We start from the raw sequence: 206,942 nt of genomic DNA on the forward strand, positions 1-206,942 counted from the left end.
TGTGACTGGTGCTGGACTGGCAATCCATCCTGGGTTTGTTCCTGCCTTGCACCAAACGAGACAGCCTTCGTCACCTATAAATCATGATTAAGCAGATTTAAAAATGTGATTTTTAAATGTTATTTTGAATTCTTACTGTATGTGTCAGGCCTTTTACCTATTGTCCGTATCACATTACACGACTTTTCCAGAGACGTTCAGTCATTTACGTGGTGGTGTCTCGCAACCATATAGCAAGACAGGAAGCACCAGGACTCTAAAGACTTGGGGCCTTCATCCTTTTGCAGAGATCTCGGGAGCATCACATACCCCTTTCCAGTGACCTCATGACCCACCATGTTCTCCCAATCTGTCTACTGACTTGATAGCAATAGTCACCAGGTACATGGAAGTTTAGTGATAGGGTCAAAAACTGAGAAGGCCCTCGCTACCACGTGCCTAAATGTGGGCCATGTTAAACATTTAACACATCACACGTTTGGTGTCTGCTGAGCTCCACGCTGGACAGGAAAGGATGATGAAAATGACATTTTTATGTGATTCGGTTAACTCAACAGTCGCCATTGTTTGGGTCAGAAATCCAACCCACAAGCCTAATCTTAGCCATAGTATAACCAGGCATATCGTCCTTACAGTCGCTGTAGCCTGACAAGTGTCACTACCAGTGTGCAGAACGTCGAGTAACGCCTGTAGATTATGGGCGGGGTTATATATTTTGCCACACCCCAATCCACAGGACGCAGTGAGGAATACTTGTTAAAAATTCACAAACGAGCAAATTCTGTGATGTTCAAAATGTCGAGATAACTAGATTTTAGCTTGGTATGTGTGTTTGTCTGTGGAAAATCAAAATTGATTTTCACATCCTTTATTAATATAATTTTCATTGGAAAATTATGCATTTGAGTTGCATTGTGTAGAGCGCTTGGATGACTACATCCTAATGAAGTTAGAACATTTTAGAACAAGCAGCTAATGAGACCTCCACCCTGAACACTGAGACCTAAGTACAACAGTATGTTTTGAAGAAAATGGCCGTAACCTCTTCAAAGACGTTGCATCGTGTTTGTCTTGTTACAGGCTCCAGTCCAGTTTGTCTCACTACTTATCACCATAACCTTCAAAAACAGTTTGTCCAATGAGAACTGCCATAGAAAGTGTCTCATTCTACTTGGGTTTTGCCATCTTCTCTGTTTAGTCACGGGACTGGGACTACTGGTTTGAAAAATGTTTGCACGAGTGGTTTTTGTGATGCATAATTTCTATAAATAAACATGTACACACACGTGGAGGCATATGGAGGCACACGTAGGCGTATGCATACACACTCACTTACACACACACACACAAAGAAATTTATAAGGGAAGATAGCTGATAGAACATGTGCCTGGTAAAGAAGAGAATGAAATGAACAGAGAAGCACAAACACACGCGTGCACACCAGATCTGTAAAGGCTGACGTTCACAGAAGACGTTCAGCCTCCCTGCATCAGTCCTGCTGTCTATTCAGCTTGCTTATTTTATTTGACCCACTGGGTTAAGTTTCAAACTAAACATTATTGAGGTGGTTCACTTGATTCAGTTCCCTGTTCGTTGTGCTCTACATTTATTTGGGTACATAATAAATATGATATAATTTAATGTACCTGAGGCTAGTTGGGGGCGGCGCAGTGCTTAGCTTTATTGCCTCACACCTCTACAGACTCGGGTTCCAAGACCAGTTACTGTTGTTCCCTTTCCAAAGACACGTCTTGTTTGGCTACCTGTGAGTGTCTCCTGCAATAGACTAACCCTCCATCCAGGCCTGTTTTTTTTTCCATACAACTGTTGCTTCTGGGATTGAAAAGAATACGTTACATTATACTCGAGACTGGGTACGGTATATTATGGTACACTGCAACTGGTTGTGTTGTATTGTAAAATCTTCCATTGAGTGATTTCCTGCGGTATCCCTGAATTGTCCTTTATATGGAAGTGTGAGTGTGTGTGTGTGACTGTTCCCTGTAATGGACTGGCATCCCATCTTGCACCCAGTACTTCTGAGGTATGCCCTCTGTCCCACTAATTTAAATAAGTGGGTGATAAAGTGGAAGAATGAATGGGTGGATGGCTGGCTGGAGAACCACAACTCCAGAGCACATTGTTCTTCACGACGGCCCTTAAAGCCGTGTCTGTTTCTGAATGAGTGATCACCGAGCGAGCGCATTGAAATTTGTATTTCAGTCCCTCTAGTAAAATGAGAGTAAATGAAAAGGCAAGTCTGGACCAGCAGACGAGTACAGAAATAAAGCTGCAAGGCCCAAGAGCTTTTCTGAAGTGAATCGAGTTTCGTACTCCATGTTTGGTTGCAAACACCCGTAAGGAAAGTGCCGGCCAACTGCTGTAAGCGCTCCTTGGAGAAAACTGTAGCATCCTCCTCAAGGGGCAGCCTGCAGCAGCTGAGAATGTGCAGTCCTGCAGTATTTAGCAACAACGCCAGTCTTTCATTTATTCTTCGTCACTTCTGACCATCCAGAGGCCAACAAAAAAAAGAGGGTAATTAAAAACTGTTAATAATATTAGCTATTTAAGTTAATGACAATATAAAAGAAATATTCTCACTCTATGTGACTTGCCTATTGTATGGTGACACATTGTATTTATATTTATTTCATTATTGATAGAAAAAGATATAAATTAAAGTTTCAATATGTTGGATGAATGGCTGCTGGTGCAGTGCTTCGCTTTATTGCCTCACACCACTCCAGACCCGGGTTCCAAGACCAGTTATGTTTGGCTACCTGTGAGTGTCTCCTGCAACACACTAAGCCTCCATCCAGGCCTGGTATGGTCATGTAGCTGTTGCTGCTGGGTACTTAATGTAGTGTCTTAATAATAAAGAATAATAAAAAAAACAACTAACAAAAACATTGAGAGGCGGGCGGCACGGTGGAACAGTGGTGGCGCTGCTACCTGTCAGTAAGGAGGCCAGATTTCAGATCCTCACTACGTGAAGTTTACATGTTCTCCTCGTGTCTGCGTGGGTTTCTTCTGTCATCCTTCCACTGTCCAAAGACATGCAGGTTAGATGAACTGGTGATGCTAAAATGGCCTTAGTGGGCGTGTGGTGTGTGGTGTGTGGTGTGTGTGTGTTCGTCCCATGATGGAGTGCTGGCCTGTCCAGGGTTTGTTCCTGCCTTGTGTCTTTATGCTAGCTGGGATAAGCTCCAGGCCCCCCATGACCCTGCTCTGGATTAAGTGGGTTAGAATATCACTTGACTTTGAGAGACTACAAGCCATAGAAGCCTTCTTCCTTTCCCTCAGTAACACATCAGATATGTATAAAAATATTAAATACATATTTTTGTATTTCTATTCACCTGAAGAGAATGCAGTAATTAAAGCTGGTAACTCACATTTCGAGAGTTTTCCTGAGTTTGAACCCTACTCATTGCCAGTGTGGAGTCTGTACATTCTCCTTATGGGTTCCCCTCCCACATCCCAAAGAGGTAAATATTGAAGTAGGGGGTGTACTTGTGAGTGGGACCCAGTGCTGCTGGGATGGGGTCTGCCCACAAACACCCACAATTGGATTCATCATGTTATATTAACTCACTCATTCAGAGAACTGGGTTTGATTCCTAACACTTGTCCAATTCTCAATCTGAATAGTTCAGTTACTTCAGCTATATTTCAGCATCCAGGAATCTTGCACTTGACTGTTATCTCTGTGGATTTTTCATGTTTTCTCTATGTACCATGTGAACAAGTGGTGCCTGGTGCCCAGTCCAGGGATTTTTTTTTTTTGTTCTTTATTTCACCTTATACAATTTCTCATATTAGGAATTTGTCAGTTTTCAGTTGGGATCAGAGCACAGGGTCAGCCATTGTACAGCGCCCCAGGAGCAATCGAAGGTTAAGGGTCTTGCTCAAGGGCCATGCAGAGTAGGATCTCTTTTTGGCAGAGACGGGGATTCGAACTGGCAACCTTCTGGATACCAGCACAGATCCTTAGCCTCAGAGCCACTACTCCACCCCGTCTTGTGCCACTGCTGCAGGAATAAGTTCTGCAGTCCTGCAAAACTGAACAGCACTAAAGGAATATGCCACCCAAAAATTATATATATTTCTTTTAAATGTTACTTATCCCATGTAGTATATACTGATGGCCAAGAAAGAAAATTTAATTTCATATTTTAATGCAGAATGAGAGAAAAATGTTTTGGATATAATAGAGACCAATGGTAACCAGTGCTGTACAATGGCAAATGATGTGAAAAGCATCCATGGAAAAAAGAAAAAAAATCAGACGTTACTCGTGTTGTCTAATCCATATGTCTGTCACCCAGTCATATGCTCAAAATGTGCAAAACACATGCATTCGCTTTGCTAAAATATTATTAATAGTTAAAGAGAATACGACACAAACAGGAAGGGCATTCCCATAACACTATGCTTTTGAAATGAGATTACATTTTTTTTCTTGGCCATCACTTCAAACTATGTGAGGTAAGCACCACAAAAAAAAATGGGTTTGTATTCCTTCAAGCGGGTTTGTGAATACCATATTATGTTATTTCACTTTCCATGTTCCAAACATGCACATCTGGTTGATTCCACCCTTCTGTTATCTGAAACCAACATCTTCTCCCATAAAGGGATATGAGAGGCCAGCATAGGGATCTATCTTCAAATGGAAGGACTTAAAGCCTGGATAGGCCATGGATTAATTGTGTGGCATACTTACACACAGCAGATCAATTTAGGCCTATCCTCCATCCATTACCAAACCTGTTTAATCCATCTTGGGATCACAGTTGGCAGAGCTCACACCAGCAGCATTGGGTGCAGGATGGCGTCAAACCCTAGATGGCACATTCATGCAAAGATTGACACTTACTCATGTAGAGTCACAGTCACAACAAACCTAATACACACAGGGTACTGGAGGGGAATACATGAACACAGCAAGAACATTCAGACGCCAGAAGAGGGTGGTAGACCTCAGTGTACTGTGCTTACATAACACCATGCTGGCAATTAAAGCCAAGTCCCTGGAACTGAGAGGCACCCATCAGTTTAACTGCACAGGCTTGCTGGATGGACACAAAGCATATCAGTACATGGTCTTGAGTAAACTACAAATGGTATACTTTTGCACTCTGCTCTTATATCACATTTGGGGCAGACATTCGCAGCCACCACAGTGTCAGGCTCAGATCTCAGCCAGGGCTTTGTCAGTGAGCAGTTCACGTGTTCTCCCCTGTATGAGCGGCCTTTTCTTTTTGGATACCCTGGTCTTCCTTCTACACCCCAATGTCTTACATGTTAAGTTTGTGAGTCTGCTTTTGACTGCCCCCAATAATGGACTGGTGTCCCTGTCATGTGACTTGTTCCAAGATTTGTCCTGAACCCCAATAATCCTTAAATAGATTAAGAAGATTTCACGATGGATGGGTGGGTAAGACGTGGAGCCTCCAGGCACAAATAATATAACCCCGTACTACAAGCTAGAAAAATTCAGACATTCGTTACCGTCAAATACATAGCACCTTTGTGTGACTAAAACTTTTTTCAGGATTTGGAAAGCTTGAAAGATTGTCATTACAAATGTAAATCATTAGTTCATAGCGGTAAGATATTATTAGCTCCGAGCAGCAGCAGCAGCTAGGGACTGACAGTGGACCAGCTCATTAGAAAGGCAAGAGCAGATAGCAGAACTCCCAGAGCACCAAAGCATTAGATGATCTCTCCACTAAGCCTGGGGTGTTGGCCAATCCCCGTCCCCTGGACCTTTCTTCTTTTTTTAAGTCACTTCCTAATTTAGAGCCATGACCAGTATAAAAAGAGAGAGCCAGGACAGATCCCACCAACACCCAGGCCACTCTCTCTCAGGTATGTACTGCATGAAGTTTGGTGATCTGTGTCTGCGTAGCCATTATTGTCACTGTCTTCAGGAACGCAGAGGGAACGGTAAGAGATCCTACTTGAGAGTTTTGCTGCGTGAGCATGTATCTTTAATTCTCTTTTTTCACTAGGTTATGAAAAAGAAAATAGCAGATACAATAGATGCCATTTTCACCTAGAGACAGATTATGGATAAATACAGAGAGAAGCAGGAAGGACTGTACGTGGTTTTTATAGATTTAGAAAAGGACTATGACAAAGTTCCCTGGCAAGTAATAAGAAGATGTTAAAGAGAGCTGTAAACACAGTTAGGGATATCTATGAGGGTGTCTACACACACAAGTGAGAAGAAGTGTAGGAATAACAGATTTGCAGTTAAGTTTGACTTACAGTTGGGTAATCAAAGATTTTACTCACATTATGGATGTTACTGCTAGGGGAATAGAAACTAATAGAAATAGGAATAGGAATAGGAACTGCATGCATGCTGTTCGTAGATGAAGTTGTGCAATGTGGTACCTCTATTGTGGAAAGAAAACTGGAGCAATGGAGAAGAGCTATGGAGGATAGAGGCCTTAAGAATAGAACAAAAAGGACGGAATATGTAAAATTTAAGAGAAAAGATGGAGACATTAACGTCCAGGGAGAAGTAGTGGAGAAGTTTAAATATCACGGATCAACAATAACTGAGTCAGAACTGAACCACAAAAAACAATCAGGTTACAAAAATTGCAAAACGTTATCTGGAGTTTTATGTGACCAAAGAATTAGTGCAAGAATGAAGGGTAAAGTGAATAAAATAATGGAAAGACTGGCACCGTTGTATGGGCCAGAAACCTGGGCAGTTACAAAAGACAGAAAAGGAAAGGAAACTGGATGCTACAGAAACGAGAAAGCTGAGATAGATGTTTGGAATAATGAAGCTCGATAAGATCAGGAATGAGGGTATCAGAGGTAGAGATAAAGTTGGGGAAATGTCAAAGAACATACGGCATAGAAGGCTAAAGTGGTACGGGTATATAATGAGAAGAGAGGTGAACAATGTGGGGGGAACAATCATGGATATGGATATGTGGGGACAGAGGAGAAGAGGACAAACAAAGAGAAAGTGGATGAACTCTAAGGCAGAAAGGGCTATCAGGCGAGGAACTATCCAGTAGGCAAGAGTAGAGGAGGCTGATCCAATATAGTGAAGTCACGTGAAAGTGAGAAAAGCTTTAGAAGAAGAACAAAATGAACATAGCAGTAGTGTAGAGTTGCAATAAGAGTAACTGTGCTAGTGTGTTTTGGTGTAGATGGTAACGGACATACAGTTCATTAACATTTAGATTCTGCCTTGTGTCCAGATTTGTTTAGCTATGTTAAAATGGTACAATTGTACTGGCGTTCTGTGATGGCATCCCACTCAGAGTTATATCCTGTCCTGTCCTGGCATCCAGCAACCCTGAACTGGAATAATCAGACCTAGAAAATGAGTGAATGAATACATACATGCATGAGTAAGTTGGGCTAGTGGGAGATGGAGGTAAATGAGACAAGAATTAAAACAAAAATGCTTCCTACTGCACTGACATATTGAATTAGGCTCGAGCAATCTACAGAAGACAATTCACCAATCAAAACGCAGCATGTGCTAGAGCCCACCCTCTCAACTTTGACGAGTGAAAGTGACAGTTTTATTTCAAGCCATATTTCATGATGTGTTTGGAGGAATATTACAGACAAAAAAATTAAATAAATAAATAAGCAGCAAAAACCATATTTCATGACACACTTATTTATTTATGCTTGCATTTCATGACACATTTATTTATTCTCATATTTCATGACACATTTATTCATTTATGCTCACATTTCATGCAGTTTATATTTATTTGCACATTTATTTATTACATTTTGTCTGAAATCTCCTCCATAAGATATGTCCACAAGTGTTAAAAAAGTAAAAACATTTTATGGGGTGTGCTTCATTTTTCACGTGACTGTAAAAGCCAAAACAATCAATGGAGTGCAGTGTTAGTTAGCTTTGGGATCAAAAGGGTAGATAGAGATGAGTGTGAATGATTAAAACTAACAAATGTTATTTTTTATAAATTAAATAGCAAGGAAGAAGCATTTAGTTTGGTGCTGCTTGTTGATAAATTAAAAAGTTTCAAGAACAGAAACCCATTGGTGACTGGTTTAGTCAGTGGCACGCTGGCACACTAAATGAACCCTGATTACTTACAAAGGATTTGCCGTTTATACATGAAAACAAAGTTCCTGTATTTTTTTACCTGACTGCAATTGTCAATTAAATTGGCGGCACGGTGGCGCAGTGGGTAGTGCCGCTGCCTTGCAGTTAGGAGATCCGGGTTCGCTTCCCGGGTCCTCCCTGCGTGGAGTTTGCTTGTTCTCCCCGTGTCTGCGTGGGTTTCCTCCCACAGTCCAAAGACATGCAGGTTAGGTGGATTGGCGATTCTAAATTATCCTTGGTGTGTGTGCCCTGCGGTGGGCTGGCATCCTGCCTGGGATTTGTTTCCTGCCTGTTGGCTGGGATTGGCTCCAGCAGACTCCCGTGACCCTGTAGTTAGGATATAGCGGGTTGGATAATGGATAGATGGATAATATAATATAATATAGTGCCCTGCGGTGGGCTGGTGCTCTGCCCGGGATTTGTTTCCTGCCTTGCACCCTGTGTTGGCTGGGATTGGCTCCAGCAGACCCCCGTGACCCTGTAGTTAGGATATAGCGGGTTGGGTAATGGATGGATGGATATCAATTAAATCAAATTAAATTGTCAATTGTCCATCAATTGTGCAAATTCCGTTAAATGATTTTGCTGTTCATGCAGCCAGTGCGATAGCTGTGATTTGGACAGAGCAGGCATGTCAAGCTCAGCTCCTGAAGGCCCATCATGGCTGCAGATTTTGGTTCCAATCAGTTTCCATCAATGGAATGTTATGTATATTTTTGACTTGGCATCTTGTTACTAAAACAGTTGCATTCTATGTCTTTAAAAGTTCATTTTCTCCACATCAGCTACCAATTACTATAGTCAGACACACAGCAAAGGGACCCCGGGGTAACCTCCTAACTTGATCTGATTTACATTTGTGTTTGCTCATTGTAAAGTTTTAATTTCGATAAGGTATTTAGACAGTGTGAACGCTGGCCTGGACACAGACAGATGGACATCGTTGGCTCCACCACACACTGTTTATTTACACTAATATTTACCATTTACGTGCACAACAAACCCCAGTGCCTCCAGCACCGATCCCTCTCAATCCAGGCCACACAGTCCTTCGTGCCTCTCTCTCTTGGCCGCCTCCAGTCCTCCCTCCAGCTCTGTCTGCTTCCACCCGACTTCCGCTCTCGACTGAAGGGAGGCGGCCCCTTAAATAGGAACCCGGATGGGCTCCAGCTGCTCCCCAGCACTTCTCCGCAGACACGGCCCAGTGTGGCGGAAGTGCCAGTTGCACACCCGGAAGCCCTCCGGGTGTCCCCTGTCGTCTTCCCCCCAGCACTTTCTGGTGTGGCGGAAGTGCTGGGCTCCAGGGTTGTTCAGCCCTTTACCCGTGGCCCCCAACATAACCAGGGAGGACGCCCCCTCGCGGTCTGGAGGAGGTACAAGCCCTCCTCCGGTCCTCCTGGGCGTCCCGGCCGGGGATGCCACAACAGAAATAAGACATAAAAAGACTGGAAAGTACTCACATGCTGTATTCTACAAAACATTTTAATAAAGTTTCCCAAAAATGAAAATCTGAAATATTAAAAATATTTGATCAAGGAGAGTGAAAACAGCATTAAACAATAAGTTTCACTACGGCTAACAGTTGACTTGTACCTAACAAACGGATTTCTGAGAAACCCACCTGCCAGTGTGGCTCTTCATGAACTGGGCAGCACATCTGGGTACTGGAGAGTCTGTTCAGTGGTGCCATTTAGCCACATGTGGTGAATGAAGGTTTAGTGCTGAAAATGAAGTGTTACAGAGTTTAGGACTCAACGCACAAAGGTCTTTTAATACAGGGAAGCATGGGAATACAATGGCCTCCTAGACATAACTAGATGAGACTGCCAATACAGCCTAAGTGTTGAGGCTTTAGACTGTGTAGAACATGGCTGCTGGTTCAGTTGCCAACACTGAGGAACCTGACCTGCACGGCTCACAGTGTTCAACTAAACAAACAGATGGACTTGTGTGAAATCCTGTAAAGCACCTTGAGATGGGGCTTAGCACAGAAAGGTGCCATATAAAGGAAAAGCCTGCTTACATTGGCATTGACAGCACCCTGTCCACTGACTGACTCCTACATCTACCTGACCGGCTCTCCGCTACACTGAATTGGATAAAGCTGGACAGACAACTGGACTTATTAACAAATTAAGTAAAACAAGTCTTGTAATATCTCATCCTCTGATTTATGACATTCTAACATTTCGCTTTCAGCTGCTCTACTAGTACATACTCATGTGTGCATCCTTATAAATTCTTCTTGTTTTTTTCTCTCCATTCACAGTCTCTATCCGTACCTTCTTTCTTACTGGTCCTGTTGTTTTGGGATAACCATCAGCCAGAATGCCTGGTGCTTATAAAGGTGAATGTGGGGATGATGTGGACCCCATGGTGTTCCTGGCACCTTCGGAGAAGGAAAAGCTCGATGCTATAAACAAGCCATATGACATCAAGAAGTCTTGCTGGGTGAAGGATGACAAGGAGGCCTTTATTGCAGCCGAGATTCAGTCTGAGAAAGGTGACCAAGTCACTGTGAAGACTGTCAAAAATACGGTAAGCTGTTATTTTGGACTTGGGTCACTCAGAATGGCATGAGGAGTACTTTTAATATACAGAGGTTTGATTTTAATGCATAATTGTTTAAATGTGCGAGAAAGAGATTGCTATCCTGTTATCATGGGAATTCAGCCATTGCTACTAAACTGACACAAAAGTTAGCCTTTTAGTTTACTTACAATTATTTACTAAGGGGTTTATTGTATTTAGGAAATAAAACATAGATGTTTAAATGGAGGGCGTCACGGTGGCGCAGTGGGCAGCGCTTCTGCCTCGCAGTTAGGAGACCTGAGTTTGCTTCCCGTGTCCTCCCTGCATGGAGTTTGCATGTTCTCCCCTGTTCTCCTCCGGGTACTCCGGTTTCCTCCCACAGTCCAAAGACATGCAGGATAGTTGCATTGGTGCTTCTAAAATTGTCCCTAGTGTGTGCTTGGTGTGTGCTTGGTGTGTGTATGTGTGTGCGCTCCCTCTGGTGGTCTGGTGCCCTGCCTGGGGTTTGTTTCTTGCCTTGTGCCCTGTGTTGACTGGGATTGGCTCCAGCATGACCCCTGTAACCCTGTAGTTAGGATCTAGCGGGTTGGATAATGGATGGATGGATGGATATTAAAATGGATGAAGTATTTCTTTGTTTCTGACTAAAATGGGGGCCATATGGGGTTGCAATGGATGGTACTGCTGTTTTATCTCAGCCTCAGGGTTCAAATCCCAGCACAGATCTGCTTTTTATGGAGTTGGAATGATCCCTTGCCATCCACAAATGAACATGTTAGTAGGATAGGTCATCCTAAATGGGCCCAGTAAAAGCAAGCGTCCACTATGGTGGACTAGCATTCAGGTTTGGTTTCTGCCTTGTGCCCAAATATTGCCAGGAGAGGTTAACACTTTAATTTAGTTACTGCAAAAATGCATCTATTAGTCATTTACTATTATGTACCAAAAACCTCAACATACACGTCTCTGGGTATTCATAAGACTTCACAAAGTATCAGTAAAGTGGTTATTCATGTCTAACAACACGTCACTTTGGAGTGGTCTGAGGCGGCTTAACTGAGACACATTTCCTTTGATATTCCATGTTTAGTATTAGACCTGTGACTCCTTCATATTAACGAGTCATTTTACCAGCATGTCAATATGCCGCACTGCACATAAATGAATAACCGATCTACTGATGTTTTATAAGTGTTATGAAGACCAAAAGAAGCCATTGCTATGGTCTTGTTACTTTACATATGAGTAAATGAGTAATAGATGCATTTTAGCAGTACCTAAACTGAAGTGTTACCCAGTAGACGTTCCAGGTCCTCTCAGTGTTGTAATGGAAGAAGCAGGTTTGGTAAATGAATGATCGGAATTTAACTTCCTTAATTTAAACAATCCACAGTTATTATTTATGAAAGATGAACATGTTTGCATGCCCCTAACATAACTTCAGTGTTAACGTTGTTATTTCTCTCTGGCAGACCCTCACCATTAAGAAGGATGATATTCAGCAAATGAACCCACCAAAGTTCTACCAAGCTACTGACATGGCTAACCTGACCTTCCTCAATGAGGCTAGCGTCTTGGAAAATCTGCGCTCACGATACGTGAACATGAGAATTTATGTAAGTCCACAGTGGTCATTGACTTTGATTAAGTGTACTGTTACGGCTCACCCTTAAACATGTCTTCCGACACTCTGGCGACACCGCAAGCTCTAGTTACTGGGTAAAATCGCTCACTTTTTAATCAGACACGTTTTTGTCCTAAATGTTAGCAAATTTAAACAAACACCAAATCTCTTAATGCTCAGTTATTGGGTCTCTCAAGTCCCAGGCTGCTGCACATTTAGATTTTTGAGGCTAAGGTTTGCTTTGTGACTTTACTCATTTGTTGTCAGAACATGTTGTCATACTCAATTCTTCTTTAACTCCTCTGGCCTCCTAATTTCTTTTTGACTTCACTGTTTCCCCTCATCCTCTAAAAATCATGTTAACAATATCATCAGCCATCTTGTCTTTGTACACTCGGCCAAGACGTCCACACTCATGAACGTATTATATTCGAAGTGGATAGCGTGAACAGTGCAATCAGGTACAATCAGATCTTATTGTGAGAGTGGCTGAGATGTAAAAATGTTTTCTTTAAAGGTTGGGCGATAGCAAGGGTCAATGCACCGAGGGCTGTTTACATCTTTTTACCAAAGCCAAATCACTTGCCCGAATTGTAAGTCAAAATGAACAAAATTCAAAACCACAATTGTTTTCCTAATAAATTATGTTAAGTTTTTCGAGTTCTTGTCTTTTGCAAGTCTGTTCTTTAAAGGTCTTTAAGTTTACATTTACAATATATTTGCTTAGCAGATGCTTTTATCCAAAGTAACTGACAAAAGGTTTAGTTACCCTTCACTGTGACTATCCATGTTTTGTATCAGAAACATCAAATCATCACACGTTGAAAGGTACCGGAAGCACATGAACACCGATTCTAACAACAAGAAGAAAGTGCCTATGACAACTATCTCCAAAATGGCAGAGATAAAATACAACACAATAACATCACTGTAGTAATGAGAAAATATTTACAGAATGAAAATAAAAATGAACAATCAGAAAACAAAAGCAGAATGATGTTTAATATGATCATAATATGGAATGGCTCTTTTTTACCAGAGTTAGTGAACTCTTACAGATAAACAGGATGTGCAGTTATCGCTAGGATTCAAAAAGCTTGTAAGTCCCAAAAACACTTCCAAAAATGCAAACTAGAGGGGTTTTCCTGTCAAACCCTGGGTAGATATGAGGGCAAACGCAAGAGGTTCATAAAATGAAAAGTTGTGTTCTCCCAAAACGCTCTGTTACATTGTGAAGCACCGAAGAGCACAAAAAGCATAATGGAGATAAATACAGAAAATCACAATAAGTGTAAGCAAAAAAAAAAAAACCAAAACCCACACACGCGCACACAAGTAAAGCCACCGCTCCATAGTGCATCTGCATGAACTGCCAGAACTGTGGAAGACCCTCTGGATTTAATAATAATAATAATAATACATTTTATTTGAAAGCGCCTTTCAAAACACTCAAGGACACTGTACACAGTAAAAAATAATAATAAAAGTAAGAAAATAAAAAGCAGGCAAAAGAGCAGGTAATTTACAAGATCACAAAAACATAAAACAGTTCCAAGATAGGAAAATGGAGAAAGTTATGTGGGATAAGCTATTTTGAATAGGTGAGTTTTTAATCTAGACTTAAAAAGAGAGAAAGAAGTGATGTTTCTTATTTCAGGAGGTAGGGAATTCCAAAGTCGAGGAGCAGAGCAACTGAAAGCCCTGTTCCCCATAGTGGCAAGAATAGGGCAGACGACAGTTTATGGTGGTGACTGGCAGGTGGCGCCACCTCTTGTGGGATCTCCCATAAAATACACGCAAACAGTCATAGAAAACAGAGCAGGCAATAAACACAAGTAACATTAACATACCTCAACAACTCATTAAACAAAACTTTGAATAATGGCCAAGGGGGAAAACCTGGCTGAGATATAACAGGTGAAGATCCATTGTCGACTGGACTGGGCTGGTAATGAGAGGGCCCAGACTAAAAACGATAAAACCCCCTGAAGTGAAGACGTGCAATGAAAAGCTGTGTGGGTGAGACATCATTGGAAGTGCTGACAAATCGACACATGGATGTAAGCATTCAATCGTGTAAATCAAAAGATGTCATTCTACTGTATACAACATCATTTATTTTTAAAGTACATCTCCATATAAAAGATGTAGCTCAAAGAGCTTTACAAAATGATAAAGAAAAAAAAAAGAACAAGAAAAGAACAAACTAGAAATAGACAAAAAGATGAATTAAAACATTACATACCAATACAACGCGTTTCATTGTGATTACTGCCCAAAGCACTTCACGTTCAAAGTAGACAAGAGTGTATCTGTGCCAGCTGAGCATGCGCTGGTAAGCTTACTGATGTCATCAAATGCCAAGCCGGGTGGAGATTTGAGTTCACAAGGCCAGATCCTCAATCATGCAGCCGCACTTCCAACAGCATGGCTGCTGTGTCCTCCTTGTTCTGCAAAACAAGCTTTATTGTGTTGTAGTTTAATCGGCATTTTGATTCATGATACTGATACAATGGAGATGCAGCTGCTCTTTAACTACTTCCTTTATTTTTTTAGACTTATTCCGGATTGTTTTGTGTTACCATCAACCCCTATAAGTGGCTGGCAATCTATGGTTCCAGAGTAGCGCAAATGTACAAGGGGAAGAAAAGGAATGAGATGCCTCCCCATCTGTTCTCCATTTCTGACAATGCCTACCATGACATGATGATGGGTAAGTTCCAGAAATGCCCGCTTTGTTATAATGCATGTTTGCAAATTAAGAAAAGAATCTGAGATTCTAGCAGTTCATTGTATGTACTCAGATAATAATGTTAAGTCAAAATGGTTATACACTGCTCTCCTTTGCAAAAGCTGGTTTAGGAAACAATGCCTACCGTGATGATGAAGTTTGTTTACAGGGAATCCATGAGGTCTGGATCTGTTATTGTCCAGGCTCTTGGATGACTTTGAGGGCTGCTTAGGCCTGTAGCTAAAGTCGAGTTGGCATGCACTCTTAAAAATGAAGATGCCAGGGAGGCTCTGCCACAGAGGAACCATCATTGGTTCACAAAAGACCCATCCACATCAAGGTTCCAGAAAGATTCAAAACAGGAAGCACTCAGTAAACAGCCATGAGTAGATGGTAACAAATTTGCGAAATACCAGTGGGTTCTGATTTTAGGAGGACTCTTGCTGCATACAATCACACAGGCAGTAAGTTCATTTACTGTCCTTCAGCCTACCATACATTAAAAATGTAATTTTTTTTCTACAAATTAGGAATTTTTCCAAAGCAAAAAGAACCAACTTCATATGCAAAGAGCCCTTCCCAGAATGAAATGGTGCTTTGTCAAGGAAAGATCCTGTGAGGCATCACACAACCCAAAAAAAAGCACCGTAAAGTGCCATTAAAGAACCAGCATGTGGCATCCTAATGTTTCTCCACACCAGAATACAGTGTTAGAAGCTCTAAAACATGAAAACAAATTAACCAAAATATTTGATAAGCTAAGCAAATTGAAAGCACTCCTACCTGGCATATCCGGTGGGGTCTCATCCCACTTTCTGACCCCATGCAAAGCCTCTCTCCCTCAGCCTTCTGGCTTCTTATTCTGCCTACCAGGGGTCACTCACCCAAATCCCCTTTTGACTTGAAGCATCAGGAGATGCCTTCAAATTGCCTCCTGGCCAAGCGTCGGAATTACCGTCAAGGTCAGGATAGACGTCTACTGCACCTGTCATTTGGTGGCCCCCCAAGACCACTGCACACCTGAGCACAAGCCTGTAAGGCCGCATTCAGTCTGTCTGCTCTCTGTTTTGTACACCATAAAGGATTTATCTTTAGGATCACGACCAGATCAAACTTCCCTAAGTTAATCTTTACAAATTTCAGAATTTTTGCGATTATACTGGATTAAAGATTTAAGAATATTTTTTCAATATAAAAATTCAGCCAGCAATCAGTCAAAAAGTCAATACATTAACACTGCACTAAATTCAATTCAGCTTCCAATAATCTCCCTAAAAGTGACATTTTGTAATCGCGCTTGTTCGTTTTGCAAACTTGTTCCTCACACAAGAGCAGTTATATTTCTGAACATGCGAGTAAGAATTTCTGTGCCCTCTACCACTGTTAATAGTAAAATAACTCAGCAGTGTACTTCATCTTTCAATTTCACATCTGCCTGTCGCTCCAATCTGTACCATCATCCAAGCATTCTAGAGTTGTTTTTTTATTAAGTTCCTTTACTATATTAAGGTATGGGGCAGCACAGTGGCACAGTGGTAAGGCTAGACCCTCAACAACAACAACAACATTTATTTATATAGCACATTTTCATACAAACAGTAGCTCAAAGTGCTTTACATATTAAAGAATAGGAAAATGAAAGACACAATTATAAAACAAAATAAATCAACATTAATTAACATCGAATAAGAGTAAGGTTCAATGGCCAGGGGGGACAGAAAAAACAAAAAAAACTCCAGACGGCTGGAGAAAAAATAAAATCTTTAGGGATTCCAGACCATGAGACCACCCAGTCCCCCTCACAACAAGGAGATCAGGGCTCAAGTTTTAGATGCCCCCTATGTGGCGTTTGCATGTTGTGCCAATGTCCATGTGGGTTTCCTCCCACAGGTTAGGTGGATTGCCATTGGTACACTGGCCCCTGATGTGTGTGTGCTCACCCTGTGATGGGCTGGCACCTTGCCATGGGGTTGTTCTTGCTTTGTGCCCGATGCTTGCGCCTGCTTCCTTATCACCCTACTTAGGATAAAGCTAGTTTAGAAAATGGATGGATGGATATTAACTTATTAGATCTTTTAAAATAGTGTTTGCAGGGTTTTGAATTTAATATCTCTCTATTATATAAAAAACTCCTGGGATAAGATGAGACTTTTTAGCATAGGACGAGATGTGACTTTTTCAGAGAGACACTTTCAAGTCCCACGAGACAAGACTTTGTGCCATGAGATTTAACCAGAAATAAAAGACAAAGAGTAGATGACAAAGTAGAACGCTGTAAAGAGGTTCAAAAACGTTGGCATGATACACATGCAGAGCAGGTTAGAGATAATGAAAGTACTAAAATTTGAAAGTCTCAAAAAAATGACAGTAAAGAATGCATTAGCACAAACAAACGGAAATTATTACGGGGTGAAGTAACGGAACAATGAAAAGAGATTGAATATATTGTTCAGATTTAAACGTTAAGTCAGAGACTTGTAGATCGTCTAATTCGTGTTGCCATCAGGCAAAAGTTGTGTTTCTTCTTAATGAAGAGGCCTATCCGTGAGAAATAAAAGATTTGCTGTTTGGTGAAAGTGAAATCCACATACAAGAGCAGCAGAAACCTGAAGTTGCTGGCGCATAGCACAGGATGGGGGATTGGCGAGCAAAGCTAGTATTTTATAATAAAATATATGACATTTAATTGACAGCCATTCAAAGTTCTTTTTTTAGTTTTCCTCCTGGTCATATCTAGAAATCACCATAGCTGCTACAAAACTAATGGGTCAGGCATGTCCATCCATCCATCCAGCTTCAGTCCTTTTCTGGGTCATCAGGAGAGTGTAATATTGCTCAACATATCACTTTTAAAAGGAACATTATGTAATCATATTTTCTTCTGCCTTCACAGAGCATGAAAACCAGTCTATGCTGATCACGTAAGTATTTTTAAAGCAATCAATACTAATTCATATTTATATTGCCTGCAAGATTAAAACTCCTTGTAGCAAAGCATAAAGGGTAAAAAAGAGTGAAGGCTAAAAGAGAGGAGCTGCTACTTCCAGCTGCCCTCAAGCAAACAATAATAAAAGCATACTTAGGGTGGCACGCTGGCGCAGTTTGCATGTTCTACTATGGATGCTCTGGTTTCTCTGACAGACAAAACAACATGCAGTTAAGTCAACCTGGTGTAGCTAAATGTGTGAGTGTGTTCGTCCTGCAATGGACTGGAGGGTGCCCTGTTCAGGGATTGTTCCTGCCTTGTGCCCAGTGCTTGCTGGGATAGGCTTCACCAGCCCTGCTCAGAATAAGTGGGTCTTAAAGATGGATGGACTCACTTTCTGAATTGCCTTTATCCAATACAAGGCTGCAGCATTCTTGAGTGCAAGGATGGAATCACCTCTGGGTGGAATGGTAGTCCATTGCTGGGCACACTTACATACAGCGCCAACTTAGGTTTTATACTAATAAGCAGTATATGCTGCATACAGCAGTTCAGAAAATGAAGCACAGAATGCTGTGAGCGGCAAGAATTGTAGCATAAAAGGCTTATCAGTAACTGAGGTTTATTAATATCAGCCTGTGCTCTTCTTAGCCGGGGACATCAATTAACCAAAAAAGGTCATCACATCATTACAAACAACTTAACATTTACTACTCTTCTTGTTTACATCTATTATTTTCATAAGCCTTCAACAAAGAGTGATATCATAGAGAACTTGTAATTTGCTGCTTGAGTAATTGCCCTATACTCAATTTAATTTCCTTAAAGATCTTGGTCTATATTTTTCAGTTCCCATCTGCCACTCTGTATCACTCTATGGCATTATAATTTATTCAGTTTGGAGTTTTTTTTATACTTTGTTCTTGAACTAACTGTGCTTCCTGTCTAAGACAGGTTGAAATCTATGCAATTAATGCAGACCTCAGTGTTAACGTTTGCAGTGCACCATGAAATGTGCATGTCTGTTATATGCCATTTAATATGGGATTTGTAAAATCAGTGTTAATGTTTGTGTTCCGTCATCTGTTGGAATGACAAATGCAATGCATATGTCTCTGTCATATACTATTCGGTATGGGATTCATAAAAACAGTGTTATTGTTTGTGATGCACCATCTGTTGGAATGACAAATGGAATGCATATGTCTCTGTCATATACTATTCGGTATGGGATTTGTAAAAGCAGTGTTAATGTTTGTGATGTACTATCAGTTGGAATGACAAATACAATGCATATGTCTCTGTCTAATGCTATTCGGTATGGATTTGTAAAAGCAGTGTTAATGTTTGTGATGTACTATCTGTTGGAATGACAAATGGAATGCATATGTCTCTGTCATATACTATTCGGTATGGGATTTGTAAAAGCAGTGTTAATGTTTGTGATGCACCATCTGTTGGAATGATAGATGCAATGACTTTTTTTACTAAAAATGTTTGTGATGTGCCATCTGGACGACACACTTATTCTGTTATTAAGGTGCATACTGTATTATGAATACAAGCTGTTTTCAGGCTCACTGATTAATATAAACTACTCAAATATCTAAGTAACAAATTAACAACGTTGACATGTTGGCCATTGTTGGATGCTGAAAGTTCTACTTTTTGGTATTTTGTGGTAGCATGTAATGTATTATCTTATCATTCCCAGTGGAGAATCTGGTGCTGGCAAAACTGAGAATACGAAAAAGGTCATTCAATACTTTGCCAATGTTGGTGCAGTAGGAGGTGGAAAGCAGGCTCCTGATTCTAAGGTATGCTACCTTTTCAGAATGTTAACGGACACACCAAATGCTTTTATACTGTATACTTTTTAGAGCTGTCTTGAACTTTAGTCAAGGTTCAAAAAGAAGGAAATTTGGGAAAGAATTCTGTCCTAACATCCATCCATCTTCTAAGCCACTTATCCAATTCAATGTAGAGGAGACACCAACATTAAATTCCATATTAATGCAGTAATCATTAGACGTTATTTTCTGCTATTTTGGCTTTTCTTCTTTCAGAAATATATTTAATATTTTGTATATTAATAAAGCTGACCCTCAGTTAATGTTTGCAAGGTTTCTGATAACTGGTATATGGTAATGTTCTTCATCTCAAACAATATATAACTGGCAGCATGTCTTCTCCATGAAACTTTGAGGCCAATTTTGAGTAGCTGATTGAGCAGAACAACACTTCAAATGTTATTAAAACTGCCTCAAAAGTGTTTGATTGCACACACACACACACACACACACATTGCCTGTAGTTTGTGTATTCTCCCACAGCTGCACACCTTTTGTTCTTTTTTGGTACTCAAGTAAACGCATGTTAGGTTGACTGGTAATTCTAAAGTGGTCCTGTATGAGTGTGTGTGTGTGTGTGTGTAGAAATGGAGTGGAACCCCAGCCTATTGTACGTCAGTTTCCTGCACTGAGCCTGATACTTCCAGAGGAAGCCTCACATCCTTGTGGCTCTTTAATGTAATCAGCAGGCTGGGAGAATGATGGAAAGATTTTCGGGCTCAGTTTACCCAGGAACTGTGCGTTAGAAATGTGCTCCAAACTCTAAACTGGCCCGGTGTGAGTGAATGGATGAGTGGGCACCATGACAGACTGCTGTCTGCCATGCCCCTTAACTATATTTTTAATAGTCACAGTAGTAGTACATGTCATAGTCATGTGTAAAGAATGAAGTGCAATATTTTGAATACAGCTGATAATTAGGAAATATTACAAATTCTACTTTTACCTTCAACAGGGATCCCTGGAAGATCAAATCATTCAGGCTAATCCTGTCCTGGAGGCTTTTGGAAATGCCAAAACAACAAGGAATAACAATTCCTCTCGATTTGTAAGTAATACATGCTTTTTTTTCCTGGTTTATTTTAAATGATATAAACTAAGACAGAATAAGATAGCACATACCTCTGCACATAAGATACATGTGGCACTGTTTGTAGCATCCACCTGGATGATGTGACGGCAGCCATTATTGCACCAGTACACTAACCACACATTAGCTGTTAGGTGGTGAAATGGCGACAGAGACAGGGGATGAGACTTAGCCTGGAAATTGAGATACACCCTACTCTTTACAAGGGATGGCACCATTTTTACAGCACAGTGTCCTCATCACTGCATTAGGGCTTTAGGGTCCACATTCAGACCACAGGGTAAGCGCCCCCTGCTGGCTTCACCAACACAGCAGCAGCCCAAGCATCTCCTAAGTGGTCTTCCAGAGTGGTGGCACTGAGGTTAAGGATCTGCACTGGTATCCTGAAGGTTGCCAGTTTGAATCCCCGTCACTGCCAAAAGAGATCCTACTCTACTGAGCCCTTGAGCAAGGCCGTTAACCTTCAATTGCTCCAGGGGTGCTGTACAATGGCTGACTCTGCGCTCTGACCCCAAGGGGTATGTGAAAAACCAAGTAATTTCCTTCGGGATTAATAAAGTTTAAGAAAGTACTGGTCAGGCTCACAAATGCTTAGCTTCAGGTGGGTGACCTCTTCTGAAGTGCAGGTGGTATGGCTGCTGGATTCAAGTTAGTAGCACTAGCATTGCAGACAAAGAGAATAACGGGATTCAACCACATGAGGATTTCATCTTCCTTTTACACTTAGGATGTTGTAAAACATCCAGGAGGATGTAGGTGGCCAGTTTCCTTGTCCCCAGAAGTGTGATCTTCAGTGTTATAACACTTATTATCTTCAAGAGTGTTGTTGTAAACAGTATAAAGTCCCAAAGAAATGTTAGATGTGGACTGACAGACTAGCAAACCCTCCATTTTAGGTGTACAAACAGTGCTACCATCAAGGCCTGTTACAGTTTGGCATTCAACTGAGATTTTCTAAAAAAATATTTCTATGCATTGTATATTTGTTTATAGAACTGGTAGATTTTGAAATCCCAGCTATCATTACACTTAGCCTTGCATAGGAGGATTAAAATGAAAAAGAATAAAAGTGCAGAGCTTTCAAAACATACAGTATATTACATTTAGTACTTGAATGAAAGCTCACTATCATAACTGCACAGCATTTAGGATTCCAGCTACCTAAAACATTGCATTCAAGACCTTGTATATGATGTTGGCAACATTCTCTCCCAGTAATATTTAAAATATGATTTAAATTAATTTATCCTATGATCCCATAAAAGGGATTTTTCTGTGAGAGCACAGATATCACAGACAGACCAGAACATCGCATACGATATACAAAACTACACCTAATAGTCACACATATTTTCATACACAACATCCATCCATCCATCCATCCCACCATATCCTAACTACAGGGGTCTGCCGGAGCCAATCCCAGCCAACACAGGGCACAAGGCAGGAAACAAACCCCGGGCAGGGCACACACACACACACACACACACACCAGGGACAATTTAGGATCGCCAACGCACCTAACCTGCATGTCATTGGACTGTGGGGGGAAACACACACAGACACGGGGAGAACAAGCAAACTCCACGCAGGGAGGACCCGGGAAGCGAACCCGGATCTCCTAACTGTGAGGCACCGTGCTGCCCCTCATACACAACAACTGACTGTAATTGTTCCAGACTTTACTGAGATGATTTATTTGTCTTTTCTAGGGTAAATTCATCCGAATCCACTTTGGCCCCACCGCTAAGCTGGCTGGTGCTGATATTGAGAGCTGTAAGTAAACCCGTCTTTCCAAGTACATAAGTTTAGCACAGCTCATCCAAAGTAAGGCTCACGTAGTCTAACAAAGTGACAGAGAGAGCCTGAGACACTCACACATATCTAAACCAGAGCACCAGGGCAAAGCCACTGAACAAGTTATTAGGATCACCCATATATCTAATCAGCCAATCATAAGGCAGCAGTGCAGTGCATAAAATCAGGTCAGGAGCTTCAGTTCATGTTCTCATCAAACACCAGAATGAGGAAAAAATGTGACCCCAGTGATTTCAACCATGGCACAACTGTTGGTGCCAGATGAGCCAGTTTGAGTACATCTGTAACTGCTGATCTCCTGGGATTTAAATGCACAGCAATTAACAAAAAAAACATACTGAAAGCAGCAGGTCTGTGGATGGAAATGCCTTGTTGATGACAGAGGCCAGAGGGGGAGAATGGTGGAAACTCAGATGACCACTCAGTACAACTGCGTTGAGCAGACAAGCATCTCAGATGTCGATGTCGAACCAGAGGTGGATGGGCAACAGCAGAAGGCCACATTGGGTTCCACTCCTGTCAGCCAAGACCAGAAAACTGAGGCTGCAGTAGGTACAGGCTCAACAAAACTGGACAGGTGAAGACCAGAAAAATCGATGAGTTTGATGAAGCTCAATTTCTGCTGAGGCACACAGATGGTGAGGTCAGAATTTGGCATCAAAACCATGAATCCATGAACCCAACCTGCCTTGTGTGAACAGTTCAGACTGGTGGTGATGGTTGAAAGGCGTGGGGAATGTTATCGTGGCACACTTTGGGTCTATTATTACCAATTAATACGGCCCTTTGGAGTATTGTTGCTGGCCAGGTGCCCCCTGCATGGCCCCAATTTACTCATCTTCTAATGATAATGCACCATGTCACAAAGTCATCTCAAAGTGGCATAATGAACTTGACAATGAGTTCAGTGCCCTTCCGTGCCCATCCAAGTTTCCGGTCTGAATCCAATACAACCCCTTTGAGATGTGATAGAGTGGAAGATTCACGGTATGAATGTGCAGCTGACAAACCTGCAGAAACTGCATAATGAAATCATGTTGTCATGGACCAGAATCTGAAAAGAATGCTCCCATCATGATGTGGAATCCACGCCATGAAGAACCAAGGCTGTTCTGAGAGCAGGAGGCCTTACCCAGTACTAGTGTAGTGGTCCTAAGAATTTGCCCAATGAGTGTAAATGAAGCAAACATACCAATTATAACAAAACGTGGCTAGTTTAGAAATCAAAGATAGCTAGCTGGAACTTTGACCTACCATGCCACCCCGTTAATACACTGGATAGTTTCATTGTTACTACTAGATTGTCTTAAAAATGATGTATTAGTGCATGAAAATAGTGACAGCTTCCATTTCCACCAGGACCACCTTTGGAGCCCCATTATATATAGTGGGATAGAAATAGAAAATGAAAAGTAGAATGAAGGAAAATTACATCTAAAGCAGTACTGCTAATATTAATTCATGTAACTCTTAATTTGCATAGATCTGCTTGAAAAGTCCCGTGTCATTTCCCAGCAAGCTGCTGAAAGAGGGTACCATATATTCTACCAGCTCCTCTCTGGAAAAATTCCAAGACTTTTAGGTAAAATCTGTTTACTGTGCATGTCCTCTATTTGTTTGTTTTTGTTCAAACCAGCATGTTCATTTTATATAGTGCCTTTGCAGTGAACATCTTCTTTACAGTACAGAGCTATCACACATACTTGGACAACAGGAGCACAAAGTCAGAGGCTGAACGTTCATTCCAAAGTGTAACCCACTAGGCTGCATTTTGAATATTTGGAAATAATATTTTTTCCTGAATATAATTAAAAATAGAAAAGGTGTAACTTAAAAAAAATGTATTTTTTTAGATTATTTTGGTTCTGTTAAATTTTGGCTAGGATTTCTCCTCCGACTAAGGTTCAAATCCATTTGTTGTGTTCTTTTTATCAATGTTGAGCCATTTATTTATCGTAATGTTACATTTGTTAACACTGCTGTATTTTCTTAGCCCGTGTTATGGTCCATGTGTTTTGTGGGTGGTTCCTCCCCAGGAGGCGGGGCCACTTGTCAATCACCACAAGGAACCGCCCTCCCTACTCTAGCACCACAGTGGTAGCAGTGGTTCATTTCGAAATGCGTTAGGGAGTCAGTGAGTTTTCATCTGTGCTTTGTGATTAATTTTTTTTTTTTTTTTGACCTTATTGCTTTGTCTTTTGGCCGCTCTTTGGATACCACATTAAGACATTATTTGCTTTTGGACTTGCCTTTAAGAGGCATTGTATGCCTTTTGTGCTCTTTGGAGCTTCAGAGTATTACAGAGCATTTTTCTTGTAAGAGTAAATATTTTTAATACATAAGGATTCTTATTTTGTGGGTTCCCCGGTAGTGTGCATTTCTGGGACCATGTGCTTTGGAGTTCTTTATTGCTTAGGACCTATTCGTAACAGGTGCAGAAGGACAGAAAGATACAGAAACTATAGAAGAAGGATCTTTTACAACTGCATTCAAGTGTGATTTGGCAATGAGCATAGAGTGTAATGAAAAGGATTTCAATCTGCAATGTCTGAAGGACTGAGACCATTTGTAATTTTTTAATAGTGACAAATTCATCTCATTACTGACAATATGGCAACCATGCCTCAGATGATAAATTGTAGATCTTGGATAGCATGTTTTCATGTGAAAAATAGGTTCCGTTGCACTGACTGCCATTTTTCAGACACTTCTGTCTCTCTCAAATGTTTCAGTGCTTCAAACATATTTACAGTATATGGACATAATTCGCTGGTGTACAATATGAGGTAGTGTATAAATTAGTGAGAACTATTTTATTTGAGAGCTAATATTAATAACCTTAGTGACATTCTTTATTTATTTATTTTTTTTTTTTACAGAAATGCTATTGGTAAATCCTGACCCCAAACAATACACTTGGGTTTGCCAGGGTGTCACAGTGGTCGACAATATGGATGATGGTGAAGAGTTGTGTCTCACCGATGTAAGTTGAAAACTTGGATGCTTGTTTTCAATGTACAGTGGTAAGAAAAAGAAGGAGAGCTCTTTAGAATGACCTGGTTTACTGATCTATTCTGGTCATAAATTGTGATCTGATCTTCATCTAAGTCACAAGACAAACACAATATGCTCACACTAATAACACACAAATAGTTATAACCTTTTATGTCTTCTTTATGTCTACCAAACATTCACAGTGTGCTGTAGAAAAAGTAAGTGAACCCTTGGATATACTAGCTGGTCAAACCTCTTTTGGCAGCAATAACCACTAACAAGCTCTTCTGTAGTTGTGGATCAGACCTGCATGATGTTCAGGCACAATTTTGCACCATTCTTCATTACAATACAGTTTCAGTTACCCCAAATTTTTAGTATGTATGGTGACAATGGCTCTCTTCAGGTTATTGCATAGCATCTTCATTCGGTTAACGTCTGGGCTCTGACAGTCTTGATTTTCTTTTCTTGACGCCATTCTGTAGTGGATTTGCTTCGATGTTTAGGATTATTGCCCTGCTGCATCACTCAACATCTACTGAGTTTTAGCTTGCAGATAGACGCACTGACATTAACCTGTAAGATTCCTTTACAAATTTGGGAAATCATTTGCCTCTTGATGGTGGAAAGCTGTGCAGACAAAGAGGCAGCAAAGCAGACCAATATCATGATGTTCCCTCCACTAGACTTCATCACTGGGATGAAGTTTTCATGTTGGTACGAGGTGCCCTTTCGTGCTCTAAACACTGATATGTATTATTCACAAACAATTAAACCTTCAGTCCACAAAACGTGTTCTCAATAGCAGAGTGAAATGTTAAAGTGGTCTTTGGCAAACTTCAGACGTGCAACATGTTGTTTTTGAAGAGCTGTGCCTTCCTTCCTGGAGTCCTGCCATGGACATGTTTAATGTTTTGTGTGAGGTAGACCCTGTTTCAATGACACACACATCAGCAGATGCTTCATGTGAATAGCAATCTCAAAACGTTTGAGTCTTTTATATTGGTCAAAGTACCTCTAAACCAGGGGTATCCAACATGTCGCTTGCGAGCTACCGGTAGCTTGCAACCCCTTTCCAAGTAGCTCACCAAAGGGTTAATGAATGCTACATAAATTTTAAAACTTGATTAGTCAAATCAGGGGTGGGCGATCTTTCCAAAAAAATCATATCACAATCATGTTAACACAAAATCACGATCCACAATCTAAATTGCAATCTTTCTTTTAAATGTGGCATACACTTAAGAGAATATCTGAATTCAAACTCATCAAGACCTAAGTAACACTTTATTTTAAATATCAAACAAAGTGGAATTCAATTGTTCTCTTCTTCGCTAGTTAAGCAGAGTTAAGGACCACACCCCAAAGCTGGCGAGTGAGTGAGGAAGGCCCCTCTCTTTGGCCCATTGTGTGGATCTCCGATTCGCACAAATAAATCGGTACCACAAGCGAACTTTGATACATAGCGAAATGAAAGAAGTCGCAAAATCAAGCAAATTATAGAAAAAACCCGATCTAAATCCGTTAAGTAGTTCTCCCGTGAAAAGCGGATAGACATACAGTGAGACATTGGTTTTTATATATTATATATTAGTAAACCTTTAAAATAATGTGCAGTTAAAGTCTCAACAGCATTTCTGGAGTTCAGCAGAGCCAGATAGCTATAAGAATCTTCACTGAGCAGCTCTGATAATATCTGCTTTGTTTGGGTCTCCATACACCTGTGAGTCTGACATGAACGTCATGAAATCAAAGTTCAGAACAAGACTGACAGACGAACATTGAAATGACTCCATAAGAGTGAACCTCAGTGGCTCCACTCCACCATACACTTCAGTGCCAGTCATCTGACTAACTCAAAAACACATCACACATCTGGACATGGGAATAAACATTAGAAAACATGAGTAGTTCTCAGCCATTTTCATTTTGTAAAAGTAGTTCTCAGGGGAAAAACGGTTGGAGACCCCTGATCTAAACCGTACCTCCCATGTTGCTTCATTGGTTGGACTCCTGGTTTGCTAAGTCCTGACTCCAGCTAGCTTGTGTTGAAGCTATTAGCCTAGGGGTTCGCATATGTTTTCTAACCTACACTGTGAATGTTTGAACGATGTATTCAATATGTACAAGAACAGTACAATAATTTGTACGATATTAATTAAACCAGAATGTGTTTGTTTCATTATTGCAATCTAGATGAACATTAGATGAGTATTTACATAAATTCAGTTCACGACTTTTTCTTGCCTCTGTAGTTACAGAGTAGTCTAGGCTGTCCCTTCCTTTCTGTAAATACATCTGATGTGGGAATGGATGTTCATCATTTTATACTCAGGAAGAACAAATCGATAAACCAGTGTTTGAAGTGGGGAACTTATTTTGAACATCTCATATAGGTTATGCATGTTTTTCACTGATATTTCTGCTAGGTTGCCTTTGATGTCTTGGGCTTCACCCCAGAAGAGAAGGACTCGGTGTACAAGCTAACAGGAGCCATCATGCATTTTGGCAACATGAAATTCAAGCAGAAGCCAAGAGAGGAGCAGGCAGATGTCGACACAACTGAGGGTATTTATTGTATTATTTATGTTAAACACATGACACACAATTCTGCTCTTTCACATTAAAAAGATTATCTGCTATAAATGCAGATGAAGACTTCGACATGAAATTTGATGCTATTTTCAAATTGGCCTCATTGATATTGATGCTAGGCAGTGGCCCTCAGACATACCTTTCAGTTTCTTTTAAATGCATAACATAAAGGGGTGTGCATGGAAGAAGGTGCTGCTTTAATCTGAGCATTGCACTTTCATTTTGTGACTTTCCCACTGCCGCCAGAATTTAAAAGTCACCAAATTCTCATTTCCTTCCTTGTTTTTTGATTTTTGGAAAATCCTTAAAAAATTTGTTGCTACCTAATGAACCAATACTTAGCTTGAAAGGGAACAAAACTGTTTAGTTATTTGAAGTCTCTGAGATCTAATCGAGTGGTTTAAGCAGACAACAACAAAAACAATTGAACCTAAAATAATTACTAGGGAAGATGTACCTACCAGCTCTTTAACTGTATGAATACTGCAGTAGACTTAAGGAAACAGTAGAATTAGGGGGTGCAATGATGTAACCACCACAAAAACACTAAACTCACAAAGCTAACTTCTCCATCTTTCCACTCTGCAGTTTACCCTGTTGTGTGAATCTGGACCCCAAAGCTCCTGTCCAGTGACAGGGACACTGTGCTGTAAAAATGGTGCTGTCCTTTGGAAGTGATGCAAAACAGAGGTCCTGACTTTCGCTAGTCAGAAAAGATCCCTGGGCATCCTTTGAAAAGAGTGGGGTGCATCCCAATGTCCTGGCTAAATTGCCCACCACAACCTGGTCATTCTGGCCCCCTAATCACCCCTCTCTCTAACTTGATATTTCTCTGAGACTTCACCACTTAATATTTAATGACTACACTGGCACAAAAAGGCTGCTGTTGCATCATCCAGGTGGCTGATCCACTAGAATCACCTTCAGTACAACACTAGCCTCTTTAGCACCCCAAGTTCTTTTAGGGATCCAACATGCACTGTGCAACTAGTGATGGCTGCCTACTTACCAGCCAACCAGTGCTCTGTTCCTTCTCCAAATTCAAGACTGGGGCCTGCTGCTGCTGTCTTAATAGTTTTGTCCATGGATTCTAATCACTATTCTTGTTTTTACCTATATGACACATCTGACTGTCCTATTTTACCCCATACAGATCCTGAGCAGTAACTAAAGAGTGGTTACTTATGTCTAAATAAAGAGAAATGTGAAGTAGCCCTGTGTCACCCAGATGGTGATACCAATAATAACCAAAGTTGCCAGCATATTAGTTGTACCTCAAATACAATTATAACATGCAGATGATGTCTGAAAGTAACTTATAGATAGATAGATAGATAGATAGATAGATAGATAGATAGATAGATAGAAAGATAGATAGATAGATAGATAGATAGATAGATAAGGGGCTATATAAAACTAGATAGATAGATAGATAGATAGATAGATAGATAGATAGATAGATAGATAGATAGATATGAAGGGCACTATATAATAGATTTTGCAATGACCCATTTCTGTTTTTTTATCTCCCTTCTCTAGTGGCTGACAAAGTTGCCCACCTGATGGGTCTCAATTCAGGAGATTTACAGAAGGGCATAACCAGGCCTCGTGTCAAAGTGGGCAATGAATTTGTGCAAAAGGGCCAGAACCATGATCAGTGCAACTATTCAATTGGTGCCTTGGCCAAGGCTGTTTATGACCGGATGTTCAAGTGGATGGTCACCAGGATCAACAAGACCTTAGACACCAAGATGCAGCGTCAGTACTTTATTGGTGTGCTGGACATTGCTGGTTTTGAGATCTTTGAGGTGAACCACAAAAAAGTTTTCTTTAGGCATAGGGGTTTCCCATTGGGTGAGGACAAATGATAATTTCTTTTTGTTTTGTTTTTTTGCTAGTTTAACAGCTTTGAGCAACTGTGTATCAACTTCACCAATGAAAAGCTGCAACAATTTTTCAACCATCACATGTTTGTCTTGGAGCAAGAAGAATATAAGAAGGAGGGCATTGACTGGGTGTTCATTGACTTTGGGCTGGACTTGCAAGCCTGCATTGAGCTGCTTGAGAAGGTGAATTTTTATTAACATTTTTTTTTTTCTTTTTTGCTCAGCTGTCTCACATTTTGAATAATAATACATTCTGTTTCTTTATTGTACAGCCTATGGGTGTATTCTCCATTCTGGAAGAGCAGTGCGTGTTCCCAAAAGCCACCGATGCCACCTTCAAGGCTGCCCTATATGACAATCATCTGGGCAAGTCTAACAACTTCCTTAAGCCAAAGGGTGGAAAGAAGGGTCCAGAGGCACACTTTGAGCTGGTGCACTATGCTGGAACTGTAAGCAAAGTTTTACTTTAAAAACATGAGTGAATGAAAGGAGCAAGAAAATAGAAATCCAAAGCAGATTATTTATGATACTAATATGCCATTTTTGAAGAACTAACAATGTCAAGAATTCTGACCGATATGGTTGCATTAATAATAAGTCTAAGCGCTCTCCCTCAATGAGATCAACTCCAGGACCCTGAATCAGAACACTGACACTGTCATTGGACTGTTGTAACCCAACTTATATTTATGACATTTCTGGCAGCTCAGGTCAGGGAGGTCAAACAAAATCCAGCTTCTGTCTTAAATGCTACAGCAATTATGCCCAAGAAAGTGTTGCTTTTTATTATTAGAACAGAGAACGTGTCTGATGAACTGATTGGTTAATTAATCATAAAACTTACATAATACCTTTCATGGTGAACACCTTCTTCCATTATTTTTTGTGTATCAAAATTCTGATTTTTCTGTCTTTCACATGCATCTTTTAGGTGGGTTATAACATTACAGGCTGGCTGGAGAAAAACAAGGACCCCCTCAATGAGACAGTAGTGGGCCTGTTCCAGAAATCATCCATGAGCCTGCTGGCTATTCTCTTCAAAGAGGAGGAAGCTGCAGCTGGTGCCAAGAAGCAAAAGAAAGGGTCTTCTTTCCAGACTGTCTCAGCTTTCTACAGGGTGCGTCTTTGTTTCTAAACTTTAGTGATCTGCTCCACTTTTAAGAATTAGAAAGTTTCAAAGATACTCTGAAAAAGGCAAAAGTTATGTTGTCCATTTCCTTTCACCTGCTAAAGCTTAAATGTGTATAGAATTTCTTAAAAAGCAGGATTTTTAAGCAGCGATCAGCAATTGTAGAAACACAGCATTGTATTTCCTGTTGCTTTTCACTTTTTTATCCACAGCCTGGCAATGTGGGTTTTTGTTTTTAGGCTTGTTAACCTATTGTATTAACAGAAGCAGACAAAGATAAAGTGTTGGGGCATTACGATGGTGACATTCAATTGTCTCCCTCAGACTGTTCATATCCTTCCAAGTGTGGCAGGGACCTTTCTGAGAGAGTATTAATAAGGCAGTCACACGCAATGATCTCCACTACTTTCTCAATCAAATTTTCTCTCCGCTTAAACCATCAAGTCAGCTTGTCCCACAAGTCAAAAGCTTGTGATTTTGATGATCTCTTCAGATTGAACCACCACTCGTGTTAGGTACTGACCTGCTGATTGGCAGTCACCTCTGTAGAGGGTGAGCATTTCTGCCTTTAGTATGCAGTAATCCTCTGCGGCTTATTCGTAGAAGTTATAATACACACTCTGTGCCTTGCCAGTGAGGAAATGTGCAACTGTAGGTGCACATTACTCAGCCAGCAATGTCTGTTGCTGGTGTATTTAAACATTAAGAGGAATGCCACTACAGTGTCTTTCTTATGGCATGACAAGAGTACCTGGCATTATCCGGAGGTTCTTTCCTCCTGCAAGGTTTCACATACCGTCTGTCACAAGGTTTCCCTGATGCATTCATCTTGCAGAGAATCTTGATGACTACGCCACTGTAATATGAGAACAATACAAAAATAAAGTGTAAGGGAATCACAGGGTGAACCCTGTTTAATTGGCAGGTTGATAATGGCAAAGAGGGCTAAAATGAAAAATGTTTTTGCCAGTGTGCTGCTCTTCCAGTAACATCTTATGCAGACGCTGTTATGACTAAAAAATGCCCACTAGGGTAGAATTTCCCATTAAACCCTGGCAAGATATAGTGACAAACGCAGGATCTTCATAAAATAAAACATTTCACTGTTACAAAATGCTCTGTTACACTATAAAGCTCCAACTAGCACAAAAGACATAAAGGAGTTGCCAGCAAAGGCATTCCAAGGTGAACAAATGCCAATACACAATCCAAAGTCAAAATACACAGCAAAAAAAGACAGAAATCCAGAGAGTCAAAACAGCAAAAGTGCAACAAAAACACAAGTAACACCAATCAACTCTCTAGCGCATTCGATTCAACCTCCAGGAACTGTGGAAGACCCACCTGATTTACGGGCTGGAAGAGGCGAGAAGCAGAACTGACTCCACAGTTCCTTGTGCCTTCTGTCTTCAGATCTGAGGGCAAAAGAGGGAAAGGCATAACTAACAGCACCAGCCGGTGACACCAGCCGGTGACACCAGCCGGTGACATCAGCCGGAATTACAAGCACAACAGAAACCTTGAGGATGCCCCCTACTTATATATGTGTGTGTGGCACAATTTATTACCGAATTCACTGAAGTCAGTTCAGGTTTGTGCCATTGCAAAATTCGTACTGGGCCAACAAATTGTTCACTTACAGTGTGTCTTTTTCAAAATAAATGATAGATTTCATGGGTATTGATGTACAAATGTACTCTTCATAGGAGGAGCAGTCGCATTCTTAACTCAGCATTTAAAAATAACTGTTCATCAGTTCCATGTGAGAATCTCCTATACAATCAGAAAAGACTTACCATAAGTCAGGTCTTGAAACCTGAAAAATCGATCATATAATCAGACCCCGACTTACACGCCCATTCAAATATCCATCCATCCATTTTCTAACCCGCTGAATCCGAATACAGGGTCACGGGGGTCTGCTGGAGCCAATGCCAGCCAACACAGGGCACAAGGCAGGAACCAATCCTGGGCAGAGTGCCAACCCACCACAGGACACACACAAACACACCCACACACCAAGCACACACTAGGGCCAATTTAGATTCGCCAATCCACCTAACCTGCATGTCTTTGGATTGTGGGAGAAAACCAGAGCGCCCGGAGGAAACCCACGCAGACACGGGGAGAACATGCAAACTCCACGCAGGGAGGACCCGGGAAGCGAACCCGAGTCTCCTAACTGCGAGGCAGCAGCGCTACCACTGCGCCACCGTGCCGCCCCCATTTAAATATGCGACACTTAATTTTTCTTTTTTTTTTTTTTACATTTTCTTGCCCCCTCCAATCTCGCATCAGTTACCAGTTTCTTTTGCTACTTCAACGACGTTTAATTTAAAACCAGCTTCATATTTTCTTCTGCTCGAACGCTCCATTGTAGATGAGGGATGCTCTAACGGTAAAGGTGCATGAGGGTGTGAGATACAAAAAACACAAAACAGTGCAAACGTCGCTTCGGAATAGTTTGGGTATCACCGTGTGGTCACGTAGGCACAATAGAGAGAGAGATGTTAGGAGCACACGCTGATACAGCGCATTGCCATACCCACATAGAATAAAAAGGCCGTGTGCTTGGTGGTTACTCTCTCAGGTGGGCATCAGCATATCATAATCTCTGGGACCAGCAGCGTGGGTTTTCCACATTCGACTTATATGACCCACATTATACAAAACCAGAAATTATACTGGAAAGTCAAGTCTCAACTTATCTGCGGGAGAACTTATCCGTGAATATATATGGGACTCAGGTATTTTTCTCAAAAATCCACATTTATAATGGCAGGTAGTGAAATATTTAAAAATTCACTGAAGGAGATCAAGTTAATAATGAGCATAAATTATATACATATTAAAAGATGGGGTCAATCAAGTCTCTGCGACCCACCAGGACCACATGTACTCATCTCTGGCTTAAAGCACAGTATCAATTTCACACTTGGCATTATCAATTAAGTATTTTGCACTACATTAAATATTGCTACAATAACATAATTTGGAGGGGAAACTTGAATCTCCCATTATGGCCAACCAAAGGCTTAAAGCAAGGATTAATGGCTGACAAAAATAGAAATAATTTAACATCGCTGCCTAAATTAAATAGAATGGAAAGCAAAATAGCCCAATCAGGAAATTAAAAAAGCAAGAGGGTATGAATTAGACAATGTTGGCTCACTCAAATTAGTCAAATCCATTAGCTGCAGTTCATTGACTGTTAAGAGCTGACAGGGCTGGGAGAATGTGTCGGCATCCAGCTGTTTTTCTGCAATGGAAAATCCCCTGAAAGCACAAGGCTTAAAGATCACCTTTACCCTTGGCTGAAACTATAAAATACAATAACAAATAACCTTAGTGTTCTTCTTTAGTGTTCCATCTTCTTCTATAGCCCCTGGCTGAAAAATCCGAGTTATCTGTTAATGACAGACTGATTGTAAAGACTAAGCTCATTATTTCTGGTGTCCTGAGGTTGGATTCCATCAGTTGTCTCCCCAGGACACCCCAGTAGATAAGACTTTTGCCACCTTTTTTGTCCCGATCATCTTTTATTTTTTTTTTAAATTAAGACATGCAAAGCCTTAGTAATAAGCTTTATTGTACTCATTGTGAATGGTGCAATATAAAACAAAGAAAATAAAGCATGAAAGAAAGTTTATGAGTTACTGTAAATGATTTGCTGCAGTGAGAGGACTTTGTCCCCATGGAATGTTTAGAGTAACACATTGTATATTGAAAATTATTATTGACAATGCATATATCTTTTATATTTGACATTTTCACCATGCTGTAAACTGATCCCAGTCTCAGCACTGCTGCAGAATATTTACTGCCTGTCAAAATCATGCCGGCTTTCGAACCTGCACTTTTTAAAATTCACTGTGCTTTACTTCTTAAACAGCTTTTCTCTGCTCAGTATCTGTTATTCATGCCATTATTTTGTAGATTTGCTTGCCGTCATTGAGAATTTAGGATGCATTACCAAAAGAAATTGCACAGGATATTTTTGCTGACGCACTATTTGAAAACAGCCTTGATTTTGAATGCTGCTCATGCTGAGATTTGCATAGGTCAGCTCAGTTGCAAAGTGGATTTTTTTTTTTTTGTTGTGACAAAATGTAAATGTAGTCTTTAAAAAATACTTTTAACAGGATTCAGCTTACAAAGCAATTCAAGAGAGAGGGGGTTCTGTAGTAGCCCCAAATAAACATCAAAGGTGCTGTATAAAACACACATGAAAAATTGAATTTAGGCAATAAACCGATAATCTCTGAGTCGTAACTGCATCTTAATACCCCATACCCAAAATTCACCAACAGTACAGGAGACAAGAGGCATCCGTGGTAAAGAACAGCAGCCACACTGAACGGACTTGAGATTAACACAAAGTATGCAAACACATCACAAACTCCACAAATAAAAAGATTGAAAAGCACGGTTCTGTCAGTGAACTGGCAGATAAAGTTTTGAGCAAAAAATGGAAGAAGTGCATAAACAACAAAACAAAACCAAACCAAAGCCCAATATGAGAGCCAATAATTGTGGTCAACAGAATAATAAGGTCAAAAATAGAAGGAAAACAGCACTGAAGAAAGGAATACCTCAGAGATTTGGTGTCCACAGGTCAGATAAGGATTTGCCCTCATAGCTGTCCTTTCATCCCGTCTCACTGATTATGCTTGGGTACCAACCTCAGAGGCCACGCCCCTAGCAACACTGGGCCTAACAATGGAAGTAAACACTTTGAGGACCCCAAATCATACCAGATCTTGACAGGCACAGCAGCTCTGGCCATATTCTTACAAGGCACCAGGAAGTTCACTGGCATAAGCTTCAAATCCACAATCCACATGCAGACAGGAGTTTTAAATGCTAATTTAATTGTGAAATTAATAAACCTGGCTATATTTCCATCTGAAACAGAGTATGAATTCCATTTATAACAGCAATACTTATACATTCCTGATTATTACTATACATTTTCAGACCTTCAGGACTGACCACTTCTTGCAGTGGTCAAGGATTTGGACTTCAAATCCTGAGGCTCTTGAGCAAGTCACTTCACCTGCTTGTGCTCCAATTAGAATAACAAAAGAAATGCGACTAACTGTATGTCAAATGTTGTAAGTCGCCTTGGATAAAGGCGTCATCGTAATAATAGTCAATGCTCTTTAGTGTGTACATGTCTTACGTCTCTCCCATGTGGCACATACCTAGAAAATGTGAATATGAACATGCCAATACATACTGGTTTAGATAATGTGAATATGAACATGCCAATACATACTGGTTTAGATAATGTAAATATGAACATGCCAATACACACTGGTTTAGATAATGTGAATATGAACATGCCAATACACACTGGTTTAGATAATGTGAATATGAACATGCCAATACACACTGGTTTAGATAATGTAAATATGAACATGCCAATACACACTGGTTTAGATAATGTGAATATGAACATGCCAACACACACTGGTATAGAAAATGTGAATATGAACATGCCAATACACACTGGTTTCTTGGATTGAGTGGTTTGCCCATAAAACTCACTCCTACATTTTGCGTTTTTATTTGTGATCAGCTACTTCAAAGTAATTCATCTTGTATATAGAGTTCTACTCAAATCCCATGTTTGAAAAGAAATTTGAGGAAAATGAGCTTTATTTTTTTAAGTAGTGTGTTTGCACAAAAAATGTAAAATGCGAATAAAATTCATAAAGTAGTGCAATAACTAAAACCCAGTATTTACTGCAAATCCACAAGCCTTTGAAGATAGACCTCTGATTTTTCTTGTAATCTGTGGGCTACAAGGTTCTTTCAGATTATCTCTAATTAACTTCCAAAATGTATTCTGAAGTCCATCGAAAAATAAGCAGAACAAAGACAGGTTTAGGTCAACTTTTCATTTTAAAACTTACATCACTGTAATGTTTTTTTATCACTTCCATAGGAACAACTGAACAAGCTGATGACCACTCTGCGTAGTACTGCCCCCCACTTTGTCCGCTGCATTGTGCCAAATGAATTTAAGCAATCAGGTGAGGTGATCACTGGAAATATTACTGCTGTGCATGGCTGGCCATATCAAATAGACAAACAATGTACGTCAGAAGCTTTACAAAGCATATTTTCAAAGAGTCTGTTGTATTAACGTTAAGGTGTTAGATAGATTGTGTTGCATGCATTATATTATATAGTAACATAATAAAATACTTGCAGTCTGAAAGTTGCATAATTTTCAAGTATTACAAGTTAGGATTTATACTGAAACCAGTCCAGCTATGCACTTTTGCAGATTACCTGCATACTTCTGTGTTAATCCAGCTGAACAAATGCTAAAGATGACCCTCTTTCACAATTTTCCTTCAGGTGTCGTTGATGCCTTCCTGATTTTGCATCAGCTGGCTTGTAACGGTGTGCTGGAAGGCATTCGTATCTGCAGGAAAGGCTTTCCCAACAGGCTACAGTACCCGGAGTTCAAGCAAAGGTAACCTCAAAGTTCAATGTGGAAATAAAACCCTAAATGTTGCTCAAATCCTTCATCTTTCAGATCTCATTTGAAAAGACAAAACGGTCTTAAAAACAGTCTTCATAAAACAAATCTCTCAGTTAACAGAAAATTAATCATTTCCTTTTAGTACTAGGGTGTTGTACCATGTTAGCCATTATTGATGTAGTGAGAAGTCAAGCAAAATATCACCTTTGATTGGCTAACTAGAAAGACTACAATATGTAGGCTTTTGAGGTAACTTCAGGTGAGATGTAATCCAGAAACTGGAGTTCCCTGTGCTTATATACACACCAGGACAGATACAACATTGGAAAAACTTTAAGTGAGACATCTTAAATGTTAGAAATAATAGAACTCTCCAGTCTAAGATTCATTTAGCAAGAGAGGAGAACAATGTATGGTCAATATCTTTGGATAACATAAGTCTTTTGAAGTTTCTGATCTGTAGTCAGCTTGTCTGGGACAGTCTGAGAGATGCAAACAATCCTCATATCTGGCCATTAAACTATTGTCTCTATTTAAACCATGTTTGTAGTACTAGGGTGTTGTACCATGTTAGCCATTATGGATGTCATGAGAAGTCAAGCAAAATGACACCTTTTTTTAGCTAACTAAAAAGATTACAATATGCAAGCTTTCGAGGAGTCGTTTTGCTTGACTTCTCACTTTTAAACCATGTTGTAATGTGTTTAGCATGAGTTTAACTTCTTTTCTCTCTTGCTGTGTTCTGAAGTTGCCCATAAGCACTGGGACTTTAAAATCCCTCTCACAGTGTCATTTTGATTAACTTCTCACATCATTTCCTTTAAAAAAAATGCTTTAGCAAAAAGAATTGTAGAACCAAATATAAATAGTTCCGAATATATTATTAAGGATATTAATGGTACATCCATCCATCCATTACCCAACCTGCCATATCCTCACTACAGGGTCACGGGGGTCTGCTGGAGCCAATCCCAACCAACACAGGGTGCAAGGCAGGAAACAAACCCCGGGCAGGGTGCCAGCCCACCACAGGGCACACATACACACACACACACACACACACCAAGCACACACTAGGGACAATTTAGAATTGCCAATGCACCTAACCTGCATGTCTTTGGACTGTGGGAGGAAACCCACGCAGACACGGGGAGAACATGCAAACACCATGTAGGGAGGACCCGGGAAGCGAATCTGGGTCTCCTAACTGCGAGGCAGCAGCGCTACCCACTGCGCCACTGTGCCGCCCTATTTATGGTACAAACTCTTTCATTTCTTTAATTTAAATATAATAGAGTCATTATTGTTTGGGAACACTAATAGCAGATACAGTTCAGATTATCAGTAAAGGTTCAAGCAGTACTGTCCAAGTTTTTTCTCTACATACATTTTATATGTCATGTATACTTTGCAGTAGCTTCTGACCTATAAATGTACAATACAAAAAAAACACCAAATGCAGCACAGTGTATTTAAAACAGGTTTACATTCTCATTTTAATTCAATACTTCTTTGTTTAATTCTCATCAGACAATAGGACTACATTCTATTCTTGAAGTTGCATTTGGTTAGCATCACCACAACACTACAAAGTTATAAAATAAATAGAAAAGTTAAAACAAATAGCTGAAATGTACTTTGTTGTAGCATGTTTGTAAAAGTAACTTATACAAAATGTTTTCTTCCCTTGAAAATTCTCCCATCTGTGCTGCCCTCCCTGACATGTCCACTGCCTTGCCCTTAACATCTTTCACATGCTCATATGCTCCTCAGCAAATGCAACGACTCTGCTGCTGCTTGAGATGATTGGCTCTTTTACTTTCCTCCCACAGCCCAAAAACATGCAGGTTAGGTGAACTGGCGATCCTAAATGGGCCCTCGTGTGTGCTTGGTGTGTGGATGTGTGTGTGCCCTGCAATGGACTGGCACCCCGTCCAGGGTTTTCTCCCTGCCTTGCACCCTATGCTAGCTGGGATAGGCTCCTGCAGACCCCCATGACCCTGTTCAGGACAGAGCAGATTAGCTGACTGACTTAAGCAAACTCCTTGTTTCATAATATTCATTCTTGCGGCTTTAGTAAACTCTGGATATTCACAAATCTGTAATGGAGAACTGGTCTCTAGAAATGAATGGATCGACTGATGATTGCTTAGTTGTGTGCATGTGTGTGTGTGCTTTAAAGCAAAATGTTTTAAAAAAGTTCAATTTGCCAAAAAAAACCCCTGAAATTTTGTTATCTTTCTGACAGATATTATGTGCTGAACCCAAATGCTATCCCAAAGGGATTTGTGGACAACAAGAAAGCTTCAGAACTTATATTGGGTGGCACAGGCTTGGACGACACAGAATACAGAATTGGACACACTAAGGTAGTTTTTAATTTAAATATGTCATCCAAACATCCATTCCAGCTACTTAAACTTTTATGGGTGAGCACCACCTCAAACATAAACTGTGCACCGACTAATAAAGAAATTCATATACTGTAGGAGTAGAAGTCTCAGTCACATAACACACCTTAATTCTTGTTCCTTTAAATCAGGGCTGGGCAACGTCGGTCCTGGAGGGCCACAGTGGCTGCAGGTTTTCATTCCAACCCAATTGCTTAATTAGAATCCAATCCTTGCAAATCTTATTACTATATTTATTTAATTTAATAGCTTGTTAGTCTGCAGTGTTAAATTCTTACATCGTCGATTTTTTCCTTCCCAAGGATATCATGCAAACGACTTAAAGCCTAAAATGGATAATTTTCAGCCCGTCACATTTTTCTTTGACGTGTTTTATTAAACCAAATAGTGCGTGATGAATTCACACAGGTGTAAATGGAAAGTGGAAACAAGTTAGATGGACAGCTGCTGGCCCCTTTGTCATTTACATCTTATTGCTAATAAGGAGCCATTAAAACAGCGAACGCAGCTGCTTAAGATGGAAATAAGCAATTACAGGTGGGAACCTTAACAAGCAAAACCACTAAAATGAAGCATCAGAATGTCACTTGAGCAATAAGTGCTTCATCAGCAATAATTTAAGAAAAAGGGTTGGAACAAAAACCTGCAGCCACTGCGGCCCTCCAGAGCTGACACTGCCCACCCCTGCTTTAAAGTCTAAGCCCTTAGGCCACATGCGAAATGACCTGCCATTATGAAATTAACACTTTTCCCAACTGTATATATGTTGGCAGTAATGCTGATAAGTAATGTCTTTCATTACTAATAATTAGCCCGTAAATCAAAGGCTGAGAATTAGAATTTGTGCTCTGACAGGTACTTGACAAAAAATTAATAAATAAAATATTATGCTGCAAGGTGCATATTTTGTGAACACCAAATTACTTGAGGTTTTGAATTAATAGAGTGGATTTTCTAGGATTATCAGTTAATGATTTTCATACAGCTTCAGAATATCACACTAAGTCCATCTTGATTTTAATTCTCTTTACTTTAAGGTGTTCTTCCGTGCTGGAGTGCTGGCTAAACTAGAGGACATGAGAGATGAACGTCTAGCGAAGATTATGACCATGCTGCAAGCCCGGACTCGTGGATTTCTCATGAGGATCGAGTTCAAAAAAATGCTTGAGAGGAGGTCTGTGTCAAGGCATATTGTACAGCGTTAACAAGAAGCCTTTTATAATAATTGTTATCCCAGATGCCTCTTCGATCAGTTACCAAATACTCTTGTCCTTTATGGTCTGGCATCTTCTTGTACCTTTGCCAACTGAATGTTGCAGTTAAGTGGGCGGGCACCCTCTAAAGCGAATTGGACTTGAGTTGTTTCCAAAAGAAGAGTCAGCAGACTGAACCACCAGCCTTGTCAGCTGCAGGACATGCAAAATGTCAACCCTAATCCACCACATTATTCCAAATATATCAGGAAAAGCCTGGTATAAATTATACTCATCTTTTCAATGTTTTAAAGCTTGTAATTAGTTTTTACTTAGTAAATATTAGCATATAGAGAAACTTTTTTTTTAAGCTGGCTGCATGTCTCATGCAAGGTTTGTAAATGCCAAACAGTTTTTTGGCACTTGATCTTAGTTTCTATACATGATAACCATTGCTTTACATTTTTGAGTAGAAAAATAAACAAATATTATTCCACACTACAGTTTCTTAAACTATAGAATACTATGATGGGCGGTATGAAGAGACAGAGATTAACACTGTACCTTCCTAATTACAGGGAGCTGAGTTCAGCTCCAGATCCACGCTGTGCCTCGGTGCTACTCTACCCACTTGGCAGGCTCACCCCCTGTCAAACTCTCTGTTCAAAAGTTTTTATTTTAACTTTCCCTTATGGTGCTTGTTCGTGTTGTTTCAAATGGCAAAGATGAGTGTGTTAGAATAACTGCTGGCAATGATACCAGTCAAAAGTCTAGAAAATACCCAGACATCTTCATGTTTTTGATAGAAATTCATGTCTTTTTTGATGTAAAGATACAACTAAAACATTTCTAGTGTTGCTAATGGCTATTACTGCTTGGAATGACTGATTTTTACCTTATTTTTTACATAAGGATTTAGCAGCATTCAGTATCCTAATGGTTGACTCCCATAGATTATCCTTAATTAGTCAGTTTAAATGCTAACTGGTTATTAGAGAAACCTTTGACATTGCATTAGCACTGCTGAAATATGTCACTCTGTTCATTTGGGTACTCATAAAACTAAAGTTCAGTTCTGGGTTAGAAATTGCCAAAATCAAACAGATTTCTTAAGAAATGTGTCAGTTTATTGTTGTATTGTTGCAGAATGAAGGTTATTCCGTGTGACAGATTGCCAAGGTTTCCCTTATAACCAGTTTGCATTTAAAAAGATGAATGAAGGATAAGCTAATGGATGTGATCAGTAGGACACTGAAGGAATGGTTGGTGAAAATTGAGCTTTGGAATCGCATGTGAATCATAAATTGAAAATCATTAATTTCAAGCAGTTACCATTAGCAACATTAGTAATGTCTTGGCTGTGTTTTTAAATTAGTTTAATGGCATCTTGATAGGAAAGGGTTAATTTCTATCACAAAATTACAAAATTTCTGGATGTAGCCATACTTTTCACTGGTAGTGTACATAACTGTATTCCAGGGTTAGTTCCTGCCTTTCCCTTAATGCTACTAGGGTACATTCCATCTCCCCAATATTTATATTAATATTAATATTTATATTGAATAATAAATATATTTCCAATATTGGGGAAAATGGATGAATCGTTTTGTGACTTTTAACAATATAAAGGAGCAGTCATTTTCAGATACTAACACAAATGTCAACTCCTTCTAATATTTTTGGAGATCTCATGCACAGCCTCTTCTTCACGTTATCAGCACCTTTTTTTGCCTAACTCAACGGATTGAAATATTTCATGTTTTTTATTCTTTCAGGCTCAGCTTGATCGCTATCCAGCGTAATGTGAGGAAGTTCCTGCAGCTGCGTTACTGGGGCTGGTGGAAACTTTACAACAAGGTAAATATTTTATTTACATTTCTCAAAATAAAAATCCCCAGAAGTGTCCACGTATTCTATTGTTATTATTTGCATGTCATTCTAAGGCTGTGTTCACACTATTGGCGTCTTATCTAGCAAGGATTTTAGGGTTGCTTGGCACTGTTATGGTGTCCAATGCTTAGCTTTATTTATTTATTTTTTAAGATAGTTAATGTTTATTTCATTTAGTTCTTGAAACCTCTACTTAACATTAATCATGGATTTCTTGACATTACTAATTCAATTCAAAGTTATGGTCCACCAGTACATATTCCAGGAACACTTGGTAAGAACCAATGCTGGAGGAGGCTCCTACACTGCTGAACTTTTCATTCTTCCTTTTCTGCATACTCTGAGTGTTAATCTTTGATTATTACTGATGCTGCCTTTGCAAGATCTGTATTTGACATTGTTTTTTGATCAATTGATTACTTGGGCTGCCCTATGCCACCGGTCATGTTCATAATTTTTATGGACAGAATTTCTAGGCGTAATCAAAGAGTGGGGTAGTACCATGTCAGTAACCTCAGAATCGCATCTCTGCTTTTTGCAGATGATCTGGTCCGGTTGAGTTCATTTGGTGGCGTCCTCAGGTGTGCACTGGGGTAGTTTGTGTTGAGTGTGAAGTGGTCAGGATGAGGATCAGCACCTACAAGTCTGAGGTCATTGTTCTCAGATGGAAAAGTGTGGAGTGCTCTCTCCAGGTTGGGGCTATGGTCCTGCCACAAGCGGTTTTTAATTATCTCAGGGTCTTGTTCACGGGTGGGTGAAGAGGGGAGCGAGAGATCAACAGACGATGGATCAAATGACATCAGAAATTTACGTGGACATTGTACTGGTCAGTTGTGGTGAAGAGAGAGATGAGCCAAAAGAAAACACTCTCAATTTACCAGTCGATCTATATTCCTCCCCTCATTTATGTCCACATGCTTTGAGTAGTGACCGAAACAATTAGGTCACACATACAAGCAGTGGAAATGAGCTTCCTTTGCTGGGCGTCTGGGTTCATCCTTAGAGACAGACATTCAGAAGGAGATCAAAGTACAGTCCTCCAGAATGAAAAGGAGTCACTTGAGGTGGTTCAGGCACCTGATTAGGATGTGTCCTGAATGCCTCCTTAGGGTAGTGCTTTAGGTATGTCCAAACAGGAGGAGACCTCGGGGCAGACCTTAGACACGCTGCTGGAGAGATTACATCTACCAGCTGGCCAGGGAATGCCTTGGTATCCCCTAGAGGAAATGGAAGAGGTTGTGAGGAAAAGTAAATCTGGGCATTGTTGCCTCCCAGATAAGTGATAGAAGAAGGATAGATGGATGACTTCCTTTTTTGCTCAAGTGTATCTTTGTGTTCTAAAAATATTCAACTCTCTTCTTCAAATCTGCAACTCTCTTCTTCAAATCTGTACATGATTGGACACAACTCTCTTCTTCAAGTATACCCATGATTGGCCGCAACTCTCTTATTCAGAATTGCATATGATCAACCATTAATGTTAACTTGTACTGACCATCTCATACTAACTGGTCAGACCCAGGGCAGATTGAGCTCTGAAGGTGGTCAGCCTCCCTAGTCCTGTCCAACTGTGACATGACAACACTGCAGTAAAAATGTGAAGGACGGGGTTCAATTACAATTGTATATTTTGTAACACACTGCAGTAAAAATGTGAAGGACGTGTATATTTTGTAACACAACTTCAGAGATCATTACACTTTTCGTCTGATGGCATCCCTCTCAATCTGTAGGTGAAGCCCTTGTTGAATGTAGCCCGCCAGGAAGATGAAATGAAGGCAAAGGAGGAAGAGTTGCGAAACGCAATGGAGAAGACCCAAGATCTTGTCAACAGAGTCAAGGAGCTGGAAGAGAAAGTGGCTACCCTCTCACAAGAGAAGAATGATATTTCCCTGTTGCTTGTTGCTGTAAGTAGTTTGCTTTTTCTTCCATGTTCTTTCCTCATATAAGTAATCAAAGCAACTGATTAGGGTACCACAACTAGCAACCACACAAAGAAAAGGGATTGAGACTCTTGGCCCCAAAAGGGCTAGATTTTAGTTATATACTGATAACTTTAAAAAACTTTCACTTCACACTCTTCATGGAAATAAAGTAACATCTTTAAAAGTGAGATTACACTTTAACTGGAAAGTACAGTATATTTTCAGCCTATATTTTATCAGAAATTCTTGTTATAAGGAAGAGCATCATGGGTTTTATTGCTTTTATGATATACTGTACTAGTCCCTAAACTATGGTATTGTAAAGGTTAATAAATGTCTGTTTGCTTTATAAGGTTCTGTTTTGTAATTATGCGGTGGGCTGGCGCCCTGCCCGGGGTTTGTTTCCTGCCTTACGCCCAGTGTTGGTTGGGATTGGCTCCAGCAGACGCCTGTGACCCTGTAGTTAGAATAATGGATGGATGGATGGATGTTTTGTAATTATTACAGTCAAGTAGCCAATGAGTTTAAACACATTGACAGGCATCTGAGTTAAACTAAGCATCAAAATCACTTACACAGCTATTAAAAAGTAAACTCCAAAAGTGATAGATGTAAAACTGTGCCTTACAAATTCATATTTAATATTTACAGGAACAGGAATCTCTTGCTGATGCTGAAGAGCGTTGCACTCAGCTGGTGAAGGTCAAAATTGACATGGAAAGCCAGATCCAGGAGATGAAGGAGCGCCTGGAAGAGGAGGAAAGCGCTGCCTCGAGCCTGGGTGCCAACAAGCGCAGGCTGGAAGGGGAACTTAGCGATCTTAAGAGAGATCTGGAGGGACTCGAGTCCACTCTTGCCAAAACAGAAAAAGAGAAACAGGTAACGTACAGCAGTAGACGTTAACAGTGTAATGGCCAACTCTGTATAAAGGGCATGTGTGTGATTCAATGCATTCATTGTTTTCTATTTCGTAGTGCTTTCAGCTTTTTATCCTGTTTCAATTGGCAGGGGAAACAGTTAATAAAGACAAACTAGGATATTTGTCGCCCTTTTAAATAATGTAAATGCAGGTTTGTTCATCCTAGTCACCTGAATGTTATGGCTAAGGTGTTGAACTGTTGCCCCTATCTCCGACTCAATGGGACACTCTGAACATGACACGTAACCTGCTTCTGTTTCAAAGTAGGAATGAGACCTGCACAAGACACCGGACAATATATCCACACTTGCTCATACAGGGTCATTTTTATGTTACCAATCAAAAAAGCACACGGACACGGGAGATGGTCAGAACATGATGGATGGACGTTGGACACATGCAGAAGATTGTAAACATTTCTGTAAACAAATTCTGCAAACATTTCGGATGTATTCAATACAGAAAGGCACTACATAATAAGTTATTTTGTACAAATTTGTTAAATAAGTCATAAGGCTGTTGCTCGCCAGAAAAACATTATATAAAACAGTTACTTAGTGGTTCATTTGATGAAGTAACTATTATACAGATGATCTCTTCTACTTTTTTTTGTAATTGCACAGTAATGTTAACCATTTGTCTTAAAAAGTCTTTCTTATTTCAATACAGGCCCTAGATAACAAGGTTCGCAGTTTGACAGGGGATCTTGGTCAAAGAGATGACAGCATTGCCAAACTGCAGAAAGAGAAGAGGGCCCTTGATGAACTCTACCAGGTTATAAGATTTCTGAAATTTATCATATCAGCATTAGATGTAGGCAGTGTGGCGTAGTGGTTAAGACTGTGGACCTCAAGCCCTGGGGTTGTGTGTTCAAATCCCACGTGTGACCCTGAGCCACAAGTCACTTCACCTGCCTGTGCTCCAAGTGGAAAAACAGAAATAAATAAAACCAATCTGATCTCAAATGTTGCAAGTTATCTTGGATAAAGGCACCAGCCAAATAATAATATAGTAAATGACCTTAAGGTTTTTGAACTCATTCAAACATATGGTTGCATTGTTGTTAAAGTTTGGCTTCTTTTTTTTTCTTTTAGAAAGCACTTGATGACCTTCAGGCTGAAGAGGACAAAGTAAACCACCTAACCAAAAATAACAGCAAGCTGAACACACACATTCATGAGGTAAGGAGATAAAACAAGACATTTACCGTAATAATATTTCAATATACTGTACTTATTACCTCTCCATGGCTGGCCACATGCCTGTACTGTTGAAAGAGCTAATAAGTCCAGCCTTGACGCCATCAAGTTACTCTTTTCACCTTCAGCTTGAAGACAACTGGGAACAAGAGAAGAAGATTCGTGCAGAAGTAGAGAAAGCACGTCGCAAAGCAGAAGGGGACCTGAAAATGACAATTGAAAACCTGAATGAAATGGAAAGGGCCAAACTCGACCTGGAGGAGATTGTCAAAAAGTAAAGAACATTCTTTCATTCCTTCAAACTTACACATGCATCTGTAACTTCGGCTAGACTGCAGGGTTTCTTTTAAACACACAGTACAATCTGCTGGTGATTTGCAAGGTCTCACTTTGAGGAGCGAGACACTGTCCCGTGACCCAAAACAAAATGTTCTCCATTACTTCTGCTTTAGTCTTTAGCATTCAAACAGTATTTAACACTGTGATGATGGTGTTTAAAAATCAACAGATTATGGTTGTTTTAAACAAAGATGTTCCTGGTATGGGCGTCACCTCATGTCCAAATCTAACGTAGAAAGAATTATGATTTGACCATAAAGGGAAAAATCAACTGTCTTTACCAAAGAAATGAAGCACTATGTTAACACCCTGAAACATAACTACCACATACATGCTGTCTTCATGTATGTGGTAGGGGCTGGCATCATACATCCTGCCACCGAGCTGTATGGGCTGTCTACTCTAAAGCCACATTCAATGCAGCTTGTTCTTTTTGGGAGCGCTTTGATTATCAATCTTATATTCATCACTGAATAAATAATAAACAATAAAATGTATTTCTTGCTATTGCTGCTGTATGTCAATCTGCAGTGCTTCAGTGAAGGTTGGACATGTCTTGCAGCTAAAACTGTTTGCTCTTGACATTTACACAAGCATGACATTTTGATTCCCAGCCTGTTTGTTGTCAGTGTGAGGTTTGCGTGTTCCTCTTTGTCAACATCAGCTTTCCCTGGACAGTACAAGTTAATGGCTTATTCTAGGTATAGATGATTTGAAGTGTCTGTGAAAGAATCGAACAGCACTGAGGCACCAAGCGGGGATGACTAAAGTCAGCTCATTTTCTCCACATAACACAGGCTCAGAGTACTTACACATATCTACAAGTATGATGTCAGTCAGTCAGTCATTGTCCAACTCGCTACATCCTAACACAGGGGTCTGCTGGAGCCAATCCTAGCCAGCACAGGGTGCAAGGCAGGAACAAACCCCGGGCAGAGTGCCAGCCCACTGCAGGGCACAAAACACACCCGGGACAGTTTAGGATCGCAAATGCACCTGTGGGAGGAAACCCACACAGACACGGGGAGAACATGCAAACTCCATCGGGGGAGGACCCGGGCAGCGAATCCGGGTCTCCTAACTGTGAGGCAGCAGCGCTGACACTGCGCCACCACGCCGTCCCACAAGTATAATGTGATAACAGTAAATTATTAAACCGTGCACTTTTCAGAGCTTTCTTATTCACATACTTCACAACTCATCTAGACCTAAAATAAGCGATAACTTTTACTATCCAGAGGAAGCTGACGTGGACAAAGAGAAACCCGCAAAACCTATATATATGTATACATATAAAACTTCATATATATATATTTCTATTATATATTTTATTATTATATATCTATGTTTATAAATCATCATATGCACAGTAAAACCAAAGTGATGTCAATGACTGAAACCTCAACAAAATAAAGTCAACATTAAAAGTAAGGTATGTCTAGTTAATAGTAGAGAAGAAAACAGAAACTCTGGTCAACAACTTCTCTGGAGAAAATAAACCTCTAAGAGGACTGCGGTCAGTTGTAACAGTCAAAGTCACAATTCTGATGACTTGGGCCAGCCGTCCCCTTTCCCATCTTGGCTATGCTACAATATCATATGGAATACTCCTGCCTTGAATTCAGTGTCTCTGACAAATTGGTAATGTTTTTTTTTTTTAAAATGAGACCAGCAAAATTCCAACTAATGTATTCATAATGTTTAGGAGAGACATTGAAATGAATCACGTCAACACTAAACTGGAGGATGAGCAATCCCTTAACTCGACGTTACAGAGGAAACTCAAAGAGCACCAGGTAAGAAAAAAACTTTATTTAACCCACCCACGGACATGATTGTAAATTTTTTAAGGTCAGATTTTGCAGAAATATTAGAAAGTTTTTCTAAAAAAAAGAGAACCATAAGCACATTGAATAAATTACCAAGTAGTGCAGTGGAGTGTAGGACTTTAGGAACCTTCACATCTGGACCTGATGTTACTTGAGACAGTCTAGGTGAACAGGCTGGAGGAGCTTGCTGGGCTGAATGGTCCGTTCTCATCACAGCGTCCTAATGGTTTACAAATCTACCCCATCCTCATTCATACATCAGTCTTGAACAATATGTGTGCACAATGTGACAGTATGCATCGTTATTCTAGTTATTTTTCTATATTCTGTATAATACAGGAGAAAGTAGGGTGAAATGACAACTTTTATTGGCTAACTAAATAGATTACAAATACAAGCTTTCGAGGCAGCTAAGGCCCCTTCATAAGGCGAAGTGTAACAAAGAAACTGAAAAATACTCTTTTTCTCTAGTGATGGTTATCTTATCTCTACATTTTATTAGTTCATTGTTCTCTTCTTTCAGGGTTAATTCATCTCAGATGTATTCATTTTGCTAACATTTGAACAAAAAGGTTGTTAAGATGAAAGAAAAAAATCACTTTGCTGTGCCAATATAAGTATTTTTCAGTTTCTCTGTTACACCTCGCCTGATGAAGGGGCCTTAGCTGCCTTGAAAGACTGCATTTGTAATCCATTTAGTTATCCAATAAAAGGTGTCATTTCACCCTACTTTCTCCTGTATCAATCGATGGCTAACATGGTACAACACTCTACTGCTATGTATATTCTATATGAATCAGAAAAATACCAATATTTTTAATGCAAAAAATGCTCTATGAATACATAAATGACAGATTCAATCTTGGGAGTCAGGCTGAACTTGCTGGAGGCTGTGGTAGGACAGACTGGCACTCAGGACACTGCTTACTGTTCTGGACAATGACTCTCACCCCTGGAGACAACTGAGTTATGTCAAGGAGCGCTACATGTGAGGTCTTTTCTGCCTTTAGCCATCAGGCTCTATAATGAGTCAACCCTAGGCTGAGGTGGTCTTGTTCCCTCTGTGCTGAATGGTACTGTGCTGCAGTAGTCCAGCGGACATCTTAACAGACAATGATGCTATGTGCAGTAAATTACGCCTATGTACTGTGAAATTGTATCTGTTAAAATATAGGAAAATCTAATTACTATTCACTTAGTGAATACCTACGCTTGGTTAATTTACTTAAGGATAGTTCTTGTTATTTGTACATTTGTAACTTGTTAGAATACTTAAGATTTTAATAATTCTTGTTATATGTGTATTTGTGAGATTAATGAACTGCCCTTCACATCTATCTATCTATCTATCTATCTATCTATCTATCTATCTATCTATCTATCTATCTATCTATCATATAGTATCTTTTCTATCTATCTATCTATCTATCTATCTATCTATCTATCTATCTATCTATCTATCATATAGTACCTTTTCTATCTATCTATCTATCTATCTATCTATCTATCTATCTATCTATCTATCTATCTATCATATAGTATCTATCTATCTATCTATCTATCTATCTATCTATCTATCTATCTATCTATCTATCTATCTATCACATAGCTTCTTTCATATCTACCGATCTCTGTCTCATTAGATTTTAGGGACTGTCTCTGTCCCTAACCCTAACCATAAAGAATAATAAAAATACATGGATGTTTAAGTCCCCTTAGTTAAAGGAATCTTGTTAAATAAAAAACAATAATCTATAGGTCTGTCTAACTTTTAATAACCTCCTGTTAATCTGACGAATTATAGCAGAGTGTCCCAATTTTTAGATTTTCTTTTCCAGATAAAACAATGTATAAGCCAGTGCAAAAAACATCATTTACGAGTCCAGCATTTCATTCATATTCCTGTATTGTATCATAGGCCCGTATTGAGGAGCTGGAAGAAGAACTTGAAGCTGAACGTGCAATAAGAGCCAAGGTATGCGTGTGATTATTATCCCCAAACTCAAAATATGAACTGTCACAAATGTCCACCATCACAAACTACATGTGTCTGTCCCCTTTGTTTCCACTCAGATTGAAAAGCAGAGAGCTGAACTTTCACGTGACTTGGAGGATTTGAGCGACAGACTAGAGGAAGCCGGAGGAGCCACAGTTGCTCAGGTATCAATCAACATTTATTTATATAGCACATTTTCATACAAAAAAATGTAGCTCAAAGTGCTTTACAAAATGAAGAATAGAAAAATAGAAGACACAATAAAAATAAACATAAGTCAACATTAATTAACATAGAATAAGTAAGGTCTGATGGCCAGGGTGGACAGAAAAAACAAAAAAAAAACTCCAAAGGCTGGAGAAAAAAAATAAAATCTGTAGGGATTCCAGACCAAGAGACGGCCCAGTCCCCTCTGGGTATGGACTTGTATGAGCATAAGAGGGTAAAGGTTTGTTCTGGATCTAGACTTTACACTTTATAATTGTCTTTCTGAGAGCAAAATCAAGCCCTGTGCATAACAAGGCATGCAGAAGTTGTGTATGAATATTTTGTAATGTGTGAAAATGTTCATTATGCAGCTGTAACATTATTCTAAATATAGTAAACAGCTAAATGGCAAGTATTGTCATACCAAGGCAAGAACTATAATATAATTATAATTATGGTATATTAGTGGCATTGTGAATGGATGCTGGTGGTAATTAGTCCTGGTAGGGCTACCAATGTCATAAATAATGACAGGATCATTTCCTAAGGTCTGGCCTTTTACTGTAAATTGTACCAATGTGTGATTTTAAAAATGTGTCATAGACTAACACCCCAGTCAGCAATAGGTCATAACTTTTTATGTATAAACTAAGTTTAGAATATGGATGAATAGACAGAAAACATTTACTATTTGTATATCTTATTTATAGTGGACTCCAATCTACAGTACTTTACAAATACAAAGATATACAATTCTTAAGTGACTTGCTCACACAGCAGGCTTTGGGTTTCAACTCCATTTCTTTAGCTACTGCACTGCACTGTTTGAAGTGGATGAATTCATACTTTTTATACCTTTTTTTTTGTAAAACTCTCTTACTTTCTCTTCCAGATTGAGCAAAACAGGAAGCGTGAAGGAGAGCTCTTGAAATTGCGCCGTGAGCTTGAAGAGGCAGCCCTACAGTCCGAGGCCACGGCTTCAGCCCTAAGGAAGAAGCATGCTGACTCCATGGCTGAAATGGCAGAACATATTGAGAACCTCCAGAGAGTCAAAGTCAAGCTGGAAAAAGACAAACAGGTCATGAAAGCAGAAGTGGATGACCTAAGCAGCAGCATGGAGTCTGTACAGAAAGCCAAGGTAAAATAAAAACACAGAACATCCTGACAGTACTAAGCAAGCATAATCTTTGTGTCATGAAGCCTAATGAAATATTTAAGACAACAACTCCTTGAACAGAATGAGCTCCTTCTCATCACTAATTTGTGACTTTCACTACTGCTCATGGCGGGTATAAAAATGCCAAACAGCACTCCAGGTCTTTATATTACTGGCCGGTTTTTAGGTGTTTTGCTATCTGCTGTGCTATTTTGCTAAAGAACACATCTTACTACATAGTGGCACCTTTCACAGAGGATGTGTGCACTCATGGACACTGGGCCTCAGGTGGAGGGCTGTCAGGAATCCTTTCTGTCAGTGACAATCAAAAGAAGAGAAGACTGTGAAGTTATTTTTAAACAGTACTGTGCTGTCATATTCAAGCACCATCAAATGAACCATAGCTTATCAGAAAGAAAGTATTGTACAGTATGTTAAGAAATCTGCTGGCATCAAAACTGGGCACAGAGATTAAAAGCCAAAACTAAATGCGCATAGAAACCTCAAACAAAAATGTGCATTCTGCAGTTTTTATAAATTTGCCTCCTTGGCAAATTAATCATCATTATGTGATTGTGTTTCCCATTTAAACAATCTGATTTAAAACAGATTCAATTATTAACAGGATTCCTTTCATTTATGTCCTACATGACAAATGTAGAAACTTGAATCTGCTGCCTTAAATTGAATTATTTTGGTCTGCCGTTTTGTAGCTGAATTCTGAGGCTCACGTACGTAAGCTGGAGGACAACTTGGCTGAAGCAAATGCAAGAATTGCTGAGATGGAGAGAAACCAGACTGAGCTTAATGCACTCAAAACCAGACTTTCAGGTAAACTTGACTGCATGCTGCTGCTTCCTTGCAAGCTGGGAAAATTGTGAATAAGAATTGTAGTACTAGGGTGTTGTACCGTGTTAGCCATTATGAATGTAGAGAAGAGCCAAGCAAAATGACACCTTTTATTGGCTAACTAAAAAAATTACAATATCTTGCCTGAAGAAGGGGCCTGAGTTGCCTCGAAAGCTTGCATATTGTAATCTTTTTAGTTAGCCAATAAAAGGTGTCATTTTGCTTGGCTTTTCTCTGAATAAGAATTGGAAATACACCAGGGTGAGGTTTACCCACTGCACTCTGACTACTGACTGCTACCATTTTCCCAATTGCAGGAAACAACCTCAAATATATAATTTCAAGTAGTGCAAGACTGAATTTGTGCACTAGATTATATACAGAAATATATATGTCTTTCAATGAAATTGATACTTTTCATTATTGAGATATCATTAAATTGATTTAAAAATATAGCCAAGGCATTACTAGTGTGTATAAAGTCTATTACTGCTTGAAATGGCTGATCTTTAATCAATTATCCACTTATGTTTGCAAAGCCCCATTGTTAGCGGCCATTCCTTCAGTGGCCTAATAGTGCACTCTCTTAGGTTATTGTTAAGGCCCTGATACAGCAAAGCAGCTCCAAACCTTCAAACTGCCAACACACTGCTTACAGGTGGCTTCTGGGTGTTCTGGTCAAATGATCTCTTTGATTTTTACCAAATACGTCTTCTGGTACTGTGGATGAATATTTCTATCTTTGTCTCATCTGTCCAGAGCATATTGCTCCAGACGTTCTGGTCTTATTTTAGGTGTTCATAAACAGACTTTAGTGGTGTCCTCCCATGCAGATCTAATTTGTGCAGCTTCTTTATAATGGTAGAGTCACGCACTTTTACATCATGAATGGCAAGGGCTTCCTGTAGGTCCCATGATGAAATTCTGGGGTTCTCAGAGACTTCATTCAGCATCTTGCTTTCTGCGCTTGGGCTGAACTTGCTAGGGCAGCCTTACACAGACAAGTTTGCAGTAGTTTGAAATGTTATCCACTTCAACAGTGGAATGGTTGATTTCCAGTGATACAGAGATCTTTTTAAGGCCCTTCCCAGGCTTATAGGCATCTACAGCTTCTTTTTGACAGCTTCAGAGAGTTCTTTCGATCTTGGCACTCTGATCCAGCAGACACTTCAACAATAAAGAGCAAAGCAAACTAAATGTATGAGGTTTAAATAAGACCGATCAGACAAGATCCCCTCTAGTGAAGTTCTAATTATTGACACCCGACTCTAATTTCAGGTATTTGGTGTAGTGAGAAATATAGAGATACACTTACTTCTTCCACGCATCTAAAATACTTGTCAGTGAGTTTAAAATTTTTCATGCTAAGCAATCTGAAAGTACATTATTACTAATGTAAATGACATAATTTTAATTTTTATTTTAATTTTTTTCATTTTTATTACTATTTAATTTAATATTGTTTCTTTGTATCAGTATACTGCTGCTGGATTATGTGAATTTCCCCTTGGGATTAATAAAGTATCTATCTATCTATCTATCTATCTATCTATCTATCTATCTATCTATCTATCTATCTATCTATCTATCTATCTATCTATCTATCTATCTATCTATCTATAATCAAAAATGAGATAATTTAGAGATCATTTTAAATTTCAACTGCCTTATGTCTTTTCCTTTCTTGTACAGCTGAGAACACTGACCTCAGCCGGGAACTGGAAGAGACAACCAGCAGGCTTAACCAGTTTTTACGCATCAAGTCTACATTGACATCCCAGACTGATGAGCTGAAGAGGCAGGTGGACGAGGAATCCAAGGTGGGCAAAAACAAACAAGCCATTTCTGTACAATTCAGCTATATTTCAGATTTGGGAACCTACTAGAATAAACATATTTGCACTTTCACAAATGAAAAAGAAGGCTATGATCTTCATTTTGATGGCATTTTAAGCCATTGTTCCACCTTTTATAGGATATGTTTTTCTTGTGTTAGGGTCATTTGTTATCAATAATCACATCTGATCTCTCTGCTATCTGATCTGATCTATATGCTCGTGTTCTGTTACAGGAGAGTAGACAGTAAAAGCCTGGCAACATTAAAGGCAATGTAGGAAGAGTCTCACTCGCACACCTCCACTTACGTACAGCCACTTTACAGTCACCGGTACTGTAAGCCTAACATGCTTGTCTCTGGAGGAGAGAAAAGGAAGGCAAAGGGGGAGCATGCAGATGTTCACCAGGACCGCATTTAAACTCAAATTCCTGATATGTGAGGCTTATTATTGAACATGGTTTTCAGTTTTTTTTTTTTAGTCTAGAGAATATACATCTTTCAGCACACTAATTTTACCCTGAATTCTATAGGCTCTTCATTTCTATTTCATTGCTATGATAGAAGCACAATGGTTCGGGGTTAATGCTACCGAGACCTGGATTTGATTCCAGGGCCAATCACGATTTGACTGTTTGCAGTGCTCGGGTTAATTCACAACAACCTTAAAACATGCATATTAAGTTCACTGGGGACTCAATATTGACCAGTTATGAGTGAGGGAGGATAAGTGTAAGTGAGCCTTGCAGTATACTGGTCATTTGCCTTGAACTGGCTCTTTCTAAGTGCCTCATCCCAACAGGACAGACCACAGCACTCTGTAATGAAAAAAAATTAGTGGTGTGGTAGGACATGGTGATGCTCACTTCATTAAAGCCACCTTGCCTGTACCTTTCTTTTTTTTCTTTCTGTTATTTTGTAAAATAAATATACAGAGTTTATGTCCTTATAATTAAAGTGGGGGGAAAAGGTTTCACTAAATGACCATAGCCAGATATAAAAAAGTGCCAGGACGTTTATACATTGCATGTCTTCCAGAATTCATCCATCCATTATCCAACCCGCTATATCCTAACAACAGGGTCACGGGGGTCTTCTGGAGCCAATCACAGCCAACACAGGGCGCAAATCAGGAAACAAACCCCGGGCAGGGTGCCAGCACACTTCAGGGCACACACACACCAAGCACACATTAGGATCACCAATACACCTAACCTGCATGTCTTTAGACTGTGGGAGGAAACCCACGCAAACACAGGGAGAACATGCAAACTCCACACAGGGAGGACCCGGGAAGCGAACCCGGGTCTCCTAACTGTGGGGCAGCAGCGCCACCGTGCCGCCCTTCCTGAATTCATTAGTCCTGAAATGTTAATGGAATGCAGATGCCTTCGGCCTTTAATCATGTGAAGGGAAAATGAACAGAATAAGAATAGAACAGATTTCAAAGTAAAGACTAAATGGAGTGGAAGATGATGTGCAGCAAACAAGCTGTTAAATGTCCAATGCATGTACTAATGTACTGAAGTGTTTTCCAACATTTTGGAGTCTTAAGGTTACAAACATGTTAAAAGCACACTTAACTACATAGAGCCTGACCAAGTGTTAATGAAAAAGAATGGTTTAGGTGTAGGCCTAACTCAGTTTTGTCTGTCCCATCAGTCCCGCAGTGCCGCAATGGTCAGCCTAGCCAATTCCAAGCATGACCTGGACCTGATGAAAGAACAGCTTGAGGAAGAGCAGGAGAGTAAGGCCGAGATGCAACGTCTCATCTCCAAGCTCAACTCTGAGGTCACTACCTGGAGAACCAAGTATGAGACTGATGCCATCCAGAAAACTGAAGAACTGGAGGAGACCAAGTAAGCGATCACTTGTACTCTGTTGGATGGACAGCCATTTGTCTGGTATTGAATGGGAGCAGAAAGCAGAGATTGAATTAACTAATAACGTATCAACTGTACTGCACTAAATCACTAAAGATGAACACCATCCTAAAATGCTTGAAATGAGGTAATTATTAATATTTGCACTCTTACATTTGGAGTGTTGGCAAGTTAAGAGGTATGGTGAGATTTCATAGTGAGATGAGACTTAAGTTTGTGACATCGAGTGTCTCATTTTTTACCTTTACACCAGCACATCTCCACATTTTTGCTACTGCCACACACTTTTAAGAACATTCATTTGACTTGCAAGAGAAGACCATTCAGTCCATGAAGCTGTAGCTCTTTTGGTTAGCTAATAGTTAAAAATTCCTGACATCTCATTCAGAGCCTTTTTAAAAGTTGTCAAGATATCTGCTTCAGCTCCATGGTTTAGTAAGTTGTTCCAGATTCCCATGACCTTTTGCATGCTTCCTGGCTTCTATCTTAAAAGCACTTTCTCTTAGTTTCCATCAGTTACTTTGAATATGTGATTCACAACTGAAATGAAAGTAATCTGCTGAAAGACTTTAGTCTGTACAATGGCCTGGTGCCCTCCTCTCTGTGGAGTGGGTACTGAAATTCACCTTTCATAGTATGGCATAGAAGAATGGTAAGCTTTTGCACATTCACAGAAAGACTTCCATGGGTGAAGAGGTGCCTCTCTTGATTATTGTAACTTCACTGTGGGCATTTCTTTACAATTGTAAGGCACAATGTTTCTCATCAATTTTTCACAGTGAAGATGCTCAAGTATCGACTGGATTTTAGTAGCCCTCAGGAATCATTTTTAAGTCAAGTCCCCTCTCACTGTCCTAACGCTTGCTTGTGACTCACAATAAACACCTTCATGATCCTGAATCAGGCGCATCCCAGGACTTAGGGACAGACTCCGAAAATGAAATCTGTTTAGTCTCAAGCAGGGGAGATTGTGTGAGGACCTAATCCAGGTAGATCCATCAGAATTCTTTCAGATTAATGGTGACTCACATACTCGACGGCAGCAGTGGAAATTAAGGGGAAGAGCATTTGGGACTGAAGCCAAGAAACACTTCACACAATGAGTTGTTGGAATCTGAAACAAACTTCATAACAAACTTCAACTACATGATTAGATAGATAGATAGATAGATAGATAGATAGATAGATAGATAGATAGATAGATAGATAGATAGATAGATACTTTATTAACCTATCTATCTATCTATCTATCTATCTATCTATCTATCTATCTATCTATCTATCTATCTATCTATCTATCTATCTATCTATCTATCTATCTATCTAATCATGTAGTTGAAGCAGAAGCCTTGACAACCTTTAAGGAGTATCTGGATGAGATGTTGAGACGGGTTAGCTATCACCTAAACAGATGAGCCTGATGGACTGAATGGTTTCCTCTTGTCTATCAAATGTCTTATGTTCTTAAGGGATGGTCAGTCACCTAGCAAACTAATTAAAACTCACATAATCTCATAATCTCATTGATACTTAATACTATTTGATACTATGTGGAATGACGCTACACAGTTCCTTACATTGTGATGTGTTTCATAAGAAATTGAAAACAAGTTATCGAAAACAATCTCATTTTGCACTTAACTTTTGCCACCATTTACACAGGCGTAAGCTAGCTGCCAGACTTCAGGAAGCAGAAGAAGCTTCGGAGGCAGCACAGGCCCGCGCTGCCAGTCTTGAGAAAGCCAAACAGAGACTACAGGGAGAAGTAGAAGATCTTACCATTGAACTTGAAAAGGTATGTGACAGCGGAAAAAATTCAATACAAGAGAGAATTAGCATGAGTGAATAAAACAACTGTGAGCCCATCTAATGTAAAGATGGGGTATTTACAGGTGAGGTGGGCCAGCTACAGTAATCACCTGCCCTGTTATAATCCCTTGTTTTCAGGGCACAACAAATCTATCAATTTCTGAATTTCAGGGAATCACCGTAAACTTTGAAACGTGCTGCTCTGCTCACAGATCATTAGCAAAACAACAAATTCCAGTTAAATAAATTAATGGAAGCGCAAGCATTATTATTAAATTCAGATGCCTCTGAATCAGTATGGTGGGACATTGGCCATCTTGTTTTAGCTTCTCGCCTTTAAGTTATCTTGATGATTAAGTGAACAGGGCCAGCATCAACCTTTATTTTATAAGGTGCAATTTATAATGAATATTTTCTTGAGCAAACTGGATTAAACAACTTCTTCACTCAGAGAACCATAGTCATTACCAAGTAGTATGGTAGACAGTAGGACTTTAGGGACCTTTAAAATGCAGCTTGATGTTATTTTGTAGAATTTAGAAACTTGATGTTATTACGCAGAATCAGGATGTATGGGATTGATGGGATTTGTTGGATTTTATGCCCTGTTCTCAACAAAAATGGTTATAATATTCTAAGAAACATATGACAATACGCATTACATAACTTACTGTATTTGACCTTGCAGTCTAATGCAGCCGCAGCAGCCCTAGACAAAAAACAGCGCGCCTTTGACAAGATGCTTGCTGAGTGGAGCCAGAAGTGCGAGGAGATCCAGGTAGAACTTGACAATTCCCAGAAGGAGTGTCGTACCTATATGACAGAAGTCTATAAGTTGAAGACTGTTTATGAGGAGTCAATTGAACACCTTGAGACCATCAAAAAGGAGAACAAAGTCCTTCATGGTGAGTGACAAATGTACTGCAAGACACTATGATCCGTGGGTGCCCCCTACAGATAAACATAAAGCTTTGTGAGACTAAGCAATCATAGCTTAACTTAGTAATTAACAAAAGCAAAACTTTGTGGATTGGTGAGTGTACAACTTCTTGCTATCCTTTCCACAGAGGAAATTAAGGACCTCGTGGATCAGCTTGGAGAAGGTGGAAAGAGCCTCCATGAGGTGCAAAAGGCTAAGAAGAAGCTGGAAATTGAAAAAGATGAATTACAGGTGGCTCTTGAGGAAGCTGAAGCTTCACTGGAGGTACTAAATATGTCACCAGATTGGAATATTGAAGATGAACAAACAGTGATGTACATTACCCATGCAAACATACGGTGTTGGTAACTGGGAACGTTCTCCCTGCATGTGAAAACTCCTTGCGAGAGCCACTTGCTATGCAGTATGTGTGCTTTTTGATTGTCCACATGACAACCTAAATAGATAATTAATGACTCTTATAATAGGTTGTCTTTGGCTACATGCTTCATGCATATAGGTATACCATTTAGGACACCATTCCTGCTGGTGTCAATTTTCAGTCAGCACAATTATAAAAATATACATTCTCAAACCTGCTTTATGTATTACAGGGTCATGGGGCCAGATCCTAGCCTGTCAAAGTTCAGGCACAAGGTGGTAAACAGTCCTGGCCAGGGCACTAGCAAATTGGAGGATCCACTCGCACACACACACAGCCGTAGTCACTAGGTGCCAATTTAGAGTCACTAAATTATGAACAGAAAAAAACAGACCAGAACACAATAAGGAAGATGAACATCAACAAAGAAAGAGTGTGACACAAAACATCACAGCATCAGCTCAGTCTTGACCTGATGTGTACTTCATGGATTGAGATTCTTCAGCATTAATAATTTGTAATAGTGTGTTATTACATTGTAAAGTATATTCATAGCATTTAGAGTGAGGCATTGGACTTTAATCCACAATATGTCTGGGTCAGTCTCTGAAGCACAGTAAGTCACTTAGCATTGCTGTTATTTTAAACATTGTTTGACATGCACTGGTGTCACTGCTCCTGCTTCCATACAGGTTACAGATGTTGTTTTTTAGATCGGACACTTTGGCTGTTTGTGCATTTTGTGTACATTAGGGCTGTGATCCAGAAGGCTATGCTTTGACAGCAGGTGGAGGACATGCCATGGTGGTCACTAACAATGACCTGTGCATAAGCTATAATATACTGAATGTGGTGGCATAAAGTTACTATACAGCAAGGATGAGACCGCTTATGCCTGAATGAAACAGAAAGACAGCATTTTCAGGCCTGGAATTGGTCCCATAGCATTTCTGTTAAACTGTATTTTTATCTTATAGGTTGAGGAGAGCAAAGTTGTTCGTATTCAGCTTGAATTGGCACAGGTTAAAGCAGACATAGATCGCAGGATACATGAGAAAGAAGAAGAATTTGAAATTACAAGGTCAGTAAATATAATTTGTTATTGGAAACCTTGTTCTTTTCTTTTCCAAAATAAGATGGTTAAAACTTTTGTTTATTTAAACAGAAAGAACCACCAGCGTGCAATAGAATCTTTGCAGGCAAGTCTGGAAACAGAGGCTAAAGGCCGAGCTGAAGCTTTGCGCTTGAAAAAGAAGATGGAGTCTGATCTGAATGAGATGGAGATCCAATTGGACCATGCCAACAAAAACAACAGTGAGCTGGTCAAGACCCTGAAGAGACTCCAGCAGCAAATAAAGGTACAGTAAATGAAGAGCATGCTATATACGTATATATGTTACACAGAACTTTCCCCAAACCTGCCATATCATCTTTAATCTAACACCGAGCAGTGTTACAGGTGAGTCAACATAATTTAACTTACTTAGACGTAGATCATCCCGTACCAATAGGCACAATGAGCAGCAAGTTTTCACCAACAAGATCAGTTGGTCGAGGTGATTTGCAGCTTTGTCCCATTTGATCTTCACAGCAGATCACTCACCACGTGGTTGTCCTGGCCTCCTTTTTGTAGTCCTAAGTTTCCAGGTCATCACATCCTTGGGGATTTGATGGTCCATTATTCTGAGCACATGGCCTATTAAGAGCATTCGGTGGTCAATGACTGTGTGTTCAGTCATAGCACTTTATCATTGGTGATGTGCTCTTTGTACATTCGCCATAAGCTCCTTTGATGGAACACACTGAGGTGTCAGGGTATACCCTTTGTCACTCATTATTTAACAATAAGGCTTAATCCTGACTTCTGTTTTGGACATACCAGTCATCCTACCTGACTTTGGTGAATCGGTCCACAATAAGAAGCCTACACAGTATCATATGATATGAACAGCTGTCTCCGTTATACAGGATGCTGACAATGCCCCAAACTCGAAAGATCTCCTGTTAATAAACGAATCATGATTCTGTGTTAGGAATACTTCTTTGTAGATTTTATACTCATCTAATCAAATCTCATTGGTGGATTAATGTCTGAAATCTTATATACAATATGAGTAATAAAATTGGAGGAATGACAAATTCAGGAAGGGTAATAAACTAATTTTAAAAACTTGGACCAAGCAATAGTGATTAAAAAACTGGATGACTTTAACACCAGAGTAAAACCATGTCTAAAGCAGATGAGCGCAAAGTGTTGCAACTAAGTAAAAGAAGTGTACGTTATAAATAGAAGATGCGCTACAGAGTTTATCTGGGCATGACATTCTCATCTTCTAGGTAAACACAAAAAAAGAAATAAAATATTAGGCTCTAAAATGAACACAGATGAAGATTCATTATGCTGGTGAGACCCAATCTGGAGTACTTTGTGTAATTCTGGCACCACATTACAAAAAAGAGACATAGCAGAAAGAAAAACTGCAAAGCAAAGGGCAACCAGGCACACACGGTAGATGAATTTATCAGTATATCTTAATCTGACAGACAAAAAGAAATCAACCTCTATAACCTTGAAGAGAGACGTTCATGTAGCGGTTTAATCCGGCTTTCACTATTCTCTAAGGCAAAGCATAAATTGGTCCATTAGAACTGTTTCAGTTAAAAAGTAATCCATATCCTTCAGGTAGCCGGGGAAAAATGAGAAGTTTATTCAAGTAGGAAATCTGGAACAAACTTCCGAGGCACTCAGTTGAATCAGATGACTTACTGTTTTTCTAAGCAAATGATCCCACTGGTTAGACATCTCTCATTGGTATAATTTTAAAAATCTATCCTGTCCTGTCCAGCTATTCATCCAGAAGTTAACCTTGACAAAGTGTTAGTGCCGCCGACCCATGCAACAATCTTTGTTTAGTATGCCACCAACAATGTGTAAAACTTCAAATAAAATAAAACGAAAAACTGATCTCCTATAAGGCTGCGATATACAGGTTTAAAGAGCAGTAGCCTCTGAACCCGACTTTTAATATGAAATTTGAAATTGATTTTTGATATGAGACCTCAGATGACAGCTTCATAATAGACACATGTCTTTTACACTACATTTTTGTCACATTTACCAGGAATTATCAGATTAAAAATGAAAAGTGCTGTTTTCTCCTTTGTAGGACATGCAAATGCAAATGGATGAAGATGCTCGTCAACACGAGGAACTGCGTGAACAATACAACTTGCAGGAGAGGCGTCTTAGTCTTCTGCAGACAGAGCTAGAAGAAGTCCGCAGCGGCCTGGAAGCCTCCGAGCGTTCCCGCAAACTCATTGAACAGGAACTGGTGGAGGTCACTGAGAGGCATAATGAGCTAAATGTGCAGGTGACCATTTACAGTTTACTTTTTTTTTTTTGCTCAGCAGATGCTTTTATCTACAGTGACTTACAAAACAGATCTGCATAATCGAGTAAACATCAGTCTGGGGAAGTGTTTGGGAAGGGTAAAAAACTGATCAGTGCCAGTAAAGAGCAAAATGCAAGCAAGTTACACTTCCTAGGTTACAAAAACCTACCAGCTAATATCAGTTAGACACCAAACAAGAGAGTCTTCAAACGTTTCTTAAACACATTGATGGAACCAGAATTTCAGATGGAGATGGGGAGCTTGACCCACCAGCTAGGAGTGACACATGAAAAGAGTCTGAACTGAGATTTGATACTAGGCCTGAGTGGTCTCCCGATGACTACTTCAGTACTATAATGCTTCTCCGGTTTGCAGAACACAAATGTCCTAGTGTGAAAGGGTTATCCATGACAATGGACTTACTGTATGTAAGGAGACGCTGGCTCCCATTTTGCAAATATCTTTAATCAGGAATTTGGTGAAGTGTGTGAGAACATGTTTTTATCAGATGTAAAACGTCTGCCGACCTAATTAGTGAAGATGCAATTTACTATGGCTGGGCTCTACCTTAGTGTGATTATACCCAAAAGGCATCAGCCACAGGTTTGGTTATCAGATGTTTGAGCTCCCATTTAGAAGGTGAGAAGCTCAGCTGCACACACAAAGAGTAAGATTACAATCCATAGGCATTCTTGAGAATACCAGAAAGAGCTCATACCCAAAATATAGGGCTCTGAACATTTATACAGACTCTACAGAGACGTTTGGACAAGTGAGCAGTCAATTGCACCTGGAGAATAGTTTACACTGCGCTTTGCGGGTTCCCAGTACAAGACTTCAATCTACCAAATGCTGCTAATAATATAAAAAGCAACAATGAGTCACAGAGCCATAGTTTCAACTCGTAGGTGTGCGTGTTGACAGAGTGAGCTCCAGTGAGAGAGCGATGAACTCGTTATGTGCTTTTCAAGGAATCAGGGAAACTGTCAAGGGTATTGCTTCATTAACTACACAGCAGAAGCCAGCGTATCTACGAAGTCATCCCACAATTCTGTTCTTCACAGTTGGAGGCCCACAAGGTAGCTAGAGTGTAGCACTGGTACTTAAAGGCCCCATCATTCAGTAAACGTTTTCTTACACATGTGTTTGGATCTTAGTGATGCAGAAAAAACATCATTACATTATCTCACATTTGAAAAGATAGGGCCATCTGTTGAATTAATGCCTTTTAAACAAATGAGTACATTTAAAAGTCATTAGGAGAACCATCAGAATTATATTGGAGAAACCTGACTGCTGCAGACTGACTGGGGGAGGCTTGTCAAGACAGTATTTATAAATCATGGACCCTCTGACAGACAAATGTAATTAACATGTATGTAAGCAACAACTCAATGCCAATGTTTTAATTTTGTGCTTGGATATACCACACATGTTTCGTATTACAGTATTCTAAACTTTTAGTATGTTTTCATTTTATGTTTGAGGCATATAAGGGACAGGTAAAAGATGATTAATATTCTATAAAGTGTAGAAAATCATTATAAATGCATTTTATTGTGTCATCATACACAATCACTAAATGTATATATTCTTATATGAAAATGTCCTAAACAGAGTGTAAAAAGATGTTGAAATTCCCGTAATGAAGTAATAAAATGTTTGATCACATGCATTCCGGTTCTTCCAAACGTTTTGAATGAAAATCTTCTACTATAACTTTTCTCACCCACAGAACCAAAGCCTTGTGGTCATCAAACGCAAAATGGAATCAGACCTCCAACGACTCAGTAATGAACACGAGGAGCTCATCAGCGAGTTCCGTACTGTAGATGAAAGAGCTAAGAAAGCAGTCGCCGATGTGAGTTCGCTAACTTGTCTGATACCAATTTATATTTTCATCATCAGGGAGCAAAAATGAATTGCATCTTTTACTCCTGTAGGCATCGCGCATGGCAGAGGAACTGCGCCAGGAACAAGACCACTGTGCACACCTTGAGAAAGTCAAGAAGAGCAATGAAATTACCATCAAGGACTTACAGATGAAGATAGAGGAAGCTGAGCAGCTTGCTTTGAAGGCAGGCAAACGCACCATTCAGAAACTTGAGGCCCGGGTAAGTGGAGATGAAACATTAAATGGTGTGAGGGAGGGCGCTTTCTACTTGTGATTAAACTGCATGTCTTTGGTTTTAAAAAGACAAAAGCTGAATCACTTGGCCAAACAGCTGATGAAAAAGCATAAACCTATTATAGCGTTGATAAAAGACCAAGATCAGTATGTGGCTTTGAAGCTGTTTTGCTATGTGCTTGAACCAAAAGCTGTAGCTAACTTACAGTTTGATTAAACCCAAATGATCTAAAACTATGAAATTGGTAGTTGATCCAGTAAGTATTCTGACCAAGCTTGTATTGTCCCATTAGATATTAGTGGTACTGATCGATGAAAATCAAAATCAAATAAAAATCAGTAGATGTAATTAAACTAACTTCAATATGGTAAGGGGAAAGCAAACAAGAGATTATGAGGAGAGTACATGATGGAGCAAAGTCGGTCTCTGAAGGGAGATAAAGAGACTGCTTCCATAAAATATATCTGGAGCTAAATAAGAACTATTGGGGTACCTTTGGATTAACACAAAATGAACATTTTAGGCATATAAAGAAAAGAGGAAGCTGATGTGTGCCAAATCGATGACTGCATTTATTGACAAAACTTACTTATAGCAGTTAGAGGTTATTTTGCAAAAACAGAGAAGCCAAAAAAGAAACAGAAAACTAAATCAAGAAGCAGACACTTTCTGGATAGTGTGAAGGACAGTCGGGTCCCATGCCCAGCAGGGATGCCCCTGCAGCTTATGCTCCGGGGGAGCTGCCATGGGCAGTTCAATACCTCCCCTGGGGACGCTTGGTGGCAGCCTCCCTGGCCGACGGTGATTCCCCAGCCACCCACAGGGCTCCATGGGAGATAGAGTCCTCCACAGCTTGGTTGGGACCCGGGGTGGCCGCTAGGGGGGGGCTGTCTGCTTCCCACAGCCCAGCTGGACGAGTCTTCAGCCCCACCCGGAAGTGCAATTAGGACCAGGTGGTTAATCACCTGGAACGCTTCCGGGTGGGCTATAAAAGGGCCCAGCCACCACTACTCAGGGAGCCAGGGTCGGGAGGAGGAAGTCTAAGCTTGAGGAGGAGTGGTGGAAGAGAAGAAGGATTGTTGGTTGTGTTTATTGTGCTTTGGGACTGTGTTTGGGCTGTATGGCACGGGGAAGACGTGTCCCACAGCTGAAGAAAAATAAAAGTCTTTGTGTTTTTATATGTGCCTCCGTGTCTCTCTGTGTCGGGTCAGGCGTCTATATAGCGCCTTTGTTACAATAGCCATGTCCTCATCTGGTGATGATATATGGGATGATCTGTGAACTTCTTATCCAGAACATCACATGTTACCGAAAAGTACAGAGTTACAGAGATACCTGGACAGCATGCAGGCTTGGGCATATCCGTGGCAAATTAAATGTAATGTAAGCAGATGTAAAGTATTAACATGTAGAAAGTAAAAATGTCAGATTTGAATACACAATGGGAGGTCTGAAAGTTGAAAGTACTTCCTATGAGAAGGACTTAGGAGTCATAAGTCATCACTGTCTACATCCAGGCAGTGTACAGAAGTGATCAAGAAGGCTAATAGATTATATATCATGATGTGTGGAGTACAAGTCAATGGAGGTTATGATTAAGTTATATATTAACACTAGTAAAGCTTCATCTGTAGTAGTGTATTCAGTTTCAGTCTCCCAAGTTACAGAAAAGACATAGCAATGCTAGAGAAAGTCCATGGAAGAGCGACTAAACCAATCGCAGGACTGTGAAGGGCGAGTTATGAGGAAAGATTGAAGGTGTTGACCCTTTTCAGTTCAAAAAAGCAGAGATTAAGAAGTGACATGATCGAAGTGTTTACAGTTATGAAAGGAATAAGTACGGCAGATGCTAGTTAAATCTTTAAAATGAACTCTGCCAACAGAACACGGGGGCACAGTTAGAAACTTAAGGGCAGATTTCATACAAATATTAGAAAGTGTTTCTTCACATAAAGAACCATAGACACATGGAATAACTGATTAAATAGTGTGGTGGACAGCAGGACTTTAGGGACCTTTAAATCTCAATTTGATATTATTTTGGACACTCAAAATTAATAGGATGGACGAGCTTGTTTTGCCGAATGGCCCGTTCTCATCACAATTTATTTAATGTTCTAGTGTAAGTGTGTGTGAATTTAAAAAGCAAAATGAAACCTGACATTGGTGGTGCCAATCTGAAATTTCCAGGCAATTTTCCCTCTTATCAGCCTTAATGTAGCTGATGATGTTAAATCTGCGATGGATGCCATGTTTCACTCTCATTGGCTGGTGTAGACAGGAAGCAATCCCACTTAATCTCAAAATGCATTACAGGAATAATATTAAGAAAAATATGAGCTTTACCAATGAAACAACTAGCAGAATAATAAGAATGTACATGCTGTGTCATCCTGAACTGGCATACCAAGTCAAGGACTACAGGTTTAACTCTTCATACAGACACTGGGAAAGCTACCCTTTGCATTATTTGCCAAATGGAATATAGTAACATGCCTGCTAAATGTCTACAAACAAAAACACAGATCCATCCTAACTTTCTTTCTGCTCTCACGCAATAGGTTAAGGAGATAGAAACAGAACTGGACTCTGAGCAGAAGCGTCACGTGGAGACAGTAAAGATTCTGAGAAAGAATGAGCGCCGCCTCAAGGAGCTTGTGTTCCAGTCAGAGGAGGACCACAAGACCAACCAGCGAATGCAGGAACTGGTGGAGAAACTGCAGAACAAGCTGAAGGCTTATAAGAGGCAGATTGAAGAAGCTGTGAGTAACTCTTCGACCTTTTTACGTGACCAGGAAAATCATTTTATTAATAGTAAAATCACAAAATTTTTGTTTATCTTTGGTTAATTCTAGACACTTTAAACCCCAAAATACTGTATATGTTATATATCGATGCCGTTATGCAAAGGTAATATGCCAACTATTGGCATGCTTTTTCCAGACCTCGTGTCTGTCCTTTGATAGTTGCTATGTTTACGGTGGTGGGTGAAGCAAAGACTTTACAGACAGATAAGTACAATCTAGCAAATGAAGCCTCACTTTTGTAATTTCATTCATTTTTTTTATTCTGTACACCAAGACTAAGGCACCACGGTGACATGTTACACTGCTGCCAAAACAGCTCTTGGGGCCTGGCTTCAGTTTCCAAAAAAAAAAAAGTTCTTGTCTGCAGTCTGCTTTATTTGTGTGTCTTAAGGACATGTGTACGAGTGAAACTGGGGACTCTAAACTGGATTCGCACAAGTGCGGGTGTGTCCATAATACTGCATTGCAACGAACGTGGATCCCACCCTGCTTTGGGCCCAGTAATGACAGCGCCCTGTCGTTGAAAAGGTCAAATCAGAAAATGCATTAATAAAGGGTGACACTAAATGAATAATCATTATCAGAAAGGTGCACATTTATATGTTTATTGGGGCAGTAGTGTCACATGTACAAAGTACAGTGAAATCTAATTTGCATGTGCTAATCAATAATTCAGCTATTAGTATAAATGTAAAAGTATATATAATAGTTTGCCCCCTGCTCGCTTTGCTCGCCCACCCCCTTCCCTCCCTGGGGCCGCTATGCGCCAGCCACTTCGCATCTCTGCCTCTCACATTGTGAAGAGAGGGCCTGAATGCACATTGAGAAGATGTGGTTGCTCCTCCGAAACCCCCTCTTGAACGGTGATACAATGGGAAACAAAATACAGTTTTTTTACTTCGCACAGGGCTTCGAACATCTAAAAGCCTGTACAGCAGCTGTCCTTTTGTCTCCCTGCCTTGTCTCGTGGGATGTTGAAGTGTGTCTGAGAAAATCACGTCTCCACCCAAGATTTTTTTTTTTATAATAGAGAGATAATAGTATATTTATTTAGTATAGCATGTAGTATATAATATACAGTATGTTTATTTAGTGTGTGTATATATACTGTATATATTGTGGACGCTGGCCCGGACACACACAGACGGACATCGTAAGTTCACCCAACACACGTTTATTAACAATATATTTACAGTTTTCGTGCACTCACAAAACCCCAGTGCCTCCAGCACCGACTCCCCCAATGTCCAGGCCACTCAGTTTGCCTTTCTCCTGGCCGCCTCTAGTCCTCCCTCCAGCTCCATCCTCTTCCACCCGACTTCTGCCGATGACTGGAGGGAGGCGGCCCCTTAAATGGAAACCCGGCTGCTTCCCGGCATTCCTCCGAAGCCACGCCCCAGTGTGGCGGAAGTGCCGGCTGTGCACCCAGAAGCCGTCCGGGTGTCCCCCGTCGTCTTCCCCCCAGCACTTCCTGGTGTGGCGGAAGTGCTGGGCTCCCGGGATATTCAGGCACTGGGGCGCCGCCTGGCGGTGGCCACGGGTCCCTACAGGGCTGGGCTTCCAAGCCCTTCACCCCAACATAACCAGGGCAGACGCCCCCTCGTGGTCTGCAGGAGGCACAAGCCCTGGGCATCCCCGCCGGGCTCCAGCACAATATACACTGTATATATATATATATATACTGTATGTATATATATATATGTGTGTGTGTGTGTACATTTACTTTTCTTGAGCTAACAACATACTCATCTATCCATCCGTTTTCCTAATCCGTTTATTTAGGGCAGGGTTTTGGGGCTACTAGGAGCCGATCCCAGCAATTATCAGGTGCAAAAGGGAATAAAAATACCTGGACAGGCAATCGGCTTACTGCAGGGTGAAAACACACACACACACACTGGAGGGGTCAATTTAGCATTGCCTGTCCAGTTAACCTGCATTTCTTTGTGCTGTGGGAGGAAACTGGAGCATGCTGAGGAAACCTACTTTATCACAGGGGGAGCATACAAAATAACATACTTGTTACATATAAATTTAACTTACAGTATGTGCAAGTGCAGCAAGAATTGGAAGCCCAATAAAAGTAAAACGGGAAACTCAAAGACATATTATTACAGTCGTATTAGTTGAAACCATGGTTACAAGTGACAGTTATTCAAGTGCTCCTCTTACATATAAAGCATCAGAAACTACCAAGATCATTAACTTTTTGAGGGCTGAATATTTGTGTCGAATAACACAGTTTTCCAAAAACCACACAAAGCTATGGTTTCACCCAGAAATCAACATAAAATGTCTGAAGCTGTGTGCTGAGGCGACCAGTAAATCAGGGATGCACGGTTGGCTGCCCACCAGGCTATCTTCACATATCAGGAGGTGGTCGCAGTCTCAATGCATCGCAATCTGGTTTGTACCTCTTGTCATTGTTACCGCAGGTACATTGGCTACACGAACCTGTTCGACAACACGATCAGCTGGGGACCGATCAGCTGATGCTGATATCTCACATTTGTTTTCGATCACAAAATTGCAGCCCGACAATTCAGTGATAATATGCAAAACGTTTTCCACGGAGTATTTCGCTTTACGCATTCACTTTGATCTCTTGGCAGATGTTGATGCCATTTTCGCTGGTGTTTGCTCCTCTCAGGGACTCTCGGTCAAAACCAATGAAGCTACCTTTCCTTCTAGCAAAGATAGTCCAACTAAAACTTCTTCTACTTTTGACAAAAGTCGACATCCGCCCTGAAAGAGTTAATGTAAGACAGAAACACAGGCATCAGGTGTTTTCATGTAGCTAACATTAATAAGAAGGTAAATCTCTTTCTAATAGTCTTCACAGACAGATACTGTGTTTTCTAGGTAAGCTATTGGACAAGAACAAAACTTTGATGTAAGCTATTTGAAGTGTCCTCTAGATTTGATATAATATAGTTCACTATGCATTTTCTTCCTAGATGATGTACTGTATATACATTATAATAGTGTCATACGACATGAAACTGAGGATGAGAGCCAAAAGAGGTTTAACAAATATACAGTCTGAAAATAAACAGAATATAAAACGATTGCTTAAATAAGTTAATACATAACACGCACAAAAGCAGTGTGTGTCATTTTTTATGTGAACTGTGCTATTTTTATCTAAGGAAGCTAAAAATATCTAAATTGCAATGAAATGTCAGATTATCAACCCAGTTTCACAGTATAAACTGCATAGCTGATTTTTTTTTTCTTCATCATGACAAAGTTAGTAAAGTAAAAGAACTTCCAGGCAATCAGCACTAGTCCAGCGTCTTCCTTTTCGCAGGAGCAGTGCTATGGAGCCAAAGCCGGGGGAGCAGATGGTTAAGGTGGGAGGGAGGGAGGGAGGGAATGGCCTGTAGGAAAGCTCCTATCACTGGAAAGTATGCGATTTTCCATGCAAAAACAACTCAAAAGATGTCCAAAGGTCTACATGCACATTCACTCGTTTTTCTGACTTCATGTTTTATTTTGTGGTGTCAAAGAATTATTGTGAGAACAGAATATAATCAGGCGATGACAACAAGAAGGAAAAATTGTAGTCATACAGGAAAAACAAGTCAGAGCCAAAAAGGACAAATGATGAGAAAACCCAAACACAAAAGCAAAACAGAAGTCAAAGTCAAAAAGCAGATCACGAACCGTAATGAGGCCTGCTTGACAAGTTAACTAATTAGCTAGATTTCAAGTTTAAGAACTTTTATGCACCAAAGGATAATGTGAAATGTGAGTGCCACCTTGTTTATGCTGCCACTTGACGCCTCCTACCGCACCTCGTAAGCAAAGAGGTGGGACAGGAATTAAATAAAACTCTTTGAAATCACAATAAAAAAAATCAATTGACATCAAAACTGTTTCTGAGTGGAAGAAAACCATACAATAACCCAAACACACACATTTAAAATGTGCTAGTTGTGGAGTTAAGCAGTTTGCTTGTGATCAAGATATAACATTGAGTGACAATAAACAAAATAATAACAGTCAAATTAGCTCCCCAGTTGGCAGACAAATGTATTCTAACTACCCCGTTTCGGCCTACTTAGTTTGCTTCACGGACTGTCAAGTGGATCGTTTCCAAGTGACAGGTGACCTGCCGTCAAGTTTCTTTATGAACGTTTCTCACACTTGGCTCAGAAATTTGCACTCATTTTGGCTACTAGTACCACCAGGGGCTGGAGTTGTAATTCACCACTATCACTTAGATTTCACCACTCTTCAACCGTAAAATAAAAATGCTTAGGTTTAAAAACATGGATTGCTGAGATAGTCAGTTTTAGGCAGCCCATTAGTCACATCACATTGAATTCTGGAAGACAAACAATGGGCAAAAAAAATCAAACTGGTGTGCAAGCACAAATATAGAACATCAACATACAGCACCATCTACTGACATGCCATGGAACTGTATGTTGTCATCTGGTTGGTTAGAAAATGTCAATAAATTCAAAGAATGAATGGTATTAGACAGAAAACCAATAAACAGAAAACCGACGTGATTAAAGGCTAACACATCAAAAAACGCTGATATGATTAATGTAGGAAAAATAAAATATTGTGATGTCCTGTTGAATAAAACACACTCAGGAGCCGCTTCTCTGGGGGAGTCTTCCAAATGCCGACAGGCTTTTTATTTGATATGCAGTGATAAAGTGTTGCCGCCCGTTGTCTGGGTCATGGGGACACCACCAAAATAATAAAAATAACTCGCTTCCATCCTATCTACCTCCCTCTTGTCTGCCCTTTAACTGTTCTCTCCCTTCTCAACCTGATGCTGTCTTTCTCGCTCCAACAACAACAGCTACTTCCAACCACCCTTCCCTTTTTCTCCACGCGCTATTAACTAGTCCTGATCCCTGCCACTCAGCTCTCTCTCTAGGGAGGTGCCCTAAGCCCTTACCAAGTGTGGTTTCCCAAGACTCCATCCCAACACCGCTTTCACTCCCTACAGCTCATGCAGTGGCAAGACACGCCACAACATACCAAAATAATCACTGAGAAAACAAATAGTGGTCCATATATCTCTTATGCACAGCCATTCAATAAAAATCGTGTCCCAGCAGCATTGGATTTTTTGTCATACTACTTATATAACCTCACTTTAACAAAGTCCCGTCCAGTTACATAAGCCTACTGAAGGACGCTTTTTGTACGGCCTGGTTCTCAGCTGGTGACGATATATGAACTCCTCATCCAGTATACCCGATGGTACCCAACAGGCTTTATGATGAGCAGAAAGAAGGAGTTAGTATGGTGGAATGTACACTATAATAGTCCAAAATACATTCACAGGAAACGTGAGTGTGCATGAATACATTTTTTTGTATAACATCCAGTAATTTATTTATAATAGTTAAGCCTATACACAGCCCTATTAAAAGAGGACATTCATTTTTTCATTTTGTTTAAGCTGTTTTGTATTATGGGAGCAGTCCCCTGAGACCTAGAATTAATTGAGTGGGTTTGAAAATGTTATGTTATTTTGCAGTATCTATCCATCCATTTTCAAATCTGCTTAACTTGGGCAGGGTTGTGGGGAAGCTGGTGCCTTTCCCAGCAAGCATATGGGGTGCAAGGCAGGAACAATCCTTGGACAAGGTGAAAACACCTTAATGTTCTAATTTAGCAGTGAAAGACATCTGACCTGCATGTCTCTGGAGCACCAAGAGGAAACCCACGTGCAGCTCTAAGCAGGAGACACCTGGGACATGAACCCTGGTCTCCTTGTTGTGAGGCAGCAGTGCTACCTACCACTGTGACACAGTTTCTAGTATACAATGTTTCATTTCCTTTTTGAGATATGCATTTTATTTTTACCATATTTTCCTATGATTAAAAACATACATAGTAAGAAACAGAACAATATAGTATTTAATACTAGTATTCAAAAATGAAAAAAAATTGGCTCAAAAAAACATCATTTTTATAAGGCACCTTGAATATAGGAAACTATATAAAAAATGCCACAAGGATGTTTCTATAGTTATAGAGCTCTAACGATCACCCTAAAACAATCACGCTAACAAATGGCTAATGTTGTGTACTTTCTCACAGGAGGAACAAGCCAATCAGAGCCTGTCTAAGTATAGAAAAGCAGTGCACGAGCTGGACGATGCGGAGGAGAGAGCCGGTATGGCTGAATCTGCGCTGAACAAACTGCGCACCAGAAACCGCGTTTCTGTAGGGAAGGGCTTCACTTCGGTGGAGATCATTCAGGTCTCCAAATCTTCCTCCTCCAAAGGTGCTTCTGAGGAATAGAATGCTTTTCTGCACAGTCGGTAGGTCCTTCTTGAGCTGTTACCACTGGTACTGTACATGTGCTTATAACGATTAACACCTAGTGGAGTTTGTTCAATTTGTTATAGTACTTTATATACAATATGTGTGTTCATGTAGAAATGTTAAATTAATAAATGAATAAAACTGACAAAGAAAATGATCTGTTTAGGCTTGAAAAATTTCCTTGAATAACAATTTTATGTGTAAGTATAATATGTAGCTTTACATCTTAAGTTGTAATGAATTTGTGTCAATGTTTACCTGAAAAAGAAAAAATGTAAAGGCTTCTTTGTGGCTAAATACTTTAAAGAAGGCAGGCCAGATCCTCCGTCTCACTGTATTCATAAGCTTCTTACTGGTACTTCAGCAGATGCTTGTAAGCTTGTAGGCCATCTTTGCATTCTGATAAACCACAGTAAGTATGAAAACCACGGCTTTAAAGGACAAGTCAATGAATTATTTGGATGATTTTACAAAATAATGAAAAATGACAAGACGAATATTGTTTATAATTATTATTATTATATGGATGGGCAAAGGATGTGAGTAATGAAGGTAGTGAACGGTAGTATGCACAATAATGCTATGAATCAGACATGAAACCAGAGACAGTAAAACAACAACCAGATGTAGTGTTTTGAACATGAAAGGAAGATACTACATGAATGTCCAGACTTTTGTTTAAAAAAAATTAAAATGGAAAAAACATATATAAAGTGTTAATTTATGATATCAAATACATAATGGTGAAGACACAGCAATTGGACAGTCTTGTCTAACTATAATGAACAACGTCTTCTGTGGGCAATTGCCACTGTTTATACTAATAATCTAACAATTTTCCATGATGCAGTTTAAAGCAAACATTTGCCACCCTAAAACTCAACTTCAAAATAATAAATCAGAGGTTAACTTTAAAATTGTCCGTATGTCCTTATTTTAATTTCTGAGAGCACTGGGCGGAACACATGTCCATGGAAATATTTTTAAAACTCTAACAGGTGATGTTTTACAGTCAGCAGGCCAGATTACTCAGATCACTGGTTCCTAAATTCAGGCCTAGAGCCTCCCAGTAGCTTCTGGTTTATGTTTTATAATCATTTTTGAATTTAAAAGGAGTACCTTAAGGAAAACATATTCGAAAACTGCCTTGTTTCTGTCTTAACTAATTACAGAAGATTTAGACCATTATATTAATAATAATGTTTTTTTAAGAAAAGCTGAATATTTAATTAGATTTTACTTAGCAATGGAGTCATTTTCTTTTATTTTTTCCTTTATATATATTAAACCTGTATTTCATATTTTGTTTGTTTGGGAATGTGTTGTTAGATAGTGGCACAGTGATTTCTGTCGCTGTTTCACAGCTCTAATGATCTCTAGTGGTCATCCATTTGTGAAATATCCATAGATATTCTTAACTTGACTTTTTTGGATAATTCACTTTCTCCCCATATCCCAACATGTGTACAGAACATTTTTAAAAAGCCAAAATTGGCCTGGAATAATGGATTGGTTTTATCCAAGTGTTATCCCTAACCTGTGCCCAATACTAAGCAGCTCAATCCTTGTAATAGTAAAATTGGGTTGAAAAAATGAAGAGATGGTAGAAAGGTTCACATGCTGGTGAATAACATTGTTGGAAAATTTTGACTTTCACAGAAATGAGTTATTGAATTAAACAAGGAAATAAAGGCAGGCATTAGGCGGAAGATTCAAATATTATTATCCACCTTAATAAATGGACAAGTGTCTGTGCATATGCCTGTGTGTCTATCTGGTTGCTGTATCTCTGTAATCTCAAAAGATAGCACATCACAGACATTTTTAGGAATAACATGCATTGCATTTGCCATTCCAATAGATGGTGCATCACAAACATTAATACCGCTTTCATAAACCCCACACCAAATGGCATATAACAGAGACCCATGCATTGCAAACGTTAACACTGAGGTCTGTGTTGATTACTTAGATTTCAACCCATCTTAGACAGCTAGAACAGCTAGTTATTAAAACATTTACAGGAAGAAAAACAAAAAAACAAAATAAAAATCGGTCAGCTCAGTGCACGCACGGGCTGTGTAAATGTGCAGCCTGTAAACGTCATTGCTTTTTGTAATTAGTTAAGTAAAAACAAGTTTTGTCTGGCTATGGTTTTCAGGGTAAAAAACCAAAACCAAAACAGTTGGTTGTCAAATGTAAATTGAGGAGTATTAAAAGAAAGAAACGAGAGTTGGCCCTGAAGTAGCCCACTCCTGCCTTGTGCTCTCTGGGTGGGCTTCCTATATTAAAACGAGCAGGCTAAGAATGGGTAGGTGGAAGAACAGAATAGGCTTGAATGCTGAAATTTGTCTTAAAGTATTTTGATTTTTTTTCTTCTAGACACTGACAAAAATTATCTTTTTCAGGGTGACATGCTTCCTCCTTCCTATCCATGCCCATCATTGGACTCTGGAAGACCCTACAACAAAGTCTTAATGCATAATGTTTGTTAATGTTACATGTTGAGTTGGTCATACCGCACCTTAATTTGCCTTTGGCTGATGATGAGCTGTGGATGTAAAAAGGAACACCTCACTCTCATATCAAAGATGGAGAGTGCAGCCTAGCATGTGACCAGACTGATACATGTATATAAGTGCTTAACAAAAGTCTTAAATTAGCCAAAATAAAGCTTACCTTCAAAGTCAAACCAAGAAATGTGTTTTGTCTCTTCTTTCAATCCTCATGACATGTTATTTGGTGGGCATTGTGAGTACGTGTGCGGCTAAAAAAATGTTTCCCTGGCCTTTACTTCTCTCAGACAAGTACAGCAAGTTAAGTGAAGTGTGAGTATTAGAAATCCCTGAATGGATGTTCATTACCATTAAGTATATGAAACTGTGAAATGACACACCTTTTTGCAAAACTTTCCTTTCCTGTAACATACACCTGCACTCACACTTATTTAGAAGCAAAAGAGCATTAAGCATTAAGACATCCGACAAACTGTTGTGAATTTGTTTTGTTCTGCAATTTTTACTTATCTTATTAATGGATGTTTTCCTATTTTGAAAATCACTTTGAAGGTTTTGATAATTCATGATATTTATTCAGTAGTTACTGTATTTTTTTGAACATCAATTGAATGTTGCTAAAATTATGTTATTGATTTGATGCCACTTTGTGGCCTCGTTGTCAAGATGCTAGTCGGGATGTCAGGGGCATAGTCACATAGGTCACAACCTCGGCGTCAATTACAAACAAGATTAAAACAAGGTCATCTTGGTGGTGATTTTCCAGGTGACCCAATCAAAGTTATCAATACATTTGAGAAATTTTTTTGGCCAATGGAAAATTAACAGGTTTAATTCTGTGAGCATTAACAAATACCTATCCTTCTATATAAAAGCGGTCGGGTGTCCTTCCGTCCCATGAGTGCTACGCAGGCGCGGAGTTTCACACACACCCCGTCCATTTTGCAATGCATGATTGAATTTGTAGTTTTGTTTTTCGAGGTAAAAGATGATTTTCTACTCCAGACTGTGCGATAACCAAATTAATGAGTTTGTATAAAATATCAAATTAATCTACATATTGAATTGCCTTAAGAAGTGGTCAAATTAAAAGACGGGTCAGCCTAGTGATAAATAACCTCTGCGGTGGACTGGCGCCCTGCCCTGTGTTTGTTTCCTGCCTTGCACCCTGTGTTGCCTGGGATTGGCTCCAGCAGTCCCACATGACCCTGTAGTTAGGATATAGTGGGTTGGATAATGGATGGATGGATGGATAAATAACCTTTCAAATATTCCCACAAGACTTTTATCGCATTTATTTTGCTTTTTTAAGCCCTTTTTGGTAATACATTTTTGACAAAGGCTTCTGATAAAGATTTTTGCTTAGAGTTGAACTAGTTTTGAATGATTTCCTGATTACGATCTTTGTGGGACACAGGTTACATCTTGATTTCTGGTCCTCTGTTTCAGGGGTTTTCAAACTCGGTCCTGGGGGACCCCTGTGGCTGCAGGTTTTTGTTCCAACCAGATTCCTAATCAGTGGCAACACCTGATAGCACTGATGTCATTTAATTAGCTGGTATTATTAATCTGTTATTCTACACTAGCAAAATACCCATGCTTCACAGCGGAGAAGCAGTGTGTTAAAGAAGTTATGAAAATGAAAAGGGAACATTTTAAAAATAATGTAACATGATTGTCAATGTAATTGTTTTGTGACTTATGAGTGTTGCTGTCATCAAGGATTTGATTATCATTATTTCTTTCAATCAGGTTCGTATTTGGAGGATGTGTTGTGTTCAAGTTACATTCCATGTTTGTCAATCATTGTAACGATAACAGGTTTCATTCATCGAAGTGTTCACGACCCAAATCGGTACTCGTGAATCTAAGATGTTTAACAGGCATTCCTGGTATTAAGTTGTGGATTTGCCTGCGACAGCGTGTCTATGAACTTAATTTAAACTTAAGCTTTACACATTGCTTTCCTATTGATATGTCTACAAAGGCTTGTTCAGATTCAGAGGGTTGTTCCTTTCTTACTGCATTAATAAACAGCTAGTCTTCCTCTTTATCTGAGACATCACACACTGCATGCACGGGTTTACCTTTCCCAGTCCTGCAAACTTTAGCGAAGTGGTTCAATTTACCACATTTTTTACACTGTCTTCCTTTAGCTGGACATTGACTTTTTCCACCATGTGCCTTGTTTCCGCAGTATATGCACTTATGAATATGCTTGTATGAGTCACTCGCTTCATATTCTTTTGCTGCCTTCTCAATTGTGTAATGCGTTTTTTGTTCAGCGCTCTTTGGAGCTCTTGCTTTCTGTGTGTGCACTGCGTTCACAGTCAGTTCACGTGAGCCGCTCGCAGTACATGCATCGAAGGTTCTCAGCTGTGGTTGTGCTATCTCGTGCGATCTTGCGATGTCCACGGCTTTATTTAATGTTAGCTCAGACCCGACACTTAAAAGTTTCTCTCCCACTTTTGCTGAGTTTGTGCCAAACACTATTCTATCCCTGACCATCTCATCTTCGTTTGCATAAGCACAGTCCTTCACCAGCAATTTTAACTCCGTTACAAAGTGATCAAAAGTCTCGTTTATACCTTGCGTCTTCTCACGAAACTTGTATCTCACGAATATCGTATTTGTCTTAGGCATGACAAACGCCGCGTAGCGGCAGCGTGTCTAGTGGATTGCTGCTGGCGGACGGCCTTATATGGGCAGGCACTCAATTACGTGGGAGGTGTGGGTATGGGGGACGCAATATAGGCAGGCAGCCAACTACGTGGGAGGCGTGGTGATGGGTGATGCAACTCCGCCTCACACGGCGACCGAGCTACAGGCTATGGCCGTGTATACAGTATATATACGTAAGTAGAATTCAGTTATGACCGTTACGCGTAGAATTTCTAAATAAAACCTGCTTAACTTTTGTAAGTAAGCTGTAAGGAATGAGCCTGCCAAATTTCAGCCTTCTACCTACACGGGAAGTTGAAGAATTAGTGATGAGTCAGTGAGTGAGTGAGTCAGTCAGGGCTTTGCCTTTTATTAGTATAGATTCAGAAAAGCACAGCAGCATGATTTTTTATTATATTTTGCCCTTTTTCAGTGCAGTTTGCTCTCTCCATTGAATCTTAATAATGACAATTAAAAACAAGCAGAGCAGAAACCCAAGCAACACTCAATCGTGAAAGGCTGCAACTACTTTAAAGTCAGCCCCACAAAGTAGTAAATAATGGATTAATTAAACAATTATAACACCTAGAAAAGTAGAATGACAAGATGAAAATACTGTTAAAAAGAAAAAAATACATATAACTGCTTAGTACATTTTAATACTTTTTTTTTTTTTACCAAACTTAGTTTTCTAATGTGTATATTGTTCCCAAAACAGGTAATCTGGGAAATAACAGTTCACTTAATTAGCCCAGGAATCCAATTAAAAACAGAGGCTGGTTGGAACAAAAACCTGCAGCCACAGGGGTCCCCCAGGACCGAGTTTGAGAACCCCTGCTCTATTTAAAACCTGTCTCTATTTTTTGAGAATGCAAATAAATGAGAGGAGAGCATTCAGTTGATCACAGTTGCCTGGTTAACTAACAGCGTAATTGCCCCATAATCACAACCAGATACTTTCTATTTCATCTATGTGACTTGGTAGTTTGCTCCAGATACCCACAACTCTATGTGTGAAGAAGTGTTTCCTAGCTTCTGTCTTAAATGCACTTCCACTTAATTTTCATGGTTATCCTCAAGTACGTGATTCATGTTTTAATCAAAAGATTTTGGCCTGATCAATGTTATTGATGCATTTGAGAATTTTGAAGACTTAGATTTTCATGCAGTGTCCTTTGCTTGAGATTAAATAAACAGGTTTAATTCCCTGAACATTCAAAAGAACTATGGTAGTCCTTCAAATGAGATATTATAGACTAACAAGTGATTCTTTTGGAATGCATTAATATTCTAATACCTTTGCCTTTACCCTATCGATGCATTATTAAAGTCCAGCTGACACTGAACAACCCTAGCTATCTAAAGACAGGCTAATTGCTAATAAATGCATATAATTTAAAAATGAAGGGCTTGAGATAAGTAAACATTAATGACTGTACCTATAAACGTCAAAAGGAACACTCAATAATCATATACTTGCAAGGTTTTTCTGGCCCAAATAAAGAGAAAGTCCCACAGAACAGAGAAACAAAAACTTATCCACATTAAACAAGGCCTTCAAGGATTCTTTGCCACCCTCAGACTGCACTCACGTGCTGCCACTATCACAGCAAAAATTACCCTGATTTGGACATCGAATGTGGTGATACACTGATTCAGAACATATTCAGACCCCTTCACTCTCTGCACAATTGGTTGTGTTGAAGATTTAATATTAAATGGATACATTCGCCATTTGTGCCCATCAATCTACACTCAATAACCCATAATGACAAAGTGAAAATGTGTTTTCAGAAAAGTTTGCAAATGTATTGAACATCAAAACCTGAAATCTCTCATTCATATCACTTGAACCTTGGTCTCCTAGTTGTGAGACAGTATTGCTCCACCATGCATAGTCAAAAAAAAGGTGTGGTAATACTTTAGATACTGCATTATTCATTTACCTGTGATGGGCTGGCGCCCTGCCCAGGGTTTGTTTCCTGCCTTGCGCCCGGTGTTGGCTGGGATTGGCTCCAGCAGACCCCCGTGACCCTGTAATTAGGATTTAGAGGATTGGATAATGGATGGATAGATGGATTATTCGTTTACTGTTAGAAAACCTCAACATACACTTTTTTGGGTCTTCGTAACAGTTACAAAGCATCAATAAAGTGGTTGTTCAACTCTGCAATGTGACCTACTAACATCATGAAGCTTTGGAGTGGTCTCACATGGCTTAACTGAGACACATTTCTCTTGATATTCCAAATTTAGTATTAGACCTGTGACTCCTTCATATGTTCAAATAACATCAAACTGCATGAAAATTGACAGAATTAGTTTAATAACAACATTAGTCATCAAAACAACCCCTAATTATGTCTTATAAAGCGCTCTGCATAAACTGTATCACTTCTAGTTTCACAATCAAAGGAATGGCTATTTGTTCTAACTTGGGGTTTTCTAATTGTTTTGGAGCTGTGATGCTCAGGATGTGAAAAGTCATGCGAGCAACATTCAAGACACAGTGATTGAACCACAGCATGTGAACAAGTAAGTACATCTTGCTGTGAATTGCTCCAGTCTGGTTTGGCAGACTGCTATGAAGACAGTTGTGAAAATAACTCAGACTGGGACTATGTGTTACCAGCATCCAGCCCCAAGACAGGAACATCCAGCACCGCCCCCTTTTCTGCTGGCTGCAGCAAGGTGTACTTGGATCCCTTGTGTAGCTGAATTACAGTATGTGTTAGCACCAGAACTGCACATTTGAAAAACTTCCCAGATCCCTTGTGTGCACGGATATTTTAAATAACTGACTGAGTATTGGTCATATATATATATATATATATATATATATATATATATATATATATAGCTCAAAAGAATTAAAGGAACACTTTTAATCAGAGTATAGCATAAAGTCAATGAAACTTATGGGATATTAATCTGGTCAGTTAAGTAGCAGAGGGGTTGTTAATCAGTTTCAGCTGCTGTGGTGTTAATGAAATTAACAACAGATGCACTAGAGGGGCAACAATGAGATGACCCCAAAACAGGAATGGTTTAACAGGTGGAGGCCACTGACATTTTTCCCTCCTCATCTTTTCTGACTGTTTCTTCACTAGTTTTGCATTTGGCTACAGTCAGTGTCACTACTGGTAGCATGAGGCGATACCTGGACCCTACAGAGGTTGCACAGGTAGTCCAACTTCTCCAGGATGGCACATCAATACGTGTCATTGCCAGAAGGTTTGCTGTGTCTCCCTGCACAGTCTCAAGGGCATGGAGGAGATTCTAGGAGACAAGCAGTTACTCTAGGAGAGCTGGAGAGGGCCATAGAAGGTCCATAACCCATCAGCAGGACCAGTATCTGCTCCTTTGGGCAAGGAGGAACAGGATGAGCACTGCCAGAGCCCTACAAAATGACCTCCAGCAGGCCACTGGTGTGAATGTCTCTGACCAAACAACCAGAAAGACTTCATGAGGGTGACCCAAGGGCCCCATGTCCTCTAATGGGCCCTGAGCTCACTGCCCAGCAGCATGCAGCTCGATTGGCATTCGCCATAGAATACCAGAATTGGCAGATGCACCACTGGTGCCCTGTGCGTTTTACAGATGAGAGCAGGTTCACCCTGAGCACGTGACAGAAGTGAAAGGGTCTGGAGAAGCCATGGAGAACATTATGCTGCCTGTAACATCATTCAGCATGAGCAGTTTGGTGGTGGGTTAATGATTGTCTGGGGAGGCATATCCATGGAGGGTCACACAGACCGCTACAGGCTTGACAAAGGCACCTTGGCTGCCATTAGGTATCAGGATGAAATCCTTGGACCCATTGTCAGACCCTATGCTGGTACAGTGGCTCCTGGTGCAGGACAATTCCTGGCCTCATGTGGTGAGAGTATGCAGGCAGTTCCTGGAGGATGAAGGAATTGATACCATTGACTGGCCACCACACTTTCCTGACCTAAATCCAATAGAACACCTCTGGGACATTATGTTTTGGTCCATCCAATGCCACCAGGTTGCACCTCAGACTGTCCAGGAGCTCAGTGATGCCCTGGTCCAGATCTGGGAGGAGATCCCCCACAACACCATCTGTCATCTCATTAGAAGCATGCACCGATGTTGTCAGGCATGTATACAAGAACACAGGGGCCATACAAAGTGCTGCGTACAATTTTGAGTTGCTGCAATTAAATTTTGGCAAAATGGACTAGCCTGCCACATAATTTTTTCACTCTGATTTTTGGGGCGTCTTTGAATTCAGGGCTCTGTAGGTTGATCATTTTCATTTCCATCAAACGATGTGGCATCCTTTCGTTCCTAACACATTACCCAGTCTATATCAGTATAGATAACCAGGAGGATTTCTTCTTCCCATTGAGATCTGATGTGTTTTCAAAGTGTTCCTTTAATTTTTTTAAGCAGTTTATGTATATATATATATAGTCATTTTGTTTTCCATTTTAATATTGCAGTAATGAATGTGTCCACAAAAATACTGTATATCAAAGTAAAATTTGAAAAAGTTAGACAATGTAAAAGTAGACAAAAGTTTTTTAGTCAAGTAAAGTAGAAATGTTTTCAAAACATAATCAAGCACTTTAATGAATGCCATACAACTTTAATGCAGACTACTGCACCTGTGGCGTGATGTTGCCACACCTAACCAGTGTGCTGCCACACATCACCAATGTTATGAAATTGCGCAGTCTGCTAAGAGACATTGCACTGGCACGCTAAAGGCTTTTTGTTGGCTCACTTTGCACACCTCCTGTTAAGAGTATTGACTTCATGACATCATTTTATTTCACTTACTGATTCTGTCAGATTTTTTCAATACAGTATACCTTCAGCAGTCTTTCTACATTTTTAGCAGACATTTACAATAATCCTCCTAATGCTCAATATGAAGAGACAGAATGTCAATAGAACAGTGCCAAGTTCAATAAGATATTCCTGCAAAGTATTTCTATCATTTTGTTGAGAGTTGGGGATAAAATGTATCGTTCATGCCATTTTTAATTCATTTAAATAAACCATGTGCCTAAGCAAGCAACTAAAGTATTTGGGAGATGTTTTCAGCAATGCCTAGAGGGCACGGGCCATCTGTTTGGACTGGCAAGTGAAACAAGTAGGCGTACTCCACCTAGTAAGGTTATAATAGAACAACATCTGTCAGTAACACTAGGACTGAATGAGAGGCAAGAGGACCAGTCAGAAAAAAAGTGTTGATAAAGTCCTTGTTGTGAAGAAAGGGCAATTGGATGTCTCAATTAGCTATCAACCAGACGCTCTGACATCCCACATCATTAAGACCCTAAACAGGCTAATCTTGGTTCATCACAAACCTCTGGTCAGGTCAGGGCTACAAAGGACTAAAACACTCCACTGGAGTAGAAGACTGTCATCCAATTACTTAACAGAACCTTCTCCTACTGGGATTAGGTAAAAGGCACTGTTAACATCACATTTTCTGATTTCTCTTTTTACTTGCAAGCCTGTGTTGTGAGGCAAGATGTTACAGTCAAGATAGATGGATGAATCTATGGTATTCTGGGTTATGGATTACCTCATTGTCTTTCCACAGTTTGTACAGTTATGGGGCTGCATATAAGACTGTTATAGGCAACACAGAGGCTTCACAGTGGACAATTTCAGCCCCCTTATTGTTCGTACTGTACACCTCAAACTTCAGATACACCACTGGGCCAGGCCATCTACAAAAATTCTCTGAAGATACAGGTTTATTGGGGTATATCAGGGAGGGAAAATGGACGAGTACAGCATTTAGTGGAGATCTTTGATGAGCGGTGTAATCAAAAGCAAAAAGATGCCAGACATAAGAGAAGGTCAAGAACTTCAGGTTGGTGGCATTTAGACAAAAGCTGTGAGTAAATTACCAACGCTGTGGCTTTGAACAAGAAGTGGAGCAGTTGCCTGTATTTTTTAAGGAGACGTGGGAAATTTTAGTTATGCCAATCTCTATTACATTTATGTCTGTGGTAGTTGATACCATCCTTTGCTTGGTAGTCTGCTAGGGCAACAGCACTGCAGCAGGTGAATTCAGCAAACTCTGTAAACTGTTCAGAAAGGCCTTCTCCGTCTAGTGAGTCAGTCTGGACTCTATAGAGGCAGTTTTTGAAAAGACACTTCATGAAATATTGACAATCATGGCCAATGACAATCACTCTCAGCATGTCAAACAAGTTAAAAAGTTAACCCCCTTGAGTTAAGACCTTCATGTCCGTGATGCAGAAGGGGATATATAAACCCATTTCTGCCATGGGATATTACACTCTATAATGTGTCCCCATTATGGGTGCTGTTAATCTCTTATTCAGAAGCATATGGAGTTATTTTTGCACTTTATATTAACCTGTACTTTTCTGGGTCAAAATAACCTGTGTCAAATGATTTCTGCTAAAACTTCTGACTGTTTCTTTTGCGAAGTACCTGTCAATCTCAGATGAAAGATGGCTGTCCTCTCAAGAAAAGCTAGGACCTCCATCTATTCTACAGGAACGCTTGAAAAGGAAACACAAATAAACTTTTCATTAATATGTGCATTACTTTGTCCAAGAAGTTTAAATAAAAGTTACATTTTTAGTTTATTGATATTTCGTTTTCTGATGCAATGGTTGATGTATGAAAAGAACCTGAATTTGAGAATAAAGAACTACAATGAAAATATCACATTTGATATCCCACCACCTTCTTGAATCGTCAATATTTTCTTAGTTTTTCATGAAGCACTGGTCTTCTCCTGTAATCCATACAAATGCACACCAGTACCGTCATTTTTATACCAGATGTCTGGAGCCCTCTGGTGGTCACTGATTAACATGACATACACATAACCTACAGTATCTTGTGAATTGATTTCTCTTATGTAATGGCCAGTTTATAATTTAGAAAAAGTGAATCTGTTCTTGGTAAATAATCGTATGATAGTGTATAACTAAAAAATAGTTTAACTGTACATAGTTTGAGACACACTGGATTCCTTTAAATATGACACTAAAAATGGAAGACTATTACACATACAGCATAGTTAAGGTGACCTTTATGTTAATATATATCTCTGAGAGTTTTATCCAAATTAGTTCAATTGCTCGAGAATGTGGATAATTCTTGCACTGAAAGGGTGACTCACTCAGAGTCATATGGTGACTCAGTGATTGGAAGTGAACTGCTAAACTTGTGGTGAACACAACCTACTTGGGGACTGAACAATCTTTTTAACAAATACCATCTAACGTAGCACAACACAAGAAAACCTGCAGTACTAAATAGTTAACACAGAAACAGGTTTCTCAAAAAGACCAATTGTAAATAATACTGAAAAAACAATAAAACGACAAGAAACAATAGAGAAAAAAACAACTGTACTCACGCTTCTAAAACAAAAACAAAATGATGTTATACAAATGAAACCCAAAAAGTTGGCATAAATCTGACATATACAATGATAAATATTTTCGTTACTACAATGAAAAAAGAAGCTCAGCACTTGTATGTACAAACCACTTCTACACATTTGACAGAAATAAGACAGAATATTAAGAGAAGAAATGAAATTATAATAGTTGGATCATGTCCATAGAACTTGTAACAAGGGAACTGCTGAAGTAATTCTGTAATCATCAAAGAAAATGGAAGTCATAGATAATAAAATGACAAGACTGGTGTGACGGTGCGGGTTGGCACCATGATCCTGTTGCATACAGGAGCCTTGGGATCCTACCACCTTCTGTACTATAACCGAGATGAGACAGGCAGATGAGGACACATACATCCAGACAAGGGGTAGGTGCAAAAGTGACAAAGTGCTTTTATTAAAATCCAAAAACAAACTAGCAGTGTTCAATAAGTGCAGTGCAAAAGTTCTACAAATAAATAACCCATATAAATTACTGACTGTGGAAGTTAAAATCCAACAAATAAATCCATAAAAAACAAGGAAAAAACATGTCAGGAATCTTCTCTAAAAATCTCAGTTCCCGGTGCTTCCCTTTAAAACTGACATCTTCCTGGCTTACCTTGCTCGGGTCTCGCAAGCACGGGGAGATGTCATCCAACAAGTGCAGACAGCCTTCTGATCTGCTCGCATCCCCATTGCCTATCCCATGCCAATCCATGTGGCACTGCTGAGCATTCACCCCTTTGATTCCTTCTGCTATGTCCAGCCTTGCAGGGGAGCCCTCCGGAGTATTGTTGTTGCTCCTGCTCCCATGCTCAAAAGGAGCAACCCTCAGCCTCCCTAAGGACCTCTCCACACACTTCTCTCCCAAGGCTCCATTCATGTCTGCCTGCTTCCTTCTGCCTAGCACCGGCTCTCTCTTGCTCCTACCCTTCATCTCCATCTGTTAACCTCCATGCATTTTTTCATTTCTAACTTTATCACTCTTTGCTGTGCAGGCTCCTTTTAAACTGTACTCTCTACATGGGTGCAGGCGTGACAAGATGCTCCACCTGAGGCACAATCGAGGCATCCAACTGATCGGCCTGCCTCCGCATGTGTATACAGAACAATCGGCCAAGCACCCCAATTAATAAATGAGTGACATGTGCTTGCACACACCCGTACCCGATTCCAAGCCTGCATGCTACCTGGGAACTGATAATTTATCAGTGGTATTAGAAATTTTGAACAAGAAAGAAACAATGATGTGCATTGTGTTAGATTTGTGACAAAATAAAATACATGTAGGTCATGGTTTAGAGATCTGCTACAGCTCATGCAACTGTCACTTAATAAAGTTAGTCCTTGCACACTCACCCTTGGATCTGACCTGTTATTGGATCCTATTATCAATGTACTGCAACAAAACAGCAAGAAATGCAGGGGACAGAAGTGGCGAGAGGCATAGTGGTGTGTAGTATTCAATGCTGTTGCTTGAAGGCAATGTGACCCTTAACTCTTGCCAAATCATTCTACGTGGTGTTTACATGTACTCCCTGTGACTCATGGATGTTTTCTCCAGGTACTATAATCTACTCTAATATTCACGGAAAATAGGTACATTTATGATGGACCTGTATCTTGATAACAGCTTATCCATTCCTTGTGTCCTGTGATTTGGGGGAGTCTCAGGGACTCTGGGACCTGTTAATAGAGAAAGCGGTCGAAGAAAATGGATGGATGGCAGGGCTATGGCTAACACTGGACTATAAAGAACAAATTGTGTCAGATTACAAGACTGTGCATTTTGACCTGCTTAAACATTTAATGTGGCCTTTTCATAGCAGTACTGTTAGGTATATTATTTCTACTAATACCATATTCTTCTTTAATGTTACAATCATTATTTATATCTATTTGTCTCTGCTTTTTATTTTCCATTTTTTTGTGGTGGTGCTTTGTGCCACCACCTAACTGAAGTACTATGCTGCCACCTGTGATGTTTGAATGAAAGTGGGTACTCCAACTGTTGATGAGACCCACTGCATTGAAAATTCTGGGACAAAAACTTAAAAGAATAATTGGAACTACACAGGAAAATGTATGCTTGGTAGAACGCCCAGTGGGAGTGGACTCTTGTTTGGCTTTGGAACCCCTGCAGATTTTGTTTATTTCTCTGGCATCTTGCACTTGGAGTGTTTTAAAATTTTCTTCAGTTCTCTCCAGCCGTCTGATCATAATACTGAACTTTCATTAGAGACTTGAAAACAAATGTTTAAATGAAGACTCTTTGACTTCTAGGTATGCCATGTATTCAATCCTATTGCTCTATTTTAAATTTGTTTTTCTTTCCTAAAACCTTTCTTTTTTGACACCTTGTAAAGCACTTTGAGCTACATTCTTTGTTGACACTAGGAGACAAGTATGGCTTTTGGAGACTTTTGTTTTGTTAAATTAGAACAAAACCTTCCCTGAAACAGATAAAAAAAAACTGCTAATCGGATCTCTCATTGCTTGCTTTGGCTTATACAGTCATACTTATAATTGTGAAAATAAAAAGAAAAGATATTATGACTCTCACCAGACCAAACAGATTTGAAAAACGGATTGACCAGACAAAATACTGAAAGGGTGCTGACAAGTTGGAATACAAATGAGCAGTTTCAGATCCAGCTGCAGAGGCAGAGGCCTACATTTATGGGGCCCTGAAGCTTGAACTGTTATAGGGGCCCCCTTTGCCCCCATATATCTACAATATATTTATAATGAAACATCCTTACTTTTAAAATTTTTTTGTTTATGGGTAACCTTTTAATGATTATTTTTTATTGAATTACACTATATTAATATTGTTTTTTTTAAAAAACCTTCATTTACTATAGACACCCAAAACTTTTAAGCAATGTGGGCTCCCTCCAGGATATTGCACTCTGAAGCATAAGCTTCATTACTTTCAAAGTAGATATGCCACTGCTGAGTTTAGTCTATAATGAGGGTAAACCGTCAAAGTCGCAAACACAATTCCATCTAGCGATCCACTTAAAAGTGCCATGTAAAGAGAAAAGAATCCACTGGCCACAATACAAAACATCAACTGATAATATTGCGTGTCGACTGCCCAGAGTCCGCGAATTCAGGTCCAGATCGCAAGGAATCGACAATCAAGATATCCCCGGTTTAGTCTATAATGAGGGTAAACCGTCAAAGTCGCAAACACAATTCCATCTAGCGATCCACTTAAAAGTGCCATGTAAAGAGAAAAGAATCCACTGGCCACAATACAAAACATCAACTGATAATATCCTCCTGACTACCAGGAAAAAAAATATTGTCCAATCACATTTTTTTTTAAATTCTCTAATCTTTGTAGGGTAATTAGAATACTGAAAACATTTTTTTTCAAAAAAAAGTTTTTATTTTCCAGATATCATGTGTCCACAACAGTGGACATCGGAACGCCATACATGTGAAACTGAATCTTGATGGCAATCAGTTAGTGCCAAAGAAAATACAAAAAAGTCAACATAAGAATGAGTTTAACATCCATAACTGTCAATCATAACTTTTGTTTGTCTGTTTTATTTTGCTTTGTTGTGCTTATTTGGTATGATACTTCAAAAAGCAATTCCCCTTCTTGGAAACACAAAGGAATACTTTGCACTTCGTGCACATCACATATGTTTTGCTCTTGCAGCCAGATCTGCGACACCTTGATGCATGTGTTTGTCCACCATCTCTGGAAGATGGATGGCGCCATAGTGTCTCAGAGCTGCATTTGGCTGCCGTTCCACTTTTGACGTGGGGAGTGTAGTCATCTTCGCTGTCACTTGCGATTCCTGCTTGAGCCCGGGTAATCAACTCCTCACCAAGGAGCAGTTTGAAGTCAAGGAACTTCAGTGGTTTCTTCCCAGAAACTGGCAGTCACTCTTATACTGAAGCCACGAGTTGGTGATTGCCAAGTCAAAAAAGTGGAATACTGCACGCACTGTCCATTTCCGAGTGCGAGAGGCCATCCTGTAGAAACTCAACATTCAGTCAACCAAGTCCACACCACCCATGTTGGTGTTGTACTCAGCAATTGCCAGTGGCCTTGACACCTGGACAAACCTTTGTCTTTCTTGGACCATCTTCTGCGTGTGTCCTGAGGTTCAATGCCATAGGCAGAGGATGCCATGACAACTGGCTTGTTGTCCAACCACTTTATGACAGCAAGTTCAGGAGGGTTTCGTCTAACTACCATCTCTGATGTCCCTCTTCCTTTCTTTTTGAAGGGCTTATCCCCTATGATCTTGCACTCCTTTGGAACCCTGTTATTCATGAGGGTTCCAGTTCCTGTCAGCCCTTTTGTCATCAGGGTGTCGAGGAGGTTGACCGTTGTAAAGAACCTGTCAAAGAACAGGTGGGTTCCTTGGGGAACAGACTCTGCCAAATGAAGAACAGCTTGTTCTCCAATGCCTTTTCCTCCTGTATCTCTGAAAGTAGTCTTGCCTTGGTAGACTACAAAATCCAAGACCAGACCATTTGGTGCAGCCAAGACAAACACCTTCAGTCCAGTTGGGTATGGTTTGCCGGTACATACTGGCGCACTGGGCAGCGACCAGTAAATGGAACCATTTGCTCATCAATGCACAATTTTCCTGTTCTAGGCAGATTTAGACATCCTTGCCTTACTTTGGTCAAGAGGGGCCTGATTCTCCACAAGAGATCACTTCTTTTTTCATCGTCTGGAACATCAAGGTCGTTGACGATCTTAATGGAATTTCTCAGCTTGTAAAACCGATTTCTGGTCATGGATTCAGAACAAAGTGGAGGAAATAACTACAAATGTCCACTACAGAGGACATTTTTTTAACACTTAAATACTACACTAAAATACAGTTAAAATTATTCAGACAATGTTTAAATGTGTTGTTAAAAGACTTACATTAAATATGCCACCAACATTTCAAGCCAGAATTTGCTCAATAAAAAGTACAATGCACTTACTTTTCCTCTTCCCATAAAATGTGCCTGCAGTGATGGACGCCATTTTCCTTAATGAAAAAGAGAAAGGTACCAAAGCCCCACCCCTTCACATTTGGCATCATTGAAAAGCCCTAAATGTCCTCAGTAGATGGCAAAAGGAGTTAATTCAGTAGTATGCAGTGGGTTGGAGATATTCAGGTTTACATATGTCCTCCAGAGAGGACAAATTTGAACTACTGGTAGTCAGGAGGATATTGTATGAGTAGTAAACATTCTTTTTATACAACTGATATATATGATTATTGTAACTGATCGCCATACATTTACAGCACAAGGTGGGTACTCTCAAGCAAACGAAACATATAACTTGTCCAGCATTTGTGTAACGAGAGTGTACGACCTGTAACAAAAACAACCACGAGGAAGAAAAACTGAAATAAAAACAAACCAGACTCTAAGGTTACAGCAATAAAGAATGGATAGAAATGAGAAAAAATTAAAGGGTAAAATATGTCCCGTAAGGCAGGAAAGAAACCGAAACATCTAAACTAAAAAAGAAGAAATCAGCAGCCTACACTTTACACTAGCACGCGAAATCCCGGGAACGCCTTTGGAGGACGCGCTTGCGTGGCGGGAGGCGCGTCGTCAGCGGGTACGCGCACGATTCAGTGCGCACGCTCGTTCAGCTAGCAGTGCTTCCCGGTCCCTGATTGTCCCCGATCTTCCCGGCGTGAATTCGTGTCGACTGCCCAGAGTCCGCGAATTCAGGTCCGTCGCTGCATTTGTCACCACACCCTCCATCCGCAAAAGGGGAACATCGACATAATCAAGCAAGATTTTCTTATCCTGGACTTCGAGGTAGGCGGAATTCGCCGAGGCCCTTTAAAGACCGGCTTGCCTCACCTTGGGCCGCGTTGAAGAGAACGAATAGGGAGTGACGCGTCGGCTGGTGGGAAATTCCGGTGCTGTGGAACGACTGCCCAGCATCCGAAGGCCGGAGTATATGAACCGGCGATTCGCTATGAAACTCGTATTGGATATCTAGTTAGTCATTTGTGTTTGTTTAGAGGTTGCTTTATTTAGATTCACTATGGTAAACGTCCTCGAATCCACAGGTTACACCTATTTTTCTTATTTTCTCAAGGTACTGTCCTCGAATCCACAGGTTACACCTATTATTCTTGTTTTCCTAAGGTACAGTTTAAAGAAAATATGCAGTTACTGATACCTTACCCTATCTCTACGCGTTACTGTCTCCCGTGTCAGCTAAAATCCAGAAATGTGATGGGTATATCGCGACTTGAGTTATGTCATAAGTCAGCAACGGTGCCTTTCATTTTTCTAGATTTTGGCTCAACAACTGTGATTATAGAATTCCCCGAAAACAGCAATGTTTGTCAAGCTTCTTCCTGCAGTACGTCTTATCACACTCTCCACCTAGATTTTAAATACACACTTCTTTGAAAAGTACGCATGGGTGGCATTTATTTACTTGTGCTAAGGTATTTTTCGAATCCAGGGGTCGGTTTTATAAAGTTCGGACTCTGATCTTTTATCGTCAATTTCACGTAGATTGCACAAGTAGGCTTGTGTTGTATGTACATTATTGGTCATGGAGATATAAGGGAATGTGAGCACAACATATCTTTAAGGTGCTTGAGTAATATGTTTACTGATAATGTATGGCTTTTAGACTTGGCTAAAATGGTCCCCTGTTACCTTCCACTTTGTCTTTCATTTGTTCATGTTAAAACAACTGCACTTTCTTTGACAAATAAACATATACACTATATACAATTGCATAGTATTGAAGCATACACTGTCTATATACATTTTTAAACCTTTGCATGTGATTTTTATTGACCCAGTTTTTGATGAATAAAATAGACTAATCAAGGTCATTGTGAACTTTAATATGCTAAAACGGGAAATCGAGTTGATTATGTGCACTACATCTTAATATCAGAATTTACTAAAGACGAAAATACTAACTTGCAACATAATGCATTAAACTATAGTAATCTAGTATTTATCTATCTTAAAAAAAAAAAAAGCACATCCACTTTTAAATTATGCAGAAAGAACTCACTATGACAAAAAAGACGACTTCACGAGTCTCTGACTAGTTTAAGCAACTTATGACAGTGGATGAATCAATGTAAATAAATAAAATGTACGTGCTTTATGTGACCATTACAAGGCCAAATGGATTATGACAAGAAGTTATTGTAAATTTATAGAACAGGTATTCATTCTGTGGCTTTCTATAACCCTGACCAGGATACTGGGCTTATGACAAAAGATAAATTAATGATTTTATATACATTTATAAATTATGCATGCTTAATACAACCCTGACTGAGGTTATGATATTAAATAAATAATGATATATGCATGTATGCTGCATCTTCATGAGTCCTTCATCAAACTTAGAGGGCTATGAATGACAGTGACTAATTTATGTTTATATACAGTGAGAGAGCAATTATTTTTAACAGGTGCTATCATATAATATGGTTTAGCAGTGCAACATTCATATGCAGTGACTGTTCAGTATGAGTTCATAATATCAATTATAATTTTCTCAGGGCTTGGCGTAGCTGTTGAAAGAATTTTTGTGATCATAATGTCTCTACATCAGTTTCTGTTGGAACCAATCACATGCCATGCCTGGAACCGTGACAGAACACGTAAGTTTTTTTTTTTTTTTTGCAACCTAGGTCACAGTTTTTGAATTTAGTGTGCATAAAACCTAAATTAATATGTTTTGATGCTAGCTTAGTGTAATCTAGAACTATTTATTTAGGAGCAGTTTGCATCTGAAGCACTAGATTCACTTTTTCTTAAAGTAGTTTGTAATGCTGTTTTACGACCTTTTTGGAAGTGTTTCTTTTGGTACTTTTTAAAAAAATGTATTTGCTAAATTGTGTCAAGGAATGCTAAAATGGCTGTTTTCTAGTGTTATCAGCAAAGTAGTGTAAGCGTATTGTATGTCATGCCTACTGTTCACCTGAGGGGATGTAGTGCCTGCCTGTCTGCATAACTCTCACAATCCTTTAAAAGAATGTTGGCATTACTAATTGGCAGGTGTAACCTGATCACCAATGGCTGTAACATCCTTCAGGGCTTTCTTTCTTTCTTTCTTTCTTTCTTTCTTTCTTCAATTGCACTCATTCCTGTTTTAGTCCATGGGGCATATTTATTATCAGTTGTTAGCTGTTTGTGAATGCAGCATGAACAAAAGCAACTTCAGACATCGGTCTAGAAATGAATGACAAATCAAAAGAACTGTGAAAATAAAATATAAATTCCTTCTTTACACTGTACAATAATTTCACTCTCTAAGCAAGTGATATTTCTTTCTGGGCTACATTTAAAATAAAAGTTGTCAGTGTTATTCAAAACCATAAGCCAAAATAATATTGTAAATTGTGCATATGGTCATTCTTTGGAATGTGATTTTTTTAGTTTTATCAGTGAGTGGATTTAAAAAAAAATAGATTAGAAAATTTAAAAAACTATATAAAAGTCAATTTTAATTTTGTACTTTCTTATTGGTCTTAGTGTACTATTTCGACTTTAATAAAGACATTTGTCAGTTGATTAATTCCTGCACCTGAATTGTGCTGTAATTGAGCTATGTATGTCCCAGAAACATTGAATTAGACCATATGGTGAATTAACTAGGGTGTATGTTGCCAGACACTGTAGCATATAACATTTTCACAGTATGTGGATTGCTGTCTGATATTCTAATTTTATGTATGGCAGTTAAGTTATGCAGTGTATTTAAAAATTAATTTCAATCAAAATAAAAAGAAAATAAAACTGAAATGTGTCTCTTTATTATCTCTGTATTATAATAAAAAAATCCTAGGACGAGATGAGACTTTTTAGCCTGGGACAAGATGTGACGTGACTTTTCCAGAGAGATACTTTCATGTCCCGCGAGACGAAACTTTGTGCCAAGCGATTTAACCACACCCAGGGCCGGAAATAAAAGACAAAGAGTAGGTGACAAAGTAGAATCTCGTAAAGAATTCAAAAACGTTAGCGCGGTACACATGGAGAGCAGGTTAGAGATACTGAAAGTACTAAAATTTGAAAGTCTTATAAAAATGATAGTAAAGATTGCATTAGCGCAAGCAAACAGAAATTATTACTCGTTGAAATAATGGAACAGCGAAAAAAGAGATTGAATATATTGTTAAATTTTTAAGTTGGAGACTTGTAGAGAGTCTAATTCGTGTTGCCATCAGGGAAAAGAAGTGTTTCTTTACAATGAAGAGGCGTATCCGCGAGAAGTAAAAGCTTTGTTGTTTTGGTGAAAGTGAAATTTACATATGCGAGCAGCAGAGACACGAAGTGGCTGGCGTGTAGCACAGGCCGCTATGGGGGGCGTGGTTTGGGGTTGGTGAGCAACGCGAGCAGGGTGCAAAGCCCCCTAGTACTTATTTAAAAAAAAAAAAAAAAAAACTGTTGACTCAATACATCCCACATATTTATTTATTTTATTTATTTTTTTAACTAGAAATGAATTAGATTGTTTAACCAAATTCTTTAACTATTTTGATTATACATTTCTTTGTAACAGTATGATTATAGCCTATTATTAAATATTGAAACTGAAAGGTTGTTTTTTATGAATGGTACGTAACAAGAAAAACAAATCAATATACAGACGACGTTGGTTACAGATGAGTTCTTTCACTCCTGACATTAGTAACCCGAATTTGTAGGCAGGTCAGATCCTACAGTAAAAATGCATGTTAGTGGAAGTCTTGTCAAAAGTGCATAATGCTTTATTACATATTTTGAATAAAAACATTTCAAACCTGTTAATAAAATGGTATTGGAGTAATGTTTCTGCACTTTAAACCACAAATAACAAATTATTTAAACTAAAATTAACCAGTATGTCAACCTTATTCCTATACATTTCTATTTCCTAATAGAGATGGAAAAAAGCATAGTGACAGCATGAAAACCCACCACTCACTCACCCACTGAGTAAGAACTAATTCCTCAGCAGAGATGTACTGTTTTTGCTGTTGGATTGCTAAGATTTGTCACTTCAGCAACCCAGTAGTTGCACTCCCTGAGACACTAAGGCTGCAAGGTTTACTTAGGATTCTGTGATTTACAAGCAACAGGATCTACCTATCCTTATTTAAATGGACTGCTGCCTGTCTTGCTGTTTTCCTATGACAGAACGTATTGCATGGCTACTAGTGTTGCTGGCTAAGTTCAGTGGCACCTGCTGTCTTTGCATCATCAAGTCTTGCCAGACACTTCCAGCAGCTAAATTCCTTTAGAGGGCACAGCTAGAAACATACTTCGGATGCTGAGGAATACAGCCAGCTTTCAATCAAGCTGCTTGCTGTGCATGTTGCTGATTACATTTAGCGACACGTGCACATGAAAGCACAAAATGATCGACGTGGTGACATAGTCTGTAGTGTGTGGTACAAGCTCTTATCATTAGTGATGATTGCTGTGTATTCATTCATGTTGAAACTAGTTTACTTTAGCAAACAAAAGTCACTAGGTGAAACTTAGTTGAAATTAATTTGAAAAGAAAATTTTGGAATATTATGATTTCGTTCATATTGGTGGAATTAATGTAACTTAAGAGCTGCCTATATATAATATTAAACTGCATGGGTTATTCTTCATAAGTTCATCTTGAACAGTTCAGTTATTCAATTCAGTTCTGTTATAACTAACAGTTATATGGTGTGCAACTTTATCTCTGGCCAGTTCCTTCTTAGATGAATCATTATGCTTGTTCACTTTTAAAGTATATAAATATACTAGCCAACCCGCGGCGTACCATACGCCGCATAATCATGCCGATTTTTTAATGATTTTTAAGCACAGGGAGAAAATTAACATTTGAAAAATCGGTAATGTAATAAATCAACAAGGAAAGCAACATTATAACAATGCATGGAACGAACCAACACAGTAAAACAGTTTGCTATGGTGCATGCGGTCGTGCGTCATAACCGAAAACTCGGTTTTTAAAGACTGCTTACTTCATTGTGCTTTAACCTCAGTTGTAAAGGATTGTTTTAAGGATCGCATGGGATACCCCTCACAAACCATTTAACACGCTGCATATGGCGATTCACCTCCGCGAGAAACATGCCTCTATGAACAGTCAACGTGGCTCGGAGGTGCCAGGAGTTGGTGGGCGTGGCTCCTTCTGCGTGCGCCATAGGTGTCTTACTTGTCGGCGGTCAGTGAGTCCACACCCCTTCCGATGTGCTTTCCATGGTTGTCTTGCCTTAGTGAATTATATATATTGATACTGCACATACAGTTTGACTTGAAACATATGATACATGTATGTGTATTAAAATTTATTTAAGTAATTGATTACTTACTACTTTTTTTATTACTGCAGCATCCAGTGTTGAAGAAAATTACATTAATCTATTAAAAAAATACATTTTTGAAGGCAACACACTACAAACAGGTTTCCTGTGATGTTTGTTTATTTAATTTAACACCTTGTATCTATTCTTATTCCAGCATTGCTTATGTTGATTGGCTGCCAAAACTAATCTAACCTTATACTACCAAAAAATTAAATTTGGAGTCAGCGTGAAACTCAGAAACAGTACCTTATTAATCACACGCCACAATTTACTTAAAGTGACCACTCCATCACCTGATGAGTAGCAAGATTTTAGTAACTTCAGTCCTTGAATGTATCATTCTTTACATTGCAGGTTGTTTTGAGACATAAGTTTACCTCTGCCTTCAGGCTACAACATGATCCCCCTTGCCCCCAAAGGAAACAAGTTCTCACATTGAGATCCCCTTTCAGTCATTTGTAATGCAAAGCACACAACAGTAGTCTGACTTCCTGTTAATTATAACAAGTTAGAAAATGTTATTCAGTTAAAAGTTTGTATGCCTTTTTTATTGCCATTCCTTTTGTGAATGTAAATTTGAAATATGCATTATGCCCTTTTTGTGGGTGTTCTTTTATTGTAATTCAATTACTAATGTATACCTATTCCATTTTTATAATTTTATATTATTTGTTTTTTAATACTACTGTAATGTTATTATTTCATGCTCTTTTATTTAGATATTAATCAATGCCACATCTATTTAAAAATATTTTCTAGGGTAAGCACTTTAATGCACATAATAATTTACATTTATTTGCTAATTATATATGTTCTAATGTATTTTTGGGAAACCTGATGGTTCCAGTTATTTAATGAAATATATCATTTTTTTTCTCAGACCACTGAGTTTTTCCTTTTGTTACCTTTATGAGGACAAGACTAAAGTTGTAAAATGTTAAGTGACATAAAAGGAAAAGCCACATGTGGTGACATAAAGGGAATAGCTATGAATAGAGAGAAATGAAAAAGTACATGCACAAAAATGGCCTTTTGGGCACAACCAAAATGATGTTACATGATATTTACTGTAAAATAATGAAAGTATATTATGACAGATCCAAATAATAATTGATAACTAACTGTACAAAAGTTGTTTTTTTTTTTGCACTAAAAAGATGAAATGTACAGTAAATATTTCAGTTTTTAATAACATTGCTTCATCTGCCTGAGTTTACATTTGGCTAGCTCTTAATATTAATAGTAAAAATAATATTCCACTGTATACTTATTATTTTTTGTCTGGCACCGTTAACCAAGGTGACGTATATCTTTTGAGAGATAGAAAAGAAATGTGACCAGCTGTATTTTCCAATTGTAGCACAAGCAGGTGAAGTGACTTGCTCAGGGTCACACAGTGTCTATAGCAGGATTTGATGACACAGCCTCAGGTTTTGAAGTCCAAAGCGTTAACCACTTAAATGCACAGATTAGTAGAGTCAATGATTCCTGGCCCTTTAAAATCACTATGCATGAAAATATTATAAAAGACAGGATTAATTGCTGTTTTGTATACATGTATTGTGTTTCTTTAGAGGATATGAAGAAGGTGAGTTAGAGAAGAGTTAGGTATTTGTGAATCTGTATAAGGAGAAAAAAATAATTCCTAAGTCTTTTGTGTCTAGCTTGTGACTTTACGTACATGAAACTATAACTTTTACAATTCTGACTTTGTATATATCCGTGGTATATCTAGGTTTCTCTGTAGACCAGGACCTACTGGAGGAATACTGCTCAAAGTTAGTAGTCTTAAAGCATTTTACAAATTTAATAACTGCATTAAATTTCACTCAGATGGAGTAATTAATCTTTGAGTTGTCTTGTCACAGTACTCACATTCTGACACACAAACAAGCAGAGGTACACCATTCCAAGTGTGGTAAAAAGAAACTTCTTCAGATTGTTTCTATTGTGATGCTGTTACTTTTTACTTCCTAATAAAATTGTTTTTTTGTTCCTCAGAGATTGCAATTAGTCCCAATAATCATGAAGTTCATATCTATAAGAAAAGTGGTAACCAGTGGATCAAAACTCATGATCTTAAGGAACACAATGGACACATCACAGGTAAGTTGCCAAATAGCATTACATTTCAAAAATGAAGGTTGAAAACAATGATCTCTATCAGATCAGATTATTATAGCTACAATGAGGAAACATTCTTTCCTGCATAAAAGCTACGTTACAGACTGCATTCATTCTTCGCTCTGATTTGATACAGGAGGAAAGACACTTGCCTCAGTTAATAGGAATGCAATTCTTGAGGCACTAATCTTACAATTATTGGCATCAACTGCATTGGGTTTACAGTAATCCCTCCTCGATCGCAGGGGTTGCGTTCCAGAACCCCCGCGATAGGTGAAAATCCGCGAAGTAGAAACCATATGTTTGTATGGTTATTTTTTATATATTTTAAGCCCTTATAAACTCTCCCACACTGTTTATAAATATTCCTTGCACAGTTATACAGCATAATCCCTTTGTATTCTCTTAGATATTAGGTAAGATTCATTGAAATTATGTATGTAAACACTCTGTTTATATACAGTAAAACCTAAGTATTATTTTAAAGATATCGAGCGGGTCCGATATCACATATGTTACAGCCATTACGATAGACAGGCCACCAGCAATAAATACGTACAATGCAAGAAAAATTGTATACAGTAAATGTGTGTACAGTGACACTAAACATACGTACATGTAATAAGTACTGTAAGTAGAAAATTAATTATGGTTACTCACCAACAATGACACGATGACTTGTCCGATAACGATGAGTTTCATTTTACTGCACAACAAAGGAGAGCGTTACAGCCCTTTTAAAGGAGCCACTTCAGGCAATTGTGTAGCACCGCCATTGTTCTTCAATCCAAATCCCTAAAGCAGATTCCATCCAGACTACTGCCTTATTACATCCACTTACAACTCGTTTTGCACCCTGGTGAAAAGGACACTGCAGCCGCAGATCTTATATTCCTTTCGTACTTTTTAAATAAAAAGAATCGTAGCCTCATTGATGCTGTAATGGCATCCTACAGTGGTGTAGCTTTTCCCTTCTTTCAACAAATCCAAAACGTTAACCTTTTCGGCAATTGTTAACATCTTCCGTTGGCGCTGGGGCACAGCCTCTGAAGCAAGAGCAGATTGTTTTGGAGCCTTAATGAAGGGCTTGACTATGCACAAAGATAAACACAAAAGAGCACAAAAGTTAACTCTTTACACAGCAAAACACGTTGATGCTGAATGAGCAAGACGAGACTTCCTGGTTAACACCGCATTCAGCACACAGGAACTTAACTGCGTGCTCTGATTGGTTAGCTTCTTAGCCATCCGCCAATAGCGTCCCTTGTATGAAATCAACTGGGCAAACCAACTGAAGAAGCATGTACAGGAAGTAAAAAGACCCATTGTCCGCAGAACCGCGAAGCAGCGAAAAATCGCATTATATATTTAGTTATGCTTACATATAAAATCCGCGATAGAGTGAAGCCGCGAAAGTCGAAGCGCGATATAGGGAGGGATTACTGTAGTTTCAATTATACACAAGTGCAGCTAGTTCCTGTAGTTATCCTTTTTATACAATCTTTGTCATAAAAATTAAACAGTTCTTTAGTAAATTAAACCTTTAACAAAGGTCATACTTGTTTTTGTCTTTCTAGGAATAGATTGGGCTCCAAAAAGCGACCGCATTGTAACTTGTGGTGCAGATCGCAATGCCTATGTTTGGAGCCAAAAGGATGGGATATGGAAGCCGACTCTGGTGATACTGAGAATAAACCGTGCAGCCACCTTTGTGAAATGGTCTCCTTTAGAGAATAAGTTCGCAGTTGGGAGCGGAGCACGGCTAATTTCAGTATGTTATTTTGAGTCGGAGAATGATTGGTAAGTGAAGGATACCAAGTTTATGAAGTCTTTAGAAGTCTGCTATATTTTTTTCCTAACAATGTATTTTCTCTTTTTTTAACTAATTTGTAAATTAATTTTCCATTTCCTCTTGTACATAATGGTGTTTTCATATAGTTTAAAACAGTTTATTATATTCATTGTCATCCAGACTCCCATTTATCAGTATCACAATACCTATTGTACAAACAGCCTTGCAGTTATCCTTACAGAGCTTCTGTGTCCGCTTCAATTGACATAGCGTTTAAGGCTTCTGATTCACAGTTTTTCTTTATGTGAATTACAAAACTATGCAATGCTTTTTGCAAAATGTAACAACATTCACAACGCGTCATCTCTTATTTGCTCTATCTGTTATTCATATAAAGAGTTGTGATCAATTGATATTTTCAATTTATGACTGTGGAACTCAGCAGTTTATTATATTTTATGCTCACTATGTTTATATTTGATAATGACAGGATATTCTTACAGGGCAAATGCTCAATATCTTTGAGCAATCTCAGCATCTCTGTGAATTGCAAAATTAATCATTTTAAAAATGCAATCTGCTAATATCTGTATAGTGATGCTTTTTGTTTGTCAATTTCTAGCAATTTAAATACATAGCTGTAGAGTCTTTTCTTACTATATCACTCAGCCATCTATATATATAATTCACTAAGGCAAGACAACCATGGAAAGCACACCGGAAGGGGCGTGGACTCACTGAGCCGCCGACAAGTAAGACACCTATGGCGCACGCAGAAGGAGCCACGCCCACCAACTCCTGGCACCTCCGAGCCACGTTGACTGTTCATAGAGGCATGTTTCTCGCGGAGGTGAATCGCCATATGCAGCGTGTTAAATGGTTTGCGAGGGGTATCCCATGGGATCCTTAAAACAATCCTTTACAACTGAGGTTAAAACACAATGAAGTAGGCAGTCTTTAAAAACCGAGTTTTCAGTTATGACGCACGACGCGTGCACCATAGCAAACTGTTTTATTGTGTTGTTTCGTTCCTTGCATTGTTATAATGTTGCTTTCCTTGCTGATTTATTACATTACCGATTTTTCAAATGTTAATTTTCTCCCTGTGCTTAAAAATCATTAAAAACCGGCCTGATTATGCGGCGTATGGTACGCTGCGGGTTGGCTAGTATTGTATAATTATTCTGTTTGGTTTTAATGATTAAAAAATGAATATTGCATCCTTCTTTTTTTTATTATTCCGTTAACAAATCTGTTTGAACATGACATGTACATTTTCAATCTGTATCTGTAATTTAGACGAATATGGGCTTTCCTAGCTTTGTCATTAAAATATCTTATAAACTGTCTTTTCCCGATTTCTACAAATACACTCTGACATCTGACTCTATTGAAGGTACTATTGATAGCCATATGGATTTACTGTGTAACGTGTAGATACTTTAATCTCGAGCCAAAAAAGTTATTTTTTGACAAGCACCCTTTTGAATCTGGTTTTCTCATTCTTAACAAAGACTACATTTCTGGATAAGTGTACATTTCCAAAATATATTGTACATTGGAAGGCAGTTTATTTCCACACAGATACAGTTAATCTTCATATTAACAGAGTGAGGATTTTCCAGTTATCATAACTAGGATTAAATTCAGATCTCGCCGGAATTACAGATTACTTTTAGCTTGTAGTGTTAAAGAGAGTTTACCAGTTTTAGGCTCAATGGTTAAAAGTGACACTTGCTAATATCTATTATCAGCCTTGTTAGAGGGCATGAAGTGCATATGCACTGGTTAATCGGGTAGTTTGTATTTTAACAGCAAAATCTTCTTCCTGTCTTAACTGTGGATTTTTTTTTTTTAACAAGTATATGTTACAAGTATATGGTCCTGCAATGAACTATCCTATCCAGGTTTTTTCTTGTATTGCTGTGATAATCTCTGAACCTTATGTGATATTAATTTAGTGAGGAACGAATATGGTGATTTGAAAGAAAAGACAACTGTTTTCAGATTTTTTATATTGCACTATGTAAGCAGTTTTTTTTATTATTTAGGTGGGTCAGCAAACATATCAAAAAACCTATACGCTCCACAGTTCTGAGTCTAGATTGGCACCCTAACAACGTTTTGCTTGCTGCAGGATCCTGTGACTTTAAGTGCCGGTAAGTGGTGAGATATTGTTTTTAATTACCAGGAGTCTTATCACAAAGTGACAGACTCTAAACTGCGGGGAAAAGTCTGTGGTGTGCCTGTTACCAAGTCTGAATATATTTCAAAACAGATGGTCATTTAATTGTTCTGCAGTAGGTTCCCTGAGAATTGGCAGACAAAAGTAAAGTCCTCTGAAGCGTTAATTTTATTTAAAACTAGAATGTTTCATTATAAAAATTTCTTACACTCGGAATTAAAATGTTTGGGAGGTGTGCTTGTTTCTTAGGGTAAGGTTCAAAAATTGAAGCTCAAAATGTGGCACAGACTGAAGCAAAGTGCCATGCTTAAAATATTACTTTTTTTCTTAACAGTGAGGGTACATTTTATTTAAATCTAATATACAATTGAACACATTCTTCTTTTTAATTTTATTTCAACACATTCTTTTAATGCATGACTATTGTAGTGTTCATCATTCATTAAGATGAATATATGCAGTAAGTCATTAAAATACTTTGAATCTAAGAATAGTGCCGTAAGATAAAATGTTATGGATCATTTCCACAAAACTATGATGAACAGATCTTATGGTGATGTCCAAGTAGCCATTTTTGCTGAATGTGGATTAGGTGTATACAGTTGTAGCCCACCAGCTGTGTCTATTTAGAAAGCAGAGCCTTTGTTTTTGAGTGATCTGCTGTGTTACTATTTATTACAGTTAGGAGGAATGGTCAAGGACAGCAGAATTCATCATGGTTCCATACCATATAAATTGTGCAGGGCCCTTAGCTGCAGTTTCCAATTATAATTTATCATTCTGTACCACAAACACCCACCTTTCTGGTATACTGTATACTCTCATTTGAAAGTCAAGGAGTAAAAAGCAATATTTACTTTATGTCCACAGAGTCTTTTCAGCATACATTAAGGAAGTGGATGAGAAGCCTGCTGCTACTCCTTGGGGATCTAAGATGTCTTTTGGTCAAGTAATGGCAGAATTTGGAGGTGCGGGAAGTGGAGGATGGGTGCACAGCGTCAGTTTCTCAGTTAGTGGAAACCGTCTGGCATGGGTTAGCCACGACAGCACAGTGTCTGTTGTAGATGCCCCCAAAAGCATGATGTAAGTTCAAAATTCACTGTTTTATGATAATTTACTTCTGTGCTTATATTTTCATTACACATTTTTGCACAAGAAAATGTTTAGTAAATCCCACTTAACTTTGTTTTTCATATTAAATGGGACATTTCTCACATCTTCAATACTGTAAAGTAAACTGATGGCAATCTTAAAGTAGTTGGAAAAATTGGAAGTTTTGTATAACTCACTAACCTAGTCGTGGTCATAGGCAAAAGCATGCAGTAAAATCACTAGATAATTAAAAATATAAGTTGCCAAGAAGTATGTTTTTATGACACTGTTTTATTTAAACAGTTTTATAATCTAGATTTTCATAATTGAACGAGAGGTATTCTTTCTGCATGTTTGTGTACGTACGATAAAAAAGAAGCTACATTTAGATACTACAGTGACTAAAGCTCCACATGTAAGGTTCAATTTGGAAATGTTAAAGGAATACTCCGTTTTATTTGTTAGTTGACCATGTAGTTTGTAGTGATGGCAGAGAATTTTTTTCCTCATGTTTTTATGTAGAAGAGGGAGAAAAAGTTTAATATGATGATCAGCAAACAATGTTAAAATATTCATGCAAAAAATGAATTTATTTGCAAGTTTTGAGCATATTACTGGATAACAGAAATGGTGGATTATGTCATACAAGTAAATTGAATTATTTTTTCTTTTTCCATGAACATTTTTTAATTGTTGCCCATCATACAGCACTGGTCACCATTAAATTTTATTATATAATAAACTTTTTTCTCGTGTTGTGTATGTTGTGTATATAAAAAAATATCATTTTTGGGTAGTATTTCTTTAAGGCTGTTTTAGTGTTGAAATACTGGGCAAAAGTGGCAATTTGTTCCAAGTACAGTAATATTCATTGTCTAATGCTGCTTCTTTCTCCTTTAATTCCAACAAAAATAAAACCGCTTTATTCACATTGTTCTGATTACCCTCCTAACTTAAATGAAAGGTATATGGAGAAAAAAATCGTTTTCTCTATGATGATAATGTTTGTTGAGATTTAGTGAATATTGTTATGCAAACATATATTTTTATTCTATACATTTTTTGGATTGTTGATAAACAGTTTAGACTAAAACTTTTTTAGATATTAGTGAATAACTTGAATTCACTTTCAATATGAATAATTCAAATCATTTATTAAAAGTTAGGGGCATTTATAACAGCTGCTGCATCCGGTGTGGTGAGTTGAAATCCTGGGCCCAAAAATGTGCAAACTCCACACTGACAACATGTTTTTGTGAATTTTCTCCCTCATCCTAAAAGACCCACAGATTAGGTTTTCAGACTGATGCTATATAGTTGTGGCAATAGCAATGTCACAAGTGCAGGGGATAGTGAAATTCAACCAACGAACATATCACAACTCTTCATTTTGTAAAATAGAAAGCAAATATCAGTTTATGTAATGCATTCCTTACCTGTTCAGTTATGCCACCAGTTCCTGTAATGTAATAACACTGACACCCTCATCAGCCACGTTTATACACACCTGTGTTCTTCAATCTTGCTTTCTTTATATTAAATTAATAAGAATGTCATAAATACATTGTGAGTGGGTATGTGTTTGAGTGGGCTCTGTAATATATTGGCATCCTGTGCAGCTCCTCTTCCTTCTCACGCACAGAGTAATGTCAGAGTTGGCTGCAGATCTCCATCACAATGATTAGAATTAAGCATGTTTAATAACTTTAACATAATATAAAATATAACTTGCTGACTTAGTATTATATGGGCTGTTTTAAATGAGCACAGTCCCTTTCCTTCCAATCAAATAAGAGCAACAGTACCTACGATAATAACAGATAATGGTTTGATGCTTCTGAAGTGTCGTGTTTGTTTTTTTTTTTGTTGTTTTTTTTTAATCTCAAAGGTGTTACTAATTTTAAAAATTTAGATTATGAAATTGGAATTTAATAAACAGGTCCTTCAAACTGAGTTTAACATTATGTATTTTAGCATTAAAATATAATAATGCAAAGAAATATATTTTGTTGTGTAGGATTTCCCAATTGAAGACTGAATTTCTTCCCTTGCTGAGTGTCATTTTCATCTCTGAGAACAGCATTGTGGCAGCTGTAAGTAGCGCTTTCTTTGAAATGCTCTGTGGCATTTGTGTACCCTAGCCATGCACATGAGGACACTTCAAACGGCCTAAAAAATATACAGCATTAAGCTTTACAAAAAAATGTATTAATGTAAATTGCATAGTGTATCTCATGATAACTTGATATATACAGTATATACTGTGTACTATGTATACTGTGTATACTGTATGTATATATACACTGTGTGCACAATTATTAGGCAAGTTGTATTTTTGAGGATTAATTTTAATATGGAACAAACACAGTGCTATCAGTCAATCCAAAATGTTAATAAACCTGAAACCTGAATGTTTCACAACGGAAATGTGAGTGTGAACATCATCAGGGGAATACATATGTGCGCACAATTATTAGGCAACTATTAGTGTGCAGATTTATTATGCAACTAAAGGAAAAATGAAAATTTTCCCATCTCACTTGTTTATTTTCATCTGTTATAGTGAGAATAATAAACAAACACCTCAAAATTTACAAATAAACATCTCTGACATTTCAAAAAAAAATAAACCAATCAATCAATGACCAATATAGCCACCCTTCTTTCCAATAACAGTCATAAGCCTTTCCATTCATGGAGTCTGTCAGTTTCTTGATCTGTTGACGATCAGCTTTTTGTGGAGCAGTGACTACAGCCTCCCAGACACTCTTCAGAGAGGTGTATTGTTTTTCTCCCCCGTAAATCTAGCGTTTAAGAAGTGCCCACAAGTTCTCGATAGGGTTTAGGTCAGATGAGGAAGGGGCCATGTCATTATTCCTTCATCTTTAAGGCCTTTACTGGCTGGCCACGCAGTGGAGAACTTCGATGCAAGTGATGGAGCATTGGCCTGCATAAAAATCATGGTCTTTTCCTGTATCACTGTTTGAAGAAAGTGTCTTGAAAAACTGGCAGTAGGTTTGGGAGTTGATTTTGAGTTCATCTTCAATGCAAAAGGTCCAACTAGCTCATCTTTAAAAATACCAGCTCATACCAGTACCCCACCTCCACGTTGGAGTGGAGCTCTGTGCCATTACTGATCCACAGGTCCATCCATCTGGTCCATCAAGAGTCACTCTCATCTCATCGGTCCATAAAACCTTTGAAAAAATCTGTCTTCAGATATTTCTTGGCCCAGTTTTGACGTTTCAACTTATGTTTCTTGTTCAGTGGTGGTTGGGTTTCAGCCCTCCTTACCTTGGCCATGTCTTTGAGCACTGAACACCTTGTACTTCTGGGCACTCCAGGTAGGTTGCAGCTCTGGAATATGAAAGTACTGGAGGATAATGGGTTCCTGGTAGCTTCACGTTTGATTCTTCTCAAATCTTTGGCAGCTAATTTGCGTCTTTTGTTCTCAACACGTTTCTTGCGACCCTGTTGACTATTTGCAACAAAATGTTTGATGGTTCTGTGATCACACACCAATATCTTAGCAATTCCAAAAGTGCTGCATCCCTCTGAAAGACTTTTTACAATTTTTGACTTTTCAGAGTCAGTTAAATCTCTTTTTGGCCCATTTTGCCTGAGGAAAACTAGCTGCCTAATAATTCTGCACACCTTGATATAGGGTGTTGATCTCCTTAGACCACACCCTACCTCATTACACAAATACACATCACCTGGCGTACTTAAATCCAATAAGCATTCAAGTTAATACAGCTTGGAGTTGGAATATACGCATTAAAAATGATGATATGGTCAAAATACTCACTTGCCTAATAATTGTGCACACAGTGTGTGTATATATATATATATATATATATATATATATATATATATATATATATATATATATATAGACTTTACAAATGTGTATAAAAAATAAGTAAAACTGTAAAATACTTTTTTTTTGGCATCTGTTTTAGGGCCATGACTGCTGTCCAATATTGTTCAACTGTGATGATCGTGGAACCCTGACTTTCGTCTCCAAATTAGACATTCCAAAGCAGAACATTCAACGCAATATCTCTGCTATGGAGCGCTTCCGCAATATGGACAAGAGAGCCACCACAGAGGACCGCAACACTGCCTTGGAGACACTGCATCAAAACAGCATCACGTGAGGGGGATTTATATTCATTATTTTTTTAGAAAAGATAATACTACATTTTTGTATGTGTATAACTAGATTTAAATAAAGAACTTCATACAAATATTTAGGAGCCAGTCATTAATATACATGTCCAAGCAGGAAATCTACTCCAGTTGCATTATGGTATGTAGCATTGGGAGAACAATAAAAAACAGTGGGACATATTATCGAATGTGTTTTAAAAGATAACTTTGTAGCGCCACAAACAAAAATTATTGGAAAGCAGGAGTTCATCTTTTTGTCGTTCTTGATATAATTTATTTGTATTTAACTTATCAATTAATGGATAACTTTTTTCTTTTGTAAAATGTATTTGTATATATTTTAATAGATTCAAAACTCCAATATGTTATATACATTACATCTTAATAAGCACTACATATAAAACTCGTACTCGAATCCCTGTTTCCCACCAGTTAGGGCAGAGTGGGGGCAGTAGCAGCTGATCGTGTTCAGTGATTATTATGAAGAGTGCTGAGGATAATAACAATGAAGGAGGGTACTGCCACACAATAAAAATGTAATTGTGCCACTTGAATTTATTTTTCTATCATTTTATGTAGTATAGCACAGTTTTGCTTTTCTGTTAGAATTGGAGTGGGTGGGATTCTTCCAAATGAAAATAATATGATTAGTAAGGTGTAACTTGTACAGTAAGTGAGTGAACTTTTGAGTTATTTAGTTCCGATAATGTCAAAATGTGTACGTTCTTTTCATGAAGTCTACAAACTGGATGTTTTTAACCAGTTGCAATAGTGATTGTTTGGGGGAATTGAGAGGAAAGCAGACGCTTACTTCCTGTACTGAAAATCCTGAAATACCGGTACTGTACCATTTTAAAGTTTGGGTTTTTCACTACTTTTCCAGTACTGGCATATACCGCTCAATTGTAGTCACTGCCACTATGCAGCGTGTTATGTTTCCGTTTGTTGCTGGTTTCAGCTGCTTTTTCATCCTTCCTCAGTATGATCTGGCTTTTAAAATTAAGAATTTTGTATTTGCATATATGCATCAATTATGGATTTTCTTGTTTATTTCTTGCAGCCAAGTGTCTATATATGAAGGAGATAAAAGAGATTGTCGTAAATTCTGCACTACTGGAATTGACGGTGCAATGACCATATGGGATTTCAAGGTAGCCATTTTTGTTATAGTTAACTGAAGTAAGGCTATGATGAAATGTAACCTCATGTTAATTTTAATAATGTTTTGAAAAATGAAAGTTCTACATTTTAATCTTATTTATGATGGGTTTGTTAAAGAGATGATGACGTCTTTTTTTTTTTTTTTTTGTCTTGCTCAATGAATGCACTGCTTTTCTTGTTTTCAGACTCTGGAGTCCTCTATCCAAGGTCTGCGGATTATGTGAAGGAAACCATTTTGTCTAGCAAGACACCGCTTGCAGAAAGGATCCCCAAAAGAAAAGAAACAAAAAAAAGTATTCTGAAAACTTTTTAATCTTCCAGAGGAAAGATTGAATCAAACTTTGAACTGTCATTTGAAATTTCTGCAGTTATCAATATTTCAGATAAGGAGCTTTGGACATGATTTTTACTTTAGCTGTGATTGTTTTTTCCCTCTTCATTATTCTATACCAAAGCTTCTTCTTGGCCGTGTGGCATTGGGCAGTGAAGATAATCTCATTTGAGATGAGATCCTCATGCAGCACTGTAAAACACTAATTTATGGGGAATTTTATGTAAATGGTCTGCTAGAAATAAAAGGAATATAAAAATGGACTAAAGGCATTTGTCCTGTGGTCAAAGACATAGTATCCGTCCATTCATTCAGTTTTATGTGCGCACACGTCAGCTCTGTGACCAGCTCTCAGTCATCCTCATGTGTGCCTCATTTAGAAAACCCGAGTACTCAGAGAAAAGCATCCAACCCTCTTACACTGCCGCTGCCACGTTGTCTAAAGTCCCATCATGCCCTCCCTTTTTTCTTTTTCAAATTGATTACCAAATTTGATAAGTCCCATTGTGCTGGGGAGAGGTGGGTCTTCAGTTCATAAAGTGACTCCCATGAGGCTTTAGTTTATTCACTGTCTAATGTACACTGAATATTCTGGAAGTAACTAACAATATTTTGGCAAAAAAGATGCATTTTGCATCATGCATATGACTGGGTAACCAACATGTGGATTAGGCAACACTTGAAGCGTGAAATTTTTTTTGGTTCTTTTTTCCATTGATGTTTTCCACAACGTTTACAATTGTACAGCATTTGTCAGTATTGGCTTCAACTATGTCATAAACATTTCTCTTCGTTCTGCATGAAAACGTAAATTAGACATTTTTCTCAACCACCAGTATAAAGTAAATGGGGTAAGTAACATACAGGCATTTGTTTAAAGTAAAGAGAATGATGCATTGTGTGATCTATTGGGCTCAAGTGATGTCCAAAATTAAGTCTGTTTAAAGGCAGTTTGTTCTGAATGAGTGAACATTACATTGTCCAGTATGGCCAGACAGAGTGGAAAAGGAGCCCACTTTGATGAAAAACAAAGATGACATTACAACTTAGACGAGCATTGCGAAGAGTTTGCACATTTTTCCCACATCTGCATGGATTTTCTTCATATCTTTATATTTAATATGCTACCGTGGCTGTTCGTTTGTCTGTTCAGGATTTTAAATCACCTGTAGCCTGCAAACCGTTTGACCTATTGACCTGAAATTTGGTACACAAATACTACGTGACGTCTACTATCTGCTTTCGGGGTGCTGATTGACCCCCAAGGTTATTCCTCTTTTTATTTTATTGTAGAATCAACTCTGATGCATACAGGCGCCGTTCTCATCCCTACCACCTTCGCCGTCGCTTTCCCCTACCTGTTCACATCTTAAATCATTCTTGAGGCAGATTGAAGACTTAAGTGCCAGCTTAAGTGAAAAATTAAAGACAACGTACTAAGTAACTGCAACACAAACACTGACTTAATCAGTTTTACGTGAAAAGATGTCAAAGAAAGAAGAGAAGAAGAAGGCCACTAGGGTGGAGACAAGAAGAGCTGCTCAGGAAGCATCAAGAGCATCAACCTCTGAGCAAACGAATGATAAACGTACAGAGAAAGAGGATGAAAACTAGGAATGGACAAGTCAAGTGTATTCACTGCACGTTATCATGAAGTGCGCCGTTACTGGTATTTAAATATTCTATTGTTGCTGTTTGCCGGACTAGCAACTTATGAACCCTTTATAGCGAGCGCATTGGGAATGCAGTCTGTCTACCTGTGACCCTCTACAGCAAACAGATGAATGTACTGTAGTTCTTTAAATTTGATTAAAAATGTGCACAAGCACAACTGATAGGAGTATAATAAATATCAGCATTTTTACTTAACATTCTAAAATCTGCTCAATCCAATTCAGGGTGACGGTGGGCTGAAGCCTCTCTCTCTCTACAGCATGAGGCGCAAGGACTAGACCTGTGCAGGGCAGACATGTTCAGGAGTGACCTTTTGCTATTTGTATGAATCCTTACATTAGATGTGAGCCTAGAAAGGTCTTAAGGCTTGTGTGGACCACCTTTGTGGTGTCGTTTCAAAAAAAGGCAGCCGCATCTTCGCCTAATGATGACTACACACCAGTGGCACTTGCGTATCACATCATGAAGACCTTTGAGAGGCTGTTGCTGGAGTATACACGAGTCCTCTTGTTGCAGACCACCTGCATCCACTGCAGTTTGCTTATCGGACCAAGTCTGTAATGGATGATGCAATCATCTGTCTGCTCCACAAGACTGAAGTAAGCTAGCAGCACTTTGAGGTTTATGGTGGATTTCTTTACAATTCTAATAAGCTTTCACCTGGCTGATTACATACAGTAGGTGACTGTTTACCTAACACAATGCCCCCTTTTAGCTTTTTTTAGTTTCACACCTGGTGCTGCCAAGTAAACTCTGTGTAAAGAGTAGGTTTTGTTATGATTCAATGCTGCTGCTCTCAGCCCTTCCATATAACTGCGGTGCAGTTCTGTATCTAAAGATTATTTTCACACCTGAATCCTTGCTCACTAAGGAAACATGCATACTCTTACTTAGTACTTGGGACACCACTTGTGGTCTTCTGCGCCCCCAACACACGGCAAAATTTGAATCCAATTCTCTTTTTTCAGGATGCAGGTGAAAAAAATAAGAGCAAAAACATTTCAGAGGAGCAAAATGTTTTTTTTAATTAAATTTTGTTACATTTTTAAAAATTAAAAATTGTTAAATTTAAACTTTGTTAAATGGTGCGACTCAAACCACTTACACCTGAACACCAGCAAGACCAAGGAACTGGTGGTGGATTTTAGGAGGCCCAGGCCCCTCATGGACCCCGTGATTATCAGAGGCGACTGTGTGCAAAGGGGAAAGACCTAGAAAGACCTGGGAGTGCAGCAGGATGACAAATTGGACTGGACTGCCAATACTGATGCTCTGTGTAAGAAAGGACAGAACCGACTATACTTTCTGAGAAGGCTGGCATCCTTCAACAGCTGCAATAAGATGCTGCAGATGTTCTACCAGACGGTTGTGGCGAGTGCCCTCTTCTACACGGTGGTGTGCTGGGGAGGCAGCATAAAGAAGAAAGACGCCTCACACCTGGACAAACTTGTTAAGAAGGCAGGCTCTATTGTAGGAGTAAAGTTGGACAGTTTGACATCTGTGGCAGAGCGACGGGCATTAAGCAAACTCCTGTCAATCATGAAGAATCCACTGCATCCACTGAACAGGATCATCTCCAGGCAGAGGAGCAGCTTCAGTGACAGACTTTTGTCACCGTCCTGCTCCACTGACAGACTGAGGAGATCGTTCCTCCACCACACTATGCGACTCTTCAATTCCACCCGGAGGAGTAAATGCTAACATTATTCAAAGTTATTGTCTGTTTTTACCTGCATTTTTATTACTCTTTAATTTAATATTGCTTTTTGTATCAGTATACTGCTGCTGGATTATGTGAATTTCCCCTTGGGATTAATAAAGTATCTATCTATCTATCTATCTATCTATCTATCATTGGTATGGACAAACAAAACCACAGTAGACCGCTGAGCCCCTCTTTATTTTGTTTGATATCAGTCCTGCATCCAGTTTAATTGCAGACATTACATATTATGGTGTAATGCTGTTTGAATTCAGGAGGGAAAAAAAAGGTTATTTGTTATAATGGCACCCACACCTGCGTTATTAATGAACCCTGGATACTGTACAGTAATGAGTGTCCTGGGCCTCAGCCACATGCGCTATGGAGTGTGTGACCTGTAACTTGTGGTGCAAGGGAAGTCGCTGGCCTGTGACAATCAAAGCTTACAGTACACTCTGTGCTCTAACTGCTGTTAAAATATGATACCAATGTGGTGGAGGGGGTTAAAAATAAGCCAGTTTATTGAAATCTAGTCAAAAAAACGACCTACTCGTGAATGCCATGTTTTCTGTAAATGACAATCAAAAAGCCTGGTAACATTGAGCGAGGTCTCTGACTGCAGGTGTTTCCCCATTTTGCCAACAGGAGGGGCTGTCCAAAAAATACAAGGAAAAAAAAAACATGCATGTTGAAGTGACCTCTCATTATTGTAAAATTGAAAGTGTAAACTAATTTGTAGTTGAAGTCCCACGGAATGTTTCTCTGTTTTAAGAAGAACGAGTTTGCAAATTTGACAATGCTTTTAAGTGGGAGATTTTGAAATTCCAACAATATGTTCAATGTGGTGTATTAAATAATATCTCAACGAAAATCGACCTGTCCCATCAAGTTTCCCGTAAGTATAACTGTGACACATTTAAACAAAAATCTCATTTCTCTGATCAGTCGGCCGAGTTCTTTCGTGCAGAAATAAAGACTGATAGACAACACAAACTGGCAGGAACGACTATCGCAGTAGGTGCTTTCCACGTGTTATGAGAACGTACTTCAAAGGGGGTTAAATCCAGCAACTGCATCCTCTCAGGAGGGTCTGCCCCTCAGGAATGGGGTTCCTGAAAATGTGGCCCCTACTCACAACAGTGGTGTGGTGGCTCTGAGGCTAAGGATCTGCGCTGGTATCCTGAAGGTTGCCAGTTTGAATCCCTGTCACTGCCTAAAAGAGATCCTACTCTGCTGGGCCCTTGAGCAAGGTCCTTAACGTTCAACTGCTCCAGGGGGTATGCGAAAACTAACTAATTCCTAATACAAGAAATTGTATAAAGCGAAATTAAAAAAAAAAAAAAAATTGCCCGAGTTATGCCCTTCTTGCTGTTTCTGTGTCATTAGACGGTTTACCATCGTCTCCATTGCTTCAGCGAGGCTCTGCCACGTCTAAACCTGCCCTTTTTTCGGCAGCCGTATTCTAACGTTTAAAATTTACCGCTTATTTCAGTGCTGGCCCAGAGACGGTATATTCGGCATTTTTTGTCGAGAGGCTTCTTTCCTTGCCTTACTCGCCCGTTCCCACTCCGCACGCATCCCCTCTAGTGAAACTGGTCAGCCCAAGAATACACCATAGCGGCTCGAACGGAGCTCCAGGTTGATGAAGTTAATTTACAAGACAGGACTTAACGTTACTTCAGTCAAATAACCCTCCCGCAACCCTAAATCGTATCGTAAGTGGGCGGAGCTGTTGTGGTCTGCAGCTAAACTATTTCTATTGGCACCCATTGAACTCAACTCCACCTACCTGGACCGCCCTTTCGAATCAACCCCACCCACTTAGAGCTCCGGGGTGGAGGCTCCAGGCTGCAGAGACCCGTTTCGGCCAACTGAGTGAATTCGCGAACCTCCTACTTGAGGAAGTCGCTTCGGCGCGAGTCTCGCTCTGTGCCAGGAAAGGGGAAGGCGTCACACTGAACCTCCGTCAGACTGCTCGCTCGCTCCTTCGCTCATTCGAGTCGAGTCCAGCCGCGCGCAGTTCAGCCTGCGTTTGTGTTGACTGCTCAGAGTCCATAAACGGAGGCGCACCCCGCTTTTTACTTTCATCCCCGACAGATTTCTCCACTGGCAGACAAGGTAAGAAGTCTGATTTGGATTTGCAGTGATCGACTTAACGCTATGTGCACTTTAGAGGGGTTGGGGTGGGGTGTGCGATTAAAATGCCTGATGTCTTCGCTAAAGATCGTAATCACAGACACAAAAGTGTTTAAAACACACTCTGGAAGTGTGTCCCTGGACGATTTACCTTGATTCTTTGTATAGACCCTCAGCACCTTCATATAAAACTGTAATGATCTCTCATTCGTCCTCATATTTTAAAGTTAAATATTTAAATACACAGGTGGATAAAAATAATAATCCGTTTGGGTTTTTATAATACATATCACAGTGAAAGGCACCATTTGTTCAGTATAATAATTTTTAAAATATAGGTTCTCCCCCCTTTAGGTTTAGGTATTTCCTGATAAAAGGGAAAACATAAAAAAAAAATGTAATTTATGGGGTAAAATGTGTTACTTTCACATTACAGTTGACGTTTGTCTGCTAATTATTAGCTAATAGACTGAAATAACAATGCACTATTAGTCATAGTCCACCAAGGTAATGGCCACATCATCTTTTAAGTGAGTGTTTCTATTATTTCTGTTGCAGCCTGAATGGTCGTTGTGTAACAGGAACAAGTCAAGACAGCAAAAGTGCAAATTATGGGCCTGCAAGGTGGTCTGCAGTGTAGTAATACGGGCGTAGTCCATCACTCTAAAATAAGGAACAGTGCAAAACGGAACAAGCCATGTCCTTTATATACAACTTCTCTAATCTTGTGGTGGGCAGTAAAAACGGTTTTAGTGCTTCTCTAAAACTGATTTAAAATAAGCCTTTTCTAAATCTCATTTCTCCTTGCATGCCACAAGCAAAAATATACATTTCTTATGTTAAAATGGAACTTACGCCGGCTGTGTTCAGTTACAGCAGTGGGCTTCCTGCTCATTTCTGCTTTCTGCTGAATGATGTGAAGATATAATACACAGCAGCTGTTGACGAGCACCCGGGTAATGGCTGCGTTTTTTCCATCTCTTTGCAGTTTGGTGAACCATGTCCTACCACAGTTTTCAGCTGGAACCAATTAGCTGTCATGCCTGGAACAAAGATCGAACTCGTGAGTATATTTACATTTTATCCATGGTGTCTTACAGCATTTCAAATACATTTCTTGTTAGGGGTAGTCTGACCATACTAAATCACATCACATTAGGGACCACCTTTAATGAGAGAGACTAGCTGTGCTACCTGCCCAGGTTGAAATCTAAGCAGTCCATGTAGACCTCGTGTTATTGTTTGCCCTACACCATCTAATGGGATGTATTTGTAATGCATGCAGTAATAAAATGAATTGCATTTGTTGTTCTAAGAGATGGCATATCACAAACATTTGAAGCAAAAAAAGTATTACTATACATGTTTGCAAGGCACCATCTGTTGGAATTACAAACACAATACACATGTCTCTGTGATATGCCATTTGTTATGGGATTCATAGAGAAGTTTTAAAGTTGGAATAACAAATGCAATGTATTTCCATCCATCCATTATCTTAACACGGGGTCACGGGGGTCCGTTGGAGCCAATTCCAGCCAGCACAGGGTGCAAGACAGGTTCACCAGTGCACCTAACCTGCATGTCTTTGGACTGTGGGATGAAACCCACACAGACACGGGGAGAACATGCAAACTCCATGTAGTGAGGACCCGGGGAGCGAACCCGGGTCTCTTTACTGTGAAACAGCAGCGCAACCACTGCGACACCGTGCCGCCCCGCAATGTATTTTATTACTAAAAATGTTTGTGATGCGGCATCTTTTGAAATGACTGGGACACCGCAACTGGACAGACACACAGACAATGGTGGACTTGCTGTGTTACCCATCTAAGAATTGTTGAAATTTAAGTAATCAAAGTAGACTTCAGTTTTAACATTTGCAGTGCACTATCTAATAGAATGTATTTCGTAATACATGTAGTAATAAAATGAATTACATTTGTTATTCCAACAGATGGCGCATCACAAACATTTGTAACAATAAAATGTATTACTGCACATATTTGTGATATACCATCTTTTGGTATGACAAACACAATGTATATATCTCTGTTACAAGCCTCTTGGTATGGGACTCATAAAAGCAGGGTTAATGTTTGTGATGCTTCATCTGTTGGAACGACAAGTGCAATGCATTTTATTACTAAAAAATGTTTTGTGATGCACCATCTTTTGGAATGACAGAGGCATAGCGACCAGATGGTCACACAGACATCCTTTTATATAGTTTGGATTCATGAAGCACACCAGTATTTGGTTCCATTTCTTTAGTTTTTCCAGTTGGAGCACAGCCAGGTGAAGTGAGCTGCTCAGGGTCACACGGTGTCAGTAGCGGGATTTGAACCCACGACTACAGGGTGTGACATCCAAAGCATACACCACTACACCACAGTGCCTTCCTAAAATGTTAGCATTTTAAATGTGCTTTCTTGGCTGTTCCTTTTATACAAAACGACTTACAAAATTTGAGACAAAATTGGTTACAGTTTTGTTTTTCCAATTGGAAAAACATTAAAATAATATTCAATAAACTTTAGATTGATGTCTTTTAAAATATTCTAACCATTTATTTTTAAAACTCATTACAAGACTGAATGCAGCTGTAGCCCATCCTGGACTCCTGGTCCACTGTGCAGCCAGTAGGCCACTTACACACTCACATAGACATACACACAGACACAGACAGACAGACACACACACACACACAATCACACACAGACAAAGACAGACAGACACACACAATCACACACAGACACACACACATAGACAAACACAGACACACACACACAGACACAGACACACAATCACACACAGACAATCACACACAGACAAAGGCAGACAGACACACACACACACATACACACACACACACACACACACAGACAAAGACAGACAGACACACACACAATCACACACAGACAAAGACAGACAGACACACACACACATACACACACACACACACACACAGACAAAAGACAGACAGACACACACATACACACACACACAGACAAAGACAGACAGACACACACATACACACACACAGACAAAGACAGACAGACACACACAGACACAGACAGACAGACAGACACAGACACACACACACACACAATCACACACAGACAAAGACAGACAGACACACACAATCACACACAGACACACACACATAGACAAACACAGACACAGACAGACACACACACACACACAATCACACACAGACAAAGGCAGACAGACACACACACACATACACACACACACACACACACAGACAAAGACAGACAGACACACACATAGACAAACACAGACAGACAGACAGACACACACAGACACACACACACAATCACAGACGCACACACAATCACACACAGACAAAGACAGACAGACACACACACACAGACACACACACACACACAATCACACACAGACAGACACACAATCACACACACAATCACACACACATCCATTACAGACAATAACCCAACTGAGCAGGTCTTTGGGATATGCCAAGAAATGAGAAACAAATCTGAAAAAAATACACATAGGCACAGAGAGAACCAATGTGCTGTAGCATTCGAAGTTGGGTCCTTGTAACCACCAGGCAGTAGATAGACAGATAGATAAGGGGCTATATAATAGATAGATACTTTATTAATCCCAAGGGGAGATTCACATACTCCAGCAGCAGCATACTGAAAAAAACAATATTAATTAAAGAGTGATAAAAATGCAGGTATATCAGACAATAACTGTTAATAATAATGTTAACGTTTACCCCCCTGTGTGCAATTGAAGAGTCGCATAGTGTGGGGGAGGAACGATCTCCTCAGTCTGTCAGTGGAGCAGGACGGTGACAGCAGTCTGTCGCTGAAGCTGCTCCTCTGTCTGGAGATGATCCTGTTCAGTGGATGCCGTGGATTCTCCATGATTGACAGGAGCCTGCTCAGTGCCCGTCGCTCCACCACAGATGTCAAACTGTCCAGCTTCGTGCCTACAATAGAGCCTGCTTTCCTCACCAGTTTGTCCAGGCGTGAGGTGTCCCTCTTCTTTATGCTGCCTCTCCAGCACACCACCGTGTAGAAGAGGGCACTCTTGGTAAGACTAACTCCAGTACTACCACTTGGTGAATATTAAAAATATAACCAAAATTATTAATTTGCAGGTTTTCTACATTAATTGGAAGTTAAAAATCACAGCTTGGCTCCACAGGGCCGTGACTCACTGTTGTATTTAATGAGTCTTGTACAGCTTGCTAAGTGTCCTGCTATGACATTGCCTGCAATTCTCCAAGGGGAACCCCAAACCCAGCCACCCAACCCCACTGTGGTGTTGATTCGACCAAGGGGAAGATCCCACCCCAACACTATCAATTTTGGTGGCTGTTTTCCGAGGGGGATTTGATGGGGACCATGGACAGGGTCTCGAAAACACTAAGAAGGGCAAAATTTAACTCCAAGATAAAACAATGCAAGAAACTCCACTTGACATTCTATAAAGGTTGGTGGGTGTGATGGACTGGTGTCTCATTCAGGATTCGTTCCTGCTGTATAGCTGATGATTCTAACCTGGATTAAGCAACATCAGTACAGGGTGGATAATGTTTGTAGATGGAAAGAAAGTGTGTTTGTGCTTCATAAGCTGAGCAACTAATGGGGAAAATAGGAAAAATGCAAACTACAAACAGAGGTGCACATTTCTGTGCCAAAGAAGATGTAGAAGAAGCGGGCACCTGGTGTCTGACACTCGGCCAGCCAGCGCGCCTCAAAGCACTTCTTTTATCCCCTGACAGGAACTGGTTTTCATTTCAGTCGCATAATGTAGAAAACACATGGCCATTAAGCAAGAAAAAAAAAAAAAATCCGCTTGTTCCACTATGTAGAGGCCTCCTCCTGCGGCAGAAAGTCTCTGGTCAGGCTGGCAGGCTGAGACTTCCTGGAGTAGATGTTTCAGTGGTTATCATTTTCACAGAAATATTATGCTGGAGTGAAATAAAAAGACAGAAGGTTAACAACTTCTGCTTGGAATTCTAGCTGAGTAAGCCAGTGTTTCTGCTATAGAGAAAGTCAGTTTTGTGCAATACACATACACACGAGTTTTCAGGTCCTTCAAATCTCCTCACACATCTGTCCCCTCATATCACCATAGATGTGGATGATGTTATTTATGCGGGTTGGTAGGTAGCAATGTACTGCGTGGGGATTGCAGTTTGGATGGGAATGGACATGCAGCTTGGCAGCGGGCACCTGATGTGCCAACATAATTGGGTGCTGGAGTTTATTATGCACAGTAATGTATCGATAATGAATCCCACACAAGATAAACCAAACCAAACAAAAAAAAAAATTCCAGCCAGTGGTGGTCCTGCTGGCAAACAAAGAGATAATTGATGGTAAAGGTGAACAGAGGCGGTTGAGTACAGAATAAAAGATGGGGTACAGTCGCTCAGCTGACAACAACATTGGTACCACATGAAATATTACACACTGTATGTTATTGTAGTGGACGACCTAAACTAAGTTCCATTCATTAGTGAAAAATCAAGGTGGGGTTGCGGTGGACAGACTGAAAGAACATGTGGCCGGTCAGATGAATCTTGGCTCCTGTTAAATCACATCCAACATGCAGAGAAAAATCCAAACAGACACATGGAGAAATTGTTAGATCCACACAAACTGTATCCAGGATGGGATTTTAAATCATTCTGTAACTGTGATGTAGCTATGCTAACCAGTTTTCCTCAGCTAAAATTAATATGAATCTCTATTAATATACAGGAGCCATTCGATTAGATTAGTTAAACTTTAGGGTAGCGCAGTGGTAGCGCTGCTGCCTCGCAGTTAGGAGACCCGGGTTCGCTTCCCAGGTCCTCCCTGCGTGGAGTTTGCATGTTCTCCCCGAGTCTGTGTCGGTGTCCTCCCACAGTCCAAAGACATGCAGGTTAGGTGATGCTGTGAAGCTCCTGCTCTACCACATCTCAAAGGTGTTCTGTTGGATTCAGATCTGGTGCTTGGGAAGGTCATTGAAGGAAACTGAGCTCATTGTCATGTTCGACTTGCGCTGCGTGACATGGTGCATTATTACGATGGAAGTAGCTGTTAGAAGATGGGTAAATTGTGGCCATGAAGGGATTCCCATTGTCAGCAACATTACTCAGATAGGCCATGGCATTCATACGATTATTAATTGCTATTAAGAGGCCCAAAGCGTACCAAAAAATTAAACCTTCTCCACACCATTGCACCAGCACCAGCAGCCTGGACTGTTGACACAAAGTAATCCTATTGTTATCCCTATCATCTGTGTGGCTCACCAGAAATCGAGACTCATCAATGACAATTTATTTATATAGCACATTTAAAGCAACATAGGAATGCTGTGGCCACAGTGCTTTACAAGAATAGAATAAAAGAAAACATACAATTAACATAAATAAAATACTGTAAATAATAAATAGAAGTAAGATTACGTAGTCACAATGAGGATACTATCAGTATTACTGAAGGTCACAGAATGCAAGTGAATAGAAATGAGTCTTTAATCTCGTTTTGAACAGTTCAGTTGTAGACGACTCCTTTATGTGATGAAGTAAAGAGATCCACACGCTGTCCCCTTTAGTTTGACACTCGAGGGACAACAAGAGACAACTGACCAGAAGATCTAAGCACTCTAGATGGCTGATGTAAAACACACAATTCAGATAAATAGGCAGGAGCAAGGCCATGTAAAGATTTAAAAACTAGCAGCAAGATTTTAAAATCAATTTGAAAACTGACAGGCAGCCAGTGTAAAGAAGCTAATATTGGAGAAACAGAGTCAGACTTTCATGCCCCAACCAGAAAGCGAGCGGCAGCATTTTGGACCAACTGTAACCTGCGTATTAGGGATTTGCTAATCCCAGAATACAGCGAGTTGCAGTAATCAAGGCGAGAAAAGATTAAAGCATGAGTAGCTTTCTAAAGATCTCTAGAAGATAAATAAGGCTTGATCTTACCTAAAAGACGAAGCTGGAAAAAGCAACTCTTGACTACAGAATTGACTTGTTTCTCAAAAGAGAGGTTACTGTGAAAGATAACGCCAAGATTTCGGACTTGAGGTTTGCAAAAGACAGAGAAAGAGCCGAGAAGTCCAAGACCAATGTGGCCTTTCGCTGATGGACCCGCTATAAGCACCTGTCTTATGTTTTTCAAAATCTTCACTTCTCCAGTTTTGGTGAGCTTTTGCCCACTATAGCCTCATGGCTGACAGGAGTGGAACCCAACGTGTTCTTCTGCTGTTATTGTAGCCCATCTGCCCCAAGGTTTGACGTGTTCTGCATTCAGAGATGAGTTACTGTAGCCTTTCTCTCAGCTCAAACCAGTCTGGCCATTTTCTTCTGACCTCTCTCGCCAACGAGGTGTTTCTATCTACAGAACTGACGTTCACTTGACGATTTGTAGTTTTTCACACCATTCGTAGTAAACCATAGAGACTGTTGTGCATAAAAATTCCAGGAGATCAGCAGCTGTAGAAATATTCTAACCAGCCCATCTGATACCAGCATTCATGACACTGTCCAGATCACTGAGATGACATTTTTTTTTCCCCATTCTGGTGTTTGATGTGAACATCAGCTGAAGCTCCTGACCTGTACTCGCAGGACTTTATGCACTGCACTTCTGCCACATGATTGGATAATTGCCTGGTTAGGCAGATGCACAGCCATTTCTAATAATTTGCACAGTGACTGACACGTGTCAACTCTGTACAGTTGTTCATCATTATTTTGTAATTTGGTGCACATGTGAATGAAGTGACCTGCTCAAAGACAGTAGTCTTGAGCTTTCAGTTCCGGTTTGCCTGGCACTACACCACTGCCATTGTAAGCTTTGGCATTGAGTAGGCTTATCAAACTACCGATTGATGGGCTGGTTCCTTCTTTATGTTTATTATGGCTGGGATACGCTTCACCTTCCCATGACCCCCATCCTAAATAGTTCAACCAGTGGGGGGCACTATTTAAAGTGGTCAGCATTTATATTTAATAGCACCATTAACTGCATGGTGCAAGACTTTTCTTTACGTTTTCTGGCCATTTTTCTCCCACGAATGTATCCCAGTGACTGAGCTAACTGATTCATTGAAATTTAGGAAATGAACAAGCTCTGATGGTAGCCTCCTTATTGGACTTCATCTAGTTCTCAAAAGGAGATAGCATGCAACATGACCTTTTTAAAATCAGGAGTGTGAAGATTCTTTTTTCTTTCAATGGGAGCATCTGTTCTTAACGGCAGAGCCTGTCCAGAGTTGGTTTCTATGCTGAAACAGCAGTTTCATAAAAATGAATGGCTAGACGTCCTGCTAATGCCGCAGAGTTTATTCGGAGTGCCCTTTTACATTAAAAAACACGCATGCTGCTTTGATCAAGTCATTTGCTTCAGCCAGGTCTTCCTGTGTTACCATGAATGGTGCTGTGTAGACAGAAGGGATATGACTCAACTTAACCACAGCGCAGAAAAGAAAAACCAAGAAAAGTCGCTCTTCATCTTCAGTTAACCCACAAACAGGGCGTGCTTGTAAAAGACAAAAAAAGAAGAAGGCAAGCAGCACACTTGGTAAGGTGAAGATTCAAACATAAAGTGAATTAATACATTTATAAATATGAATATTAAACAAATGCTGAGTTAGTTCCTGCTTTAAACCCAATGCTACCTGGAAAACAAAAAACCTGTAGTGGAACAAGAGGTGTCAGAAATATGGCCGTTAAACGGACTTAGTGTGACATGGTGACACCCCTCTCCCGAGTTCAAATCCTTTGCCTGGTCTTTGTCCGTGTAGAGTTCGCAAGTTCCCCCCCATGTCTGCTACATCCCCAAAGCTGTGTGTGTGTGTCAGGTGTAACTGGAAAATCCTCATGTGAGGATACCTGTGTGTGTGTGTGTATAAGTGGGCCTTGAAATGGACTGGTGCCATGCCTTGCACCCAATGCCGCCCAGTAAGGCTCCACACACCCCTCCAGTCTGAACTGGATTAAGCAGGTTTGAGAATGTCATTGTAAAACTGGCATAATAGATGCCACATTCCTACTGAGATCTGAAATTATTCAGGAAGGTGAAAGATGGCGAATGTAATAGAAACAAAATGTGCGTTTTTCTTTCAATTCAATCCAGTGGTGGTCTTATAAGCCCAGGGTGCGATGCACAATTACAGTGAAGTGCAAATAAAAACCCAGTGCTGAACACAGATGCCTAGCAGTATGTACAGTACATCCATCCATCCATTTATCCAGAGCAGGGCTGCCACAAAGCTGAAGCAAATCCCAGAAAGCACTAGGCTGGACACCATGGAAGCCAATCACAGGGTGCACATGCGCACACCCATGCGGGTGCCAATTTAGTAGTACCAGACCCCCCTAACCTGCATTATCTTTGGACTTTGGGAGGACACTGGAGAAAACCCACAAGAAGAACATGCAATGTCTTTGCCGGGAGGACTCGGGATGTGAACCCATGTACAGTAGATAGAAATATAAACAGAGCTACACTTTCATCCAGACACTTCAGAGGTCAAAGCCCACCGTGGCATCATCAGGTAACAAAGCAGAAGCCATGGCACCAGTCCATCACAGTTTGTACTCATGCCCACAGATTCTCGCATGGTTCCAGTTTAGCTTGCCAAACATATTTTTGTGATGTGTACTTGGGAATATTTGAACATGACGCAGATAATGACCAGGTTGGTATTTGAACCCTGGGCTCTGGAACAGTGAGGTAAGAATGTTAACCACCCATACACATATATACGCATTTCATTTATTTTAAATGTTGTACTGAGCCTGTTGGTAAAATTTACCCAGCAATCCTCCCAGTTTCACACCAGCTTAATCCACTTGAAGACCCTTACCTTCATGTCATCCACACACACTTAGGGCCAATTTAGAGCCATCGGTGAACCACACCTGGTCATCCTTGGACTTTTGGTGGGGGTCATGGAGTCCAGAGTATCCACAGTAAAATCCATGTACCTGCAGGGAGAACCTGAGAAGCGGCACAAAAAATGACTAGGATGGGATTCAGAACCCCCACAACCCCCCAGAAAGTATGGCATGTTAGCATAAGGAAGTGTGGATTAGGAAAGCTTCCATATAAATCCAAGGGATTTCTTCACTGAATAGCAGCTTTAATCATACATGCCATTGTCCCCCTGTTCCTCAGACACCACCCCAAAAGTATTCTCCAGAGGAAAAGGATTGTACTCTAAATTTTGTTAATTGTTCAATTCTGTCTGTTTTTTTTATAGCACCTTATACAGGGTGGTCCAGATCTAATTATGAAAAGGTGAACACATCGCACCCGCTGTTCGACTGACAACCGTCTCCCCGCCATTTTGGAATGCAGGACAGGTGCTGCCATCTATCGGCAACAAAAAGATTTTTTTGTGAATTTTCTATGTAATAAACTTAATAAGTTATAGCGTAATGAAAATTGCATAATCAGATCTGGATCACCCTATAGAGAGCAGGCAAGAGTAAAATACAACATCAGGCTGAAACACATTCACTTAATTGTACTAATTTTTCTGGTGGCTATTACTATGAAACTCACTATATCTCAATTATTCTAGTACTGAAAATATATAATATATGAGAAAAAATGGACTCTTTCAGAAAGTCATTCTTTCACAACATGAGATGAGTGTACAAAGAAAATGAATTGTTTGACACACTAGAGGTAACTGATGCTCCTTGGGGAGAAAGAATGACAGCCTCAAGAACAGCCAGATGTCAGGATCTACTGTATCGATTCACAAAATATCAATCAAATGCCACCATTTACTGGCTCATTTAAGTGACTACATGCCTTTTAACTTCAGGAAATTGAGGTAGACTTAAAATATTTACAGACACTTTACATTTTAGACCTGGTCATATTTGAGTTGATTTGTCTTACTGACTAAATTTAAATGAACAACAGGAAATAATACCAGCTTAAGTAAGCTCTTTCGGGTTCTGATTTCTGCTGTGTGTTAATCAAGCGAGGCGATACACACAGAGGAATGTAGTGCATAATCAAAATGTCTCCGCCACATCAGCCAGCTACGTTGAGTGTTCCTTGTATCCAGCAGGCATCAGAAAAAGACAAAACCTGTGAAGAGTTTTCATTAAAATAAAGATCAACATAGTGGAGCGGGTAGTGGGTAGCGCTGCTGCATCACAGTAAGGAGACCCGGGTTCGCTTCCCGGGTCCTCCCTGCGTGGAGTTTGCATGTTCTCCCTGTGTCTCCGTGGGTTTCCTCCCACAGTCCAAAGACATGCAGGTTTGGTGTATTGGCGATCCTAAATTGTCCCTGGTGGGTGCTTGGTGTGTGTGTGTGCACGCCCTGTGGTGGGCTGGCGCCCTGCCCGGGGTTTGTTCCTGCCTTGCACCCTGAGTTGGCTGGGATTTGCTCCAGCAGACCCCCACGACCCTCTAGTTAGGATATAGTGGGTTGGATAATGGAGCCCTAGCAACTAACAGGCCTTTGGACCTTTGGTTGGGCCTGCAAATAATGGCTGAATTGGGACCGATAAATACATCTGTTCTAGGAAATATAACATGAATGATGAACACACACTAAAGGGAAGTGTACACTATAAGACTTTATACGCAACTTGAACACTCCCAAGTAATTCATCAAAACGGCACACTGCCAGATAGATAGATATTTATGAAAGGAACTATATAATAATAGATAGATAAATATGAAAGGAACTATATAATAATAGATAGATAAATATGAAAGGAACTATATAATAGATAAATATGAAAGAGACTATATAATAATAATAATACATAGAGAAATGTGAAAGGAACTATATAAATAGATAGATAAATATGAAAGGAACTATATAATAGATAGATAGATAAATAAATATGAAAGGAACTATATAATAATAATAGATAGATAGATAAATAAGAAAGGAACTATATTATAATAGATAAATATGAAAGGAACTATATAATAGATAGATAGATAAATAAATATGAAAGGAACTATATAATAATAGATAATAGATAGATAAATAAGAAAGGAACTATATAATAGATAGATAAATAGATATGAAAGGAACTATATAATTGATAGAACTTTATTTGCCCCCGGGGAAAGTTTGACTTTTTACAGTTGCTCTTGTAGTACTAGGGTGTTGTACCGTGTTAGCCATTATGAATGAAAGCTTGCACATTGTAATCTTTTTAGTTAGCCAATAAAAGGTGTCATTTTGCTTGACTTTTCACGTCAAGTCAAGTTGGGGAGCATGCACTGGTACAGTGTGTTGCCGCACCCACTACATGGTGAAACAACTCGGGACCCTGGTTGGCAACCCCCCAGGCAGACACGCGGTCCAGTCCCGCCCTCCGAAAATGACCCTCTATCTGCCGCAGCCGGGTGTTACGTGGGCGACCCCTTGGCCTGGTCCAGCCACTCGGGTCCCCAACAATGAGGATCTTATGATCCGGATCACCCTCGTGGAAACGCGCCACATGGCCGTAGTGCCGTAACTGACGCTCCCTCACCATGCAGGTAATGTGCCTCATTCGGGACTCCACTACTGTGGCTCTTTAAATAAATAAGTATATAAATGTTGCTCCAGACATAGCAGCACTTGAAGTTGTGCAGATAAGAGCTACCAGGGGTTTCCCAGGACTTAAGGACATGTCGTACTCTGGCAGACTCTGAGAATTAAACCTGTTTATTCTCGAGCAGAGGAGACTGCGTGTGGACCTCATTCAGGTCTTCAAAATCCACAAAGGCTTTGATAAAAGAGACCCAGTAGAATTCTTTCAGCTTAAGGACATCAGTGAGATTTAAATGAAAATGCATTTAAGACCGAATCCAGGAAGCACTTGTTTTCTCAAAGACTTGAGGGAATTTGGAAGAGACAACCAAGGCATGGAGTTGAAGCAGAAACCTGGACAATCTTTAAGAAGTATCTGACTGAAATATTAGGACTGCTTAGCCATTAGCTAGCCAAACAAGCTTGAAGGGCTGAATGGTTTTCTCTTGTTTGTCAGATTTCTTATTTTCTTATGATTCAAGGATTTTCTTGTTTTCCACTAAAAACATGTGTGCCTAGTTAAATTCAGACAGATTGTGACATTTGCAGTATGCCACACTCCTTATTTTTAGATAAGACTATAATTGGTTAGACATTTTTGCCAACATGCTCATAGAATACATGCAGCAGACTGTAAGTCTGCATAAAGGAGCTGAGCAATACTGAACATGGGCACCTTTTTCAAGTGACCAGTGTGACCGCCACCCCATCCTCCGAGTGGTACCAATTGTGTAAATATTATGTCTGTTAAGAGGCAGTAGGATTAGGAGAGCCAGTGTATTTGGTTTTTACTCATGAGTGATCAAGAAGCCTGTTCACACTCTACACTCATGCATGCCAAGGCTGTGCCCACTGTCCCATGTTCATGTGCCCACACACTTGATATTTGCAAATGGGGTTTTATGAAGGATGACTTCTGTTTCACACTTTTAGTTACATTTCTTTACTTATTGGCCTCAATAACGGTTATGCAAGCCACATTAACTGTGGATCTATCAACAGGGAGCATCCCCGTAATGGCTAGCAGAGGTGGCACAGATATATGGGGCAGAAAAACAACAGTATGGGGTGGATAGTAGGAATGAAAAGTGAGTCTGGTCTCTGTCATCTCTTGAATGATCACCAAGCAGTAAAGAATATTCTGGCATTCCTCAATCGAGTACAAGAAAAAAGAGAAAACCGGATACAACTACCGGAATAAATGAAAGCGGCTCACCTCTAGTGCGGGTTTGTAGGCAGAAGCCTTGACTTTCTCACCTTCTCTTTTAGAAATTGCCTTGTGTCCAAATGGTCATGATGTCCATATCTACAAGAAGGAAGGAAACAAGTGGACAAAGATCCATGAACTGAAAGAGCACAACGGTCAAGTGACAGGTGAGTGAACATTTTATTAACTCTATAAAATATTTTTTGCAGTAATAATTGAAGAAGACAGAAGAACAGGTCAGTTTTTGTTTTTGTCCCTGCATATTAATTTTTCTCTTTTTCACATGAGAAACAGAAGGGGAAAAAAAAAGTAGGGAATGTGTGTTATAAAGGAAAAACCCCATGGGATTCGAAGATTTAAAACTCTTCTGGCTGCAGGCTAAAAATAATTGAAGGCCTGATTGATTGCATGCGTTGCGGCTGATTTCAGAATATGTCCCAACGGGTGGTGGGGGCTGCATTTATACTCAATGCACTCTCTCCCCCCAAGTCCTGAACTAACTCACTTCATTCCATTGCCCACTCATGTGACCCTGCTGTGCTGGCTAGGGGGCCGTAATCGTAATTTTAATTATTATGATTTTAGTTAAGTTTCCTTCTATATCGGTCATAAGCCGAGGTTAGCCTGATTTGTATTCAGATGAGGCCTTTAGAACATAACGTCACATTCGTCACATCACGTAATGTCACATTCTCAAGCCCACTGAATCCAGTTAAGGATTACAGGGGTCAGAGGCTACTCTGGAAGCATTTGGCAAACCACCCTGGGGAGGATACCATTCCTGTTTAGCCCTGACATGCTCCAATGGAGTCAACGTTGAATCGCTGCTTAGCCTCATATGCATGCCTTTGGGATGTGGGGCGAAAGGCACACGCAGTAAGTGCAGACTCCCCACACGTAATGAATCACGCATGGAACTCCGTAAAGCAGTAGCAGGACCATGCCACCCAGCCCTGGAGGAGACGTCTTCAGTAGACCTTTTTATTTAGTATTCAATCTTGTCATAGTACACCAAGTGTTTGTTATAAAAAGATATTCCTAGATGTCAAAGACATTCTGCATTTTGCACTGCAGTGGCAGACGCTGTGCCCCTTATAAGAAGACAAGCTTTTCAAATTATCATCTTGTCAAATCTGGTTTATGCGGATCCTCTAAAAAGTCATTTTGTACGTAATTTTGACACATACAGGCCCACCCCTACAGTTTTGGACAAAATCAAACCCGTCTCATTTAAATGGTGCGAGTTACTGGATATGTCAGACTATACAACTGGGGGTCACAGGCGCACACCGCGGCTGCCCCCTACTCACTAAGATGTAAATGTAAAAGAAGCCTGTAATTGAAAATTACTGGTAAAAAATGTAGAACTGAACGGATATTCTGATTTATTTATTTGTTATCCATTTAATTCACAACATTCATTCATCCTACTCTGTTCAGTGTTTGTATGGACAGGGTGTTGGGCAAGGTCGTGGGGTCCAGCGGCTGTGGGGCATCTGTTGGTGAGGAAAGATTCACGGATCTTGACTTTGCTGACAATACTGTGATCTTCGCAGAGTCAATGGAGGATCTGATCGGGGCGCTCGAGAGACTGAGTGAGGAGTCTGAGTGTCTGGGCTTGCGAATGTCCTGATAAAAACCAAGAGCCAGGCCTTTAATGACCTCTTGTGTACAGCCATCAGCAGTGTGTCTGTCTGTGGAGAGACTGTCGACCTCGTCGAGAGGTTTACTTACCTCGGCAGTGACATTCATGTCTCTGGTGACTCTTCCTATGAAGTCAGTGGATGGATTGGGAGAGCATTGGGGGTCATGAGGTTGCTGGAAAGGGGTGTGTGGCGCTCCGATATCTCTGCAAAAGAACGAAGCTCCAAGTCTTTAGAGTCCTGGTGCTTCCTGTCTTGCTATATGGTTGCGAGACATGGACGCTATCCAGTGACCTGAGATGAAGACTGGACTCCTTTGGTACTGTGCGGTTGCTCATGGAGTCCCGAATGAGGCACATTACCTGCATCGTGAGGGAGCGTCAGTTACGGCACTACGGCCATGTGGCGCGTTTCCCCAAGGGTGATCCAGCTCATAGGATCCTCATTATTGGGGACCCGAGTGGCTGGGTCAGGCCAAGGAGTCACCCACGTAAAACCTGGCTGCAGCAGATAGAGGGTCATTTTCGGAGGGTGGGATTGGACTGCATGTCTGCCTGGGGGGCTGCCAACCGGGATCCCGAATTGTTTCGTTGTGTGGTGGGTGCGGCAACGCACTGTACCAGTGCATGCGCCCCAACTTGACTTGACTTCATTCATTCATTCATTCACAACACTTCCTTTTCGGCCTTTATTTTTTGATGCTAGACCCAACCTTGTATGGTTGACAATATTTAATAATTTGACATTTTTTATTATATTTGAGTGTGCAACTTAAACATTTTTCCCTACTTCAGTGACTCGTGTTAACTGTTAAAATGTTTCCTTTTTCACCCCTCAAAATGGATAAGTGGATTCGTTTTGAAATCAAGCATTTCAGAACTTATAGTCTGTTTGATTCGTAATGGGTGTGAGTCGGCTTTCTCTATAATGGTATTCATCAAGATACACACATTAATACAGATTTTAAGTTATTGGTGTCAATTTAGACACCGACCTGAGCTATAAATTCACCTTAGATATTTAGCAAACATTTCTGTAACTCAGCAGACATAAGAATTGGCAAATGTTATATTCAACTTTCACATTTTGTCAATGGGAACAGTTTGTTTCATCACTTGCATCAAAGTCAGTTGTAACAGAATCGTCAAAAACGTACATGTTTGTATATAATTTGAAAGGCACCTATTGCGGTTGCCATGTTTTTCGGTCTCTCCATGTGAAAAGACATCAGTCCCAGTGGACTGACTTTGTTGAAATCTGCCACACTTATTTTCAACAAAATGTGTCAGGAAAGTTCAATATACAAGGAAATATCAATAGAGCATGCTGTGCAGGTTTTTGAAATTTCAAAATCTCCCATTGAAAAGCATTGGTGAATTTGCAGACTCTTTTATCTTAAAACACAGAAACATTCTCTGCAACTTCAATTATACATTAGTTTGCTGTTTTAAATTTACCTTGAGAGAGGTCACTTCATATTTTTCTCTTTTACTCGTCCAATAGCTACTCCTGACTGCAAAACCAAACACACGAAACAGGATAGTCATACGTGGGAGAACCACTTGTACGTGATCTCAGCACTTACACTCAGTTAACGTAAGCTCGTCGAACTCAATCTTACAATCCTGTATTGTAACTTGCAATCATTCCTTGAGTGAGATGAAAGGGTTTAAGTGCTTCTCAGGGGTCATCAGGTGGGCACCCTTCTTCCGTAGTCTTTCATTGATAGGCTCAACAGTAACATCCCCGTCCTTTCCCACTTCTGCTGGCTGGTGGTCATCTTGTCGCCCAGTTTTAGTCCTTTCTTTGCAGCCGGAGTCACTTGCTACTTCACTTGGAATCATCTTCTAATGACCTGATGGCCTGTCGGAGGGCCTGTCCTTTGACCCCCATCTCTTTCACCAGTCTTGCGGTTGACATGGCCACAACATCTCTGCAGCCAACCTCCACAGGCAGCTACTGGATTTACCAAGCCTTTTGTTTTGCTTCAACTGCTATATTGGAATATTTCAGATTCCCGCATTTGAATGATTCACCAACAGCAGTACAGGTCAAATTCCGTTACAACGAAGTGCCAGGGACCTAAAAAATATTTTGTTGTAATAAAAATTTCATAGTAATGAGGTTATATATTTGTCGCCATAGTACTTTCTTTTAACTTGCATCCAGACGTTAGCTGCTTTCACGTTACTTTTGATCTCCTTCTGTCTACAAGTTATGCTGACGAGAATTTTTCTCAGCATTTCCTTTGCGATAATACATTTTCAGGGTGCGAGTGATGCCCAAATCCAATGGCTGAAGCACTGCCGTGTAATTGGGTGGGAGGATCTCAACGCGAACATTATCTAAATGTGGAAGCATGCTGTGAGCAGCACAGTTATCAATCAGAAGCAGAATCTTCCTTTTCTTCTTCATATTGTGAGGTTTCTGAACTCTTTTGAAACCAAATCTGAGCCAACCGCAGTCGCAGTATAAGCACCTGTCATCGATGGGTGATGTAAGGAACCTTATAAACGCAGGGAACAGGATTACTCGGCCAGGACCCTGTCTGATTGCTGTGTCTGTGTATAGGAGAATGGCAGATCACGCTACAATAAATAACTGCGCTGCTCCTGTTTCAAGTTGAATTGGTTTTGCTAAAGTACTGAGACTCTGCCTCGTATTTTGGGGTGCAAGACAGGGACTCGCACGTCACAATATCCTTGTCAAGTTGTTGCAGCCAGTTTCCCAAAATGTCTTTAGTCATCCAAGCTCGCTGGTTTGCTTTATACTCGCAGGGAAGGAATGTAATGCACTTAAAACACTGAGGACTGGTCGACTTGCCAGTGATGAGAGGAATAACTGCTTTTCCGACGTCTTCAAATGCAGCAGTTCGCATACGTTTGCGCTGAAGCCCAAGGTTTGCACCAAGATTTTTTTTCTATTTTTGCTCCGTCTTTCACAAAAGTTGACAATGTCTATGGCGAAATTCCGAATTCACTGGCAGCGTCTTATTTCGTTTTGCCGCAATGTGAACTAATGTGAACTGCTGTCGCTTTTTGTGTCCGCCATTTCTATAAGAGGGTGACAATGAGTTAAATTCCAATGGATGTTTTTCAAATGTTGACGAGCGATAAGTAAAAGGTATCACTGAAAACACAGAAAACAAACACAGCAAAAAAACAGTACCAGGAAAGTACGAAGGAAGAGAAAAACGTAGAATGTTTCTGTTCAGGGATCGTTGTGCACAACTGAGCTGCGACCACAGAACTAACTGCTCTGCGGACGATTCATTCAGGCATTTCAAGGACTTTTAGGCTCTTCGTTGTAATGAAAGTATCTGCTGAATTTATTTTGTAGTAACAAGATTTTTATAGACTCTGTCTTATGGGGAAACTGTTGGGACCGTAAACTACTTTGTTGTAATGAAAATGTCATTGTAAAGATATTCGTTGTAATGGAATTTGACCTGCATTCATATTACGCTAAAGTCTACCCCATGGAGGCTTTGTCTGCACATTGTAATGACTCCGTATTTCTCTGATGCTATCATTTATTGGCACAGATCCTGACCTGCTGGGCCAAAGCACTACAATGTTCTACTTCTTTCGAAAATGTATTTAAGCAATTTCAACTATAGTTAGTCACAGACCCTCCACCAACAACACACATAATGGCACAGCAGTCAATGCCGTTTTTACATGACTTGAACTACATGACATTGTAAAAGACTGTTAAATATAGCATGGGTTTCATGTAGACTGCTAACATGTGTAATTGCATTTTATTATCACCGTTACCTTTAAATAGGAGTCGCTATTACAAAAATATACAATAAACAAAAATATGACAACTGACTGTCTGGAGTAACTAAAAAAATTTAAATGCTTCAACTTTCAGATCAGTTAACCAAGTCCTCGAATGAACACAAATGTTATAAAAGTTGTTTTAATTTCCGATTGAGCAACCTCATTTCTTCTTCTGAATGCTGTGGCTAAATTCACATCCCATTCCCCACATATTGTTGCCCACCTCAGTTCTACAGGGTGGTCCAGATCTAATTATGCAGATCCAGATCATCTGGATGACTTTGATTTATGCAGGGACGATTCCAGTTCGGCACGAAGATGATTCTTCATGTCGTCAGTTTGCACACTTCTCGATGGTTTGGTATTTTTCGGGTGATTTTTCTATGTAATAAACCTAATAAGTTATAGCATAATAAAAATTGCATAATTAGATCTGGACCACCCTATAGATCATCAAACAGACCAAATTTTTGTTTGAATTCCAGAGCACCATAACAGTATGTTCGTGAATTCTTTTGTGAATTTTTTTAGTCAGGTGTTTATTTTTTTTGGACATTTATCTCTTTTCTTAGGCCATGTGCACAATACTCTGTCTTTATTTAAAAACATTGACATCAGTCCCTGGCTACGCCTTTAATTTAAAAAAACCCAAAAATGGAACCGTCTGTAAAAGCTCTCCAGAGCCATATACATCAGAAAACATTGGCTCAGCTTCTCAGTGTTATTGGAGAAAATGCACAGTTTGAAAGACGCAGGCTAATTGTGCTCTGATTGGCTCATGCCTGTTACATGGCCCTTCTCTGATTGGATCCTGTTCATTACATTTTCTAAACCACTTTGCTTGCTTTACACTCTCAATAACAATTCCACTTCATCCATCCATCCATCCATCCATTATCCAACCCGCTATATCTTACTTAACTACAGGGTCATGGGGGTCTGCTGGAGCCAATCCCAGCCAACACAGGGTGCAAGGCAAGAAACAAACCTCGGGCAGGGCGCCAGTCCACCGCAGGGCACACAAACCAAGCACACGCTAGGGACAATTTAGAATCGCCAATCCACCTAACCTGCATGTCTTTGGGAGGAAACCCACACAGACACGGGGAGAACATGTAAACTCCATGCCGGGAACCCAGGAAGCGAACCCAGGCCTCCTTACTGCCACTTCATTATCAGTCCAAATGAAATGCTTGTTTTTTTTTTGTTTTTCTTTGTTGTATTCACCATTACTGTTCTCTGTGTGCAAACGCAAGCTGCAAATGAACGTCAAGCATCGAGGACACTTCATCTACCTGTTTGCACCAAAGTGTGCATTCTCTCATATGTGTTTTTGGTCATTTTAGTGAGGGTGGAGATACTTTCATAAACGATCTGAAAACACAATTTTGGACACAGATCATTTTTGTTTAAAAATGCCATTTTAAAATAAAAACGTAGTAGTGTGGATGTAGCTTCAGTCTAAAAAGGGATTTGGTTTCTCTCAGTGTGTTCAATAAATGTTCTTCTGTGTTGTTTTAATACACTGTTTGTGTAGCCCCCTATAATAAAACAAAAAAAACAGGAAATTTAGCATTGATGAGGCACACACCCCTGGGCGTCACATACAGTATGGTGGTAACGTACACCCAGTATGCACACACTGCAGTTGTTCTCTCCTTCTGCTTTTCCAACTGCAGGCATTGACTGGGGTCCTGAGAGCAATCGCATCGTCACCTGCGGAACTGACCGCAATGCCTACGTGTGGACACTGAAGGGCCAGGTATGGAAACCCACCCTGGTAATCTTGAGGATCAACCGGGCAGCACGTTGCGTCAAGTGGTCCCCCAAGGAAAACAAGTTTGCAGTGGGCAGCGGATCAAGACTCATTTCAATCTGCTACTTTGAGCAGGATAATGACTGGTAAGAACTGTTTAGCTGCAGAGTTGAAGACGGGGTGACAAAAATACATCGATCACTTATTTACTCTTACGTAGTTAGACTTTTACTGAGCATGGGTAAGGTGGCTGTTCATCTGTGCAATGTGGCCTAGGAAAATAACTTTCGAATGGTCAGAGGTGGATGAAGTGAGACGTATGGCATACATGAATCCTTCATATTCATAATACCAAATGCCACACTGCAGTGCTGAGTAGGCCATGCGTTGTGCGTGTCATTAACACCAAAAGAAGCCTTTTGTTAAGCTCTGAGACATAAGAGTGAAAGGAGTAAAAGATGCATTTTTGCAGCACCAAAACTAAAGTGTTCCTGAAGAATGGAAATCTCAACGGTCTCTAAAGGAAGATTTCAAAAATGTGTACAATGTTTTGTAATGGGGTGCCAGACCCCCTACTGCAGAGAGAGGGTCTTTTCCAGGGTTCTTTCCCACTTTCACTTGGCCCTTAGTTTAGCTATACACTCGATGTACTTATGACAGAAATCTGAATTGTTGCTATTTCACAATTGTGACACCCTTACATATGGTTAGGTCAGTTAAAACTGGATTTTTCAACAACAAATCAAATTCAGTAACTCTTTGGGATATATATATATATATATATATATATATATATATATATATATATATTCTTTATTTCGCCTTATACAATTTCTCGTATTAGGAATTTGTTAGTTTTTGCATACGACTTGGGGTCAGAGCGCAGGGTCAGCCATTTTATCCTTACAAGTTAAGGGTTTCGCTCAAGGGCCCAGCAGAGTAGGATCTCCTTTTGGCAGTGACGGGGATTCGAACCGGCAACCTTCTGGATACCAGTGCAGATCCTTAGCCTCAGAGCCACTACTCTGCCCCGATATTTGCTGTCTTTCCTCTCCCAAGTCGTATTTAATCCATTCAGTTAGAAGAATGATGACAATTAACAAGTGTGGCACGGTGGCGCAGTGGTAGTGCTTCACTTCCAGGGTCCTCCCTGCGTGGAATTTGCATTTTCTCCCCGTGTCTGTGTGGGTTTCCTCCCACAGTCCAAAGACATGCAGGTTAGGTGCATTGGCGATCATAAATTGTCCCTAGTGTGTGTGTGTGTGTGTGCCCTGCCCAAGATTTGTTCCTGCCTTGCGGCCTGTCCTGGCTGGGATTGGCTCCAGCAGACCCCCATGACCCTGTGTTAGGATATAGCGGGTTGGACGATGACTGACTGACTGACAATTAACAAAGCAAAATGCAGCTACTTGTAAGTCTTCATCACAATCCAGCACTGAAGTGCATCCTGGGACTAAAGGGCCTGAACCACAAGCTAAAGTAGTGCTGGAGACCTAATCAAGACCTCCAAAATCCTCAAGGGTTTCAATAAAGTTAAAGCAGAAACTCAATCAACTAAATAGTGAATCACATTCACATCTTGGACTGTGGAAATTAAAGAAAAAGTGCTTTTATGATGGAAGCCAGGAAGGAAGTCGTCATTCAAAGAGTTATGGGATTTGGGAAGAAATTTCTAAGTCGTATACAGTACTTGGAGTGAAAACCTTGACAACTTTATAGATGAGATTTTGGCACAACTTAGCTATTGGCTACCCAAGAGAGCAAGTGATTTCCTCTCATTTGTAATAATATTCTTAGGCATTAATTTAAAACAGGGAATAATAGCTGTCAATTTATTTAGATAATATTTTGGTGGCACATTGCTTCAGACTGAGTGGCTGACCTTTCCTTGATTTGCCCCCGTCTACCACAGAGTATGCCAGTTTTGCTTTCATGTCCAAAGATGTGTAGGTTTGGTTGATTGGTCACTTTCAATGGGCCCAGTGTTGGGTGTGCCCTGATAAATTGACATCTTGTCCTGGGCTGCTTCTTGGCCTGTGGTAAGTTCTGTCCGGAAAAGCTCCTTTCCTCTGGATTGTCTCCATGGGCTAAGAATGAGCGAGTGCCAGGCACCCCTGTTAAACAAGTGATTCTTATTACTAGAACTTCCTAATTTCCCTTACCCTTTAAACTTCTCCAAAAAAAATGTAGTAAATAAGTTCAACATGAAGTTCACATTCTGAATCAAAATAAAACAGAGGTGCTTATAACGGGTCCATCAGCTAAAGGCCACATTGGTCTTGGACTTCTCGGCTCTTTCTCTGTCTTTTCCAAACCTCAAGTCCGCAGTCTTGGTGTTATCTTTGACAGTAACCTCTCTTTTGAGAAACAAGTCAATTCTGTATTCAAGAGTTGCTTTTTCCAGCTTCGTCTTTTAGGTAAGATCAAGCTTTTTTTATCTTCTAGGGATCTTGAGAAAGCTACTCATGCTTTTATCTTTTCTCACCTTGATTACTGCAACTCGCTGTATTCTGGGATTAACAAATCCCTGACACGCAGGTTACAGTTGGTCCAAAATGCTGCCACTCACTTTCTGGTTGGGGCAAGAAAGTCTGATTCGGTTTCTCCAATATTAGCTTCTTTACACTGGCTGCCTGTCAATTTTTAAATTGATTTTAAAATCTTGTTGCTAGTTTTTAAATCTTTACATGGCCTTGCTCCTACCTATTTATCTGAATTGTGTGTTTTACACCAGCCATCTAGAGTGCTTAGATCTTCTGGTCAGTTGTCCCTCGTATCGAGTGTCAAACTAAGGGGGACAGACAGGACTTTGGCAGCCGCCACTCCTCGCCTGTGAAACTCTTTACCTCGTCACATAAAGGAGACGTCTACAATTCAAAACGAGATTAAAGACTCATTTCTATTTACTTGCATTCCGTGACCTTCAGTGATAGTGATGGTTTCTTCATTGTGATTATGTAACATTACTTCTATTTATTATTTATTTTATTTCTGTTTATGTTATTCATGTTAATTGTATGTTTTTCTTTTATTCTATTATCGTAAAGCACTTTGGCCGCAGCATTCCTATGTTGTTTTAAATGTGCTATAGAAATAAATTGACATTGACGTATGTTGCCATGTGTTACTCATATGGATGTTTCGTGAATGTGCCGGAGAGTAGCAATGTGTTGCATGTTGACTAACGCATGCAAGTAAGACTTTCTCTACACTCTGAATAGTGCGGTGATACAACACCAACAAAAAGACACATAAACTTTGCTAAAAATGCCCAACAAGTGCATGCTCTTCAGTCAAGTGGACACATGCTTATTATTTTCAGTTATCAAAGGACATGAAGGTTTGGGATCAGCTGTGTTAGTTTGATTTATGTTTCCAATTTTACATTCCACAAACTTTAAATATTTACAGTAAATAAATCATGGCATATTCAAGTATGAGTTTGTGTGCATAAATGGACCAGAATTGGATTATGCAGTCAGTCATTTTCTAACCATCTTAGTCCTGAACAGGTCGAAGGAGGTGCTGGAGCCTCTCCCAGCTAGCATAGGCCGCAAGGCAGGAATGAACTCTGGACAGGATAACAGTCCATGGCACAGCAAACTCACACACATCAGGGTCAATTTAGTATTGCCAATCCGCCAAACCTGCACGTCTTTGGACCATCATGGGGAGAATAAGCAAACTCCACACAGGGAGGACCTTGGACTCAAACCCAGGTCTTCTTACTGCGATACCACTGTGCCAGCCTGGATGAAGCAGGTTTTGGAATATTTTGTGTGAAATGCGTCAGCCATAAAGCTCGGTTTACAACACTAGTCAAGCTATGGTGCACTTACACATCTTCAGTACTGAACGATGTCGACGCACACTTTTAACTGCCCCTTCTTTGTGTTTCTTTTGATGTCATTCAGCATCTCTAGCTGATGCAGGTGTAGTTGAATGGCATGAGATCGTCCACTACTCTTCTGTCTGCAGTTGCACTTCAGCATTTTAATGTGAGGATACAAATATGAAAACTGATACCATACTGGCATCCTTGTGACCCTGAATTTTATATCCAGTCAGGTTTTGGAATGTTACGTCATGATAAGGTTAAGGTGGTCATAGAGAGCGGATTAAAATGAACAAGTACAGTGGAACCTCGGTTCACGAACGTCTCGGAACACGTACAAATCGGTTTACGACCAAAAAGTTCGCCAAACTTTTGCATCTGTTCACGAGCACAGACTTAGTATACGAACAAGCCAGTTTCCCTTTCAGTTTGTGCGCGCCGATGATTTCCGCATGTGTTCAGTCTCTCAATATGCATTCCCTGTACAGAGAGAGACAGACAGACACACACAGACTTGCGTGCGCGAAAGACACATACACACGAGAGAGAGAGAGACAGACATGGCTGGACGCATAAAGCTTGCTTTTAGAGACAGATTCGAGTATTGTTGTAACCTTGTTGTATTTAATGAATTTCTATTGGGTTTTAACCTCCAGTGTTATTCAGTGTTTTTACATTTGGTTTACTATTACGCTGTGCATTCTATCGTATAATTAACTATATGTGTGCTTAAAAATCTTTAAAAAAATATATTTACATACAGTTCGTACGGTCTGAAACGGATTAATTATATTTACATACAATACTATGGGGGAAATTACTTCGCTTCACGACCAAATCGGTTTACGACCAGAGTTTTGGAAAGAATTATGCTCGTGAACCGAGGTTCCACTGTACAGGGTAAGGCAGAAAGGACGGACATATTTGAAATGGCTAGAACTCACCACTAGGTGGAGTGACAGATGTACGGTAGGTGGCGTTAGGTTCGCATTTTTTAATTTTCTTTTTAGTTGAAGTCATGGAGCTGTGGACGATAGAACACTGCATTTTTGTGTACGACTGTTTTGTCAAGCACAACCAATCTATTACCGCAGTTCAGCGTGAGTTTCGTTGCCATTTCAATATCCACAGAAATAAAGCTGTTAATGCTTGTAACACTATCCTATGTTGGGTTAAAGCACTTCGTACACGAGGTACACTAATGAACAAAAGACCGCCGGGGGCTACACAAACGGCACGTACCCTGAAAATGTGCTGCGCTGTCCAAGTCGATCTGCTCAGAAGCATTCTTCTGAACTTGGCCTCAGTAATCGTTCGGTACGGCGTATTTTGCATTTAGACCTGCATTTCCATCCCTACAAATTGTCAAATGCTATTTCAATATAAACTCAAATCTTTCAATACATTTCTTTGTAAGAAAAAATTAACAATTTTGTGATTTTGTAAAAAACGTCCATCCTTTCTGCCTCACCCTGTAAAAACCGAAAGCGTATCTTAACTAATTTATGAATCTTTCTAACTTTTATTTTAGGTGGGTGTGCAAGCACATCAAGAAGCCAATTCGTTCCACTGTCCTAAGCTTGGACTGGCATCCCAACAACATTCTACTGGCAGCGGGCTCGTGCGACTTCAAGTGCAGGTAGGCCAATGAACAGCACAAGCTTTATGCTGATTTAGAGGCAGTAGTGAGTGATCTGGCTGATTCATTCCAACCTCCGTCTGTAATAAGCATCCTCTTATGATGGTATTAGCCTCCTTAGGCGTTAAGCTCATTCCTGATGAATTTTCTTCAATAAGAAAAAAATGTTATTAATTATTGTGTAGCAGTTACATGCGAATACCAAAATGTCAACCTAAATAAAGTGGGAAAGGTCTCTCTAGTGTCTACTGGCGTACTGATGCCGATTTAGTACACATCCTTCATGGGATATGTTTGGAAACCTTGGCAAGTAGTGCAATGGAGTTGTTAAGGCTTTGCACTTCAATCCCTGAGGTTGTCGGTTCAAATCCTGCTGTTGACTCTGTGTGACCCTGAGCAAGTCACTTCACCGGCCACTGCACCAACTGGAAAAATAACAATAGAAATGTCACCCATTTTAGATTCTCAGTTGTGGTAAGCAGCCTTGAATGAAGGCATCAGCTAAATAAGTAAATGAAACAGTGACCAACACACAGCCCAATGTTGCAACTGGGACAGTAGAAGTGTGTTTCTTTGTGCACTTTTCTTATATTTCTTCTGTTCATCGCATGGGAGGATACGATGTCAGTGCCTGATCTGCGCTGCCCAATGTTTTATTGTAGCCTACCAAAGAACAAGGCCAAAAGCATTCTTGTCTTCCACTTAATCGCAATCATTTTGCCTTTTTACCACGCTGAAGCTTTAAATTTCTCATCAGGACAATGAAACAGTGGCAAGGGGAATCTATTAATGCTGGCCAACTACTGTTGACACTGAAACAAGAAGCATCAGAGGTGGATTATACAGTCATATAAAAAAGTTTAGGAACCCCTCTCAGCCTGTATAATAATTGACTCTCCTTTCAACAAAAAAGATAACAGTAGTATGTCTTTCATTTCTTAGGAACATCTGAGTCCTGGGGTGTTGTCCAAACACAGATTTTTAGTGACGCAGTATTTAGTTGTATGAAATAAAATCAAATGTGAAAAACTGACTGTGCACAAATGTGGGTCCCCTTGTAATTCTGCTGATTTGAATGTCTGTCACTGCTCAATGCTGATGACTTGCAACACCAAATTGGTTGGATTAGCTCGTTAAGCCTTGAACTTCATAGACAGGTGTGTCCAGTCATGAGTGGTAAAAGGTATTTAAGGTGGTCAGCTGCAAGTTGTGCTTCCCTTTGACTCTCCTCTGAAGAGTGACAGACAGCATGGGATCCTCAAAGCAACTCTCAAAAGATCTGAAAACAAAGATTGTTCATTCTCATGGTTTAGGGGAAGGCTACAAAAAGCGATCTCAGAGGTTTAAACTGTCAGTTTCAACTGTAAGGAATGGATTCAGGAAATGGAAGACCACAGGCACAGTTGCTGTTAAACCCAGCAGGTCTGGCAGGCCAAGAAAAATACAGGAGCAGCATATGAGCAGGATTGTGAGAATGGTTACAGACAACCCACAGATCACCTCCAAAGACCTGCAAGAACATCTTGCTGCAGATGGTGTATCTGTACATCGTTCTACAATTCAGCGCAATTTGCACAAAGAACATCTGTATGGCAGGGTGATGAGAAAGAAGCCCTTTCTGCACTCACACCACAAACAGAGTCGCTTGTTGTATGCAAATGCTCATTTTGACAAGCCAGATTCATTTTGGAACAAAGTGCTTTGGCCTAATGAGACAAAAATTATTTGGTCATAACAAAAACGCTTTGCATGGCGGAAGAAAAACACCTGCTACCTACTGTCAAATCTGGTGGAGGTTCCATCATGCTGTGGGGCTGGGTGGCTATTTCAGGGTCTGGGGCCATTGTTAAAGTCGAGGGTCGGATGAATTCAACCCAATATCAACAAATACTTCAGGATAATGTTCAAACATCAGTCACAAAGTTGAAGTTACGCAGGGGTTGGATATTCCAACAAGACAAGGACCCAAAACACAGTTCAAAATCTACAAAGGCATTCATGTAGAGGAGAAGTACAATGTTGTGAAATGGCTGTCACAGTCCCCTGACTTGAATATCACGGAAAATCTATGGGATGATTTGAAGCAGGCGAGATTTTGTATGGAAGAATGGTCAAAAATACCTCCATCCAGAATCCAGACACTCAAAGGCTATAGGAGGACAGCGTCTTGAGGCTGTTAGATTTGCAAAAGGAGGCTCAACTAAGTTTTGATGTCATATCTCTGTTGTGGTGCCCAAATTTATGCACCTGTCTAATTTTGTTATGATGCATATTGCATATTTTCTGTTAATCCAAGAAACTTAATGTCACTGCTGAAATACTACTGTTTCCATAAGGCATGTCAGATATTAAAAGGAAGTTGCTACTTTGAAATCTCAGCCAATGATAATCAAAAATCCAAAGAATTAAGAGGGGTTCCCAGATTTTTCATGACTGTAAGTGGAAATCAGCAGCAAAACCTGTTCAGCTCAGTTGAACTAATGCAATGTGTCAGCACCATCAAGTGATAAACGCACTAAATTCAGTTAATGTTTTACTCAAATTCCTATATGATACAGTCAATCTGAAATTTGATCAAAGTTTATTAATCCCAAATGGAAATTACACTTGTGTTCAGCTTGAAACTGTCTATCAAAATCACCAAAACTTTTGCATGAAGCAAAACTTCAAAAAAAAAAAAAAAACACGTCCACTGTAATTACAATCACAAGGTTCTTTTTAATTTGCAGTCACGCTCCAGTATTTGAAACCACAATACTCCATTGCGAGACCCTTCAGATTTTCAAATATGATATTTATATATGAAAAACCTGCTTTCTGACTTTGCCCCCAAACTTGTGAAAACAGGCAACAGAGACACACCTAAAGAAAAATATTTTCCGCATCCCTGAATCTGATTAAACAGAAAGCACGTTGGTATTTTGTACTTTCCAGATGTTCTGTAAACGTAACTAAGGTTATGTCTTTGAAATATTGAATATTTGCTAAATACGAATACCAGTGAGAGCACAAGACCAAGTGTGGTTCATCAGACTGCTGAAATGACAGCAAACCAACTAGTGACTCTTAGACCCCTGCCACACTTCAAAATGAATGCTTGCTTACTTGCAGGGTGTCACACAATACTGAACGTAACATTGTAAATGATCATTTAAGTGCCATTTTGTTTGATGTTTCAGGGCTTCCAAACTTATTATAGAGTAGTTACACTAACTGTCTTGCATGGTAAAATCACGCATATTATGAAGAAAGAGTGAGTTAACCGTCCAGATCCTTTACTAGGCTTTTATACCAATTGTTCATCTTTCCTTTTTAATTTAAATTACACTAACTAGTTTCCTTAAACTTTATGCATTCATTTTTCCTCCTCCAGGATATTTTCTGCTTACATCAAAGAAGTAGAAGAGAAGCCTTCTCCAACCCCCTGGGGATCGAAAATGCCTTTTGGAGAACTGATGTTTGAGTCGAGTGGAACTGCAGGCTGGGTTCATGGGGTTTGTTTTTCTGAAAGTGGAAACAGAGTTGCCTGGGCCAGTCATGACAGCACGGTGGCTGTTGTAACTGCTGGCAAAAGCACCACGTGAGTAGAAATTTCCAGAGAAAGAGTACAGGAAAACATACAGAAAGCAAATGTTGCAAAAATCCTTTACAGACTTTGCATAAGATTTCTGTTTCGAGACCAGCAATTACTACATTATATTTGGGATCTCCATTTTTCGAAACCCATGTTATGGTGGGGTGCCAGTTTGGTAGTTTGACATACCCTGTTACTTGCCCCAACAAAATCAAACAGAATTAGGGCAGTATATGTGTGCATGAGAGCTTACCACCACCACTACCACAAGTACAATTCATTTGAGCAGCAATGATGAATAAGGAATGCCACGTGTTTTGGATAATGCAAACAGACGAGAGGCTCTTCTCTCTCACATTTTATGTATCACAATAGAATGGAGGTGAAACAGGGCTTGCGATAGCTAACCACAGCTGTAGACCCTGTGTGTGGATATCGGCTGCATCAGCATCACATGAACGGCTGTCATAAAAAGGAGTGAGCTTGCAGCACTTTGAAAATGTGAAGCACACAGTCATGTAGTTTGACGTTCCTGGCATGTAAACGTTCTAGCCATGTAAACTGACATATTCAGGGGACATAATCAGCAACTGCACTTGTCAGGTTTGACATCCCCTCTGACTAGAAGTCCTCTAATGTGACATCAGCATAATGGATCATGGAGAATATTCTGCTACTGTATTTTAAACCAAAATATCTCTTCTGTCATTCCTATTTTCTGACATGTTGTTTCTGGTGTCTTGTCTCTCCAGGATTTCCTCCCTGAGCTCTGAAAGCTTGCCTCTTTTGAGTATTGTTTTCATCACTGAGAACAGTCTTGTTGCTGCAGTAAGTAAGACTCACGTTTTTACTCTGTCTCATGTTTCCTTACAATCTTGATGTTCTGCAGTGGGCCACACTGGAGATCATGAAGATATTAATATTTGTTTGGAATCACATTTTATGGATTAATAGACAGAAGGCAACTTCCAATGCTGAGATTAAATTAAAAGTGTAAAGTGGCATGAACTGGTACAGTGAATTTAATGGGGAAACGCAAACAGGAGACACTATCAAGGTCTCATTCTCTAAATCAAATTCCACTATACATCACCCTTTTGTTTTGTCTCTACTGAAAGGGTCATGACTGCTATCCTGTGCTGTTTACGTACAATGAGGCCAAAGGTGAGATTAAGTATGGCGGCAAGCTGGATGTGCCAAAGCAAAGCGCTCAACGTGGCTTGACAGCCAGAGAACGCTTCCAAAATCTGGATAAGAAGGCATCAACTGATGCCAATGAAGGAGTCCTGGAGTCCATCCACAAAAATAGCATCAGGTGGGTGTATTGCTTTGTTTAATTTTATTTGTTTTTGAAACGTTCTAAGCATCAGGAACATCTTTCCTTACTGATAAGCAGGCAATGTGCAAGATCAGCAGAGAAAAGTGCCACACGTAGAGGAGATGGACAAAAAGGGCCCTTTTATGTAATTCTTTCAATACTTTTTTTGCACATCAGACAGAAACTCGGTTACAAACTAATGTTAGCAGTAGGAAACCTGACTAATAGCTTAGGGATGCGTCATTAGTTGAATGTCAGTTGTCTAAGCTTTGACAAACAGCACTCCAATATGCTTTGATTGATTTATGAAGGGCTCGCATCATTAATCTAATAGACTTTCTAAAAATAAAACACAATAAACTTGAAAATCAGTACACACACGACCGGAAACAAAACTCTCCACAGACTGTAAACTACCATGGGTTTTATATTCAGAAATCTTCCTTTCAAATAGACATGATAAATCAAAAAGTCATAACCTTGAGTGTACTGGGGTCAAATGATGTCCATAGTATCAGTATAAAATGAATTATCATCTATAATAAAGATTAGCACCCAAAAAAAAAACTCCATAACTACAAATCTCAATGGTTCAGAGCTTCTAAGAACTATTCTTTTTGATCACTTCTGAAAGGCGGCTAAGCATCTGAATCGTTAAGATTCATAGAAGGAAAAAAGTTTTGATTTTTCGATTTGATGTACTGTATTCATCCCCGAGGGGAAAATGTCTTTTCACATGACCTTTATACATGGAGAATGGAGCTTCCAGATACACAAGAGAGTTAATTAATAAGAGACTTAACTTTTGCAAAAGTAAGTTACATTCCGAGTTAATGAAACCATATTTAGTGATTGTGAGACAAACTACTTTGCTCCGTCTGCCTTGTCTGGTCACATCTACTCACTCTGATAACATAAAAGAATGGTTTGCTTCAAACTCTTCTCACTACTGTGTGTGTAGTGCTGCTTGTGTACTGTGTCTTCAATGTCCTCCTTTCTCAGTATTTAAGAGTGTGTGCTTCAAATATATGGCAAAATGAAATATTTACATAAAATAGTAAGCAACACATTCTGCCATCACAGTGTTGCAGCAAACAACATCACTTGTACTTCACAGCTCCAAGTCAGGCATACTAGAGTAAATGTCTATTCTAAAGTGGCCCCTTAGTGGGATCATATTAGGTTTAAAATGGATAGTAATCCGTTCAATAAATATACTGCTTAAAAAATGTGTTCAATTGTACCGTGAAAGATTTACCCCCCAATTTGTGAATTGTACTGTGCAAAACTTTTTTTTTTTTGGTTGTTGAACATAAACTTTGCTAAAAATGTCATCAATTTTGTAATTTGCAGCCAAATCTCAGTTATGGAAGGAGGGAAAGCTAAGTGTACTAAATTCTGCACCACTGGAATGGATGGTGGAATGGCAATCTGGGATGTCAAGGTATTGTATTAGACAATGTTTGATTTTTAATAGTACGTGCATTTTTTTGTCTATTAATCCATACCTGACATCGCAACCATCTACAGGGTGGTCCAGATCCAATTATTAAAAGGCGACCACATTGCACCTGCTGTTAGACTGACAACCGTCTCCCCGCCATTTTGGAATGCAGGGCAGGTGCTGCCATCTATCGGCAACAAAAAGAATTTTTTGTGAATTCTCTATGTAATAAACTTAAGTTACAGCGTAATGAACATCGCATAATTAGATCTGGACAACCCTATACAGCAATGGATGAGGGTAACCGAGACTGGCATGTGGACATGTACTGTACATATTGTACCCTGCTATGGATTGATACCCAACTATCACTGGTTCTTCCCTTGTTGGCAAAGCTAAGGAGGAGGAGAGAATTTTAATTGATAAACTGTGCTTACATTCTTTTTCAGACCCTTGAATCAGCCCTCAAAGATTTGAAAATTGTCTGAAATTCAAGCAAAATTATCAAATGCAAGGCTTAAGCAACAAGAATGGATAAGAAAACTTGCAGTCGCTGCCATGCCAGCCAAATGATGCACACAAAATATCTTGCCTATTCTATTCAGGACTCAGTACAGTATTTTAAACAAATTTAGCTCCGAACCCTTAAGAAATGTTAAGAAATGATAGCTTCTGAAAATATGCTGGTCATAAGATGCTTTAAATAAATTTTGTTTACAAAAAAAAAGTGTCTGGCATATTTTATATTTGTAAGCACATTCAATAACATCTCACTTCACATTTTATGGCTGTTAAGCTTTTTTAAGCAAACATTTTTAATTTACTGTAGTCAAATTTGTCTTTACTCTTTTCTATCACGATAATCAATGAGAAAAGCAGAACTGTCCAACTTTCAAAATGGCAAAGGCAGACTTCTAAAATTCAAATGACCTAAACCAAAGAGGCGTAAACAGCTTTTAAAGCTAGCGATCAGAGCCGAGTAGACACGTATACTTTGCACTTCTAGTGATGTACAGCTAATTAAGGACACTGCAGACTGTACTGCACAATATCACCTGACTGAGGATGCCGGCTATGATGAGTTCTTACATTCTCTTCTCTCGAAGATGCAATGCATTGCTTGTCGACCAAAGAGCTTCCTTTAAGCTGCGTGAAGAGAAATTAATTATGATAAAATCAAATGGAATATGAAGAAGTCAGAGATTTACAACAAGCTAAGAAAAGCAGAGGTGTGTGACTTGGCAACATTACAGTGTAATATCGTATTAAAGGGTCCAGTCTATGCAACACGTGAATGAGACCTGTTTAGACTGAGCCTTGTCACTGAGATGCCCACATTGCCTACAGCCAAGATTCTTGTTGTTTAAAAAAGCCACTCTGCCCCGGTCAAAATTACTGCAGTTTGTGCCAAGTTCCACATACATTTTTAAATGTAATAACATACTCAAGACTTCAAATAAGTTTATGCAAAGCCAATCACAAAGTGTAATGTATTAAAATGCATTATATTTTCCACATGCTTCTGGCAGCAAATTAAAAACAGTCAAAAAAAATGCATACTACTGCACTTAACAGTACAACTCAAACTAGGGAGAAACCAAATATAAACTCTTTAGCAAATTTTATTCATAGACTTATGTAAATAAGAATAAATGAAGATTACATAAACATACGTTATCTGCTACATATTTGGCTCTTATATACAGCAAACACATGAAATATCAATGCACCTTTCCCTTCCCCATTCACATACTATTATTTTCGGTCATATTCTCACATTCTCACAGCACAAACAGCCTCTCCTATTAACACACATCACAGCATCTGTAAATGTTACATTTTTAAACAGTCGCATTCTTTGGAATGTAATTATTTTTATTATACATTATAAGATTTATAGAAAGGATCAAGGAAAATGTTGCTTTCATATAGCTGTAAGCAGCTGACACCAGAAAGGTCAGACTCTGCCCAGTATCCGCACAATTACCTGATTACCCCCAAACTATCTTTGTTTCATGAATGGGTGGTGCGGTGGCAGGATATCAAAAGAATTGAAAAGAAGGTTTACTCGAATCCATGCAAGGGCAAAAGGCAATACACCAGGCTAATCTGTATGGAAAAGAATGTTAAATTGTCGTTAAACTTCTGCAAAATGTTTGCCAAATATTTACACTAAAAAGATTTGCAAGGATACAAGTGCTTAATATAAGTGTTACTTTGCATTTTACAGAAAGAGAAAGCATTTAAATTGGTTTATGAGGGCTTTTTAAGATAAAAAAAGAGGATTGGACAAATACTCATAAACATACAATACATAGTCAGCATGCAATTATAGGACCTCCTATCATGTTCAGTGACACTACTGCACATGTCTTGGTTTCAAGGGCACTTTTCCTGTAACAATGTCACACAAAAAAAAAAAAAAATCAGAAAAAGTATACAACTTTCTATACTATCCTTAATAAAATTAAGTTAATGAATAGAAAATGTGTGCTTTGGTTTGATGGTATCCTATAAAAACCTTCAAGGTTTCTCTATGAAATGTTTCCTGGACCATATAATAAAATTTAAAACACAACCACCATATTACACTTTAAAATATAATAAAGTACTCAAATAATTTAACATTGCACGGTCTTATAAATTCTCAAATAAAATGTTGAAATATGTCAATTTTTCAGATTACAATTCAAATTCTGTACTTTAAAGTACTACCTTAATAATAAAAAACCTCCCGTTACGCAGTTTCTTGAAGTGAGTTCATTTTAGAGGCTCTGGTGACCAAGTTGTGTCTTCTACACCACCGCCACCTAGTGGTCTAAAAAATGACCAGCGTCTCAATGAACAAAACATTTGAAGCATATAAAATGTTGCTCTAGATGCCATGCACACTTTAAATAAATGCAGTCTATTCCAACAATAAAACTTATCAGTGCAGAAGAGCAACAGAGTAGGCCATTTAATCATTTAGACTGTAGTGCATCATTAAATAAGATACAAACTGTACCGTGTCTATGTCTATATATAGGGATCAGAAATGGGGACTAAATTTATATGACGATCACCTAATAATCTATGGGATAATTTACATTTGACAATAAACTTTTTCAACAAATATAAACATCTATTTAATCCAGAAAGAGGCCATATATTTAATAAAGATCCCAGATATTTAACACATCCCCCGTTGGCTCCGTGTTTAGTAAATCTGCTTCAAGCTCTAGAGACTTGGCTTCAATGTCCATGCCAGTCCAGTCATCATTGGCTTGGAGCCTGTGAGGCCTTCACCGTGTGTGTGTGTGTCTGTCTGTGTGTGTGTGTGTGCTTGCACACTGACTGCTGCCCAGTGACTTAATTCTCTGCAATCTTCCAATGGAAGGAGCTGCTTCAGAAAAAGGAGACAGATTGAGGAAACAGAGCTAGACTTTTTTTCACTTTGCAGCTGCACAATGCCTACAGAGATATGTTTAGTGTGGCAATATCTGTTTTTATAATTTTATACACACAACAAACATGAAAAGTAAAATTTTGTGTATTATCAGCAAATAAATGCTGTTAAGTATCTCAGATTTGAAAAGAACAAAAATACATAAAACACTGATATTTGCCCAACAGGAGTCTACAGCTACAGACCCTTCAGCAGCCTGTTAACATCAATGTTTTCCCAGTGAATTCCATAAGTTAACTCTCTGTGTCACTTCACTTAACAATCAGGTACATGTTAAGTATGTACAATGTGCATAGACACTATGCTCCATATACAGGTAAAAAGCATATTAAAATATAACACACAAAACTTATAGTACATGGACAAATTCACAAAGGTTTCTGTAATATCAATAGCCTGCAGCTCTGGCTCTTTCCAGTAGAAAGGCACATGCAAGCATCACATTAGACAGTATTTCAAAAAAGTGTCCACATTCATGGTTAAAGTTAAGCACATGCCTTCAGAATGGGTTCAGAACATTTAAATTAAGCTGTACACTGCGTAAAAAAATTAGATCGAAACTGGCTTCCGTATTTTTTAGAAAAACACAGTCATTTGTCATCATTTGTAACACAAATATATAACATTATGAGTAAATAATTTTTAGCAAAAACAATATCAAATTGTATAATAAAAAATAACCCTGGTGATATTTGTCCCTTTCTTTAAATAATGGTTAAGTTGGTGTCAGTAAATTTTCATGTGAAAGACACGAATGTAAACTACAAAAACATTTAGCATGTATAATAAGCGAAGTCTGTTTGTAAGTGCACTATTTGCAATTCCATATCCGTACAATTATCAACTGTCAGCTAGGTTTCCACACATTACAAGCGAGAGGATGACAGAGAAAATTATTATTCTGGTGTTTATTTATTTATTTTTAAAGAGACCCTGATATTGCTGTTCCAGATATTACTAAAATACGCCCCCCCCTCTCAAAAAAAGACCTTCATTACATATTTAGATGGGGACTAAAACAGAAGTCATCGTTTAAAATGTAAACAAATAAAATATGAAAATAAAAAATTAAGAATTTCAAAATGTTCCAATGTTTTATTTATTAACTGACATGTTCACTTCCAATAAACTGGCGCGGTTCTCTGAACATGGCTTGCTCATTTGATTTTACTCAAGGCCTGAACAAATGTCGGCTAAACATGATGAGTGTGCAGGGGGGCTATTAGCCGAAATTCATCTGAAGGGTGTGAAAGTGACCTGATTAATGAGGTTCTGTAAAGACATTTTTGCTTATACTTCGGACTAATCTTTGGGGTTTTGCCCACAGAGTTCATATAAAGCAGAGAAGTCACAAAATAGAAAGAGGTTTGCATATACAGAGTACTGGAAATAGATTCTTCTCACAAGATGAATTAAAACCACAAAATTTCTTTCTAGTAATAAGTACCACTAGAATATTTACTGAACAAGCAAGGCTGTAAATTTGGCCTTTATAAGGGTGAAGATTAGACCTCACAGCACAGGCACGTTTAAGCCATTGCAAGCTTTAGATACCTTAAAATGTTTTGCACTCCTTCACTGACTGCATTCACTTGGTTTAGCGGTTATGCAAAATCAGTTCATTACTTCAGAGTGAACACTGTGGATATGTTCACCACACACCTTAAAATGATGAAAGTGAATGCAAATGAGGACACTGTCTGTACGCTAATTGGCACAAACATGCATCAAAACCAAACAGAACAAACAGCCATAACTGGCAGCTTCATTTTTTTTTTAGTTTGGCAACAGAAAAAATGTGCCACTAGCACAGAACCTTTAAGATTTAAAAGTCACCGGAGAAAATGTAAAATAATAAACAAAAAAAGCAGATACTTAGCTATACAAAAGTATGCTACAGTTAGATTTTGTGTTTAAAAATTCCCCTACTTTAATCTCTTTTACTTCTTTACAAGTTTATAGCAGCACCACACAACAGAGAGTCTAAATGTCACAGTGGCTCTCTGTTCCTTCCAAAAGATCAAATGTATGCATCTCCAAAGTCATTCAGTCTGAAGAATCATTGGAGGATGTTCATTTTCGTCATCTAGCCTCAGGGCACTCATGTCATCTTCCATACCAGCCCCACCAACTGCTCCTTGATCCTCTGAATATCCTATAAACAAAACACAACTGACAGTGAGGTATGTATAGAATACAGGACTAGACACCATATCTACAGATTATTATAGGCATACTACGTTTAAAAAAATGGACACGTCTTGTTAAACATGGGCATGTCTGTATCAAAACATGGCATTTAAAGAGAACTCTGATCAGTGAGACAATGTAAAGAATCTGCATAAAGCTCAATCACAGCTTGGGAAGTTAAACCAAAACATTTGTCTATTTTTTTAAGTTGGTTTAGAAAGACTGATTGTAAAGGTGAAAATAAATAAAGTCCACAATACAAAGGACGACATGTATGTGTGTGGAACTACTGCAAAAAAAATACAAAAAGGCCCAATAAAGACAAGCAGTTGTTTTTCCATATTATTGGGCTGAAAAGTCTGATTATTATTTGAAAGGAAACTTGATAACACATACATTTCAACATGAAAAAGGGAGTAAACCTTCATATAAACAAGATTCGGTTTTAAATAATAAAATACAAACTAGCCTATGAATCCTTGTATTATTTCCCCTTGGGATTAATAAAGTATCTATCTATCTATTATTCATATGAATCCAAAAGCAATAGTCTCTGATTTTTATACATAATAGTAAGAGCAAACTAGAATCTCCAATATAAGATATAGTGTGTTTGCAACTGGTTAAAAATGAGCAGTGCAGTGGTACCTAAAAAACGAGAACAGGATTATTTATTTTATAATTAGTAAAATGACTATTTGTGGCAGGTCTTCTGAATTTGAAGCTAACCTACCATTGTATTTTATTTTTTTAACACCTTTATTTTTCACGCAAATTAAGAAAGCTGTTTGACTGTGGAAATAGTGGCCATCTCCTAGACCTGAAAAACATGGCGTACAAAATAAGCTTCAGTCTGTCCAGTAGTAGACTACATACATAAGTCATGTAAAGGTAAAATTTGCCAAAAATTGCAGTTTTAAGCCATTACTGGCAGATGTGTTGTTCTCAACTAGCGCCCAGGATAACTGGAACACAAAAAATACTACTCTTGTAAAATGCACAATTTATGAACAGTAGTTTTCAGAAATAAAATCTAACTGTACTTTTGCTTCATATTCATCTTTTCACATTGAATCTAAATCTGTTTGGTTGGGACTAAAAGATCCATCTCTTCCATTGTGTTCCCTTAGCTCATACACCTCGGTCCAGGAATATGTCAGGGTTTCCTATTTCTTTCTGCCACATATACTACACTACTGGTCAAATGTTTTGGAAAAACTCCGTTGTTTCAGTTTTTATGGAACTGCACACAGTTTCATGTTTTAATATATTATGAAATCAAGCCATACATAAAATAAACAATGACAAAAAAAGTCAAGCAATCATTAAATGGGACAAAATTTTTTGATTTATCAAAGTATCCAAATTCTTCTGATATAACAGCCAAACACATCAGTGGCATTCTTTCTATAAGGGAAATCAAATATTCATCAGAAAAATCTTCCCACACTTGTGTTGCACTTGCAGGTTGCTTTCCTTTCACACTTCTGTCCAGTTCATCTCAAACTAACGGGGTTTAAGTCTACAGGCTGTGCTGGCCAGTCCTCCTTGTTCTTTTCTTTCAGCATAGTTCTGACATAGCCTGGAGGTTTGTTTTGGGCCATTGTCTTGCTGTAAGATGAACCCCTGGGCTGCTAGACGCAGACCAGAAGTTATTGCGCTGTGCTGCAAAATGCTGTGGCAACTCTTTTGATTCAGAATGACAGTCACTCTGTGCAAGTCTCCAGCAAAAGAACACCAGACCATCACACTTCATCAGCCATATTTGACAGTTGGTGTCACATACTAAAGAACCATCCTTTCACCAACTTGGAGTACAAACACCCTGCATGATAAACCGAAGAGTTCAAATTTTGACTCATCAATCCATAAGATTTGCTTCCAGTCTACAGTAGTCCACAGCTGCTATCTCATGGTCCAGGCAAGCCCCACTTTTTTAGTTTTTCCTTTAAGGAATGCCTTTCTTACTGCCACCTATCCTGTCAAGTTTCTTTCAGTTTCCAATAGTCTTTGGATTGTGTAGGACACCACTGTACTCACTGAAACTTTAATTTTTTTTCCTGTAATTTCTCTAAATGAAAGACCTACACTCCTAAGGGTAATAATGCGCTGTCTTATTTCATTTGTTAATTGCCATTTTTTTTGACATTGTCACTGGAATATTGTCCAAGTAGTACTTCAGAGGGTGTAGTAACACAATCTGTTCCAACTCTGCTGTAAGACAGGCAGAGGGTTTTTAAGTAATCAACAGAAGTTGAGACACCTATACAAATTGTTTGCTTCAACTTGCAAGGTTTAATTGACCTTAATTGCTGCAGAACATCTCTAGGTTGTAACCTATTATTTGTTCCCTGAAGAAGGCCCATTTGTAATATTCTGATTTTTTTTTTGTTTCAGTTCTTGCTTTAAATTTAAACCTCTGGTGGTTTATTGCTAACTTTTTCACCATTTTATGTCATTCCTTGCACTTCAACCGATTAAAACTTTTGACAGGTAGCGTATATTTGATATGTTGTTTTTTAAAGTCCAGATAATGCCTCATTAGATACTGTTTCTAATAGATAAAAACCTGGCTAACCAGCGAATTCCTTATTCTTGTCATTATTGTGGCGATAGTGAAAAAGAGACTTTACAGTATTTCACTAGCTCTTGAAACAATCTGGTTGGGAATAGGGCGAAGACTTCCAAAAGTTATTTTTCAAAAACTTGAAAACTTTAAAGCTCATTATATAACTGTTGTACTTATTTACAATAAGTAATTACTTATATATCAGTCCATATATACATTCAGTTCAGTTGCATTAGTAAAGATTTAGCGGACTACTTAATATCTGATAGCATTTTTATCTAAATTATTTATATTAACTCAAAAATAGAAGTACTTCTAGCAGCAGTTTATGCAGGACCTCAATTTTTATGGAACAATAAAAAAATATGATAACGTATCATATGTTTGCTATTATCAATGTGAAAGTGACAGCACAAGTAATAACCAGTGACTATCAGAAGCACAAATTATGCAGAGTAACTAAGTAAATTCTTTTGGAGGAAAGTATCTGCTAAATAAGCAAATGTAGCATTTTCTGATAAGTAATGACACAAGTCCAACAAAGTGAAACGGTACCTTTTGAAGAATTTGATGTATATGTTTGTGCAACAAGTGGGCGGTCATGCATCGTTGGCTCAAGAATTTCATTGGCTGGCTCCACACTGCCATCTAACCTGTGATTAGAGACCAAAAGCCACGAAGGTTCAATAAATAGGATTCAAAGATGAAAGTATCCACATTACTTCTAATAAAAAGCTCTAAACCGATAAGCTATAGAAATCTTTTTAAATGGTTGAAACAGTACGTTATGAACTGGGTAAACCAAACTCTAAAGAAAGAAAATCCCATAGTGATTTCACAGGTATTGGATCACTTAACTGAATATTGCATTTTTCAATTTCCAAATATGAAAAATGAGAATATGTAAGAAATCTACACCAGATAAAACAAATACCAATAAATACTATTTACAAGATATTCACATTGGTATTGTTTTCAATTCATAAACAAGTACGTTTGTGACACATTTTTTTAAAAATTCAATAACTGAATTTATTTCAATATATTAAATGTCACACAAGTGTGAGTAGGGGGCATCTTCAGGGCTTATATATCAATGGTAATGCCACCCCGAGTAGCAAGTTGGCACTGTAATGTACACCTTTCCCTCTTTCACCACAAGATTGGAGGAAAAGGGACTTAAGGAACATTAACATCACATCCCAGCCTCTCTGGTCCCAGGCAGTATAAAGACCAGAATCACTGTAAGTCAGCAGTCAATCGAAGTATTCATGTCTGAATAGGTACACAATGCAGCACTGGCTAAATTATTGTTCAAACCATTTTATCTTTAAGATCTTTCCAATTAAATGGGGTTCACCGACTGGTGCCAATTAAATGCGGTTTACCAACTGGTGCCAACACTTTATCTGTGTTCTCTATTTTTGTAATACAAGAGATAAGTTTGAAATTCCACAGGTCCTTTGAAATTACTACATTTATACATGCCAAATAAAGTCTGGCTGATGTGAAACATTTTGGAAGCCACTAACATTATGTAGTGTTTCAGCAACCCAAAACATATTGTAAAAAAATTTTAAACCTCACTTAAATTATGGGAATCTATGTAGAACAATTCAGTAGGAGACATAAAACAGAAAATGATCATGGATAACTGGCAGTTAAATTAAAAGCAGAACACGCAGGTCACAAAGAACAATCATGGGACCAGTGACAGGCTCTTACTTGTGCTGCTTCATTAACGTACACTCTCCCCCTTCTTGTGGGTCCAAATTGTACATATACAGGTAACCATCAGCAGCTGCCACCAACAGACGAGGAATTTTCTGAATTCTGCAAAAATACATTAAATATATTGAATGTTATCTAAATGTCTGTTTTAGTTAAATTTAATACATTTTCATAATAATCTGAATGTAGCATTGATAAAATAATTTCACATAAGATTAGTTTAAACCTGCATTATCAAAATCAGAGATACAATGCTCCACACAGTTCCTGAATTCATTTATTACCAGCAGTACAGCAGACTTCCAATCTTCAAATAAAAGGAATTTGAAAAAGATAACAGTTGCCATCGTGTTTAGTTTAGCCCATTTCCTTCCACTTTGACTCAGGCATAGGCAGCGGCACATGAAGTCGCACACAGAGGATGTGCACCATGATCTGTATTTTGTTCAAGTGTTAATCACACTGTACTGCGTGGTAGAAGAATCCCCTGACATTATTTCTTTGCCTTTACACAGATATTTATATTTCTACCTGCACAAACTTTCCTTTATGCCCAGGGTCTGGGTGATTTCTCCCCATTAATTTGTGGACATTTGACTATCATTGTGAACTTTTAGTGTTGGATTGTGTAGGTGAGCAGGTAGCAACACTTTATACAACTATTCCTCCAATAAGTACATGTTTTCTTATCCAGCTCACATGCGGTCGATGCACACAGGATCACGCAGTTTCAAATTTCTAGAGGCTTGTGGTGATCAATGCAAAGGTCCGTGCACCAGGACTGATGATGAAATTTATGTCACACACACACTAGAGGAATCCTGCAGTGACACAGGCGTGTCATGTATAAACAGGAGGTTTACACCAGTATAAGTAGGCCCAGAAAGGCATAAAGATTGTTACTTTCATTTTATATTGCACTTTTGTGGTCTCCTTGCTTTCACTGCATCATTGCTCATTTGAATGACAAAAGAAAACTTCCATAACATTTATTAATTTTATGCTTATGTAAACTAGCCAGAAGTTATAGTCAAAAAGACTTCACGACGTCAGAGTTTTAAATAAAGAAAAATTATTTAGTGTTAAAAAGGGATAGTTTTCACTCTGCATGAGACAGGAAGTAATATGAGGCAGATGCACTAACTAAGCATATGTTCACTTATCAGCAGGAAACAAGATAAGGATTTTTTAATTCACAGTTTGAAGCTGATCTTCTTCATTAGGACCTCAAACTAGATTTTGATTTAGATGATTAATACTTGGAGTAGAAGACAGGTCAGGTTTAATTATTATTATTATTACTTTTATATAAATTAATTAGTTTTACATAGTATAAAGTAATGCCACAAGTATGCAACATTATGCCTGGAAAACTGTTACCTTTATGGAGAGTGGAGGAAGATCTCATTACAGAATAAATACAGATGTTTGTAACACTTAATGTGATAACATTTAATCTTGGATTAAATTTGAAATTTTGTCAATTATGCTTGCAAGGTTTCCCCACTGAAAGATCTTTTCACCTCAAACCATTTTAGGCACACTGATCAATTTAGCACCATTTACACTGTCCAAACGGGTGCATGCTATTTTGTAGAAGTTCACATTTCTGGACAACTTGCTTTAAATATTCTCTGTAAAGTACTACTCCATACTGCTAATCGTTTAGGACAGTAGTCCATTGCTACACAGTACAGTACCATCATAACCAACTTATTCAATAGTGCCATACTATTTAGCCTAGATAAAACTCTACCACAGGACACTGGAAAACCTTGGCTTTGCACTAGTTACTGAAACTCTACAAAAGAACACAGGCTGCTTTCTTTACTTACGTAGCTAGTGCACAGATATTCTTGTGCCCAGAGAAGGGAAGTCTTACAGTTGCAAAGGCCCTACCCTGATTGAACATCTCTGTGACCTGGGCTGGCAAGTAACTTGTGGAAGCCATCAGTACCTTCCCAAAATAACCAGTCCAAGTTGTTGGCTCCTCTTGAGGCCTGCATAAAGAACAAAGTAAAAGACTGAAAGAGAATCTTATTTTAAAGGGAATCATCAAGACTTCAAATCTTTACCTCAGCCTCAGCACACTTAGTACACTGAGTTTCAGAATAATCAACAATGAGTTTATTTCAAAATTAGAATCAAAACTGCAAGGCAAGCTCCATTGAATATACATATTAAACTAAACATTATCAAAACTTACTTTTCCTTTTGTGTCTCCAGCTTAAATATATGAACAGTTTCAGTGTTGCTGGAAGCAGACAGAAACAATCCTTCTACACTAAATGCAAGAGAGCAAATGCTCACACACCTGCAAAATCAAAAAGAAAGGATGCAAGTCTTAACATAGACTGTTTTCACTTGGAGTTTGGGTTATCTCAGGATTTGCCTAGAGAGCCTCTGAACCTCAATTTAAAGATGAAGATAATGAGCACAGTACACACAGGCATCCTATCACATAGCCTTTTCTTAAGTATTCAGGTGAAACAGGCTTGTTTTTCTTTATCTTAGCTGCCTAATATGTCGTTGTGACCAACCAACCAACCAACCAATAGGTCAGCTGTTGCCATTCAGCTCATTTCTAGCACCTGTCATAGGTGTGTCAATGTGCCTGGAAGCTCTCCCAAATGTTGTTCAGATCAAAGGAGAGCCACCATGTCACAGCAGTTTTCACTTATTACTGCCGATATGACTCCTCTTTCAGACAAAAAAAGGGCTTCAAGTGTATGCTGCTTGTAAGAGTGTGATTTAATTTTATACTTACGGTATACAGAGCATTGCAACTATTTTTTCTACTTTTAACTGCAACATTACTGAAAAGAAGTTAAGGCACCCCATTTGCAACTTACAGGATATGCAACAAATACTGTACAAATGAAGGCATAAACTATAATGTTATTATGTATTAAGCATTAGAATTTTTTTTCATTTTTAATTTATATTGGCTCTCTTTAAAATATGGCAATTGCTTATTTTCAAGTTCAAGAACAAATTTGTAACTTTCTACTAAATGTACATTCTTAAACTGCCACATACTTGGGGGTTAATGCACCCATAGACAGCAAATACTTTTTTGCTGCACTTTTTAAGGAAATGTCATGATTCACCAAGAAAAAGTGAAATTTTAATGGAATAGATTTTTTTTTCATGCAAAGAGCATCACAATTATTGCAACACTGATCATTTAACACACTGCCAATGAACTGTAAAACCTAATAAATCAAAAAACTACTGCAATAATCTATCATTATATGTACAAGGTGCAACTGACGCCAAGAATGAAATTCTGGAAATCACTGAGCCAGCTTCGCTTGAACTGGCTGCACGCAAACACACAGAGGCCAACTCTGATGCTTGCAGGCTAGTCTAGTGCTGCAGGGGGCGGCGGTGGTTGTGAGCTGGCTTCTCAATGAATGTACAGCACTGACTGATCAGCTCCGGTGTGCTGTCAAAATTGCACTGGGAACCAAATATAGCCGGTTGCGGCATTCAACGAATGTACGATGCCGAATATACTCCGCTAGCAAATTGCACTGAGAACTGACTATAGCCGGGTGCGGTGTTCAATGAATGTATGTCGCTGAATATACTCTACTCCAGCATGCCAACAAATTGCATTAGGAACTAACTACAGCCAGTTCTGACAGTTTAAGGGTTAAATAAAATATTGCTTGGCGATGAAAAGAACAAAAAAAAAAAAACATTCAAAGAATTAAACACTGATGGGATATAGATTTTCTATAAAAATCAAGCACCCAACAAAAGAAGGAATTAACTTCCATGTCATGTACTTACGAGTAACTACGACTGCTTTAGTAAGTCCTTGAAAAAGAGAAGGCAACAGCTTAGCTACTGGTCAACAAAACAAGTTTGATGGCCAAATAGCCTCCTCTTAATTATACATTTTTTTTAGTTTATCATTTTAAGTTTTACCTCTATTGGCAAAATGTTCAACACTAGAATCCCTGAAACCTACAAGCAAAACCATAACAGGGCACCTTAAATTCCATCGCACCTCTCCTTTAGCTTCTTTTGTTTTGTAAATGTGTCAATCAGCACAAGCAGCCTCCTATCCCATCCCTCCACTGCCACAGCTCAACTCGGGCAAAAAGTTCTCCCAGCTCAAGTCTTGTTTATCTGGGTGTGAGGTGCCTGGACTTGTATAGGGTAATTATTGGCTGCTTGACACATTTACAAAATAAAAGAAGCTAAGGGAGAAGTGCAAAGGAATTTAAGGTGGCCCGTAATTATGATTTTTTTCGTAGGCTTCAGGGATTCTACTGTTAATATACAGTATAGCATAAACTAAATTGTGTATACTTGAATTAATAAGGGATTTACCTTGTTTATATAAGAGTAACATTCTTTAAGACATACTGTGTAACATGTTGCTTTAGCTCTCACTTGTATACCTCAGTTTGTATGTTAATGAAAGAGGTACTGCCATATTTAATTGTAAGCATTAAGAAAAAAAATTCTACAAGTATACATTTGCTATATATATATATATATATATATATATATATATATATATATATATATATATATAGGTAAATTCGTATTACTGTCAATTCCAAAAGTTTTATAAAATTGATCAATTCATTTTTTAATACATGGTCTATATAATTGATAGCACTCTTTTCTGCTTCTGTTTTTACTCCCTTCACAAACGCCTCTCACCATATTGAGCTGGATGAAATGGACTTATACCAAAACTACGTGCAAAAAAAAAAAATTTTACTTTTTACCTTTTTACACCTCGTCTGAACTCAAACAACTTCTGCCCTTCTGGAATTGAGAAAACTCTGATTACAGTCCCCTAAAGAAAGGAAAAAAAAAAAAACCACACATACCCAAAATGTATTGTTACAACATTTAAGACATTAGAGACGGCTACACTGGCATAAATTATATAAGCAAATATATATCAACTAAAAGAACAACTTGCTATACTATATCATGAAATCCGCCAAAAATAAATATGGGGCTGTTCCCAGTTCTACTAAATACTCATATGAGGGTCCACATCTGCAATAGCTAGAATACAATTTAGATCCCAATGCTACAAAAAATACAGCAAATAATGCCTCCCAGAATTAAACCTGCAGGCCAGGCTTTGTCAAGCTAAAGTAAATTAAAAATTTATTCTTGAGCAATGATGACTAAATGGGCACCTAATGCAAATAATCTCTGTCAGATATAAGGAAAAGCACTAAAGACATAAGTGTAAATAGAAATGAAGTGTACTCATGGTAGAAACCAGAAAACAGTCATTTAGTTAAGTGGAGAAGTTTGTGTCTTTTAAAGACTGTATGGATGAGATACTGGGATAACCAATAATAGGATCTGGAATAAACAGATATTAGCAAGCCAACAAATGTGATTGATTCATTTGTTACTTTGGTTTTTATATAATATGTTCCACTATACATTATAAATAGATACAGTGAATTCAGAAAGTATTCAGACCCTTTTACTTTCAGCATACCTGAGTAATACAGCCAAGACAATGCTGGAGTGGCTTTGAGAAATATGTTTGACTGTCTGTCTATAAGTGACCTAGTCAAAGCTCGGACTTAAACCCTACAGAAAATGTGTGGAGGGACCGGAATGATGGCAGCTTACAGATACTTTCTTTTCAGTCTAGCAGAGCGTGAAAGGATCTGCCAGGTAAAATCGCATAAACTGTCCAAATCCAGGTGTGCAAAGCTTGTACAAACTTGTCCAAGAGGACTCAGATCTGTAATTACTGCCAAATGGGCTTCTACAAAGTACTGAATTAAGAGTCTTAATGCTTACATGAATTACAGATATCAGTTTTTGATTTCTACTAAATTTGTCAACCTTTTTGAAAACATGTTTTCACTTTGTCATTTTGGGTTGAGTATATAGATTGATGGGCAAAAAATTTAAATGGATTAATTTAAAATTAAGTTTATAACATAATTGTCCCAGTCTGAGGTGACATGCACTCTGTAGCAGGTTTTTCTTCAAGGTCCTCTCTGTATTTGACTGCATTCATCCTTCCCTCAATTCTGAGCAATCTCCCTTTTTCTGCTGTTTAAAAGCACCCCCGTATCACAATGTTTCTACTACCATGCTTCACTGTGACAGCTCTACTCAAAGAGTCCAGTTTTTCTCTCAATGGACCAGAGGTTCCTTTCCTGATGCTCTTGAAGTGCTTTAAATGTTGTCTGGCAAACTCCAAGCAGGCTGTCATATGCCTTTATTTGAGAGCGGTTTACATCTAGCCAATCTATCAGATGCACCTAATTGCTGGAGTTCTGTCTTTCTGACAGGTTCTCCCATCTCAGCAGAGTGATCACTGGGTTCTTGGTCACCTCCCTATAGCACAATAAAAAGTGTGTAGAACGTAAAGGGGTCTGAATACTTTCTGAATCCACTGTATATATGATATGAATAATATAGTATTTAACTTGACTGCAATCCATGATTCCTCACAAACAAATTTGGCAGGATAGTCTGAGAATCAGTATTATTTCTTTGAAAACTAAAGTCAAATCATTTTATGACAGAAGCAAATGTTTGTTGGTTTTTTTTAACAAAAATACTGGGGTAATAATTTTTTACATTAGAAATTACGCTTCCAAAAGATTCTAAATTAAACATACACACATACCTTTTCAGAAGCTGTAGCTAGTTTGGTCCCACTTCCATCAAATGCTAGTGCTGCAAGAGGGCTATCATGAGCTGGGATCATATTAGCAGCTCGCTGAAAGCAAAGACATACACAAAAAATGTAACCCAAAACATGCAGGCAAAACAATTATGATCAAAATATTTTAATATCAAGTTTTAATATCCAGTAACTAATTCTTTAAACTATTTTTCCAAAATAAAGATTTACATTTTAAGTACAACTTACTGGGAAAAAATGTTTGCTTACTGCCAAGTCCTTACCATAATTGTAAAAAAAAAAACAAATTCATAGCAAAATCCTGTCACACACTTGTTGTTTATATAAACAATGAAAACTAAACTTCATTTTAAAGTAAGTGATGAATTAATAAGGTATATATAAGAGAAAAAAAGAACTGCATTTAGCCATAATGTACAGTATGCATGCAAATCCATTATCCAGACTTTTAGTAGAAAAGCTGCTATAATATCTGTGCGCCAGTACCTTTGTCTAAATGTTCAAACACAGAGAGTCTTGTTTTTATGTAATGTATTTGGTTACTCCTAAGAAGATTACGTTACATTATATTACACTAACAGTCAAAAGGTTTAGGACACCTCAGTTTTTTCAGCTGAAATGCAATGAATGACCTAAAATGGTAAAAAGACAGGCAGTAAACTGACATAGGTTTATATTTGAAGTTTATGTTAGCTAAAACTGAAAAAGGAAATTTCACAATATTACAAATGGGTCTTCTTCAGGGAACAACTAATAGGTTACAACCTACAGATATTTTTCAGAAATTAAAAGTTAAGTAAGCCTTGCAAGTTGAAGCAAATAATTTGCACAGGTGTCTCAACTTCTGTCTTAAAGCAGAGTTAGAACAGTCTGTGTTACTACACCCTTTGAAGTACCACTTGGACAATATTCCACATAATGGCAATTTACAAATGCACTGAGACAGAGCATTGTTTTCCTTACACTGGTGTCCTACATAATCCAAAGGTAACTGGAAAAGAAGAAACTCTGATAGGAAGAGATCTAGCAGAGCCAAAGTCACAGACCAATCAGAAGACAAGTTACTGAGGATCACCAACTTCAACAAGAGTGGTCAAAAAAGCAAGTCTCAGTTTCTACTGTGAAGAGGAGACTTTGTGCCACAGGTCTGACAGGGCAAATGGCAGCAAGAAAGCTTTTCCTTAAAGAACAAAATAGGGACTTGAAATAGCAGCTGTGTACTACTGCAGACTGGAAGAAAGTCTTAAGAGATCAATGAATCAAAAGCTGAAATCTTCAGCTCATCACGCAGGGTGTTTGTATGTCATGGAGTTAGTGAAAGGATGGCTCCTCAGTGTGCGACACCAACTGTCAAACATGGAAGAACAAGTGTGAGGGTTTGGGGTTCTTTTGCTAGAGGAAGATTTTGGTGACTTGCACAGACTGACTGGCATTCTGAACCAAAAGGGTTACCACAGTTTGCCTGTTACATCAGTTAAATGTGGCTACCATGATTAATCAAACATTTGAATAAAATTTTGTACACTTAATGATTCCTTGACTTATTTTTTTATTTGCTATTGTTTATTTGTTCTATGCCCTGATTTCATGAAACATTAAGACATTAAACTGCATACATTTCCATAAAAACTGAAAAAAGTGACATGTTCAAAAACTTTTGACCAATAATATACCTCACAGGGCAATTGGAGGCAATCAAGGCTACTGCTGCCTATCCTCTTCATAAAAAAAGTCCTAAAACATCTTTAACCAGAGGTGCTAGGAGACAGCCACTGGACTGTATAATACGCCCAACCATTGTGCCCTTCTTCACCCTCATGTAACATTATATGCTGAGGCTGGACTCTATAAATTCCCAATCAGGGATGAATAACATTCTATCTACTTTTAGAATGTCTTTTCAAGATCAGAATATACTTATTTTCAAATAAATTAAGTAAAGCAAAATTAGAGAAATCTGACACGATTCGATTTTGCAAAATGCTAAAAAATATTCATTTGCACTTAAACATTAATAAATGTTTTGAGCCGATATACTGAAAAACGTATAAGGGTAAAACTGCAGTAGCAGAGTAATCTCTTTAATCCAAAAACACATTTACAACTGGTGTGTGATCAGTAAATTTCAATTGTATTCTTACATTCACGATCATTGCAAAATACTGTACATTTTGAGAATATTCTGCAACATAAATGGTTTAACAGTATATAAGTAATACAGTCAGATGAATATGAAAGTCATCTTATCATACAAAATACAGTCTTACCAAATTGATTGTATCAAAGACCTGCACCTCTCCTATTGTTGCACTCCCAGGGTATGCCAAGTAACAGTTATCATTGTTAATTGATAAAGAACATAGACCTGAAGAAAATTAAGTGAACACATTTTCAGTAAGTTATAATTTATTTACTAGTTCAGGATGATGTAAGTAATACAGTTTGAATTTGTAAAAAAGCACCACAACACCACCATCTTCTCTTAATAGTATTAAAAAAAAAATTATAAGTAAAGTTACAGTAATGCCGGTGTGTTTTAGGATGTAGAAAGAAAACTGAAGAAGCAGGAAAGAAACCCACAAAAACACTGAACGAATGTGAAAGCTTCATACATGTTCAGGCAGGGATTCAAACTGTCTCCTAATGCTGCAATGTAGCAGAGGTAACCATTACTCTTTCACTTTTAAAAAATTGAAGTCTGCATACATAAGCAGTGGCCCAGGTAAGAACAAACACTTACCTGAGGGATTTGGAGGGGTCTCACGAATAGTGTGTAGAACTTTCATGTCCCGAATGTTGTGGATGTACAGCGATTCTTCCAGGCATACTATTAACCTCTTTGTGAAGAAAGAAAAAAAAATACAGAACACTAAAAATGTGTTGTTTTTTTTTTTTTTAAATATATACACATGTAGTGGCATAAATGAGAAAAATGAATATATCCACCATATGTCACAAAGGCACTAAAAATTAATTATACACTGCTAGCTATTAAAACTGTAACATCAAGGAAAACATGAGGTATCAAAGCAATATTTACATATGGAAGACTACTTATGATACATGATGAGAAGTACAAATTGGTCATGCATGTATATCTAGCAATAATCAATATTTGATGTATTCACTGCTTATACACAGTCTGACATTGACAACAAGAGACACTGGTTGTGTGTTTGTGGAATAGCATGTCATGCTGCCTCTATAGTGTACATACCCAAAGTTCATCTGTGGTAACTGCTAGTGCTTTCTGGCATGCCAGTCATCACCTAACCATGTCCCAGATGTGCTCAACGGGAGAACAACCGAGTGAATGTGTGGGTTATTGCAGCATTGGCAAATGCTGGTAATCCAGAAGATGTAGAATGTTTCATGCCACATGTGGCAGAGTATTTTCCAGTTGGAATATGGCACTAGGGAATCTCTGCAAACAGGGTACCACCTCAGCTTCCCAACACCTTTTTGATGCATCACTAGCTGATTAAAGTACCAGAAATACGAATGAGGTAGAAACAGGAGTGGAACCCATGACACCTCACACCATAACACCAGGGACCGTATGGTGCTTAAAAATTCATGCTTTCAGGATCCTCTTGCTGTGATGCCTCCATACACAAATCCATTCATTATGATGCAATAAACTGAAGAGGGACTCTCCGAAAACACCACATGATGCCAGTTATCTCGTCACTGAAAGCAGTCTTGGTATTACTGCAGTCACAGATGTATGTGGTCAACTGTATCAGAAGCAATTGGTGGGAAGTGAAAAGGCCACGCTTTTGCAAACGATGTCACACAATGCATGCAGATACCAGCTGGCATGTAACAAACCTCAACTGTTGGACTAGGGTCTGGATGTGGCTGTTCACTCCATGACTTCCATGAGCACAATATATGTCTTCTTGTTAGTGTGTGAGTTATAATGCTCCAGAGCTCTCACTTCTGTAAGTCTGACTCTTCTCTGCTCACTGACACCATACTGTACTCACCGTGCTTGCATTCTGTCCAATACCAACACTGATGTTCAGAAAGGATAATCTGCCTTCCCACGTTCCCATAATTCTCCCTCACTTAAAGGCCTAGAGTTGCCTGTATGGCCGACATCCTCTTCACCTCATCCTCCTCTGCATGTTTGTTGCCTAACAGTACACTAACTGCCAGCAAGTCACTCAATTTATTTCCATTTGTGCCTTTTATACCCACGGTGGGAAAGTGCAGGGAGTGTAACTCACACACATCATTTTCACACTCTACCATGACCTGTCCATCCTGCAGCTTTCAGGCCAACATTATGCATTTTTTCCAGTGTTGCAATTTTAACGGCCAGCAGTGTTTGTAATACAACATAAATAGCACGAGCCAAGAAAGTTACAATGGAATAAAGAAAGAAAAAAGATTTTTCTTTGATAAATGCCACATCTTACTTGTCTGTTAAGCTTCACAGCAAGGATAGTATTGGAATAACTGTAGTTGCAAATTTCAGTCCCTTTTTTGAAGTGACACACTTTCAGTTTCCGGGGAGCTTTAAGGCTAACAATTGCAACAAGACTGCTGGAGAACAGCCTTTCCACAATGCATACATCTTCGGTGTCCACTATAAATAACATTTTTTAGGGGAAGAGAGAAAGACAAAGAGAGAAAATAGTTAACCATTCACCTCATAATATCTACTGAAAGATTTAAAGTTAGGCTAAATACTCTATATATTACGAGGAATGAAGAACCTTGTAGATTTAAGAATACAATTAAGCATCAACTAATACGCTGAAATCTGTTAATATTATGAATGTAATTTTTATATTTGGTATGTAAGATCTAAAACCAGAGAACAATGGCACACTATTAAATAAACATATCTAATAACATTTCACCACTACAAAAATGTTAAAAGCTGGAACATACAAATGACCATTAAACAAAATGTTAATAAGAATTTTGCGAAATTCAATACATAAAAAAATGTAAAAGAGGAAACATAAAAAATATATACCCTCATCTATGTTTAATGGTAGAGTGGGAATATAACATCATAACATAATATAACATGGTTATTTCAGAAACTCAAGTAATAATTTTGCTTACTTTAAACACAGTGTTTGTATGACTTGTATGTCTGAATAGACATGGCTTTTTAAAACACTAGATGACTGGTTACGTTTCAGGCCACCAGAGGGTCTGACTGAATGTCTACTGTTTCGTACCTTACTTTGAAGATGACAGAATATCTTGAAACACAGTCAAACAAATTACAGATGTGCAAAATGTCATTCAGAGTGATAATAGCACCACACCAGGGGACATTTATGCCATCTGGCAGAGATGTGTGGTGCTACATGTTATGCTACAATATACACCTAAACACCACTTTTCTCAATGCTTACAGTACTGGACCATTATTTACCTCTTATCCCATAAATCACACCACGTGAATTCCATCTTTCAGATCTTTTGAAAATGCACTTGGGCAATAAGTGCTTTGTAACTGATTGTGACTACTGTAAAACCCTGTCTCTGACATCTGACATAGATTTCTTGTGTCCATGTGATCAATGCCACAAGCCTGGCAGCAAATATATTAGTAGAATGCTTATTGGAAATAACAGGACATAAAAAGATGCATCTGTATACACCAGAAAACTATTACTCATTCAAATTAACATAGAAAACAACTGCAATGTATTACCTGACTATCAACAGTTCAAACTTTACACAACTTGCAAATTGAGAGATAGGTAATACTTTATTTGTCCCCAAGAGGAAATTTAAACTCTATAGAGAGGCTCAGGAAAAATATAAATATTACAATAAGCAACAACTCCTCAAACACACATTAAGAACTTCTGACCTGAATAAAATGAGCTGCTGCTGTCAATAACAGGCCCTGCAGACAGCAGTAAGATGACAACAGACCTGCTTCAGTCATGCTCATCATTTGAGTTGTTTCTGTAACCCTACAGTAAAGCTAAATCATGACTGGGCGGTCTCATGGTCTGGAATCCCTACAGATTTTATTTTTTCTGTCCCCCCTGGCCATTGAACCTTACTCTTATTCGATGTTAATGTTGATTTATTTTGTTTTATAATTGTGTCTTTCATTTTTCTATTCTTTAATATATAAAGCACTTTGAGCTACTGTTTGTATGAAAATGTGCTATATAAATAAATGTTGTTGTTGTTATTTATTAAAACTGTAAATGTTAACTTTACAGATACTGAACATTCTCACATGTGTATTAGTACTGGTATGCTACTCCAGAAATGTATATAAATAAATTAGGTATAGCAGCACACGGCAAAAATATTGCCATGGGTTATAAAATGATTATTGTTTTCAGGCCACAATGGTGTAGTGCAAGAATGGGCACTAATGGTTCCAGGAAAGCAGCAGTGGCTAAAGGCTATTGTTCAAACTAATTTCCTAATATAATGCCAGTCTTGCTAACTGAATTCCTTGTTTACTCAGATTGCTGGCTCTACCTTTTGTTCTTTTACTTCTGCTTGAAATTCAGAAAGACGCTTACTGCCGAGATGATTTTCACTGCACAGGAGTCCCTTCATTTCTACTCTTTTTGCTTCACCTTAAGAACACTTGCCTCTTCAAGTTCTTTACTATTACTTTGTAATAACCACAAGGAAATTCATCATGAGTCCAATGAAAATGGAGAACACTGCTAATCAGCAAATCAGTGCCCTTTTAACCTGTATGTGTGTTCATCATTGAGCAGCTGCTTATTAAGAAGTTAAAAACACAGTTGAGCAATTGAACAGACAGAACTGTCAGAATCTGAATCTTTCAATTTTGAAAAAGTAAAATATAACCCGACTACAAAAACAAAAGCAAGGGGGCTGCTTATTATTGAATATATGCATCAGTTCACGTGCATGTGGTCATACGTCTAGCATACTAGAATCTTGCAATAATTTTGAATACAAAAATAGGCTTGCCAGTATGTAGCTTTTCCCTGGCATGACATTCAACTTTACTGTCCTCTTGGCTGTGTCCAAACCTAAAGCTAACCATAATATCCCAGTTTGCATTACTCAGCTCAATAAAATTCTGGCTTGCCTGTTTCCCTCAGACGAGTAAAAACAATCACACACACACACACACAAAAAAAAAAAATTAAAGACAACTGCAAAAACATACACAGAGTACAACACAAATAGTAAATATCTGTCAGTATGAGGGGCTGATAAGTACAGTGAGTGCTAATGGTGCTTTACCATTCGCCAGGGAGAAAACAGCTTCCTAAACTTTGTTTTTATATTTTTTCAAGGCTGCACCGAGCCAAGAGTTAAATATTAAGTGCAAAGCAAAAACCCACTCTGGAGTATACATCATGCCATCACTAGGGACACTCAAGTATATAAACGCACACACTCAATCGCCCATCCCAGGACAATTCAAAGTAACCACTAAAACACACGTGCACACCTTATGGCTGTAGCAGGAAGCCCCAGAATATTCCAAAGGCAACCCAAACATACATGAACAAAACATGAATTGTACATAGCACTACTGTGCTGCACTGATCACAGCATCACCAGCATTTTCTTTCCATTTTTTTCTAGTGAGGGCTGAGTAAGCAACATGTGAGTACTTACGGCATTCATAGATCTGTTCTAGTTTATCCACAGATGATAAAGAGAAAAACTTATAGCCAGACTTAGTGCCAACAGCCAAGGACCTAAAAATGAAGAAAATCAACTTTTGAGAAAGTTTTACTTGGTATTAAAAGTATGTTTTTAGAATTATACACATATGCAAATTTCACAATTTTCTGCATGTATCCCACAATTTTATGCAGCATCTTTAGTACTGTATTATCGGAAAGTCAGAAAAGTACGTATGTTGATGGAGTTTACACAGCAAAAGTAAACGTTCAGCACTCAAATATCCAAATAGCTACACCAACAGTAGATTAAGTGGACACACTATTTGCTGCTGGTTCAATTTACTATTTACAGTAGAAAGCCTTGGAACAATACAGAAAATATCACATATACACACACACAATATTAATTATAGATTGTAGAATTAAGATACTAATTATGGATCATCCACAAGCAGTAAACTGGCAAATAACTCTCAATTTCCCCATTTATGGCTGAACAGGTTGAGTCTACAGTATATTAACATCTTATTGTAAAATGGTGTTGCATGGAGGAAGAGAATATAAAGGGTAACAACTCTTAAAAACAGATACAAAAAAAAAAACATAAAAAGCTGAAGAAGGTACAAAGAAAGCTTTGATTATTGACTGCAAGTAAGCCAAGGGTTGATTAGGCAGGCACTGAAACAAACAGAGAAGTTAAATGATGGTAGAGTAGATGTTGAAATTAGCAATTCCAGGTTTTTTTTTTATTTCCTTGTTTTCTCTAAGTGCTCATTTGGGTAACGTACTAAGCGATAAAAAAAAATACATAAATGTTGGGAAAAGCTGGAATAACAAGACAGCTGACATTACAAACCAGGAAATGTCAAATGGAACATTTGGGGCTTGCACGGAGGAAAGAGAAGCTTGAATATCTTGCACTGACATGAAAAATTGATAGAAGAAGGAATTCACATATATGACACATTTCGAGGGGTAGACTTGCATAAGTTTTAAAATGTGTCTAAGAACATCGGAGACCAGAGATAAATGAAAGAACAAGACCTTCAATTATTTCAATGCTTATCATAGAAGTTCTATGTTATATATGGCACCTGATGACATCCCAAACATGTGGGGAAAAACCAAGAAAAACAGTGATATTCTGAACCTTTGCCTTATAACGTGCAGGCAAATATAGTCAATAATTCCGTTTTAATTGGTTATGCAACACTGATTTTGTAGTACATTTCAATATTTTATACATACACTTTTCAAAGAAACCTGTATTATTAATATGAAACACTGTATAGCTGCACAACCAGGCCTACTTGAAATGTAAACACCCAAATAATAAAAAGCCAAAGGCATAGAAATTGACAGAATTTCCACTTATGGAGTGAAAGAGTAAGAAAACAGGATCTACAGTATATGGAATATTGTTTAATGGGAAAATGTAAAATACTTGAATAAGGTGATAAAGGGGGCACACACTGTTGCAACTGTTTGATTTTTCACAATGTTTTAACATCCATATACTGACTTGTTGGAGCTCATCAAGCCATCCATTTCCCTAGTGGCGAGACAAACTTTGCTTTTTTTTCTGCTGAACCAGAGACTCTTGCCTTTGCAACTGTTTGTTACAAGAAGTTAAACTATGTTGAGTGGCTTTTATTGTCATATCATCTATACACAGTATTGTAGCATACAGGGAAATGAAATAACATTCTCTAGGACCACACTGCAGCATATACATAAACACAGGACAAGTTTAAAGCAAGTGATGAACGATACTATAAATTAATAAATAGTAACTTAGGTGGACTGGTGATTCTAAATTGGCCCTAGTGTGTGCTTGGTGTGTGGGTGTGTTTGTGTGTGTCCTGCGGTGGGTTGGCACCCTGCCTGGGATTGGTTCCTGCCTTGTGCCCTGTGTTGGCTGGGATTGGCTCCAGCAGACCCCCGTGACCCTGTGTTCGGATTCAGCAGGTTGGAAAATGGATGGATGGATGAATTGATAGTAATAAGTAAATTGCTAAAAACAACTAATAATATAAACCACAGTAGTAGCCGATAAAATAGTTGTACTGCATATAAATAAACCACTAGGAGCGGATCTAAGGGCAGGGAGGCTGCACAAAGTTTACAGTCCAGACATCCAAGGAGTTGCAGAATCTGACAGAGCTGGTCCAGATGTTGCAGAACCTTTTGCCAGATGGAAGTAGGACAAAGAGATCATGGAAGGGATCCTTCACAATGCTTAAATGGAGAACTGAGAAGACCCAATGATCTTTTCTTCTGTGTGCACTAACCATTGTAGGACCCTGCGGTTAGAGACGCTGCACTTCCCAAATAAGAAGGTGATGCAGCTGGTCAGAACTCTCTCGATGGTGCCTCAGCATTAAAGTCAAGCTAATGAATTTAATGAGCTAAGAGTTTTTGTCTTCCACTACCTGTTTTGTGTGGACGTGTTTTAGGGCTATTAAACTGTAAGATAAAAGCGCCCCTCTTCCTGGAGGTGTGAGTGTCCACAATAAAAATGCTTAGTACTAAGCCTGAAGCCTTAAATGACACAGTGAAGGCTACAAATACTGCCATAATTAGTGTACAGTAGTATAATTGGGAGTCTCATTTTAAAACTGTTCTTCTCTCTACTGCAACACAAGCACCTGTTCTGCTCACCAATAAAGTTCAGAGGTATAAAGTGCAGGTGGACTCCATATATAGTGGTACGGTATAAACAAAAGGTGTAAACGTATATAGCCAGGCATATTGCACTAAAATTAAAAGTCTGCCACATCCTAAAGTTCAAGTGAAGGCCCGTGGAATGGGCAGCTTGGGCCTGCATTCTGCTGCGCATGCTAGGACGGCTTCGAGAAAGCCTGGGCTTGGTTTAGCGAACTAACTTAACTCGGTATTTAATCAATCATATATTTCACTGTCGCATTAAAAACTAATAAAAATAACAAATGCCTCCATCAAAACAGCACGATATGTCGCTGCGTTAGGCTCCATCGACATGTCCACGACTGTCAGGCTCGCTTCGTCATCAAATACAAAAATTATTATTATTACGACTGTCCGTATAAAGGAATGTCAAATCACCCGCCAGCACTAGCACGTATTCGGCTTCCCAGGCTGACACCTCCGTGCTTTTTACTCTCACCGTACAAGCAGCAAGACACTCGCCCAGCCCGGATGCTGGCTACCGAAACGCCAAGCAAGCGCACGCGCGCCGTCTGCCTCGTTCTGCGAGGCCCCTCCACGCGCCGGTGGCCTGCGGCCGCGAGTACTGCGGGGCTGCCGGTTCCACGGAACCTGACTAGGCCGGTAAGCTCGCTCCGCTCTTAGTGCTAAAATAAAACGGTTGTTGTCTTCAACTTACGTGTTGTCCTGGTTGAAGTTGGCGAAGAGGAGCTGGCTGGAGCCGGCCTCCCCACTCTGACTCGCCAGGTTCATGGGCTCCACCGCATTGACAGACCAAGCGTAGGTGTAAATCCTGGCTGAGATCGGGGGGCGACTATCGTCCGGATCTCGCTAATCGCTCATTCATTCCAGTCGCTCGCAGACCTTGACGGTATTGTTGTTGTTGTTGTTTTCGCTCCGAACGCCTGTTACACTCTCTCTCTCTCTCTCTGCTTTGCAGTTCCACGCTTGCGCAGTGGTGCTCAGGGAGTTCGTGATGATCGGCACTTGCGGATAGTGGGAAGAAAGAGGAGGAGGGGCGGGTGTTGCGAAAAGCCCCCCCAAAAAATCGTCTACCTCAGTCAGACAGCGTAACAAAATATCCTATAAATAATGTCGTATTTATTCTGAATGGCCCCGCTTTATGTCTTATCACAGTTTACAGCCACTTATCATAGAGTACGGATTTGAAACTCTACTGTGAAGCTGTCCTTAAGAGTGACACTGCACGTCATACAGGGTCAAAGTGTGGCTGGTAGATTGCTGAAAAGCAAATTAAAGAAAGGAGAATCTCATGGGATACAGAGACTAGTCACTGCAATAATGAAAGGTATAACTGCACAATAATCTGTGTTGATGTGACCAATAAACCTAATATGCAGTATGCAGATAGTTTTATGCCTTTGCTTCATCGTCTTATTGATCTTTGTATTAGATTGGCTGTTGTTCCCTCTTGTTGGAAAACTGCTCAGATTATTCTAATTTTTCAACCAGAGGGTCCAAACCTTATTTAAAATTATACACCTGTTTCTGTTCACCCGATTTATGCCAAAATTATTGGAAAACATCCTTGCTAATCAGTTAACTAATCATTTTGAGCACAGTAAGTCACTCAGTGAATGAATTTCAATATGGTTTTCAATAAAATCCATCTAGTATGTCTAATTTATTATGATTTACTGAGCAAATCTGCACCACATTTAATGGCCATATTACTGGAGCAATATTTATTGATTTTTTGTAAAGATTAGATGGACAGATAGAACTTTTTGTTGTATGGATAAATTTGGCTTTTTACAGAAGCTCTTTAAATAAATACATATTTGACATATATATAAACGAAAGACCTGTGTGTGTATGGAGCAGTCTGCTCAGCTTGCACTCAGCCACAGCCACTAGATGGCACATGCATTTGTGAATTTCCCCTTGGGATTATCTATCTATCTATCTATCTATCTATCTATCTATCTATCTATCTATCTATCTATCTATCTATCTATCTATTTTTATATTTTTCTGGCGCTTGCATGCACCACACTTCTCACTGCAGAAGACCTGTGTACAGCAAACGCTGCAGTGCAACAATAACATTGTGCTAATGACACAGATGAAGAGACAATGTTGAAACGAACCAAATGCCACGGCTGAACAACGTGCAAGTGAAACTAAAAACATTGTCTATCTAGTGGTATTTTCTCAAGACAAATATTAATAGGACTCAAATGCCAGCGATACGGCTAAGATATGGTAATGCCAGTGTCTTCTTACGAAAGCCAGTGGGGCAGCAAGCACAGGGGAGTCCACATCCTCTGCCCTGGGTAATTCTTAAAAGTTAGCTGACACCTGTCCTTGTTGTTTGTCCCAAAGACCACACACATCTATCCATTATCCAACCAGCTATATCCTAACCACAGGGTTACGGGGGTCTGCTGGAGCAAATCCCAGCCAACACAGGGCGCAAGGCAGGAAACAAACCCCCGGCAGGATGCCAGCCCACCACAGGGCACAAACACACACACCAAGCACATACTAAGGACAATTTATGATCGCCAATGCACCTAACCTGCATGTCTTTAGACTGTGGGAGGAAACCGGAGCACCTGGAGGAACCCACACAGACACAGGGAGAACATGTAAACTCCATGCAGGGAGGACCCGGGAAACGAACCTGGGTCTCCTAACTGCAAGGCAGCAGCACTACCCACCGTGCTGCCCCAGACCCCACACAGCTAGTATCTATCCTTCTATATAAAAGCGGTCGAGTGTCCTTCCATCCCGTGAGTGATACGCATGCGTGGAGTTTCACACACGCCCCATCCATTTTGCAATACACGATGGGATTTGTAGTTACTTTTTTCCAGGTAAAAGATGATTTTCTACTCCAGACTGTGCGATATCTTCTTCTTCTTTCTTACTATATAAAAGCGGTCGGGATTGTCCTTCCGTCCCATGAGTGGAAAGCGTAGCGGTATTCCACTTATCACAGACTTACTACTTGCAGCTTGCGGTACGAAGCGACATGATGTGAGCAGAGTTCTGGTGCTCCCATCGTTCCCTTGCTTTTGTGCGCGATGCGCTGGAAAAATAGACAAAATTATGTCTCTGGAAATAATTAATGCTGATGGAGTACAAATGCCTCACCGCGTAGTAAATATCAGGGGGGTTCAAAAGGGCGACCTCAATATAGAAAAAAAGTTTCAATTTCATCACAAAAATAACAGAAACTATGAGTATTAAAGTAATACCGCTCAAATGCAATATAACCAAATTAATGAGTTTGTATAAAATATCAAATTGATCTACATATTGAATTGCCTTAAGAAGTGGTCAACTTAAAAGTCGGTCGCCTTAAAAGGAGGGTCAGCCTAGTATACATATATATAAAGTAGAATGTCTGTCTGTGTTTATTTTCCTTATACAACTCTACACCCCTTTGACTGATCGGGACCAGATTTTGCATAGCTGCAATCTAGGACCATTTGGAACACAACATTTTGACCCTGGGGATTCCAGTAGTTTTATTTTTTTTTTTGCAATATGTTACAGTTTGCACACTAGTGCCACCTGCAGGCTAAGATCAAATCACAAATCCAAATAGACTATAGTCAAACAAGGAGACAAAATGACCAGACCTGACTTAGAATTACTTCACAAGGCAATGCTGTGTGCTGTTTTTTTTTTCTGTCCACCCTGGCCATTGGACCTTACTCTTATTCTATGTTAATTAATGTTGACTTATTTTATTTTCTTATTGTGTCTTTTATTTTTCTATTCTTTATTATGTAAAGCACTTTGAGCTACTGTTTGTATGAAAATGTGCTATATAAATAAATGTTGTTGTTGTTGTTGTTGTTACTGTAATATATAGAAAGAGTTTTGTACGCTTTTGCAAGGTGGTGTTGGGTAAGGCCTGAACACAAAGGAGAATTCAAGGGTGGTTGTTTAACTCCTGCATTGTCAGCTTTTCTTCATAATTTAAATACTACGAACTGTTCACCTTGGACTAAAAGGATAAGTCAGGCATGATAGCATTCATGATTACAACCCAGCAAGGAGTTACCACAATTTTAGAATCCAATAAATTTTTGAAACACTGTGTGCTACTTCTGTCTATTGTAATATAAAAAAGAGGGAGTTGTTGAGTGAGGAATGCTTGAGAGTGAAAGTGCAACACAATGGATTAAGAATTAAAGGGTGATTGTTTAACTCCTGCTTTATCGGCTTTCTATCATAATTTAAGCTCTACTGAACTATCCACATCGTTCATGGTTACAACACAGCAAGGGTTTACAACAATTCTGGAATTCAATCAGACTCAAAAAGAACAAAACCTCAACTCCAGAGAGAGGAGACATTGAGAGTGAAACAGTGTGGATGACAGAAAAGACAGCTAGCAATAACAGCAGGTTCACTATGTAAAAAACACATGAACCTTTGCTCTTCCCTTAACCCATTTTACAAATATACCAGGGCAATGTCAGGTACTTTGGCTAGTATATATGGCTAATATATATATTACATCCAGATAAGGAATACCTGGGTGTTATAAAAGACAGAAAATGCCTCACTTTGTTGTCACAGTCCCAGTGAGGCGCTATACAGGTTCATTACTGTTAGTATAAACGAGTCCCAATTGTGTTTCTTGACACACTTCTGCTGAATAATTTATTGGCTGAAAGTCCAGCATTGTTCATAATGGCACTTGGTTTTGTCTTCATTCTCTCCTCCTCTACTACCTCCGTGGGGTCTAGAGTGTGTCCCATAATTGAGCCTGTCATTTTATTTTATTTTTTAGTTTATTGATTTGGTGGGCCTCTCTTGGAGTGATGTTACCAGGTCCATCATGTCACAGCATAGACAAATCCACACTGACCATCACAGAGTCGTAGAAGATGTGAAGGATGCTGCTCTTTCTTCTATAGTTCCTCTGTGTTCTAAGACCAGTCCAACCTGTCATTAATGTGGGCCCCCCAAGAACTTGTAGGAGTGGACCACCTCTACAACTATTCCTGGAACAGTGACTGGACATCGAGGCCCTTTGGTTTAGTGAACCAGTTCCTTAGTGTTTCTGTTATTAGGATGCAGACAATTCTGTTTGTGCCAAGAAACAAGGTTCCCCACCTGACTGCTCTCCTGTGTCTCAACCCCCTTATCAATACACCCTATAAGTGCAGAATCAACTCAGAATGTTTGCAAGTGGCAAGTCGGTGATGTACAGAGTGAGAAGGAAATGAGTGGCTGGAATAAGATTCCATAGTATCATAATTTTGTTTAAAGGTATTTTTACTTAAAAAATCTGGCTATGCAATACATTACTTTTAACACTACACCCAACACTGCTGTTGATGCCAGGATAAACTCCAGCCCATCACAACACAAAACAGGAAGATGAATGGATACTTAAAGATGAATCATTTAGAATGTTTATCAGTTAAACTGCGAATGTTGCAAGGCAGCAAACAGGCTCAAAATGGGCACCAGTAATCACAGGGTCCGCTCACAAACACACACACACACTCTATGAACTGGATTAAACAGGTTTGAAAATGTTATGTTATTTTATACGATGTATTTGAGGATATGTGGTGGAGTTGGGGGAGAAGTGCATTCGAAACTAAAATCAGGAAGTACTTTGTTACAAAAAGGGCCAAGGGAATCTGGAACAAACTGCCTTCTCCTGCAGATGATGGCTTTCAAAAACTGGTAGAATGACATTGATAGATAAGCCTGAAAAACGACTGATGAACTTTCCATCAAGCTTCTGGGCTTTCATTCAGTGCAAGATTTTAAGAAGTTCTAAGACAGATGTATAAATATCTGTCCATTCTTTGTCTTACCTGCTTATTAGATTCAGGGGTCAGAGGGAGCTGCTGAGTATCTTAGTACTACTAAGGCACAGATGAATAACACAAACTAATAAGAGAGTTAAGAAAGGGGGAAATGTCACATTTGTTTGTGAAAACAGTTGTCAGTTAGTGACACATATCCTTGTACAGGTGCCAGTCATAAAATTAGAATATCATGACAAAGTTGATTTATATAACTTGTATATTAGATTCATTCATTACACACAGACTGATGTATTTCAAATATTTATTTCTTTTAATTTTGATGATTATAACTGACAACTAATGAAAGTCCCAAATTCAGTATCTCGGAAAATTAGAATATTGTAAAAAGGTTGAATATTGAAGACACCTGGTGCCACACTCTAATCAGCTAATTAACTCAAAACACCTGCAAAAGCCTTTAAATGGTCTCTCAGTCGAGTTCTGTAGGCTACACAATCATGGGGAACACTGCTGACTTGACAGTTGAACAAAGGACGACCATTGACACCTTGCACAAGGAGGTCAAGACACAAAAGGTCATTGCTAAAGAGGCTGGCTGTTCACAGAGCTCTGTGTCCAAGCACATTAATAGTGAGGCGAAGGGAAGGACAAGATGTCGTAGAAAAAAATGTACAAGCAATAGGGATAACCACACCTTCGAGAGGATTGTGAAACAAAACCCATTCAAAACTGTGGGGGAGATTCACAAAGAGTGGACTGCAGCTGGAGTCAGTGCTTCAAGAACCACCACGTACAGACGTATGCAAGACATGGGTTTCAGCTGTCGCATTCCTTGTGTCAAGCCACACTTGAACAGGATACAGCGTCAGAACGTCTCGCCTGGGCTAAAGACAAAACTGCTGCTGAGTGGTCCAAAATTATGTTCTCTGATGAAAGTAAATTTTGCATTTCCTTTGGAAATCAAGGTCCCAGAGTGTGGAGGAAGAGAGGAGAGGCACAGAATCCACGTTGCCTGAGGTCCAGTGTAAAGTTTCCACAGTCAGTGATGGTTTGGGGTGCCATGTCATCTGCTGGTGTTGGTCCATTGTGTTTTCTGAGGTCCAAGGTCAACGCAGCCGTCTACCAGGAGGTTTTAGAGCACTTCATGCTTCCTGCTGCTGATGAACTTTATGGAGATGCAGATTTCATTTTCCAACAGGACCTGGCACCTGCACAAAGTGCCAAAGCTACCAGTACCTGGTTTAAGGACCATGGTATCCCTGTTCTTGATTGGCCAGCAAACTCGCCTGACCTTAACCCCATAGAAAATCTATAAGGTATTGTGAAGAGGAAAGTGCAATACGCCGGACCCAACAATTCAGAAGAGCTGAAGGCCACTATTAGAGCAACATGGGCTCTCACAACACCTGAGCAGTGCCACAGACTGATCGACTCCATGCCATGTCGTATTGCTGCAGTAATTCAGGCCAAAGGAGCCCCAACTAAATATTGAGTGCTGTACATGCTCATACTTTTCATGTTCATACCTTTCAGTTGGCCAGCATTTCTAAAAATCCTTTTTTTGCATTGGTCTTAATTGATATTCTAATTTTCTGAGATACTGAATTTGGGACTTTCATTAGTTGTCAGTTATAATCATCAAAATTAAAAGAAATAAACATTTGAAATACATCAGTCTGTGTGTAATGAATGAATCTAATATACAAGTTTCACTTTTTGAATGGAATTACTGAAATAAATCAACTTTGTCATGATATTCTAATTTTATGACCTCCAGTAATGTTGTGTCAGTTAAGTTAGAACTGGCACCTTTACTGGTGTCTCATTTAGGGGTGAGTCCTACACAGAGCCTGATGTTGTCAATTTGAGCTCATTTCCACTTCACTCTGACCTGGAATAAGTGTGCTCACTAATGCATGGTGTATGGAAACGTTCAAAATGAATTGGATATGAAATGATAAACATGAGGCAAAAACACAGGAGGTCACCTTTCCTTTGTGAACATTTCAGCACATATACAGTATGCCTTATTGTTTTGAAATCATTTGCCTTTCTGTTCCATTAGGTAACCAGTAGTATCTGGGTCAAATTGGAAAGTTTAATTACACACTACTACACACACAACAATTAGTCACACTTGGCTGTTCTACAAATCAAACTAAACACCATGCAGGTATTTAGAATGTGGGAAAAATACGTAGTAGTAGTAGAATTTTCCCCAGAGATATTGGGATAAATAGCACACTCCACACAGATGGTGTTAGTACATTAGTACATTAAAACAAATGTGACGAGAACAGGCCTTTTAGCCCAACAAGTTAATCTGCCCTATGCACCTAATTTCTCCAAAGTGACATCAAATCCAGATTTAAAGGTCCCTAAACTCCTACTCTCTGTCACATTAAGTGGTAATTTATTCCATGTGTCAATGGTTCTTTGCATGAAGAAAATCCTTGTCAAAATCTGACTTTAACAAGTTTCCAACTGTGTTCCTGTGTTCTTAATGCACAGTTTATTTTAAAGGTAACATCAGGGGTCCTCTGTACTAAATCCTTTCATAATTTTAAGCACTTCAGCCATGTCCCCTCTTAATCTCCATTTGCTTAACCGGATTGTGTCTTATGATGGAATTTACTTGTGCCTCATTCAGGGATGGTTTCTGTTTTGTACCTAGATAGATAGATAGATATGAAAGGCACTGTATAATAGATAGATAGATAGATAGATAGATAGATAGATAGATAGATAGATAGATAGAAAGTCAGATAGATAGATAGATAGATAGATAGATAGATAGATAGATAGATAGATAGATAGATAGATAGATAGATAGATAGATAGATAGATAGATAGATACTGTAGATAGAAAGTGAAATATTTAATAGATAGATAGTGTAAGCTTGTGTCAGGCTAACACCAGCACTTTGCCAAACACACGTTTATTGAAGTATAAATAAGTCCCACACAGCACACAGTGACCCCAGCACCAATCATCCTCTACTCACGGGTCTCTCTTCCAAATGTTTGTGGGCCACCTTTCTTCTCCTCACGGGAGATTCGTCCTGCTGCCGCTCCCGACTTTAGCTCCATGATTGGAGTGAGGCGGCCCCTTTTATTCCCACCCAGATGTGCTCCAGGTGCCTGATGACACTCTTCTGGCAGCACTTCCTGGTGTGGTGGAAGTGCTGCCCTTGCACCCGGAAGCACTCTGGGTGTCGCTGGAAGGATCTTCCCCCACCTTCCCAGGTGTGGCAGAAGTGTTGATCTCCCGGGCTCCACGGCGCCTGGGGCGCCCCCTGGTGGTGGCTACAGGCTCCATTGGGCTTGAGCCTCCTTGCTTCTTCCCCGTAGTCCCCTCAACATCCAGGATGGTTGCCCCCTCGTGGGCTTATGGGACGTATAGACCACCTCCTGGTCCTTCCAGGCATCCGGCTGGGTCTGACCCCCAGCCTCCTGTGACAATAAGATAGATAGATAAATAGATAGATAGATAGATAGATAGGACCCCAGCACTTATCCCTGTATTCACTCTTTCCTCCTCATAGGGTTTTGAATTGGGTTTGATTACAGATTGTTTTCTTTTTTCTGGGGTAATGAAATAGACATTGTGATAAATACTTCATCTTTTCATCTCTTATTCTGTATTTTCTACCTTTCACCATACTGGTTTGAACACTTTAATTACCAAAATAACAGCTTTAGAAATATCAAAAGTTTCAAAATATGCCAATGTCTAGGAACAACCTCATCAATTGCGTAATTTAACTAAATTCAGCAAATTTTTGGTTAACACTCTGCACTGAGTACAGACTCAAAGCACTTACACATACCTGCAACTATAATATTAACAGTAAATTACAAACCAGACAACACTTTTGGATATAAGAACATACATTACATTAAACACACAGTAAAATCAAACAATTTTAATGACTAACAAAAAGTCTTTTAACATTTCATTTGAGATATGGCCAGTTGACAATGGAGTAAAGGAAGGCACAAACTGCTGTCAACAGCATTACAGGAGAAAATGAACCTTTTGGGGGTCCACAGCTGGATATATAACAGAAAATAACAGTTTTGATGACCTTAAGACAACTGGCTGCCCTTCCCCTCCTTGGTTTTCTCATTATAGACATTGATGGATAGTGTTATAAGAAGTTGATGAATTATTTTTATTGTTAAATCAAATCCCCAAGCTCCCAGTATCTCTGGCATCACTTTGCAAGGGCAGAATGAATAATTTGGCAATGTAATGGGGTCATCATTTGTCACAGCAGGATACCAAGAAGAGAAACAGAACAGAGAAGGGTCAGTAACAGCTCATAATGATTGCCAAGCTGTTCAAAGCAATTAAAGCATTATTGTTAAATGATGGAAATCTTTCTGAGTTTAGTGACATTTTCATCCTATTTTAATGCTCTGTCCAAGGTCAGGTTTGTTGTCATGTGATTACAGTACAGTAAGATCGTTAATTCCAAGTCTCCCATAGACTACTGGCAGTAGTCACACACAGACCACAGACAAAGAACACAACACTTACTGTTGTATTTCAGCCAGGCTTCCTCTGACTGGGATTCAAATGCAGTTTTTATGTCTTGTTTAAGTGTGATTCCTTTATTCATGTTAATATTGATTTTATTGAAGTTTTGCATTATTCTTTGTTTTTTATGTATCCACATTCATGCCTTTGTAAGGTGCCTTGTGTTTTTTGGGTGGTCACCCAAGAGGGACTGCCCTCAACCCTATAAAGGCAGTGCCAACCCACAGTTCCTTGCGGTTCATTCAAATGCACTTGGGAATTGGTGAGTGTTTAGTCTTTCAGGGCCAGAAATGATTCTCAAAGAAGAATACGTGTCTGGGGACAACCAGTTAAAAAGGTGTGTGGTGAATAGCAGCAATATCTGGTGCTGTAAAGGCTAAACCCATAGCACTTCTTTCTAAAAGACCCACCCCTAATTCCTTCAGGCCGTGCACTAAAGTAAACTGTCGTGGTTCAGGTAGACGGCAAAAGAAACTGAATAAAATATATGTCGCTTATAGAAAAAAAAAAGAGCTAAAACTTCTGTTATCCATTTAGGAGATCAGTAGCAATTGGTAACTGAAGCTTAGTGATTAATTTGTACTTTATAATGACAGAGAAGACAAACAGATACACACACACATAGACCATCACAGCTATACACATTTGAGAAGTGCTTCTTTCTGTTCTTTCCCAATAACTTTCAGTCATTTTGACTATGGCATCACTATATGGCACAACAACAGCTAACAGAGTCTAGATAAGCATTGCGGTCTATCGATGTACAACGTGTTAAAACGCTGTAGCTATTCTAGCATGGTGTGTTTGCATTTCCAATTAGACAGTAATGTTAACTTCCTTTAGTTATTCATTTGGATGTATAGTCAGAAGGTGGATATTCTGCAGCCCCATCTGTGCATCTACTGGAGTTGTTAGACAGATTTATTGATTCAGGTGTTTTGAATTCTAAACTCTGAATCTCTTGTAGCTCTCCGTTATCAGCTTAACTCTTAACAGCAGTCCCTTTGACGGAATGTGACGCACCATTTATTTCATACGCATATTTTGCAGTTCACATGGTTGCTAGTTCTTTCAAACTCACCTTGACTCCTACACTGTCGTCGCAATGCTGAACAACAGAGAGCACACACAGCACCGGCGACAACGTGTCATTCATGTTTACCACTCATCCATTGATGTCCTTGAATGCCATGTATAATCTGATATTACAGAAAGGTTTTTCACTTGCATCAGCTTATGTTTATTTTTAACATTTGCAATGTGCTCTCTGCACACGCGGCACACATTTATATGTCTAACAGAATTTTTTTAGACCACTTTTCGACTGTCAATGGATCATTGTATTCAGAAGCTCATCTTCTGCCAGACCAGGTTAACAAGGGCACCTCTGATCTTTGCAGTTCAATTCACAGCCCCTCATTTGAGCAACGGATGCCTTCATGAAGCTTTGGATTGGTTTCGAAATGTGACATTCAGTGAGCCATCTAATAGTTGTCACCCGCTTTTAAGCATAACTCATTCATGGTTGTCGCCCTTATATATCTAATGAACAGGAACTGCAGAAGATTTATAGAGTGCAGGGCAGTTACTGGTAGTGACTGGCAAGTGGCCCCACTTCTTGGGGGAACCACCTACAAAACACATGGAAGATAACAAAGGCAGCTTACATACATTTACTTACATCCAAGGTGACTAACAACATTTATGATACAATTGATTACCATTCTTTTGGTTTTCCAATTGCAGTACAGGCAGATCAAGCCCATAGCTTATAGTCACACAATGTTCATAGCGGGATCTGAACCCACAACCTAAGGGTTTGAAGTCCAAAGTCTTAACCACTAAACCACTAAACCACACTGCCTGCCTAGATACACAAAATCACAAATAAAGAATGATGCAGATAATCAAGAATGAACATAAGAGACATAATACCTGAATTTGAAACCCATCCAGGTGAGGAGCCCTGACTGAGATATGACAAAATGATTTTAGAACAAGGCTGCAACATAACAAAGTGTTAAAAAGTGAAGAGGTCTGAATGCACTTCACCATCCATTGTAGTTTCCTAAAGTCATGAGCTAAGCAAGTAATAACAATATATACTAAATCATTACATTTATATAGTGTTTTACACAGTGAGTGTGGTGCCACTTCAGCAACCACTAATGTGCAACATCCACCTGGATGATGCAATGGCAGTCATTTTTGCACCGGTACACTTACCAAACATTAGCTATTAGGTGTTGAAGGGGTGTGAGATAGATATCCAATCAGAGACAGGGTTGATTAGGGGGCCATAATGACCAGGTAGTGGTGGACAATTTAGCCAGGACATTGGGATACACTCTGCTCTTTATGAAGGATGCCCAGGGACCTTTAATGACCATACAGTGTTAGGACCTTGTTTCACATCTCATCCAAAGGGCAGTGCCATTTTTACAGCTCAGTGTCCCCATCACTGCACAGGGGCATTAGGATCCACATTCAGCCCACAGGGTAAGCGCCCCCTGCTGGCCTTCACCAAAACCTCTTCCAGCAACAACACACGCTTTTCCTGGTTGGTCTCCTATTCAATACTGGCCGGGCCTGAACAGGCTTAGCTTTGGGTGGATGACCTGTTCTGAAGCGCATGTGGTATGGCTGCTGTATTATGTATTATGGATGTAATGTAGCTGATATGGAGACTTCCAGACCTGTTCTTTGTGTACTTTTTGTTCTTGTCTTTGTTTGTACAACTAAAAATTTAAAAGTGTTTTCTTGTGCAATATTGACTAAATAAAAAAACTTAGATCTTAAATGTAACAGAAATCTCCTTAGGATCATATGATGAGCTTGTGTGACGTACTTTTAACACTCCAATCCAGGCTTTGCACGTGAACCACCAAATCAGACCACTCTCCTGTTAGAATGATACTCATCTTTTGAAACCATGCAGACTAGGTCCATCCACCAATCCATTATCAAGCGTACTTAATTCAACTGAGGCGTTTGAGTGGTGGGAGTTGTTTCAGACAGAATCCAACCTTGGCTTGAATATGCAATTAAGAATTACTTGAATGTAATACAATGTAAGTCCTGTATATGTATAGTATCAACACGACATTTACCCAGTAGTCATCAATCCCAGTGCATCTCCAAAGAAAAGTTAAGCTAGAAACAGAAATCTCCCTAAAGGCCATGCTACATTACAAAACTTTTTCAGTTATTTTCAGTCAGAGATTTCATTTACATGATCTTAGAGAGCTGTGGGGCAGTTGTGCAGTGTTAGAGACCCAGCAACTCAGTCCAACTAGTCTCCGATTGACCCCAACAGAATTAAACCCGTTAAGTTGAAGAGGTGGGCTTATGTGCATGAGTGCTGACAACCCATGAGCAGTCACCTAGATGTACGGTTTATATAATGAAGCTACAAGGAATAAGGAATGCAGGTGCTTTGAACCTTGCAAACAGCAGAGAGTCTTCTCTGACTGATGTTGCTCGTTTCACGTATCACAGTAGAATGGAAAAAAAAAGAGAGACTATGGCAAAAATTGCCCATTTTCAAAACTTTTGAACGCTTTGGCAGCTTTCTAGGTGTAGGAAGACACTTCAAAAGCACACTCTGAGTAAAATGGGTAAAGTCTTTAATTCTGTTTAAGTCATTGCTTACACTCTTTATAGCTTCATTCTGAAGTAATTTGATAAATGAAGACACATCAAAATGTCTGAGGGCCATATGCACCATAGAACAGAACATGTGGAAGTCAATTGCATTACCATGTTGACCTTCTTTGGTAGGCCTGAAGGCCAAAAAAGCTACTGTCACCCACCCTGTTGTTTGTATTCTAAAGGGGGGAGGCTAGGGCTGTACAGGACTGAAGAGTTCACAGACAACGATGAACATTATAAGCACGCCAACAAAAAAGGAATCCAAGTGGGTCAGTGTCACGCAAGCGCTGAATACTTCTGACGAAAGCTTTGGACAGCTGCTCAGGAAAGCAACCGGAAAGTACATTGGCTGCATCCCAAGAACAAAAGGCAAAGAAAGTTCAAGTTAAGAAATATTAAAAGCAAGGTTCCTAGCAGAAAGCATGCTATCTACTGAGGAATGTTGTAACCTGTTATGACTAATTTGAGTACAGCTTTTCTAATCAATTTAATATCCAGTCCAATTTTTGAAATGACCTACTAGCCCATCATATTTAAAAAATAACATAACATTATCAAACCTGCTAAATGCAAATAAGCGTCACAGGGGCCTGGAGCCTATGCTGGCAGCACTTGCCAGCAAGGTGGGAACCAACCTGGACAGGGTTTCGGGTTATCACAATACCACCGTACACAGCCATAATTACACACAAGTAATTCCAATTAAAAATCACACATTAAACTAATGAGCATGTCTTTGGAATGCAGGAGGAAACAGAGGTTGAAAAACATGAAATATCTTTGTTGATCCCATTATTGTTCCCTTAAGTTTATGTATTTACTTAGCAAAGAAGCAGATTATTGCTCAATGAGAATGGCTGATGGGCTTCTGTCCTGATGATCTACAGACTGAAAGCCCCCATTATTGCATAGTTACAGATACAGCAAATGCCTCATAGCTGACCTGAGCTACTCCATGTTTATAATCACTGTGATCCAGAACAGGATAATTGGGTTCAGAAATGGATGGATGGATTGACTTAAGATAATAATGAGCCAATCAGAAACTGCATAACAATGAAGATTTTGCTTCATGATAACATTTGGGTTTTGGCTTGCTGATCACAAAAATTAACTTTAAAATTTCCTATCACGTACTATTTTATTACTCTCTTAGTGATTTCCACTCATATAATAAATGTACATATACAGTACAGCTGGAACATCTGTGATAATCTAAAAATACCTGCTACTTGGAATTTGGATATATCAAGTACTGCGAATGGGACAGCCGTGCTAAAGAGTCTCATTACAATAAAAAGTACTGACTGCTCCATAAGGGCAGAAAAGTGGAGCACATAAACTTTTTGCTGACCCAACAAAGATAAATTTGCCTCCTCTTATTATAAACTTTACTGTAAATTGATGAAATATTTTGTAAAAAGGGATGAACAAAGAAGGGGAAGGATTCCGATATTTGAGACAGATGTTTTCATAAATAACTGATGCCAAGATTAAGGAAAGCATTTTTGTTGGCCCACAAATCAGACACGTCATCTGTGACAACCAGTTTGAAGCTCTGCTAGTAGGGCTGGAGGAAATTGCATGACAGGCATTCAAAATGTTGTTGAGAATTGTCTTGGGACTAAAGAGCAGCAAACATCATTCCGTTGGTTGACAACATACTTCAAGTATATAAAACCATGAAGTGCAACATCTTCCTCAAGATTCTTTTTCTTCATTCACACTTGGACGTCTTTCGTGTTTATCTCAGTGCAGTTAATGATGAACATGGAGAAAGGTTTCATGAGGACATTGAGATGGACCGAAAAGCAGCAGCAGGGAAAGTTAAATCCATGAATGCTGGCTGACGATTGCAGACACTAATGCATCAGATGCTCAGTAAAAACGAAAATCAGCAGCAGAACATTTTTAGCTCATTTGAGCCAGCATCATTAACAGATTAAACACACTAAATTCGGTAAAGTTAACTTCATGTTTCTCTAAATTCCTATGTGATACAGTCAAATTGAAATTAAGTTGGTGTTCAGTTTGAAGCTGTCTATCATAATCACCAAATCCTGTTGTCCAGGGTTATCAGTGAACTTATTATGAAGACGGATCAAATCACCAATTTAGCGAATATTTTATATAACGACATGTACCATCCATTTACAGAGTAAACTGACTATAAAGCAGCAATCCATGCATACTAATGAGTGGTAGTTGTACTTAGATAGCATGTTGTTTGTACTGAAAACCATCTTAAGTACACATACTGCATAATCTGTATGTGAAAAATAAAATTTGATTAAACAGATTTGTTACATTTGTTGTACCACAATGTTAAAATATTTAGTTTATGTTGTGCACTACAGTGTTTTAGCCACTAAGCTACACTGCCTAAAACAGATAATAAAGCATTATAGAAACTAAGAAATTAGTTAAAACTATAGCAGTTATAGAACAAGCCCATTTCTGTGAAGCAACATCTTTCGGTGAGAGTCAGGTATTCGGTTTTGATTTGCACTAAATATTCATTTTTGGTCATGGAAATCCAAAGGTCTTCTTACTATTTATTAGATTTAAATAAAAATATATACTATTTTATGGATTTCGGCTTTTCGGACAGGGACAACATGGTGACATCATCACATAACAACCCAAGCACTTATTTGAGTGGAATTTACATATTCTCCTCATGCCCACATGGAATTGCTACTCACAATCTAAATGTTATGTATCACTTTAAAGTTGTGTGAATTTTATGTTTTGTTGTTGTTTTTGTTGATTTTGAGCTATTATTTTTTGATATCTTTATGTTAGCTTCACCGATCATTTATTTATGTTTTGTCCCATTAAATGTGCCTCCATTCCATTTTTTGTAGGTGGAGCTCCAGGAGGCGTGGCCACCCTGATATCATGACTTCTGGCTCCTCCTTCTGGCTATTTATGTTTCATTCCATTTACCTCAGAAGTAGGATGTTGGAGCTGGGAATGACATCACACCCGAAATGACTGCTTTCCAGTAAAGAATTCAGAAAACCAATATGGACAAGTCCAGGAAAACCTTTGTTGTGAATGTTCCATTGGAATAAACAGCAGTTGACAACAAAACATTGCATGGTATTTTGCGTATCCAAACATCAGAGTGACATGTTCACAGATAGAAGTTGGACAGTACTGTGTGTGACTGATTTTAATGAGACACAAATAGACAGAAGTGATAATATAGTATAACTAGCTGTGTATGCCCATGCTGTAATAAGCCCGGGGTCCTAGAAACTATTGAAATCGTCAGAAAAAAAAACCCTGAAATGTAGATATGTCAGGTTATTGAAAGGAACTGCTCTGGGCATCTCTCTCCTAGGAGGTTTCATTTTGCCGATGTGCTCGCCTCGCTTGTGTATTAACGGCTAAGGAAGTGTCTCTTTTTTCGGAGGTTTCATTTTGCCAATGTGCTTGCCTCACTTGTGCATTAGCGGCTAAGTGAGTTTCTGTTTCCTCAGAGGTGGAGCCCTTACCCAGACTCCTCCTCTCACTTCCAAGCCAGAGAACTAGACACACACACTTCCACGCGTAGACGTTTATATATAAAGTAAGATACTGCAGGTTTCATTAAAGATCGCATCACCATTTTGGATTGATGTCATGATCTGAAGTCAGACAAACTTGGACTTGACAGGCCATCCCCTAGTTTCTGAGTTGCAAATCCAATTTAAGCAAGCGTTCCAGACTAGTAACTTCCCACTTCAATTGGAACGCAGTCTTATTTCCAGTCACAAGTGAGAAACAGCAGTTGAGTATTGAGATTGTTTGAAGTCATTTGTTTTATGGTGGATTTCCTGGTTTTTGTTATGTATTTCTGCTCTGTCCTTGGGTTTGAATCTTAAATTATGTTTTGAGTCTTGTTTGTGTGTGAGTGCCTTTAAGGCAGATCAGAAAACGGAAAGATGGGAGATGATATTCACCGCCCATATAGCACAGCACAGCATAGCACATATTTTGAAAATGCTCTGAACACTGAACCCATGATCAATTGAAGTCATCCTACACTGAAAAAGTATAACCTCCATTCAACTTAAAATAATTAAGGTAATGATTCACACTTAATATTTTCAATCTGAACCAATATAATTCTTTTTATCTTATTGAACCCACAATTTTTTTTTTTTATTAATTTTATTACAATCAATACATAGCAATCAAGTTTTTACAAAAAAAAGAATTATGTTAAGAACAGATCGGTCCCCACCCCTGAGAGAGAGAGCAAGCCAACGGTGTAAAATTTAAGGCTTGTAAAATACCTAAATTAATAAATTCTCTGTGCTTTATAAACTTATTTTAAAATATTACTGATTAGATCCTGCCACGTTTTGAAAAAAGTCTGTACAGATCCTCTAACTGAGTATTTGATTTTTTCCAATTTTAAATAGTATAACACATCAGTTTCCCACTGACCTAAAAGAGGAGAGTTTGGGTTCTTCCAGTTTATCAGAATAAGTCTGCGTGCCAACAGTGTAGTGAATGCAATCACAATTTGTTTGTCTTTCTCCACTTTAAGACCCTCTGGAAGAACCTCAAACACAGCTGTTAATGGGTTAGGAGGGATTGTGAGTCCAAGGCTGTCTGAGAGGTAATTAAAAATTTTGTCCAGAATAATGTTAATTTGGAGCAGGCCCAGAACATGTGACCTAGTGAGGCTGGGACTTGGTTGCAACGTTCGCAGGTTGGATCATGCCCTGGAAACATTTTGGAGAGTTTTAGTCGAGACAGATGTGCTCGATATATAATTTTGAGTTGTATAATTGTATGCTTTGCGCATATGGAGCTCGAGTGAATTCTCTGCATTGCTACTTTCCACTCCTCTTCTGATATATTAATTGAGAGGTCATTTTCCCAGTGTCCTCTTGGATCTTTGAAAGGAAGGGATTGTAAAATGATTTTATATATTGTAGAGATGGAGTCTAATTCCTCAAAATTGAGCAATATTTTTCCAGCGTGGATGAGGGTGCAAGATGAGGAAAATCTGGAAGGTTCTGTTTAACAAAGTTCCTGATTTGAAGATAGTGAAAGAAATGTGTAGCTGGAATGTTAAATTTGGAACGTAATTGTTCATAGGATGCAAAGACGTTGTCTATATAAAGACTGAACCCACAATTTTTAAGTGGAGGCAAATCATTTAGAGTGATTGGGTGCAATTCACTTGTTTTATACTGAAGTAAATCTATTTTTTAAGATAAGGCAAATCATTTAGAGTGGCTGGGTGTAATTCACTTATTTTATACTGAAGTAAATCTATTTTTTAAGTTGTTACAATTTTAAATGGTTTATTGGTCATAACCTGTTTTTATGCTATTAGAAATATTATGAACATAACACATTCCAATGCTGTACTTTTTACATTTATTTTAAAATCTAGTGCAAATACACAAGCATTTTGCAGTGTAAATCTTAAATACACAACAAAAAATTATTAAATGTTTCTACAGCTTTCTTGAAAGTATGTTTTATTACGAGTTCTTATACTTAAAATTAACATTTGAGAAACAAGTTTACTTACCAGAAATCCTCTGTTACAAAAGTCTGCTGTGAAAAAGACCAGACCTGTATAACCACGTCCACGCCACTCGGGAAAGTGTTCTTCTTTTCTGGCAGTTGGAAAGCCAGCACGCTGGAAAGTTCGACCGGAAGAATAAGCAAACGGCCCCTCGCACACAGCACATGAACAACCTAAAATATTAGGTTAACTGAAATAGGATTTTTATGTTTATTCCCTCCACCATAACTTACTTTGGTACAAACACATTTTTTTACTTTGATTGAGATCTGAAACCAAATATTTCAAGCCACGACACTAAATGACTAATCTTAAGTTGCTTGAAAGAGAAAATTTATGTTGAATGAACAACATCAATGTTATACTTTTTTCAGTATACACTGAAAAAAAAAAATGTGATGATTCACACTTAATATTTTGATCTGAACCAATATAATTCTTTTTAGCTTATTGATCCCACAATTTTTAAGTTGAGGCAAATCATTTAGAGTGATTGGGTGCAATTCACTTGTTTTTTTTACTGAAGTAAATCTATTTTTTAAGTTGTTCTTCTTTTTTGGCAGTTGGAAAGCCATCAAACTGGAAAGTTCGACCGAAAGAATATACAAACGGCCCCTCAAACACAGCACATGGACAACCTAAAATATTATCCATCCATCCATTTTCTAACCCGCTGAATCCGAATACAGGGTCACGGGGGTCTGCTGGAGCCAATCCCAGCCAACACAGGGCACAAGGTAGGAACCAATCCTGAGCAGGGTGCCAACCCACTGCAGGACACACACAAACACACCAAGCACACACTAGGGCCAATTAAGAATCGCCAATCCACCTAACCTGCATGTCTTTGGATTGTGGGAGGAAACCGGAGCGCCCGGAGGAAACCCACGCAGACACGGGGAGAACATGCATGAAATAGGATTTTTACGTTTATTCCCTCCACCATAACTTACTTTCCATCCATCCATTTTCTAACCCGCTGAATCCGAATACAGGGTCACGGGGGTCTGCTGGAGCCAATCCCAGCCAGCACAGGGCACAAGGCAGGAACCAATCCTGGGCAGGGTGCCAACCCACCGCAGGACACACACAAACACACACTAGGGCCAATTTAGAATTGGTACAAACAATTTTTTTTTACTTTGATTGAGATCTGAAACCAAATATTTCAAGCTACAACACTAAATGACTAATCTTAAGTTGCTTAAGTTGAACAACATCAATGTTATACTTTTTTCAGTATACAGTATATTTACGGAAATACAAAAATGGGCAGAACTTTAAATGTTAAAGTAGAACACCGTCTTATTATTTGAAAATCTTATTTATTCAGTGTGTCTTTTGCTTTTAGGCAAACCTGCAAGTGTTGAGAAAGCATCTTCTTGTTTTCATGCAGCTAGCAAAGCACCACTTAATTTTTGGCTAGGCCGAGAGGAAGTCATCATGCAAGAATCACCAGATCGTTTCAAGGCAATAGAGTCAGCTTCAACATCCAGTTTGGTTTAAACAGCAAACCACATTGTCTGCACAGTACGTAACATGCACACAAAACAAATGGAAAGTATTCAGCTTTAAAACTCAAGGACACATCAGCCTCACTTAAATCCTAGGCTTAATGTCACTTACTTGTACGTGTGTGTGTGTGTCTGTGTACAGGTGCTACTGAGAGGCATAACTTAAGCTCTAAAAAGATGTGAGCACACACTGATTTAACTTATCACTTCATAAACACTTATTATACAGTAAGTTTGGGGTGTAAAGTTTATACAACACAAATAGTAAAGAGCGCAGTTTAATTCTCTGGGCCAAATTAGCTCCAAAAATTTACATCACCAGCTGTGAAAATGTACAGGTGCCACATCCTGGCAAATTCCTGCCTGATGCCCAGAGCTACCAGGATAGGTTCTAGGCCCCCTGTGGTCCTGAATTAGTTTACGTGGATATGAAAATGTTAACATTATGAATGATTTATAAGACCAAAAATATCTAATTCAAATCAAATCTGACATTCCCTCCCCTGCCCATCTGGAGAGCAGGAAATTAGGAGACCGAATCTCTCGGAAATACTGAGGCAGAGGCTCATCATGTTTAATTAATTGAGGACAACATGAATAAATCTGCATTTGGAGTGTTCCTCATAAACAGTTGACTTTGACCTCATTTTAAGTTGGGGTTCTTTCAGTTAAATTAAATAATGAGAGTTGCTAACTGTGTACTCTAAGATACCACCATAACTTGCTCATGGAGAATTACACATTACTGTAAAATCAAAACTCTTTGCTAACTAAGCAAACATTTCATTCCAATAAGGGATGAATACAATTATTTCTATCAAATATGATTCAAACAAGAACAATATGACTTTTGTATCAATATGCACTACTGGGTCAAATGTTTGTGAACACCTGACCGTCACACCTGTATGAGCAGCCCATGGGCATTAATATGGAGTTGGCCTCCCTTTGTGGCTTTAACAGCCTCCACTCTTCTCAGAAGGCTTTCCACCAGATTTTGGAGTGTATCTGTGGGAATGTGTGCCCATTTGGCCAAAGAGCATTTCAGAGGTCAGGTACTGATGTTGGGTGAGAAGTACTGGGTTCCAGTCCATCCCAATGGTGTTCAGTAAGGTTGAGGCCAGTCAGGGTTTTGTTCAAGCCACTCAAAATCCTCCATGTCTTTATGGACCTGGCTTTGCGCACAGGTGCACAGTCATGCTGGAACAGGAATGGGCCTTTACCAAAGTGTTTTGCACAAAGTTGGAAGCACCAATTGTCTAAAATGTCTTTGTATGTTGTAACACCAACAGGACCAAAGAGGCCTAGCCCAAACTCCGAAAAATAGCCCCACGCCATTATCTCTCATCCACCAAACTTTACAGTGGGCTCTATGCAGTCCAGAAGGTAGTGTTCTCTTGGTATATGCCAGAGCCAGATTTGTTCATCAGACTGCCAAATAGGGAAGCGTGGGTCATAACTCCAGGAAACACGTTTGCACTGCTGCAGAGTCCAATGGTGGTGTGCTTTACATCAGTCCAGATCAGATTGTTTTCCCCATTCTAGTGTTTGATGTGAACATTAACTGAAGTTCCTGACCTGTATCTTCATGATTTTTCACGTTTGACTGCTTACATAATTACATGGGTAAGCAGGTATGCAGGTGTCCTTAATAATTTTTCTCAGGGAGTGTATTGTGAACTTAATTTTTGCAATATCATCCACTTGCAGAGCCACAGCACCATACGTCACAGCAGTTTCAGACCCGCAGTTGTAGACCCGGAAGTGACGTTTCAGGACTGACTTCGTAACATTACTTTCGGAAGGTTTCGGCCCGTCTCGGCAAGTAAGTCTTCTCCAAGTCAGAACTGACGTCACCGCAGTTTGAGAATGGAGAATCGGAAGATAACTTTCTTAAAACTGCGGGTCTACAACTGCGGGTCTGAAACTGCGGTGACGTATGGTGCTGTGGCTCTGCAAGTGGATGCTTCTCAATTTTTGGAGCTTCTGACACAAGATAAAAATACTGGTGCTGCTGTCCATCCAACAGAAATAAGCGTTGGCAAATGCGTATCACTCTGATGATTTGGATTAAGGAGTATTTCCTTTTTAAAAATGCACAGCTGAAGAGTTCAAAGCAAGTACTTCCACTCGCCATTAAAAAATACCTTTTCCACAATTTTATAGGACTTGAACTATAGAAATATACCATACTGCCATCTAGTGGAGAAGCTTCATAATATTCACACTGTTGGATACAGAGAATTGCCCAAGATTTGTGAAAATTGGGTTACATATATTGTTTGGTCTTTGCTGTCCTATCGTATTTTGTTGCCTATTTTTATGTCAAAAGCAAGTGAAGCAGAATGTGATGTACTGTTCTGAAATATCATGTGTCCGATCAGATTTTGCTGAGTTCACTGATAAGTCACAAAATGTCTAAGATGACCGATCAGTCTAGAAAAAAAAAAAAAACACTGAAAACAAGTATTTGGAAAAATTTGGAATTATAACAGAAATTCCCATAACATTATTTTTAACCAGGCTTTCGTGGATTAAACAAATGATAACAATTTTGTAACCTGAAAAAGAACAAACTAAGATTAATCTCAAATAATTTGTTGTAACTTACTGGTATTTCCGAATGGATGAATAGTAATTTTCTCAAACTAAATAAAGAGAAAACTGAAATTTTAGTGATTGGCAATAATGGATTCAGTGAGGTTATCAGAAATAAACTTGATGCACTAGGATTGAAAGTTAAGATGGAAGTAAAAAATTTAGGGGTAACCGTTGACTGTAATCTGGATTTTAAATCACATATTCATCAGACCACTAGGACAGCATTTTTTCACTTAAGAAACATAGCAAAAGTTAGACATCTTATATCATTGAAAGATGCGGAGAAATTAATTCACGCTTTTGTTTTCAGTAGACTAGATTACTGTAACGCACTCCTCTCAGGACTACCCAAAAAAGACATAAATCACTTGCAACGAGTGCAGAATGCAGCTGGTAGAATCCTAACTGGGAAAAGAAAATCCAAACACATCTCTCCAGTTTTGATGTCACTACACTGGTTGCCTGTGTCATTCAGGATTGACTTTAAAATACTGCTTATGGTTTATAAAGCCTTAAATAATCTCGCTCCATCTTATATATCGGAATGCCTGACACGTTATATTCCAAATCGTAACCTTAGATCTTCAAATGAGTGTCTTCTTATAATTCCAAAAGCTAAACTTAAAAGAAGTGGTGAGGCGGCCTTCTGCTGTTATGCACCCAAAATCTGGAATAGCCTTCTAATAGGAATTCACCAGGTTGATACAGTAGAGCACTTTAAAACACTGCTGAAAACACATTACTTTAACATGGCCTTTTTATAACTTCACTTTAACTTAATACTGATACTCTGTATGTTCAATTCTTCATAATAACTATTCACAGTGGCTGTAAAATCCATACTGACCCCTACTCTCTCTTCTGTTTCTTTTTCCAGTTTCTTTCTGGTGGCGGCCTGCGCCACCACCACCTACTCAAAGCTTCATGATGCACCAACAATGATGGACTGAAAGCCAGAAGTCTACGTGACCATCATCATCGAGTCCTTCCATGAGAACCCTAAATACAAAGAGGACTGTTTGACTTATGTTAGGTAGATTGCCCAGAGGGGACTGGGTGGTCTCGTGGTCTGGAACCCCTACAGATTTTATTTTTTTCTCCAGCCTTTGGAGTTTTTTGTTTTTCTGTCCACCCTGGCCATCGGACCTTACTCTTATTCTATGTTAATTAATGTTGACTTATGTTTATCTTTTATTGTGTCTTCTATTTCTCTATTCATCTTGTAAAGCACTTTGAGCTACATTTGTTTTGTATGAATATGTGCTATATAAATAAATGTTGATTGATTGATTGATTGAACATTTGCTGGTGCAGAAATATGAAATGGAAGATTTTAATATATCCTACAATATCACATTCAAATTTTATGCTTTTTTTAAATTCCTGAGACCAAATTCAACAATGAAGTATTTTTTTTGTCGTGTACGAATATAAGGAAGCAGATTTGGATATCTCCCACATTTCACCATTACATTGTTTAACATTTGACTTTCTATGTCTGTGATAGCAATTCTGTTAACAGGCCTAATTAATCATCATTTCCCCCTGCATTTTCATAAGGTAGCAGATCTGAATATCTCTCACATTTGCCATTGACGTTTATACTGTATGCTCTGAATATCATGTGTTATTTATGTCAGGGAAAATAATTAACTAACAAGGTTAAAAGTCAGAGAAAGTAGAAAGTTAAAGAAAACTGACTGCGTTACCTGACTTTGTCTGGGAAGTTTCATAAGACAATGGACATCAGTTGAAGTGCTGTCAGTTAATCGGGATTAGCTGAAGTGCTATGTAACCAAGTGCTTCTGTGTACAGGTTGTGGGTTCAAACCCTGCCACTGACACTGTGTGACCCTGAATAAGTCACTTCACTTGCCTGTGCTCTAATTGGAAAAACAAAAGAATTGTAACCAATCGTATCTCAAATGTTGTAAGTCAACTTGGATAAAGGTGTCAGTCACATAATAAAAATATTAATCGGTCACAGGAGTTGCTTACTCTTGAACATGTTATAAACAATTATCCAAGGATAAAACATTCCCCCATTACACAAATCTCTGCTTTTTCTAGTGAAAAAGTGGTCATCATAAAACGCAATTTTATAGGAAAGTGAATTCTTTTGAAGTGTTATGGGTATTAAGTAAAAAAAATGTGAGCTCTGAGTAGAATTATTATCATTATTATCCATCCATCCATTATCCAACCCTCTATATCCTAACTACAGGGTCACGGGGGTCTGCTGGAGCCAAACCCAGCCAACACAGGGCTCAAGTTAGGAAACAAACCCCGGGCAGGGTGCCAGCCCACCGCAGGGCACACATACACACACCAAGCACACTCTAGGGACTATTTAGAATCGCCAATACACCTAAACTGCATGTCTTTGGACTGTGGGAGGAAACCCACGCAGACACGGGGAGAACATGCAAACTCCACGCAAGGAGGACCTGGGAAACAAACCCGGGTCTCCTAACTGAGAGGCAGCAGCTCTACCCACTTTTTTTCATGTTTTCCTCAGCTCTACATGGTCCTCAACTGTGTGGGTCATGGGGACAGCAGTCTAAGCACTGATGCCCAGACATCCATTTTCCATGCCACCTCTTCCAACTCCACTGGGGAGATACTGAGGTGTTCCCTAACTGGACAAGAGATATAATCTCTCCAGTGTGTCCTGGCTCTGCCCCGAGGTCTCCTCCTGGTTTGGACATGGCTGAAGTACCTCCCCAGGGAGGTGTCCAGGAGGCATCCTAATCAGATGCCTGAACCACCTCAACTGGCTCCTTTCAATGCAGAGGAGCAGTGGCTCTACTTTGAGGTCCTTACGAATGTCTGCGCTCCTCACCTTATCTCTGAGGCTGAGCCCAGACAACCTGTGACTGTAACTCATTTTTTCCGCTAGTATCTACAATCTGGTTTGTATGGTCACTACCCAGAGGTCATGACCATAGGTGAGGGTAGAAACCTCGGTTTACTTTTAAATCAAGAAGTTTGCCTTTTGGCATAGCTCCCTCTTCACTACGACTGACTGGTACAATGTCCACATGACTGTAGATGCTGCTCTGTTCCGTCTGTTGATCCCCTGCTCCCTTCTTCCCTGACTTGTGAAAGAGACCCTGAGATACTTAAACTCCTCCACTTCAGGCAGCACCTCATCCCAAACCCAAAGAGGGCACTCCACTGTTTTCTGCTTGAGAACCATGACCACGGACTAGGAGGTGCCAATCCTTATCCTGGCTGCTTTACATTTGGTTGCAAACCGCCCCAGTGTGTGTCCAAGGTCACAGCCCGATGAAGCCAGAAGGACAATATCATCCACAAAAGGCAGAGACATGATCCTGAGGCCTCTACTCACACTTCACATATGAGTGTGTTCAGTTTCTGTTTATGAAGGCATTTCCTGGAGGGGGTTTATTTAACAATTAGCGCCACTGCTCGTCGAAGACAGATTGAAATCAAAGTAATCAATTGTGATATATGGCCGGCCAATCATCGCAGCCAATACCCCCAGGCTGCCAGGTGGAGCCCTCCCTGCAGCATGGAGGTGCCCCGAATGCCAGTTGGGAATTATAGACAGTGGAGTTTTTATCCACAGCCCTGCTGGATACCACGGGGCTGCTAGAAGGTGCTGCAGAGAGGAACAACAATTGTTTTCCCTACAGCCCAGAAGTGCATCCTAGTCACATGGATCGATGAAATGACGTGCTTCTGGGTTGAAGAAGAGGAGTTTTTATCTGACCAGGAAGTGTTACCAGTCACATGGACAGAGAGAGAAAACATTTCCGTGTCAAGGACTATAAAAAGGACTATGGGAGATCCCAGGGTTCAGCTGAGATGGGAGGAAGGGTGGCAACGCGTCTGGGAGTTGGAGGATTGGTTATTGTAATTATTGAGCATTGTGTATTGATTTATGAGTATAGTGGAGTGGAGGGTGCTTTGTGCACTATTTTGTCCTAATAAATATTATTATTGGACTTTTATCTGGTGTCTGGCGTCTGATCTGAGGGTTCAAGGGGACGACAGCACCCCCTATCTGTCACACAATGTAGACCACAGTGTCATCATTTGTAGTGCATCATCTACTAGAATGTATTTTGGAATAAAACGTAATGCACTTGTCATTCTACCAGATGGTGCATCACAAACATTTGCAGTAATTAAATGATATGCCAAGGTAATGCCTATGTCTTTATTATATGCCATTTGGTATGGGATTCATAAAAGCAGCATTAATGCTGAATCATATCCAACTACAGAGCCACAGCACCATAAGTCTACACCAGCAGTTTAACGGCAGAAATTAAGGTTAGTTAGTGTTAGTGATAAAGTAATAGTGTAGTGTTTTAAGAATGTAGTATAAGTGGTTCAGATTAGAGGTAATTTAGGGTTAGGGTAGGGTTAGGGTTACAAAGATTGATTTTGTCCCGAAGGACAGATGTACGGGTACACTTCTTGCGTTTGTTTATTTTAAAACTTTTCTACTCCATTGGAACCCCTATTCCTAGATGATCTACTTATCTTTACCCATCAAATAAGCCCTATATTAGAAATGACAATCTGGTCATATCAAAATTTAATCAGATTCTTATTAAAAATTGTCCTAAATGCTTTAAATATTTAAACATTTTCAAAGTGCATATTTGACAATTTACATTCTTAATCTACTCAAGAATCCCTATACTAACCTAAAAATGTAAAATTCCAAAAAAGCTAAAATCGGGTATGCCAAACTTGTAGATATTCGCAAAATTATTTTTTATCTAGGGTTAAAAATCAATTAAGTTTTAGTGCACTAGGGTTCCAAATTCAATATTTTGTGGTATTAGGATAGTTTAAAATTTGGGTTACAATGCAAACTATACTTAGGAACAGGCACCCTTAAATCTAAGTTAGGTACCCATATCCTAGTAAAATTTCAAAGGAATAAATGAGGCGTGTACAATCTTAAGATTAGGGTGCCCTTTATTATTTAAGATTAGGCACCCCATCTGAATTTTAACATCAGGGCCCAGATTCAAAATATTGCCTATCCCCACTAACCTTAAGTTAAGGATTTGGGGTAGGGGCAGGCCTATCTAAACCCTACTACACCACGAATCCTGAAGGCGGTCGATATCAATAGACGTCAAACAGGCCTGATCTACAGCATCTCTTGCCAGATCAAGAGTGGCATTAGGCAACACGTCATCCACTAGGTGTTCATGCCTAAGGAGATCCTCATTAAACTTAACAATGAGGTCCCATGCCTGAACCCTTGGGGCCGGGGTTTGAAGAGAAAGATAACAGCCTGCTTTCAGAAATTATGTCTTAACTCCTTTAGTCAATTTCAGGACAAGACTGTCAAATTCTTCCACAGGGTCATTCGTGTGATTAGCATCCACCTTAATGAAAAGATAAGTATCTGTGTGTCTGTCAGGTTACAAAGTTGCTGTCATTCCAGAAGATGGGGCATCACAAACATTTTTGCTAATAAAATGTGTTGTAGTTGTCATTGCAATAGATGGCACAGCACAAACATTAACACGGCTTTTATGGACCCCATACCAAATGGTATATAACAATTACGTGGTGCACTGAAAACATTAACACTGGGGTAAACGTTGATTATTTGGATTTCAGCTCGTCTTGGATGGATAGCATAGCTAGTGCAGTATAAACAGTTAAGATTAGGGATAAGTAAGGTTAAGGGTTGGTATTTTTAGCGTGTAGTATAGATGTGTGCTGATGTCACTTCTGCCATGAAACTCTTGGTGTAGACCTGTAGTGTGGCTCTGCAGTTGGATGCGTCTCATAATGCTTGTGATGCGCCATCTGTTGAAATGACAAATGCAGCGCATTTTATTACTACAAATGTTTGTGACGCACCATCTATTTGAAGGTGGACATAGCAAGTAGATAGACACAGACACACACAGACAAGTACCCTTTAAATAATGTGAACCTATATACACACATCCCTGATAGTATACAACAAATTAAATAAAATGGATACCTATCAAATAAGACGTAACATTGTTTTGAGACAGCATCAAAAAACCCTAACACTGTCAGATTGTACACTGAATGCTAGTTACAAAATAAGATTGTACAGTATATGTATCTAGAGACTTCTTAACACTATTGACATTCTTTAAAGTGAGACTATATGACAGAAAGGCTTCATGATGTATGCTGATTATACGAGCTTGTTTGTCACTGAAGC

The 206,942-nt window shown here is 39.2% G+C and overlaps 4 protein-coding genes across 4 annotated transcripts; 3 read left to right on the forward strand and 1 right to left on the reverse strand.

Moving 5' to 3' along the window:
- The first annotated feature begins 10,384 nt into the window (after nt 1-10,384).
- Nucleotides 10,385-77,861, forward strand: LOC120542192 (myosin-16). The gene is made up of 42 exons (XM_039774467.1): nt 10,385-10,661; nt 12,128-12,271; nt 14,836-14,992; nt 17,904-17,931; nt 19,651-19,753; nt 20,742-20,834; nt 22,589-22,652; nt 24,178-24,276; nt 25,574-25,677; nt 28,118-28,256; nt 29,823-30,091; nt 30,182-30,352; nt 30,442-30,618; nt 31,101-31,286; nt 37,249-37,336; nt 37,668-37,785; nt 40,043-40,163; nt 41,243-41,379; nt 43,174-43,255; nt 45,022-45,195; nt 45,865-46,092; nt 46,802-46,906; nt 47,227-47,313; nt 47,460-47,605; nt 49,376-49,466; nt 51,418-51,474; nt 51,573-51,659; nt 52,595-52,840; nt 53,572-53,689; nt 55,400-55,527; nt 57,204-57,400; nt 59,087-59,219; nt 59,922-60,138; nt 60,301-60,437; nt 61,512-61,615; nt 61,700-61,892; nt 63,702-63,905; nt 65,662-65,787; nt 65,870-66,040; nt 68,617-68,817; nt 74,938-75,161; nt 77,574-77,861. The coding sequence occupies exons 1-41, from the start codon at nt 10,452-10,454 to the stop codon at nt 75,139-75,141; spliced, it is 5,844 nt and encodes a 1,947-aa protein (XP_039630401.1). The 5' UTR covers nt 10,385-10,451; the 3' UTR covers nt 75,142-75,161; nt 77,574-77,861.
- A 15,482-nt stretch (nt 77,862-93,343) lies between these two features.
- On the forward strand, nt 93,344-112,236 carry arpc1a (actin related protein 2/3 complex, subunit 1A). The gene is made up of 10 exons (XM_039774554.1): nt 93,344-93,558; nt 95,289-95,390; nt 101,085-101,189; nt 102,785-103,007; nt 105,051-105,158; nt 106,055-106,267; nt 108,294-108,369; nt 110,239-110,432; nt 111,510-111,600; nt 111,796-112,236. Exons 2-10 carry the CDS (start codon nt 95,327-95,329, stop codon nt 111,832-111,834), a joined length of 1,113 nt encoding a protein of 370 aa, XP_039630488.1. The 5' UTR covers nt 93,344-93,558; nt 95,289-95,326; the 3' UTR covers nt 111,835-112,236.
- Nucleotides 112,237-117,235: 4,999 nt separating this feature from the next.
- On the forward strand, nt 117,236-150,750 carry arpc1b (actin related protein 2/3 complex, subunit 1B). The gene is made up of 10 exons (XM_039774622.1): nt 117,236-117,435; nt 118,442-118,516; nt 131,291-131,395; nt 138,339-138,561; nt 143,782-143,889; nt 147,263-147,469; nt 148,216-148,291; nt 148,582-148,778; nt 150,135-150,225; nt 150,675-150,750. The coding sequence occupies exons 2-10, from the start codon at nt 118,453-118,455 to the stop codon at nt 150,711-150,713; spliced, it is 1,110 nt and encodes a 369-aa protein (XP_039630556.1). The 5' UTR covers nt 117,236-117,435; nt 118,442-118,452; the 3' UTR covers nt 150,714-150,750.
- Nucleotides 150,751-151,711: 961 nt separating this feature from the next.
- On the reverse strand, nt 151,712-178,124 carry wipi2 (WD repeat domain, phosphoinositide interacting 2). Its single transcript, XM_039776446.1, has 12 exons — nt 177,805-178,124; nt 174,430-174,512; nt 171,249-171,418; nt 169,565-169,661; nt 169,092-169,189; nt 166,807-166,899; nt 164,915-164,985; nt 162,370-162,477; nt 161,999-162,163; nt 160,158-160,265; nt 158,988-159,085; nt 151,712-155,828 (listed from the first exon to the last, which is right to left on the reverse strand). The coding sequence occupies exons 1-12, from the start codon at nt 177,876-177,878 to the stop codon at nt 155,716-155,718; spliced, it is 1,278 nt and encodes a 425-aa protein (XP_039632380.1). The 5' UTR covers nt 177,879-178,124; the 3' UTR covers nt 151,712-155,715.
- Between the last annotated feature and the right edge of the window lie 28,818 nt (nt 178,125-206,942).

The sequence above is a fragment of the Polypterus senegalus genome, chromosome 13 (assembly GCF_016835505.1).
Source record: "Polypterus senegalus isolate Bchr_013 chromosome 13, ASM1683550v1, whole genome shotgun sequence".
Classification (NCBI taxonomy): domain Eukaryota; kingdom Metazoa; phylum Chordata; class Cladistia; order Polypteriformes; family Polypteridae; genus Polypterus; species Polypterus senegalus.

Excerpts from the sequence above, each read along its gene's own strand:
- LOC120542192 (XM_039774467.1), top strand. The coding sequence starts at position 10,452 with ATGCCTGGTGCTTATAAAGGTGAATGTGGGGATGATGTGGACCCCATG. Across the intron at positions 37,786-40,042 it reads TACCCGGAGTTCAAGCAAAG|ATATTATGTGCTGAACCCAA; the intron begins GTAACCTCAAAG and ends TCTTTCTGACAG. Across the intron at positions 46,907-47,226 it reads CCCTTGATGAACTCTACCAG|AAAGCACTTGATGACCTTCA; the intron begins GTTATAAGATTT and ends TTTTTCTTTTAG.
- arpc1a (XM_039774554.1), top strand. The coding sequence starts at position 95,327 with ATGTCTCTACATCAGTTTCTGTTGGAACCAATCACATGCCATGCCTGG. Across the intron at positions 95,391-101,084 it reads CTGGAACCGTGACAGAACAC|AGATTGCAATTAGTCCCAAT; the intron begins GTAAGTTTTTTT and ends TTTGTTCCTCAG. Across the intron at positions 108,370-110,238 it reads AGAACAGCATTGTGGCAGCT|GGCCATGACTGCTGTCCAAT; the intron begins GTAAGTAGCGCT and ends CATCTGTTTTAG.
- arpc1b (XM_039774622.1), top strand. The coding sequence starts at position 118,453 with ATGTCCTACCACAGTTTTCAGCTGGAACCAATTAGCTGTCATGCCTGG. Across the intron at positions 131,396-138,338 it reads GCACAACGGTCAAGTGACAG|GCATTGACTGGGGTCCTGAG; the intron begins GTGAGTGAACAT and ends TTCCAACTGCAG. Across the intron at positions 148,779-150,134 it reads ATCCACAAAAATAGCATCAG|CCAAATCTCAGTTATGGAAG; the intron begins GTGGGTGTATTG and ends TGTAATTTGCAG.
- wipi2 (XM_039776446.1), bottom strand. The coding sequence starts at position 177,878 with ATGAACCTGGCGAGTCAGAGTGGGGAGGCCGGCTCCAGCCAGCTCCTC. Across the intron at positions 169,662-171,248 it reads CTGTGAAGCTTAACAGACAA|AGGTTAATAGTATGCCTGGA; the intron begins GTAAGATGTGGC and ends TTCTTCACAAAG. Across the intron at positions 160,266-161,998 it reads AATATCTGTGCACTAGCTAC|AATTCAGAAAATTCCTCGTC; the intron begins GTAAGTAAAGAA and ends GTATTTTTGCAG.